The sequence below is a fragment of the Chironomus tepperi genome, unplaced genomic scaffold (assembly GCF_022539635.2).
Source record: "Chironomus tepperi strain 1889 unplaced genomic scaffold, CSIRO-AGI_Ctep_v1 contig_369, whole genome shotgun sequence".
Lineage (NCBI taxonomy): Eukaryota > Metazoa > Arthropoda > Insecta > Diptera > Chironomidae > Chironomus > Chironomus tepperi.
In genome coordinates this window covers 259,713-506,260 of record NW_027226491.1, presented here as the reverse complement: position 1 = coordinate 506,260, position 246,548 = coordinate 259,713, and the positions used below count along the sequence as shown (strand labels likewise).

The following is a 246,548-nucleotide window of genomic DNA, read 5'->3' as shown; positions in this document are numbered from 1 at the left end:
ATTGTGCTTCATTTTTGAGACAAGAAAATGTTTCAATAATGGGAGGATGAAAAGAACCTTCAAGATGGTTGGAAATAAATTTTTATTTGGGATACGTGTGTGGCCGGCTTGTTTGAGGAGGATGACTGTGTGGAAAGGTAGCCTTTTACGGTAGTTGGAAGTACGTCGTGGATTTTTTGGGAATTTTTTAGTGGTTTCACGTAGTTTTACTAGTCAAAATGATATCAGAATGCTAGAAAATGCCTAGAAAATTCAAACTATAACCTCAAAATTGTAGCAACTTATAGCTTGAGCTTCCCAAATAAATCTAAAACTTTAAGTTCAATGCAGAATCCATATGGAAACAACTTTAAAGCTCCAATAAATTGATTTGTCATATCATCAAACTCAAAAACAAACTGCATAATTGAATGATATTCGTTCATGTAGGTGAAATAACAAGCACGTGTAAGCAATCAGAAAAAATTTTTCAAACAATGTTGATCATCCTTCATGAAAATGTACGAGAGAAAAGAAAAATATAATTTCAATCCCATTTACAATCATCTCTCGTGAATTGTACAATCTTTCTCATTTTTTGAAGAGTTTGGGTTAAAAAATCTATTTGGCTTTATTTTTTCCTTCATCATCATCATCATTTTTTCATAACATTATACCACACATGTATATATAAAGTGAAACCACATAAGTTATCCCCCTCATACGTACATGATGCATGCGCTTAGAAGGGTTTCATGTTGATTAATTGCCGAAAAATCTGATTTGAGGTCAGAGGTAAAGCTGGAAATAACCTCCCCAACATCCATATATATTCATTTCTCTCACTCTCCTATTACACTTTGTTGCCTTTTATATTACGAAACATACAATATTGAAACCCTGAATAATTAAAAAGCCCCATTCATCCATCACTAGATACGGACTCCTTATTTTTTCGTGTGTAATGAAGAAATAACTCATCCTCAATTTTTGATTAGGGGTTTTTTTTTCTTCATTCGTATTTTTTCGTTTATTGAACGTACGAAATAAAGTAACCCTTACTCCACTCCGCACGTACCATTTCTCATTTCACGCTTACTTTTTTTTTTCTTCTGTCTTCATCGTCTTACTGTCTGTACGGGAATAAAATTTCACTTTCGTCTTAGCTAATTTTTCTTTCTTTTCTTTATTATACTCGTTGAGGCTTCTTTCCACTTAAACGGAATGAAAATGCTTGATGTTAAGATGGTTTAAATAGAAGAAAATTGAAATTTTTTTATATTTTTTTTCTTAACTCCGACTTTTTTTCTCTTTTCTTCTGAGAAGAGTGATTTGCGTCGTATTAACGATAAAGCTTCCCGTTTTAACCTCTTCATTGCCTTTATTTCTTTACCCTTACTCATCCAAAGACATCATCTTCATTGTCGTCATTTCGTCTTCCCAAATAACATTTCGGAGAAGATTTTTTATCCCCATTGGTGTAAGGAGATTCTTTATCATTTTATTATGAGAATGGAAAGGGGTTTGGGAGGTGTCAGGACTAGAATATCTTATTCTTGGGGATGTTGAATGAGTTTGTTTGGGTTTGCAAATTAATATTTGTCTATTTTCTTGGATTTGATAGGTGTTAAGTGGAGGGTTGAATGACTTATCTTAAAGGCAGCTTCAATTTTCATAGTAGAATTTAAATCTCACGAAAAAACAGATTTCCATCTAAGAAATGCGCTTTATCAACCTTACTCTCATTTTGTTATCATCCATCTCATCCAGCATCATTCTCGTAGAGCCTCAATATGTGCCATTTTACTTTTTCATAGCGACAAAACTTTCTCATCTCTTCTTTATTTTTCTTGTTTCATTTTGATGCCTTGGAGGGTGTTAATGAAGCCAATTTCTATAAAGTGTTAAGGTAGACGCATTGAAGCAAATAAGCATTAAGCAGAATGGGAATGTAGAAGAAAAATTAAAGAAAACTTAAAGGGTTTATTTAAAAAAAGAAAAGAAATTTGAGTGGAGGAGTAAAGAAAAGTTCTTGGAAGCAAAAATCTCTATTGATGTCAACATCTCTCGTTCATCTCACACTTAAAAAAAGCTACCTTTCATGTTTAGCTTTTATCTTGTTGAATATAATGAGGAATTTTTTCTCTCTCTCTGTGTAATAAGGATTATGTAGGATATGTAATTACATAAACATTATTACTTTATTTTTTTATCGTTAATTCTATAATGAGTTTCATTTTTAAATACATAACTTTTTTTGTCTCTTATTCTCAAGCAGCGCATGTTTGATGAATTCTAAGAAGGATGACATTTTTTACTCTCATATTATCATTTCTTCATATTTTTGTTTATCTTATTCTTTTCTTGTAATAAGAAAATTAATTTTCTTTATGCTAGGCTGAATGAGATGAAATTTCTAGACATATTATGTAAGGGTTAGGGATGCTTAATGATGTAATATGCTTGATATAATGTGAATATTCATTTTATATAACTGGAAGGCACATGATGTAGAAATGGCCAAAAATTCGGCTCCAGATCGACTTGACTCTGGCTTAATGATGGATTTCATAGAATCAGATTTATAGTCAGCGTCTCGCTATCTGGTGCTGGATTTTTGGTCATTTCAACGCATTGTGCTTCCAGTATCATTTAAAATTACAATCTTGTTGACATCTAGGTAATGACTAGATCTAACAAGATTTGTACCAAAATTCTCAAAATAATCCAAGAAACCCAATTTTCAAAATTTTAAAATTCCTCAATTCCTCAATTAAAGTTTCCATGTTAAAGCTCAAAATCAATCGAATCAATTTGCCAATTGACGCAAAATTTCCCCGACATAGTCGTGCTCACAAAAGTCTCATTGATCGCTTACGAACAAAGAGCAATTACGGAAGTTTGATATACATATTCATACACATTTTTCTACGTTCGTTCTCGCTTTGTTGCCAACTTGTCTATAACATTGAGAATATTATTTTTTCTCTTGTGAGTAATACTTTTCCTTTGGGGGTCGTTGACTGGTTAGGTAATGCGTAAAGTCCCAGGAGGAGAGGGAGTTTGAGATTTAGCTTATCCATGTAGATTGCAACGCAGAACGTGACGGGGGAGTCAAACGTTTACGTAATACCAGCATGACCCCCTTATCCATTCACTTTCCTTTGAAGAATTTATTCTTCCATGAATGAAATTACATTAAGCTATAAGCTACAATAGCATTACTATTCAATGAAAAGCTCCGAAAATAAAACTTTGAAAAAAAAATTTAAAAATTTAAATTTAAAATACATAAAAAAAATGTCTCAATTTGTTTAACCCAAATTAAACACTACCAAATGGAGACTTTTTTTTTTCAATGTCATTCGTGCGAAAATAAAAATGTGTTTGACATCAATCGACAAAAAAAAATACTGATATATTTTTTATTTTAACACGCGGATAGAAAGCGATAGCGCTGTAATCAAATAAAGGTGTCAATATAAATACATGTACACATATTTTATTTTACATATAAGAGATAAAGAGTTATACCGAAAAAAAAGACTGAAATGTTGCTGATAACTGCAGCAGTCCTGACATCAATTAACACTCGTCTGTGAATGTATAAACAACAAGTTCATGATTAATCGTTGAAGAGTTCGAGTCGAGATGAGAAACGACAGCTAAAAATTTGCATAAAAAATTGAAAGTTTAAATTCATTAAAATAAAAACAATTTTTTTTCTTTTTTTGTTTTTCGCGTCTACATTAGATGAGATTACTCAACAATTATCACAATATTAATACTATATGTGACAAAAATGTACAACAAGCTAGCAAGTCGAGGAAAAAAAACAATTCAAAATTCGAACGTGTGCTCACGCTCGATAATGTACAAAAAAAATAATATATAGAAAAGAAAGAGAACTCGTGTTGCGACAACGAAGCGTTTTGAACTTTACTTGCTCAATAAATGAGCAGTTTTTTTTATTTATTATTTGTTTTTCAAATTACAGTAAAAGAAAAAGTTTTTTTTTGCGACAAGCGACATGACGACAAAAGCTTGCGTCAGAGACATTTTCGTATGTTATTAACTCAGTAGTATGAAAATTGCTTACTTTCTTTCCCTTATGAATATGATGGGTTCATAATGCATGAATATTTTCAATTTAGGTCTCTTTTTTTTGACAGAGTTGGATGACTTTTGTGGCATTTATGACTTATTTTTGACATGATTAAGTTGATTCAAGCCAAAGCCGATTCAAAGTTCGATACCGTACTCAATTGTGAATTATGGCATTCCTCAGATACTTCCTGAAACTGGCTCTATTACTGGCTATCGCTTGTCCAATAATAAATTCAATTACAAATCAGAATTCGCAAGACTTTGAGTGTCTGGACCTCCAAGGAGATCCATTCACAATGCAGTCTTTAATCAACTCATAGACTCAATAATCCCAACCCTGTCTCATTGTCATCGTAAATGATGAGAAAAAGGTAAAGATTCCATCGTTATTGTTTGCAAAAAAAAAAAAATCGTCTGGTTATGTCAACCATTAATTTTGAGCTCTTTAACATGAATATGTGGTTCGCATATATTCATAATCAGTGCTTCATACTCAATATTTGCTATAAAGTAAATTGTAAGGGATTTTAACAGTTAAGAGTAATCGATGTCGTGTGGTTTATATGCCATTTTATCATATCTCGGTTATATCCATATCAAATAAGAAGTAAAAAGCTCTCGCATGTACGCATATACGAGCACATAATAATGCGAATTATTATTAACTTTTCTCTCTTTCTTCTTTATCAAATCTAATTCAGTTCTATTGTCGCATTACGACCGTATCATCATCGTTTCCAATAAAAAAGGAAAAACTTTTCCATTTTTTTCCTTTTTTTATTTCCATCTTCTTAAAATGAAATGGCAATTTATGTCATATTATAGTTTATTATTTATTACTCAAATCAAAATGTCCTTCCATTGAATTTGATGACTTTTCTGGTGTTAAATTATGACCATAATCAGTAGAGTCATATGTCGTCACATAATTTTCTTTTACTTCTTCTATTGCTTTTCATCCTTCAAGCGACGAAAAACATTTCGCACAACAAAATTGATTATCAACATGTATCTCGTAATGATTATCATTATTTTGTTGTGTTTTTTTGATGCTAGAGTTATGAAAATTATTTTTTACTTTTTATTCTGTCTAGTGAGGTGAATTTTTTATGTACAATTTGTAAGATCTCGTCAAAAAATGCGGTTAGAATTGGGTAGGCGTTGATGATGTTAGTGATAAATTTCTGTTGATTCTTATTCTTGGGCTGGTTGGTACAAATTTGTGTCATTTATTATGTGAAAAGCTTGATTTTGTTGCTGTTTTGAGGAGAGTTGGTGGAGCTTTGGGAGTTTTGAGGTTAGTGGAGCTCAGTGGGGTCGTATCAAGAGCTTGTCCAGGGGCTGCTTATCCAGGGCGTTGTTTTGCTCTTTTAGGTGCAATGCCCCATAGCAAAATTCCTTGCTATGCCCCTGAGTCCTTCATAATCTGATTTTGGGCAAGTTGTCTATTTTATTTATGATTCTATCTTAACCCTAATAGTCAAGCTGTGAGTAACGCTAGCGATCATGCTCAACTAGTATATTTGAGTAGACCAAGGTCTCAATAGCATGCTCTATGTCTGTTAGTTTTAGGCTTGAAACGCAATTTAAATCCAGATTGTCAACAAAGAGAAATTCTCAAAAATTGACAATTATCAAATTCTTGTTAAACATCCAAGAACGTCAAGACCATGAAAAATCTCAGAACATCGATGAAAAAAATAAAAGTTCTCCGCAAATGACGCAAGCACATGACGATTAGCAATTAACTGCGGTTAATGTTGAACGTTTTAACGATAGCAAATACACAATGTGGCTATAATATAATATTTACCATGATAATATGTGAAAATTCATGAAAAATCTCAATCAAATCACAGACGCATAAAAATTATTCAACACGAAAAAAAAAAGTTCTCTGTTACCAACAGGAAAAACAGCGACATAAAAAGTGATGAAGAGAAAGATGAGAAAAATTTTCATTTTTTTTCATGTTCAGACTTGTAGCGCCTTACATTTAGAGTAAGAAGTATTATGAAATTAAATGATGTTACACACCTGACATTTATATAAGTCAACTTTATATCGAAATTTATGTTTGAGTTTAGAGCTTTTAAAGCAATAAAAAAAGGTCTCTAAAGATCACCACGTCTGTATATTTTTTATTGAACTTTGATGAGATTTTTTTCTTTTATCGGAATATCATCATCATAATGGCTAAAAATAAGAAAAAATTTACTTTAGTGACAAGTGACGTGCTGAAAAAGTAATTTGAGAATTATGATTTGAATATTGGTTTTTTTTGGGGTAAGATAAGAAAAAGTTTTTGGAAAAGTTTTGTGATTTTGCTTGTTAAATTTGGTGGTTTTGACAATTTTTGATGAGCTTTGATCATTACTGGGCGTTAAAATGTGAATTTGGATGAAGTTTCATAACTAGGGCAGTTTCTGTTGCTTGTTTATTGAGGCTAGCAGAGAATTTCATAACTAGGGCAATTTATGTAGCTTGTTCATTGAGAATGTAAGAGATTTTCACAACTAGGACGATATTTGTTGCTTCCGCACTACATTTGTATCAATTTTCATTCCCACATCCTCATTCCGCCAAATAAACCTTTTTTAATCTTTAATCTCTAAACTTTTAATCATAAAAAGTCTAAATTCAAATAAATCATCCTATATTCTTAACAATAATTAATTGAATTGTTAATAAATTAAATTTTCATTCCTTTTCTCCCTTATCTAATTATATAATTTGAGATTTGGTGACATTGAATAAACAAGCAAAAGCGTGAAAGATCTGTGTGAAGTAATTTTTTTTTTGCTTCACAAAAAATGTAAACAACAAACATCCCACCCGTCAATTTATCTCGTTCTCGCTCACAATTTTATAATTAATTAAATTCTATTAATTGCTATACAATTTATTTTCATGAAGACGAAATAAAAAGAAAAGAAAAAAAATTTATTTATTTCGGTAATGCCTGAAGGGCTTTAACAGTTAGGAAGGGTGGCAAGACTTATTCATTCTCATACCATGATTAACTGTCAGCTATCTCATTTTGTGAGGCTGATGATGATATTGAAAAAGTAGAAAACATTATCAGACGTTCAACCCCGTCTAAAGCAGTGTTGGGCAATTTGGGTGTAGCGGCACACTAAATAGCTCAATTAAGGAGTTTAAAACTCAAAATTTCATGCTTCATATTTAATATTTTGGATAAATGCTTGGATTTGAGTCTAATTCAATAAAATTGTGACCCATGTCCTCCCTACGATGGCGCCTAAAATTTGCTCTGTCGTTGACTTCCGTCTGCCAATTTCTAGCAACAAGGACATTCTTAATGATGGTCCATACAATTAAAGTGCCCCATGACTCAAAAAAGGTTCCTCACCCCTGAAATAAAGCAATCACTTCTTAAGTTGTTTACAACTGTACATCCTACGCCACTAAATTCCATGATATTTTAAATCATGAATCAAAAAAATTCTTTTCTGTTGTTTTGCGTCTGTATTTTTCTATTTCCGAAAGAATTCAACATATTTATGTCTATAAATAAAAAGAAGAAATAAAAATTCTCTTTCACTTATAAATTATTCAGATAGTTTTTTGGAGAATCAATCGATGTGGAAAAAATATAATAAGATTCACTTTCAACGAAGATGAATAAGAAGAATAGGAGAAAAAATAAACAACAGAAAGAAAAAGGTCTTAATTATAATTACCAATTAGTAAAAATCGAGACAAACAAATTTAAATTTTTAAATTTTGTGTATTGTTGCTTCAAAAAATGTAAAAAAAGGTACGCGATTTTCCCTAAGAATAAATTATTTGACATTCACAAGATGATGAAAAAAGGTACAATGTTAAGGTTGTCATTGGTATGAACTTTGGGGACAGTAAAGGATCGAGTTTTTCAGCTGAATAGTGATGGGTTAATTTAGATTTGAAAATTTGAAATTAGAATTTGCAAAAATTCTTGAAATTAAATCTCATCTCATAAACTCCAATAATTTACAACCCAGAATAGACAATTTTGAAAGCCATAGCTACGAACAATTCTAAAAAAAATTATTCTTTGTCATTTTATGAAGATCGTTTAGAAAATTTTTTAGCAACTCATAGCTGAACAAAATCTGGTTTTTAATAACTTTTTGTAGGTAATAAAAAGAATTTTCATAGGCATAATTTAATAGGCATATCGCGTGGAGTGAACATTAAATTTCATTTTTTATAAGTGACTCTCTGACAATGCCAATGAACGAGAGTACTCGTGGAAGGAAATACAATATAAAAATCCGGCTGAGAAATTAAAGTAAATTCCAAAAATTGTTTACGAATGAAAGGAAAAAATCGAAAGAAGAAATGATTATTACTTACGACGATGATGATTATTATTTTACAGAACCACAAGAAGAAAGATTTCAATTTCTATTTAAAAAATTTGAGAGAATTTTTCATCTCCAAGCTTTTTTTAATTCTTCATGTAAACTTCATCGTAATCGTGTGGAGAAGAAACGATAATAAATACTCAATTTTTTTCTTATACATCGACAATAAAGAAGAAAAATCCAAACCATACCATCAAGCTTGCTTATTAAAATCAGACGAAACTTCAAACGATCTATTAAGCGAAATGAGATGTTTACGAAATATATAACTTTAACTTCTTCTTTTCATATCATATAACAACAGAATTAAACAAGTTCGTACGCGCCGGCAAGATGTGAGTGAATAAGCAAAACAGCACTACACATAGCCAGTAAAGTTCTTTGACCTATTTTACAAAAACATGTGGAGATTTTTTTTTTTTTTTGTGTATAATCTTCCGTCTCTTTTATACATATGACAGAAACGTTTAATACACTGCGGATTCAAAATAAAACAAAAAAAAAGCTAGTTGAAGTGTGAGGTGGATGACTTGGGGGCATTTTTAGATAGTTGGATGAGTAATGTTTGCGCAAAATAACTTTAGAATTGTCGGAATGGGAGATTATTGACATTTGGAATTTAATGATCTCATGAAATTAAAAAATTATACTTATTTTTTGCGTTTCCTTATGTCTTTTGAACAATTTATGGCTGAATTAATTATAAGTGAGTCAATGGCTTTTTGGTATAATCATGACATGATTATAATCATGAGATGATTGACTTAATTCATATTTTGGAAGTTCTTGAATAATTAAAATTTAATTTTAAATTCAAAACTTGAGTTTTTAAAATTTAAAATTTATTTTTTTTAATTTAAATTTCAAATTATTTTAAAAATTAAATTCATAATTTAATTATTTTAAAATTAAATTTTAAATTTTAAAATTTCAAATTTAATTTTTTAAATTTAAAGTTTAATTTTTTAAATTCAAAGTTTAATTTTTAAATTTAAAGTTTAATTTTTTCAAATTTAAAGTTTAATTTATCTCAAATTTTAAGTTTAATTTTATAAATTTCAAAAAATTAAAATTTAAAAAAATCATTCTAAAATCAAAACTTAATTTTCACAAGAAATCAAACATTTCAATTCCAACCAAATTCTTGCCAATCTAAAAACCCCATTCTATTTTATTGGTGTACATAACGATATGTCTCCAATTTACTATCTGTCATTATCACAACTCGTCAATTAAACTTTATCAACGTGAGTTGTAAAAACTTAAAAAACTATGATTATTTTTGCACCAGCAAAACATTGTTTATTGCAGCTTTATTTTTTGCAACACAAAAGAAAAAAAATGACTTTTTTTCTCTCCCGTTTTGTGAATGCTCACAATAAAACAGTTTATTGCATCATTTGACAATTTTTTACGATCATTTCTTTCAAAATCATCCACGAGCGGGGAAGCTCTGTATGGCAAGTCGTGCATTGGGTAATTTTTGTTTGCTATTTTCAAATGAGAACTTCATTTCATCTAGTGATGATTTCAATTATTCATCAAAGTGAATTTCCGAGAGACTATTGTAAAATTTGGTTCGTGATAAAGGAATGACGGCAGCGGGATAGTTTATGATTTACTGCCACGAGTAGAGATACTCACCATTATACTACCGAGGAGGCCTTGGCCTATTTAAAAAGAGTCAGGATTGATTGCTTTGCATCATCCCTGGGCAAAGCTGTGCTGCTTAGTTACCTTAACTAAGAGGTTTGTCCTTCTATCTAGTCACTTTAGTTTACATTCTTATCTTACATCATTTCCCTTCAATAAATTAGGTGTGAAATAAGAGATATGGGAATAATTGACAGTATTTTCAATTGCTTCCAGTACGACGACTCCTTCAATCGTCCTTCGAGAATTTCAATCAAAATTCTTTAAATGTTCTCATGTTGCCCATCAATTGATGTATATATGTGTACACTTTGCACAATATTAAGAGTCAATCACAAGAGAAATTGATAAACAAGACAGATCGATGATGATGAAAAAAAGTAAAAAGTCAGTCAAAGTAATAAAGTTTTTTTGTGCTTGTGATATGTGTTTGGCATATTTTTTTTATGGCTCAAGGTAGTTTGAACGAATATTGAGGCGAAAAAAAAGTAAATGTACATAAAATACATGGTGTATAAATATCGAAATTTCTTCCGATAAGAGCCTAATGTTGATATATGTACATACACTTTTTCTACACATTATTTGCTTTCCTTAATACAATAATCGAAAAAAAAAAAAAAAATTCAGATATTATATATAATTTTTATTGCTCCATATTTTAACGTATATGCTCATTTTTCTCTTTCTCTCATTGCTTCTCATTTGCGCGTAATAAATAATTTTATTAGCAAAAGTCAACCAGAATTGCGCAATTACCGATTCTAACTTGGTTGGCTTGTTTATATTGCACGCGCATGATAAGGAAAAAACAAGTATTTACATTAGGACGCGATTATGAGAGAAAAAAAATAGATTATGAAATATTTAAATAAATAAACATTTGGGTGAGGTTTCTCAGCTGTTGAAACAGGAAATTAACGGTCATTTAAGTGATGATTTGTGGGGTTTCTTTGGAATTTCATTTCTGGATCGGCAGTCATTTGGGACTTGATTTGAATTTTTCTGTTGAAATTAAGTAATATTGTGACAAAAATTTTAATTTGTTATTATTGATTTAATTGCTTTCAATTAGTATTAATTATTTAAATTATTTGCAAGCATTTAGATCGTGATTGTACTTCTAATTGAAGAAAATGGCAGGTAGTCAAATCTCAATTGAGTTTTGCAAATGTTTTATAATAAAAATTGCACAAAAAATCCAAAAAAATTCAGTTTTACCGAGAAAATATGAAAATATTAAGAACAATTTTTAAGTCATGATTATTGATTAAACTTCGCAGAATTTTCATCAAATCCAAAAAAATCATCACATGCACATGTTGAACAGATTCGCGGTTTTCTGTTCAGTTCTTTAATTCCCAGAATATGTCGGAAATACCATTAGCTTAACCGCTTTGGTAAATTTAAAAACGTTTATAAAAATAGAAGAACTACCAAAACTGGTATGCAGTTCAGCAGAAGACAAATAAGGCAAAAACTTGAGATTAGGATTAAATATACACTGCTGACATGTTTGAAAATATTGTCATAGTCTAAAATTATTCTATGAAATGGCAAATGACATAATTATTAATAAGCTGTGGTTTTTTAAATACATCAATATGGTTGGGTCTGTTGCTGTATCCTGGAGTATATTTGAGATTATTTCGTGGAATACGCTTCATGGGTGGTTCGGACGTATGCATTACCTGGACTTAGATAGGTAGATCACTTTACTTACTTACTTCGCTGGCCGTATAGATCAACTTTGATCCACGGTCTCTCTTATTTAACGGTTGAAGCTGACTCTGTTGCTTCATCCTGTTGTCCCTCAAAGCTGTCCCTGTCAACACTTTCTTTAGCTCGATCACATTGCAAAACTACAAAATGACCGTTAATCTCATTTCTAACCTCAAACACTACTCTCAAAGATTTATTTAAAAATAATAATAATATGAGATATAAAACGAATCGAGTAAAATACATATCGTGAATTATTTAATCCTCATTTTTTATTGATGTATATTGTTGATATATAGAACTTTATAATTAACAACAAGAAGAAATTACTTATGACACTTAATAATGAAGTACACTCAAAAAAAAAACAACTCATTCATATTTTTATTTAGATTTTTAAGAAATGAAAACAATTTTTCTCATTGTGTTGTAACAGTAAATATTGTAAGTTAATTCCATCATCAAACCCCTCCCCCAAAAAGATTGTGTATGACGTTTTATTCACTAATTAAGTAAGTTTAAATATTTAAACTCAAAAGAACATTATTATTAATCAAGGTGTGAGCAGTTTTTGGGAAAAATCTTCCCGACCTGTCCACCTTGTCACTAACATATAACAGTTAATATTGATAAGAAATGGATTGAATTAAATCTAATATCGCATTTGACATGATGAAAAAAATAATTATTTATAATATTAAAAAAAGTGAAAAAAATCTATATTTGATACTAAAAAACTGAACGATGATTGTTTTTTACTATTCTATTTTGATGATAATGAATTAATAAGATGAAGATGAAGTAACAATTAATGATTAAACGTATGTAATATTAACGATTAAAAGAATAATGATGATTATATATTTGACACATGAGCATGAAGTTTTTTCTTTGTCTGTGAGGATAAGGTGGTATAGTTAGTAATATTATTGCGTATTGTAGAGGGTTTTTTGGTAGTTATTAAATAGTGAAGTAGTTATTATTATTACTATTATAAAGAAACATGAAGTGAATTAAAGTAATTGAAAGGAACAAGAAGGAAATTGAGGGGGGTTGATTGCTTGGTGTGATTAAGATCCATAAAAAGTACAGAAAATTTTATTGAAATTTCTAATTGTTTGTTCTGTTAAGTGGACAATTTTCAAGCAGAATGGTCTAAGTCACATAATATAGGGGTTCGCAGCATAATTTTGGGTTCGATTAAGAACCATAGGCCTATATTTATCGCATTTTAGATGCACTAGATGCCTGAAAACTGTTGAAATTACTGTTCGTCCAAGGCTGTAGGTCTACTTATGGACTAAAAGACAAGGTTGACTCCTAATAGAAGCTTTGCTTATCAACCTGCAGTTTTAGACGAACTCTTGTACAACTTGGGGTATCTTAAATGCTTTTGACTTGAATTTACAAGACTGGCTTGTTCCTACAAGTTAAAACCAGTCCAATAATCAACATATTTGGGTTAAAACAAGTAAAATTTAATAAGATTGAAGCTAACCTTCAATTTTCTTATCAAAAAACCACCACGAAAGCTTCCGAAGCTTTAATAACCCCCAAATTTATTCAACGGCTTATCTACCATAAATTCTTAGTTCCAACAAGCAATTACTTCCCTCAAAAAAACACGAAGAAATTAAAGAACGAAGAAAAAAAAATATCCAAAGATCTTATCGAAAAGTGAATTAACCCACAAATATATTAAAAGGGTGTGTTGTGTTTATTTATGCGAACAAGTGGAAATAAAAAAAAGAAAAATAATAAAAAAAAGTCCAATGAACTTATTTATATTTATATATTATATATACCTAATATGCGTTATTAAAGGGCGATAATTAATCGGTCATTGGCCATGAGTAAGCAGGAATAATAAAAACTAGAAACAAGAATGAAGTATGAAACAAACAAAAAAAAATTGTAATAATAATAATGAAATCGAAAAGTGAGGTTGAAATTGTGTGACAGAGAATAAATCCGAAAATTACGTCGTCGTCGTTGAACTTGAAGTAAAATTAAAAAATAATAAAAAAAAAATAAACAATGAAATTGTATTTTATGACATTTTTGAAATATTAAAAATCATTAAGGAAATAAATAAAAAAAAAGTTGTTGAAAATTTTTATTAAAAATTGAATATTTCTCTCCAGCACACTCACACAAAAAACAAAAAGAACACACAAACACATGATTAAAAATTGCAATTTTAATGAGAAAATTTTCTTAGAAATATTAAAAAAAAAATTAACTATTTTAAAAAATTAATCTTTAGATTTGGAAACTCAATTACCGATAAAGTTTTTCTTGTGACTAAAGTTTCCATCTCTTCAGAAAGGCAGTAAAAGTTAAAAAAAAAAGTTTGAAAACTAAATTGATGAAAATTGTCACTCTTCCTCTTTACGATGTTTTTTCTAGTTGAAAATGATGAAATAAAATGAAAAAAAAAAAAAAAAAAAAATTATGAGAAAAAAGTGAATTTTTGTAAAACTTTCCTCAACGAAAGCTGTTTACTATTTTGCGTAACAATGTTTTTTCTATGAATATTATTATACATCTGTAACTAATTGATTAATTGACATATTGATATATTATAAATGAATGAAAAATTTTTTCATCGTCGTTTTCGTGAAATATTAAATTAAGAAGTTTCCTTTTTTTTTGCATGAAATAAGTTACTTTTTTCTATTGAACTATGAAGGTACGGGGGGAACTCAATGGGTGATTCATTAAAAGTTACTGTTGCTCCATATTTTTCTTGTGTGACTTAATCAGTAATATTACAAAATTAGAGGGAATTTCTTTGAAATTAGCACATTGTTGAGAACATAACCTATAAAAAATAGCAAATCTTGGGGTGTTCACTATGGCATATCAAAAAAATTGAAAATTCCAGTCATAGAACCCCCCTCGAATCACACCGCCCATAAAGAATACCCCCTCAAAAAAGTCACAAAATTCCCAAATCAAGGGCCAACCCATTGAGAATCCCAACCCCACCTAATATATTTACTAATTAATTACATGCTGAATGAAAGACTGTATAAAAAATTACTTATTAAAAAATGATGAAAAAAAAAATCACTGTTTCTAGTCAGTAGTAGAAATGCCATCACTTTTTACACGGATTTTTTATAAACAAAAATATGAAAAAAAAAAAAATATTTATTTTCTTTACTGTAAAGCTCTTCTCTAAGTAGAGACGTTTTTGTATATCTATGGTCCAAGAAACATAACAAGTGAAATTATGAATGAAACACACACATAAATCTTTTTATTATAATGAAAAAACTTTTAAGAAAAAAAAAATGATTATTAAATTTGTAATAAGTATTATGATGAAAAAAAAGGATTTAAAAAAATATCAAGGGGGTGTAGGGGGTCTGGTTGAAATTTTTTGTGACGCGAATTGATGAGACTTAGGTTTGTCGTTAACTGGTTGTGAGATATTTTGAATTTTTGAACGTATTTTGAGGAAGGATCAAATTTAATGGATTTGAAAGCTAATTTTGAACCGCTCAATTTGAAGCTTAACTTATCTAAAATTAGCAAAAAATAATTAAAAACCGTTAGAACTAGAGCTTGAAGTCGACTCGGATATTGTATGGAAATTCGACACAAATCGACTTGAATTCATATAAAATTCGAGCCGTTTTGACCTCTGATCAGAATTAGTCATTAACAAGACATTAACTTGCCTTTAACTGGTTATAACGTATTTTGGCCACTCGGACTCTTACAGATGCATGGCGTCCTCATCTAAATGAGCGTGTTCATGAGTATACTCAGTCAATTTAATTGAGTATGCGCAATTTTGAGAGTATAGTCATGAGCACGCTTCTTGTTTGTTCGAGAGGAATTCACCAAACCCTCAATTGTTGTGAATATGAAATAATATATTCGAATTTTTCAAACAAAATTCTACTCAACTTCTAGCTGTGCCCAAACTCCACCTAGCATCTTTGTGACTAAAATTCCCACAACAACTCGTCTCACATCCAAAGATTTATTAACAAAACATCTCAAAATCACGAAAAAAAACAACATGTTTACTATCAATTTCCCGCCAAAACAGATTTTGATTAATGACAAACAAATTCGATCCATAGATCAAGTCAAAATGATTTCAACCCAATATCAATTTTGTGTTTTATACTTCTGAAAGATAATCTCAAGTAAAAGGTTCAAACTTGTTCAAATCAAAAGCATTATCTTCTCATTTTTCATATCTTCAGATGGATCTTGTCAAAATGACAAGGGTTGTAAAGAAAACCAAGACTCATTTCGCCGAAAAAAAAAACAAAGAATTTCAAGCAGATGCTTTCATCCTCTTGACACAAAAAAAAAAAAATAAAGTATGAAAATAATTATTAATGCTGTGTGTATGTGTAAAATGTTTTTAAAAAATGATGACATTAAACAATTACCAATTTATTGACGATTATTATTATTAATTGATTATCTAATTGATTAATTAAGTAAGCAAGAAAGGTAAAATAAAAGCTCAGATCATAAACAGAAGTGAAAAAATGAACATTTCTTACTTTTTATGATGAACAATGATCTCGTAATAAATTTATATCTACAACTCTCTTTTTCTGCTACCATGATGCTTTTATGGGAGAAAAATTTATGAATGACAATAGAACAGCTGGAGTAGGATGACAGACATAAAAAACGAAATGAATCAGGCATGCGAAAGAATGTTGAGAATCTTCTCATCCAATAAGCCACAATCTGCAATGATTTCATTTATCTCATGCTGTAAAACAATTTTTTTACTTTCTATTGTATTAATAGAATGTCCACAAAAGCTTAATTTCATTATCAGTTTGAACATTCAATGTTATAACCTCACAGTGCCAACATCATTGTGTGTGTCTTTTTCGATATTTTTAGTGTCATAATGTTTGTTGCTGTAACTAAATTAATTATTATGGGGGTTGAATTTTAGTTTTCTAAACGGTGTTATTTTTGGCATGGATTAAAAGCTTTTTAATAGCTTTTAAAATAAATTTTTCTCAAATAAGGCTCATGGTATGTGTTATGCTTGGCGTGTGGATGGAAGTTTTTGGAAAGGAATTTGTGATTTTGCCAAATTCGGTTAGGCATTTAATAGTATCTCAGTGGAGGATAAGATAGAGTGATGTCATGTCATACTGAACGTTGTGGGTTCGAATCCAGATTGAAATTAATTAATTTATTGAACACATCTTTGTACGCTTTTTGCTGACCGTACAGATCAATTTTTGCGGCTTAATTGCTGGATTCCACTTGCCAAACCATGGCAATTTTCTATCGAGTTAAGACAATATGAGTTGACTTTTCTATTCTTAACCCGAGTCGACTTTAAGGTGTACAGTCCTGTTCACCTTAAGTTGCTTTCTTTGTACAAGTTGACTTCGGAAATGGTCGGTTGTAAGCTTTATTATCCCTAGCCTGATTGTGTGGTTGCCACCCATCGGACGAGGTGTTTTGGATAAGCTTTTAAGCTCTATTCTTCAATGTACTTATAACGGTACAAAGCTCGATCGTTAGCGGTTTATCTAGCAAATTCATGGTATACCTCGAAAAGCATACACTTGACATTTGGTTAGCTTCTGAGTTTCAGTTTCCCCAGCTCTACAATATTATTGTAGATAAAAATTCCATTTTTTAATGTCCTGAATAAAAATATTCAAATTCCGTAACAAAAACTCCATCCATGCCCACAAAACAAACTGCTCATTCATCTTTCTGTTCAGAAAATCTTCATACAATCATAAAATCTACTTTGCTGAGAGACTTAAAAAAAATCACAAAAGATTAAAATTCATAATCTTTGTTGAATAATAAAGAATCGGAAGTGGCAGTTGTGCTTTTGAAAAAAAATATAAAATCAGATTTAGATCAGTAGAAAGTATGTTTCTATTTTTCAGTATCAAAAAAATGGAGCTTCCAAAGAGCACAAAAAAATTAATTTTGTTGCACAATTTGAACCTCTCTCTGCCTCTTTACTTCCATCCTTTCTTTTAAGTCTATAAATTTTCATCACTACCAAAACAAAAAACCTTCATCCGAAAATTTATAACATACATAAAAAAAAATGATAAATTTAAGAGTCTTTTAATCGAAGTTAAAGATCAAATGTTAAAAAAAAGATCAAAAAAAAATTGCTTTAATATTCACAACCAATTAAAGATGAATAGCTGATAAGAGAAACCACTTTTTTGATGCAGCAAATAAGTAAAAAAACCAATTAAATTTTTTAAGAAAGGGATCAATTATTGATGAAACTGAAAAAAAAAACTTGAAAAAAATATTAAAACTTATTATTGATAAGGTGAAATAAACCATTTACTGTTTAAGATGATAAAAAAAAAAATGCTTAAAAAATTCCAGAAAAAAAAAATTGCGAATAAAAAAAAAATATTTTTTCATAGAAGTTAAGAAGAAAAAATAATAAAAAAATGTTGAATTGAAGTTTTCCCGTTTGTTTTTCATGTGAGAAAAAAAAAAAATTAAGATAAAAAAAAAATTAAAAAAAGTGTTGAAACTTTACCCAAAAAAATTGATAAGTGAAATGAATTGTGAAGTTTTTATATTGTAACTTTAAGATGTTTGTGTTTTTAATCTCCATGAATGAAAAATATGAGATGAATTTAACTAATAATTTTATAAAATCTTCTCAGTTTTTAAATAATCCATTCAAGTGTTTTGCTATCGCTTCGTTAAATTTTTTCCTTCTTCATTTACATTTTTAACATCACGAATCAAAGAAAATAATAATGTTTAATTAGTAGCGTGTCCTTGCTTTTGTCGGTTATTTAATTAATTTGATGCTTTTTGTCTTGAATAAAATGAGCTTATCCAGTCCTTGTCCGTAGGGTGGATTTTTTTTGGATATTTGGATTTTTGTTGGATATTTTGGAGATTTCTTTATGGATTTTGTTCTGATTTTGGTAGATTGGCTGATTTGTGCAGTTTTGCACATTATTTTCTCACAGAAGTTATTAAAGGTTTTTGAGACCAAGACCTAAATTTCTATTAGAGTTTGAGTCGAAAATAAAGGATTTTTTTGACAATTCTGGTTCATACTAGTGCTTGAATGCCTTTTGATACTTGATGATTTTATTACAAAATTCCCTTCGCTCTGCGTAATTGTGTGAATGAACTTTCTTCAAAAAAGCTAAGATTTTAACTCTAAAATCGCTCAATGATTGACAGAATCAGTTAAAAATCCTACCACAAAATCAGTTAAATTGACCATAAAACTAAGCTTTAATCAAAAACATCCCAGCTTAATTAGTCAAATCATCCTGAATATAAAGAAATCTCTCTAAATCTGACAGAAAATCCAGTGCACCCTACTCCGCCTGCCTTATCCACCCCATCCTTACTTTTACTTAAGATCTTAACATAAATTGAGAGAAAAAAGAAAGTACGCGATTTAATTAGCTGTAAGAGAATAAATTAATTTTTCTCTCCTTTATAAACGTTCCTTTCACAAGGCGTTATAAATGCGTGGGTGTTGTTGAATAATCAAGACGGGCAGAAAATGAAAATGAGAAAAAAAAATTTAGTCAACTTCCGTAAAGTAAAAAAACCGACCGAGAAGAAATGAAACTTTTTTTTCCTCATTTTCATGTTGAAACTCATTGATTGAATATTTAATCAGCATGGAAGATGGACAGCTGTTTGAAAACTTTTTGACGGCTTTTTTTGCCTCCATCTTCTTCTTTCTTTTTACGAAAATTAGAACAAAAAGACTCAAGTCCTCATTTTATTTTTATTATTATCCTCGGTACCCAGTTGGAAGTTCGTTAAGAATCATGAAAGCATATTGTTGTTAGTTGATAAGAAGTTGAGTAATAGATGAAAAAAATAAAAATAAAATTACAGCGATTCCTCCCACATACATTTAAAAAGTCTTACAATTTCTTGCTGGGTTTGAAATTTTTTTTTTATTATTTTCATAATGAATGAAAAAAAACCAATAAAAATGACTACTGTTGCTTAAAATAATAAAAATGAGACATTCTAGGGACGAATTTTTAACATTATTGTTTCCGGGTTTTATTTTCATAATCTTATCTGACCATCACCATCGTCATCATTAATATTGATGAGTGGTGGGGATAACAAATATAAAATGCAATAAATAATTCTGTGTCCTCACATCCTTCCTTTTCCAAACCCATTGATCGCTTATCTCTTTTTCCACTCCCCCCAGCTTTCCTCCTCAATTGAAACATTCTTTGCTTATTGTATGATAAAACAAAAATAAATAAATAATTGAGATTAAAACAAAAAAAATAATAAATGAAAAAGAATAAAAAATAATTTCTGTCATCTCAGTTGGTTGCATGTGTCGTGTAATGTGAATATAGTGAGGATATTTTGTCAGATTTTCTTGATGAGTGGGAATTTGATGGGAATTAAGAGAAAATTAAAAGGAATTAAATTAATTAAATTGGTCTTAATTTTTAAAGAATTTTGAAATTTCTGATAGTTGAGTCAAAGCTCCAAGTCGACTCAAATTCTATATGGAGTTATGTCAACTTAATTCGACTTTTCCATGAAAAACTTGTGTCAACTTAGAACTAAGAGCTTGTTTTCAATGGGTTATTACCGTCTTGTGTAATAGTTTTAGCAAAAACATAGTTGAGAATAGTACATAAGCATTTTTGGGAAGCCTTTCATAATGAAAAGTTGAAAAATTGAAATTTTAGAAGAAGTTTATCTTAAAATACGAATTATTTAAGTATAGGGTCTCAAAACTGCATCCTTAAATCTGTTATTTACAAAATCAGAGTGCTAAAATCGTGTCGTTACTTTAATCAAACGACTTAGCAGCAATATATACCTTAGAGCAAGAGGAATGGTGTTAAAGGTGAGCTAAGTGGTAAGAATTCCACCTAGGTGGGATTATAAGTTAGCTTAGTGATCATATAATATTGTGGTCATACCACTAAGCTCCCGTTAAACACAACTTTTCTCAATAATTGCAGAAAATAAGAATTTTTTGAAAAGTTCAAATCGGGATTCAGCCTAGAATTGAAAATTTAAAATTAGGGTTCGGTCAAGAACTGCAAGTCTACATTAAAGAGCCTTAATTCTTTGATGACAATTATGTATCTTTGGACTGACCCTAGTTAAAACTACTTTAATTTATTGAAAGAGCAATAAATTTTTTGAAATTTTTAACCAATTAACCGAAACTCAATAAAGAACCTCCAACAATACTCAAAAACTAGGTCATTCGTAAATCCATCAATTTACACGCCACAACTGGTTAAGTTAATGCAATCAAAATAAAGACCAGAAAAATTTCAACCCTCGATAAAATCTGACAGAAATTTCCTCCAAGGAAACATTAATTAAAAAAGCATAATATATTTTTTCCGCATTACATTCGATCCAAAATAACCAATGAAATGAAAAAAAAAAAAATTAATCTCCAGTCATAAAATGCAAATGAAAAATCTCTCAATATTAAAAATAGCAAAATGGAGACAAAATCCGAGCAAGATAAAAAAAAATGAAGGAAATTAAGAATTAAAAACAATATAAAAACCATCATTATGTGTTAATTATTATTCCAATAAAATAATGATATTTTATAGAAATGCCGCACAGCAGAAAACAAAAAAAAACATATTTTAATAATTAAATGTTGAAGCAAAGCAAAAAAAAAAAATGAAACAAAAAAGCATAATCCTAATCGTCATATTGTGTTAGTTGATGCATTTTGATAAGAGATTATTTTTTTATATTATGTTTGCCAATTTTTATGACTCATTTATTTTTCACATCTCTCTATCTCTATCTCTCATTCCTATATTCAAACAATATTATTCATGCAATAAAACCAAGCGTATATGTTTAAAGCCATTTCAACAAATTTTTGTTTCTTTTCCACTTTCTCGCTTTTCTTTCCCTTTTTGACTCATTCATTTTCAGTCTCTATCGTTCATTTCCATTTATTTCCATCTCACTCCATCATCTCTTTTCTTTCTTTGTACTAAACAATGAAAAAAAAAAGGAAAAAAAATTCTGTATGACATGAACAACAAAAAAAGGCCATAAATAAAAGGATATTATCATAAAATAAAATACATTTTGGCGTTTTTTTTTTTGTCAATCAATAACATAAAGCGAATCATTTTGAGCGATTTTATTGCCGGAAGGTCTTATATCATGCTCAGTGCCTTTTCCGCCTCTTCAACGCCTGTGGTACATGATGAATGGAATATATCAAGGATAAGAATGAGGTCGAAATGAGATTTTGATTTTTTTTTTTTTCTGTCACAAATTTTTGTGGACGAGAAAAAAAAGGTAAATTTAATAATTCATTTAATAATTCATTTACAGGATAAAAATTTATTTAAATTTTGCTTGAATAATTTAAAAATTGTATTTTTTTAAAAAGGGGATTTGTGAGTGTTTAGCGATAGGATATGGAATAAATGAATTGAATTATGCGTTTTATGGACTCGACAGCTCTTAAACTTCATTGAATAATACATTTTTATTTTGAAAAGGTTTCAGATTAAATTTATTTACAAGTGGAAATTTCCTTAAGCAATAAAAATAAACTAGGGTTGCTTGCGATAATAAGATGATTTCGGGATTCGTGAGTGATATTAATGATTTTTATCGATTTTCTTCTGCCTTTTAAAACTAATTGCATTTTTAAAGCTATAAAAATATTTTTTAAAACTGATCTTCAAAATCGTGCAAATGCAAACTGATGTTTTTCTTTATTTCAGCAAAAAAAATCTTCAAAAAAATTTCGTTACAATTGTGTCACGAACTGTAAAGATATAAAGCGAAACTGTAGCAAATACTTGTGAATTCTATAAAATATTAACAAAAGCAACTGCTCCTTTGCTTTATTGATTTAAATGCCACGTTTTTTAAGATGAGAAAACTTTAAAATTTTAAATTCAATTTACTTGATTTGCGTTGTTTATGTTTATGGCTTCTGATGAAGGAGATTTAATGTTTTTAAAGTTTCAGTTTTATTTAGAGTAATTGCTTTAAATATGGTTTTAAAATTGTTAAACTGATGAATCTAAAATCTACTTGATCAACGTATTGTACTACTTGTGATATATGTTTTGAATTCCTGAATGGACAGATCCTCTTATTTCTAAATATCAATTCTTCAATAAATAAGAATCTAGATTCAACCAAGCTTAAGCTCCTCAAATTCGAAGACTCATCCTACAAACCATACAACTCATCCTGCAAATCCAGCTCCTTCAAATTCCCCAAAAAAATCATCAAACAAAAAAATTTGCCATTTTAAATTTTTCCATTAAAAAAATTCAAGGTTCAGTAAATGTTCAACCTTGTTTGCACAACAATTCTTCTTATTCTTCCAAATCGTGCCTGTTTTTCCATAAATATCAGCCTGCAACGTTTTTTATGATAAACTCAATTTTTTTTAAAGGAACGCTTTTTGCCTTTTACCGATAAAGGAAACAAATATAAAAAAATTAGTCATACAAAAACCCATAAAAAAACTTAAGCGAGTCAAGTCCTTTGATAAAATATGCAACATTTTCTATATCGAAAAACAGCCTGTTTACTTCCTCCACACGCCGTTGGAGGTAGAAGGTGGAAGGTGGAGGCGAGAAAATAATAAAAAAATATGGTAAATTCTCAATGTGACTCACATAAAAATAAATTTAGTATCGAAGATACACACGTGTCACTATCGAATAATTCAAAATCTTTTTATGTCATTTTGAATCAGTTATGGCTGTTCAAAGCAATGAAAATTAATCTGATTCCAGGAAAGGTGAAATGTTATGTTTATGAACAAAAAATATAAAGGTAGAAAAAGGCTCTACTACGTGGGTGATTCGATGAATGTTTATGAGACGAGCTCATAAAAAAAGGGGTTATTTTTTTGCATTAAATATTCAAAGAGCACCAACCGATGTCAATAAATATAGTTAAAGGATTCTTTTTTAGTTGTAGGTAACACATGTAGGTGTCAGAGGTAGACAAGAGGACAATGATTTCAAAAGATGGGAATTAAATTAAATTTAAATACTTTCTTAGTTTTTGAAGGGGGTATGGATGTTATGCTGGTCACTAAGAGGGGATCAAATTAAGGTTTCTGAACTGTGTCATTGTTGTGTATAAAAATCTTCAAAGTTAGCTCTTTTGTTGCTTCTTTTCTTAAAATTTCTGATTTTAAATCTAAAATTTCAAAAGTATAACCAGGAAAGTCCACGACGTAAAAAAAACTGAAAATTCAACTGTAAGCCGGTATAACACTCGCCCCAGGTATATTCGATGAAACTTGATCTCAAGCTAGATTCTAGTCATACTGTGTCTGGATTTTCTACGCCGTACACTCTCCAAATAAGATGATAATGTCGTTTAAGTTAGATAGTCGTTGTTAATCCAGTCCTGGTTGCATTCTGCTGTTTATTTTGAAAATATTGGGAACGGATATTATAAAATATAAATCCTAACATTCCCATCTTAATTGTGGAGCTTCTCCTCTTCAGGCAAAGTTATTGGGTGTAGGGGTGCGAAGCTACTGGATAAATAACGGACATTTAATATTTGAAATGTTGGTACACTTTTGGTGATTGAAAGGAAAGAGTAATAAACGTGTCGTGATATTAATTAATTAAATAAGTTGTTTTTATTGGACTAAAGACCCTACATTTGGCGCAGCTGGTAAATTAAAAGATAGGTAAGCATGGAGATAATGGATTTTATGGTACTAAAGTACCTAAATGAGTGATTTTGTTAAAAAAAATGATGAGTCACTGATTAAATTCGGTGGGCGGCTGATTAGATTCGGCAGAGTATACTGATTTAATTCGGTAAGAGAACTGATTTAATTCGGTAACGGTACTGATTCAATTCGGTAATACATATATTCAGATACGTTGCTGATTTAATTCGGCAAAGAAATTGATTAAATTCAGTTATGTGTGAGAATTTTCAAATGAAAATTGAACGTTAGAAATAACGGTTTTAGAATATTTTGAAAAGAGTTAATGATTTAATTCATTGAATAATGAACAATTTTTTTTTTCATCTGGTTCCAGGATGGAAAGTGTATTAGTCGCCTCGTTACCAAAATTTGATGGTAAGCTGTTAGGTCATGCTCTATTTACGGAATGGATCGAATGGAAAGAATCATTCGAGGTTTGGTGTGATGCCATGGGATTTGATTCTCAAGAGAAAAAGTTGAAATGGCTTTTGGTCGCTGGAGGCAGAGAAATACAGAGAATCTATGGATCAACACCGGCGGTTGATGGAGAGATATCAGAGTTAAGAGTACCCATGAGGGAAATTCCGGTCTTCAATAATGCTGTTTTGCGGTTAGAGTCTTATTTCAAGGCTAAATCGAATCCACGGTTGGAACGTCAATTGCTTAGTGAAATGAAGCAAGGAACAGAAGAGTCGATTAATGCTTTCGTGGTTCGCTTAAGAATCCAAGCCGTAAGATGCGGTTTTGATGGAGATCGTGTGGACGAGGAAGTTTATTTTCAAATAATGTTGGGTGCAAAAAGCGGCAAAGTAAGACAATATGCAGCTACGGAATCGGAAAAGAGTTTAGAAAACATAATCTCTTATGCTGTAAATGAAGAAATTAAGGAACAGCGGAAAGTGAAGGAAGATAAAGTTGCAAAGATTGCAGAAGCACAACCACAGCAAAGTTCTGGCAACGACATTTACCCTCAAGTAATTGCAGCTTTGAGACAAATGTCAAGAAGCGCTAATGGTCGTAATAGTCAGCAGAAGTCTTTTACTAAATGCTATCGTTGTGGTTCCATGAAACACATGGGAGGAAAACAATGTCCAGCGGTTGAGGCTATGTGTCATATTTGCAAAAAAGTGGGACATTTTGCAAGAGTATGCATGAAAAAGCGCAAGGAGAAAAGACATCAACAACAACAAGCCAATAAGGATCAAATAAATCAAATTCACGTTGATGATGAAGACTGGGATGTGGTGGTACCGAAAATGCCTCAGGTATAATAAAATTATTTCATGTTTGTATCATTTTTTATATTTTATTTTCGTGAATATATTTGAATAAGCAATAAACATTTGAAGGAAGAAATTAGTAAGCTGTTTATTCATTTTTTTTTAATAGGAGGAAGATAATTCTGTCATTATGGCGAATGTTGGAGGAGTCAATTTGTCATTTTTAATTGATTCTGGCTCACCGATAAACACATTGACTGAAAATGATTATGCTCGTTTGTTAGAAAATAATGCGAGATTGTTCAATATAAACCATAATGTAACAAATAATTTTTCGGGTTATGGAAGCTCAAGTCCGCTCATATGTGTTGCACAGCTAGTAGCAGAAGTAATGGTTAGTGAAGCAAAACCGCGCTCTCACGAGGAGTTTTTCGTTATTCGTAATGCAAAGCAATCATTGTTGGGAAAATCAACATCAGAGAAATTACTGATATTGAAAGTTGGATTAGCGGTAAATAATGTTACATGTGATGTGGAATTTCCAAAGATACCGGATGTGAGCATTAAGTTGATTATAGATAAGGAGGTGGAACCAAAACAGCGGTTGTATAATTGTATACCACTTGCACAAGAAGAGCGGGTCGCGGAGATAATTGATCGTATGGAAAGACAAGGCATAATCGAAAAAGTTAATGGATACGCAGAGTGGATTTCACCGTTGATTGTGGTTCCAAAGGGAACAAATGATATAAGAGTTTGCGTAGATATGCGTGAGCCGAACAAAGCTATTAAGAGAGTAGTGTATCCGTTACCAACATTAGAGTTCATTTTATGCAAGTTAAGAAACTGTAGTATATTTTCGAAGGTCGACATAAAAAGCGCTTATCACCATATTGAACTGGATGTTGAATCAAGATATATTACAGCGTTTTTAACTAAACAAGGTGTTATGCAATTCAAACGGTTGACGTTTGGTATGAATAGCGCTCCAGAAATATTCCAAAGAATTATGAGCCAATTGGTTTCGGGTATCGAAGGAGTTTTCTGTTTTTTGGACGATATTATTATAGCAGGAAAATCGAAGGAGGAACATGACGAACGATTGAATAAAGTTTTGAACGTGTTACGATGCAATAAGCTATCTTTGAACGAAGAGAAATGCAGATATGGACTAAAGGAAATCGACTTTTTGGGATCAACTATTACAAAGAATAGAGTAAGACCGTCACAGGAAAAGATAAAAGCAGTGAAGGAATTTGTGGAACCGAAGACGGTTGAAGAGGTTCGAAGTTTCTTGGGATTAGTTAATTACCTAGGAAAGTTTATTCCGAATTTAGCAGCAAAGAGTGAGGCTCTCAATCAAATTATTCGTGACAAAGTAATGAGATGGGACGTGGAGCAACAAAAATCTTTTGAAAGCCTCAAGGAAGATTTATGTAGGTGTGTTTTAGAGTTAGGAATTTTTGATCCAGAAAATGAGACAAGAGTCTATACAGATGCATCACCTACTGCTATCGGAGCAGCTTTAGTACAAATGAACGGTAAAACATTTAGAGTGGTGGAATTTGCGGCAAAGACATTGACGTTGGTGGAAAGAAAATATCCACAGGCACAGCGTGAAGCATTGGCAGCAGTATGGGCAGTGGAAAGATTCCATTATTACTTATCGGGATTAAAATTCACACTATACAGTGATTATCGAGCATTGCAATTTATTTTTAAGGGCGCTTTTCGCGTTAACAAAAGAGCAATTTCCAGAGCTGAATCATGGGCATTGAGATTGCAGCATTACGATTTCGATATTAAATACATACCTGGAAAACAAAATATTGCGGATCCTTTATCACGATTATATGAGAGTCAAAGTGAGCCATTTGAAGAACAATCTGAAATATTTGTGTATAACATATCATTTGAGACTGGTGTAATATCGTTAAAGGAAATAGCAGATGAGACATTGAAGGATTGCGAGCTAAGAGAGGTAGTAAACGCATTAAATACGGATGATTGGAATTCAGTTGCTCCAAAATACAGAGCAATGAGACATGAATTGTCATTAGTTGAAGGTGTTTTATACAAAGATTATCAGGTAGTGGTTCCGAGATCGGTGTCAGCCAAAGCCTTAGACTATGCCCATAAAGGACATCCGGGAGAAGTAACAATGAAAAGACTACTGAGAGAGAGAGTATGGTGGCCTAATATAACGAAGGATATACACAACAAGGTAAAGAAATGTTTGGGTTGTGCGTTGGTATCTCGTCCTAATCCGCCTGCACCTCTAGTACGAAAAAGAATACCTGAAGAAGCATGGCTGGATATTGCAGTAGATTTCTTTAATGCTGGCCCATTAGGTGAACTATTCGTAGTCATAGACTATTATAGTCGTTATGCAGTGGTTCGAAAGATGAGCACAACAGACGCTGAGGTGACTATAAAGTGTTTGGATGATATTTTTAAGACATTTGGAAATCCTGCAACTTTGAAGTCAGATAATGGACCACCTTTTTCAAGTACAAAATTTGTAGAATATTGTAAGAAGCAAAATATAGAACTAGTAAAAATACCCCCGCATCAGCCACAATGTAACGGTCTCGTGGAGAGATTCAATAAAAATCTTAAGAGGATTTTACAGATTGGTAGCATCATGAAGGAGAATTTGGGTAGCACTTTAGAGGAATTTGTGGAAATTTATAACAAACGTCCTTGTTCAGTTACAAATTTGTCCCCCTTTGAGATGATGATGAAAAGAAAACCTCGAACGGTATTACCATTAGGGCTTTTAAATAATTATTGGACAGAGGCAGAGGCAAGAGAACGGGACGCTGTTGAAAAATTGAAAGGAAAGCTGTACGCAGACGCAAAGAGAGGATCAGCAATTGTAGACATTCAGGTTGGGGATTTCGTGATGATGAAAGATATAATGCCAGGAAATAAATTGAAAACAAAATTTTTAAATAAGAAATTTCAAGTTATAGACAAAAAAGGTAATGAATTAACGTTAAAGGACGCTAGTGGATTGCTATACAAGAGACACATTGACCATACAAAGGAATGGCCGGAGAATGCTGAAGAAATGGTAGATAATAAAAGTTCAGGGTTTTGTGAAAAAGAAGCAAGTCCAAAGAAAAGAAGAATCTTAAAGAAACCGGCTCGGTATTTATAATTTACTGGTAAAAAAAAAAAAAAAATAGAATAGATATCTAAACATTTAATTTTTCTTTTTTTTTAATTTTCTTTTTTTTTTAGCAAGGGTGATATGTAGGGGTGCGAAGCTACTGGATAAATAACGGACATTTAATATTTGAAATGTTGGTACACTTTTGGTGATTGAAAGGAAAGAGTAATAAACGTGTCGTGATATTAATTAATTAAATAAGTTGTTTTTATTGGACTAAAGACCCTACATTGGGTAGGCTTTTGATCTCCCTTATCAAGTATATAACCCGGCACAGAGTGTGATCCCCCAAAGTTGCTAAGTTTGCAAATCTCAAATCATTCGACTCCTGCATTTATATGACATTCACATCAATGAGCTTACAAAATGCAGCTCTCTGTAAGTTGAAAAAACTGAAAATTTCACTATAAATAAATAACACAAGCTTAAATTTAAATGTTTTACAACCAAAAACAGAGCAAAAATTTAAAATCCTATTCTTTTTTCATGGGCAAATGAAAGTCATTTGCAACTTAAATCTATTTAGTGAGAGGAGCAACAAAAAAACTATCTATTTCATCTGCATATGTATATGGGGGGTATAAAGCTATAAATAAGCTTACTTCTATTGCAAAAATATTCAATATCATTTTGGATCTCTTCTTTTTCATTCTCATTGTTATAGAATAAAAAATAAAAAGCTGGTATCGAATTCAATCGAGTGAAGTATATTGCATCCTTAAAAGCATGAATTTTGTATAGTATCATCTATCTACGTATACCTGCAGCATTTTTGAAGTGTAAAATTGTATTTTTCAATATCATATTGCCGTTCATTCTTCTCCATTTTGCTTCCATAACAACATTCGAGAATTGCAAATTTCATCCATACTTTGGCGAACCCAAAAAACAAAAACAAAATAAAATACAATAGAAAAAGAAGTGAAAAATAAGACTTAAATATCCCCCACATCGAAGCTCATATACACACATTTAATTCCATTTCGATCTATCTAACTGTCAATCATCATCGGAAATGTGACACATCAAGAGAGGTCATATCTAGCACAGCTAATATGAAGAAGAGAGATGGGATGGTTTTGGAATAAGAGTCTTTGTTTGATTTTTTTAAGAGCTTAATGACGCATTTATATAGACGGATATGAAGAATTTGACATTTTATGTGATAATTTAATGGAAATTCTTTTTAATTACATTTATGCATTATATTGTAGGTTATTGTACTTCATTGGGAACAGATTGTGTAATAATAATTTCAATTAACTCATTTGTCTTAGAATATTTCTATAGAATTCGATCGATACTTACTTACTTCGATGGACGTACAGATCAATTGTGATCCAAGGCTTTCCTCAGATGACTCCTAAAGCTGGTTCTATCGCCGGCTTACTTCTGCCAATTGTCTTGACTCTAAAAATTGACACTTTCTGAGTGATGATTACCTTTAATTAGGATAAACAAGTTGGATAATCAATCAAAAATACAGAATCAGGTCGGTTTAACTTTGGCATCATACCGCCTATTTGGTTCTGGAATTCAATTTTCGAAAGCTTAACAAAATTTTGAATATTTTACTGCTGTGTTAGAATTCTACGTAAACGACCAGCTAACCTATAATATTATGTACAAATCCTATCTTTGATGATGATTAGTTCCTATTGATCCACTGTGAATCGGCTGAACAGGCTTCTGCTCCTTTCCAGAATGGTTCCTTCTGCTAGTTTCTTGTGTTGTTGCTCTGCCGCCTTCCTACCCACATATCTTATGGTATTAAATTAAAACATTTAAATCAATTGACAAACTGCATGAATTCCAATCTCTCAAAACCAAAAGTTCCACAAAATCCAGGCATCACAAATGGCCAACAAAAAAAAAAAAAAATAAAGATGTAGAGCAGAAAGCAAGAAAGAGACAGAAACCAAACAAAAGGCTCAAATTTCGAGGAAAAAAAAAGTACGGGTATTGAAAGAATCTTTCAACCTAAATTGATTTTTCTTCTTTCGTTCTACTGTATTCAAAGCCATTTATTATAGAAATATCTATGTACATTCATTGTCGATACATTTCTTTCTATTCATATTGTCATCATTCGTACAGAAAAAGGATTTCTCTATTTTTTTAAAAAAAAAGCTTTCTTTTCAAAAAAAAAAGAGAAGAGTAAAAAAGCTTGTCATTGTGTTACATGTCTAATGCAGCTTGCTAACTTTCATTATAGATATATATATATATATATTTTTAAGGTTTCTGTACGTAAAAGAAAAGAGATTAAGTTGAACTATTCAAGGACTTGTGTATACAATTTGAGTTTCTTTTGTTCATAATAAAGAGAGAAAATGGTTGAGGAAATTATTTAATGCATTAGTAGAGTTATGCTCAAAAAGACTTCATTTTCATCCCATCCTCAATAACTGCTTGTTCTATTTCAAATAACCCGAGTTACACAATGAGATTAATTGCATTTTTCGGTGTAAAAATTGGTTGAAATCAGTCGTCACGGTCCGATCAGGGTGTATGTATATATATAATGGTTGAAGGACCCAGCTTTATGAGCTGGAGATACTGCGATTTAAATCTATTGCATCACATCCTTTAGACCTACAGTTTATAGTATGATCCGAACCACTTACAAGCTCTGTACATTGCAAATAGACGAGTACGTCATATGACCTGATGCATCCTGTAATGAATCTAATTAAAATTCGTGTACGCAAGATTTCGAAAAGAAAATCATCCAGATACTTGTATATCCTTGTATACATAGCAATGGAGACACATTATGTGCCAAATACCTCAAAAAGCCACCAAATACACGAACCGAGCTTCATAACTAGAACGATGAAATGAAAAAAAGAGCTTTAGAAATTATACATGTCTTGGGACTGAATCCCATAGCCTCCCATTGTAGGCTAGACAATAATCTGATAATAGCGTCATCAAAGGAGTGGTTCTGATCCCACTATAAATTGTAGGCCTATTGAGTGCAGTGGTCTGGCGCACCCTCACTCGATAAACAATCATTATCCGCGAATCGCCTTAGTTCAGGATCTCAAAGATATCAATAGCTAAAGGTATATTTTTTGGGATTGAATCCAGGACCTTGGTCACGTAATTCAAACCTGACCATTTAGGCCACTGATGTCCTTCCACCCCAGTCAGGGTAACTTTGTATCTTATCGTTAATACTGCGACGTACCAGAGACACAATGTGCTGCTCGGGACAGAATCTTATGTGAATTACATTGAGGTGAATTGAATGAGAGGAAATTAGTTCATTGAAGGTAAAATCAAGTCGAAGAAACAAAAGGAAAGTTGAAATTCTAAGGATTTTAATATCACTTAATCGGTTTATCAGAGAGAATAAAAAAAAATCTCTTCCGTCTTAAGCATCGTCTGAAGAGAAACTTTATTTCTTTATTTTTATTTTATATCCTTCTGCGAGAGGAAGTGGAAGTGTATCAAGTTGAAAAGATGAAAAAATCTTATGCTTTTGAAAACTTTTTCTTCAACGCTTTTATTCTCTTTTACATCTTATATGTCTTCATACTTCGTCTATCTTACTTCTGATACGTACTTTATACAATGGGATATGAATGAAATTTGCGTCAATAAATTATTCTGATGGGAAAATATAGAAATTTCATCTCACAGGTGCATTTCTGTGGAATGCTTTTAAAAAAACTTTATCAGTGAATAGTTATTTGAATCGTTATGGTTGTGACAGTTAATAAGCATGTACGGCGAGGAATGCTTAGATGGTAAATTGTGATAGTTAGGAAAATTTCAATATGCTAAGTTGTGAATGGGATTTTAAGCATTTAAGCTTTTGTTGTTGAATCTTCGTTTTGACTTTGAATTTTTAACGGTTTTGAAGAATTTGAATTTTTTATCTGTTTTGAAAAATTGGAAATTTAGAGGAATTTTAGTAATTTTGAAGAATTTTGAAATTTTTGATTTTTTTGGAATTTTTAATATAGTTGATTCAATTTAAAAATTTGAACTTTTCATCAAATTTGATATATTTAAATTTTCAACGGTTTAAACAAGTTTGAATTTTTTATCCGATTTGAATTTTTTTATAAATTTAATAATTTTGAAGGGTTTTAAATTTTTCATTGATATTTAAATTTTTTTTTGTAAATTTTCATCGAATTTGATAAATTTGAAATTTGGACGATTTTCATAAATTTGAATTCTTAACGTTTTTAAAAATTTTGATTTTTACCATACTGAATTGAGACATAAAACTCTCCAAAATCTTAAAAATTTAAATTTTTTACGAAAAAGCTCTAATTTTTAAAGAACTTACATTAATTAAATAATGTAATTATCCAACAACTCTTCTACTTACATGACCTAAAAACGAGCATCCAAACTTTGAAAACAACAAATGTTATCCATAGCGAAAAAAAAATCCTCTTAAAAAGCACCTAACTCAGTGAAAATGTTATTGTTTTTTTAAATATTAAAAACTTTTCCAGCTAGATAATTTTGCGCTTGTGAATTAGCATCTTGAAAGTAATTTCCGCTTTTTTAAAAAATAAATTTTTCTATTAAATTGTTTGAAATTTAAGCAATGATTTAAATGTCAATGGAACGGTAAAGTTGTATGATTTCAATTTTATTACAGACATGATTCTACTAAATTTAATTTAATATCAACTTAAATGGAACATTAACTTCTAACTTAATTCTTTTCATGGAAAATTGAATAAAGTCGTGACAACTTATTTTTTGGATATAGAAAAGTTTTTCATCACACAGAAGGTTTTCCAAATTTTACATTTGAAAATACCTTTCAGACACAAAAACTTTGATTACCTATTAAACTAGAAATTTTTTACTAACTTAATTACGGAAGCTCGCTTAGAAATTTTGTCGAAAATTATATCCAGGCGTCAAGTGACAATTTGATTTTTTTTTACGTTTTGAAAGCTTTGAAAGATGATAAATGGTTGTAGAAAAATTTCAAGATGTCTTCATGCAACCATTAAAAGCAATTTTCTTATCATAAATATGACAATTTATCAATGTGAAAAATAATGTTTAGGGGCCGTTACGCAAAAAAAAACGAATTTCTACAAAATGAACCATGCAAAAAAAATTTTTGAGTTAGGCTGTTACAAAATCGTAGACCCTCCCCCCTCAAAAGCGAACGTAATAAGTGAACGGCCCCTTAAGAGTTGAATGAGATTTTGTTTCCGTGATATTGTGGTGATGTGTAGGGACTAGGGTTGTATCCAAAATGTCAAATTCTTTTTTTGGGAAAAAGCCTTTAATTTGCTAGGATTTTTCAGTTAAAAATTCAAAATCTCCACTACCCGCTCTCCTTTACTCCATTTTGTCTTGCTGCATGCAGTGAGATGGGTGGACTAGCTGAAGATATTACAGGGTTGGGAAATTGTTTATTGTTGTTGTTTTTTGTGTGATTCATATGAATAAATGTGGAAAAATGAACAAGATTGTTAGAAATCTTAAGCAAAAGTCTCCAAAAGATTCAAAAAATGTATAAAAAAATATTTTTTTTCAGGAAGAAAATAATGATCAAGCTAGTGGCAATTCAGAAAATCCAATACAAATTCAATCTCCAGAACAGATTCAATTGCCTGACCAAGATAAACCGTCTGAGCAGAATCAATTGACTGATCCAGATCAAACACCTGAGCAGTTTCAATCACCTGAGCATGTTCATCCTTCTGAGCAGATTCAATTAGCCCATCAAGATCAATCACCGTCTGAGCTGGCACCATTATTTGAGCAGATTCAATTGACTGATCAAAATCAACCAACTGCGCAAGATCAATCGTTTGAAATGACTCCATTAATTGTGGAAGATCAATCCTCTGATCATAATCAATCAGGTGATCGACCAACTGTTCGTTTTCAATTGCCTGATTTTATTGATCGACCGTCTAGACAGCTTCAATCTCGTATGCAACTATTGGCTGAGCAGGATGAAATTTTTGAGACAGATCGAGGAAATGGTGGACGTTGGATTTGTATATTAGGATTAACCGGTATATTTCTCTATTGTTTAGCAACGGCGGGTGGTTTTGCATTGTATCTAGTTTCTAGATTCCAAAACAAAAATTCTTATTTAGCGAAATTTTTTGATGGATGAAAAAATGCATTGTGCTGCTTATAAAAATTGCTAAATCTCAAAAAGAATCACAAACAAATATCTAAATAATAAACATAATCCTAGCCATAAATTACCATTTTTCATCAACAAAGCCCAAAAGTCACTGAATCCCTAAATACCTTTATGGAGATAACATGCTGTTCAGGTTATAAACTTTTACTTAGAAATCTCAATAGAACATCTCATTCAAAGTAATCTAACAAAAGAAATTATCACATACTAATTAGCTAAAAGCACAGTTGAGCTTTTCTCGTCAGATAATTAGAAAGTTTTGTTCATGTATTCAAATCACAAACAGCACATCACAGATTCCCACAAAAAAAAAAAAAAAAAAGAAACATTCACAAACAAAAAAAATTTTTCTTTTTTTACATTTTCCAAGCTAGAATAAAAGAAAATTCCCAAAGGTAACTTCAGTTTATTTCCTTTACATCTTCACATGCTCATCCTATCCACATCATCGTCATTTTGTTTCTCCATAATCATTTTCTGTGGATGAGATGAAAAACAAGCAACAGAAAAGAAAATTGCATTCAACTTGTAGATGGTATACAGTGTGAATAGATGTAGAATGATGATATGATGTGGCGGTTTGTGGAGAGTAAAGCAATAAGATGAAGCAAAAACTGTCTATTCACTCTTGAAAAGCAAAGTTCTTTTTTTTATGTGCTCACTTTTCATTTTCCCCAGATTGTTTCTTTTTGCATCATATGTAGATGAAAACTAGTAAAGATGTGGTGCTTGTGACCGACGGAAGTGCATTTTGATCGAGAAGAATTCAAAAATTCACTCAAAATTCACACAATTCTGCCATTAAAGATCACTTATTTACTTACTTCGCTGGCCGTATATAGCAAGTGTGATCCATGACCTCCCTCAGTCCATGGAGTAGGCTCATGAAGCTAGCTCTATCGCTGGCTACCGCTTGCCAGTTACCAATTGTAAAACATCACAAATTATCAAAACAGAATCAAAAAAATGCAAAAATTTTGTTAAAAAATTTGATACTTTAACTCTTGACCGGCAAGAATCAAGGGCTACGTATAAAATACGTACGTAAAACGTAAGAAAATTTTCGATAAAAGGTAATTTAATTAATTTTCCGCTGCATAAATCATTTTGGTTTTTCGGCCGTGGCTTATTAACTCTAAAACACAAATAATAAGCAAACAAATCGCATCAAAAGAGCTTAAACCAGAGTGTGGCCGTCTTCGACATTTGACTGTCGAAGAAATCGAACATTTCGAACTCAACTTATTTTAAAATAAAAATTTACGTTACGAAGAAAAGTATAAGTAACGGTCAAAAAAAATTTTAAATTTAACGACAAAAAAATATTTTTTTGAAAAAAATAACAGTCGTTTTTGAGATAGCCACACTCTGGCTTAAACAGGAGAAATAGTTCGACGACAGACAGAGAGACAAGCAAAGTGCGGACAATAGTGTCTTTCCCCTTTGGAAAAATGCACTAAAAAGGAATAGAGAAGCATATACAAGCAATGTACAGGAATGAAATTGTTCTGGAACTTTTGCATCATTCATTTCGTTGAATCACAAAAAAATATATATAGTGAGAAAGTTTCTCATTTTGAACTTTTTTTTTATAAAACAACAACAAAAAAAAAAAAGCGGTAAATTCTGTTCTGCTCTCTACTGTTAATGTGCATGTGCAAGTATGAAGTGGAATGAGCAAGGAAAAAAAAGTTCGTTTTTCGAAAAACTACAATGCACATAAAAAGAGAAATTTGGGGCGGTTTTGAATGTGTTTTTTTGAGATTTTGTAGCTTTATTATTTCCGGTGTGTCTTTCTGTCATGTAAAAGAGAAGATGTTAATTGCTATTTTTAAGGATTCGTCCAAAATTGCACGGTCTGCAAGCCTGCAGCATTGGACGAACTATAAGATTCAGCACAGAACTGTAAGCTGGCACATCTTAAATGCAGAAATGCAGGCTTGTAGTTCTTGGCCGAACCTAAAAATTTAGTCTTTTAGGATTACTAAGGGCCAGGGTAAACGAAAAACAAACCAGAGTTGTAATACAAGTGCTTGTGACAGGCAAAAACCGTACAAATTCTTGATAATTTATATGGTTTTTCCTACAAAACCCTACAAATTATCAAGCATTTATACGGTTTTCGCTTATAACAGACACCTGTTTTGCAACTCTGAAACTGACAGTTATTTTTGAACGGTTTTGCAAGAATTTGTACGGTTTTAAGCATCGAAAATTTGAATAAAAAAATAACGGTAGAAATATAAATTTTTTTATATTAATTTTAATTGATATTTGCTGACTTAATCAAGTTTATTGGCATTATTTCTGCAAGCTATCAACTAATTAACCGTCAGAATTGAATTATATGTTTAAAACTCAAGAAGAAATCATTTTTTTTGTGATAATTTCTAACGGTTTTTCAAAATTCAAACATAAGTGCTAAAAGCAGGACACTTTACGTTTACCCTGGACTAAGAAACTTATTACGTAATGCTGTAAAGGGAGGGTACGGCCTTTAAGTTGCTTTCAATTTAGTCTTCTTGCTTTTTATTAATTTCATATTTAAGTCGCATAAATTACAGTCGACTCACTCGAGACAACCTTAATTTCAAACAGCCACTAATATCCCAAAATATATAATTTATCCCAAAATCTTCCTAAGGGAAACAATAAACAAGAACAGAGAATGGAGAAGAAAAAAAAATTGTGAAATTATTTAAGTTTACGTCAAAAAGTATAAATTCATTCCTTTTTCTTTTGTTTACTTTATGTGAGCTTATTATGAAACTAGTTGTGCTAACTAACATAAGTGAATATGAAAATGGAGAGAATGAATGAATAAAGGGAGTAGCTTGAGCAAATTGGAATTATAAGAAAGTTTTCTAGCAAGTAAGCACACCGTTCCATCAAATTTTCTCAATGGTTTCATTTTTTTCTTCTTGTCTTGCTGCATGCAGTGAGATGGGTGGATTTGTTGAAGATATTACAGGGTTGGGAAATTGCTTATTGTTGCTGTTTTTTGTATGATTTATAAGAATAAATGTAAAAAAATGAGCAAGATTGTTAGAAATCTTAAGCAAAAGTCAAAAAATTTATTAAAATATTATTTTTAGAAAAACAAAACAAGGCGAATTTCAGAATCAACTACCTGGCCAGGTTCCATTATCTGAGGATGTACAATCTTTTGAGATGGTTCATTTACCTAGCCAGATTCCATCGCCTGAGCAAGATCAACCGCCCGAACACCGTTCATCTGTAGCTTCCACTGATCCACTAAATCAAGAATCTGGAGATCAAGAACCTAGAAATCAAGGTTGTTAGCTTTGGAAACCAATCTGTGATTTTTTTCATGTTGGATCGATGGGAAGAACGTTGTACTGGAGTATTGCGACCAATATGGGATGGAATTAATCTTCAATGCTTGTGTCAAGTCAGTACTGCTTTATGGTTGCGAAACCTGGCCCACAACTACAAAGATACAGCAAAAGCTTAGAGTTTTTGTTAATACCTGCTACAGGCGGATTCTCAGAATCTGGTGGACTGGGGATCCGACCGAATGACCATCGAATCAATTTTTATTAAGAAGAGCTGGCCAGGAGGACATCAACCGAGAAGTACAATTGCGTAAATATGAATGAATAGGTCACACACTTCGAAAACGAAATAGTGTTGTAGCTGGGGGAGAGACACAAGCTTGCTTTACTGCCCTTGGTTGGAATCCACAAGGGAAAAGGCGTTCAGGTGCTCCAAGAGCCACATGACTTAGGACGGATGCCAGTTAGATGTCAAAACTGAGAATTTGTACAAGCTTTGTGATACAGCCAGCAACAGAGTCAGATGGAAGGCCTTTTGTAGCAATCTAGGCTCCAAGTCGGAGCATGGTTCCAGTAAGTAAGTAAGTATGGGATGGAATTTGGGCGTACAACTTTATTCGTTATATAGTTAAGAATTTAGGTTACATTATTTAGATTATCAATAATTTGTATGGTTTTTGTCTGTCACAAGTGCCTGTTTTTGCCAAGTTTGGTTCATTAATATTCGAACCAATGTCAATCTTTGATTAAGTAAGAGACCAATTGTAAGCTCTGATTAAGTTAACATTCATAACAGCTTCATAAGATCCAGATTACTCATCCATATTCATCCTCACAAACTCAATTAAATCCTAATAACATTCCACCTCTGCAGAAAATAAGAATGATTGTATGAGAATGAGAATGAAATGATGCATCATTCCACTGACTGCAAAAAGTGGAATAAGAGCGGAATGAAAAATCTTTTTCCTCATTTTTCTGATCTTATATACATCTTCTGATGATATGATAAAACTTTTCACATTTCATTATATCAAAAAAAAATTTTTTTTGTTAGGTGTGCAATATTGAGCATAACGTGTATGAGCTTTTTCTTTCATACTTTGTTTTTCATTCACTAACTGATGCGCTCAAAAATGAACTTTAGATAAAAAAAAGTTCTTTTATTTTTGTTGCTTCTTACCTCATCTCCACTATAGCTGCAGAAACTTCACATCTGAAAAAAGATTCTTTTTTTTTTTTTGCTTCCCTTCGTCTCTCCATTTTTATGATATATTATTAGATATGATTAATTTAAACTGAAAAGTTTCTCATTCTTCATCATCATCATCTTTGTTTTATGCTTTTCAAAATTATTATCAAGTTCATTGTTCTTAATTAAGGGAATCATTTGTGAATTATGACAATGTAAATGTTGAGTCAGGGATGAGCTAGGGAGGGGTGATTTGGGAACCTGAGCAGTACAACGTATTGGCTAGTGCACTTTTAAACTGTTAGTCACGAAATTTCCTGTAAAAGCTGATTTTGACCTATTTTTAAGGCGAAAATTGCGGTTTGTTGCATTGTGTCTCTTGGCATGTGCTTTTTAATTGGAAATAAATTAGATGAATCATTGAGAAGCTCATTTGAATGAGTTGAAGACCACAATGCTGTTCTAGTGATCCATAGCTTCTAATTGATTATACACGGACCTTTACATACTTACTTCTTTGGCTGGAGCGCAAGTATGTCCATTGCAGCGCAGAAAGAACGTTAAAAGCCGCCTTTATCCTTCTTAACATTCTGAGAACGTCTGCTAGTCCGGAATTTTAAGGACTTAAGCATCCTTTTCCACACATATATTCCAGGAATTCTTTAGGACATTAACAAGTGATCCTTCGGGACACTGACCAGCGATTTTTAGCACTTTTTCAACTCAAATCCTTCCTCAAAATAGTCCCTAACTACATCCCTGACTCAACTTCAATTCCAGCGTAAACGAATAGAAAAACTGACCGTTAATTTTGTACGGTTTTGCAAGAATTTGTAAGGTTTTTAGCACCAAAAATTTGAATAAAAATTTAACGGTAAAAACATGAAATTTTTATTGTTAATTTCAATTGATATTTACTGAATTAACCATGTATATAGTATATTTCCTGCAAATTATCAACTAATTAATAGTAAAATATAAAATTAATGTTTTAAATTCATGAAAAATTCATATTTTTGTAATAATTTTTAACGGGTTTCTAAAATTCAAACATAAGTGCTAAAACAAATTCTTTAATGCTAAAACCAATTCTCGATCCGTTTACGCTGGCTTCAATTATTCATAATTTATGTTAAAAAAACACAATTTATTTAAAGCAACCCCAGGGGGTGATGTTGTATCGGAGAAAAATTACAATAATTGATTGCCCCATTGTATGACTGAAAACCGAAACAGCAACACAATAAAAGAAAAACTTTTTAATATTTCCTTTTCAACTTCCTAATGCTGTTAAAAAAGAAATTCTTTTTGTTCATAAAATTTCATTAAATTTTTTTTTGCTTAACTTTTCCAATCAAAGACGATCCTTTCCAGTGTCAAAATCTTCAAAGCAATCCCCCTCGATTGTCTTTTAGTCGTGAATTTTAAAAGCAAACATGGCATCATATTAATGCGCAAAAATATACAAGAGGAATAAACTGAGGAGCAACAGGAGGAAGGAATATGAATAGAACAGAGCATAAATCTTCCATTTCTTTAACAAATTGCCCCTCACTTCTATGAATTATTTCTTATTTTATATATATATATAAAAATCATGGCAAAAAGTAGGGAGAATTTCCACTTTTTTATATCTTTTTGAGTGTGGGATGACTTTAAAAAAAATGTTTTTATTTTCTTGTTTTAACAAAAAAATTCATAATTTTGAAAAGAAAATGTTTAAGCTGACTGAGTTGTTATGTTATGAAGTTTAATGCTTTGTTTTAGCAGATGAAATTTACGTGAAGTAATATTTCAGCACTTGAGTTTTTATTCCTTGAATTAAATATTAAAATTTGTTTTAAAATTTACAAAAAGATTTTTCATGTTTTTTTTTATTCTGTTAGGGATTAAAGAAGATGCGTCTGATTTTGCCACCTACGAAATTCTTTCATTGTTGAATTTACATTCAGATTTTTGGAGAGTCTATTAATAATTTTTCAGAGCTAATAAAAAGATAAGTTTCAAAAATTTACAGAATTTCTAGAAACTTGTTAATTTTGAAGTTCTTTCAAAGATGAATTAATTGAAAAATTACTTAAAAATTAATTCTTAATATTCTTGGATGTATCTATCGAAACACTGATGATACCTCTGAGTGAATCATAGCAGTTACTTCAAAACTGCTTGTATTGTAACAGTAAAATTCAAATTTTATAAGGTTTATTCTTCATATTCGTGTAAGCAAGCTGTTGACAGAGACAGTGTTGCATTGTTAATTTTCAGGCAAGCAGTAGCCAGTGAAAGGCCAGTTTCAGACGACATGCATCACATTTGATCCCCGAGTTGACAAAAATACGATATAACTAGTTGATGGCAAGTAAATATCAAGTTGATAACAAGCTCTAACGTACTTGTGTCCACTTGGAATCTTTACGATCAGCGAAGTAAGTAAAAACTTTTAAATTGACTAAAATTCAAAGCTCTGGATGCTGTTGATAGAGACAGTGGAAATTGACAAGTCAAAGTGAGTAAAATCTACGTTCAGGTGTCATTTAATAATGGTGATGGACTACAATTGATCTGTAAGAAAAAAGTACTAAGCTAAACCTCCAAAGGCGTCTTAACCGTGTGTTGATAAAACCACAGCACCAGCTTAGCAATTAAAGAACAAATCGAATAATCAATCAAAAATCCGGTCCCAGGCCGCATTTGACTCTGGTTTAGTGTTTGATTCGATTTGAATTCGACACCATTCCTAGCATACTCAAAGCATGCTTATTTCATACAGATGAACATGCTTACAAAAGTAAATAAGTGATACTCAGTAAGCTATTTGCCATGGCTTAGTCACGGCTGTCTGATTCCGAATTTCACATCGATTAACCGACTTAAGCTTTTCGAGAAATACTTTAATATCCATCCCTAGCGAACTGAGCATATGCTTTATATACCAATAAATTCTCATCACAGTCTAACCTTTTAATGCCTTTTTCCAATCATCCTTTTAAAATTGAATTCTTTATAAATCTTATAACCCTTATTCCAAAAACATCCCCCTCAAAGATTCATTGTAAGATGTATTTGATTGACAAAATAATCCACCAAAATGCCAAAATAATTCCACCCTTATTGCAAGAAATTGCTAAAAAGTTGAATATAAATTTTCATAAAATATAAATAATTTTTTTTTGTCAGAAGTTGATTTTCATCTTTTGCTCCTTCTATTTCTATCGCATAAGATACTCATCGAAAGAAAAAAACTCAATTTTGTTTCCTTTTTCCTTCATGCTATATACAAATTTTTATTTTTTTCCATCATATTTCTTCCTTCTTTGTTTGTGCATCATCTATCTATTCGCTAATGTTGTGTACTCATGGAAATTGAGGAGCAAACTTTTCGCTTTTTGAATATTAAATTGGAGATTTTTTTTTATTTCGAAAAAAAAAGAAGTATTCTCTCGTCTTCATGTTCAGTTCCTAAATCATCAGCTTCTCTGTGTTTTCATTTTACCCCCAGACTCTTATGTCAATTTTTTTCTTTTAAAAAAGATATTTCACATTCCTTTAATGTTTGAAAATAGAGAAATAGATATACACATTACATTTACTTTTTCATCTAATATATCAATCATCGTTGTTTGCTTATTTCCTTTCTTTTGATCTCTTGGAAAATATTTAGAGAATTTGAAGCTTTTGGCAAAGGAAAATAAAATAATTTTTGTGAGAGTTTTTTTTTTCCTTTTCTGCTTTCCATCTGATGGGCAATATTGACCGGCTTGTTAGAAATTTTTTGATATGTCAAGAGTCTTTCAGTCTGTTTGTCTGTCTGTTAAGTTTTAAATGAAAATGGACAAAATGGTTTTATATGGAAGCTTAGTTTATGAGATGAAGTCTAAATTGGAGCTCTGGGCATAGTTGTGTTGAGGGACGGTTCAACGAAAAGACGCGAAATTGTCCTAATAGTACCGTGATCCAATTTACGGCGAAAAATGCTCGAAAGCCAAAACGAGAGCCTAAATTGATTAAAAACCTAGATTTGGAAAAAACATGCAAAACTTAATTATCCATTTCTATGTATGAGGATCTGCGGCATATTAAGATATATATGCACATGCTAATTCCATAAGTCGGTTAATTGATCCAAAATCCAAATCCAGATTGGCAGACACTGACATGAAAACTGATGTAAATCGAATCCGGTTCTAAGTCAGAGTCACCAAGGGCTTGGTCAGGATTTGATCTATTCAGGTAACTTGCTTCAAGATCGATTTGGATTCTGCTCAGATGTAGTGTTTGAGTTATGGCAAAAAGCTTTTCAACCAACTCTATTGCTAACTTTATCACAAGTCAAATCATCTCAAAAGAAAATTGACAACATATGCAGAAGTGTGCGCTCTCCTCACATCTACTTCTTCAAATTTCTGAAACATCTGATTGAGGATAGCAAATAATATGAAGAGATAAGGGGCAACGTTGCTCTTCAGGAAATTAGAATTCCTAGAACTAAGGTCTATAAAAACCATAAAATATGTTACATAAACTTTTTTCAAATCCTTAACAATTTCCTATGAATTTATTAACCAAAAACTTTATTTTTGTCTGTTTACATTTTTTTGGGGTAAAAAAAGTTTTTAAAGCATTTTTTTTTTTGCGGAAACAACATCAAACAGTGTCGCAACATTTTTCTTGATACATATTCATTAATTAATAAAATTATGATTTTTTTATATCGTGAAAAACGGTTTTCCATTATTTTGTGGCAAATAAACAGGTAGAGAGAGAGAAAGATCAGCAGCGGGTAGAAAAATGTTCATAATTAATAACAAAAATTGATGCTGATAATTTATATGCACGTATAAAATAAACAAGTAGATGAAAATAACATCTGAACAGGCAAAAATTGAAGTGTATTGTACATAAATATGCAGGAATATATTTTAATGTGCTGAAAGTAATAGAAATGATGAAATTAATGCTAAAGCGCTCTTTACGATGTCAAAAAACCTTCAAGAAGTTCAAAATGCCTCAAAAACGACAAAATATCTTTAATAAGTTCAAAATGTATCCGAAAAAGTTCAAAATGTCTCCAAAAATGAGAAAATACCTTCAAAAAGTTCAAAATGTCTCCAAAAAATTCAAAATGTCTCCAAAAATGACAAAATATCTTCAATAAGTTCAAAATGTATCCAGAAAAGTTCAAAATGTCTCCAAAAAGGACAAAAGACTTTCAATAAGGTCAAAATGTCTCAAATAAAGTTCAAAATGTCTTCATAAAGTTCAAAATGTCTCCAAAATCGAAAAAATATCATCAATAAGTTTAAAATGTCTCAAAAAGTTCAAATTGTTTCCAAAATTGACATTTTATCCATAGGAAGTTTAAAATATCTAGAAAAATTACAAAAAAACTTTAAATAGTCTCCAAAAAATACAAATTTCAACAATCATCCACAAAAGTCCAAAACTACCTGACTCTTACACCCAATTCAATTCCTATCCAACCGACGGACACCAAATTTAATCAACAACATTGTCATGCAAACTGAATACATAATCACAATTCATATAAAAAAAACTAAGCTAAATATAGGTACGAACAAGCATCATAAGCAGCAAACACGATATCAATATGGTTATTAAAATTGAATGGATGAAAAACTCGATTATCAATTCGCGAATAATGCTAAAAGTTTATGAAAAGCTCATCAATTATTTAACAAAAAAAATGAGTGTATTCATGAGTTGCAGTTCAACAATACATTTATGAAGTGAATTAATGGATGACTTTTATACATTATACTTTCAAAAAAAAAAAATCCACATATGAAATATTAACAGAAATCCAGTTTTTCATGGGATACATGTTCAAGTATTAATTTCATTTATAAATGATCAAAAGTCTTTTTTTTTTAAATCTACATTCAAGGATTATTTTATCCATTGATTTTAAACGACATTATCGGATGTGCGGGGGACGAATATTAATTTTATTGTTTCAACAGAAAGACAGTTAAATCAAACCACAAAATCGACAAATGAATGAAAACTTTTCAATCAATAAACCCAAAACAAAAATGAAATGATTGCACTGTCATCGACGATGATGATGGTGGTGTTTTTTTGGTAGACTAATGAGAAAGTTTGGCTTTTATTTTGGTAATTAAAAATCGAAATATTTAGATGGTGATTTATTGTATTAGTTTTGTTGAAATATATGGAGTTATGGATTGTTCCTTATAGTTGGAATCTGGAAGCTTGCCTTAACAGTCAAAGAGCATGATTTTATGATACGAATATACAACTGCGGTACCTTAAAGAGGTCTCTTTGCCTGTTAGGGATAATTCGGGACAATAAAGTATTTGGTATTGGTAATTAAATGGAGTCAGTCAGCGATAGAGTCATCTACAGATCTATAAGAGAGCCCAAGGTCACAGTTGATCTATACGGGCAGTGTTAATGACGTAATTAAACATAGATTTTGAGGTTAAATATATTCTCCCAAATTGAAAATTTGGTTTGAATATGAATTTAGGCAAATGACGTGGATTTTAGAGCCAACCTTCCTTTAATCTGAAGTTTTCCTCTTTGTTGTCTTTAACTAATGGTTTTCGAGACTGAGAGTAGGACTTTGCAAGGCTTCGCTGTGACTTCTCATCAAACCGAGACTTCGAAGAATTCTCTTGTAGTATTTATCTCAGTATCAGTGTCGGTCTTGAAAATTCGTCGAATTTGAGACTTCTAGAAATCTTATAACTAAGTCCAACATGTATTAGATTATTTCAGTTTTGGAAATTATGGCTCAAATCAATCTCAGCACTGCATAACCTCAAATATTCCAAAATTCATTCAAATCATCATCAATTCTTTTGAAAACCGTTACAAATCTACTCAAATTGTCAATTTAATCATTCTCAACTTCATTCACATGAAAATAGAGAGATTTCGTTCATCACTAATCCAGCAGCAGCCATTTGTTGAATGCATGAATAATGAATCATGCAGCTAATTGGAAATTGTAATAAAGTAAAAGGCGCAATAAGGACTTTTTTATGGACTTAAAAAATATAGACATTGAAAAACATAAAAAGCATTTATCACGCTCTCGTACTGACGTTGATGTTTAATAGCTTCAATTGATATTTATGAGGCTGAAATACTCGCGTTATAAAAGCTTATGAGAAGATTTTTCTCTCTCTTTACGTTTTCCACATTTTGTGCGTGTATAGTTATTTCCCTGTCATGCCATTAAACATCAAAAAAGAGCGAAGAAAATTCCTTTTAATTTGTGAGTTCATTAAAGTGGACTTTTATCGCTCTCCTGTGACAAACATCAGATAAAACCTCAAAGAAAAGTTTTTTTCGGAAAGTTTTTCATCAAAAGAAAACTTTCTTGGTTTTTTTTTTGTTCACTTCCACCTCCTACATTGTCATCATTGGTTGACATCATGTCGTTTTGTGTTTTTTAAACTTGAGAAATTAATTTATTTTGACTTTGAGCATTTGTTGGCTTGTACTTTAAGGATTGGATTTTGGGATTAAGAAATTAAGATTTAAAGTTTAAAAATCTGAAAATTGAAATTTGAACATTTGAAAAATTTTAAATTTGAAGAATTAAAATTTGAAAAATTGAAAAATTAGAATTTGAAAATGTGAAGAATTAAAATTTGAGAATTTGAAAATCAACTTTTAAATGTTTTTACCTAAATCGAATTTTTAAAAATTAAATTTTGAATTTTTCACTTTCGAACTTCGAATTTTTATTTTCGAAAATAAATCTTTAGACATTTTGTCATTTACATTTTGATTTAAAGATGTATAATTTCTCACAATAGAAAACAGAGTTTGGAATTTCTAAAAAATATTAAAAAAGTTTTCCAATTTCGAAAATTGAAATTTCTACTTTCGAAAACTAAATTTTTTAAAATCAAAAATTACTTTATTAGTTTAGAAATTTAAATCTTTTTTCAAAATTAGAGTTTTCTTTATTTTCGATACTGAAAAATTCTAATTTTGACTTTCGAAAATTGAATTTTACTCTTTCGAAAACATTTTTTGACTTTCAAAATTCGAACTTCCTTTCGAAAATTAAATTGTGCCCTTTCAAAATTAAAATTTTTACTTTCAATAAATTTACTCCATTACTTTCGTAACTCAATTTTTCAGATTCGATAAATAGAAAGAATTATAAATGAAGTCAAAAAGTTTCCAAAACTTTAATTAAAAATTCATAATGAAAACTTAGAGCTTATACTTTAAAATAATCTATCTTAAAGTACAAAATTCAACTCTTTCCATTAAAATAATACCTCACCACCTCTGTAATATTGAATAAAATGTGGTCTGAGGTATAAAAGTTACTCCTTATACAAAATTGCGTAATATTCATCAAAAAATTTTCTAGGAATTGTAAATGCTAGAACAAGTGGAATAAGGAGATAGCACAAGAAAGTCAAAAAATAAGGAGATGAAAGAGACTCAACTCATCCCACATACAAACACATATTTAATAGCATCAAACATGAAAGACTTTTGTTTCTAATAAGTTTTACGATTCCTCAAAATGTTTTGAAAAAAATAAATAGGATGGAACATGCTTGTTTGTAAATTTTATAGGAAATTGAGGAAGAAGAAAGGAATCTTTAATGAAAATGTAATTTGATGGAACTAATTGAGATTTGTTTCTTGATGATGTAACTTTAGAGATTTTGGGGTTAAATTACAATGGATTGAAATGGAAAATATGTTCGAAACAGCTAGGTAGAGTTGAGGCTCCTTTCTTAGATTTTGGAGTATAATTTGAAAAACGTTGGTTTGAATCCTGCTAATTTCAACATGTATCTAGTGATTTTCTGAAGTTTTGTTGCTTTGGCTTCTTAAGCGTAGCATTTAATGATAGGAATCAAGGCAACGCGAATCTTGGAAGATGTTAAAATGAAAACAGAATCAAGGTTCCTATATTAATAATACTTACTTACACTTCGTGGAGACCGTTAGTCCAAGCCACATAGAGAGACGAAGTCGAACGAGGCTCTGGTTAATGCAGTGTGAGTTGGCCCAGTTAGTCTCAATCCTTAAGATACTCCTAAGAAACCAAAATAAGAAAGAAATCAGTTTACTTACTTCGCTGGCCGTACAGAACAATTTTGATCCATTGTTTCCTATAGATGTTGCCTAAATCTAGCTCTATCGCTAGCTACTCCTTGTTAATTCGCGATTCAAAGTGCATAATGTTTATGTTGACAGGATACAAAAAATGTGATTTGCCACATTGTGCTGCTCGGGTTAAATTTGAGATTTCAAAAAGCTTTTCAAAAGCAGACAAAGTAAGAGCATTGAATCATCTTTAGATTGCTCCGATATTTCAAGTATATCAAGTGAATACGGAATATTCATTGAATTTGGATATAAAACATACAGAATAAATGATGATGCTTCATTGTCTTCTAATAATTAAACTCCTTTTTAAACAAAAAATCTACAAAATCATCTGAAAAAGCTGAATATTGAACAAACATTATTAACTTATATTCATCATCACTGGCATTAACATATCACTAGTATCATCATCACTATACATTCATCTGATGTAAAAAATCATTAATTCATACTTTCCCAGATCACATACCAAACCCTCAACAGTTTACTCAACTTAACCAATATTTTGCAAGTGTAAATATCGATTTGTGCATCACACATCTCGTCCATTTAATATTTTGTGACACATCCCATTCACAAATCCCCTTCATTAATAATTGCAATAAAGTACAACTAAGGAAAAAACTCATAATGCACAGACGGTCAAGTAGAAAGCAAAAAAGAGAATTTCATAGATGGAAGGAATGATATGACGAGAAACATATGAGTTCCACCGACATTCACATACGTATTTTCCTATCTTTTTCTCGCAATTTATCTATTTCCTTCGAGAGTTAGCAGAAAATGTAATAAAAAAAGAGGAATTTTTATATCTTCCTTTACCATTTTTTTTCCAACCTCCCCTTCTGTTGCTCTACGAGAAAAAAAAATATTTTCATCTCAATGATGATGACGAAAAAGAAGCATTCAGCAATGAAATAGCAGTGGGTAATAGGATAAGAATAAGATGAAAAAGACACAAAAAATAAATATTTCTTATTTCAAAGATGGTTACAAGCCATCCGTATGAAAATAATTGTTCCTAAGACTTGTGTTGCCTTTATTTCTTTTCTGTACTGTTTTTGCAGCTACGTGTATATGTACTTACATGCTTATGTGACTTTGTGCTTTGAAATTATTATGTACATACTGTATTTCAGCATTAAATATTGCACAGTTAGATAGAATTTACACAGTTGAAATGGAAACAAAATGATATTGTGGAGATTTATTTTGGGGAATGGGGACATAGCGCAGTTTTTTGGTGATCGGGATGAGTTTTCAGGAAGTTTTAGGGTAAGACATATGCAGAAGATTTTATAGGGTGTATGAAATTTTGGAATGCATTACTGACATTGCAAAACTTAGGTAATTACTGACATTTTATACCAAAGACTTTACAGAAAGATGCTGTTGGAAGAGACAACATTTTATTCGGCATTGGAAATTTGCAAACGATAGTCAGGGACAGAGTTAACTTCAGGCAACATCAATAGGGGGTTCATGTATCACAATTGATTTGGACAACCGACAAAAGAAGTAAGCTGATTTCTTTTGTCTTTTGGTTTCTAAGCTTGTAATAAGGAATGGTGACTTGCTAGGTCAAAGCACCCTGTACTAACGAGAGCATCGTTTGATTCATTTTGGTTTCTTAGCTTGAAGTTAAGAATGGCATCTTTCTTGGACAACTTATTCTGTATTAACCAGAGCCTCGATCGACTCCACCTCACTATGTGTCTTGGATTAACGGTATCCACTTCGAAATATTGAGGTTGGTACATGGTGGAGTCAAGCTAGGTGTAACTGCAGTTACATATATTATACGATATATTAGAAGGGGTTCTTTATCAAAGACAACTGGTAGTCGTCACCAAAATGAATCAAAAGTCAGCCATTACTTGTCATTAGGCCAATTTCACGTCTTATAGTTGATACGATGACATAAAAGTGTCCTGGTGAACACGAAACGCTGTATATGGGTCGAGTATGTTAGGACTCAGTTTAGAATCCATCCAGTTTGTATTATTAGGATTAGTATTATAAGGATGATGTAGTAGTGCCCTAGCGAACATATTGTGTTGTTTTGATATAGTACAGATTGTGTTACCTGGGTTAGTACTCATACATCCCCCAAAATCTAACATGACACTTTACCCTCACCTTCCATTTATGTAAAAAAAACATAATCGCGTTAAAAAAAGATAAATTTAACTTGAAAAAGAAACTCATCCACTAGAATGGAGGACAACGAAAGCGGAAAATTAAATATGAATGACAATGGAAATGAAAAAATATTAACGGTACATCATGATAATGATTTGTTTTCTGTTGACGATTCTGTGGATACAGAGAAATGAAAACAAATGCAAATAAAAAGACGAGATAAATTTTTCTCAGTTCCTCACAAGCAAGCGAAATGGAAAGATACACAATATGGCTGCTGCTGCTGCTGTTATTGAACAATTTCCACCTTCTCTTCACTGCTTCCACTGCTTTATTTATAATTCAAATGTCCTGATCCCATTGTAAGTAAGCCAAACCTGAAAATGAAAATTTATACAAAAGAGAATAACGAGAGAGATTTCAGAAGTGAAAATGAATGCCTTTCGTTGTTAATCCAGTAGTCCTTCTTTAACTTTATGCTTCAAATATTTATTGCCTGTTGAATATCACTCCATTTACCTTTTTTGTAGTTTGCTATTTCCACTTTGATAATACTATAAATACATTTTATGTCACTTTACGTTATGGCTGTAAAATGTCTTTTTTTTTTCAACCAACGTTAATTTTACTGCTGTGACGGCTGAGCTGAGGTGGGCTTTTGGGATGAATTTTTCTAGGAAATGACACTCATTGTGGGACTGCAGTTAGCTTAATATTTTGGTATTGGGGTTCGGGGGTGCTTATGGATATTTTGGAACCATTTGTGAATTTATTTATAGATTACGGTAATCAAAAAATGATAGTTGAGCACAATTAGGTACAACTTGCCAAAATATCGAAATGGTCTTGATCCATTTGCCTGAATCATCCATCTATATGAAGCTATGTGGTAGCTTAGTGACCATCATTGTCGTCAACGAACTTTAATGTCATTATCTATCATAAGGCATTATTCTGAAGGTACAACGTCAAGTTGAACCTTGCCAATATTCATTTTAGTCGTACATCTTCAAATAACCATCATTACCGCCATTGAGCCGTAATGTCAGTGACTGTAATAAGATATGACTATGGTGCTGTATCATTAAGTTGAACCTCACCATTGCTTGTCTTAGCTTGCTTCATTAAGAAAGTCTTAGGACCTAACAGGTAAAGTGTATGGCCTAATATTACATAAGGAACAATACGGTACCTAACAGCGATCTATTTGCCTGTTAAGGAGATATAAAGCTAATAGTAGCATTCTTAACAATAGACTTCACAAGTAAACAACCCTTTTAACAATATCCAGGTATATCCATCGAACAGCCCACTCAAAAAAAGATCCCGAGAGAAATTTTCATTATTTTAATTGCATTATTATGTTACAATTGATATAATCCCACTTGATATACATATGATGCCTTTTTAATACCCCACATTTTTCAGATGAAAAAAAAAAATAACTTTAATCTCCCTCAATGACATAAAGTTTTATGGAAGGTGAAGAAGCTTTTAACATAACATAACAAACACAGAAAAAAATAATAATAATGTCATTAAAAATAGTATTTAAGCGCAGAAAAGCTCGACTAATTTTGATGACTGTAATAATATTTTCGCATTAAAAATACCAAATTGTGTGCGGCATATAGTATAAAAATAATATCATATTGAAGGTAGGATTCCATAAAGAAATTTATGGTTGATATGAAAATATTGTCAGTAATAATAATAATGTATAAAAAATAGCAGGAAGATGAACGACAGATGTAATAGAATGATTTAATCTAAAGTAGCACTTTTCATAAAATAACAGATATTCATTAAAGTTTTACAGTCGCTTTAAGTGGAAGGAGAAATTAAAAAAATAAAAATTATTATTAAAAAAGTCAACTAACAAATAAAAAAAAAGTCACTGCATGGAGCATAGCGAGATGAGAAAAAAAAATGTCAGCAAATATGAAAAGTTGTCAAAATGGGAAACCAGAAGTTAGTCATAAATTGCTTCATGTACTAGGAAATAACTGGGGTTAAATGTTAAAAGAAATTATATTTTTTATTCAAACACTGAGTGTTAGATGTCCTTGTGATACTTGCTTTCTCAAGTGTTTTTTACTCGACTGCTGAAATTGGAAATGTAAGATAGTACAAGTACATACATAGCTAGTCATTCTTGAAAAGCTTTTGATTTATCATTCAACTTAGTTGACGCCTTGTTATCTAGTCTGTGCTGAGGTTGGGGTAAATTTACGTATACATGTATTGCCCCAATTCTAGTCTGCACAGACCTTGTTATCTGATTAGTTGATTTGTGGCTGTTCAATATTAATTACCAGATTCCAAGCTAGATTTTGATATCGTCTCGAATTTAAAATGGAGTCGAGTCAATATTAGTTGCTTCTGGAGTTTTTTTTGTCGTTAAAAATCCAAGTTGACTTTGAATTCTTAGGTAACCAGAATCATATGAATATAGGTAATCCACATATAGGATTTTGTATGAATTTTAAGTATTTGAATGCAGAACTTTCTCATAATTTGAGTCGCTAGGGTACGATTCTATGAGTTCTAGGTTGAGATTTGTTTACGGACGGATTTTCAGGCCATCCTATTTGAACAAAATTCTACTTTTTGTTAACAGTCTTCGAAAACTTTGTCCTAAATACTGAATTTCAAACGACATCCCGAATTAGCTACACTTTATCTCCTTGGGACAAATTGATCATTTCCTGTTTATTTCAATCAATTTTATCATTTTAAGACTGTTTCTTTACATCTTTACTTACTTCGCTGACCGTACAAATCAAGTGTGATACATCGCCTTCCTCAGTCGGTTCCTGAAGCTGGCTTTACATCCAAATTCTCAAAAAATATTAGCCATGACTTTCAATGTCTAAATCATCAGTTGTAATAAATTAGGTTTCCTTTTAATTCGTACCTTTTATTAGTTATTGCAGTGGACATTATTGCAGTACATGTCTTCCTTAATATTATTATAAATCTGTATTACTGACACAACTTCTCTCTCCTAACTTACAAAACAATCTCTTAAAGATGTAAATTTAATTTGAAACTGGACAGAAAACTTAATAAAGTTCTATCACAAACTACCCATTTGAAAGAAAAATATGGAATGAGATCTCTGAACACAGCAAAAGAGCAAAAGAAAAAAAAAGTTAATATTTATTAGAAGGTAAAGAAGTAAACGCATGTAATACTAAAAGGAAGGTAGAAAGAGAAAATTTTCATTTCCTTTTTCTAGATGACTGCAAAAAGGATCAATTTCCTGAAGGCACGACTCTTAGGAATAAAACTGTTGCTTACCATGTTCGTGTGATAACTTACTGACTTTCTTTTTACTTCTTCTTCAATTCCAGCACACGAAAAGTTTTCAGTTCTTTACTTAAAAAAATGTAATTTTTTTTGCTATTCTTTTATTCATTCAAGCGATATTAAATGTGAAAATCAAAGAAAATTCTTGTGCTTCTTGTTCCTTTTTTTATCACAACATGATATATTCTATCAAGTATTTAAATTAATTTTTTTTTTTGAGTTAAAGAAAAATAACATGAAAGGAATTTTTTCATTCAGCAAATAATGAAGCAGGTCGTGTGTATGAAATAACATAAAGAAGCACTATCAATGCCCTTAAGGATATTTAAATTTTCAGCAATTTCGAATGAGCACAAAATGAAAATTTTCTTTGATTGAAGAAAAATATTTAAAAAAACTTTCTCGTTTTGAGTTTTTTTTTTTCAGTTCAAAAAATTCATTTTCCTTTGAAATTTTCATAGTTTTGCTGGAAGCAAGTTAGTGTAAAATAAAACTTTTCATTTCCTTTCATTTTATTTAGATTTTATTAAAAGCACTGAGTAAAGTGATTCTCTGCTTGCGTCATTTATTGAAGGCTTTCATGCTTAAATGGAAAATTAGGAACTTCAAAAAAAGGAGAAACTTTTAATTTTTCAATAATTTATTTAGAGAAAGTTAGTTGAGAAGAGATTAAGAGTAATTATTATAGACTTCTTTTGAAGTGTAGGGAACTTATGGGTGATAGGACTTCTTATTGAGATGGAAAAGTTACTTTTAAATTTGTCTGATGTCTTAGTACTGGTTCTTAGATTGAACAGCTTCTGATTTGAATCCTATGTAGTCTCAATTTGAATTTTTCATTAAGTTTCTCGAATTTCAAAAGCTTTGTAGAATTTAAAAGATTTTTAAAATTTCAAAATTTTGCGAAATTACAAAGTTTTTAAAATCTAAAAATTCTTCAAAATTAAAAGATTTTTCGAAATTTGCAATTTGTTTCAAAATTAAAGAGTTTTTGACAATTTCAAGTTGATTCGAAATTTGAAATTTTTTTGAAATTCGAAATTTTTTCGAAATTAGAAGGTTTTTTGAAATTGGAAAGATATTCAAAATCTGATTTCTTTTTTGAAATTCAAAATTTGATTAGTTTGTTTTTTTAAGAAATTTGAGGGAATTAAAATTTTAATGTCAATTCGGATTCAAAAAGAATTCAATCTGTAAGTTCAAATGTTTTCAAAATTCAAAATTGGTTTCTTTTCCATTAATTTTTCAAACTCAAAAAATTGTTTCAAATTTAAAAATTTCAAAATTTTTTCAAAATGTTATACTAAGTTTTAAAAATTAAAAGTTTTTGAATAAAGATTTGAAATTCAAGAATTTTTTTAAATTCTGAAACAGATTCAAAATTCAAACTCATAAAATCTGCTCCCATTACTTAAACTAGAAAATAATTAACTCACTCCAAAATCTATTTCCCATCTAAACTATTACATCAATATTTTGAATGATGAGACAGAATTTTAATTACAGAGCATTAAATTCCCCCCCATTTCATAATCATAATCGATTCCTGTTTGCTTTATTTATTGAAAAACTCAATTCATGAGCTTGAAAATTTAAACATTAAATTTTACAATATGCCAATGAATCCCTCTTTAATTTACACAACCTTAATATTAATACTTCAAAAGAATCAATTTACATTGGAATGACAATAATTAAATTTTGCCAACTATCTTTACATTTGAGAGAGAGAATTCTGTTTAATTAGAAACATTATGGAATTAAATTATGAATACTTAAATTGTTTACCAAAGTTTTAATGTGATAATGTCAGTAACTGAAAGATACATTTTTCCTCTATCGCCTAGAGGCACAAAAACATTTTCCCCATTCAACTCATTATGCGATTGAATTCATTAGTGCGTACGATATTTATGCAGTGTTGAATAAACTTTATCAATGTTTATGTTTTGATTAAGTTTCTTGAAAAAATATAATTTGAGAAGATTTTCTTAGTTTGAGAGAGAGAAAATTCTGTGTTGAGCACTCGAGGGAATTTTACTGAGGACATGAGGTGGAGTAGGGGGTTGATAAATTTGGGGGAATATTTGATAGTTTTCAGAATAGAATAAATTGGATAATTGAAACAAAATGTAATTGATTGATAAACCGTCTTGTGCTTTTTGTGTTCATGCTTCTCAAAATTCACCGGTATTTGAAATTTAAAACATTTAATTAACTATTGAGATTCCAAATTTTATCAAAGATTTTGGATTTAAATGTAAGATTTTAAAACAAAATTTCAATCAAATGTCTAGATTTGAAATTTTAACAAGATTTCAATCCAAATTCTTAACAAACATTTCTTAATTTGTATTCTTAACAAATTTTTAATGAAATTTCTGAATTTTAAATTTTAATTAATTCTTATTTCATTAATTAAGTTTTTGATCGAAATTCTAAATGAACTCTTTAAAATTAAAATTTTAAAGAGTTTTTAATTCCAATTCTTAATAATCAAAATTTTTCAACCAACTACAAAATTTGGATTCAAGATTCAAAATGTTAAAATCTTTTTAAATTTGAATTTTTAATGAATCTATGGACAATATTTAAGAGTTTCAAATTCTTCATTAATTGCTAATTTAATTTAATATTGTTTTCAAATTTGAAAATCATTCGAAACTTTTGATCTAAAAATTCACCAAAACATCCATTGAAATTTAAAACCCATTCACAAAAGTCTTCAACCCCCTAAGCAAAATAATCAAATAACTTTATAAAATATTTCTTACCTAAGCAAATCGTAGCAAGTTAGTTTTAAAATCTGAAATATTGACATAGTAAACCGTGATTTTATTCTCTCTGCAGGAAAGAAATTTTCCAACAACATTTTAGTGATTCATAAACGAACTAAGCACAAAAAAAACAGTGATTAAAACTTTTAATGAGAAAAATTCAAGTTAAATAGTTAAAAATAAAAAAAAAAACTTTGCATTTCAAACTGAGAAAGAAAATTCCACAGAATCGTAATTTAAACTTAGAAAAAAAGCAATGGCAGAAAAAATATTTGAAGAAATTTTAAAGGAATTTGAAAAGACCAAACAAGTCGAAGGATTTAATGATTGGATGATTGAAAAGTTTAAGGTAAGCAATAATTTTTTGCGTATAATTTGAAAAGAGATGAGCCAAAAAATAGTTCAATAAACTCTCAATAATTTATTTAAATCTCATCTTCGAATAAATTCCTCACAAATAAGTTAATAATATCAATCAAAAAAGAAGAAGAGATGCTCTTTTATGAGAATCATAAATCGATAATCTACATAATTAGAATGAAGGCAATTTTGAATGATTTTTTTTTATGTGCCGTCATCACCATCATCTCCGTCATGCTTTGAAAAGTAAAGTGAAAGAAATTATTTTTAACCAATTTTTTCTTCGTCGCTTTAAATGAAATCATTATAAAATAAATAACAATAATGATTCCTGTCCAAAAAAAAGAGTCGAGAATACCAATTCATTCTAGACGTTTAAGAGAAGGAAGACAGGAATTGGGAAAGAGAAAGAGCGAGAAATTCCCGATATCGTTCATTGAATAAAAGTGCACTTTTGTGCTTAGTCACTTGATCATGAAATTATAATATGGAATAACAAAATAAGAAAGAACGAAAGCAAAGAAAAGAGAAATAAGAAGAATATTCTGTACTGTGCTGGCTGTGTTAAGAGATGGATGATGTTAAGAATTAAACATATGAGACTTTAGTTTTGGTACTTGATGGGGTGGTTAGAGCGCATTTGATGTTATATTCTCAAATCTGACTAGAGCAGTTTAGGTTATTGGGATTGAATTTTGACTAGATAGGAGCTTGTCTAGTGATGCTTATTACTTACTTATTTTGCTAAAAATACCAATCAATTATGATTCATGACCACCTTTAGATGTAACCAAAACCTATCTCTTTAGTTGGCTACCACTTGTCAATTCCCGATTCTATGTGCATACTATCTCGATCAAAAGGTAGAAATTCCAATATTTCCCCAATGAAATTCTATCATTTCCTGAAATTATTCTTAAAATTCCTTTCGATATTCCTACTACAATTGATGATTAGCCTAAGGATGAGCAAAAATTTCACAAATTATGTCAAGAAGCGTTGAGATATTTTAGGATTTTGGGAGTTTTCACGTCTTGATCTAGATTTATATTGCATTGAATAATTCGGCATTTGGATAAATATTTTTGGGTGGACATTCATTGCTCAAACTAAAATTTACCACTTTGAGTTGCTCTAGCAGTTATAACCCGAATAGAGGTTGTCCCAAATTTGAGCATGACTGATTTATTTGAGTATACTCATAAGCACACTCATTTAGAGGAGCATGTTCACTGTCTAATATGGTAATCTATTTGAATAGACAATTTAGAACTCTAAATGAATAATTAAGAATCGAACCCAACTCCTTAAAACCGAATAATTCACTGCTAAATCACTTATACACTGATGACACATTTCCCAGTGACAAATTCACTTACACATAACTCAAACCTACACATTTCTACAATATATTGAAAAATCCTTTGAGCAGAAAGCTCTTCAAATTGTCAATCTCAAATAAAATGCATAGCAAAAAGACAATATTGATCAATAACAATGCAAAAGTCTACAACATATCATTGATATCAGCCCACAAATATATCACAAAAATAAATATTGAAGTTAAACGGTTGAATTCAATTCAAAGCCGAAAAAAGTCATCCATCCAGTCAGTCTTTATGAATACCAAAGTGCACAGCCTTTAAGGCTAAATAAATATGCTTAAGCTCAGAATAAGAAAAATTATACTCGACGAGAGGAGAAAGAAAGGAAAAGAAAAATATTATTTTTTTTATTGTATTCTCTCGTCTGTTATTTTTTTTTTTCAATAAAGTTCAAGGAAGATCTTTCCAATTTAGATCGTGAGTTCATCATCTTCTTATTTCATTTCTTTGGCTGTTGAGGCTCATCTCATCTTTCGAACTTTGTAGACATACACACTCCTGAGGCTATAAAATAACCAGTCGAAGCATAATTAAAAATAATCGTTTTGCTTTGTTCGGAAAGGCAACAAAACACAAAATGTAAGAAATAAACTTTATACACATATAAAAAAAAAGTAAAGCAAAGGAAAGAGAGAAATAAGATTGACTCAAAGGCCTCAATTCCTCACAATCATCACATAACATTCCCTCGCGTAAGTTGTTCGACTTGGGTTTTTGCCAGGGTTGATTTGATGAGGAAATTAGATTCTGTTGAAATTGTTGTTGAGAATACTTTGAACTGTTGATTTGTACTTACAAATTAGTATTAAAAGCATGTAATCTTCTAATAAATACTTATGTATATTCATTAGGGATCGTTCACTTATTACTGGATTATTACGTTATGGAATAATGAACTTTTTTCACTTTTTAAATAGAATTCTATTGTTTAAATGGTATTTACTCCTTCTTCCTATCTGAACTTATCATGTAAGCTGCCCATTAAAGTTCAATCAAGAATCGCAGGCCTGTTATCGGCTGTACCTTATAGTTCGTCTGCAGGCCTGCAGTTTTGGACGAATCTTAGTAAAAAGTGAGGTATTTCTGTCTTTAGAAGGTTAAGGTTAGTTATGTTGGCTTATGCTAGTATCCTACATATTTATATGGTTTTGGTTTGGAACTTAGTATCAATAATCTGGCATTATTCATTAGTTTTGTTCGATGCTTCAGATTGCAGATGTCTATGTTAACCTTGGTGCATTTCATAGAGAAAGCTACACTGAAATATCTTCCAATATTCACAAATTGTTCATAACACTTTGAAGTTGACTGAAAGGGAATTTATCGAATTCAACTACATGCAGTCGTATCACCTTCTTGACAAACACCTCAGAACTACAATTATTTTGATAATTTTGATCAAAATCTTGTCTTTCAATTGAAATTTTTTCAGAATTGTTCAAATGTTTTCATCAAAATTTGCAAAGCCTTTCTAGAAGACTGTCTGCTAATTTAGACCTAATTTAGGGCTTAATCCACCAACCCTGACCATTTTTATTGCGCTGTTCACTGTTGTTACTTTTCCCTAACTTCATGTTCTTCTCCTAGTGATTTCTGTGTTTTTATTTTCGTTAATGTAATTATGCTTCTCTTTCTATCAGCTCTTGTTTTCTTTTTAAGCCACTCGCACATACAATAAGTAATATACAGCACTCAAAATCATTTTTTCATTCTTGGTTGTATTTCATTTCTTTTTTTTATTATTATTATTATGGAGAATCGATAAATATTGTGTAATTAATGGAGAACAATTTTAGTTTCGTTTCCTTCTATATATTTTTTTTATTATCTTTACATTCATTGTACTCAATGCTCAATAGAATTAGTTCTTCTTTTCAATTCTGACTCATTCGTAATTCTTTACTAGTTCTTTTTTTTTTCAAAGTCAACAATCTATCATAATCTGGATATCACAATTTTTTTTTTATTCATCTCCTTGTTGAACAAAGACGTATGAAATATTAGCTATATAATAGAGATTACTTCTCTTCCATCTTCAGCTCTTCTGCAAAAAAAAAAATAATATAGTCTTAACAAGTCCAATTCACAACTTGAGTAAATCGCATTATAAATTTGCATGAAAGCTATGTGATGAAAGTTAAATTGGATGCTTAATATTGAATAGATGAAGCGCAGATTGCTTGTGTCTAATTGGTGAATCAGCTGATAGAATGGGAAGTATTAAGAATTGTATTATGTAGAGCAAGAGATTTTTGAGTTAAGATGATTAGTTGGGAAGGTGAAGTAGCTCGATTAAGTAGTGATCTCTAGAGACTCGGTATTGAATTGTAATGTTAAAATAGCTATCATTGGTTCGAGACTTGATGATTAGTTCTTATTGATCCACTATCAATCGTAGGTCGTTAATAAAGTGGTTGAACAGGTTTCTATTCCTGACCAGAACGAATACTTCTGCTAATTTCTTGTGTTGGTGTTCTGCATCCTTCTCTTTGGCTGTACGCCAAGTGTTCCAGACTTTACTGAGGTATTTGTGGTCTTTGAGTTGAAGTCCGAACAAGCCAATCTTGACCAACTTCAGCTTCCATACAAAATCCGAGTTGACTTCGAGTTTTGGATCAAAGCTAAAGCTTGTAAACATCCTTGTCTTTTATCCAACAACTCTAAGTCGATCACAAGCCGCAATTACTAATGATGAGTGCTTTACCTGAATTATTGATATGCAATAAGGTTAATATCGGATAAAGTAGGAATTAATCTTATTGTAAATCAAGTCCTGGATGTTTCCTTTCAATTCTGATACAATTTTGAACTAATTCAGATAATTTAGTAGTTGACATTTGCATCAAATTGTCCATTTGCTGTCAAATTGCTGGAAAATTATCGCCAGGACATTTCCAGGTCATTTTGATGTTTTGATTTAAAAGTAACTAAGTAGAGTTCCTGTGGCAAGATTTTGTGTTACGGCACAATGTTGTACAATGAAAATTGTCTCAATGGTGTGCCGTGTCCCATAAACAGTAACCTATCACTGACCCAGAAGTTAGGTTATGCCTCTCGTAGTTCAACAAGGACGTAGCTAGAAGAAGTGTTGTGGGTTCTGGATAGAACGCAAAATCATTGAATTTTTGTCTACAAAATCCTCTAACAAATTAGACAATTGTATCCATTAAGGATGCTATTTGACCCCAACCCAAGGTCAGTCAATCCAAAGTGAGCATTAAAAGACTTTTTCCCACGAAATACCAACCCCAAAAAAAATCCACACTCATGAAATGATGTTAATCATTTACTAAAAAATTAACATAAAGATCTTCTTTTTTAAGAATGAAGAATTTCTTTATTGAATATTCTCTTTTCTTTAATGGATTAAAAATCACTGTATGGCAATGGAAATTTACTGGATGAAAATAATAAAGAAATAGAATGGATCACATGATCAATTGAGGCATAATAATAAATAGACAGATTGCTCGTATAGGTAGAACGAAGCGGAGGAGAGAAAGAAGAAAATAAGAATCCAATAGTCCATGAGGTGGGACAATGAACTAGTTAGTTGATCTATAGACCATCCAATCCAATACAAAGCAAAAAAAAAAAAAAAAAATGTTGAAAAATTGAACACAAAAAAAAAAATTATAAAAAAATAAAATAAAAAAGCCGAGAAGAATTAAATAATAATTTAAATATTCAGAGTAATGGAAATAAGCAGCACACGAAAAAAATAAAAGAGAAGAAGCAAAGCACAACGAGACTTAGTGAGAGATACAAACAACAAAAAAAAAAGTAAAATAATGTTTTCTGTACGTTGAACCTTCAAATGTAATCCATAATGGAAATGAAAATTGTTATGTATATTTAAATTTGTGTGTAACTTGCCCTTGAGGTCGTGCTTTCATGCTCTTTTTTTTTATTTCATTTCTCTTCTCTCGCTTATGTTACGGGTTCTATACGGGCATCATGTAATGAACTTACTTACTTACTCATTCGTATACAATATTATTTTGCCATTGTTTTGCAAATCGGAAGGTCTATGTGTACTTTTTCAAGTTCTTTACCTTACCATCTCAGCCATTCCAGCCCTGGAATATTGAAAGCAATAAGGCAGGGATGGGCAACCTTTTACTTTTCACGACCCACCTTAGCAATCACCAAACCTCAACCAAAACCACAAACGGCATACGACTAATGGCACATGGTTTACGACTCATGGTACCGCGGCTTACAGTTAGCCCACCACTACACTATGGTGCCGTGACTTACAGTTAACCCACCACTAAACTAGAGTGCCTTGACACACAGCTTTCCCACCCCTGCAATACACTATAAAGTTCAAATCTCTATTCACATGATTATTACTTACCGCAGGCTATCGTGAGTGAGAATTTTGCTTTTACCAGGATAGCCTTTATCTGAGAAATGAAAAGAATTGCATAAATTGCAAACTCACTACCTGCATGTACTGCATCGTCTGTGCTTTATATCGCTCATCGTTATCCAAGGCTCAATTAATCATTTTTTGTTTTCTTCGAGTCTGACGGTTTCTGTATGAAAAATAGATTTTAATGATCGTTTTGACTAGCTTCGAGTGACAGAAAGTATTGAAAATACTTTTTTTTTTTGAGTGCTGAATGAAAGGCGATTAGGGATTTTGTCTGTGCCATAGAAATGCTAGACTGATGGTATGGAGTGTTGGAGGATAAACAAAAAGAGAATTTGTAACTAAGAAGAGCTGTATCCTGGTAGCAAAGCTACTCAGAGTGAATTGGAATGCTTGGGAAGGTTTTGTTTTTTTGTGGATTTGATGGAATTACAAATTTTTAAGTGCGGATGTGTTTTGAGTTTTGGCAGGTGAAATTGTGCATTTGAGTGGAAGGATGTATGGTACTTTAGATTAGCTGGATCAAAATGATGGAAATTTTGGAATTACTAATTTCCTGTCTGTTGCTTTATTTCTATGCAGGGGTTAGGCTACTACAAAATGGATATGATGTCTTGAACAATTCGCACTAAATTGACATAAGATTTTTGTTGATTCCTTAAAGCGAAAAAATGGGCAGATATCACCAAAATAGCACAAATCGAGTAATCGATCTGAAATTTCGTTCCTGGCCAACATGACTCTGACATGATGTCGAATTCAGTTTAAATCTAGCATGGCAGAGTCACACTAACCTAATACCGGATTTTGGATCGATTAATATACTTGTGCTCTTTATATTTGTACCATTTATCAGCCTCTTAGCTGCAGAGTCCTATTCTCATTCGTGAAAATGTCCACCTAAACAGAAATTGAGGATTCTTACATGGAACCTTGTTGTCTAAGTTGTACTCAATTGCCAATTGTAATCCATGGCCTCCCAAAGGTGTCGTCTGAAGTTGGCTCTGTCGCTGGCTTCTATTTGCCAATTTACCACGTTGTATCCAGACATCCTCATTATCTGTTAGTGTTATAGTCATTCTAAACTCATCTTCTTGTCTTGCACATGACTCTGTCTACAACAAACTAAATTCAGTTTCATTTGACCGTGGATTGAACTTGGTCTGACAGAAGATTACTGCAGCATAACTTAAAAATAACATGCAGTCTTAATCCTTGACCCTCTCAAGATCTTACTCGATGAAAAATCACTACAATTCGTTTTCCACTTTTCTCGGCAATAGTATAAATCTTATGACATCATGGCTGCATCATGGTCTGTAATCAAGACATCACTTAAACCATATTCGCTTCCATCTTATATCCACCATGAATTGTCTTTCATACCAATATTTATTTAACAACGAAAAAAAAGAGCAAAGCTTAACATTATGAATGCATAAGTCAGCTTTTATAGATTTTATTCCTCTTCTTCTCGGTATACATCCAGATAATAGATGGGAAGTAAGAAAAAACAATAATAAAATATAAAGCACAACTGATAGAGACAATAGAGGAGAACGATGGAGCAACCACGACGGATATGTTGGTTATGTGTAGGAATAAAAAATATAAAAAAACAGAGAACAATGAAGGATTAATCTATAAATAGAAAGATAGCCTTTTATGAATAGATCAGAGGGATTATCATCACTTTTCATTTATCTCGTTATTTGTATGAGATGTTACTCTTTTTTACCATGTCACATGCCGTACCTAGCTGCTCGTTCATATTATAAAATGAAAAATGTATGATGTTGTACACAACAATAGCATAGGAAGAGAAATAAAATAGCAAAAAAAAAATAATGTAAGAGTTAAGCGAAGAGGAAAGAAATAAGTAGTCATAATTGGCGATAAGGGTTTGAGGATGGAACTGAGACGCTTTTTTATTGAAACTGTTTTAACTCATTAGTTTCAAAATTTCAAATTTTAACGTTTTTAAGTGATTCAAATTTTAATGGATTTCAAAATTCAAACTTAAAAATTCGTAAATCCAAATTTTAACGGTTTTCAAACATTTAAATTTGAAGGTTTTCAAAAAAGTTAACTCCAAAAATTCAGACTTTAATAACTCAAAAAAATTTTTTTTAACGATTTCAAAAATTCAAACTTTTATCGGTTTTCATAGGGTTTTTAACGATTTTAAAAAATTCAAATTTTAATGGTTTTTAAAAGTTCAAATTTTACGGTTTTGAGAAGTTTTAATTTCAACGATTTTACAAATTTCAAATTTACCAATATTCAAAAATTCAAATTTAAAATGCTTCAATAATTCAAATTTTAACGTTTTTCCATGAATTTAAATTTTAACGTTTTTCAAAAATTCAAACTAAACGAGTTCTAAAAATTCAAATTTTAACGTTTTTCAATAATTCAAATTTAAACTAAAGAAAGGATTCAAATTTTACCGATTTCAAAAATTTAAACTTGACTTGGTTTTGAGAAATTAAAATTTTAACGGTTTTAAAAACTCCACATTTAACAATTGTCAAAAATTCAAATTTAAAAAGCTTGAATAATTCAAATTTTTAACGACTTTTCATGAATTTAAATTTTACCGGTTTTTAAAAATTCAAAAAACTTTCAAATTTTAAACTCTGAAATTTAAAGTTTAATTTTCCTAATGAATTCACGTCTGATCAATTTCACATTCATTCGACCCTCAATCTACCTCAATATCCAATCAGTCAACTTAAACGACCGACATAACCCATTATTTTAAGAATATTGCTCCTAAAAAAAATAACGAACTTGGGAATTAAAGCAGAAAAAAAGCGAGCAAAGTGAACGAGAAAGAAAATACCAAGAAAAGAGTGAGAAAGAAGAATCAAGGTCACTGAAATTTGTGAGCCTTCAACTCTTTTCTTATACTTATTTTTGTGTGCAGAAAGCTTGTTGATTCGAAACAAAATAATAATAATAATACAGAGCAGATTGAAATAAGAAGGCACACAATGTGTGTATATAAAAATTTTTTATGTATAAAGTTTATTAAACCATATGCTCAGCGCTCCTCAAACGTTTCTTATTCTTTTCCTGGAGATTCCTTCTTTTTGTTATATCCCCCCAATCGCTTTTTATCTCATCCATGGAGTTTCTGTCTGCTTTGCTGTTTTTTACTCTTTTTTTCATCCTTTTTTTCTTGTTTGCTGATTTCATGATTGCTTTCTAATGCGATTTATATTGAATATCAAAAGGATTTAAAATGGTTTTCTAGGAAGTGATTTTTCAAATGATTGATTGTGTATGATACTCTGGTTTGCTGTCTGATGTCTGTTGGGATGAAAAGGTTCTGTTGGTTGATACATTTCCAGACGGAAGATTTTTTGTTAATTTCTTAAAAAAAAGTTTTTTGTGTGTGCTTTGAAACTTTGTTGCTTTGAGGGGCTTGATTTTTAGAGTAATAAACTGGTAGATCAGTGGTGGGTAACCTGTGTGCTGCCTAATTTTTTATGGAAATCTCATAAATCTCCATGAACCATATATGGTGTAAGGTTTTGGTCGAGGTTATACACTAAGGCGTGCCGCGAAAAATGAAAGGCTGGCCAACACTGGTCTAGGCTATAAAGAAGATACTGAAGCCTAATTGAGTTTGCAACATTTTGCTAAGAAATCATTGAAATTTGTAATCAAATGTTATACTTCACAAGAACTAGCAGAAAAAAATAAATGCAAAATAAGCGGTTTTTGAAAAATTGAAACCAGAGGCATATCCAGGACAAGAAAAGGGAGAAAAGGGTTTTGTAAGTCGAAACCCTCCCCCTCCCCCTAACAGTCCCTAATCCACCCTACGCCCCTGACAGGAGACAACTCAAGTTGACTTCGACCTCTGCTTTAAAGGTAGACTTTTGTGATCTTACCATGGAATATCAGGCATTTCTAGACCTTTCCAAGGAAACGGTAAGTAATAAAATCGAAGATCCTCATAAAAAATTCCATGACTTCCCGCCACAAATCTTCAATTTCCTCTCAAAAACTTCCTCCAAAAACCAAATCTAACTTTAATATTCTTCCTCAGAAACCCACAAATTACTCCAAAAGTTGAATTATTCTTCTTCATTCTCGGAATTTCAACTGCAAATAATCTACAGAGATCTGCAAACTTTTTATTTCCTTTGAAACGCTATCTGATATTCATCATGTAAAAGTTTTTAGACAAATCACAAACAAAAAGTTTGGCAAAAAAAAAATCTCGATTAGAAATTTCTTTTGAGTTGTTTTTTTGTGGTTTATGTGAAAATTACAATCTTGATAAAGTAGTTGAAATAATACTTAGAAATATAAAGTTTATGGATGTAAACTCCATGAAAAAAATTTTTTTTTTCTTCTTTTTATTTGAGAATTATTTTGCCTTTGAATGTGGATTAAGTGTCAAAGTAATTAAGTTCTGACGAAATTGATGCTGTTTGTTTATAATTGTTGTTTGTTCTTTGAATTTGTTACTGCTGTTTTGAAATTGTTGCTACTTGTTTGAAATAGTTGCTGTTTTTGAGTATTATTGGCGATTTTTGATAATTTACATCATTATAGCTTTGAGTTCGTGCTTAAGTCTTGCAGGATGTTATATTTTAACTTTCATGTGCGTATGCTCATTGTCTTTTAGGCTCTCGAATGCTCGTTAGGATCTTGCATTGATATTTAATCGACATAATATGATACTTTACTCTAATATGGTCGTTTTATCGGAATCATCCAAGAATAACATTGGTTTCCCTCAATTAGACATGAACCCTTTATCTTCAACCGAGACTTATTGACTTACTTACTTAGCTGATGCGCACAAGAGCCCATTGCCGCAAGTAGTGAATGTGTGAAGACAGCTTTATTGTTCAATGCATTCTGCCAATTCGGTTTGTTAAGGACTCTAGTGTCCTTTTCAACACACCCAATTCAGGAATTCTTTGGACTTCCTCGCGATCTTGCCATATACAAAGTTTGCAACCGAGACCACAATAGTTGAAATTCTCCGATCGGCACAATGCGATGAACCGTATAGCAGACCTTTGCCTTAGAAATAGATTAAAATCATCCGTATCGGTGCCGTCATGGCAAAACCGCGTCTAGACGTTAATACGTACATTAAGGCTGTTCAAATTTAATTTCTCTAATACTTGCTTTAAACTCGAATACTACATATCTTGGTAAATTCCTAAAGTTCCTCTCTAAACTATTCCTTTTCCCCCTCAAAAAGCCATTAATTATTCACACTAGGAATTTTCACATAAAACCTCAATTTATTTTCTATTTTATATCCTAGCAAAATAAATTCAATTTCACCTTTACCAATTTCAATTCTTTAAATTTTCCATCAAAACATCCACTCAAGCATAAAATCCCCAAAATCGTATGTTTAAAGAAACAAAAATCCTATTTTCCTAGTTATAGAACTATTTGATATTAAGGTATAGAAATGCTCACAAAAAGATAGACATTTTTACTTCATTGAACTGACAAAGAACAAATAAGGAGGATGAGAGAGTGAGAGAGAGATAGAGAGATAAAATGGCAACAAGAAATAAGAAAAACATTTACTTACGGAAGCAGACATTGAAAGGATTTAAGCTCCATCAATTTCTGTCTCCTCAAATAATAATATTAATTCGCATTTAAAAAAATTGTAAAGTAAAAAAAAAGAACATAAGCAGGCACTGACTCGAGAGTAAAAAAAAGAAATGACATAAAGGAAGACAAAAAAAGCAGCAACAACAACAAGAAGGTTAAAAACACAAGCAAGCAGAATAATGCAAGCGGCAACGAGAAGTGAATATAAAGTAGAGAAACAAAATAATAATAATAAGAAGCATCTCCTTAGCTCATCTCATTTTACGAATCGTCTTTATGTGCAAAATCATTAAAAAAAAAGAGATCGTCTCAAGAACTTTACATTTCTTCTCAATTTATTGCACCCCAGCAATCGCTTTTATTTTTTTTTTTTTGTGTTTTGTTTGTGCTTTCTACAAGGTCTCGCGTTCGTCTCGGTTGTTTCGCTTTATATTGGCATCCCATTCTCTTATATTATTACTATACAACACTTAACTTCTATCTTACTATCTTTTTTTTTTCTTCATTTCTTCTTACTTTTATTCTTTATGCGAAATCGCGAGATTTTTTAAGAAAAAAAGAGGTGCAAGTTTTGTGCGGTGGATGTGCAAGAGTTTAGAGGTGTTTTGTCTGAGATGTTAGGGAGAATGATTAGTTGAAAGGGTAAATACAATATAATGCTTGAATGGTCCAGACTTATGAGCTGGAAGCACTGCGATTTAAATTTGTTGTACTATACCCTTTAGACCAAATCCGAACCACGTGAAAGCTCTGCACATTACAAAGACATGAATTGAAAGGGAACCTAATGTCATTACCTATCATGGATTGTACTTAGATTGTACCTTCAGTGGTTTAGTAGCGAAAAAGCGGACTATGCTTTCCCGAAATCCCGGTTCCGGGATATTTTCGAGACTTAGGACGGGATTACCCCGGTCTCGGTCTCGAAATCGAGATAATATGTATTTAGTTGCCAGAAAATCCAAAGTTTAAAACAATTTTAGATTGATATGATGTAAGGCCTTAGCCAGAAATATTTTGAAGGAGGTTGGAGGTAGCAAATTGAAGCAGAGAAGTTAACCTTTAAACCCTCCACCAAATCTCTGAATACGCGCGTTTATAAGATGTCAGTATAACCCTAATTCAGAGCTATGACAGCACTACATGAATATCATGAATTCGCGTTTCTTAACAGAAACTTCTTGAGATTTAACCAACCTGGATGGCACCACTAGACCTGGACAAGACCTGGAAAGCAATGCACTAGGCACTTCACCTTATACCGACTTGACTTTGGCATCTCACTGAATTCAGCCTCATTCAACTGACCCATAAATTCCTAATTTTACTCCTTTTCAGTGTCAAAACACAACCGGGGAGGTCTAAAAACACTTGTTTCATTCATCAAATCAGTCATAAAAATTCAATTTGAGTCTTTATTCATCAGCCTTGAACCACATTAATTTACAACTGATGATCTTCCACTTTTGACCTGAACAGCTAACATCCTTTTGATCTCTTCCATTAAAAAAAAAACGCTTAATGTCGATTTAAATCACTTATTTGACGAAATCTTCAACTTCCAGTCTGATTCATTAATGATCATTCATTGACAGAAAAAAAAACCGTTTAAAAAATTAGCACCTATTCATAGTTTACTTTACACTTAGAAAATAAATAACAAAAAAGTCAAATAATTAACCAATTACCCACTTGACCGAACAATGCCATTCATACTCGTCCGGTCTGCAAATCTTGATCTTCAGATTCTTTTTATTTTTTTTCACTTGAACTCATGTCTTAAGTAATAAGTAATTCACATATGTAAACACACATATCCTCAAGCATGCGTCATATTTGCCAACGTTATAGTAAGCTTACTTTCTTTAGTGCAATGATTCTTAAGTAAGCTGAACTGAAGAGAGCAAATAAAAAATAAAGTCAGGCATATTTGAAGTGAAAGAAGAGACGTAAAAAAAAGAGATGTGAATAAGATTATCGTCAGACGATGTCGGTTTCGGAACTTCTTACATATTCTTTATTTCTCGTCTTCAGACCGCCAACAACAACATCAACAGTTCCTCCGCTATTTTTTCTTTCAATTGTTCTTTATTATTATTTCTTTGTCGTCTGTCGTTCACTATGGGACTCCATCTCTGTTCTTAATATTCAGCATAGTGATAACTTTTCAAAACTCTAATAACGAATGATGATGGTGCAACTGAACATATTATGTATGTATATACATTTTATAAAGGCTGAAAATGGAAAGAGCAACAGCGATAAAATAGGCATTACTAATTCAAATCACGTCTTGATAGACGACGCTTTGTTCATATCGACAATAAAATGTGACACCACGTGGTTCTTAATTCGCACGGATGATTTCATTTCACATGGCTAGGAAATATTATTTATTCTTTTATTCGTTTTTTTTTGCTGTTCGGTGTGGATTTTACGGGCATTTAATGTTCCTGTGTGACTTTTGTGTCGTCAAAGCTATTGGTAATATTTAATGAGATTGGGAGGGGATTTTTGGAAGTAATGGATATGAATATCTATTTTGGTTGTATTGTGGATCGATGAACAGTTATGTAGGTGGTTTTCAAATAATCGATTTTAATGGTTTAAGGTTCGATTCCATTAGGAATTAGGAACAATTGTTATTTAGGTGGTCATTTGCTTGTTTTTATTATCAGTGACTAGTTACTACCTCTAAGCTTGCAAGTGAACAAAATACATTTCTCTATAGTATAGACTAAGTGGGACTCGAACTCACGTCCTCTCGATGAAATGTCAAATACTCTACCTATTGAGCTACCGGGAGTTATTTGGACTACGTGACATTAAGCCCATTTAAGGATTTCTTTTCTATCCTCAGTCCTCATAACAGAGAACTTTTGATTGTATTGTTGTCCACAGTACAAATCCAAAAACTTCTTCATCTACTTCTTTTGATTCTAATATTCTGGCAGTTAAACTGTGTGAATTAGATTAAAACTAGAAAGATTATTAATAATTCAGAATTTTTCGAGAGGATCTGACCCTTCAAAGGATAGTCGACATTTTAAATATTTATTAGGGCACTTTGATCGAGGATCTATGCTCGATAAATATTGCATGGTATATCATAAAGCTACTACATTACTTAAAAAGTATGCTCTTTGTCAGTTACGGTTGATTCTTAAGTGTTAAGCTTGAGCAACTATTGAGTAACTTGAGCATTGTGGACTTTAAAGTATCAATATATTAGTTCCGATTCCTATCTTAAACAAATCTCAAATTACAGACTCTGAGAGTCTGACTCTCTGTAGTCACATCAATACCTTCCATTCCATAGCAAAACAAAAAGTCAAATTTCCATAAAAATCAATCATCCACCTACTCATATATAACAAATCTACAAAACTAATTAAAATTATCCAAATAAATATCAAACAGCGCTCCACAATTAGGGTTTCTGGAAGCGGTTTTCCAAAAACCGCAAAACCGCACTTTTTGACCTTAAAATGCGGTTTTTAAAAAACCGCGGTTTTGAATGAAAAAACCGCAGTTTTAGAGTTTTGTATGGAAAAAATTCATTTAAGTCCACAAAATGTAAATTTTTGAAGAAAAATTCGAAAATTAATAAAAATTTTCTATTAACTTGAAAAGCTGGACTAAAATCTTGCAAAATTTTAGAAAAATTATTAATTTTAAAAGTTTTTACAACAAATAATTTTTTTGCCTATTTTACCAACCAATTTGGAACTGAATCTAAATAAAATGGAAGAAAATAGAAACATTTAATACTTTTATGCATAAATCATGGCCGCCACTCCACATTTAATTTTTTTCAAAAAATTTCATACATTTGTATGAAAATTGAAAACCGCAAAAAACCGCAAAACCGCGGTTTTTGAAATTCTGAAAAACCGCAAAACCGCGGTTTTGGAAAAACGCGGGTCAGAAACCCTATCCACAATTCTTAAAAGTTCCCATGACTCACACCATGACTCTATGTATCGTTATGTCCGCTCTTAACAACAGTAATTATTCAAACTCTTTTATTAATTTTTGCAAAAAAAAAATGATAAAATGTGCATAAATTGAAACATGGTCAAATGAGAACTATATAGGAAATAAGTAAGAGATAGTGAGGTAGAGTGAATTACACTTTACGCTTCGTGTATCATATTGTGCCACATTTTTCCATTGTTGATCATATTACGAGACAATAATTCTGCAAATAGAGGTGCGTAAAGTAATGTAAAATTATGAGGCACGATTAAATTGTGAAGTTACAGGAAATTGTAAATAATTTTTTAAGCCATAAATCAGATCATTCACCCTGACTATATGAGTGACTGACTGAGTGTGACTAAGAGGCCTTCTTGCCTTTTATATTTAAGAAAGTTCACATTATGTCCCTTAACTCTGTGTGCCTTTTATTTCTCCAATTTAAAGAAGAATAATACCGGCAAAATAAGAAGGTATAAGACACAGAAGAAAGAAGTATAAAGCCAGTGAACGAGCGAGCGAGACAAAGAATGATGATAAATAATTTTTAATGGATATACTTTTTTTTTCGGCAATTCTGCTCAATTCAGTGTCAATGGCATTGAACGTCAGATATAGAGGCACTCTACATACTCTACACAGATCTATAAACACACAAATGACAACAACAACAATCACATTTGAATGATGGTATAGAAAAATTATGTATATATGTGAAATAAGAAGTCATTCTGACATCCAATTAACCCCGCGCGAAAATAGTTGACGCAAAAAATGTTAAAAAGAGAGAAAAGAAAAATAAAAATTTTTTTTTTCAGCTGTTGCTGGATGTTGAGATGGTATTTGTGTCTACGAGATATTGTTATATAAAAAAGAAGCATTGAATCATGTTTCGGAAGCAGAGATGCTTGTTATGGATTTGTTAATAAGAATTTTGGAGGTAAAATTACGGGGAGTAGCTTGATGCTTGTGAAACATGCTTAAGTTCTTTTGTGATATGTTTGTATTTTATTTTGGGATTTTTTAGCAGGTTTGTTGTGGATTTTGTTGCTAGACAACTTTAAATAGACGTCGGGATTTTGTTTATATTTTAGAATTATCACATTCCTTATTAGGAATATTAAAATATTCGGTGAGGTTTTTTGAATATTTTTTATAGTCACCTGTTTTGTTTTGGTTGTGAAGATTTGAAGTGTTGAAACATTTTGTATGGAAAGAGGCTTGTCTGCTCTGGGGAGTCGGTATGATACTAATTGTGTTTGTCTTGAAAACATACTTTGAGATATTTTGACATCAGGTTGTCTTCAGGTAGATGCAAAACCTTATTTGGTATGGAACTGACATCAAGACGGCAATACACTATTCTCACAACATCTTTTCGAGTATTGGAGTGTATGATGAATAATTAAGGCTTTCCGGAATTCCAAAAAATTGTTAATAGATCAAAAATCCAACACCTTGATTCTTGGCTATGACTTGTTGCCGTATTCGGTTGGAATACTAAAATCAAGCTGGTTTGATGCAAGAATTTGGATTGATTAATCAACCATCAAATGCTATTCGGATTTGTCGTATATCCGGTGATGGAATGGAAATGATAGTGTTATATCAAGATTAGGAAATTTCGGTTGAGTCCTCGCTTCGTCTTGAATTTTAATTATCCTTCATTTATTAGAGGTTTTTCTGGAAATAACTCAGAAAGCACATGGCGTAGAAATAGCAAAAAATCCAGTTCAAGGTCGAATTAAGACTTTTCTGAGGCCGGATTTCATCAAATTTTGAATATTTGATCCTCTGGTACAAGGTTATCCACGTTTTATGCCGATTTTTGGCCATTTCACCAAACAGACAAAGAGCATGCTTTCAAGGTACAAAACAATCACTACGGTACCTAAAAGCGGTATCTTTGCTTGTTAGGGATGCTCATTGTTTACTTAAGTTTTGCGCTGTGTGTCTTTTGGGTAGCCAGAAATATTTAAAGTCATGTTTTAGATCTAAATTATCAATTTACCAATTTTTCGATTCCATAAAATGTACATAAAGGTGTTTCTAAAAATTCTATACCATCCACTAAATAGCATGATCAGCAATAGGAAGTCAGTGACTACCATTATGATGATACAGCTGTTTCAATTTTCATATGAGTGGCACATGTGTGAGAAATCAAATATAAAATTAGATTCTGAATCTATACAAAATGTGAATGATCCAGTCGGAATGACGCATACTTCCAAATTTTAAGCGGGAAAAAGTTCTTTTCAAGGTCAATCTAATATTGCTTCTCTAATGCTAACCGAAACATTCACACTAATTCAATAGAAACATCAATCAAATGAATGGTATAACAACCCATATCCCCCCATACCCAACCCTGCTAATGAGAATATTGAACTTAACATTTTTTGGGGAAAGAATCATTTCTTTTAGAATAAAAAAAAATCCTCTTAATGGAATTTCCTGGTCAAAAACTCTCGCGCAAAAAAAAAGTTGAGAATTTTTTTTTTGTTTTCCGCTGTGTTTGTTGATTGTTAATGTGCTGTGCGCGCTGTTTAAAAAAAAAGTGGTTAAAAAGAAGACAGCAGAATAAATATTCACGCGGATGGAGATGGAGCGATAAAACTAACTAAGCATCATCAAAAAAAAAAAAGAACTGAGAGAATAAAAATAACAACTAAAAGTTCATTGTGCTCTGCCAAAGCGATTACTCTTCTTCGTATCTCTTCTAGTTATTATTATTATTACTTTTTTGTCTTTTTCTAACGTCCAACATGTATATCACCTCACTTCATTGTTCATAAAAATGTTATTTCTCTGTTTTTATTATTTATTATTTGTTGTTGTATTATATTCTATGTCTGTATATATGGATATATATTAATGATGATGGAATGTATTTGTTACCGGCTTTTTTGCGCTCGCTCGCTCGCTCTACATTACGTCAACTCCAAAAATGAAGAGATACATACACATTCAATTCAATACACAATGCTATGAAAATTATAGTATTTATAAAAGAGTCAGGTGAAAATTATAAGAATTAAAAGCACAATCACCTATCTTAATGAATAAATTCTATCTGTGGATATACAATTTCATCAATTTATCTTTTGATTGTTCGAGAGAAAGATGACTTTATTGTGATGATCAAAGTGCATTTATTGATTTTTTTATTCTTATTGTGATTGTGGGGATGTTTATTAGTTCTGGAACGTGGGAATTTGAGTTTTTGGTCCCCATCTCTCTGCGTAGACAAATATCATTGCTTGAGATGTAAAAGAATATCACCTTCTCATCCCTAAGGACCATCTCCTACATGCAAAGAGCGTGTTCTTAAGAGCTTACGAGTATATAAAAAGTGGGCAAGCTCTCAGAAGCATGCTCTTTGTCTGTTCGGACTTGTTGATCTTAGATTACAACGAAAGATTTTCCATCTAGCTCTGTTGTTGGTCTTGTTGCTTTGTTTCTATAAGTTGATTTTGGAAATGATCGGTTGTAAACCTTACCATTTCTAGCCTGATTGTGGAGTTCCTGCCCTTCAAACGAGGTATTTTGGATAGTCTTTAGGTACTTACTTTACTTACTTCCTTGGCGAAGGCGCACGGGGGCCCATTGCCGCATTTAGAATTTGTCGAAAGCTGGATCTGTCTTTAGATAACTTCTGCCAGTTTCCAATTTCCAGCACTTTTTGCATCGTTGCTCACACAGCAATCCCATGAGCTCTTTGGTAGGTACAGTAACAGTATTTTTGAACCATGAAAGGATGCTCTTTGCCTGTTAGGGATTATTTAGCGTACTTATTTCGGCACGTAACTCTGATGCCCCGTTGTATTTAGCGTTATCAGGGAATACCACGAAATGGTATACACTTCACATTTGGTCAGCTTTGGATTCAGACTTCATCTTCCCTCTTCCCTCTAAAAACATTACGTAACAAGCAAACACCCCCTTTCGAGAGAAATTCTCTATTCAAACTTATCAGATGTTGACGAATGTGCTGATTGGATTGTATTATATTTATATGACTATGGATTCATATTTTCTTATTAATAATATTAAATACACACAACATACATCAGAAGATTAATTAATTCCTTATTGAACATAGAATCGAAAATATTTAATCAGCATTTAGCTACCTGAGTCAGACATTTCCTTAATTATTCACTGTACAAGCAATATGTTTTTGTGTACAATTTTGGGACTTTAAGTCAAGTGAAATATTCAGGTATAAAGCTTAATTTGTGTCTGTCTATTATAACTTTTTTTATGTGGCATGTGTTTTTTGCAATAAGAGGTCTCTTTTTCTCATCAGATCTCCAAAATAGCTTTTACATCTGCCAGACGAGCAGAAGTAATTAAATATTCGCTTCAAAAAGTGTCGTCATCTGAGCAGATGCTTAAATGAAGCAACATGTGAATAAGAAGTTCTCATCAATAAGATACAATTTAATAGAATATTTTACGATACTTTGTAGCTTTTATGGCCAATGTAATTAATTAAAGTAAATTGATTGTATATATTGTATTTGAAATGGGTATGTACATAACAAGGAATTTATTTATGAATGACACAAAGTAGTGAAGAGTCCGAATGGAGCTCTTATAATGTTTGAGTCCTGTTTAACTTCCGTATACGTTACAAATGGAAAAGAGCTCGATGTCCACTCGAACTTTACATGGAGTCGAATGAACTCGGGTTTGCTATTCTATTAGAGTTTGCTGGACTCACTATTTGAGTCCGGACTTCAATTGATTCGGACTTTGGAGTCCAGTACAGTCTGGCAACTCCCGTAAAGTCCCAGAAATCCCGGAGAGTCCTGGCAACTTTGTTTTTTTATTTATACAAAATTCGAGTCAATTTCGAGCTTTTATGTCAATCCAATAGGTTCATTGATATCTAACCCGGAAGACTCACGGCTTAAAAAAAGGTCAAAATCTGTTCTCAGGTCAGCGCATCGCGGATTCAGTAGAATGTGACATTTGGTCAGATTCAGTGAAATCTGGCAAGTCAACGAAGTTTTACGGACCCGGATAAGGATTTACTGCCTTTTCTACGCTGTGTCAATTTAGGGTAAAGATCTTGGAAAATTAGTTGCTATTTAGATGGATTCTTGAATTCTTTCGGCTGATAAGACAGTTATGTCTGAAGTTTTCCATTTAAAGCTTGTGTACTGACTTTAAGAACGGTGGAACTGAGGATTGATGTCCAAAAACTCATTTTATTCTAGTAATTCAAGTGATATTCACTTTAAATGACTTTATATGAGCAACACAGCTTAAAAACATACAATAATCTGAATTTCCCGGTCTTCGAACTCATTCATTAAACACCACTTTAAAAATAATGACATGGAAAATTCTCAACTCAGTCAATCAGCCGTTCATTCACAAAAAAAAAAAAAAACTGAAAACAAAAAGCTGCCCTCATTTCATCAAGTAAAACTGCACCAAAACTACCGCACAATATAATGAAGGACAATGATGATGACTTTTTTTTTTGATATATGCGAGCTATCCATGAAGGCTCAAAGAAAAGGGACAAGGAATTTTCCTCCACAGAAATTAATGACTCCATTGTGTTAATGCCATTGTGCTATAGTTTTCCACAACTTTCAATGTCGCTGTCAGTCGTTGTCTCTTTTTGTGTGTGTGTATGTCGAAGAATATTCTGTTGCTAATGAATAGAATTGAGGAAGGGGGAGGGAAGGGGTGCGTTCAGTTGTTACGTAACGCTTTTAAGGATGTGGTCGGGGGTTTGCAGAAGCTGCTACAGAAGGTTAGGGGGTGTCCTTATTACGAAAAGCTCTTAGGGGAAGGTGGGCAGGGGTGTAGGGAGAAGCTGTTACAGCCTGATACAAGGGCTGCCCTAGGGGAATGGGATTCGACATTTTGTAACGCGTCAAACGAGTTTCGAATGGAGAAAGGGAAGGATGTGTGGTCAAAAAGTCGATTTTCCGCATAACCTCCGTATTAAGTGAACGTCCCCTCGAGAGATAGAAGGAAAGTTTATCCTTCAATTACATCATTCCATTCACAACAGAATGACGATAATGAGCTGAAGAAAGGAGCAAAAATATTCTTTTTTTTATAGAAAATTAATTTTTTTCCCCCAGTTTTTTTTTTCTTAATAAGGAAATGAATCTTAACGAATCTCATTTGCAATGAAATTGACTGCTTATTAAAAAATAAGGGAAACAAAGAAAAATTAATAAAAATCACGAGTAAAGGGAAATATTTTCTTTTTTTGCCTTAAATTCAGCATCAATGGTGCAATTAAATTAAATAAACTTAGTTTAAAAAAAAATATTTTCACATTTTTGAATTACAAAACGTAAGGAAAAGTTTCTGTACTGTGTAGTTTAAATGTAATTAAATATGTAGCATGCTGAAATTTTTTTTTTGTGAATTAAATTGAGAATTAAGGGGATTGAAATGAATCTGCAATATGGATGGAAACACAAAAATTTTTTTGTGCTATGTAATCAGATATGGATAATGAGAGGAAAATGTATGTTGATGAGCAGTTTGTGGAGGTGGATTGCTGCTTTGTGCATTTTATGCTCATCAATTTTGGTTGTTAATGTTGCCTTTTGAAAACTTTATTTAAACATTGTTTGACTTTTCAGATGTAGCAGAATATAGTCTGGAATTTAGCCATAATCTGACTCGGCTAGAAATTGTTTGAAGTTTGTATTTACTTGCTGATGCCATAAGTCTCGTGTTTGTGTCTCATTTTATCCTTCTATCTATTCCTAATTATATGACTTTCGACTTGAGCGATGCAAAATGATCGCTAAAACTCCGCTACGTTATCGTGTTGACAACACAACTCAAAAATGACATTGGGGTATCCTAACAGCACCATGACGACTGTTTTTGGGGAATTTTGATGCTTTGAAATGAAATTAGAAGCTGCATGTTACTATGATTAGCTTCTTATGTGTTAAATCAATGATTAATCAGTTTTAAAGACATATGACATTAGAATGACACCCTGGTAGGCAAAGAATGTGCTTTAATGAGCATTATATTGAAGACAACTTTTTCTGAAACTGCATAGCGTAAAATTGTCCGAAAATCCGATTCCATTCCAATTTCAATCAGGTTTGAGATCGGATTTCATCAAATTTTGCCTGACTCAGTCATACTGGCCTTGGGCTACATTTTATGCAATTTCTATTCCGATACTGCATGCTTTTGGTATTACCTCTAACTTTTATTAACAAAAAAAGTCACAAAAATCAGTAAAACCAATTAAGGTTCCAAAAATTAAACCATAATGGTAAAAAAAATATCCACATTAAATCGAACCATATCACACAATTATCGAAGTTCAATAGAAAACAACATTAAACTCTCAATGCTCCACTTAACCAAATCGATTTTATTCTCACCGTATCGTTTTTAAAACTAGAAAATTCTCGATGCTAGACGAGATTTTCTCCATACCTAGAATTTTAAATGATTCCAATTCTCTTTTGTGCATTCAATGTGCTCACAATTACGATATAAAAAAATTCTTTCTTTGATCATTTTCAACCGCTTTGAATGCTGGAAAATAAGAATCTTTAGTGCCTAATCAAGCAAAAAACCAAAATAAATGCTGCTTTTTAGAAAAGTGCAGTGAAATTTTTAATTTAAGTGGAAAACTTGAAAATTTGAATTGAATTTAGTTTTGAATTTGAAAAGAAAATAACAATTTATGAGACGAATTGACTTACATATACGTGAATTTTTGTGAATTTAAATATTTATTTTATATTCCATAAAAGATTCCATTAAAAAAACTACAAAAAACCAAATTTCTTCACGAAACTCCAATTCTTGTTCTCACAAAAAAGCTTAACATCCAATTTAATTCTTTGGTTGTAATTTTTTTGAGTAATCCGACACATAATCCTCGGTATATTTACAATAATGCTTGACTTACGTGAAATTACGTAAATGAAAAAAGCAAGTAGCGAGTGTAAGTATGTAGGAGATGAAGGAATAAAGAGACGAGCGAGAGAAAAAGAAAAGAAATTTAATTCTACACAATGTGCTCATTATAATCCATTTTTAGCTGGTATAAAAGAGATGAAATATATTTCTTGGTATATATACTTTAACTTGAGAATAATATCAAGTTTTATATTCACATAAAACGTCATACTGATTGATAATAAAACCAATAAATTTTCATCTCAAATGTTGCATTCAGAACATGATTGAATGGTGTTAAATGGGATGATCAATAGATAATAAAAGAGTTAAAAGTATGTACATAGATTTTATCCACATAAATTTCAATTTTATGCTTTCAATTACTTTGGGCAACCTTCAATTTTACCACATTAATTGACCTGGAATGTTCTACCATTCTCACTTTTGTATTTTTTCTTTTGATTTAGAATTTATTTGACTTCCGTGCGTGAACTAGACTCGTCTAGATTGAATTGAGTGAAATTCGATTGGATTGAGCTGAATTAGACTCGTCTAGATTGAGCTGAGTGTAGCTCGACTAGATTGAGCTGAGTGTAGCTCGACTAGATTGAGCTGAGTGAAGCTCGACCAGATTGAGCTGAGTATAGCTCGACAAAATTGAGCTGAGTGTAGCTCGAGTAGACTAAGCTGAGTGTAGCTCGACCAGATTGAGCTGACCAAAGCTCGACTGGATTGAATTGAGTATAGCTCGACAAAATTGAGCTGAGCGTGGCTCGACTAGATTGAGCTGAGTTTGGCTCTACTAGATTAAGCTGAGTGTAAATTGACTAGATTTAGCTGGATGTAGGTCGAATAGATTAAGATGAGCGAAGCTCGACTAGATTGAGCTGAGTTTGATTCGACTAGATTGAGCTGAGTGTAGCTCGACTAGATTGAGCTGAGTGTGGCTCGATTAGAACGAGTTGAGCGATGCTCGACCAGGCTGAGCTGAGTGTAACTGATTCAGTTCAGAATCCAAACGGCATTTGACTCAATTCCTAGCTTTTTGAATGCATCCAAACCCTCAACCACACAGAACTTCAACAACTTTAGCCATGACTTTTTCAGTATCCATCAATTCAATTCTATTTCATTTTCTCGAAAAAAAAAAAAAAAAACATTCAGATTGAATATCTGCATTGTCATCGTCATGTTGAGAGAAATAAATAATTTTGTTTTTATTCTTCTTTTCTATCATGTTAGTTTGTTCATGCATGTATCCACATCCAATCTCAAGTGAACTTGAAAAAGGAATTTACATTTTGATTTACATTGTTGATACAATAGCAAAAAGCCAAAAACATGAAATTTCTGCAAAAAAAAAAAAAAAAAAACATGAAGAATGCCTTTTGTATTATATGTTAAATTATGGAAAATCCCTTTTCTCCATCTCAACATGGATGTACTGTATTCCTGTAAGCGCTTTTTCAGTAAAAATTGTCTGTTGAAATCTGATGGATTTTTCCTCATCAAGAGCTACTGATGTATTGCTAACATGTATCTTTCAAAGCTACGGAAAAAAGTCATCGCAATGTAAAAAAAAGCATCAGGTGAATGCTTTATTGTTATGTTGATGAAGATTCTTATTCCCTTATTTTGCTTGTTGGAATTTGTATCTGAAGTAGATGAGTCTATTGTTTGCCTTTCAGTCTGTCCATCTTTGTTAGGATTTTTTTCCGAAATCTTTCTACTTTTTACGGAACCAGAAATAATTCTAAACCTGTTTATGATTCATTTGGATTTAGAGTATATGCTAAACAAGTAGAACTCATCCATTCATGTCCATTCATGAATTGAGACTTTTTAGCAATATTTTTTGTATTTCTGATCGGAATTCATGAATGGAAAATGGACTTAAAATTTATGATATTTTTGTTTCTTTTGTAAGACAGAGCCTGACATGGGTATGATAATTAATTCTATTTATTGTGTGAATCGAGATAATTGGGAATATAAGATTTTGTGTTGGGAATATCTTAATTTTGGGATATTGTGGATGTTGGCTGGAATTGAAGAACATTAAAGATTTGTTGTTTTAGGCTTGATTATTTTCTATTTTGCAAAAAAGTTAGGGAACTAGAAACCTCGATATTCACTTGATCTTAGACAATTTTGATTATTTCTTTTTAAATCCAGGACTTAAGCTATTAGGATCTAATATGGTGCTTATCGAGGAACCGATTTCTTTGATGGTGGTGCGGTAATATACGGTCCGTTATAGGTTCACCATTGAAACGGTACAGGTGGACTGATGATACGATAAAAATGTACGTTGATACTGTATGGGTGTTCCAATGGCACAGTGGAGATTCACCATCTTGCCATACTAGGTGTATCATGATACCGTATCAGCGATGTACAGTACCTCCACCGAAGAACCGGCCCCAAAATTGAAGGTTTTGCAATTTCTTCGCAGGGTACCTGAACATTTAGTAAGAATTTTGTTTAAAAAGTTAAATGAGGGTCAAATGCACTAGTCAAATCCATGTGATAGCCACAAGGAGTCCACGTGATCTCCGAACTCAATATGACTCCTAAATACCTGCCAAATAGAAGATTGTATCACTCATATCAGAATCTTATCTTGCATTCTTATCCATAAGGGGCTGTTCACCTATTACGTAACGCCCAATGGTTGAAGGAGAAGGGTGGGTTGAAGTGAGTTGAGTTGGGGTGTGATGTGGATTGTATGAAATGGATGGACCCTAAAATAAATACGATCTTGATGCTTACCAAATCTACTCTTATCTACATCAAAACCATTTCTTACTTCATTTTATCCTTTTTCTTATTTTACAAAATCATAAAACATTTCCCTGACATGTGTATGAGCATACACATTGCATACATCGCAGATAGAGTACATATATTATTTTTTTTTTCTCCATTTGGAATTAAGTATATCTTTCTTCTGTATTTACATGAAAGCTTCGATGATTTTGAGAAGAGAAAGGAAATAACTCAAATTCATGGTCGCAAGGATTGATTCACATTAGCTCATGTAGAGGGATTATGTAGAGACTTGTATACAGGTGGAATGAGAATTGATGGAAAAAAACACGAGTATTTTTTGTTGTGTTGTTTCAATCTCCAAAAGCCAATCTAAATTATTCATGTAGCTATTTCCTCTCAGTCTGCTAAAAAAAAAATAATCCGATATAAAAGTATTGTAGTTGCTGAAAATATTTCTGATGATGATCAGATTTCCATTTTTATTGAAAATACATTTACTTATTCTATTTTTTTCTTCATCTTCTTCTTCTTTTCGTCTGTTTCCTATCGCATTTACCTTATGATGCCTTACTTTTTTCCTACCCTAAAGATATTGTAATCTTTTTTACACGTCATCGAGCAAAGATAACGGGGCGAGAGATGAAAAAAAAATCTTCTTTTCTTTACCTTGTACTACTTTTTTTGGGGAGGTTGAAGGATGAGTGAAATTGAATGTAGACTTACTCATATGGTTGGTGCTGGAATGGGGAAAGTGAATATTCTGGATGATTTTTTTGGGAAGTTTAGTTGTTGCTCCACTTGAAATTGGCATGTTTTGTAGCTTTTCTAGATGATATATTGATAAATTGCTACTTCCAATGGTAGAGAATAATAGTTTAGTGGTCTGAGTACTCGACCGTCAATCGAGAAGTACATGACTGCTGTATTGAGTTGTACCTTAGAGTTCGTCCAAGGCTGCAGGACTGCGCTTTTGTCAGAAAGCCTGTAATTTTAGATGAACTCTACTTTTTCCTAGTGTTTTATAGCATCTAGAGTAAGATACGTGAGTCGTGGCTCGTTAGTTGAAGTGGCTCGATGTCATAGTTTTGTTGCATTTATTGCTAATTAAAACAAAAAAGTTATTTTTGAAAAAGGTTTATTTGCAAAATTATAGCAATTTTTATATGTTCCGGGTTTTAATCTCTGCAGATCTATCTAACGATCATGGGTTCGAAACTCGGCAATGGGATATTTTTTTTTCCATATCCTTTTTCAAACCATTTGAACTGGAAACACAGCTCATTCTGGATTTTTCAGTTCTATGATATTTTTTCAGAGTAGGATATATCTTTTGATAGATACTTACTCTACTAAATCCTTCAAAGTACCTCCTACATCAAACCCCATAGAAAATAACCTAAATATTCCAAAAAATCCACCAAATTCTCATCTCCATTGCCCAATTCTCTCGTCAACAACCATCTCATATGTATGAGATTGTTGTTTGGTATAAGTAATTCTAGTATCTAAAGCAGCAATACACATGTGAGCCAGCAAAAAGAGGAAAATTGTTTGTTAACACGTTAAATAAAAGAAGAAGTTTTGGAATGGGAGAAAATGTCATGGCAATAAGGCTTAATTGACTAACCTCCGTTGAAAGTGAAAAAAAAAACTTTTTTTTTTTCTACTTATTTTTCCGTTTTCTATTTTATTCATCCACAATGACACACCTACGTGGTATTAAAGTTTCTATGGTATCCGAAAAAAAAAAATAATAAAGATGAAAATGAGTTCGAAGAGAGTTGAATAGAAATAAAATTAATGAGCGATTAGAAGTGAAATGGAGGTGAATTAAGTATTGAATAATTTTCATTATTAATAGTTTAGTGATATTATAGAGATGTGACATGAAAAGGTCTTTACTTATTTTATTGGAGCTTTAAGAGCTGTTGGGTAAAGTTTTTTGGGTAATTTTCGACATGTGTTCACAATATTGGTTGGAATTTCGGATGAGCTTAGCATATTGATGATAAAGTAAGAAAACATTGAAATAGAGCAATAAATAAAAATGTAGCAGGTACACGCATGGTCATAAAATTGCAGAATTATGTTAGGGATCGTGCAGTTATTAAGTTATAGAAAAGTTCGTTCCCGAAAAGCACAAATCGGTTAATCGATACAAAATCTGACATCTAGCATGACTCTGGTATGGTGCTGGATTCAAATCGTTGCTGGATTCGAATCAGGTTTTAGGAAATGAATGGCCTTGTCGTAAACGTAACAAGATGAATGGCCCCGTGAAGGTCTTCTCAAAATTTTGTTGAAAAATTACGTTTTTCTTAAATTTTTCATAGAATTGTTTCTTATTGCTTTATAAAAGTAAATGAAATAACCCTAAGAGACAATTTTTGGAATTTTTAAATGATTGAAACAGAAGAACAAAATAAGCTCTATCTAGACATACTAGTCATGCTCAATTTTATCCACAATTTTGTGAGCTATTGTAAACTACTGCGTTGTAAAAAGCTTGTAAACTACAGTTTAAAGCATTATGCGTAGCTTTGTATCACATTATCTAACGCATGCATTGTTTTTTGAATGTTTTATAAGCACACAGCTCATAATCTAGAATCAACTGCTTACTGTGAAGAGCATATTACTCCATTGTTAGTATTTCTATCTGTAGCCTACAACATGAAGCTTTAAGCTGTATTTTTAGTATTATATGATTCAAAAAGGTGTCAAGTTGTTATGTTGAGTCTTGAACAAATGGTTACTGGGTTGGCGTTAGAGTTTAAAAGCTTCAGAGGACTTTAACACTGCTTTAATGAGCTTTATTAACCATAATACTCAATTATGTTAGATAGTCTTTAAGTCTTCTCAGGATAATTCTTTTTAGTAATTAATTTTAATTGTTAAAAATAGAAAAATAACTCAAAACTCGCATCCATTCTTAGCTATCCAAAATATCTTACAATTAAAAACTTCCAAAAGCTGTAAAAATAATCTGACGCACAATTATTTCCCATATAAAATTATTTTCCATTCCAAAAATAGCAAACAAGCACATTTTTAATCCTCTTTTTAAAAAAACACAACAAGCTACCACCGATGACCATCCACAAATGCACCACAATATAATTTTATATTTCCAACATCATCCGCAGCAAGTGTACTCGAAGGATTTATTGTACAAAATGAGGAAAAACAAATGTTCTGTCATGTTTCATCCGTAAAGTCCCTAAAAAAAAGAAATCTTCTTAAAATTCCTCAAGACGCTCATCAGAATCACTCCAACTACATGCCATTTCCCTTTTGAATTTGAACGATCTAAAAAAAAGTTTTAAAAGAACTTAAAAAAAATGTGAAGCAACAGCGAACGGAGAAGAAAAGAAAGTAGAAAGAAAGTGAAGTAACTCATCAGTTTTTATAACTGACCTATGATATATCTAAAGTGCTTTATTGTATATAACTTGTTGTTGTTGTTGTTGCTTCTTCTTCTTCACATTCTCTCTCTCATTTTTCTTTCCGTTGCCTCTCAACTTAAAAAAAAAAAACACAGCAACACATGACAAATTCACGTTTTTTTTGTTGCTTGTTGTTTGCTATTTTAGTCACTTCTGTGACGTAAGTGAGCTTGATGAAAAGTTTTTCGATCTTTTTCATGGAAAATTATGAACGAAAAAAAAAAAATTCTTTTAGGCTTCATGTTGGATGTAAAGCTTCTTCGTTTTTTCCATTCCGCGGTAGAAATTGCTATTGGATATGTGCCTACGTGATAGGCGGCAAGGACGCATTTTTTTGGAAATCAAATTTTTTTCGAAAAAAATTTTTCCTCTCAATTGCTGACGAGAAAAAAGTATTATGTGAACATTTAAATTGGTTGTCACTGACATTGAATCATGTCATGATGATATTTTTTTTTCTCTTCTGTTAGATAATGCAATTACGTGAAGACTGAAGATTGAGGGTAAATTGAAATATGATGAGATTCGATTACTGGTTTGTGCTTTAAAGCTGGTTTTGATGCATTTATTTTACGATTAAAGATGGAATTTAACAATTTAAGTGGAAATATCTATGAATGTCTGTATTAAAGCAACTTACTTATTTATTATTAATATGCTTTCTTGATACCGGGAGCGGATAGTTCCGTACCGGTCTCATTTCAAGTCCCGAAAATCTTCTGGGACCGGGATTTCGGGGAAGCATACTTATTAATCGCTGGCCGTACAAATCAAGTGTGATCCATGGTCTCCCTCAGTCGGAGCCTGAAGCTGGCTCTATCGCTGGATACCGTTTGCGAATTACTAATTCTAAGTTTGACGCTATCTCAATCGACAGCTTCTTTCCATGAACAACTTATAGCAACTAATTTTTTAAAACTTGAAATAATAGTCTGTTGATTTAATCTAATTCATTCTAATGTTCGAGTTTTGAATCTGCAGGATTGAGTCGTCCTCGATTGAACAATTGGTATAATGTCCAGTTAATAACTAGACTAACGGTCGACTAATGATATTATTTATGAAACATTTCGAAGAAATTGTCATTAGTCAACCGCAGTTCTACTTAGTAACAAGACAATATATGCTAAGTTGTCAACTCGTGAGGTGTAAGGAGGTAAATTTGCGAGTTTAAAACTAAAGCCTCTGTGGTTAAGCAATAAACCAGAAGTTTATTTAGCTCACTTTTTATGAGAATTTGTGTTCGAATCCCAGTAGAGACAGATTCCTCAATTGGAATAAAGAATCAAAGAATTCTCATAATGTTCAGAACTAAAATGTGGATTTCAGATGAGAATTGCACTCATGAACTCACTAAAGAAGTGATACAGATATCCAGTCTGTTGTCTAACTAATCGACCACAGAATCATAATTCTCGCAATACTCAAATTTCACTATTCAAGAACTAGCAATGGCTATCCTAGTAGCATCTCGAGAGCTCACACTACCCCTAACAAATGAACTCAGTGAAACATTGGAAAATGGTTGGAAAATTGTAATTTTTCGTTTGAATATCTGAGCCTTAAGAGCAGGCAATATTTAATCCCATATTTTTTATTAGAACCTAAAGCCATGACATCGATTAACCCAAATTCTTGACTAATCATTATTCTAATTTCTTAATAAATTCATTTTCCTACCAAAATGCATCATTAAATACTCCTTATCTGGAAAACAACTGCTAAAACTGATTTTCCTTCTTCAGTTAATGTGGACAACAAAAAGTCAGTCGAATATACTTTGATAAGAAAATAATAAGTTGAAAGATATAAGAATGAGAGTTCATAAGAGAGACTGAGTGTGAGAGGAAAGAGAAGAAGATGAAAAATTGAATATGCTGATTATGATAATGAAGTCGGAAATTGGGGTGCGTAATTTCTTATTTCCTACTGAACGACGAAGAATACTTTTTGGTGTAGCTTATACCAAAAAAAAAAAAAAAAATATCCAACATAAATAGAATCATTTGAATGAGACGATATCTCAAGGCAAACAGCTTGTTGCGAGCAAAAGTCTTTCATTTTTTTTCTAATTTCTTCTTATTTTTTTCATTCTTTTATTCATAATGTAAAGTAGATAAAAGGAGATCATCATTTGCTGTAATTTCCATTTTTTCTATGAATTTTTGTCCTATAAGGATATGATATGATTACTTTGAATATCTCTAGTCATAAATATGGTAATTTGATGATGAGTTATTTTTAGGTAGGATATATCGAAAGCTGTTGTGAATGTTCAACCTTATTAAATATATTTGAGTTGGCGATGTAAAAGGAAAAAAAAAAATATTGAATAATAATCCAAATGGTGAATTTGAAGGATTCACTTCGGCTATTTATATTCAAATCTGTGTGGGAAAATTGGATATACTTTGATATATATCTCCTACGTTCTATATTTATTTTCTAAGAAATTTTTGTAAGTCAATTTTTTTACTTTGATGAACAAATTTAGGATGGTTGTCTGAAGATGTTTACTTACTTACTTGCTTCCTTGGCTTGGGCGCATGATGGCCCATTACTGCCTATTGCTTGATTGTCTAAAGACAGCTCTATCCTTCGAAACCTTCTACCAGTTCGGAAAGTTGTCTAGAATGTTAGGAAATTCAGTGCTCAGTTTTCTGAAATTAATCATGTATCCCATACATCAAGACTTGACTTTTCATGCCATCATTAGACAAATCTGTCCGAATCCAGAGATTCGCGTTGTAATTATCCAGGTATACATCTCAGATCTAATTCCACTCAAATTTAGATCTACAGCTTATTCATTGGGTTTCCAACCACTTCTTTTCTGGCATTTCTGTCTGTAGTTTTTCCATACTAAGTCTCGAACCGATGGTCCCTAGATCTGTGTTAATCCCAAATAATTTAACTATTCCGTCACCGTGTCACTTCGACTCACATTGGATTTAATTCTAAGATTTCCAAATTCTGCCTTAAGCGACTTAAAAACTCTTGGAAGGAGGCTTTTGACACAGATAGTATTGTTCCTGGAATTGATAATTGGCATTTGAAACTAGTGATATAGCCAGATTTAGACGTCAACTAAGAGAGACCATGGATCACAATTGTACAATCTGTACGATAAGCGAATTAAGCAAAATAGCTCAAAATCACCTTGCCGATAAGAAGAATTTAACGAAATTCTTAGCTTTATTTCATTTAACATCCTACATTACATCCTCCAATTGTTGTGTAAAACGCCTCTTATATCCATACTTTCTTATATCATCCAACAAAAGATTCTATTTACAATTTCTTTTTTCCTGAAAATAAAGCAACAAAAGCCATTACATGCTAACGCAATTAATACATTCATTATTCAGGACATTTCTTCTTGAATATAATTGGAATTTTAATTTCACGCCTACGCTTAATTCCCCCCTCAAAAATGATTTTCAACTTTTACTTTCTGCATCAATAACCTTCAAGTTGGCATTTTTCCAGATGAGTTCTAATCCATTTTTTATTTTAATATTATCATCATCATAAGCATACGCACGTACTGACTATATGTGATGTGAAAGGAAGGATATTTAAGTAACTTGAAATTCTCTCGACCGCATAATGAGCATATATACATTTTTCTAGATGAGAAAGTTCTGATGCTGATGTTTTTTTTGTATGCAACAAGGATGGCAAAAAATATTTTGGAATATTTTCACCGTCCTCATCATAACTTTAAGCATTTTATTATGCTTAAAAAGCATCAACACATATTCATTTTTTTTTCATCATTTTCCACCCCTTTTCACGTCTTCTTTATCCTTTTGATGAGGGGGGAATGATGGGCTTATGGTAGCGTTTAGCCAAGCAATAACGAAAGGAAAATATTTTGTAGGGTTTATGCATGTTGATTGTTAGCATGTGTCAAATCTCATTTTCGTTTCTTTGCTATTGTTGGGCCTTGAGAGAATTTTGTCAGAATTTTACTGGCTATTTGTGTTCTGTATGATTAATATTGGGGTGTGTTTGTGATGGGGGTTGATGACCTAATTATAAAAATTGTGAAGGGTTCCATATGACAAATTGTTAATTTACTTACTTCGCTGTCCATACAGATCTACAGTGATCCTTGGACTCCCTTAGCTACTGTCTGAAGCTTATTCAATTGCTAGCTGTCTTCTTCCAATTACCAATACCATAAAATCTCTAACTACTACTGTCACCATGATCCTATTTGAAGCTTAGGTTACAGTAAAAGGCATTCCATCTGATTCTGTTGCTAGCTTTATCACCTTACCTACTTACTTCGATGGTCATACTGATGAACTGTGATCCACGGCTTCTCACAGAGCTCTATAACCTATTTTATACAACTTATCTGTCCGCGTGCTAAACGGACATTCTTCCGTGACTGTTTTGTGTCAAGTAGCTTTTATAGTTCTTGGTCGCCATTTCCCTTGTGGAATCGAGCCAAAAACGGTGTAACAAACTTGTGTTTCTGTCTCAGCATTGACAAATGCTCTGGCATTTTTCCTTAGAAGTGTATGTTTTATTCAGCCATATTTCCTCATCTGTATCTCCTTATTGATATCTTGTGCACATGCTTTCTATAGAAGCATCTAAGTTAAAGGCTGATCCTCTGGAACAAACCCGCTAACTCTCCTTTTCCTGGCTTCATGCTTAAATTGAAATGAATAGTATGCACTGCGGCAGACGATCCTTCATTGCACAGTTGACTGTCCTATTTGGAGATGAGTCTCTACTAGAAAAAAGTGTGGATTTTTGTAGGGCACCTCCAAATAAAGACCCGGTAACTCTGCTTCATTGGCCTGAAAATCATGATACAGTAGTCTACCAATTCTGCTAATAATAACACAGTAGACCTCCCTACTTCTAGTTACCAAGCAAGCAACAAATAAAACAACCTGCAAACATTACCCAGTAAATCTGACAATAATTTCCTAAGCAACCAACAGCAACAAATAACGAACTTAACTAAATATAAATAAAACTGTTGTTTACTCCTTTTCATCGCAATTTGTCTTTCACCTTTAATGCCTTAATACTTAACTATATGTACACATGCACAATATGATATGAAATAGATAGATAGATAGACATTTATATTTATGTGAAGAAAAAAGTCCAGTGCTGACTGAATGACACATAGATATAAAAATTTCATGCATGTTAGAACAAAGTTGGGGTTGTGCATGAATGGTGATTTCATTGTTAACGATGTCCAATTAATCTTAGTGTGGTCTCCAACTCGTCACTTGTTCGCTTACTTGAAAAAAATTTATATTATCTAAAAACTTCTTTTTTTTATGGTCAAGTCATAAAATTTAGATTTTTCATTTCCTCACTAATGAAAGAGCTCATCATTCTTTATTATTATTGTTTTGTTGGAATTTCATTCTGTTGCTCTTCTTCACATTCGTCGTTTACTTATTGTCTACTTCTTGCCCTTTTTTACAACATACTTGGATGGTTACATTTGTCTTCAGTAGTTGAAGCATGTTTAAGTATTTTATGTATATTGAATGAAGGAAGACGAAAGGAAGATGTAAAAGAATTCAAGTGGATAGAAATTTGGGGGGCATGGACACTCGTTAATGTAATTTAAGTTCTTGAGAACATTAATCGTTAATTATCATTCGTAACCGTATACCGAAAATTCTTTACTTTTCTGTTCCTTCTGTTGGAACCAAGAAACTTCATTAATGTGAGTTACGCATTGTTCTTGTTGCATTCATGATGAAATTATCTCAAACTTCTTATTTTTTTCAAGAATTTGGATTGTGGATGGAGAATAAAGATTGATAATGGATCAGCTCCTGTAATGGCATGAAATTTTTATTAAGGATTTAGATAAATGATGGAGAGGTATTGTCGAATAATTGAACAAGATTGTTATCTCAGGTTCATGATGTTGATGGTGGTCGACAAAAAAAAGCAGGAAAAGTTTGTCAATAATGCCATTAAGGAATTTGGTTGGAAGGGAAATATAATGCCTTGTTTGTTGAACTATTGTGAAGTTGGGTTGATATTATTTATTGATTGGAACTTGAAGAACTTAAGGGTTAATATCTTGTTTGAACCATCCATTTCATATTCATTCGAAAAAGTACAAGAAAATAAATTCTCCTATCGAGTTTCGAATCCATGATCGCCAGATCTGTGCTGTAGTAGTTAAGTACCAAAGTACTAAACCATTCCGTCACCGAGTCACTTCGACACGCATGATCAGGAAAGTATATTGTCGAATAATTGAACAAGATCAATCATATTGGGGTACGATACTATACAAAAGGATCAGTCACTCTTAATGATATAAATACGTGAAAATCGAGCTTTAGAAAATTACAGAACACTAAAAATACCATTTTTAGTGCAGTTTTGGTGCCCGACCGTAATGCTCTGAAGCAATATCATGAACCAACCCATGTCCTCTCTACTCCTAATCGTTAAGCAGTTTTGTAATATTTCCTATCTAAACAAATTTGTCATTTGATAGAAAAATCACCTAAATATCCAGCAATCTCCCCACAAGTCATCCTTAATAACACAAAATTCCCGGATATACAAATAAACTTGAAGAATTTTTCTTGACCTTATTTTCTATTGGCATGAAAAGTATTAGATTTGACACGTTCCATGTCTTTAAGACATTATCATTTTCATTAATCCTCTAACATTTTTTTCAATGCTTAGGTGTAAAAGAAAATTAAAGATGAAAAAATTAGATTAGAAGTTGATGTATTACTCAGTAATAATTAATAGAATTACAAGTTGATAATTTGCAATAATTCACACAACTTTGCTAATGAGATTCTTATGGTAAACAAGAAAACCACTTTGTTCGCTCAATTAATCGACTTTTAGAATTTTTGTTCACTAAAATTTTTCAATTTCTCTTCTGTAGAAATTACTAAGTTTCTTAAATAATCACCTTAAGTTCCCCAAAAATTTTACCGTGACAATCTCATTCGTTTACACATTCAATTAGGCATTTTGCTACTAGCGAGAGAAAATTCTCAAATATTTCTTCAGTAAATTGTGCAAAAAAAGTTATTATTTATTTACAAAAATGAAATGGAATGAATAAGATAGAAACACGACCGAGCGACACGGAACAATTAATTTTACTTAATTAACTTTGTCGGCAAAATTCTAAGTATTTCTCTTAAGTGACTTTAAAAAATGTTTTCTTATTTTTTTTTTTTTCATTAATTCTATCATTAAATCTTCTAAATTGAAGACATGTCGAGGAATGAAAAAAAAAATGAAAAGAAATGCGAAAGATATAAGACGGAATGAATGTGAAATTGTTCTTTTGAACATCTTGAAATTTCATTGAATCTGAGAAAATTTTCTATAATTGATTAGATTGGATGTATTGGCTTTTAAGTATGACATATAATGTGATGGAGTGTTGGATGGGTATTAAGATTGTTGTTTGGAAAGAAAGGTTGACCCTTGCTTGAGTTTTTGAAAGGGTTTTGGGGAGTTTATTGAAGGATTTAATTTGGATAACCCGAAAAGCATAAATCGGTTAATCAATCAGAAATCTCACCTTAAGCTGGAGTGTTTTAATTTGAAATCGGACGAAGATTCAATCCGTCATTATCCTAAAGTCACGTCTGCTTAATGACGGATTTAGGATCGATTAACAAACTTATCCAATATGGATAAATTAGTTAGAATGTGCCAAAGAGACAAAAATTTGGAAATTCTTAAAGTAGTGACAAGAAAGTGATCAATAGGTACAATGAACTGCGCTTATCACTGCCATGCAATCTCAACTCCTATCTTTCGAGATTATTATATTGGTTTAAGTTGACTTTTGCTACAATCACTATCTCAAACCCAAAAAAGTCCTTAGCTATTCATATTATTTAGATTTAGAGTTACGCTAGTCGCCAAACTTTTGCATTAAGCCGTTCTGATTCTTAAAATTGAATCAAAACCAATCCTTTTGATTGAATTTTGAACCCATGATTGATGGGTCTTAACTGTTGCAATAGTAAGGTACCGAAGGACTAAACCATTCAGCTTCCGACCCGATTCAACTAACATTACAAAACCTTACCAAATCCAATATAATTTCGGTCCATTTTTGGCTATAGCATAACATATTGAAGCAACTAGATGCAACTAAGACCATCATCGATCCTGGGGTAATACTCCACCAATTCCTCCATCAAAACAGTCTAGATCAGCTGTTGCAAAAAATTTCCTTTCATTAAACATTTAATTTTCCAAAAGTTTCAGTCTCAAAAGCATCTATAACATGACAATGACATCTAAAGAATCCCAAGATGAATAACCATCCTTCTTCATCCTTTTAATAAAACTAATGCATCCGAACTTGTCTCCTAATAAATCCCAGAACTAATCTCATTATATCAATATCACTTGAACATGAAGTTTTTTTCAACATGTAGGGGAATTCACGATCACGAGAATATATGTATCACCTATTAATTTTTGTCAATCAATTATTCACACAATTAATGTTTTAATACCAGCAATAGCATAAACAACGTCAAGTACAAACATATGTTTCATGTAATGGTATTACAAAAGGTACACATATGTATGGATGTAATGCGAACCAGATAGAGGAAGACATAAAGTAAATTGTATCTATATGGATACAGTGGTGGGCAACTTGTGTGCCGCGGAACATCTGTGTTCCGCCAAAAATGGCTGGAAATGTCATGAACCGTATTTTGGTCAAGGCTAATCACCAAGATGTGCTGTGAATAAAAGGTTGTCCACCCCAGACATATACAGTGAAGATAGCGATCATTCGATAGAGGTAGAAGTACAAATCGTGTAGGTATTGTTCCTATCTGTTACTCGCTTATATCCAAACAAGCAAAAATTCATGGAAAAATGTAATGAAATGGCAGAAACCCATAAATTAAAGAATTGTGGTTGAAACGAATCAATTCTCGAAGCTTTTATTTTGGTTTTTTATTTTTTTGAGATAGAAATCCAAAGCATCGCTGAGTGGATATGTACCGGAAATACCGGAGAATGAAGGGGAATAGCAAAATAAAATTTTGCGATGATTTTTTTCAGTCCAAAAAATACTAAAAGCTTGATATGCTCGTACACTGACATTTTATATCTGGTATTGTGCTTAATTATCTAATCTCTTCATTCCGAAAAAATGTCTGAATGGCAGTTCCGAATGTGCATGAAGTTGCATAAAAAAAATATATAGACTAAATCGAATTAAAACTCAATCTCGTATTCGATGACGTTCGTTATTTGCTATTTTTTCTATCATTCTCGACTAGAGGAACTGACGGAAATCGTGTGAATGGTCGATAGTTCAATGAATTATTTAAAGGTTCTTTTGTAGTTTGACGGAATATTTATGAATCCTAAAGATTAATTATCGAACCATTAATCCATAAATTCTTTTTTTTTTCTCAGATGTTTTCGCATTTCAAAGTCTTTTTTTTTATTGACTAGGATTTACGTAAACATTTCAAACAGAAACTGAATGTGTGAAATTTCATTGTCAGATAATTTCAAATCAGAACGTTGAAAGAATTCTCTTTTTTTTCATTCCATTTCATTTCATCTTTTTTTTTATTTTTTTTTTTTTCAAAAAGAGCAGAAAGCGAAAAACAATTTTTTTTAAATTGAGAATTTAAAATTCTTTGCAGTTCTTTTTTATCGTGATGATTTTTGCTTGTGGAATGAATTATGGATGTGGGGTCGTTTTGGATGATGTAGTGGCTGGATAGTTGATTAGTGTGGTTTAGGGGGGATTTGAGGGAAAATTGTGGGTTAAATTTTATGTTTTAAATCTCTTCATTTGAATTAAGTTAATATTTAATTAAGATTGCAATTATTAAAATCAAAAATCAATTGATTTTGAAAAGTTGAATTTTTTGAAATTTTGAAAGCCGTTAAATTTTGATAGCTTTTTAATCAAAATCTCTCAAAATTCTTTAAAATTTTTGAAATCAATTTGTTATGCTTTTTGCAAGCTTTTTGAATTTTCGGTTTTTTTTTGAAATTTTGAAAACTGTTAAAGCTTTGGTTTTTTTTTGAAAATTATTTAATAATTTAAAACTTTAACTTTTTGAATTTTTGAAAAAATTCTAAACTTGCTAAAATTTGTTAATTTTTAAAAAATTGTCTAAACTTTTAAAACTAATACACTATAATATTTGAATTTGAATTTTTGTAAACCGGTTACAGCTTTGAATTTTTTTTTGAGTCATTCAAATTTTTGAATTTTTTGAAATTTTTTCAAATTTCTCAAATTCTCGAATTTTTGAAAAATGTCAATTTTATTAAATTTTTGAAATCCGTTAACTTTTTGAATTTTAAAAAGTCGTAAACATTTTTGAATTTTTGAAAACTTTTGAATTTTCGATTAACGGAGTGTGAATATCTGAGAACCCTTGAACTTTCTGAATTTTAGAAAACAGTTGAGAATTTTCACATTAATAACAACCCATTAAAATCTCATATTTTCCACATCTTTACACTTTAACCACATCACCTAATAAAATGCTCTTTTAATCACCCATCCAACTGTGATTTTTTTTCACCAGTTCCATTTCCCTTCCTTTCATCCACGACCAATGCAATGAAATTAATTTCAAACTACAAAATAAAAAAAGGCAATGAAAGAAGAGACGATGATGATGATTATTATGACGAAAAAGAAGAAGCACAACAAAAAAAAATTGCAACGCGATGCACAATAAAGTTTTCATTTTCATTCTTCTGAAGTCACTCGATGTTCTCTTTTGTTTTATTTTATTTTTTATTATTTTCATATTGTTTTCATGCATTGACTACAGTCATATGTGCAATGGCAATGTTCATATGTTTTATTGCAAACATAAGCGTCGACTCTGTTCATTTTTTTTTTAATGTTCACTGCACATTCTGTACTGGGTATACATAAAGACCTTGTAAAATAAGTTGAAATACATAGAATGGAGAGAATTATTATCGAAAGTATTGCGGGGCATGAAAGCATAGCATTGTGATGAAAGAGAAGGAAATAATTGGAAAAATTTTTTTTACTGTGGATGGGATGATCTGCAACGCATTTAAAGAGTGCAATGGAGAAGGTGACTGGAAATAAAAAAATGTGACATTGAAATACTTGGTCTTGAAACTTTATTTCTTAATGAAATTTTGTGCTGGATTTTAATTCAAATCTCTTGTACGATAATTAATTCCAATGGAACAATCTATAAAGTAATTATGCACGAAGTATCGATTTCGTCTCATTATAATTATCTACAAGAGTTTATTGTCAGTTAATGAAACAAGATGGTGTAAAGACGGTTGTAAATATCTTCCTTCTAAATAGACTGATTAAGCTCAATGGGAAAAACATCGCTATTTCTTGAAAAAAAAGTTGATTATTTGGTTGTAAATATTTATGGCAACTGGTTTGGAATGCTATTTTTATTCTTCTTGAAATTGTTGAGGTTGTGAGCATTGATCGAATGTCTAGTCATGATGGACATTATTTGCATTCATAGATGAATCGGTTTTTGATAGGATTTGAACTCAGTTTAGTACATAATAGAGGTTTATGGAAGTCTTTTTGTTGACCAATCACTTGTTCAGGTCTTTGTTTAGTTACTTCCTTGGCTATGGCTCAAGAGGATCCATAGCTGCATGTAGAGTTGGTCCTAATCCTTAGCATTATTGTAATGTCTTGGGCAACAGTCCGAATCCTTCTCATATCGTTAGCACTCTTATAAAACGATTGATAGAACAGTCTCTGGTGAGAATCGAACCCACATACTCACAAATGAGTGATTCAGCTATCCGGCCAGTTGTCTAACCATTCGGCTACAGATCCTTCCTTCTCGCTCTGGCAGATTCCCTAATATATGCCTTAATACTCCAGATTTCATTCAGTTCATCCACCACAATCGTCAATTATACTCAAAACCAACTTCATTTTCACTTCCATTTCCTAGAAAATCTCACCAACTAACTAATATACTATCCACAATTACCACAAAAATCACGATAATTCCCATTAATTGACACTCGGCCAATCTTAAATCAAACAAAGCTATTTTCCTAGAAACTAAAGTCCAAAGACAAGCAAGAAGAATCGCGAATTATCCAAATCGATATTGGACATCATGAGAAGGTAGAAATGAAAAAAAAAAAGTAAAGTCACGACATTCCTATAGTTATTTTATATCTTTCATTATATCATCGAGTTGATTATTTAACTGCCTCTAAAGATACCACAAGTAATCTCAAGTTGATACAATTGACTAGTTTTTGGATATGATATAAACTGCCCCTTTAATTCCGCTAGGAAGCAAGTTCCGAATTTACGTTCATTGAATCGTGAGCTACAAAAAATCAGTTGAGGATGATGAAAAATTAGATTTTAATGTTTTGGATGTGATTTTGGATATATCTTGAGCATCTTCAGGGCATGAACTTTTCCATATATGTGAAAAAAAAAATCCATATCAGATCCATAGCTACTCTCATTATGTTTACGAAGGTAATTCCAACAAAATTTTATATCCACTTCGTGTTACACAAATATTCCTTCTTTTATTCTCCTTGCCATGTTTCTCTGTTGCTTTATATATATATATATATTTAAGTGCTTTTATTTTTATTTAAATCACCAATTGTTTCATGTACAGCATAATGGACATTATCTGTGCTTCAATGATCAGAAGAAGAATTTAAAATGAGAAAAGAACCTTCAGACATCATCACGATTTTTATTTTTTTCTTGTTGGATATACATAACGTATATATTCGTTTATTGCCTCCTCGCTTATCCGATATAGAGCTTATCCACTGATTTCGAGAGTGCAAAAATTAAGTTCTGTTTTTTTTTTGTTGAGTTATTCAGTTTGGATTTTTTTTGGCGAGAGTTGAATGACTTATTGCTTGGTATTATAGAATCATAGCTTGACTTAATTGTTAGTTGCTTGATTAAGTGGTAAAGTCTATGGTTGATTTAATGAATAGATTTTTGCTATTATGTCGAATTATTTGTTGCTAACATGTCCTGCTGTGTTAAGTCATAATCTATGAACTATTCATCTAAATTGTTAAAAAATTTGTAATTTTTGCTGCTTTTAAGATCTGAATAATTGGAATTTTGTATCTGAACATTCTGTTAAAGTGTCAGTCATTAGTATAGTGTAGATGAGTTAAAAGCAATTAATGAGGAAGGTGACAAGAGGTTAATTGAAATTTTGAGGAAGCATATGTGGGAAAAATCCGGAACTAAAACGATTTAAAGCTAGATTCTACTTGAAATCGGTATTAAGGCAACACAATGCTGTCTCTAGGATGAATTTTCGGTCTTTTTGGTGTACTTGTATTAGGTTTATGATTCTGGTAGATAAAAAGCACGTTATAACTAGTTAAAGACAAGTTAATATCCAGTTGATGTCTAGTTCTGAAGCTTTTCTGTCCCCTAGAATCAGTAATGAGTTTTTCAGTATTTATTCAAAGGGATTCAAACCTCAAAATGTCAAATTTTGGCACAATTCTGCATAAGATCATATAAAGCAGCACAATGCAGTTAACAGCAATATTCGCCATAAGAATGGGTCAAAATCAGACGTCACGATGTTTTTAGGGTAACTTAGCAAACACGTTGAGCTGTTTGGGTCATTGTGTTTTGAAATGACCTTGATTATTGAATCTATGACTTCATATTCTTGAGATTGAAGCTCGAGCTGAATTGTGTGCGAAATGAGACTCAGATATGTTACCAAGTGGATGAGATTTGACTAGTTTTACAACTACTTCCTTAACTAGCGCGCACATTGCCGTACGGATGAAATGTCTATATCCGGCTCTCTCCTTCGAGAACTTCTGTCAGTTCGGAATATTTTACAAAGAATTCTTTCATTAGTTTTTCACAACACGATAACATTAGTTATCCTTGGCACTAGACATCGAAATAGTCAATAATCATTCGGGAATCCTTAACATAGTTAGAAAGTTGTTTCGTCCCAGAAGCTTAACTAAAGAAGTCTACACCTGTCCTCGCCATTTATTGGTCATTGCACGTTATGCAAGTGATATTCCAACAAACTTTAAATATGAATATGACTTAAAAGTTTTACATGCTTCAAAATGCGCTGAAGCTCATCTCCCACATGATAACCCCATCAACCAGTTCACTTCAACTCGAAACATTGAAGAAACAGCGACGAAAAAAAATAAAAATAAAATTATTGATATTCCTTGAAGGCTTAAATCACTTGTCCTTGCACCGTTTTATTGACCTCGCCTTTATTTTAATTTCTTCAGCTTACTACCGCTGTAAGACCTATGTAATAAGACACAACAAAAAAAAAAAGCAACAGTAGTTAGTCAGTCAGCCAAGCGAGGCTGGATTCAAGTAAAAGAAATGTGAGTGAGTGAGAGAGAGATGGAAATATTTAGATTATGTAAGATAATTTGGTTTATGGTAAAGGAATTGAGACTGCTGACTGCGATGTGTAATGGTCTTATAGAGTGCCTTCGTTGTTCTTTATATTTTTTTTTTGTACACTTCACATTATTATATTGAGGCTATTGTACTTTTTCATGGTCATATACATATTCGATATTTTTCTGTATAGTTTTTTTTTCTTTTTCTCTTCTTGATTCAATTTATATATATACACACGTATTACGTACACATTTCCTGAACTTCAAATAGATATAGAAACAGAAAAGAAGAAAGAGAGACAAAAAAAAAAAAACTAAAACTAAAACAACAACAATGGAAATGAATTCGTATGTATCTATTTACAGGAGAGAGAACAAAAATATATATAGAAATTGGTATAAAAAGTTGATGGATGATGGAATGAATCAGGTGATTTGAGCGCATGGATTCTTTGGTGTGAAAAAGAGTGGTAGAAAATTTGACTCGATTTCACATGAAAATTTAGTCGTCTTTGAGCTTTGGTTTGAAGCTAGGGTTCTTGAGATCGAGACCAAGATTTATCAGTTGGTTCCGAGTTTGTCGAGATATTGGAGCCTTAATTTTTTGCTATTCCTGGTGAATTGGGAAAACCGAAATCTGACCAAATGTCAAGGCTAACTTTGTAGTGGTATCCTCTGATACCACGAACGTTGAAACCCGAACGTTGAAACCAAGACTTTGGGAAACTCAAGTCTGAAGATCTGTTGAGAACAAGCTGAGAATATAGTTAGGATATTTATCAAAAATTATCGAATTCTTCTATTAATTAAAATTAGTTGTTGTCGATATGAAACATATTTCGTGTTGGGTTTCAAAAGCTGTTTTGCTGGAACTAGGTTAATAGATTGTTTGATCAACTGAAATAGAAGTAGAGTAATTAACCCGAGCGGTACAACGGATAAAACCCTGAATAAAACATATTTTTCGCCTTAAAAGATTGACTGAAACCAGATGTCATGGTCTCGTCACTGCAACTTTTGCGTCTTTCTGTTAAAACGGCTATGTAGAGATGCCACTGCCAATGTCCTAGTGCATCATGCCCTAGTGTCCTAGTACATCGCCATTCGAAATCCCAAATTGTCTTGACCATCTTATCGAGGCTGATTTAGACCCATTTTTAAGAAAAAATTGAGGCTCGCCATATTGTGCCACTTGTGCTCGTTATGTTGTTTGGAATAATTTCAATCTACAGCTGTGGCTCTTGGTTCAGTTTCTATATATATGATATGGATAGTAAACAAAATTATCTATTGACTAAATTTTTTTCGATATATTTCAATTTGCCACATTTATTCAATAGGGAAACAAAAATGTATACATCTGGAATTTGACCTTGTTTTTAAAATTAGTGAAATGGAATTGGGAACGAACTTTGAAGGAATTTTGTGAGGAAATAGGACAGAAATTGTCATTCACTGGACGAATTTTTGTCATTTCTAGTCAAATTCTTTTCTATTTTCTGATCGAATATTAATTCGTAATATGATTCAAAAAGCTCGAATCTGATTTGGATTTTGTATGAAAAAATCGACTCAAGTCGACTTGAATCCACACAAAATTCAAATTGATTTCAAGCTTTAATTGATTCATAATCCCATCCGGTCATCCAGACAGACTATTAACACTAAACTCAATTCTCCGTCCCAAAAGTCAGAACTAGAAAAAAAAATATTCCTTTTGATGAAGTTTAAGAATCAGATTCTTTTTCTCACACACAATAGGAATTACCGACAGAAGAGTTCATGAGAAGGCAAAAAAAAAACTGAGAATGAATTCGGAATGGAATTTAACATCATCATCATCATCGTCCAATTTAATACCATTCTCACCCCAATCTATGAATGCTTTGTCTCCTCTTCTTCTTATTCTTCATCATTTTTGGGGCATATTCTTGTTATAGGATATTTTATAATCTTAACTAGACATGATTGTATGGTATATTAAAGCCATAGATAGTCTATTAAAATTAATGTTCATTAATATTTGAACTTGGTCTATATATTGAATAGACTTAAAAAATTTGCTATGGTTTTCAAATTCCTTTACATAATTTTTTTTATTCAATTCGCTATGAAATTAATAAGGTCTTACAGTGATTACTGATTAATCTCATTAACTCACCAACCAATCACTTCACCTCATGTCAATCATAAACTGCAGTGTAATAAGGAATTCCAATAATTCATTATCGGAGACTAACTATACTGTATATCAACATATGTATGTGATATATAATTTTTTTGAAGTAAAAGTTACAAAACACGATAAAGAGCACGTAAACATTAAGGCCATGTCTCGTCTGGCTGGGAAGAATGAGGGAAACAATTTTTTTTAACTTCTTCTTATTTTGTTGACTCATTTTTGTGAGAGAAATGCGACATTTTGAGCGTCGCTTGCGTTTCTGGGTCAGTTTGAACAATAAAAATTATGATTTTTTTTTGGTATGTAAGACATTAAATGTTCGATTTTGGAATATTTAATTCGATTATTGGCCATGGCATGTGGAGATTAATCGATGAAATCGATGGATTGAGTTTTGAGTTGCAAAATTGTTATCAATGAAATTTGCAATCATTTTTTTTTGGGGTCGATTATGAGTGGGTTTTTGATGAGTTTGATTTTGTGGAATTTAGTGTGATTGAGGAGCTGTGATGATGAATTGTGACTCTGGGAATGTGGTTAAGGGTTCGAATCCCAGTAAAGTTATATTGTAGATTTTGTTGTTTTTCAATTAATAGTATTTTTTTTTGCAAAATTTCGCAAAATCCCTAAAATTCATCTTTTTTTGACCTAAAAATTTCTAAAGCCTTAAAGCTATCTCCTGACTTCTCCAAATCTCCCTTGAGATGTGCTCTTCAAGGAATTAAGTCCAAATATTGTTAATAATTCATCATTTTGATGATAAACCCTAACAGACAATGAGCATACTCACCTATATGAGTAAACCAGCCAATATTATTGAGCATGCTCAATTTTGTGAACATCCTCATAACCATACTTCTTGTCTGTTCCGGAAAAATGCGCTTTATTGCCCAATCATCCATCCAATTCCCATTTATTCTTTATTTCTCGCTTCACTAAAAAGTTAATGAAATAACCAACTCAACTTTTTTTTCTTGAGCTCAACCAAGAAGCAAGCATGCACAAGAGAGCGAAGTATGGCGAAAAAAAAAATCGAAAGTTCGAAAGTATTACATCAACAATATTTCTTTAGTAGTAGGTCGTGAACAGAAATCTGTGTAAAAAAAGCTGAGGAGTAAGTGAGAGCGACTGAATTGTTAATCGAACAGCAAAAAAACACAAAAAAAGACTGAAATTTCTTTCCTCTTTCTCACTCACCCGACTCGCTTTTCACTTACTGCTTCATTTGAATGCCTCAATGGTTTGTATTATGTCGATATAGTCTGCTGCTATAATATTGTGAGTGAAAATATGTGGGTCAAGTTAAAAGATTACGTCACAATCGAAAAGTAATTTGTATCAAGTAAAGTTGCAGTTGAGTAAAAAAAAAAGGAGAGTAATTTTTCATTCAACTTTATTCGTTGTGGCTGAACGGCGATGACAACATGCAAGTAAAGAAGTTAAAAAAAAAAAATATTTACAAAAATGCCATAAAACCTGCTGTTAAGCATTATTATAAAAATATAATAATTTCATTTTCATGCTCAACAATAAAGGAATTAATCTTTCTCACTCACATGGCCCAGTTGGTGGTGATGTCCAAAAAATAAGCATTACATGAAGAACATAAATTCCAGCTCCTCAATGAATTCTCTTTCTGCTCATCTTTTTCTATGCTGTAGAGAAGCTTTATTTTTGGGGATATGTGGGTTGGTGGATGTAGATTGTCTAAGAGGGCTGATTTGTATGATCTGTGAATTATTGGATGTTGTTGGAGGAAGGAAGAAACTGTATGTCATCAAGAATTTCAGATTTGGAGCCTAGGTTGCTACAAAAGACTGATTTTATTGCTGTCCAAATCACAAAGCTTGTACAAATTCTACAAGTTTTGACATCTAACTTGCATTCCTTCATTACCATCCTACGCCATATTGCTTTTGGACATCAGGACGCCTTTCCCTTGTTGATTCCAACGAAGGGCGGTATAACAAGCTTGTGCCTTTCCCCCAGCTACAACACTATTAATCATGTCTATAAAAATACTATAAATTCTTGCTGATCTGACAACAATTCGATTAACGAATCTAGAATGGGATTCGAACCCACATTTTCGATTTCCGGTCGCATGCTCCTACCACTGAGCTATCACGAGCTCCTCAACTAAATGACAAAATGCAATATAAAATGAATATAAAATACACATTTTCTCTATCCTCCTTATTACTGCACTTCCAATGATATACCGTTGATGGGTCATTACAGCCATCCCATTCCAACAAATCGACATTAATGTCCATCTACAAATCTCACCACTAAAGTAATCTGTCCAATAAACAAATTAATTTATTAACAAATTTTCCCACTCAATTATACAACTGACTAGTTTTAAAGTTGATCAAATTTAATAACCCGACTCCTACTCTAGACAACATAAAGTTATTTCAATCAAGCATCAGGAGCCACTATAAATTTCAATTTGAATTTTAAACGATCGTTAAGCATTTTATTAACACCATTAATAATACTTCAAATCAATAATCTGATTTTTACGACCTTCAAGCTATTCACAACCTAATTTAAGTCATAAATAAATGCGCTTACATCATCAACTTCCGGTGACATTCTCACTGATGTCGTCTTCTATTACGTACCATAAGTACGTACTGTACAAGCATATAAAAAAAAAAGTTTAAGGGAACATTATAATAAAATAAAAAGCCATAAATACCACATGAAGAGCCATAAATTTCTCTCTTACCAATAAAGTAACATAAAAACCATTAAAAGATTCTATTACATTAATATTCTTATGTGTGCTTTATTCTGATATTCTCTATCTTTCTTTCTATTTTTTGTTTCACCACATCCAGAAGTCATCATCAACAACAGAAGCAACAGCAATAGCATGTACATTGGAGGAGTTTGCTATATTTTATTTGGGCATGGTCAAATCCCAGACGGATGAGTAAGTACATAAATGAATAAAAACACAATGTGCATGAAAATTTTGTGTCTCACTTTAAAATATAAAAAAAAATTACAATGTCATCGGACTAAGGCAGTGGTGGACAACCTGTGTGTCGTGGCACACCAGTTTGCATACCATAAACCGCATGCCGTGTGCGATTTTGATCTAAGCTTACCCCCAAGCTGTACCTTCACCCAACATGTTACCCACCCCTGGACTAAGGCTTTGACTCGTCCCCGTACACAGTTAAACAATGAATATATAGTAAAATAATGATATAAAAAAAAATCACGAAGGGAACGACACATATTGTCGATAAAATATATTAAATCGCTACTGCAGATGGTCTGCTTATTATTAGGGTTTCTGGAAGCGGTTTTCTGAAAACCGCATAACCGCACTTTTTGGCCCAAAATGCGGTTTTAAAAAAACCGCAGTTTTTGAAAGAAAAAACCGCGGTTTTAACATTTTGTATGGAAAAAATTCACAAAAAGTAAATTTTGAAGGTAATTTTTCAAAAATAAGTTTAAATTTTTTTTAAATTATTTTATCAAGCAATTTGGAACTAAATTTAATGAAATGGAGAAAAATACAAAGATTTAATACTTTTATGCATAAAACTACAAATTTAAATTTTTTCAAAAAATTTCATACATTTGTATGAAAATTGAAAACCGCAAAAAACCGCAAAACCGCGGTTTTTAAAATTTTGGAAAACCGCAAAACCGCGGTTTTGAAAAAACGCGGTTTTTCAGAAACCCTACTTATTATATAATTATATATTTTATACCAATTGATACCCCATAAACTGACGATCGGCCTCACTTTAATGTTATTTATTTAAATATTTTATTTTGGAATGAAACAAGTTGAAAAAGTCACCAAAAATGGTTTGCTGATGTCGATGATCGATGGGTTATAAAAAATAAAAGATGTTCAAGGGATGTTAACACTTTGGGGGTTTGGGAGGGTGAAGTATGAAATTTTTGGGTTTCTGGACCGAGATGTTTCGGAAGTTGTCTCATTTTGCCCTTCCAACTTATGTCTTTAATTCAATTCAAATAACACAAATCGGTTAATCGAAAAAAATCAATCCGACTTAAGACTGAAGTGACTCTGACTAGGTGCAGGGTTTGTTTTAAATTCGGTACCATGCCAGAGTCACTTCGCCCTGATGACAGTCTTTGGATCAATTAAACGACTTGTGATATTCGAGCATTTTCGTTTTGGAGTCATCAAATATTTTAAGGAATAAAGGGAACATAAACCTGACAAAAAGTCAAATAAAACTAAAATTTTACAACCCAAAATTCAATATTTAGACATAACTGGACATAAGTATTTTTCAATATTACAAATTGTATTGACTTCACGTGAATAATTTAAGATATGTGAATTTTTTGATTAAAAATAATGAATATGGTTATTTTTTTGATGGTAATTCAAAGACAATTGTTGAATGCTAATCAATGTAATGTAGGCTAAGGTGGCATTTTGGAGGAGAAAGTTAAACAACTGGGTAAATAGATTTACTCAGAAGCTGAATTTGATCCCTGAGCTTGAGTTTGAATCCTAGAATTATTAGATTAGATTAAAAATTAGAATGTTTTGCGATGTTGTTGGCTATAGAACACTTTAGTAGAACTTACAAGCATCATGGACATAATGCTCCAATTAAAGGCGTCGCTAAGTTACCGCACTGAAGTCAAATTTCATGACGAATCATGCTGTTCTGGAAACTAAACTTAGCAACTGATAAATTATGCAAATTATCGACCTTGACCTTTGCTGACAATGATTCTCTTCTAAGGGTTCTCGAGAACGTGATGAAGACTTTCCAGTCTCAGTCTCGAGATTCGTAGAAGTGTTGACATTTAATGAATTCCTTTTAAGTCTGGATCCCAATCTCGATCTCAGTCTCGAAGTTTAGACTTTAAAGAATTCACTTGTAGTTACAGTCTCAGTGCCGATCTCGGAAATTCATCGAAACCGAGTCTTCAGGAAACGCTGTTCGATTCCTTCAAGAACCAAGGCTATATTCATAAGTCGACAGTCTAATTTACATGCATCAAATCACTTTCCAAAATTAATTTAAATAACTTGTTAAAAAAAAATTCAACCTTCATGCAAGTCATTCAAAGCCATATGCATTGTTATACCTAATCTTCCTTCCACGACCCATCCCATATCCGCAAAAAAACATTCATTCCTCTTAATTCATTCCTGTTCCAACCAAATGAGATCATGATAAATTCTGAAAAGAATTAAAATTAATTGTATACAAATATCCACAAACAAAACGTGTCATAGCCATGTCCAGACGATTTTATAAAAAAAAAAATTAAATTTCAAAGCCAACGATATCTATATCTTATCTTGAACCCGAAATGTCTAGGCTAATTCATCCATCTGCCAAAAACAGTCAACCATGTATAAAATTTATTCATTTCACAAAAAATTAAAATAAAATCGCGCTAAAAAAAATGAGAAGCAATAAGAAGCATCAAGCGTATACTTAGAATATTATTGTCTCAGACAGGTAAAGCAGGTATAGCGGTTAAACGTCGTCATATATCAAAATGTCTCGATTTGCTTACTTTAAGTGCCTAATAATCCCAAAAACAAGTTGAACATTTCGCATTGATTGTAAATGAATTATACAAAAAAAAAATAATCCGTAATCGCTCGTGCGCGCGGGTGTTACAGGAAGCATCGTCTGGTTACTATTGGCAATGGTCAGATTTGTAATATCGATAGACATATTGCTACGATAGAATTTAATTTGTGAGCATTATTCATTTTAAGGTAAAGTGAGATTTCAATTCAAAATGGATAGTCTACGGAGTATTGTAAAGTTATGGCTGTTTAAACAGCAGCGGAGAGAGAGAATAAAAAAAAATTTTAAATTAATTATTTTTATGACAATCTTTTATTGTCGTTGACGTTCGTATTACATTTACGTTTAAGAGAAATATGAAAAAAGGCCTTAAATATAAAGTCACATGGAATGTTAGTGTAGCGTAAACTGTAAACAATGTTATAATAATAAACTCTCGAATTGTGATGCAATTCAATTTAATATGCGCTTACGAATTCCACAAGACGAATCGACAATCAACGGATTGCAGCAAAAATAAAAAACTGGACGACAGTGTCGCGCGTTAAGAGTGCAATAATTGCAATTAATATGACCTTGTAACAAATAAACAAGAGCTCTCTGCTGCATTTATTTCTTTTTTTTTCGTGCGCCATGCACTGCAGAGGAACTGAATATGAATAAGACGAAGAAGAAGGCATGAAGAAAAAAGTGATTGTAGTCGTGTATGCATGTAAAAATAGACGGATGATTATCGAGAGCCACCTCCTAAATTAACTTCATAATGAAGTTTCACAAGAATTTTTTATAAAATTAATGAATGAATTGATCGGTTCCTTGCGGATATTTTATTGCTTTTTTTTGAAGCAGCTGCGATTGATTTATGTTGGGACAGTTTTGTAATAATTATGGTAATATGATATTTAGTCGTGGGATTTTTTTGGTGAGTTGGTGCATGGCAACTGATTTTAGGATGTGTTGATGGTAGCTTAGGAGGGTACTACTCTAGACTATACTCTTGAATGTAGAGCTAAGCTACTCTTTTAGTCAGAACTCGACGTCGACTCAACTTCACACAAAGTCTGAGTAGAATTCAAGCTCTGACTAAAAAAGGAGCCTTTCTTAGCCTATCTTAGCTTATCCTAGCCTATCCTAGCCTATCCTTGCCTATCCTAGCCTATTCTAACCTATCCCAGCCTATCCTAGCCTATCATAGCCTATCCTAGCCTATCCTAGCCTATCCTAACTTATCCTAGCCTATCCTAGCTTATCTTAGCCTATCCTAGCCTATCCTAGTCATGCATCAGAGTACAGTACACTCACTAATGATCTCTGTGAAACTGGTATCAGATGTCCTTGCATTGGACGTTGCAACTTTTTACATCGATTGCCAACTTTTTACATGACGAAAAAATTTCGAATTTTTCCATTTGTTCTACATCCTATATTAATACATTAATTATTTCTCGCAAATTGAAGGCATTTAAATGCAATATTAACACTTTTTATAGCACTACTTGGTAGAAACAATTGGGAAGCTAATGCCTTTAGTTTTACCAGTTAAGTCTTATCAATTAGAAATAATCAAAATTTTGATTCATTGAGTATTAAAATCAAGCTTAAAACCTTATGCGCCGTTTTCAGAGTTGTTGGCGAATTATTTGCTACTCAGTTATTCCATAATCAAAATTTTGAGTTCTTACAAACAAATCCTTTGAATTAATCACGTTCCTTATAGCATTAGACCTCGATTAAATCCATTTGCTGCGAATTAGGTTAATTGAAACTTAAAATTATGAAACTTCTCGTCAATTCTTCTCTAACTCCGTTCCTTAATGCCATTCAACACACCAACAATACCACCAAATCAGACAAACATCCACCAACAGCATTTCTCATTACAGATACAATCATAATTGACAATTTTGTGTAGCTTATTAAATTTCAGCAATGCGAAGGTCTAATTTTAGACATTTCACATTCAAACAATACACAACATTCATAAACATCCCGTTGCAACTACATCATAATTCGTCAAATAAGTCATTAATTAGACTGGCACAGAAATTAATTGCATATTTTGCCAAAAATTTTTAATTTTATGAAAATAAATTTTGTTGATTTCGATTTCAAAAATTGAAAAAAAAGGAACTGAAATGTAGAGTTTTGGGCATAAACCTATTGCATAATTAAGTTCATACTTGATATCTCATAAATTGAGATAATTACAAAAGCTTCACATTTAAAATTATTATTATTATAGTTGTTGTTGTTACTGCTATATGCTACATCACCCCTCTCGCTCAATTGGGAAACATGATTCTATAAATACTGGATAATTGATAAAATTTTCAGCCATTCTCGTTCAACATTTATTTCAATTATGATGGCCTAAGGATATTAGTTCATTCAAATGTTTGGATGTTAATTGAATTATTATTTAATGAAAATTCAATTTAAATAGTGGTTTTTTAATTATACCATTCACTCGTAAATAATTATTTTTCCTGTTACAATCCCCGTCGAACCTTTTTGAGCGAAATTAATGTGTAAATGAAATTTATTGAGGTTATGTTTATGTCTACATGACTGGGTGTGCTTTGATTTTTATTTTTGTAGACTTGGAGGATAATTTGATTTATTTTGAATTTGAAGTGGCATTAACGCGTCTAAATTATGATGAAAATTTGAAAAGGTGCATTAATTTTGAGTTTTGAGAAGTCAGATGCTGTGGAATGTTTGTGGACCTAAGCTATAATTTTGAGATATTTCAAAGTATCATTTACTCATCAATGTAGTTGAATTCGTCATTATAACCGGCATGGTCAAAGATTTTGAAATTTTGGAATTACTCATCAATGTTGGTCGGGAGTCAAATTCCGCTCATTAGATTTTTGGAAGTACTAAAAAATTATCCCGTTGGTCGGGATAAATATTTGTGAATTTTTGGAAGTACTAAAAAATTATCCTGTTGGTCGGTATAAATATTATTGTATTTTTGGAAGTACTAAAAAATTATACCGCTGGTCGGGATGAATATTTTTGATTTTTGGAAGTACTAAAAAATTACCCCGTTGGTCGGGATAAATATTTTTGAATTTTTGGAAGTACTAAAAAATTACCCCGTTGGTCGGGATCAAGGGGTGAGAGCTCTACTCTACTCATTGCAATTCATTGCACTTGACCGTGATTTCACTGCACTTTATTGCAAATTCAGCACTTTTCTCTACTTTAGCGAAATTTATTGCACTTTATTGCACTTTGTTGCACTTTATTGCACTTTGTTGCACTTTATTGCACTTTGTTGCACTTTATTGCATTTGTTGCACTTTATTGCACTTTGTTGCACTTTATTGCACTTTGTTACACCCACTTTGTTGCATTTATTGCCCTTTGTTGCACTTTTCTCTACTTTGTTGCACTTTATTGCACATTTCTCTACTTTTCTCTACTTTGTTGTACTTTTCTCTACTTTGTTGTACTTTATTCTACTTTGTTGCATTTTATTCCTTTGTTGCATTTTATTGCACTTCGTCCCTGGCAGAGAAACCAAGCGGTAATTGTATTTTCTAAGATTTTTTCTTTTTAATATTGGGAAACCAAGGTGGGAAATAGCGTTTTCCGGTAGTTTTTCTTTCTGGAGAACGGAAAGCTATACGAAAATAGTCATTTCCGAGGGTTCTCACCCCATATAGAAAAATTGAGGTATAATTTGACTTTTCCAAATGTTTGTCACCCTAATTAGAATTTTGGCTTTTTCGAGGATTTTTCAACATGATATAGGAGAAATTTGGTTTTTTTAAAGGTTTTTTACTTAATATTGCAAAATTTAGGTCATACAGGTTTTCTGAGATTTTTTTACCCAAAAATAAGAAATATGAGGAACTTTTTGCTTAAAGCATGTACAGTGCAAAATTATCAAAGTGTAGTAAAAAACAACAAAATGCAGTTAAATGCAATAAAGTAAAGTAAAGTGCACAATAAAGTACAGCAAAGTGCAGTGAATAAAGTGCAGTAAAGTGCAACAAAGTACAGTAAAGTGCAGTAAAGTGCAACAAAGTGCAGTAAAGTGCTACAAAGTACAGCAAAGTGCAATAAAGTGCAGCAAAGTACAGCAAAGTACAGCAAAGTGCAGTAAAGTGCAGTAAAGTGCAATAAAGTGCAGCAAAGTGCAGTAAAGTGCAGTAAAGTGCGGCAAAGTGCAGTAAAGTGCAATCAAGTGCAGTAAAGTGCAATAAAGTACAGGAAGTGCAATCAAGTGCAGTTTAAGTTCTGTAAAGTGCTCTAAGTGCAGATGTTTCAAAATAATGTAAAATTTTTCTGAAGTTTTTTTATTTTTGTGACATAATATAGTGTAAAAAAATGTTTTATAGCATTTCAAAATTTTAAAAATAAGTTTAAAATTGGTTGCACTTTAGTCTGAAACATCTGCACTTGCTGCACTTCAATGCATTTAGTTGCACTTGATGCACTTTTTGCATTTTACTGCAATTGCACTTAGTGCACTTTACTGCACTTTACTGCACTTTACTGCACTTTGTTGCACTTGATTGCACTTTGTTGCACTTTATTGCACTTTGTTGCACTTTATTGCACTTTGTTGCACTTTATTGCACTTTTCTCTACTTTGTTGCACTTTACTGCACTTTGTTGCACTTTATTGCACTTTGTTGCACTTTATTGCACTTTTCTCTACTTTGTTGCACTTTATTGCACTTTGCTGCACTTTGTTGCACTTTGCTGCAAATTTTTGCACTTTTTGAGGAGCTCTCACCCCTTGGTCGGGATAAATATTTTTGAATTTTTGGAAGTACTAAAACTATACAGCGCCATAGGCCTCATCATCTCGATCCATTTCCTAACTCATGTTTGTGCTTCTCATTTAATTTTTTGGAACTTGCTTATTACGAATCAGCTCGTTTGTTTTACGCATTTCAGCGCGTAATATTTCAACTACAGTCAATGAATATGTGCGAAATGTTAGTGCAGTAGTTACAGTTCATACTAATTAGAGTCAATTATTCACTGGGTCTTTTATTATGTATTTTTTTTAACTTAATTAATAGGCTGTTTTTGGGCTGTTGAGTAACTAATTATGAACTTACATTATTGAAAAGCCATTCCTTTAATTTTTGTTATTTTCATGCTCCATCTCTCGGTATAAGTTACATGTGGAATTTAAGTTATTTTAGTCTCAGTCGAGTGATAAAGTAGGTCTTTATGGCACGGACATGTGCCTCATGGTTTCAAAACTAAAACTTATTTCTCTTTGTACCTTTTTGTCATGCTACACGTTACATACATGAGCAAAAAATATATAAAAAATCTCCAACTTCCTGGCATTGGAATCGAAAACAAAAGACAGCAGCACTTAGAGTATTTTTTTTTAACGAGTCGCTTATGACTGGCCTTTTGAAGGTCTACACGGTACTCGTGCATGTAGAATGATTTTTTTGTGCTTTATTTTTTATTATCGATATTTATCGATCGATTATTATTTTAACTATACGCTTAATCCTCAACTTCCTGCAATTAATGGATGACTCTGTCGTGTTACTTCCTCAATATTCATCTCCTATTTATGTCCGTGTATGTAATAATCTTTTTTTTAGGGCAAATAATGAATGAAATTTTTTTTTTTGAATATTCATTAACATGTCGCGACAATGAAAATTGTTTCTCACTTGCGGCTATTATGACTCAATTTTTTTTTGTCTTTCAATAAGTTGTGAAACTGTTAAAAGTAAGTGGCGGAATTTGTTTCACAAATGTGGAATTTGGCGCAGTTTTTGTGTTGTTATCTGTAATGGTTTAATGGGATTGAATTGGTTGAAATTTGACGGTGCAAATTGAAGGAATTATTGACAGTTTATTAAAATTTGGTGAATTGTGGGTGCAATTTGGTACAATATGGTGAATGTTAAGTCAATCTAAGTATCTTAACTAAAGGGATAGCTTTTAAGTACTGTAGTAATTCTGCATACACTTTGCCTGTTCTATACAATGATAAGATCCACGTGATACAAATTTTTAAATTTTCTTCATAATTGCCTTTATTAAAACCAATTGCCCGTCGCCATCACATAAAAATAAGCAATAATAAACGCAAAAATCCATCACCTTAAAGTTGATTGGCCGGTGTGTTGTCGTCAAGCCATCTTAAAAGAGACGAAGATGAAACTGTTGTATTTGGGTCTTTTGGGTGACCAGAGCTTTTTATTTGGAAGAAAAACGGTGTAAAAATGCCCGAAAATCTGGCCTTATGTTAGCGTGACACTGGTTTCAGGCCAGATACGAAGAAATTCGTTGTCAATTCAGAGTCACGTTTATAAAAGGTCTAAGTGTAATAAATCTAAGTGAGTGAGTAAACCGGCATCGGTAAACAATGAAAGCCTACCAAATACTATTTTGCGATGGATAATAATTGAGTAACTCATGCCACAAAGCTCAAGCCTAGTCCTAAATATTACAGTTGCATTCAAACCACTCATTTAATGCTGATGTTTGAAGCTCAACTGACACCCCCTAGGGAGCTTAGGGATCGTTCACTTACTACGTAATGCTTATTAAGGGGGTATGTGGTGTTGAGAAAATTCCAAATTTTGTTTCAAAAAGACACATAGCTTAACTAGGTAGCAAATATAACTGTACTCAATATCAACTTTTTTCAAGAGAGCTTTGACCATCCATGGCCTTTACCCATGGTCAACAGTGGTTGGATACAAGTACAATGAGAGTCAGCTTGTTGTCAAGCCAGACTTTAACATTGCTGTCCCATCTGAACTTTCAAAAAGCATTTTTTACCATCCATATCAGTATAATCTTGTAGAACTCATTTGGAGATGCATAAAATGTTCTAAAAAAATCCAATAATTTATTCATGAAATTGAGTTACAGAAAGCAAAAAAAAATCATTTAAGTACTTAATATTATGAAATCGCATATTCTCTTTTTTTTTTTTTGCATATGTACATAACATAACGTGCAGTCATAAAAAATTGTATTGCTTATAAAATTATTAAATATCCATAAAATGACTCGATGGTGTGTGAGTGTGGATTTTTTATTCAAATATCCAGAGAGAATAGCTTTATCGAATTAAATGAATGAAAATATTTTCTTTTTAAAAAAAAATGTTGATTTTATACGGGAAAAAAAGTCGGAATTACTTCATCTAATAGCACGAGTACAAGCTAGATAATAGTCGTAAGGTTACATTACACATATTAGCTAAAGCTTTTTCATGCAACAACAAGCCAATATTTATTGAAAATTGTTTGTATAAAATGAGTGCAAACATGCAATGGCAAAAAAAAATCTTTATTTTTTGTGTCTATTTTATCTGCATATATACCATTTATTCATAGGCTAATTTAATGGTCGATTTAATCTTTCTGCCTGTGCAGTCCAAAAATTAATAATACAATATTGAATGGCATATTTGAATGTCTGCGAGACTGCCTCGCATATGGCTGGTGTAGCGTTTCAGCAGTAACAAAAAAAAAATGCTAAAAATACGTGAAACAAAAATGTATCGCAAAAATGTTAAATTGGCGCAATAAAGTTGCAAATAATAATAAAGTTTACGGCCATTTTTTTTTAGTTCCTACCTTACCTTAATGTGACTTTCTATTTATATCTCATTAGCACATTGACGTATGGAGAAAAAAAGTTGTTGTTGTTGTCATCGTGTAGCTGTAAAAAAAGGCAGCTGTGGGACATCGTAAATGATGTCAGTAAAGTATTGAAATGTTTGGTATCTAGGCCAGTCGTGGGCAACCTGTATGCCGCCAAAACTATTTAAGAAATGTCATGAGCCGTTTGCCGTGTTCAGTTTCGATCGAGACTAACCAGCAAGATGTGCCATGAAAAATGAAAGGTTGTCCACCACTGACCTAGATCACTTCATTTCTGACTAATTTGATCCTAAATTGATAGAAAAAATGTAATCTGCACTTCTTTGGGTAGTACACGTCATTTCAGTGCAATTGACAGTTTAATTTAGTTTATCCAAACTCTGTGCAATGGAACACTAGTGTCGGGATTCGGTCGTGGCTTAATAAAGTGTAGTGACACATTAAGTGTTCTCATACTTACTTCACCAGCCGTTCAGATCAAATGTGATTCATGGCCTCCGTCATATGTCACTTAGAACTGGCGCTATTGTTGGCTTCCTCCCGCTTGCTAATTTCCAATATCAGCTGTCTCTGTCAATATCTTAATGGTAGCTGGTTTAATTGAAAATAGACCTGAATTAACTGGTAGCCGCTTAGAAGCTATTGTCTAGTTGTAGCAACTTAATTTCAATTACTCTATCGATTGGGCCTCAGAGTCATCGTAACGTCTTTTTGATATCATTTTATGCTCCATTGTCCTTTCCAAGACTCTCATAAACTCAAGTGAAACCAGCTGCGATTAGACGACCGTATTTTTAGAACTTGCCGTGAAATATCAAGTTTTAACATTAGATAGACAAATCGCAGTCTGTTCCACTTAAACTCCTTTAATCAAGACATCACATATGCACAATCCCTCTAAAAAAAGTATCATTGAAAGTGCATTTTGAGGGACGTTTACAAGTTCCTTGTGAGGAAATCACGCAAAATTGAATGGTTTTGAAAGAATATTTTATTATTATTATGTTTTTGTTTTTCTGCATTGCAATTTAATGCATGAACATTAAGTTTCAAAACTTTTCTGGCAACTTAAAATAATGACTTAATATATGGAAAGCATGGCAACCTTCTAATTTGCATTGCAATTTTTTTTTTGCAAGCAACAAATTGTCTTGCTTTAATTTTCAATTAAGTTAGATCAGACCAAGATCAATTGTTGAGGTAGGACAAATGTATGTTAAACATTCAATTTATCTTGTACAATTTTGGATACATAGTCTTACGTTATACACGCAGACCGTACACAAGTTGTACAAATATTCCACGAAATTACATTTTTTTTTTGTGTCCATCGGATATTCTTTTTATTTGGGTCTCTTTAATTTTTACAAAATGCCTAATATTCCATTATTGTATGCTGCCTTATCCATGTTCCTTTTTGTACATATGTCTAATATTTTATAAAAATTTAATGAACTTTTTGGTTATTGTTGTTTTACTAAGAAGTCTTTTATTTCCTATCATGCAATGTTATCTATAAATTATACAATTTTATTAGAATTATCTACATTTTTGGGTATATTCAGGGTTGGTATTCAGGGCTGGAATGTATAGAGGGATTTTGATTAATGTATCGAAGGATTTGAGGCATGTAACTTCATTGTTGAGCTTTAAAGAACTTTTGATTCGAGTTTAAGAGCATAGGGTGTAGTTATGATGACAGGCTTAAATAGGATTCGAACTCTTCAAATGATGACAAAGTAAATATTAAGTCGTTCACCTTACTCACTAATCTAGAAGTCACACGACGTAGAAATGGCCAAAGTCTGCTCTAAATAGACTTGACTCGGACTTGCGGTCGAATCTGACCTTGAATCAGTGTCATACTGGATATTTACCCATTTCTGCGCCATGTGCCTTCCTAGTAAATCAATAAGTCACTAATTCAACTGTATTGTCAGAATCCAACTCGAAGTAAGAGTCAAATCGTCCTGGACTTTTTTGACTTTGCATGCCATGTGTCGGGGTTGCAAATCCTTACTATGCACAATTCAATGTCGAAATGAAGCTAACAACTTATTGTATGATTTAGTCCATAGTTCTTTAACATTGGCTCCCAACAGCCTTCATCGATAGTACATGACACCGCAAAAAACCAAAAAATGTGGATTAGCGATTCTGTTATGCCGACTTAAACTGAATCCGGTTTTTCACCTACCTAACGCTGATCTGGATCAAGATTTTGTCACTTATGGTTTCAACGCTCCTTAATTTATCAAAGCTTATCAAAAATTACTCCCCAAAAATGAATATTTCATCAATAATCTACAGCATAAATCTACAGCATAAAATAATAAATTTATAATAATCACAGTTTATAACCAAAACGTACTCGCCTTACTGATAATCTAAACATTTATGATAGTTCCTATCAGCACTAAAGTCTACTGGTAGCTGAAACAACAAAGTTGTTTGTCATTGATCATATCGACAACTTTCACTGTCAATGACTAGCAATTTTTCATATACATTGATTAATAATTGTAATGATTGACGATAGTGCTACTGGATATTACTCAACTATGTTGTAAATCACAGCAGGAATATCCTTATTTGCAAAAATTTTGCAGCATCATTTTCTAATGCCTTAAACTTCATAGGAAACAAACCTTTTTATTCCTTGTATAACAATACATGCGTCAAATAATAAATGTCAAATTGTCATACACAAAAAATAAGAAGTATTTATAGCTTTAAGTGACTAAGTCACCAGCCCATAAACTTAGATAGATAATATGAACAGGCGTTTCAAGTTATTATTCATTTACACTTTCTTTTTGTTTGTTGAGTTTCTGTTATTAATTTTCAAATGAGCACAAATTATGAAATTGAATTCGATTGCGCTATATTTTTTTGTGTTTTACTTCTTATTCTTTAATTTTTATTTTACTCAATTGCTACATAATGACGCGAACAACAGCAAAATTGTTATTGCGACGTAATGCAACCATGGAGACTTCCCTCAGCTGGCCGGTCTGTCTGGGCGAATTTTTTTTTTTATTTTATTTTGCCTCTCTTTTATGTCGTTTTTTTTAAACTTCGTATGAATATTTTTAATACAACACGTATCGCTAATAGTCATTTATTCTTTGGGTAGCACCACGATTCAAATTTACAGACAGACAGAGTTGTCTTGGAGTGGTTTTTTGGTTGGAATGTTTATTGTATGGTACTTACTTACTTACTTACTTCCTTGGCTGGAGTACAAGTAGACACATTGCTGCGTAGAGAGAATGTCCTAAGCCGACTCTATATTCATTGTATGGTCTAGTTTTAATATTTCATTGATTTCTAGTTCTGAGATTGATATTTGTTGATTTCAAATATTCCAGAAAGCGCACGCCTTGAAAATTGAATAATCCAGTCCTAGGCTGATTTAACGATGACTTGACTCTGACCTGAGATGGAATTTCATCGAACCTGGACTGAAGTCATTTTTTGGACTATCTACTGAATTTTGTGTGTTTTTAGGTCATGTGCATTTACTGATTATGGGATTTGCACCCCATAAATGTATGAGGTTTTTATCTTGCTAACTATATGCTTAGAAGTCTAGTTGCAAGCATCTTACGTCTCTGAACTCAGTGTCATCATTTGAAGTGCTATATAAACACCTCCTTAATTATGCAATGATTACTCATGCAGGATAATTGATGCTCTGATCTGCATCTCAATCATCGATTTATTCCTAAGAGGCACTTTGCTATGCTCAAGTTTATATTAATATATGCTCTAAAGCTGAAAGCTGGACTATAGGCAGATTTACAGCAAAAATTCGTTTCCTCCTTACATACCGAAAGGAGGGGAAGTGATTCTTAGTTTTCTACAAATGGAGAGGTCGGATATGTCCATTTCTTGCGTTACATAACAAGCAAATGATCCCAAAAGACTGAACAATTTCCTCAAAAACCCCAAATCCCAACTCTGCCAAGACAGGCAAATATAAAATATTATAAGGAAAAAAAAAACTTATTTGATGAAAAAGAGACGAGTAATTTGAGACCTTGCAAGCGCGCGGGTAATTGGGCTTCTCTTCTTTCCTTCTTCTTGTGATATATTTCATCATCATGAAAATATTATTATGTGATGTACATTCCGCAAAACAGACGATTGGTTTTATGTCGAAGATTATTGTAATTTATAACAGCATTGCAATGAAAAAAAATGTTGGTGATTTTGACTAGATAGGTGGGCTGGAGGGGTATAGCTGATTATAGGATAGAACATCTATTTCTCAGATTACAACTCTTGTTACTTGATTTAAGGCTTATGAATAGCTTTGCGTTTGTAGAACTCATTAGACAATATATATCAAATAAGCACAGCTATATTTGTGTCCCAGACACTAACCTTTAAAGCCTTAAAAACTTGATTTAAATATCTCATCACCATGCACGCCATTAAACTAATTCCTTTGACATTTTAACAGACCAAAATTCAACAATCACGAATGCTCATTAATCATTAAAAATTAAATAATGAAAGTGAGACTTTCTAACTTGTTTCGTGCCGTGATGTAAAAAATTGGATGCCCTTGAATTACAGAAGAACAATAATTTGCCATAAACTTCTTTTTTTAAAGCCCAATGATCATTTTATGTACTTTTTTTTTCATCATTTCTCATCCATTATATCTCTTTTTTTTTAACAGATTCATCAAGAGCAATACATCAGCATGCAATACACCACATAAAATTCATCATAATACAATAGAGACTGATGTTACCGAGCCATTGTTACATGACAATAAGAAAAACGTTATTGCAGTAAATGTGGGTGGCAGTACGAGCATTAACGATGGCAACAATGGCAATAAAAGTGGGAAAGGTGAAATGCGATTCACAAAACGTCAAATATCACGCGAGCTATTCAATCAGGACGGCAATCAGTGTAGCGACAAGAATGATAACGATAATAATCGTACGAGTAATTTTCACAATGAAAGTAAAGGACGTGGAGGTGGTGGTGGTGGTAATAGGCAATTTAGAAAAACCTTTTTTGATTCGTCATCAGCGTCATTTAGTGAAATTCAAAGTCCACAAATTGCTCCTGAATATCCAATTACACAATTTACGAGTACACCAGGTAACAATAGCGCAACATGTACGAATCAAACAATAAAGGTTAATAAATCTATGGATGGTGGTGAATATCCAACAAATACAAGTACACCAAATAGCTTTTTTAATACAAAAAGTTCACTATCGTTTGATCAAAGTTCAATGGTTAATCGTGGCTGTGGAAATTCCACTCGAAGAAGTGTCGATGCCAATAGCGGTTACAAGAACAAAAGCCGTAATACGAGCTCACCATTTTGCCTTGGCGATTTTCTAAATACATCAAATGCATCAAATACATCCGGACGTGGTAATAAGAAAAAGAATCAAAGTGGAACGACATCTGATTCCGCAATGACACCGAAATTTAACTCATCAGATTTTCCAACATTAAAACAAAATGTCAACAATAGCAATGAAGGAAAAATGCAACAGCAACAAGCAAAGAGTAGCAATGAGATTGGTAAACCAAAAAAACGCGTAATGCCAATCACTGTCAGTCGTAGAGTAAGCACAGATTCGCCAATTTTTGTCTCATCATCATTTCAAAGTGAAAACAATTTACTTGGTGTCACAACATTGGAGGCTGATGAGTCAATACCAACAATGCCTGAACGTGAAATGCTCCGTGAACATCGTGATACTATATCAAAGGATTTTGATGTTGAACATAAGCCAATTAGAAATTTGCATACATTGATTAGAGAAAATCTTCCAGCATCACCCATATCATTGTCATCATCACCAGTTGGACATAATCCATTTACAGGAAGTTTAGTATCGACACCTCATAAATCTATTCTGAAATATGATGAAGGAAAAGTTGAACGTAAAGATTTATTGATGGCAATGGCAAGGATTTATTCATTTCTCATCGATGCAAATCATGTGCCAAATATTTTAAGTGAATTCTCATATATTGTCAATTTACTCAATACCGAATATAATCCATACGAGCATCAAATGCAGAATTACACGCATATAAAATCATCCATTGATATTGCATCGAATATACTTAAAAATTTCCATAATTGTATATTCTTTATCATGTGTATATTGAACCATCAAAAACAAATACTTGCAATGCTCGATTGTACCACAATACGTGTCATTTGTGACTATGAGAGGATACAGACAATCACTCCATCCTTGTATGAATATTTACGTAATATTATGCAGAAAAAAATGCAAATCGATTCAGCTATTGCATCGCAAAGGGTTAAAAGCGATACAAATAATATTAATAAAGTTGTCTTTTATCAACAAGAGACTGATAATCGTGATAATTTTCCATCCGATCGTGAATTTGGTGCCTTCAAGAAACAACGTGATATGTTTTATACTATATTAAGGTAATTATTTTAGTTTTAATGGATGATGTGTTGGGTGTGAAGCTACGATGGATTGTGAATGATGTCATGAAATATTGATTTGGTTGAGTTCAAGGAAGTTCCTTGTGTTTTATGATCCATGTGAATGATTGTTACGGATTTGGATGTTATTTTATTCATTTATGGAAATGTATTTAAGTGCGGATGTAAGTGAACTTTTAGTTTGTTTGAGGTTATGGTATTGATTATGGACGGACTCATCTTACGTAAATGCTGAATGTGGTAGCGAGGATGTATACAGGGAGAAAAGGAGATTGGGTGGGGATTTAATGGTCATAGTTCCAAATGAGGTGGAATATTCCTCAAATTGCTAACCCAATATCATTGACCGAGTGGAACAGGCTACGGTTAGTCGACCATAAGTCTAGTTATATTCTCAACAAATGAACTCATGGCAATATTCATTAATATCAAGGCCAGTTTGTCAAAAGTCGGCTCGACTCCATAAAAAATTTAAGTTGACTTCGAGTTCTGGTCTAGAATCTATGATATTTTTAGTCAAACTCCATTTTGAAGTCCGAAGTCCACTAGAATCGGACTTTGTAGAATCCATTTAGAGTCTAGTAGAGCCCGACATCAACAGTTTCAAAGATCGAACACTTTGCATGGATTATTTGACTAAAGTTGGTCCAATTTCATTTAAATTGAGTAAACTTTCCACTAGTGCAATTATGATGAGCTGTTATGAGCCTTTAAATGACAAAATTCAAAATAACAAGCACTCAACTTTGCCACAGATCGGCCACAAATGCCAAAAATAGTCGCTTTTCGATCAAGTGTTTTAATTCTTACTCAATTTAACCTTAACAGAATTTCCCTACATCCAAATATCAAGTGCAGATCAAAATCAATCCAATTTCCCAATAGAACTAACTTTCAACGACAGAATCCATCCAAAAATAATTTACAACTTCATTTAATTCCCTTTCGGACCAAAAAAAAAATCTCAAAATTCATCACCCCATAAAAAATATTCACAATAAAATTGCAACTGTCAGAAAAAAAGTACACAAAAATATTATTTTCCGCTTGAGCAAACGACCTCGGGATTACAAATTTATAGCATCGCTTATGAACAAAAAAAATATAAATCTTGTTATGACACTCGTTGACTCGCTGAACAATTTTTTTTTATTTGCAAACATTTACTTAGTCTGCAATTAAAAAAGAGAGTCTGAAAGTAGGTGAGAGAATTTCGTGGAAAAAAAATTTTTATTGCATTGAGTTTGGCATGGCTGAGTTAAAAAAGTGCTTACGTATCATTAATTAAAATCTCGTTATCCTCTAAACTTCAGACTTAAAAATAGCACAGAAAACCTAAAAAAAATTTCTCATTTATCAAAAACACGAGTTTTATATAAAGCACTGCTGAAAAACCTTTGAAAAATTCATTTTTCATTAACTGCATGCTAATGCTTATTGGATGTAAATGGGTAGAGTAATTTGAATAAGGAGCTTTTTTTTTCATTCTGTTGTAAACACAAAACTGCACTTGAACTTCAAAGTGAAATGCTGAAAATAGTTCAAGCTTAATTTCCCTTTAGATCTCTGTAAATTGCTGTACAAAATGGTTGTAAAGAGACTCTAAATGAGAATTATTTCAACCATATAATCAGCAAACAGGTGCTCATACAAATATAAATAACGGAAATACATTTATGATATTTCATATCTGTGAGCAATGTGAGTGCATTTGCCTCTGTACACATATATCCATGTCATGTTGTTATTAGAATGACAAAGCGTTTACTTCCTATACGTTCATCACTCATAATAATAATAAATATAAAAAAAAGTTGTGCTTTATGCTTGATTAACAGGTAAATTGAAATGAAAATTACTCACATATAAACATTATGGGAAATTTGGGTTGGTTTGGGGTTGAAGCGCATCTAATCTTGAATTTATTTGAGATAGTTCTTTCTCAAAAAGGTGAATATGAGTGTATTCTAGCAGACAATGGATATGTTCATCTAATATAGCTTTCTTATGAGTATACTCAGTCAATTTAATTGAGTATGCGCAATTTCGGGAGGATACACGAGTTTGTACAAAACTGCAGGTCTGCAGCCTTAGATGAACTTTAAGATTCATCTGAAAACTGCAGACTTGGGATAACTATAAGGTACAGCCGAAAACTCCTGGCTTGAAGACTTGGACGAACTTTAAGGGGCATCCAAAAACTGCAGACATAGAGCCTTGAACGAAAAATAAGATAAAGTCAAAAACTGCAGACCTGTGCATCTATTACTCAGAAAATGCAAGTGTGCAGTTCTTGGCCGAGCTCTAAAGCTCACAATCTTGAGCACTCTCTTTGTCTGTTCGAAGTAAAGATATGGCAACAGATTGCATACATCAATAATCACTTGACAATCATACCGGAAGCCATATTAAGTGAAAAATGCAGTCCATACCGGTGTGAAGCTGGATTCAACCAACTCTAGTTAAAAAGCCATAGCCATATTAACCGGTGCCATATTCTTCACATTTTCTATATCATGTTCCTTCTGGACACCTCCCTACTGAATTTCAAGCTCTAATTCATCTATCTCTCATCCATATACAACCAATTTCAATCCAAAAAGTTCATTAATACACCTCTAATCACATCCAATTAGGCACTCAGCCATAACACAATCAACAATTCAATCACCCCCAGTTTAGTCAAGCTCATTAATACACCTTTTAACTCAAAATGTGACATTTTTTTTTCTCGTGATAAATGATTGAAAATAAAAAAAAAATTACATGCAACAGGGAAAGGTAGCATGTGGCGTACGTATTGAAAAAGCTTCAACAGCCAAACAAACCTTTTCATTTATTGTTAATTAGCAGAAAATCTACATCATGTTTTTGGATTTTTTCAACAAGTGTCACATAAAACATTCATATTATATACGTACGTACATAGTTTATATAGCTTTAAAAAAAGAATGAGCTTGAAAAGAGCTTTTCATGACTATGACTGTGAATTTTTTTTTTATCAAGAGTGTAAATGAAAAAGAATTAAAAGAGATTAATGCTTTACATTTATTGCTATGCAGACTCTGAAAAGTAAAAGTTTAATCATTGAATAAAATAATAAAAAAAAAAGATTTGAAACTTTGTCAGCATTGCTGAATGCGCACTTAGGGGGATGATAAAAAAAGGACTAAAATGTTCTCGTTGAGATAACAAATGCGGTATGTGGAACATGAAATATCCTTTCATATTCATCACATCCCCCTAAATCCAATAGAAATATCTCTTCAAAAAAAACAATCTGAGCAGATGCTCAAGAACTTTTATTTCAATTTCATTTATGCATTCATGATATCATAGACGAGTAAATGTGAGTGAATGAGTGAGAGAGAGATTGAAGGACTTGTGGAACAAAAAAAAAAGTTTTTCTTTCACTTGAACAAATAATGATATGTATGATGAGGGATGATAAGTAAGAGAGTTATTGATTTGTGATGGGATTGGGATGCATTTTGGATCGTTTGATTGGGTTTTTGGAATTTTTGTAGCTCGAGTGTTTGATGCACAAGCCTTGATTCAAGGTAAATTAGGAGGATCATGCCATTTGATCCAAAAGGACGTTCTCTCAAGTATACTTTGTGTCATATTCTTAAGCGAGACATAGTAGCTAAAAGCAATCATTTAGACCTGACAGATGAGTTCCAAACTCTGTATGATTCCTAAATATGAATTAAAAGGCACCTTGTATCACTCGGGATTTAAGATTGAGAGTGTTTTGGATTATTATGCTCACTGTGGAGCTCAGTGTACTAGAGTGAAATTTTCCATACAATATCCGAGCCCATTTCAAGCTCTGATCTTGTATGGCAAGAGTAGACTCCATAAAGCGAGCTTTCGAGCTATTCCCCTGCAATTAACGGCAATTAGCATTCAAAATCTACCAAAAAAATCAATTTAGCAATTTATGAATCTGAAGAATCTGAAGAGAATCTGAAAAGAATCTTTAAAAGACAAATAATTCTGAAAGTAAATCTCCTAAAAAATTCCTCGAAAAATTTGCTACAAAGTTAAAGCAATCGAATTTCCACAAATTAATCTTGATGTATTACCTGCTTGTTTACGTTTCTTATAAATATACACAATTTCTATAAAAATTTACTGAGGTAATCCATCATTTTTTATGGTGTAAGCTGTGTCTTACTTCGGTGTTGCTAAGTGGTATTATATTGGGCCAATATTGGGGGTTAATGTAGGCTTGTTTTGTCAATTTTTAATTATTTTATTGATTTTTAAATTGAACTCTAATCTTATTTTATGATTAAATTGAATCTCAGGGGGACAGCTCAGGTTACAAGTGACAAAAATTACAAAACATAAGAAAATTTGTCTTCTTTTAGATCCAAATAAGGCAAAATTAACGGGTTTTAAATCTAGTTTAGATGCTTTGTCAATTTACTCCCTAGCCTGGCTCTATCGTCAATTAAATATCACAAAACACCAGCAAAAACTTACAATTCTCTACCTAAAACCAATTATAGTGTCCAATCCTTCAGCATATCCCAATAAAATCAGTTGTTTGATATTTGAATTATCGTAATCAAACCATATTCATCCTATACTCACAACTTTAACCACACAAATCCTCATAAAAAGAGGTCATGTAATACAACTCAAAAAGACACTTTACAAGTCCTTTTTAAAAAGATGAATCTTAAATGAGTACATGAAGAAAAAATCTGAGAGCTTTTGATCCAAAAAGAAGATCAGAAAAAGAAACTCAATCAAGTTCATGGTTATTGGAATTTTATGGAAAAAAAGAATTTCTTGGGTTGTAATTTTTGAGGATAGGAAAAATATACTTCAGATTGACTCAGGGGTCATTCATGTATTAGGTTTAAATTTTAGATACAGCATCAAGCCGACGTAACTCTAACTTAGTGCCAGCTTTGAATCAAATCCCGCATTATACCAGCGTCATGCTGGACTGGGGCTGGATTTTAAATTTATTACCGATTTCAAGTTCCTATTCAGGTCAGCAACTACATTTTACTGCTAAAGGAATGGATCAGTTTTATTGACTTAAATTTATTACCGTTACGTAACTTACAAATGACCCCATTTCGTAAATATTTGATGATCGATTTCCTCACAAACATATTAGAGTCAAGAATTGTACTTGAGTATGTGCCCTTAAATTTATATCACAAGATCCTTAAAGCATCCTCACTTGTAACTTAAATTAAAGCTTTATCTCCAATAAACAACATCACTTCAATACATCCGTTAATAAAATAGAGTAAATATCGAGCTTTTTATCCCATACAATTAAAATTAACACAAAAAGCTTGTTCATGTTCATAGATTCTTTACTATAATGTGTATATAAATATATTTCCATTGTTCTCGAATGTTATTTGCTTAAAATATACAGGATATGCGCATATCTATCGAAATGCAACAGAGTTAAAATTAATTAAAAATTTTGTTCCTTTTTTCAATACAATTCATGCAGTTTTTTTTTATATATTATTTGTTGTTGTTGCTGTTCATTCCTGTTTTGTTTATACACAAACATGAGCGAATGAAGCAAAAAATTTGTTAACATATATCATGAATATTTTGGTTAATGAAAAGCCACAATTGTGCAATGTTGATATATTTTTTTTATTATATTTTATATTTTTCATCATATAATTGAGTGATGTTAGCAACCGCTTAAGGGGTTGATTCCAATATAATGGAGAATAATTTTTCATCAAGATCAAGTCTGAAAAAACTTTTTTTTTTCAAGCTTAAATGTTTGCAATTATCGAAGCGGTTTTTGTGTGGAGCTTGGATATTGGATAGGAGAAGAGATTGTAACATTGTTTGCTTTAAAAAATTTTTCATGGTGAGAAAGTTTTCATTTCCAATTATTTCTCAAGGAAAAATTAGTGTAGAATTTGTTGCAACTTTTTTGTACCTTTGTGGAAATTGGTTTTGATGAATTTTTATGTTAGCTGGTTTAAAGGGGATGTGGAATGAGTTATAAGGTTTAAATTTTTAAATTTTAATCAGCAAGTTTGTAACTTTCTATGTACAGAATCTATGTAAAGAGTCCATTTACAGAGATCTTTATGCTAAGTTCACCAACTCATTGGGTAGCAAGGTTGCCAGGACTGTAAGTGTTCAAACTCCAAAAGTCCAAAAGGTCCATCTTCTCTGGAGATCAGGACTCCAGTGAAAACCGAATTATTAAATTGGAGTCCTGCCAATCTACCAGGTTCTATGATATTTGTGGATCCTCAAACCAATGAAAAACGAAGTGATTAAGAATAAGTCATATTTACGTCAGATCGTTGACAATTGGGCACCAGGATCGCCATCGATATTTGCTCAAAATGTGGGATATGACCTGATTTAAATATTTTTAAAATATGACTCAAAATTAGAGTTTAAAACCGAATAAGTCGGTTAATCAATCTCCAATCTGAAACCAATCCTGCGTGACTTTTTATTGGTTCTGGATGCATCATTCAGAGTCCCTGTTCGGACCAAACTGACAAAGATAGCTCTTCCCCATCGCATAGCATTTTTGGAATTCGAACCCATGTCCTTCAACTTACTGTCGAATTTTCCTACCACTGAGCTAACGAGGGTTGTTAGGGAGCGTAACACAAAGCTCATTTAAACCTTCTTTCTCTATCCCATGCTCATTAAATAGCTCTCATTGTTGTTTTGGACCGCAGTACAAATCCAACAACAGTCTGTACTCAGATGTTTTAATCCAATTTCTACTATGCAGGTCCCCTTGAATTTTATAAGGAGTCGAGTCGAATATGCATAGCATAATAATCAAGTCTTTGTCCCAAACTCTGCTTTGAATTAAAAGAATAAGCTTTAATCAATATTTAATCATTCATTAAGCAGCAAATTAGATCCAATACGCTTCATTCTGACTCTATAAATTAGATCCAAAAACAAACTCCAATCTTCTACATTCATTACCTCAATACCCTTCGATGTCACGCTTCTTAATCCCCCTTAAAAATATCAACATCTAATTTTTTCCATACAAAAATTTCAATGGATACGCTATTTACATCTAATACCCTACAGGACATTTACCTCTATCATAAATAATTCAATCAAATATGAATTTTGTCATGCTTACTATGTATAAATAGATTATGGATGAAATCATTCATGAAATGATTTTGCTTATAATTTGATAATGTCTGATACCTTTAAGTGAATTAAATCAATAATTTTTACGTACAAAAGCTTTTATCGAGTCAAGAATTTTATGCCTGTATTTTTGTGTGACATGACTTGGACATGATGATGGTGTTTGGATGTTGTGAATGATGTTTTGGGGATTTGGGAATTTTTTGAATGCTTGTGATGTAGAAATTTGGAATGAAATTTGAATGCTTAATCACAGAGGTTGAAGTTGACTCGAATTGCATGAGGAGTGATTCGACTTAAGTCTAAACAAGCATAGAGCGGTCTCGCAAGAGTAGAGCAAGCTGAGAGTAAGACGATCAAGCTCTAGAGATCATCCTAACGCATCTTAGAAAGCTCTTTGCCTTTTAGGGTTTTCCATCCCATATCCGAGTCGACTTCAAGCTCTGCTTACGGTTGAACCTCAAAATTCTACCATCCATTCCAAAAAAATCACAATTTAGGAATCACTGCCATCATTTATACTTAATAGTTAATTTTTTTTTACATTTTCATCCTCAATACCTATTTACCTCCGATGCCTGCAACAACGCAAAAAATACACAAAAATTGTCAACGCCAAAAAAAATATAAAATCAGATCGTGGGAACTGAAGCATTTGGATCCATCATGGGATTTTCGTCGAGAGCTCGGAGCAAAAGTGCGTGGACTGTTAACTCTATTGGAGCATCCAATCAATATGGCACATTTGGCAAAATTATTCACGGCACAACTCATCATTTCCTGCAATTTTGATGTAAATTTTTTTTCTATTTTTTTATTTTTGCATGAACTATTCACGATATAACTGACCTTAGATAACATTTGGATATACATTGAACTGTGTTTGTCCAAAAAAAAGAGTGTATATAATGTATAATTGACAACGACCGACTGAACACAAGCAAACGATGATGATAATTCATTTTAATAATTTTTTTTTACTTCTCTTCTCTTTCTCTTCCGCAGAACGAATTGCAAATGGCATTACCGAACATTGACCTGAGCAAGTTATCGAAATTGCGTCAGCGGTTAGTGGCACCAAGTTTATTTAGCACGCAATATCTTTTTCCTGGTAATCAAGCATTCTTTCGCGATTTCATCATCTGTTGTGACTTTCACATGATGTTCATTGAACAATTGAAAATTGCCCTCATCAGTGAACTTTTACAGATGAATGACTCGTCAATTGAGACACTTAGCATCACCCGTGGCAATGTTAATAATAACACAGCTGCTAGTACATCTAACGATGATGACGATGACAACAAAGAGAAATGCTTTCAACAGGAATTCATTGTGAGTTGGCATTATGCATTCTATTCTGTTTCTAGCTTTTTTTTTATGTATATTATTCTACTTCCATGTTTTTGGATGTAGGGTGCTTTTTTTTGTGAACTTAATATTCATGAATATTCCACTTTTAATGTGAATTATTTTTTATGTTTGAAACGCGTTGAGACAATCGTAATAAATAGTTGCTATGCTGTCTTCTGCGCTTGATCTTTTGGGATTCATTTTGGTTTTAAGGGCTTACTTGATGTGGTGACTGAGTAAAGTAGAATCTGGGGTATCTATAGGCGAATCTGCCAGTACGGCAATAAGACTTCTGTGGCAGAATGGTTAGACAATTGACCGGATATCTGTATTACTCGTTTGTAAGTGCGTGGGTTCGATTCCCATCAGAGATGATCTGTCAATCATTATACAGAGTGTTACCAAAGTGTTACTAATTTTACAAAGATTCGCACATTACTCAAGTCATTACTCTTGGGAACGGTATTTAAATCCAGATTTTGATTAGCTTCTATTTATCCACTGTAAGTCTTAGGTCGTTATTAATGTGGGTGATCAGGTTTCTGTTCTTGTCTGCAAACCAGAACAGCACAAAGCGATGAATCGCATTTTCCGTCTTAAAATGGGTTTAAATCGGTCATCAAGGAATCTCCTCTAATCTTAGTGTTGATATGGCAACATGGCAGTGTCATACATTGTACTGTTTGGGATAGGTTGCTTCTGATAATTTATTGTCTTGTTAATAAATCTTCTTTTCCATTGTTGTATGTCAATTAACTTCCTAATTACAAAAAATTAAATATTCATGCACATAATTAGGGATATACCATGAGTATTCCTTGCCAATCTATAAGTTGTCCATATGACATATATTGGTACTTGCTTACAGATGGCGTCTGAAGCTTGCTCTATTGTTTGCTTCCGTCTGTCAATTACCAATAACAAGTTCAATACTATCCTTATCGACAACATCCTTCCAAGAGTTCTATGATAATCCACAAGCCATGTACTGTTGCTTAATACCATAAATTAATCATATTTTACAACAAAAACCACCAAATCCTTAAGCTTGCGTGGAAGTATTGAAATCTTTATAAATTGCACCTTTTGTATTCTTTTACTATAGTTTTGAATGTCAATTTACCTTCATCCACATCCATGTATATACAATATCTTTTCATACAATTTCTCTTCTCTTTCATGCGCAATCAATAAATTTTATCATCATTTTAATTTTCTATCATTTTCCATCCACCCACACACTTTCTAGTATTCATCATGAAACATCATCATAGTCAGTCATGAAATTTGTGGAATGAATAACATTGAGGATTATATTACGTATATACAATATTGTGAGCATGTATAAAAATGGTCGGGGTTGGAGAGTGAGATAGAGAAAATTGAGGTTGTTGAAAGATGAATAACAATGGTAAAGCTTTACTCTTACCTTACTATTCACATCATGCAAATTGAATCTTTCATGCCACACTTTTTTTATTTCTATCCCTACAGCATTTATATCTGTTTTACTTATTGATTTCCTTTTCATTCGTTGTGCAATTGACGTAATTATACAACAGCATGTAATGATGATGACGATAAATGGACCCTTGAAATTATTTTCCATTCCGTTCTATGCTTAACAGCTTTATTTCTTGTACTCGAAATAAAGAATCCACCCACAAAATTTATTCCTTGATCATAAATGGAGAGAATGAGTCTGACACAAAGGAAATTCCGAGAAAATTGGAATTGAAAAAAAGCACTTGAAGCACTTTTTGTGTGTGCTAGTCGCAAGCATTTTTTTTGTGCTTATTTTTGCTCTATCTCTTCCTTTTTATTCGCTCATGAATATTGAACAAAGGATTCATTTCTCGTTATTTTTATTCTGTTCCTTTATACTGCTTCTTAATGAAGTGTTTCATGAAATTTTTACCCGATTTATTCTTCATCTTGAGTACTAAAGATGATTCTTTGATTTCTCTTGCAAGTCCTTCTCGCTCAAGTATAGTTTCATAGATAATAAAACACTTGGAGCTGTTTGTAGTTATGGTAATTGAGTTCCGTTTGATGATGATACAATTCGGGGAGAAGAATTGCGATTTTTTTGTGAAATTCGATTATTATTTCAATGACTTCTTTGTGATGGTTTGGAAGAGAAATGAGATGCTTGTGGTATGAATCGATTTTTTTTCTCAACTTATTATTGCTTTAAAGCTTCCGGCTTTTAGGAGCTTTTTGTAAGATGTTCTTAAGTATGGCATAAAATTTGGGACTTAACTCTTGACTTTTTGGTCTTGTTTTTGTAATTCTTTGTTGAGATATTGGTATGGAATTGTCCAATGAAGGGGTAACATTAGATTGATACTGATTTAAGGGGCGTATTCAGGAGGAAGATGGGTGTTGGTTTAGGGATCAACATCCTCTTCCTCCCAAGGACTACGTTCTTGACTGGTATACAATTTCACTATCAAGTTGACAAAAATACGATATAACTTATCATCAAATGGACATAAACTAGCCATCAACTAGTTATAACGTATTTTTGTCTACTCGGGACTCTATTATGTGCACTAACAGGTTTACATAGCAGCCTGGAATGCAAACGGCAAGTGAACGACGAAAAGTCCGACGCCAGGTCGACGTGACTATGGTATTCGGTGAAATATAGTCTTAGGTTAGGGGTTTACGTTAGGTTAGGCTCACGTTGGCTTAAAGTCAGATGTAGATGCAATATGTAGACGCTTTTCATTTTATGTGTCGAGGATACACAAACCGAGTTGGTGTAACTAACAGCAATAAAGTACCCAAATTCAACTAAACTTTCCATGAGATCGAACTCTGGACCTTTGAGTCGATTGCCTGACTTCTTAACCAACTAGACCATTGCAGCTTTTACGTTGCTACCTTCATTTGTGTCACTCGTGCACAATGATACAATTCGAGTCAACGTTGAGCTCTTAAAATGACAAATATTTTAAATCATCAATAAAAGCTACAAATTTGAGCTAAAGGACTCAAGACTTCTCAAAACCCCAACTTCTCAAAGCTACAAGTTCAAGTTAAAGGACTCAAGACTCTCTAAACCCCCAACCATAGTACCTCCCAAAAAAGCGCTCAAATCTCAAAAGCACTCCATAAAATCCAATCTTTATTCTTCGCTTTCCCTGAAAAAATAATAATAAAAAGTGGAAAAAGTACACGAACAACGAATAATGGAGATGACGATGATTGAAATGTTGTTCTTCTTCTTTTCCTTAAAATGATGGAATTATTAAATAATAAGTTTTTCAATTTACGTAAATTTTTATTCACTCTAAATTGAAAAAAAAGGAGCTGCATCTTATTTTCCTTTATATTTCCGGGATTTCTTTGCACATTCTCAACATTGCTTGAGACAACAAAGAAGCTTAAGTTCCATTTTAAGCTTTCTTTGTCTTGTCGAGCTTTTGTGTGCGAGAACTACAAAAAAAGGAGAAGTTTTTTTTCGTGGTGGCAAAAGTTTTATGACGTCTTAAAGTTTTCCATTTATAATCAGGCATCCATGACAATGGAAAGCAATTTTGTGGATGTTGAACTTTATGCTGAACAAATTCCCACAGTTTATTATTTACCTGAGCGGGTAAGTAATACTATTACGTCATTTCAAAAGCTTCCGTTGAGGAGCGGATGTATTTTAACCCAATGATTTGTTTATGGAATTTTTAATGAGTCATCAGTACGATGGAATAAATCATAAGCAGCAATGTTGAAACTTATTTTTAAACAATTTTTTTAAAAAGAAAATGCGCTAAAAAAAGGGATTGAAAAGTTTGATTGAATTTGCAGTAAGGATTTTAAAAATAGACAGCGAGGAAAAAAACTTTTTTTGACTGCAATATTGCGTAGTACCTTTTTATGCTGTTTGGTTTTGTATTTCAAGATTGAGTTGTTAGGGTGTGGATATTATATTGAAGTCAAGGTAAAGAGAGATTAGTGTTCAATTACAGTTTGAATGTCTTTGTATCGTATATTGGGTATGAAGGAGATTTAAAGGGGAAATTGTGTAGGAAGAAGTGAGGATTTATATCGTTCAATGTGATGTCAATGACGAAAGGATTTAATGTGTTTTTGTAAAATGTAAATATTTATCTTTGGTAAGGTTAAAGGGGCTGCCTTAACAAATTTTCCGGGCTGCACAGGCTTCATTGCCACACCAGATGCACTTCTACGTTGTCAGGTTGATAGCAAGACATGAATACGTGCCTTGACGGCTACGTACTTCCTTAATTTGCTGGCCATACAGAGCAATTCTGATCCTCTCAGATATCGCCTGAAGCATGCTTAATCGTTGGCTACTGCTTGCCAATTTACAACAATTTGGCATTTTTTAACACAACCTCATGACTTTCTCAAACCAATTACATTGGAAGCTACAAAGAGGTGACTACAAGAATGTAAAAACATTACACAACAATTCATGAACCTGAACAGCAATTAAATTTCAAAATGTAAATCAACAAAAAAACATGAAAACTTCAGGATAAACTTCAACAAAGAATCCTCACAATAAAATTTTCAATTTTCTCATTTTACAATCAACAAGTTCCAAGAAAAGGAAAAAGCTTGAAACATTCCACTTCAGTTCAAATTCATTTTTCATTATGCTCCCATTAAAACAATCCAATAACCTTTAGTTCATCAAACTTTTTCAAAGATTTTTGTCATAAAGTTGGATAAACAAAGCAGTAAAGAATAAACAAAAAACATACTCGAAAATTCTGTCTGAGTGAGGGATGATTTGTAAGTTATGTCATGATTTGTTGAGATTTAGAACAAGTAGGAAGCCTTAGGGGTTTTGAGATTATGTAGAGTTGGAAGTTAGGTTGGATTACATATATGTATATGGAGAGATTATATGGGAAACTGTTGATTTTAATTTACTCGAGTTCAAACAAATAAGAAAATTTGAGTTAACTTTGAGCTCTGACTGACTATGGTTCATATCAAGGACCGGTTGAGAGCAATAAGACGATTTCTTAATTTCGTTGCAAGCTGTACTTGAGTTGTATAGACCAATTACCGATACCAAATGCAATGATACCTCTTCTACCCCATAAGACAACGAGCATGTCCATTTACTCATGTACTAATGCTTGAAAAACAGCTTCCAGCATTAGTGTAGTGTATGTAGGATACAATCAGTAATGCCTTTAAATGAGTGGTTCGAATCCCACTGTAAATTGTAGGTCTGGATTTAAATTTGGTGACTTAGAAATTTCCTATTGCGCTGACATGGTTTGGCTAGATCCGAATCTCTTTGAAGTCTACTTTGAACTCTGAAAGGGTTTCCGATGCCGGGACCGGGATCGAGACTTCTCGAGTACTATGTAGCACATGGATTGTAGCTAAGGTTTCTCGAAGACTCAGTTTTAATCTCGTCAAATTCTCAACCGATACTACCAGAAATCTCGGTCTCGGTCTCGTTCTCGGCAAGTTCACGACAAACTCTTGAGTGTTTGTGGACTTCGAGACCGAGACTTCGGGAAACCTTAGCTACAACCCATGTAAAACATAATTACAAGTCATCATTTACAACCGTCTCCCAAGCAAATTCATCTGAAACTTTTTAACATACACGACAGCTTATCTCTTCATCTCTTCAATCCTTTACATAACATTAAAATTTCAAGCTCTTCTCGAAAGGAAACCCCTTCAGCCAAGCAACAAAAAAAGGAACAATGAAGACAAGAGTATGCTGAAAAAAAAAATCATTGAACACAGAAAAGCTCTTTTTGCATACAAAACAATGAAAAATACACAAAATAAAATAAAAAATCAACATGTTGGTAAATTGGCAATAAAAATCACAAAAATTTTCCTCATAAAAGCTCTAAATTAAATGTAGAACAAAAAGAAGAAATACATTGTGAGAATCCTCAATTTACACCCCATTTTGTGTTGCTGTATAGCTCCAAAAAAAGTGAAATAACATGAACAGAACTTTTCGCACCACAATATACATTAAAAAGTTTTTTTTTACATCCATTTCCAATTTTCATACAAGCTTTTTTCATCTCTGCTGCTTTTTTTCCTATATTATAACACAATATCAATGTCATCAACAGGTGAGAGCAGAAACCATTAGCACAATGCGTGTAATTGGAAAATTCATTGGTTTTGTGGTGTCACGTTTATATTCTTATGATGGCTATCGTAATTCATTGGTCGATCAGAAGCAGATGAGCATTAGAAATTTGGTAAGTTAGATATTTTAATAATTTTATTTTTTTGTGTGATGTGGTGCTGATTATGGATGAAAGGATATTTATGACAAAGTTGGTTTTTGTGGTTGATTTTGATGATCAAAGGCCAATTAATGTTGAGTGACAACTTGATGGTTTTTAAGGATGTTTGGATGATTATTTGATTACTTTGATGTTGACACAGTCAGCAGAGATTAAAGGGTTAGCAGGACAACTTGGACAGAAATCATCAAGAGGAAACATGTCCCCTAACAGGCAAAAAGCATGTCATGGTACAGAAATATAATTACGGTACCTAAAAGCGGTCTGTTTGACTGTTAGGGATGTTTATGTGACTAGTTGCTCGTCTGGGTCCAAGACGGGATTATTCTCCAAAGCATACAACAAAGAAATGGCTGAAAAACCAGCCTAGAGCAGCACAGAATTCAAAATCGGATTTGGTTTTGAAAAGTCGACTCAAGTCGACTCGACTCTGTATAAAATTCGATTCCACTTAGAGCTCTGAGTGTGACACTAATCTGGATCGAAAATCGTGTAATCTGGCCTGAGGCAAGATGTTCAGTCATTTCAACGTAGTGTGTCTTCCTATAGCTATCCACAGAAGCAGACATACAACCAGTCAAACAAAAAGCTGTCAACTCTTCCAAAGCCTCACTCTGAAAACTCAATCTACAAATCCCAAAGTTGCAGAACAAACCATCCAACCAAAAACTCATCACCACCAAAAACCAGCACAACAATTCTCTCCAAACTGAACCACATATAAAATAAATCCAATAAATTTCACATTTTATATCATTTTCTCTCCATATCCAACAGATTCGTCCGGATTTCGATGTAAAAAGTATTGTACACCGTGCAATCAATGGCCGCAAGTTGCTTGTGACAATACCATGGCTCGTTGAGTATCTCACCATGCTTGACTTTATAACAATTCGACTAGATTATTATCGTGAAGTCTTCCAAATCCTATATACATTATATATGAGAATAAATACAATTGATGGACATGATATTGGTGTATGTGTAATGCCACAATCAAAATTTATTATACGTGCCTGTCTCGGATGGCTTTTTGAGCATCCATCTATACCTGAAGATTATTACAATTCAAATATGATGATAAATCTTAATGTGACAACAGCTCAATGTATTACATCAAATGAGCCTGTTGAATTGAATCCACATTTAGAGAATGCAATACATTCATCATGTCCATTTCTAGCTGATTTTCGTGTCTCAATGATGCCACAACGTATGACAAAGGCTGTCTCACGAACCGGTCGATATCGACACATAACAACAAAGATTCAAGACAAGTCATCGACAAGTGTCACAAATATGAAGACACAAGGAAATCATGAAAGATTAGTTGAGGCATTTTTAGCATCACAAAGTCTATCCGTCCGTAAAATTGTTGATTTTACGATTGATCGAGTTACATCAGCCGTTATAAAGGACTTTCAAGTGCGTCATGTACTGTCCATCCGTAAAGAAGCTAGAATTTGTGTCGAAATGGAAGTGCCAAAGGTAAAAAATGTTGACAGCATGAAGAAGAAAATGAGAGAAATTTTCTATCAACATTACGAGCGTCTTCTTAATCAATGGAATGATGACATCTTATCAAATTGTAAGTCGAGAATTGAGTCATCATTTGACGCTTTACTGCCAATTGAGACACTAAATGATGTCAAAAAGACTTTAATAAATATCACAATTGAAAAGACAAATGCGAAACTTGAGCATTGGCGTACGACAAACATATCCATTGAGATTTTCTCAAAAGACATACATGTTGATGCGATAAAATTGATGGAAAGTCATCAGCAGCAGATAGGGAATAGTACAACGAATAAACGTACATCATCAAATATGATTATTGACTTATCAGCCGAAATACATCCATCAGAATATTTTCAATCATTGCAAATGCAGTTACATCGTGCAAGTCTACATGCTGAAAAAATTGACGAAAATGATATTATAAAATTATTGGATTTGACAGGGAATGTATTGGATAAACAAATACTGCCAACGAATGCATATCGGAATATTGCCTTTTACATTTTACAATTAGTGCTGCTGTTAAGTAAGTAGTTATGTCTGTAGTAAAGTCTGAATAGAATTTTCCTCTCTCTGTCTGAATGACTAACGTTGTGTAATGTAATCAAGCTAGCCCTTTTTTGGAATTTTTTGTTGAGGAGAGGGGAGTGCTGCTTCCTATAAACTCTGAACGTTCGCCATTCAACTGCATACCCATTTACTTGAGTATCTTTACTCTACTGAGTAGTTGGAAGCTTTTTGAGTATTTTACATGCTGTAGACTTACAGCATTGATGAATATGATGCAAATAGACTTTATATGAATTTTCGGCATTTAAAAGCTATTTAAATTATTATTGAGGGGATTTTAAGTTAAAAATACATCAAATTTTAATTGTTCATAGACTAAGCATGAGTTCTGTGCAAATTTAAGCAATTTTCATGTTTTTAACGATTGAATAAATAGAATTAGAGCAGTATGAAGGACTTAATGGATCTTGAAACCATAAAAATTCTAAATGGAATCTAAAGAAAGCTAATTCTCAATAGTCTATGTGTTTTTAAAGCTTCGGTATTGCATTCTATATAGTCAAGTGCCGCATTTGCTTGCCATGCATAAAGGTCTGTTGCAGCAATAAATTATTGAAGTGCATAGATAAGAGAAAAGATTTTTTGTAATTTATATATAGCACATGGCTTTTATATTCCTTAAAAGTCGAGATCTGAATGTTTGGGTATTTCTTAATTAAGTGCTTCCAAAAGTATAGTCGGTGAAAAGAGTAGTCAGGAAGGAATACGATTCTAAACCAGTCAGCTTCTGTCCCTCTGTCCTTCTGTCCTTCTGTCCTGTCTGTGTCCTTCTGTCCTTCTGTCCTTCTGTCCTTCTGTCCTTCTGTCCTTCTGTCCTTCTGTCCTTCTGTCCTTCTGTCCTTCTGTCCTTCTGTCCTTCTGTCCTTCTGTCCTTCTGTCCTTCTGTCCTTCTGTCCTTCTGTCCTTCTATCCTTTTTCATTCTGTCCTTCTGTCCTTCTGTCCTTCTGTCCCTCTGTCCTGTCTGTCCCTCTATCCCTGTGTTTTATGTCCTGTGTCCCTGTGTCCCTGTGTCCTGTGTCTCTGTGTATCCTTCTGTCTTCCTCTTGTTATCCCTTCTAGGAACTTTCTAGTCACCCAAGTCCCACCCTTCCTCCTCACCCACTTTCCTTAAATTTCCAACCTTCTAACCTTATACAGCACCAATACTTCCAAAAAATCGACACAAAATTAAATTAAACCTCTTGAAAAGACATCACCATGAGTTCATTAAGATCTTATCAACCTTTTTTTCTCAATTTTCTTGAAGAATATTGACTTTATCTACAAATCTCCAATTTCCATCATCAACAGTGTCTCTCTGACTGTTGTCTATGTAAACCCCTCACCTCTCACTCAATTTCAATGTTAATTGAATTTCAATTTCAAATCGATTTTGACGTAAAACGATTTTAATGACTCCTCATTGATTATTTTGTCATTTTCTCATTCCTATCTGCTTCTTTTTTTCAGTTGCAAATCGTCCTGAGCTTATTACAAAAGAATTTCTTACAAAGCTTTTTATTGTGTGGCATCATGAAAAGCTCTTGAATTTTACAACATCATTACGACAGGAGAACAAGAAGAAGGATGGCATTGAGGACGATGATGAAGAATTAAAATCCACACAAAATAATCGTCTAAAAGTCAATAATTTTATATTCTGTAATGTCATAAGTACGAGATTTATATTGACAATGCAGGGAAAGAATCGTAAGAATTTTGAAGCATATGGATATTTTTTGATTGAATTGATTAAGGAACAGTTTATAACGGTTGATGATGTAAATGAACTGAGCGTTGGATTATACAAGCATGAATGGAGCAAGGTTTGTTATTCCTTTTTAATTGCTAAGTAAACATCAAATGAATATGGATGACCGAGGGACATAAATGATGATGGGACCGCCAGGGAGCTTTTGAGGCTGCTGTAGCATTCAAACCTTTTTTTGATTGGACATACCATATGGACACCATTTGGTTGCCAAGCGCCATTTGGCAGTTTCGCCATTTGACATAAGCCTCATTTGACAGCAGCCATATGGACGCCATTTGACAGCAGCCATATGGACGCTATTTGACAGCAGCCATATGGACACCATTTGACCACAGCCATATGGACGTTATTAGACAGCAGCCATATGGACGTCATTTGACAGCCAGGACGTCATTTGACAGTGCCGTATGACGTCACTTGACAGCACCATTTTGACCACAGCCATATGGACGTTATTAGACAGCAGCCATATGGACGTCATTTGACAGCAGCCATATGAACGCAATTTGACAGCATTAGTAAAAGAGCTTTAGCCGAGCCCTAAAAGCTCCATGACAAATCCTTCCTCATTTGTGTCTCTCGGGAAGTTATGTCTGTATGTTTCATTGACGAATGACCTTCTCTACCTCAACCCTAAAATCCATTTCAATTTCCTCTCTCTCTTTTTTCATTATCATCCACAGAATACACTCGACGACATCGCATTTCTGATTCAGCATGTTAAAAGCTTTTTACCATCATCAGATGATAGTGCACAATCGCATTTGTTTATGGAACTCGTTGCAGATTTGGCGAGGGAAATGGAAAATTTTTAAGAGAATTTTGTGTGAGTCATTGAGAAGCATAAAGTTTTTTTGTTTGTTACAGCAACAAAATACTGTATGTCATGTACGGAATATAAGCTCATTCTACAAATGCTCATAAATGAATACTCTTATGTCATGTTATACGTTTTGATGATTATGATGATGATTGTGACAGAAAACTTTCGACATGGATTTTTTATTTTTATTTTCCCGTGAATGTAAAGACTTTGTGGATTAATGATTAGGATGTGGATGAAAAATACTTGTTGATAACACTTTTTTATTTGGAGATTTTTTTTAATTAATTTAATATTTTTTAATCATTTTTTAATTTTTGTTAAATTTCATGGAAACTAATCTTAAAGCTATGACTTTTAAGTTTAAACTTTAAGAAACTCATTATAAACTTGAATATTTTTTGTAATTTTTTAATTTGAATAAAATGATTTTTTTGTGACTTGAAAATCTTTTTTTAGAACTTGAATTTAGTATTCAGTCAGATCTACTCAAGTCAACTTTTCCATGCAAAATCCGAGTCGACTTCAAACTCTTGAATTTTCTTAAGTTTATGTTCTAAAATTTTTGTTGAATATTGAGTAGGGCGGCCATTTGCTGTAATTTTGCCGGGATGCTGATGTACTTTTCTACCTTGCTGCTGTGTTCCGATATACTTACTTACTTCGCTAGTCGTATAGATCAGTTGTGATCCATGAACTCCTACAAAGATCTGTCCGGAAAATTAGCCTCAAAATGTCCCGATTTTTAAACAAGTCGAAAACTCTATACAAAGATTGTATGGATAAATTAATTATAGGTGAAATGGACAGTGATGACGAGGAGTTGGACAAAGGCATACGAGGGTTTTTGGAGGACAACTTCTACTCCATTGATAAAGAAATAACGAAAAAAAAACGAATTCTTTCCCGAAAAGCTTTTTGTTACGCCCTTAGCATCGACTCAGGGGTGGAGTCAGGATGGAATTTGAGGTTAAAATCACAACTTGACAATTTTTTTCGATTTGCTGACGTTTAAAAAATAGAGAAAAATCCTTCCCTAAATAATTGGACAACCCCTACCTTTAAAAATATCTGGCAATTATGATGGGTCAAATCAAAGCATTTCAAATTTACTCTACTGCTCAGGTTTAAAGCCAATAATTGACCGTTTTTCAAAAATGGTAAGAAAGAGTAAAAGAAGAAGATTTGACCCCCACAATCCCCCTGAATACGACCTCCTATGCAGCAGCCTATGCTTCTATTTCAATTCTTCAATTCAATATTTTCTCACATTATTCCCAAAATTCATTCAAATCTCAATTATATTTAATAGACTTACTCAATAATTTTTACATATTTCTCAATTACTCTTCAATTTAAATTTGCCAGTTTTCATGCCTAAATAATTGTTACCTCTTCAAAATCATCTTCCGTCAATAATGCTGAAAAATCGAAAAAATAAAATAAAAATTAACAGATTTCATCACGAACACATGTTTTGGTCAACATTTTAAATCTTTTTATTTGTGATTAATGATAGACATTTACTCTTTTTATGTTTGATTTCATGCTTTCAGCAGAACACATTATTCAAAATGTTAAGCATAAACATATTACATAAATTACAATTTTTATTTTTCACGTCAAATTGTTTAATTTTAATTGAATTTTTAGGATACATAATTTTTGAAATACAATATTTTTTAAAGATCTAAAGATTAAGGAATGTAATGGATTTTTTTTGTAATTTTAATAAATGATAAAATAAAATAAAAATAATGGAACTAAATTGACAATCAAAATAAGGAAATTATATGATATTATAAAATAATGAATTTAAATTTAAATTTTAAATGAAATTTTTAATTTAAAATTTTATAAAAACTTGAAAAACTCCAAAAGTTTTGAAATTTAATTTTTAAAAAATGTTTTGATTTTAAAATTTAAAAAAATAAAAAAGTTTTGGTTCAAATTTTTTTAAAAAGTATTGATTTTAAAATTTTAAAATTTTAAAAAATTAATTTGATTTTAAATTTTTAAAATTTGTAAAAATTCAATTTAATTTTTAAAATGATTGTAAAATTTTATTTTAAATTTATAAAAAAAAGTTTAAATTTAAGTTTAAGAAAATTTTTTCTTTTTAGAAATCTTTAACTTTCAATTTCAATTCACGTCTCGAAATCAAATGAAATATTTAAGTTAATTATCAAGGACATCCATTAAGCAACCTTCCCGAAATTCATCTAAAAAAGAACTTTTTTTATTCGTGTCGCATTGATATTCTCAGCATTTTCATTATTAATAACTTCCGTCATAATTTATATCCTTAGTCATGAAATTAAATAATATATATATATTTTTTTACATTTTTCCATATCTAATACACAGCAGCACATGCTACCTTAAAGTCATATCTACATACAAATTTATTTTTGTCCATGCTATAAAAATTTCTCTAGATTACAAAAATTGAAAAAAGGTGGAAATATAAAATTTTTGGGAACCTTTTTATTCTAATCCCTACTAGATCCTGTTATTTAATTTTGTCTCTTTTTTTGCAATTTTAAATTGTGTTCATAAATTCAAAAAAATAAAATAGAATATACTTTTGTTCTTATGGAGTGACTTTAGCGCATTTTTGTCTAATTGATCAAAAATTGAATAATTAACGGCTTTTTGAAATTCAAATTTTCTAACGGTTTTTGAAAATTTGAAAAATTTCTGTGAAATGTTGTTAATACAAGAGCTCGTAGTTGACTTGAGTTGACTTTTGAGACTTTTCCATACAATATTCTAGGTCGACTTTGAGCTCCTATTAATTCGATAGAAAATAATATTGTAACGGTTATTCAAATTCAAAATTCATGAGTAAACTTTGATTCGTAGCCAACTTAATAAACATAGAAATTAATATTTGTAACGGTTATTGAAAATTCAAATTTCCAAGCAAAATCCGCAGCCAACTTCAAGTATGTTTATGAATGAAACTGAAATCATTAATTATTGAATTTAGGAATGAATTCAAGATTTAAGGCTATTTAATGTGATCATAACTCAATAAAGCAGCAATCGGAAATTGACCGATCGGACAAAACGTTATATTAAGCTGCCTAATTTTCAAAAAATGCGCTAAAAAAGGAATGAATAAATAAGTAAATAAGTTTTTTAAATAAAATTTACACAAATTGTTAAAATAAATTAACTTTTTTTCTACATTTTTTTCCCTCTTCTTATCAGTACACAATACCTATACAACAAATTTTTAAGAAAAAAAAAAACGGCACATAAATGATTCCTTTTTACAAACATTTTATTTCACTTCGTGATATTTTAGCATATACAATATGGTGGAAAAATAAACTCATCATGGTGAAGTAGGAAAAGAAGGAATAAAGCTGAATTAATTTTATTCATGATGAAGTGAAAGATACACACTCATCACAACATGTAGAATTTATTTTCATGTCAATACGTTTCGTAAGCTGAAGGGTGGATGGGGGTGGTGAGGCTCAAAATGAAAATCAAGTCAAAGGAGAGAGAATTTTGAGAATTATTTAAAGCTGGATTTGTGTTTATTTTAGGCTATCTATAAATATTTATATTATAATGATTGAAGGGCTAAGTATTAAGAGCTGCAGGCACTGTGATTAATATTCTTCATATTGATCCACACTTTGTTAGTCGTACTGTCCCTAACAGACAAAGAGAATGTTTTCGGGGCACAATAGTACCAGATAGCATTCTCTTTGTCGATTAAAGTAGATACTGTATTATTCTGAACTGTTTTGGTGGCATCAGAGATTAAAACCCTAATTGATGCATTATACATCAATTTTTTAGCAACATCTATGTATTCCACCAAAACACTTCTATTTTAGAAGAATTCGAAGTCGACTCGGATTTTGTATGAAAAATTCATTCTAAGCATTTGGTATTGATTAGTGAAGCATTTGCTATTGGTAATTTACTAGGGTTGGGCAAATATTCGAATATATTCGAATACGATTTTGCCCAACCCTATAATTGACAAAGGGCACCCAATGATAGTGTCAGTTTCATACATCAACTGAGAAAGGTCAGGGATCATAGCTCACAGATCATCTGTTCGACAGACAAGTAAGTTAGCAAGCTGTTCATTCTTAAATTGGCGTAGGTCATCTAGTTGAATCTAGGCTTTCACGACATCAGGGATGCAACAGAAATTATCCAAATCGTATTTGTTCTAAAAATCAAAAAATTGAACGACATATAAAGAAGGCAATTTGTGGAATCCAACATAAGGATTTTAAGACATAATCAGAACATTTAAAGAAAACAGGAAATTTTAAGGTTCAAATCCCAAATGTAATTTGTAAATAATTTTATTAGCATGGATCGCTTTTTTTTTTAAATCCATCCATCCAGTTACCCCTTCAATCCTATAAAATATTTTTTTTTACAAAAATATACAGGATAGCATACGCAAACGTACCAAAAAAAAAAATCATAAATGAAAATTGAAATGCTATTTACAGAAGCAGAAGCAAAAAAATAAAATAATAAACAAAAAAAATCGTATATCCTCTGCCTAAGTACACCATAAGCTTCAACCTATACGCATAATATATATATCTCGCATATGTACACACAATTCACTCACTCACTCATTCGATATCTATACATTTATACTACAGCATAAATCACTTAATCTAAATCAACATTCGCGAGATCTCGCGTGATGGAATCAATTCTCTCTTTGCTTCTATTATTTTTATTACTAACAAGTTGCTGTTGATTATTTGATTGTTGCAATATATCGAGAGCAGCTTTTGGCAGGTGCTGTACACTAAGTGGTTCCTCTGTTTTAGATTCATTTTCAATTGTATCATTTGAATTGTTTTTTTCGGCACTTTCGTAAAGCTTTTTAAGTTGTTGAATGGCAGATGCTGATATTCTTGGTGCTCGAGTAACTTCTGGCTGTTTTGTTGTTGTCTCCGCTTCCTGGAAGCTCTTTCGCATGCTATCAAACCAATTTGAGAGCCAGCTTTTTGCTGTTGTTGTTTCGTATTGGAACTAAAATGGAAAGTGGAAGTTTGCAATGGTTATTAAGCTTTTTTAAGGGAATTGAGAAAATTTGGGAGATTTCTGGGAAGAATATGAGTAAAAGTTGATGGATTCTGTTGAATAAAGCATGCCTCCCCCTAGGCTACACCCTTGCAGCGTACCCATGAGTATGCTTTCCGTCTGTTAGGGCAAGTGGTGCTACTAGGGTCAATTTACGTTAATTTCGACTCAGGACATATGTAAAACCCCAATATTATACTCCATGTGCTAGGAACGTCAAGAAGCTTGTGTGAAGCTGATAAGAATGCACATTTAATTCAGTTTCAGCAGCCAGCTTGTATAAAAATGTCAAAAATGAGTGCCTTACTCAAAAAAATCTTCCCTGGCTACTTCCTGGCCTCCATCAAACTCCCAGATCCACCCCATCTCCCCAAAAAAATCAACCCTCAAATTACCTTCTCCTCCTTCCTAATCGTCTTTAAAAGCTGAAACTCATCCGTCGGTCTAATATTTCTCTTACTCTGTGTTGACTTATCGCCAATGGGCTGTGTTCTTATTTGCGGTCCCAATTCCCATTGAACTTGAATATCTGCATGCTCACCAAAGCGATATCCAAAGCCTAAAATTAATAAAAAAGGAAAAGTTTTCAATTTTACCCTTTATGTTCTCGCCACAAAATGTTTGGTCGATTTACTTACCAATCCTTGAATCCGTTCCTATAAAGATAAGACGAAGAAAAAGTTATGATTATTATTATTTTTTTGTTCGATATCAAAATATGTCAAAAATGGTTATAACTTAATTGGCTTCATATACAGCAACAAAAGGCGAGAAGAATGGAAGAAGGGAAAACAGAGGAAAATTCGGTACGGAAGTACAAATATTTGGCATAAAAAAAAGAAACTTTTCATCATCAAAACCAGCATACACAGGAAAAAAAGGGCAAATTTTATTATTACAATTGTGAAACGTATTTTTCATCCATTTAACCCAAACTTTTTTTTTGCTGTTCCTTCTTCTTTTCAACTTTATAAAGGCCTGTCATAATCATCACCTTTCAAAATGTTTGTATACTGTTGTATGTGCTATTCTGTGTTGTTAAGGAAAAGGTAAATACATTTCATGTCAATTTGAAGACTGTATCTTTAAGAAGAAGTGGGAGAGAGAGAGCAAAAAGGAAAGTGATAGATGGTGAGAAGGGACAGTGGTTGAATGGATGAATAGAACGCAATTTTTCAATATTTTGACTAATTTGATTCACAAGCCATAGGGGCAATTTCAGTTAAAACGTTCTGGATGAGGAGTATGTCTGAGTATTTAGTAGGTTGGGGTTGTCGATAACACTCAATATAGAGGATTGGAAGAGAGGTTTTTAATGAGAATCGAACCCAAATCCTCTAAAATTAGAGAATTATAGATTTGCACCAATTGTCCACTAAAGGATATCTTTAGCAATCGCAGATTGACCTCTAAAACCTTGATTTCATTCCGTTCTTACACTAACGCATATATATCCTGAAGATAGTATCAATTTTTTGTCTTGACTTGGTCTTGACAGTCTAAATATTTCTAAAGCGTTGTTTAAACTCAAATTAAGTTTGAGATCCCAAGCGACGTAACATCTTAATGGCTTCCAAATGGACGTGGCTTCTATTTGAAGTCAATAAAAAGAGCTTTATTGGAGCCTGGAGCTTTTGCGTGCAATAATCTTGGTCCTAAACTGACAGCTTGGTTCTAAACTGGTTCCATTTGGCTTGTACCACTTAAACATAGTCAGAAGCAAAGCCATGAATAGGGAATTTCAGATTTAAATTCTAATCTTGACAGCAAACCAAAGCGACACAAAGTAGGTTAAGGCGTCCATATGAAATTCATACAGAATCCTCATGAATACTGAATGGGATGTCATTGGGAGCCTTAAACCACCTGAAAAATCCTTAGCAGTAGAATTCCGCATAGACAAAAATTGATTATTATGGATTGTAACTAATTAGATATTGGCAATTGGCAGGCGGAAGCCGACGATAGAACCAGTTATAGGCGACATCTGAGGGAGGCCATGGATCACAGTTGATCTGTACGGCCAGCGAAGTAAGTAAGTAGTATAACTAATTAAAGGCAAGTCAACGGTTAGTTCCAACGGTTTTTTGTCCACTCTAAAACCTTTGACTCATTAAGACAGAATGACTACCAATTTGCACATCCATACAAGCATAAGCTTCCCAAAAAAAATGTAAAAGTGCCTCTCAATTCTATCAAAAAACAAGTCCTCATGCAATCTTTTAACATGGTAAAGTTACAATTTTTCTTTATATTCTTTTATTGTGAATATAAAAAAGGAACAAAATACATTCTCAGAAATTGTTTCATCATCAGCATCATTACATCTATTATTATTCGTATTACATGAGCAGCATAAAGAGGAGCTTTCAAAACTGAGTTTAGCATCACATTTTATTGATTTATTTTCATCCGGTGACTCTTTTATGTTAACATTTTCTGTGATGATGATTTATAGTGCCTTTATATTTCTTTTTTGGGGATGTGGAAAAAGTTTTGAGATGTTTTGCTGAGATTTTAAAGGTTTGAATGGCATGGATTGTGTCTTTTGTGAATGGAAATTTTTGGGATAAAATTGAATAAATTTTGATTTAAATGGAAATTTTTTTTGTGTTTGTTTAATTTTGTGGATTATGAATTTTTTATGGTCGATTTGATGCTGGGAATGAGGTTTGCTTCTTGAAGACTAAACGCAATTTTGTGGATATAAAAGTGTTGAATCTGACAGAAAATGTAAAATTCTGAATAACGGATCGCGAGTGGGAATCGAACCTACGTCCTACGATTTCCAGTCGCATGCTCATACCACTGAGCTATCGGACGTTATTCGACCATATGACAAAGTGCCATATATCAATTATACAGCTCAGTCCTAATGCTATACCGTTAAAAGACCATTCCTAGAATCCAATTCCAATATTAGGACATTCTAAGCTGCTCCTATTCATTATTATAAATGTAATTAAATTACAAATATGTTGACACTTTAAATAAGCTTGTTACTGAAACAAAGTACTTAACATCGAGACCTAAATCACATTACACGATGTAATATAAACAAAAATAATTTCAAGTACCTTAATACCATCAAATAGCAAGGCAAAGTCCTTTTAATAATTCATTAATCGCCAAACAAGAAATAGTCACGTAGTCAAAATCCATTAAAATGTGACTTTTTTTGGGCGTGATTTAATATTATTTTTTTGGAGGAATAATAATTAAAGAAGGGGAAAAGCTCTTCAGGACATACGTTTTTTTGGCCTTTGTGCGACAATTAAACATGTTTTATTATGTAAATATTGGTTTTTATGGGCAGAGTATTATAATACTTCAGTGCATAATAAGTGAAAAAAAATTTTAATTTTTTGGTAATAAAAAATATGGAAATTTCTAGGGGATATGAGGATTTGGGGACGGTGTATACCTGATTTTTTTGTCTAAAATTTCTAAAAATTATGTGTGCGATCGAAGAAATGGACAAAAGTTGTAAATTGATAATTACTAAGAGTCATCAGTTTGTCGAAGTGAGTCGGTGACGGAATGGCTTAGTTCTTCGGTATCTAATCGGCTCTGCAACACCGAACCCAGCGATCGTGGTTTCGAGACTCGGTAAGAGAAATTCTATACGGAGCAAAACCGTTTTGCTGAGAATTTTACAATCCATCAAACATAATAAGCTTTAGACTACCCTTAAAAGAGGTCAACATTTCCACTTTTCTGAATACACCCCTGCTACATATCAAATTAAAGTAATTTTCATCCCAATATTTATAAAACAACCCAACTACAACATATTTGTTGACACAATGAAAAATAATGCCAATTAATGAACCCAAAAGAACCACAAAATCATCAATTAACTCAAAATTCATTCAATCATTAATTAAATATATAAAATGAATAGGTATTTCAATTAAATAAAATAAATTTTTATTCACACATTCATAATTTCATCAACTGTGTGTGGCATCAGAACCTCTATTAATAGATTCAACCTACATGCTTTACAAATTACATAACAAAATATTATACAATGTTACACAAACTTACACAACACCGAGGGAGGAAGGAAAAAAAAAATATTGTTATGACAAGCATGGACATGCAAGAAAAAGGAAGAAGAAGAAAAAAATTAATAAAGGATTTTTTTTGTGCTTTAATGTGGAGGAGACAAGAAAGAAAACATGTAATAATTAATATATCCACTGAAAATCTCAAAGCATATAGCAACAAACAGCACAACAGTGTATACCATAAGGTAGAGGTGAGCAAACTGTGTGCTGTGGCACTCTAGTATCTCTAGCAGACAAAGGTCATGCTTTTGAGAACAGAGTAAGCTAAGAACACGCTGGCAAACATGCTTAAGGCCATATCTACAGAAAAAGGGAACTGCAAAAAATCGACTTAAAATTTTTCTCAACTTGTTTTTTTCAAATTTTTTTCTAACTGCTAAAAATTCTATAATTTGATTTGGTTTTATGAATTTAAATACTAATAAAACTATAAATATGGATGTAAAAAACATCACAAAGATGTAATATCTTAAAAACGTGCTGTAAAATGTCTTTTTGGGTTGGAAAAATTAAAACAAATGATTTTTCGGAGAATTAATCTAACGGAAATTTAGCTTTCAAATATTTTGTATACTTTTTTTTGCTTAGAAAATTTGGAGAAATTTAACTCAGAAACGCTATTTTTGTTAAATATCTTCTTAATTAGGCACTAATTTAAATCATAAATAGCAAAAATATAGTTATTCAATGAGGGAAAATGTTATGGTATCATTTAAATTTTTTAAAAATGCTCGGGTTTATTGAAAAAATTAAGTTTAAAAGTTTCAAATTTCGTAAATTTAACTCAGAAACACTCTCCAAGGCTAATAACTTTTTAAAGGAAGCAGCTGTGTTGATCAATTTGATATAGTAACGTAGCGAAAAGTAGCCTTTATCATAAAAAACCAAAAATTGCGACGTGCTCAACAAATTTTGAGTTTTTTTCTTAAAAAATTAAAATGTCAAAAAAAAACCTTAAAAAGATTTGCCCTTAACTAGTATATTTAGGTAAAGCAAGCTCTTGACAGCATGTACTTTAACTGCTAGAGTATGTTGTCAAAGATTTTTGGAAATGTTATGAACCATATGCCGTGTACGGTTTTGGTCGAGTCTAATCATCAAGGTGCACTGTAGCATAAAAAAGGTTGCCTATTACTGCCATTAGGTAATGTTTCAGAAAACAGAAGCAAGGAGGAGCCTCCATCGTAACTTAATTGTTTATCCACTAACCCACCCTGATCATTACCTAATTTACGAATGTTCCCTTAGTGCAATGTTGTCAAAACTGTGAAGTACAGCATAATTAGAAATGTCATGAACTTCATGTAGTTGCCAGTGTCGGTCATCGCTTTCCATCGTGCCACAACACAGCTAGTACAACACTGCCAAAGTGCCAACTCAAAGACTTCAAAAAAGAGGCGTTCTATGCCCACCTAACTCTGCTGCTGACCAAACATAAAGTTCATTTCAATTCTCACACATTTACGTCCAGGTCAATGTTCTTGGATCAATTGGATATTTTTGTAATATGATATAATTAACGAGAGTTATCAATCAAATGAAAAAAAGTAAATTTATTATTGTTATTATTATTCGGGTAAAGAATGGTAACGAGATGTAGATGGGAAAGGAGAGGATGATGATGATTGAAAAGGTGTGTAGAATATATCCGCACCAAAAAAAAAAGTAGCCGTAACATGGTGATGATTATGATTATGTGTTAGTTTTCTATTCCACAAAAGTATCATAACTCACAAATAATAAATATAATGTTAAATCTATTACTATTATTACCTTTTTTGATAGATGGAATATGACTGTAGATAACTGATAGCAGTGATGGTACCTCTTGTGGTACAATGAATGCTTCTGACACTGAAATGAAAAATTTGAAATATAGGATAGAAAGTTGAGAAATGAATCATAAAAACAGCTTGTAATTAATGACTTTATTCGCCTTCACTGTTTTACTTCTTTTATTTTCTTGCTGATGTTATTTATAGCGAATTGTATTGTGGGCAGAATTAGTGATGCTTTGGTAGTAAGGGCATTTTGACTTGTTGATGACTTAGGCTTAGGCCATGGGTCACAATTGATCTGTATGGCGAGAGGACAGTTGATCTGAACGGCCAGTCAAATAAGTAAGTAAAAGTGGTGGTTTAGATGCTGCTTTGGTAACAATTATCTTTTTATAACCCCAAAAGACGTTTGCGTAACTTAATTAGTGAATGGAATTATAGCAGAATATTTGAGTTCGGCTAAGATCCGCAGACCTACATTTCTTGCATTTGATTCATTTTAGATACACAGTGCTGCAGTGTTGGGTTATACCTTACATTTAGTCCAAGGCTGCAGGCCTGTAATTTTGTCTACAGATCTGCAATTTCAATGAACTCTTACTATCAATAGTACCCAAATAAGACAAGGCGGTTGATCGATCCAATATCCTGCAAAATATCGACTTTACTAAGGCATGGTGCCGTAATAACAATGGGGTGGAACTTGAAAATTCGCACACATTCACCCGAATTTGTCCGTTTATACCCGCATTCATACAAATTTACGTGCATTTACGAACAAGTTCTATCTCCTTGGTAATTAAACCGAATCTTGCACCAAGTCAGACTCACGTAGGTCTGTGCTTGGATTTTGATCAATTAACCGACTTATGCTCTTCGGGGTAGAGGTTTATCCTCTGATATAACCACAAAATCCCTAATTTATCAAAAGAGAGCATCCCTGAGAGCCATTTACAATCTCATGTTAATATTATAGAAATTCTCAAGAAGAAAACAACCCCATCCAACACAAAATGCGCTCACACCTAATTGCGTGCATGCACCTTTAATAATTTCATTTCACCCTTAGTTTTTTTCATTCCATAAAACATTCTATGTTCCTTCCTTTAATTTTCATGGAAAAAAATAGAAAAAAAAGGAAAATAATTTTTTTTTGTTACTTTTTTTCCTCGTGGAAGGTGGAAGAAGTGAAAATAAAGTAATGAAATTATTCATGCCATAGCGTTCGGTGAATAAATCAGTATAAATGGATGGATGGAGACGCCACAAGTGTTTGCAAGTGTTCTTCTTTATTTTTCTTGCGCTGTTTCTGAGTGATTTTCTTATTTTCTTCTCACTTATTTTTCATCCAATTCCTATTTTCGGATGGACAATTTACCTTTCGCTTTAGTCATAATTGCACACTGTTAGATTCTTTAAGTAAATTGAACCCAGTGGTGCAAAGGATTTTTTTCCCTTTTTTTGTGATTATATTTCATTTAATGCAGTGAAAAGGAAGCTTTTAATGAAACACAAATAAAATTAAATTTTTTTTCGGAACATTTTGTGAGTCTATGTAGGCAGCAATTCGTGTAAATTGCGTTTCTATATTCTAGATGCGTAATTTTCTCTCTTACATTTTAAGTTGAATACTGAAGGATTTTTAAGTAAATAAATTACTTTATTTTAGAGGCAATATTGAGGTTATGGCAACCACGAATGACGCACGAGAGTGAATTTATACAGTTGAAAAATTATTGTAAGAATTTTTTAAAACATGCAAGAACAGTTTAATGAAATAATTTTTTTGGATTCAGGGATGATTCTTGACTCTAAAGTTGGAAATAGAAGGGGATAATGAATTAATAATGACATGCTGTGCTATTCATTTTCAGAATATTTATTTACCAGAGCTCATCCAAAACTGCAGGATTGCAGGCAAAAAACTCAGATTTACAGCTTTGACAACTTCTACTTGTAATAACTGAAAGTTGCAAGCATATGGATCTAAATGGCAGAAAATGCAGATCTCCGGTTTCTGGCGAAACCCTATTATTGACCCCTCAAATGAATTTGCCCAGATCAAGCAATGAATCACCTGGAGTATTGAGTCATCCAGCACTGCTAATCTTTTGTAGACTTCTTTGTACAATTAGTTTCAGTTATACAAGGTTAAAAGCCTAATATTCCTAACCTGTTTGTGAAGTTGCCGCTCTCCGTGCTAGGGCATTCTTTAGAGTGCATACTGAAGACAAACCCTTCCCCCAGCTAGGTCGTCAGCGGCATTTTAGTGTGGAAAGTACCATGTGAAGGTAAGCAAGTTTGAGTCTATCAACAAGTCAGATCGAAAGCTTTCTACAGTATCAGGTCATGTGAAAGGAATTCTGTTTTATCGATAGTGAGCTAGAAAATTGGTTTCATTACTTTATGTGGTCATTCATTATCAGGTTTGATTCACACCTTGATAATTGTAAACCCTGATAATCAGAGCCTGATTGCACTCATTTAATATAATTTGCCATTTTCTCATTTCGACCCCCCACCTTGCGATTCTAGCAGAATTCTACAATTGCCACATCTAAGGAAACCACACGATCATCAAGATTCAATTTAAAATTACAATTCCATTCGAATAATCAAACTGATATCTCAAGTTAAACACAATCAATTGTTCGATAAGCTTGGAGCTAAATGCTACAATACTTTTTTTTCTCTCTATCATGAATGCGACACTAACAGCATGTTAACGTAAAAAGCGACCAGAAAAGAAAAAATCCAATTACTATTTTTACACCAAAGCTTATAACCTTGACCTCAATACAATCCAATTTATTTCAATTATTAAATATTCCATTAATGTCCAACTCTGTCCGTTTAACAATGACAACAATTGTTATTATGTTCAGTCCGCCTACAGCAAAGCATCATTCAATTCATCTCTTTTCAATTTACTAAAACACTGCAAGCTCTTCAAAAAAAAAAGCTTTCATCAAATCTCAAAAGCTTTCATCAATTTCATCATTTTTTCTTTTTTATTTTCCGCACAAGCGACTTTCAAACCCAAAAAGAATGAAAATCAATCAGGATATCGTTCATTGGTCTTTTCTTTTGTGTATTCTTTGAGACATCAATCACTTTCTTTCATTCGCACTCATATTTTATTTTTGTGAATTTCAAAAGTTGTTCCGATTCATTTTCTCGGTCATCATTTCAATTTAACCCCTTTTTGCCTGCTTCGATATCATCGATTTGTTAAACGAAAATATTTTCGTTAAGTGGCCCCGGTCAATATTTCTTTCTATCCGGACATGAAATACTGTTATATATGTAAGAGTTTTTTTTGGGGGTGCTGCGTGATTAGACATAGTTGAGAGTTTTAGAAGGCGCAGTTTGGGTTGACAGAGTAAATGTTAAGGATAGTAGGCAGTGTGCTTCTATAAAATTCTAGTGTTGTAGCTTTTAAGACCCGTGTTTTGATCTTCTACAGCAGTGATACACAACCTCTTAGTTTTCACGGCACATCTTGGTGGTAAGTCTTTGCAAAACAAGCACCTGTGACAGGCAAAAACCTTACAAATTCTAGAGAATTTTTATGATTTTGAAGAGAAAACCCTGCAAATTATCAAGAATTTGTTCGGTTTTTGACTGTCACAGATGGCTGTTTTGCAACGGTTAAGTCTTTATCGAAAAAGCACACGGCTCATGACATTTCGAAGCATTTTTGCCGGCTCACAGGCTGTCTACCACTGTTCTAACTAGCATGGCGTAATGCTTTTCATAGTCCTTTCGATAGGCAATCCTTGTAGCTATCAGGTCCTATTTGTCCACCCACCTACAACTTCATTTTCCTAGCCCGATTCCTTAATTCAAGGATGCTTAAAGTTCTAATTTATTTAGATCACATAAATTAAGCAGTTTAAGCATCCTAACTTCAAAAAACTCAAATTTGGAAATAGCAGGATTGGAACCGACGACTTTCCAATCATCTCATCAGATTTGAGTTAAGAACATTATCGAAAGTTTCATAAGCCAATCAACAGCATGTTTCATAAATCTGACATAATCCGAGTTACTTTAGATATCTTGAACTTTGGATAATCAGATTCAATATCCGATAAGTTGGTCACGACTGTTTCTAGATATCTAATAATCCAGAGTCTAGGTCCTAGACTTAACCACTGCCAATTGACAGCTTCTTGGTCAGTTCAAATTCCAAACTAGTCAAATGATAAGCAATATCAAAATGCGCTTAAAAACCTCCTCAAATCCATTTCCCAAACCCATTCCTACTTCCTAATATTCTTCTTAATTTCCCAACAATAAGAAGCCAACAACATGAATGTGTATTCATGGTGCGTAGCCGTCTATAGCAACAGTCGAAATTATATGAATAAAGTTTGCATGATCACGACATTTAGTCATAAAGAACAAGCAAAAAGGAAAGGAACAAGAAAAAAAAATTGAGGAAAATTGAGGTGGAGAAGAAATGAAAACATTTCCTGCAAAGTATCAGCAAGTGTCAAAAATGATTTGCAAGTTTCTCATATTTTTCCTAAACTATTATATTTTCTGATTATTGTTCTTCTTATTAAGGTAGTTAATTAAGTTTCCCTTTTACAAGTCCCTCTCACATTGTGAGGGGATTTTATGAAAATTTTCTCTCTCTACATTTTGTTATTGTTTGTATAAGCGTGTGTTGTGTTGTATTAATGAAAGGTATGCTTAAGTGTCCATAACATGTAGGTATTGGATGTGACACAACTAAAATAAACGACCATACCTTAACATTGTTGTGAATTTATTTTTTTCTTTGCTAATATGTGATTTATTTGATTCCGGATGGATGTTGATGTTTGAAATTGTGTTTGGATGTTGTTTGAGGAAATGGCTTAGGAATTGTAATTAGATTGAAGGATGTTCGTGTTTAGATTCTTTTTTTGGAACAACTGGGTGCAAATTATATTAGTGGATATTTGTTTAATAAATTTTGGAAAAAATGGCAAATTAAAAAAATATCCGGATAAGAAAACGGTCTATAATTTACTCAATTTTTAAAGGATTTGAACCATTGATGATCGTTTAAAGGCATAATCAGCTGCTCTATTAATTGATGTATTTTGCTAGTTTGCTCTCGAATCTTTATGTTGCAATTTTATAATTTAAATAAGCTTATTATTATCTAATGCACATTAAAAATGCTGTTCCTTGATAGACTAAAGCTGCAACTAAATACTTAGCATTCGTACTCGTGCCTCATATTGTTTCATTAGCCAGCCATTTGATGGCTGCACAAAGAGTCACATTTACCACCTTTATGACGCACACGAAGAAGTATGAAGAGGGGGAGAAGTAGACAACATCAAGCGTTTCTCTTCCTTTGCCTGAACAGATTACTTCAAATTCCTAAGGTTTTTCAAGACAAAAATCCCGAAACCTCGTTGCATTCCAAACAAAAATTGTAGAAACTACATCTCTCCCCCTTGGGGAGCCCCCCACAATAATTGTCTGAACATGTCCATCTTAGATACAACAATATTACATACTTAAAGCTCACAAAACCCTATCTACATTATTCTTCGATAATTTCTCCACATCTCACACATAAACCTTCATGATATATAGCATGGCATGTAATATTTTTATTACTTTATGATGAATTCATATCCTTTCATGCAATGGCATTCATAAAATACTAAAGCTGACCCTTGATTACATGACCTTCTCCATAGAGTTCATCATCCATTTATAGCTTACACAAGCAGCACAAGGAAAATCAACAAAATGAAATTTTAATCGATGTGTCAAGTTGTACTGAGCAAAAGCATTGACTTGTTGACTTTTTCGGATCTCATTTCAAGCTACACGTCTTGAGATGCTTACAAATGTTTAAGTTTCGTTGACAATAAATGGGTCTGAAGAGGATTAAGGGTTTTTTTGGAAATCAACTAAAAGAACACATTTTTTTTTTGTTTTAACAGCATCAGTTTATACATAATAACAAGAAGACAATCCCAAAGTCACTGAAACTTGATTTTCATATTCTGACAAACGACAAGAAAGGGAATTTTTATGCTTCTCTCTCTCTTTTTTTCTAATGATTTATGTCTTAAAGTTGTTGTGCCATCAAGTTTTTGTTGCAAATCTCTCAGATGTCTGTTGCTATTAGAGTGAAAAAGTTCAAGGTCACCAGTAGAATACTAAAATGTGTTAAGAGTGGAGGTGGAACAAGAGCAGAAAAAAATATATGTAATATAAAAGTTTTTTTTATCGTGTTTGTGAGATAACAGGATGAATTAATGTAAATAGTTGGATGTTTGGTGTTTGGGAAGCATTTTGTTTAAAAGTGCTGTAACGAGGTGAAGGACTTGTATGCTCTGCACATTGCAAGGATAGTGGATTTCATGAGACCTGATCTGAGACCTGAATATATCCAGTTACAATTCGTGTGCTCCGGATTTCGTAAAAAAATCATCCAGATACTAGTATATTCTTGTACACCTAACTGAAGTTACATATATCTGCAAGGTATACAAGGATATACTAGTTTCTGATCAAAATCCATACTGTTGGGATTTTGATCTAACAGAAGAGACATATTATGTGTCAAAGACCTCAGAACTACACCCAACATACGAATCAAGCTTCGTAGCTAGGACGGTGAAATAAAAGAAGAGCTTTGAAAATTGTGCATGACTTGGGATTGAACCCAGGACATTTATGACGTTTTTCTCTACATTTAAGCCACTGAAGCCACTTCACCGATTTCTAAGTTGCCATAACGACAACTTGATGAGTGATTTTGATACATTTTACGGTGAAATATGTGCAACGTTGCATTGTGTCGCTCGGACTTACTAGTATGTTCAAATAAAAAGCACTAACATTTCATTTGAAGAGACCGTACCTTCTTTATGGTCATTGGTGCACTTGAATATATTGGCAATCAAGATTCCAGAGCCTCTGTCCTTGCTCATTCATTTCAAGACAGTTTGGGCAATAATTCTGTCACACATCACAAAATTGTCAAGTTTTTTTTTGATATCCAAAGCATCCCTCTTGTGCAATCTAATCTAAATCACTTACAAGCTTCACCTAACTCATACTTAAAATCATCAAGCAAACAAACAAGTTTTGACCCACAGGTCAAGTACCTCAAAAAAATTAAACTAAATTTAAATTACAGCAGTGTCTGACCTTTTGTGACCCCTCAAGCTTGTATAATTCTCATTAATATTTAAAGCCCATAGCTAGTAGTCAAAACAAGCTCCCTTGCTGCCAACTACTTCACTTGGATGCTTGTCTGAGTAGCAAAAAATTATTATGTACTTTAATTTTAATTTAATTTAATTTCATCCTTCTTGTGCAGCAAGTTCCACTTTTTGTGTATTGTAGACGGTGAGAAAAATAATAAAATGTTAAACATTATACAGGAACAGATCCAATTATGTGTATACAATTTAGTTAAATTCTTGTATTTTTATGCATCTTCCAACACATTTTTTTCCTTCCTTCATCTCGTTCAATTATAAAGAAAATGAGGAAAAAATGTTTGCCGAAAGGAACGAAAATTTATTGGAATAAAAAAGTAAAAAAAAATTGTCAATGTTGAAAAATATGAAAGAGATAGGGGTGCAACAGTGTGTATGTTAGCATGATATGCTCCTGCATTATTTAGTTTCGTCTTTCAATTTTGTAATACATTATGATGGGAATACATGTTATATGATTATGACGTTATTAAATTTTCTGTACAGTATTTATATTACGACATGTATAGGAGGTAAATGCGATTTTAATTTTTAAAATGTGTAGCATATGGCCTGACAGGGTTGGGAGGAGGAGTTTGTTGGAACATTTTAGGCTTATTGTGGTCCAGATATGTTACTTTGACTGATGCAAGCTGCGACAAGTCGACTGTATGGCTAGTTATAAACTTGGCATTTCATGGCAGGTTACACAATTGCCGGATACACTTTGAAAAAAGAATTCCAGAGAAAATTTCATTGCTGGAACAGACTCACAAGCTTTTTGCACTACCTTTGACTATAATCCGCACCGAAAATAGTGGTCAAGAGTTTCAAAAGCTGCTTGATGCAAAACAGTGGCATGGGATATCAACTCAACGTGCGGACAGAGAATTTGTACAAACTAGATGGCAGAGCTAGCAACTGAGTCAGTTGAAAAAGTCTTATGTTGTAATCTAAGCACCACTAAGGAACATGGCTACATTTATTCATTACACAAATATCCAGTTTACAAAAAGATGTACAGTAAACTAATCACAGCCTGTTCCATTCGAGTATTGAACGTTCTAGACTTCAACAGACTGATAGACTAACTGAAGCCATTGGCCAACAAATGCGGTATGAGTTTCGGTAATCTACGACACAGTTGCTGCTTATTCACATCTGTAAATCCAGATTACAATACTCAATATCTAGCAATTTATATCTACAAAATACCTAACAAATTCTCCATAGCTCCCACCTCTGGATATAGACACAATACATTTGAGATATATATTTTATTATCACGTAAAACTTATTATTGCTCTTATATGATTAGAAATTGATGGAAATTTCATGTAAATTCATGGTTTTTGAGAGAATGTGATTAAAAAAGTTTTTTTATTTAATTCTACAGAGAGCTTTGCATGTAAGCTTAAGTTTTAGCATAAAGTATTAATTTACATCATTTATTTAATTTATATTAATTACTTCAAATTATAATTTTTGCTTTAAAAAGTTGCTGCTGTTATAAACTGCACTAAATTCACTCATGGAACACTCGATGCTGTGATATCACTCGAACATAATTATACTTTATGATATTAAATATCATTGGAGCAAGTTTCAAGGGGAATCATGTGCATGTTCAGTAAAAAAGGTGAATTATTGAGTTTTGAAAGTTTGATTATTGAGCTTTTGTGACTGTTTGAACTAGTTTGAAGTTTTAGATTGATATTTTGATTATGGTTGTCAGGGAATTGTGTGTAGAAGTAGATCGGTGGCGGAATGGGTTAGTACTTCGGTTTCTAATTACTGCAATACGGACCCTACTGTCATGAGTTCGAGACTCGGCAGGAGAATTCTTTTCTTGTTCTTTTTCTAATCATATGTAGTGGAAATGAGTCTCACAGACTTTAATTGTATGCTAAAGCAGAGTTTGACTGGACTTTGGGAGTCCGGTTTTTAAAAGTCCAAAAAGGCCCATCCACTACAGAGTTGCCTTACAAACATAAAAGTGGAGTAGCTTCCAACGGAGTCCTAACCCCAGCGGAGGCCTTAAAATTGAGATCCTACCAACTCTGGACTGAAGACAGTAATGTCAGCAAAAGAGTAGATCTGTTCCCACTTTAAACTGTAGGTCAACTTTGTACAGAAGTCTTGCGTACCCTCTCTTGTCATACAATTATGCACATGAAAATAGTAACAAATTCCCAAAAAATATGCAGCACAGTCTCCCAAAAAATTAAAAGTCTCTCTTTAAAATCATCAAATTAAAAATCCAATCAGTAAATATTGAAAAAACAAAATTTTGATCACACAAGTCAAAAGTATTGACATTTTATAAATCAATCATACATACCACAACCCCAGAAACTCTCAATACATGAAAAAAATTTTCGATGAATTTTCCAAACTTCCGAACGGAAAACAAACATGTGGAAAAATGATTTATTTCAACTTTTTTTGATTCATTCAAGATTTATAATTCCTACATATCTTAAAAAGCTTGTAACTGCTTATGCAATTTAATCATCCCACATGAAAAATAACGTTCAATCCAACATAGAAATCATTAATTTTAATAAGTAACAGCAGTGTCACCTGTGTAATCTTTACAGTTCATTGAATTAGAAATTATACTCCAAATGTTATTGGAAATAAAGTAAATTTTAACTTTTTCTTGTTGCTAAATCAACATTCTTGATTTGAAAACATTTTCTACGTCATAAAATTATTGTATGTACCTTTAAATTCAGCCACATATGTGTATGAAAGTTAATTCCACGTGCTAATATGGAAATTCTTTTACATTCATTTATTAAATCCTTTTTCTGAAAAATTTCTCATTCAATGGATTAATGAAAAACATCCTCTAATTAAATTCGTCTGAATTTTTTGAATCATGAATTACATTGGGGATTGTTTGGAAGTGATGTCTGCATGAAATTTGGAGTTCTGTTTAAAGGTTCTTGATTGCGAAACTGAAACCGTAACTTCCCGGGTAGTCTCTTAGATAGACTTCCCGGATAGTCTTGGTTTCCGTATAGACTCCTGGGTAGACTTCCAGAGTAGTCTCGGTATCGAGAATTGGTCGGAATCGTTACATCTGGAAACCTTGATTTACCTGACTTCTACTTTAATCCATTATTAATTTGTCTATAACACTAAATTCAGGTTTAATGGCTATTGTATGGTGAATACTTGGAAGTGACTCTATTAAGGTAGCCTTTAATGTCCAAACAAGTGACACAACCAGTTCAGGTTGCTTTCTATGGGAGGTTATGAATCACAATTGATCTATACGTCCAGTGAAGTAAGGATACCTTCAAACCCATTTCTATTCATGGTATTATATTGAAAAATCACAAAAAAACCTTGACTACGTCCCTCTTCTCCTTCTTTAAATCATAATTGAACACCATCCACACTTCATCCCCATTATATATATTAAGCATTTCATTCAAACATTCATAAGCCCTAGAAATTCAAAACCACGAAAAATTGTTCATTTTATGAAGGCAGAACTGAAAATCTCATGAACCTTTCTGAATGGGAAAAAAATGTCACATCTCATTTCACAGTGCGGTTTCAACTTATCATTTCCGTTCTCCAGCATCTCTAATTAAGTCACTTTCATTATATAATAGAATTCCTCTTCTACATCTTTTTTTTTGTCACTCTTCTGTCGAGTCTGCTTTTTTTTAATTTAATTTTATTGAAACATACATATGTATGGGGACTGTACAGAGGACGACAGAAATTCATTTCAATTTTAAATTATTTTTTTTTTTTTTGCTGCTGAATCCTCTTTTTTTATTAGTTGAGAAATTTTTATGCATTTCGGTTGATTAAGAAATTTATGATGAGTGGTGTGGGGTTGTTTGGATTGAAAATGTGAAGGGTGAGTTGATGATTTTTGACATGATTCTGTGTCTGGACATTACTTTGTCTGAAGCTTTAATCGTAATTTCTGATTGTCCTCATTTTAGGACATTCTAAAGAATCAGTCGTTAGAGAAAGTATTGAATTTGAATCGAGAATTAGCAAGCAATAGTAGCGATGCTAGCTATAGGCAGAATATGTGGAAGCTGATAAATCACAATTGATCTGAGCTGACAGCTTAGTAAGTAAGTAAGAATCAACATTTTATAGCAGAAGTATGCTGTGTTCATGTATATGGAATCAATCTTGGGATTCACACCCAATCGACGCTGATTCTCTGTATGTCGTCCATTTGTAGTCCGTATTGACCATATGACTGTCAATAAAGTCAAATATAGTCGAATTCCATTTGTTTTCAATAAAAGAGCTTTAGCAAAAACGTAAGAATTCCTTGATGGACCCTTCTTTTTTTGTGTCACTCAAACGGTTCTGGACAGACAAAATTCGGGAAAAAATGCATCTTTAAATCATCTCTGGATACCACAATGGCCTGAAAAATGTCATTAATTGCGAAGTATTTAGCTTTTCATTTATAATTATGCTATGGAATACAAATTTCGGTTCATAACTTTGTTACAGTGTGGGATGGGATCTAAAAATGCTATTGTAAGCGTTGCGTAATTTCCGAACGTTTCCTAATTTGATTGTTAATTGTTAAAAATTATTCATAAAAATTTATTTGGGTTTCATTAGGCAATTTAAGCATTAAGACTCCCAATTTTCCCTAAAATGTTCAATTCAAAATCTCTATATTTATCAATTTAATGAGAATTTAATTCCAAATAATTACAAACATCAAAGCCAAAATTTTCGTCCCAAAACTCTAAATATCCCTTTAAAAAATTTGAGGATAAAGCAATTCGACTTCTTTAAAAGATAAAACCTCGTTTCCAACTAAATTTGTTACTTTTATTCTTCATCCTTCATGTTATGTCAACCCTCCTTATTTTATATTTAATAGCAAATGAAATTCTAATGAAAAAATGTATAAAAAGCTAATGAAGCACAAACACAAGGAACAAAAAAAAAGAATTTAATTTAAAAACCATAAACACCGACAACAGAACTGACGGAAATGGAGAGATACATAAAAATAATAAAAAGAAAAAGTTTTTTGTTTTGTGAAGCATGGATGTAACTCATTATTTCATTTGATGTTTTAATTTCAACTTTTTTTTTCTCATTTTTTCCTTCATCTCAAATGTGCATAAATTACTTTAATGGAAATGAGTCTTTCCGCTCATTGCACACAATTTTTTTTTTATCCCAATGTTTGTGTGAATTTTCTCGCATAATTTAATGTGCTTTTTTCAGATGCACAAGATGTAATGGTTAAGCAAGTATGATACACTGTATAAAAAAAAGTTACTCATTAAGCTCATCATATGTGCAAATATTTAACAAAACTGAATAGCTAGATTCACACAACAATCATCAAGGAAGGAAAAAAGTAATTTTTTTTAACCATAAGCTATGCCATAATTACTTGTATATTCACACTGTTCAATTTGACATAAATGTGAGTCTGTTAATTCTGATTAAATAAATATTATGGGATAAAATGTATTTGGATACCACCTGGGTATAGCATACAAATATTATTTCAATATATTCTATTAATGCTGCTTTTTTTCTTAGAATATGAGATATTTACATTATTAAAATACCCGGGAGCACTACGGTGAGGATAATGGTGAAGATGTGAATGTTGAAGATTAAAGGTTGGATGGATGAGTTTTGGTTGGCAATTCTATAATGAAGTGGTGGGCAGCCTATGTGTTGCGGTACACTAGTATGCCGCTTAGTATAGGCACACTAATTAGTATGCCGCTGCAGTAGTATATTAGCTGCAGGCACACTAGGTGCAGTTATATAGGCACACTGGTATGCCGCTTAGTATAGGAACACTAGGATGCCGCTTAGTAAAGGCACACTAGTATGCTGCTTAGTGAAGACACACGAGTATGCTTTAAGACGTGAAGTTGCTCTGATTTCATCTAAACGGCTGCTTTTGACCCATTTTTACATCCAAAAACTCGATTATCCTTAACGTGCCTCTCGGATGTGATGCCTTTAACAAGCATAAACATGCAAAAGCTTCTAGAATGTGACTTTAGTTGATAAACAAATACGAGATTCACAAAATTTACGATTTAAAGGCTATTACGACAAAAAAAGCTAACTTTCAATTCCCATGGCAAACAATACCGAGAATCAAATACTCTCATGTTACATAATAATAGAAATAATGTGCAATACGTATCCATTTCAGACAACCTTGTAATTCCTAGAATTGTCTATGTGCTATCAAGGTAAAAGTTTGACATGTCAAATAATTTGATTTTAATTTTAAATTATTTGAAAGAATTTTATGTAAAATTTTACTTTCAAAGGAATTTTGGTTAGGCTGTAATTTGATGATATTTTGAGGCTCATAGCACGCATGTGAAAAATAAAATAATTACAAAATATTTTTGAAGGTTGATGAATTTTTGGGAAATTTTTTATCGAATATTTCTAGTGTAATTTTTATGTACGGAATTATTTATTGAAATTATCAGTTATTTCATGTATTTTGCATGACTGTGTCTTAGTATACCAAAAATCCCACAACACAACCTTTAACAACCTAATACTTTTTTATTATTATTTCCAAGAACTTTCCACACAGCCATAAAAAGTTATAAATTAAAATTAATTTCAAACTAATGGTTGACTTTCACAAAGAAGCCCGAACGCCCAAGAGAGATTATTGATTATTGTGCTTGTAGCTTACGAAAATTTTTAATTTTCCATTCCTGTTGCGTTCAGAGTTTTTGACCTTTTGGATTTAACTTTTAACTTCTTTTTTTCTTATTCTTTAGAATTTTTCCCTTCTTTGGATTTCAAATTAAGGATGAGGAATCTTATGGGATTTAATAACTTATTCCCTTTGCTTCTTAATATTTAAGGATTAAAGGATGACTTTTCTTGATTATTTTTGCTCTGGAGTAGCTCAGGAGCATCTTTTTGTTGGAGTTGTTGAAAGGATTTTTGGCAGAATTTACCAATGGGATTGTTGACTAATTAGGTTCGTTTTTAGGGGGAAGGGTTAAAGTCTACGATTTTGCAACAGTTTAAACTAGAGTTTGCCAAACTAAGAGGCATAGACCAGCATAGATGCAAAAAACTTTTGGCATGCATCTGGATACGCATTTAGAACAATAGAAATGCAGGCCTAGAAATCTAGCTTTTTTGGCAAGCTAGCTTAAACAAATGGTGAACAACCTTTTACTTTTCGTGGACAACTTATTGGTAAGCCTCGAGCGAAATCGAACACGATTTCCGGTTCATAGCATACTAATGCGTCGCAACACCACGCAGGCTGCTCATCACTGGCTTAATAACATGTGTTAGAAGCTTTTTAATAACGGAGGAGATTGAGAAGGTGGTGTAGGGGGTGTATGGCTCTAAAAACTGATTTTTTTGGGTAACAGTAGTGAACAACCTTCAAGCTACTCAATAAAATATCAAAAATAATAAACTAAACTTCATAAACTTTATTAATATTTTAAAAGTTTCATTTTTTGACAGAATTAATCCCGAAAAAAAACTGTTTAAATTCTCAGCAACACCCACACCCTTTTGACCTATTTTTTCCACAAGTTATCACCTCTTTGCTCGTTACTTTACACGTGTCACATAAAAAATTTACGACCTGTCAACATATTTTATCATGAAAAACCATAAAAATGCGCTTAAATTTTTTTTCCCATTTGTGAGAAATACTTTGCAATCTTGAAGCAAATTATAAAACACAGAATCCTTACAAATAAGAAATCCATAAGCACAGCACAGCCAGAGAAAATAGGGGGGATTATGGGCATGAAAATCTTATGCATATTCTTCATCATTTTCCCTTTTTTAGTTATATTCATAATTTTACTTAAATTATTATTATTATTACTTATCTAATAAAAGATTATTGTAGTTTAGTTGGTTAATCTACAACTTCATTTCACCATAAAGAGAATATATGACGTAGATGAGAGATAAGAAATGAAGGAAATGAGGGAAATGGGTAAAGACCTTTTTAAATTTAAAATTATTTCTGTCTATCTTCATTTCTTCTTTATTGTGTGATTCAGGGTTGGAGGTATTGTCTTGGACTTCATTTATAGTAATTCTTGGAAGGACTTTATATAGATTAGCTATTGTGCAACACTCAGGAACTTTTCAGAAACATTATGTGAATCCTTGTCACTTATACAACAATGTTTGTGATGTTTAAGATGTTTAAGAAATCAGCTTGTAGTGAGAGTCGAACACACGTGCTTACTAATCAAACCCACGTACAGACGAAAGAAGATATTGAAGCTATCTGGTCTGTTTCCTTAATATTCAATCAAACAGATTTTGAATTGATTATAATAATGATAAAGACAAAGCGTAGACCCAAAATGAGGGAGATAGGGATTGATCCTCAAACTCAACCTCCTCCCTTAATAGACCCTTGGTCAAGTTTCCAACGTAAAGTAAAACTACAGCATTCTGCGATCTGAGATGAATTTAACCCCAAACCCTCCGCTTTCCCTAAGTTCCCTGAATGATGGATTTGAATCCAAAATCTTCTCCTCTAAATACACTCCTGCCATGAATGATGCTACCATGTCAAAATTCTTGAAATTAGGAATCAACTGTTGTTAACTAGTCATATCGTAGTGTTGTCCACTAACACACTGTGTATCTAGACCTATTTTGTGTACAAAATAACATACAAACGTTTTAAATGATCAAAATTGTAAACAGTAGCTTTAGATAATCCTAGAGCCCATAATCGACTCAAATTTTATATGCAATCGTCTACTATTCGAGCATAATCCAATCGACTTCGAGTTCTGGATAATCCAGACCACAGATTCACATGTCCACATATACACTTCTCCAATAACTGCCCCACCAACTCTGTAATTTACTTTGTCCTCCCGTTAAATGTAAATTGCGTAGTTTAACTTTATTAAATTTTTACAAAAAATTTTCATCTTTTTCTATCATAATAGAAGTAAGAGAAAAGTAATAATAACAACGATGATGATGATGATGTTGATATTTTTTCTATTAGGCAATAAGAGAATGAGAAAAGGAGAGAAACTTTCATTTTTATAGATCATGAATACGTGATGAAGGTTCTGTTTTTCAATCCTTCTGGGAATTCCAAAAAAGGAAGGAGGATATTGGAGAGTCTAATAATGTTAAAAACTCATGCACTGTGCCTGTTTATTTGTATATAGGCTTACATATGCGTTACTTCTGTTATTGTTATTGTACAAATAAAATTGAATAATTTTTGACTCCTTTTTTTTGCGTTGTATTAAATGCTACTTGTATAACTCATGGATTTGATGTTTATTTTCGAAAAAAATCTTTTCCATATTCTCGGAATAAAGTGAATTGGAAGTTATGCTGTGGGAAATATTTTATGTAAATTGTAAATTATGACTTTGAAAATTTTCCGTATTTGCTCATGATTTTTAAGAAAAAGAGATTTAAATATTTATTTACGAATGGGGGAAAACTATGGGGAATTATGGAATATGCTGTAATGTGAAATTCATGTATATTCATTTTTTGTTTGACTATAAAACTTTATGTAAGCATGGCAAAAAAGTTCTTCCTTCCTTCTGACATTCTTTGTATTGAATAAATATGATGAAAAGCTTTTGAGATGCTTACAGGAAGTTATCATTACCTCATTAGAGTTTAAAGAAGTTTTTTAAAATCAAGGTTGACTTAAGTGATGTGTGTTGCTGACTTTGTGTTTATCAAACCTACAAAGTATGTGGAAAAGGAGACTGAATATGATTCTTGTTATAATTTTCTTGGTAAATCCTGTTGAAGGTTTCTGATAATGTTATTATGGTTTTGTTCTCAAATTAGACGTAAATGCTGTGCAGGAATCTTTATGAATAAATTGTAAAGCCATTCATAGATTTCTAAATACTTGTGGGTGCATTGATTTGGCATTGAATTAGTAATATAAGTCTCAAGGAAGTCTCAAGATTTGTTTCTAACTGTTTTATGTCTTTAGAACTTAGTATCGAGACATGAGACATTTTAAAAGTACTATTCTTGTTAACCAACTTCATCGATGTATCAGACAGTATTTAGAAGTTGTATTTCATTTGAAATTCTACATAAGAGATTCTTATCAATGTCAGTGGTTGAACAGAGTGGAATCTGAGATATCGAGCCATATAAGGGAGATTCTGCCAGTGCAAGAATAAGGTTTATATGGTTGAGTGATTAGGCAACAAATCGGATATTTGAATCATCCTTTTGTGAGTACGTGGGTTCGATTCCTACCAAAAACCGATTTCTCATCATATTATAGAGTTCAAGATATGCTCTAATGCTAGCTTTCACTTCTAAACTGGAAAGACTTCGATATTCAGAGAACTTTTGGAACGAAGGAGTCGATAAAGAAAGTATTGCACTTGGTATTGGAAATCGGATGACGGAAGTTAGCAATAGAGTCGACTTTAGTTGCTATCTGAGAGAAAACCTTGGATCACAATTGATCTGTAAGGCTAGCAAAGTAAGTAAGTACACTGCGATTTAATTTGTATAAAATCAAATGGACCGTATCCTTATAGCCAATAAAAGAGACCCAATTCAATAAGAGAGATAGAGAGTTCAGTGATATCATTAGAAATGGCTCTTGAGACAATTTCAAGATATCTCGAACTCAACAGTCTATCTATCAAAGTCTAGATTTCTTTACCCTTAATTATTGCTTTGACCTCTAAATTAATCTTGAAATAATGATCAAAAATTTATGACACAAAGTTGAAATGATTATAAATAAAAGCCTCAAAATAACCTTGAATTATTGTCACAAGCTCGATTTAATAATTAACAAAATTATCGATCTGTTTACTTCCAAAAAGAAGCTTTTGAATTATAAACAAAATTTAATCAAATTGTAAACGATAAGCTCATTAAAAGCTTTCAATTCTCTTAATAACAAAATTTAATTATAAACAATTTTTTTGTGATAATTATGATCATTATATTTTTGATAAAAAGTCATTACGCCTTGGTGAAAATTGCGTATTTTTTATGTGAAGACATTATTCTTTTGTTCAAATTCTTGTTAAAGTACTTCTGACGTAAATACTAAACTCTTTTGACTACTTTATTATTTAAGCTTTTAATATGAAACGTATCTGCTTTTTAAGCATCCTTTTCAGTAAATGAAGATGTTTTCATCTACAAAAATTTTTCCAATATCGATTAAATGAAATTGAATACAAAAATAATGGAGTGAGGTATGCACGTGTATTTAGGGGATTTGATATTTTTTGAAGGTTTTAGTCATTTAGGAATTCGAATTTTCTAGAGATTTGAATAGACTAGAGACTTGAATTATTGTATATTGTATTTTTTCTGGGAATTGTTACATAAAAGCTAGTTCTAAATTTCTAGCAATTCACTGTGAATCTGAAAAATAAATTTGTCTTTTAGATCCGAGATTATCAAATTTATTGAAACCAAAATGACCAAATTTTATTCAAACTGAGAAGACTTCTAGATCCAAAAAGATCAAATTTTATTTAAACTGAAATGACCGAATTGTTCTTGAACTGAGATGACCAAAATATTTATCTGAGATGACCAAATCTTTGTTGAGCTGATTAAGCTAATTTATTTAGATCTAACCCAGTTCTAAAAGGCTTTTGCTTAGTCCAAGATGACAGAATTTTCTTGATCCGAGATGACCGACTTCATTTAAATCCAAGATGACAAATTGTTCTCTATCTGAGTAGAGTAAATGTCAAGTTCCAACGAGCTCTCGCTTAGTCCAAGATGATCTAAATTGTCAAATTTTTCTGGATCCGAGATGACCGGATTTTAGTCAACCTCAGAAGAGTCAATTTTTTAAGAGCCAAAAAGTTCAAATCTTCCTTAACTCGAGATGATAAATTTTTCTTCCTGATCCAAGATGACCAAATTCCTTCAACCCGAGAATCCTAAATCTTACTCAATCCAAGATGACACAATAAATTTCATTATATTCTCTCAATATTTCACAATTTCATGCTCATTCAGATTCACTACAGATAAATTCACCTCCCATCTCCTCATAATAATCCCCATCATGAATCCATTACGTTATAATGTACTGTACAGAATGACTGTATTCAAAAAAATATCAATCAGATATTCGAAAAGATATTTAAAACGAGAGTAGAAATGGACATGAAATGAATATGAAATTGCATACATGCATAAATATAAATTTTAAAATATTCTCATTAAATCGTACTTTATATTCAGATTGTGAGTACACTTAGCTGTGCATAAAATATTCAAAGTAACTGCAAGATGAATACAAAATTGCAGTAATACTCAGTTCCTTTTTTTTACAGGAAAAAAAGGTAAAATTTACCGTTCTAAGGTTGCTGTTGCATAACAAACAAGAATCAAATTAAAATTCATGAAAAAGGAGAAGAAAATTTTGCTTTCGTTTTTTTTCAAGGTCCTCATCCTTTCGAGCAGCACTAACCCCAAAAATTTGTTTAATGTTTATTTGTTTATTTATTTATCAGAGTAAAAAGGTTTTCTGTTCACTCAACAAGACAGCAAACTGAGCAGTCAAAAAAAAAAAGGAAAGGCGAAACCAAAATAATAAGAAAGCTTAGAAATTTGGGCTGGGGAATTGGAATTAATTTTTTTTTTTTTTTGAGAACTTTAAGGATATTAATAATCAATGGACTTGGAGTAGCGAAACATCTGTTTTACATACATACATATTTACAGGATAGTACGTGAGAGTCATAAATAATTAGTGATGTAGTATGATGCAATCTGGGTATGGCACTAATGTGTCAATAATTGCTATTATTTTCAGCATTGATCTAGCTGTTTGTTAAGGATTCTAGGGACAAAATTTGGACAGGTTTCATCTCGGTTTGGAAATCGAAAGTTCGTCAAAACCGAGACTTCTGGAAACCCTTATCTTTGTTGATTAAAATATACAGAAACCTAATAAAAATCTCAAAAAATTCTCCTAGGTGAGGCTTTAGTTCAACCTGAGTGCCAGAAAAGGAACAATATTGAATCTTTACTGAGTCCACTTAAACTCTGAACCGAATAGCACACGTCGGTTAATTGATCGGACGACGTGTTTATGGTATGGTACCGGAGTTAAACCAAATTTCAATCCAAGACAGAGTTATGCAAGCTAAGGGTCAAATTTTAGAATGATTAAACGATTTGTGATATTCGTGTTAATGGCTCCTAAATTAATCGTTGTGTCGTATTCATTAGTTTAGATAATGAACTCCAACAGCCACATAATCGATATAAAGTCGACACAAATTGATTTCGACCGCTGTAATTTTGATTCTCAGATACTGATTCGAATTTTATATGAAAAAGTCAATTCGAGTAGACTTCGAACTATGAGAATCCAGACTAAGAGCATGTCAAATGCACATCTATTATTAGATCTTGGATTCTTTAACAATTGTGAATATAACTCTTTCCCGAAAATCACAATGCGTTTATTTAGAGCAACACTTCATCAGCGTATTTACGTTAAGCTGCGAAATTTCACTAACGACGCTATAATAGCTGATTTCAATCCAATATTATATCGGAAAATGCAGTTTACCGCATTGTGCAACTCTGTATTGATTTCATAAATTTGCAGCATTTCAGCTCATTCTAATTTATCTTACCTCCCATTAAAAATTCCACAAAAAAGAGAGCCTTAAAAGAAGGCTCACACAACAGAACATCCACATCCATTAAATGAAAGAAAAAAAAGGCATAAAAAAGGTTAAAGATGAACATTCAAGGTGCATTTGGAAGTTTTCATAATACTTTGTTTAGGTTGTCCGACTCAACATCATCACTGTATACTGCCCAATACCCTCAACCACATTAAAATTTATGTTTACATCAACAATTTTTCTAATTTTACACCAAAGAGGAACAAAGAAGTTAAAAAGTTGAAGAGCCTTACTCAAATAACTATGTAGTATGTGTGTAGATGTGTGGGAAGAAGGAATGAGACATTAAGGCAAGAGATAACGAAACGAGAATTGTGTAAAAAAAAGGAGAAGCAAGAAGAAAATGTTTGTGATGAAAATTGAGTAGCTTTTCAGTTTAATAAATTAATTATGATGATCTTTTGGGGGAAATATTTGAGGGAAATTTCTTAATGACTCTTTTATGGATATATTTAAATTTTATTTAGAGCTGAGAAAAAGTTTTTTTTTTTTGGGAAGCAAAAAGAAGAACTTAAAAAGTTTCTGGCAAGTTTTTTGGCACTTTGTGATTTTTAATGGATTAAATTATTTTGAATCTTTCTGGATGGGTTTTGTGGGACTTCTGGGTAATTTAGGATGTCTTCATTCTTGATAATCTCTTTATTGTCTTACAATGTTGTTAATTTTGTATGGAAAAACTCTAGTTTTGCTATCAATTTGTCAATTTTGGGAATATTTGGAATTTTGTTAATGCTGGAGGGATCAAGGGGATGTATCTTCTTGCTACAAAGCATTGACAGTTTAGAGAGAAATGTCTGAAATTGCTAAATTTAACGTTACGTAGTTTCCGAACGTTCCATTAGACAAGAATTCATTAAGAGATATTTTGGATTTCAAGTTTGGATATTCAAGGAAGACTAGAAGTCATTTTATTCTAGTTCCTAACCCCTGTAACTCTAAACTCTGCAACACAAATCGGTTAATCGATTAAAATTCAAATCCTAAGAGTGGGATACTCAGCACTCCTATACCTTACTATACCTTACTTAGTGGTAGAGTAGGAGCAAAAGTAAGTCTGGAACAGATACTTGCATTGGGTAGGATAGTTGTAGGGCTAAGAATATGCCGGGAAACTAACACTGGCCCGGTATAAGTCTGACTTGGTTTACATCCGAGTCAGAGTCACAACAGCCAGTTGTCAGATGTTGGATCAATTAACTGACAAGTGATATTCGGGAGAATATCAAACATTAATTAACAAGATTGAAGCTTCTGAAAGGAAGCTGTCAATAGAGATAGTATTGCATTAGGTGTTGGAAATTGGCACATAGAATCCAATGAAAGAGCCAGGTGTAGGCACCATCTGAGTGAGACCATGGACTACCATTGCTCAGTATGGCCAGCAATGTAGATAAGTCTAACCAAGTAAGTAAACAAGATTTTCTGGACTTAAAAATTCATCATTTTACAATTAAAAATCAATATTTCGATCTAGTCTGATTTTGAGCTATTCATTAAAGTATGAATATTTAAATGACTTTCTCCGTTGATACTGAGTAATTATATTGAAGAAAGTGTAAATAATTCATTATAAGGATTTAATCTATTGCCATTAAAACTTCATAATTGTGAATTTTTAATGAGATTTTCAACTCGATGACATATTGGTAATAATGGCTGATTCTGTTTGTCTATTTATTTACTGTTGTTTCTATTTTGTAAAGAAAAAGTCTTGGGAGTTATTCATAAATGATGTCTAACTCTTGGGACGTTGATATACATACGTCCAACTTTAGTATGACGTCATTGACAAACAGCTCCAAAATTAAGCTGTTCATTAAGAATTGAATTTTTTTCAACATTTTTCCCAGCCTATTAAGCCATGATTCACAAAACATTTTCATTTCATAGCTCAAACTTGACAACAAAATTTTCCCTCAACATATAAAGTTCCAATGAGTCAATCTGAATAATAAATGGATAATATTGATGAAATGGATTGCAATTTGCATGGGTTTTAATTGAAATCAAACAGAGCGACAATTAAGGCAATAAAAAATTTATAAAATCTTGTTCATCAAGATTGCACAATGTAGACATTAAGATTCAATTAAGTTTGATGGAAAATCCTATTTATTAATGCACAGTTTCTTCTTCACTTCTTCTACTTTAATATCATTGAAAAACTACACAAAGATGAAGTCTTCAATTTGAAAAGAAGTTTATTTTTATGTGCAATTTTACCTTCGGGAGTTGTTTAGATGTTTGGTAATGTCAGGTGATAGAAAAGGTAGTTTGAGATCTTAGACTGATTTTGATTAAATTTTGAAAGGTTTGAATTATAATGAGAATTTTTGGATTTTTCTGGACTAAGATCGTAAATATATTAAATGATTAAAGAGAAATTTAGTTATCAAAGTCAGGAAAATGACCGCGATGTCTGATCGTCTGTTAATTTTAACATCCACATGATGCTAAGCAACAAAATCGGATCAAATTTATGCTTTATTCATTTGAATTCTGGATTTTTGACGATAGATTAGGATGCATTTGAGAGACAGGAAAGATGTCTTAACCAGTGTTGTTCAACATTTTAATGTGCTAAGGCACTTCTTGGTGTTTAGTCACAACATAAACCACTCTAGTGTTCCACGGTACACAGATTGGACAATATTGGTCCATTAAAGCTCAGTAATTATTCAAAAATGAAGAATAGCAATCAAAAGATAATAATATCCAAATCTATACAATTTAAAGCACCAACATTATTTTCTTAGACAATAACATGATCTAAGAAGCACAGAAGCTTAAAAATTCAATTTTAACATCATTTATGCACAACATCCTTCCTTGACTTTTACTTTTCAAACAATTTATTTCATCATCTTAGCAAAAAACTTCTTCAATAAAATAATTGATTCCAACTTAATAAGATTTTTCTTCTTGTTATCAGACTTCAATGGTGCTTTTATGCATCACGTTCAACTTGGCATTTAATTTCCTCAGTACAATTCAATTTTTATTGTTAATTTCAATTCAAGTTATGTCGTTAAATGGTTTCTTCAAGACTTGCTAGCATTGAATTAATGACCTGATTTCGTCCACTTATAAGTTGGCGGTAATTAAAAGTTCTGGAAGGTCGAAACTCTTTCTTCTGTCACATAATCATTAAAATAATCCCTAAAAAGGAAGTAAGTACAAAAATCCATAAGTCTGTTTCCCCAAATTACAGTCCAGAGCGCCATTCAGATCGCTAAGATAATTTAAATGTAGACATTAAACATGCAGCATGAGTTGCTTATTATGGATAAATTAACACTTATTGTTTTGTGGACAATAAAAAAAATTTAAGCTTTATTATCACGGGACTTTTATGACCGTGCATTTTTCTATTAAACATATTAAATTATTTAAATAATAGCGTAGCATTTACTATAAAAATTTCATTGCCACTTAAAAGTTTGTCCGAGATTTGCGACTTTTGTTTATGGACGGACGATAGTTGTGATTATTACTTTCATTTTATGCTTTATTCTGTAATTATAAATGTTTTGTGTCCTGAACCAACAATTTTTTCGATTATTTAATTATTGTAATTTTTTTGTTGGAGTTGTTCACGGTGGGCAAAGAAGGAATTTGGATTTTATTGACATTTTAGTGTATGAAGGGAAAATAGCGAGAAGTTTAATGATCCAAAGGTAAAATTTATTTAATTTTTGATTCTGGAATGATTTTAAACATTATTAAAAAGGATATTTCGAATGCAGTGGAAGTCAACTGAGTGAAATGCCTTCATATGGCAAGAGTTTAGAGATTTGGATTAGATTTGTTGATATCGGAAATTGGCAAGCGATATCCAGCGATAGCTCTATTTTTAGGCAACATCAACGGAAAGTCATGGATCAGAATTAATCTGTACGGTCAACGAAATAAATAAATATTATATTTCTAAAGATGAAATCGAGTTCACCTTTTTTAAATTCAAGGAAATGAATCCAAATCTCTGTTCTAGCCAGGCTTCATATTAAAGCTGTATGAAACAATCTACTCTTAAATTAGCTGTATGGAACAAAAAACTCTTTAAATTTTTTAAAATCTGCCATTTTAAAGCAACTAATCCATACATCCTATTAAAAGCAAATCCATAAAGACATTCAACCATTTTCAACTAAATCAGAATCGACATTAATTTAAACCTACATATTTATACAACAAAATAAAAATACGAAGCATGTTGAAATTCTAGGAAGAATTAATTAAACATGTTCAATATCCAGATCCAAATTTCGATCGAATTTACTCTTTCATTTAAATTAATTCCTAGAAAAAATAAATATAAGCATTTAATTGAGAGCTAAAAGCTTTTGAACAAAAAGCAAAGTTCTGATACGCTTTAAGCTAATTGTGTATTTCAAGGCTTATACACTCATCTGAAAATTGTGGAAAATTGTACGATGAACCGCAATTTGGTAGTGAAAATAGATCAAAATCCGAGCGTCATGAAGAAGGTTCTGACATGAAGCTTTTAAGGTCCTGTAAACCTCTTTTATTAACAGCAAATGGAAGCCGCTTAGTTTAGGCTTCGATATAGAGCCCAAACGGATGATATCAAAAAGCAACAATTGGTATATAGGATACTCTAACGACTCGGGTCCGATCGGGTCGGATGTTTCAATGATTCTAGCCACACGGTTTGTGTATTCGAGTTCCAAAAATTATGACTAGATGCATTGACTTGGTATACTCTGGGCCATGCAACTGTACAGAGTTGGAAAAGGTGCCCTAACGCAATGTCACCCTAGCAAACATGGTGTGAGCTTCCGAGCCTTGTTTTATTCATTATAATAAAAGATTCTATCTTATTCATAAAAATTCAATTTAATTTACGTACATAAAATCTCCCTATTTTAATTCAGAACCTACCACAAACCCCTCAAGCACTACTATCATTCATACAAGCCTGGAAAACTTTTCTGAAAAACCACACGAGTAGATTTCTGAGAATTTTCTGTTGTTAATAACATTAATGCATACACATGAACTACGGAAGCTTAAATTTCAGTTCACCTTGACAACAAATTACTAAAAAATTATCGATCGAATTTCAGATTTTAATTTTGCTGTACATATTTATAAACGATGGATTAATTCAATTATTAATGAGGAAATAAATTCCATTGCTGAGTAATTCTAATGCTCATAAAAATTTAAGCACTTGAATTTAAAAATCCATTTCCAAAAGATTTATTTTTACTTCACTTCCTTAGAATCCAATAAATTTCACATCAAAGCAACAGCATGTAACACACTTAATCACAATCAATTACTTTCTACACAAATTGCCATCTAAACAGCTTACGTACCCAAAATACAAGAATTCAATTTTCTATCATTTTATTGCCAAAATAAAGATAACGACACTTCTCTAATCAGCATAATTATATCCGACAATCCTTACAGCTATAATGGCACCTCATCTTCATCAGCTCAATGATTCAATTCAAATGACCTTTTTCCTCATTATTTCCGAAATTTTTGTTTTTTTGTTTGTTATCCTCATGGCGAGGACGATGAAGAAAATTGAGGACAAAGGAAATGTCGAAGGATGTTCGATGCAAGGACAATTTTTTGTATTTACTGTACTAACCTTGAGGAGTGATTATAATGATTTTGTTATTTTTCTAAGTGGTTACAGTGTGTGCTTAATTTTTTTGCGGTGAAGTAATTGGTAGAAATGACATTCATGAACGTCATGCGATAGATTTGATTGAAATGGATTTGAGGAGGGATGTAGTTTAGGGATATTTTGAGGATGTACCCCAGGCGGGCAAAGGGAATGCTACTGGAAGCTTGCTCTGACTAAAAATACTAGTTGATGATGCTCACTGTTATTGCCTGCTAGGACATCTGACTGATGTGTCGTAATTGTGAGAATCTTGAGACCCACTGCCTTAAGTGATGAGTCGACTAAGCCTTTTCATTTCAACACAGCTGAAAAGAGTTGATTTCCTGGAATTTTCATGCCTAGATACTAATATATTGCCTAATAAATGCCAACATTTGGACAAATTCAACTTACTGATACTGCAAACTAGCAAAACATCATTGAGTCATATCATAATCTATTCATAATCAGCACAAATTGAAAGCTCATGTCCATGCCCACTGAATAATATCTATAGCTTTTGTTTCCACATAACTTGTAAATTACCAACTCAGCATTCAAGCCCATTGACCTCATTTTATCCTCTAATATCATTAATAACATGTCAATAATAACGAAAATTCACAAGGATATACAAATATGCTCATACATGCAAAACTTTACACACAACAAAAAGTTCCTTTCTTCTCGACAAGCCGTTTAAAGCCTTTTTCATCTCAATTCTCACATAATTTTATTCGACATTTCTTTTTTTTGCATTAATTTACATTTTTTCTGCCTTCCTTTAATTCCCACATTGCTGAAATTTTCTCCAAGGCATCACATCTGATATGAGAATGTGTTGGATGTCTGTGTATGTGCATATCCAACACCTTGCTATATATTACAGTAAATGTGGTTTCGATGTGGAATGAGCCTCGCTGAGTATAAAACAAAGAAGACACAAGAGTTAAAGCATACACAAAGGCATAATAAAATGATGAAAAATATTATGGCAAGGAAACCGACAAACAAGCAAACAACACGAAAAGAAGCAATAAAAAAATCTGCTTAATGAAAAAATTCCTTCCTTTTTCATTTCTTATCGTATTTTTAGCAAAATTGCGAAGGTATTCTTGATATTTAAGATGATGATAAGAAGATGACTGACTGGTTAGCATGTAGCATCAAAAAAAAGCTGAATTCAATCGAATCCATAAAAACTTTATGTGACATTTTCAGCAACTTATCTCATTCAGACCATAAAATATTGTGGAATGGGGACAGGCTTCGAATTTTGAAAGGTCATGAAAAATAATCATTGATGTACGCTTCGATACTGAATGATATAAAATGCTTTGATCATTTTTTTTTATTAAATCACACGGTACAAGGATTGTATTTGCAAAAGGAAAAAAAATCATTTTTGATGTAAGTTTTATGAGCTACGGATGTTGAAGATTTATATTGGCTTGTTGCTTATTTTTTTGGGAGGTAGGGAGATTTTCAGACAGAAATTGAAGGCTTTTGAGATTTAAATTGAAGCTTTTTTTAGATTTGAAGCCGACAACATACTTTGAGGCTGGTCACAACGCCGGTCTTTGGCGTTGACAGAAGGTAGCGTTAAAAGCCGCTATTCAAAGCTGCTTTAAGCCACAAAGTCCTAATCCGATGTTGCAATCCCGAATAGAACAGTTAATCTATCAAAAATCAGACTTAAGATCAACGTGACTCTGGCATCATCTCAGATTTAGATCGAATTCGGCACCAAATCAGAATCACGTCGTTCTGGACCAATTAATCGTTTAGTGCTATTTGACAATAGATTCTATTGTCGATCAGAATTTTAGTGCCATCCAACTAGCGCTTTGAACTTCTCATTACTCAGTACATGGAACTCTATCTCACAATTATTGCTATTATAAGTTCCAATCCACGAATTTGTCAATGCCATACAAATCTCCAATCCTGAATCACCCATAAACAGTATCAACACATAATATAAATCCTCAAAATGTCCCTTTTGCTCCATCCCCACAACCTTAATTGAGCTCTTTGTAATTTAAATTTCAAGGGTCAACAATTCTTGGCTTTTAACTGACTTCCAATTAATTTTTCAAGCTTTCCTCACCACTCGACTTCGCACTTTTTTCACAGCCATTGTTGTCATTTGTTGCTTTCAATGTGCCTTTGTGTGTTAATTAAATTTCGCAGCTCATAATTTAATAATAAATTTTTTTTTCTTCCTTTCTTCCTTCATCCTTGATACTTCCCCACATCATCATCGTCATTATTACATTGGTGTATATTGTTTGACTAGCCTTGTGTATGTGCTTATGAAGAAGGAAAGAAAAGTTATGAATGAAAAGAATAAGCACTGAATGGAGCAAAAAATGCTTACGATAACCCAAGAGAGAAGTGAAAAGGATGCTGAGTGTCAGAAAACGGAACAAGAAAAAAAAGAGGAATAAAAGGAAGACATAATGTAAAAGTTAAAAAAAGAATTGCAATAAAGACCATTTGGGGTGCTAAAATGAAGGTCAGTTAAGATAAGATGAGATTACTTAATGAGTTTTGCAAGATGATGATTAAATCAAGCCTCATAAATTAATGTGTGCCTGAATGCAGTGACTCATATTTAAGGCGAATTGAAACTTTTTCATGACTCAATAATTAAGTGAGATTAAGGGATGATTTTCATCGAATGGAAATTAGGGTTTCTGATTAACCGCGTTTTTTCATAACCGCTGTTATGCTGTTATGAAAAAACTCAAAACAGCTGTTAACGCGGTTAACAGCGGTTATTAAGAATTTTTAATAATATCACAATTTTACTATGTTAATGAGCTTTTCATTGATATATTTTCTTTTTATTTGGCTCATATGGTTGAATTAGGTTACGTAAACCTACAAAAGTAAAGATATTTATCAGAATCAAAGAAAAGAATAACTTTTAATGATTGATGAACTCCAAAATTATTTTGACTATTGAAAATTCATAAACATTAAGGCGTTTGTAATATATTTGAAAGCAATGCTGTTTTTTTTGCACAAAAGTTTGCGAAAGTTAAGAACACTCTCTTCGCAGAAATTTGGACCGAAATTTTCCTGATTTTTTAAAGGCAAGCAAGACGAAAATTGCCCTTAACTCCACGACAATGACGAGATTTTGAAAAAAATTTCCCAAAATCTTTCAAGTTTTTCAAAGGAATTCTAGCATAAAATTTTTATCCAAAACTCACATTTTCTTACAAAAAAGGAGAGATTTATGAAAAAAATTAAATTTTTTTTTATTAAAATTCAAAATTTCCGTTAAAATTTTCTTATTTAAAGCCTTTACAGATAAAAATGCTGTTAACAGCGGTTAATTTTCTATAACCGCTGTTTTGCGTTAACCGCATTTTCAGGTAAAAAACCGCTGTTATGCTGTTAACGGTTAACCGCTGTCAGAAACCCTAATGGAAATTGATTTAATGGGCGATTTATATCTGATTGGATTAAGGGCATTTAAAAAATGTTGAATTGGAATATTTTATGATAATCTTATGTTAAGCTTGAAAGTAAATTTATAATTTTTGATAAGCAAATACAGTTATTGGTAATTTATGGGGAGTTTATGGAGTATTAATGTGCTCCCGGTAGCTACACGGAGTAGAACTGGCTAAAAAAAAACTCAGCTCTAGGACAGCGTGACTCTGATTTCAATCCAGATTCGATGAAATCCACTCTCAGCCCAGAGTCAAGTGAGTCTGGCGTCGAATTATTGGCCGTTTCCGCATCGTGTGCCTTCCGAGGTTATAATATTTAAAGATTCGATTGATAAAGATTCTATGGCAATGTTTAAAGTCGCACTGGTGATAATCGAGTAAGTTGGGTGAATTAGTTCATGTATCTAGCCCATACAGTGACAATATAGTTGTTTGAGCATCGGCATTCTGCAATAATTTTTCAGATTCAAAACCACACAATGTTCATGTCAGATTCAAGTGCTTCTTCAATGTTTTAGCCATACATGTTTAGACTTTCCAGATCGACGCATATTCAAATGTTACTACCACACCACTAAATCAGTAGTTCACTTAAAGCCACTTGGCTGCCAATCAATAAATTTGGTCGTTTTCATGGACCGATCGGGTTATTTGTGCCCACCATCCAACAGACGAGGATCATGCCCGTGAATATGCTATTAAAATTGAGTATAATTAATTATATTGATTGTTATAGCCAGTTACCTAAATTATTACCCATTTGACAGCTACCATCACCATATGTCATGGATATTTATCCTGAAATAGACACTGCCATTGTAGAATTCTAGGTAGAATGACATTCGAAGCCACATGAAATGACATAACCTAAAAACACAAACTCAGTCAATGTTCATACTCTGCATTGCCCCAGACCTTAGTATGCCGAGCACTAATATTATTCTAACATGCCATACTCTTTTCAACCCCCCAAAAAATAAATTGCATCACCCCGAATAATTATCATTGATAACATAATTCGAATAATAATTTTCAATATGTACATTTTCACATATTAATTCAGAGCAGTAGCAACACAATATCAATTTAACTGTTTATTTCAGCACAACCAGATGAATAAAACATTTCGTATAGTTTTTGCCAAATAACAATTAGAATGAATAATTTTCATCAAATAATTTTTCAATCTACTTGTTTTATGCACATTTATTTTAAATATTCAAATATGTGTTGTATAAATTTTATAAGCTTTCAAACTAAAATTCATATTTGTAGTCTGGATTAAAAATTTTATTAAAAAAAATCCAGGCAGAGATTTTAAATAATTTGAAATATTTTTGTGCCTTCATGTCCAATTCATGAAATTTATTTATTTTTTTTATTTGATGTCTGAATGGTCATCATCGTTATTTAAGCCTTCATCATTGCAGATGCGCCCATCTAAATAATTCATTAAAAATTATTAAGCCTTGACCTTCATAATCTCTACACAATTTTTTTTCATTCAAAACAGTGCTTCAGGCTGACATGCAAAATGTATAAATAAATCACAGTGAACAGAATATAAAAAAATTAATGAACAATAAAGCTTTCATAATTGAAATGGTCCATGCAGAGAGCCATAAAGTTTAAAAATGAATTTTTATCGTGAATTATTTCACAACATTTTCTTATTAATAATTCATGGATTTATTCGGATATTTACTTCAATCCTCTTCCTATAAAATGCATTGCACGCATATTCATATACATATTCATGCATTTAGTGCAAATTGATTGAGGAACAAAATCTATACGCTAATCACAACTCAAATAGAAATAGATTTTGCTATAAAAAAAGGAGCTTAGTGAAGACAGGGTTGGTATTGAGAAGATTATCAGGATTATTTGGGAAAGTTCATGAGTTTAAGTGAGTTTGCCAGAGTGACATAAATGATAAAGATTCCACCACGACCTTTTTCGTTTATTCCGCTCGGGTTAATACATAGTCATGTTTCGAAATCGACTCGAAATTTGAATAACGTCAAGTTAATTTCGCTTATTTGCTTACTACGTTGGCCTTACATATCAAACGAGATCCATCGTCACAAAATCTCACTACACTAATGACCTTAAGTTCTAAAAAACCTCATCCAGAAAAGAACAAATCTCAACCTCGTATAGCACAAGTTGATTAATCGATCTAAAATCCAATGACATGTCGAAGTTACTTTGGTTACTCATAGTGCTGCATCTAAATTGAGTCCAGTACTAACTCAAAGTCAAGTCGGTCTATAACCTATTTCTCCTATCCTAAATCAAATAACCTATTTCTTCTATTAGAGCTCAACCACCCAACTCTGCTTCACACAAGAATATAGAAAATTTCCAATGAACGAATGAAGAATTTGACTCATGGGAAAACCCGTCAACAGGAAAAAAAAATTTCTCTATTTTCTGTATTTTTGTATGAATACATTCAGCAACAAAAAAAGAGTATGCCTACAATATATGCGCGATAATAAATACAATAAAAAAGCCACAGCAAAAAGGGGGAGATGACGAAGACTCACAGGAAAATTCCTTCCTATTTCTTTACTCTTTTTTTGCTGCACATACATAACTCATATCGCATTTATGAGTCACAAAAAAAAGAGTATTTTCGCTTCGAGGCTAGATGAAAGTAAATTCCCAAAAGATTTCGACTTCCTCCTTCCTCCCTTCCAAAAAGAATCTTTTTTTATTATTCATCGCAAATAGCATTTGAATATAACCATTTTGCCAAAAATCAACATCTGTGTCTCCATTTTCACTCTCATCCAGTAATCTCCAAACATTCAACATTTTCTACGGTGTATACATATTACGGATTTTATATTCACGTCTATCTACATAATGAATAGAAAATTTTGTGATTTACACATGAGACACTGGAACTAAAAATAAAAAATTTGTGTACAGACGATGACTACTGTGCTGTAGAGATATCAAATTGTGTCTGTTTAAGAATGCTTTTTTTTAGGTTAGGGGAGTGGGGTAGGTGGGGTATGAATGTTTTGTATAAATATGCAGATTATATTCAAGGGGTGGTTGGATTGAAACTTAAGAACTAAAAAGTTTTTAGCAGCATCTTAATTAAATTTTATGTCTTTTTTTGATAGCATTTATAAATAAGGTAGAGTTGTAGTGAATTTTTAAGACAGTAGACAACATGTTGCAGTTTAAAATATATGCTTAAAGTTGTGTTTTTTGAGAATTTAAGGAATGATATGAACAGGATGTCTCCCTTTGCATTTTATACAGTTATGCTTGTTAATTTTATACTTTTTGGTTGTTGACACTAGAATTGGCAGGAATCCAATATAGAGGTGCATTGATTGGAGCTCGGACTTCAAGAAAAACTGGATTTTGGTGTCCAGTGGAGGTGATTTTTCAGAATTTTGGAGTCTGGACTCCTAAAGTCTTGAAAATTCTGTTTGACACGTCAAAAATTGAATTTTCTATGACATAATTGCAGATGTGACTCATATCAGAGGCATAGCCATTAATTATTTGAAGGTAGCCTTTGAAATATGTCTATATGTAGCCCTAAAGCCTTAGGAGGAGTTTAAAATTTGTTTTCAAATAACCTTGCAATTTATAGAATTTTATCCATAATAGGGACCCCCAACTATCCTTCCCCTGACTAATACCTTTGCGACACAAATTCAGGAAGCTCCTTAACAGACCTTTTAAGTCTCCGTCACCATCTAAAATAGAACTCAAGCGTAACAACTTACGTAAAAAAAGTAAAAACTTGACGTCAACAAAATACATCCGATCTGGTCTATTTATAGCATCAAGATATTATTCATTTCATTAAAAATTCTTTCCTCAATCTCTCTCATCTCACATCCCACATCCCCATTCTTATCATTATCGTCAAAAAATTTTTACATCATAATAAAAACTCATAATCTTGTCATCCCTTGACGAGACACTTGCTCTAATCTATAGATCCAAACGTACAATATAGTAATAAGCATGCTAAGAGATATCAAGCATGATCATTTATATGTGAAGTGTGTACACGCAAAAAAAAGCAACGACTATGCTTGATGAAAGGAACAAAAAAATCGTTATCATGCACATCGTGAGATTGTTTTTGATGAAATGTTAATTAGGATTGAGCATAGATAATCATCTGCATGAAAGCTTTTCTTATGCCATATGGAATTAGCTGAATTAACAGCAAATGGTAGCATTGTGTTGTTTGATGTTTGATTGAATGATAAATAAAGGTCTCAGTCTAGTGAATTTTTTTAGTGCTTAGCATGTGATGGAAATGAGGCCAGACTGGCGAATAGTCTCAGATTGTTTAGCAATTTTGAGATTTGAATCGACATTTTTTGCACGATTTTGGAAGAAAATTGATTTTTTAGGCATGAGTCATAAATAATTTATAGTGTATTTTACAGCATTCGTGACTGTGATTTATGTATTGAATTTTGTGATGTTTCCTGGTTAATTTTAATTATACTATTACAATTATGGGGGAGAAGGCTTGTTTAGGTAGCATATCAACTCTATCCTTGACCTATGGCTGTACTAGAATAGAGTTTTATTCCTTCATTAAGACAATACACCACAAAAATGCTCAACTTCAAACATAAAAATTAAACTCGACTTAAAATCCAGAACCACTACCCCAATGTCAATAAAGAATCCACCAAAGTATTAATTTCACAGCATTTAATTCCGCATGTCACGAGAAAGCAAAAGTGACAATTTCATGAGTCAATATTTGAAGTAATAATGAAACGTCTTTAATTGACTTAATTAGATTTCTCAAAAAAAATTCATAACTACGACAAAATTTATTTTGTGAAATTTACAGCATGCCAAAAGTTAATAAAGTCTTGCATAATCCGTCATTGATAAATCACAACTTTCACCAGGCATAACAATCATCTCTTAATGTCTCTTAATTTGAGATTACTTAATCAAATTGTTCAATTGGCTAAAATAAATTATAGTTTTAAAGAGGAAGAAGTGAAGATGAGTTAAGCTTTTTTTTTGGCCAAACAATTGACTTATTGGCTTTGAGTAATGGCCTTTAATAAAATTGAAAGTGATAGTTTATGAAATAAATGTGAACAATTTCATAATTTTGCTTATTATTTGATTGGTGAGCTGATGAGGATCATTACTAAAAGTGCAAGTATACAAAACCGGTAAAATGATGACGTCAAGGCGATGTTTAGCTGCACCAGGAAACTGGAAATGCCATCGAGTGTTTTATTTGGATTCACAAAGTCAATTTTGAACTTAACTAAGTATCTCGACATTGATAAGGCCAGATATAGAGTCAGATGGAAGGCGTTTTGCAGAAACCCAGGCTCCACATCTGAGCATATAGTTCCAGTAAGTATGTAAGTGTATCGACATGTGAATAAGATAATTATTAAGCTCAGCTGAGCCTCTACATTCCGAAAATGTATTGGTTTTGAATTTTAAGGCTTAAATCAGAGTCAGATTAGGTATCTATGACTGAAAACTGGTTTCTGTTGGGTTGTCGTGCCCAAACACCTACTATATTACTTAACCAGCATATAAGTACCTGAAACAACAATCATCTTAACTTGATAACAATACTGACTACGCCCTAGCATTAATTCTTCACTTTTTCATGCCCATACATCTCTAAAATTAGTCAATAAAAGCTTCATTCGCTCACCTTTCCTCATCAACCCACTCAATTCCATTTATTTTTAATAAAAATATTTCAATCATCTCCAAATGCCTTCCTCTTTAAAGGTTAACTTCATCATCCACATTTTACACAATAACCTTTTCTTGAATATTTTTATACGCTTTTATTTAGGTTGCTCTGTTTAAGACTTTCAAATTTTCAAGTACCTACTTCGACCACTTCTACTTAATTTCAAAGGCTGAAATTTGGCATAGTGGTGTATTATAGAATTAGAACACATTAAAAAGATTTTTGAAAAAAATTTGAATTTTGCTCTAAAGGGCAAAAAACTAGTTTTTTAAGGCCAAAATCACGATTTTTTGATATATTTCTGCTTTCATGTAAGCTTGAGAGCTGAAATTTGGCTGAAAGTATATCATAGATTACTCTGTACTAATGTAAAAGGAATTTTGCAAAATTTTAAAATTTCGTTGTAGTTAGAGCCCAAAAACTTGTTTTTTTACTGAAAATTATAGGATTTTTCGACATATTAACTTCATTTCTTATCCGATTGATCTGAAATTTTAACGAAATCTTTCATTAGGCATTCTTAATAAAAAGCAAAAAGATTTAACTTGCAAAAAAATTGAAAGTGACGATTTTATAATAACAAACCCTAGTTTTTGGCCTGTTTTAAATTATAAATTTATCTTCATGGAAAACAAAATCGTACTTTTTTAAAATATGTGTACTCTTTTCTAGTTAGGACCAAATTCATTTCGAATAAAATTTAAATTGACAATTTAAAAGCAATTTTTAGTCTTCAGTACTGATTATTCGGATACTAACAATTTTTGATAAAGAAAACTAAAAAGTCAAAATAAAAATATGTAAAAAAAGTTTTTTAAAGATACGCTTTTATTTAGATTCCAGTCTCAAATTAAAAAGAGACAAATTTTTAAATTTCGACAAAGAAAATTATAATTTCAATCTACAAAAGTCATCCAAAGCCCACGCTTTTATTATAATTTTCTTTGTCGAATTTAAAAATTTGTCTCTTTTTAATTTGAGACTGGAATCTAAATATTATTTTCTACTTTTCATTGCACCTAAATAAAAGCGTATCTTTAAAAAACTTTTTTTTACATATTTTTATTTTCAATAAAATACGTCCTTTTATCATCGACAGTCATTTCGTCAGATACACTCACGCATATCATCGTCAATATCGCTTACAAAAGACTATAAATCGATGAATTTTTAATAAGAATTTTTTTTCATACATGTCTTTTAATGTTCCTTTACTTTTATGAAACATTCCTTCCCTTATCCTCCATTTATAAGTTTTTCCAGTCGAGAACACACAAAAATCATAATTTTTACGGGGTGCGGTGACTGTCTACCTACGTCTTGTGTTCCTTTTTTAAGTATATATATGCTGTAAGGTTGTAAAATAAATAAGAAATTGCGTGTTTATGCATAAATTATGTGATGCAATTTAGTTAATTTGAGTATAACATGCTGATGATAGACTATGCAGTAATAATGGATATGTAAGTTAGGGGAACGAGGGATGTGATGGATAATATAGAGATATCTGATTTTGATGGAAAAAAAGTGGAAAAGAAGTCAAACAGAAAATTTAATGAATATTAAAAAAAGCTGAGCTGAAAGACAGACAAGATTGAAATTTTGATAGCTTAGAACGAAGAAGAGAAAGGAGTCATTTACAAAATTAAGTAGTAATTCCAAATAATCCAACTGATTTGATTTGCTCATGCATAGAATCAAATTGGAACTACGCATGATTAGTTTGAATTACTTTGGAATTAATGAGGATTATTGGGAATTATTCTGGATTTATTTCAAGTGTTTTGGTGTTTAGACATGTATCGGCTTGATCGTTGGGTTGTTAGAAATGGGCTTCAATGAAGAACAGTGGAATTAGAGATGGTTATATGGCATGTGCTTTCTGGTTTAGAGTCTGGAGTATTATATATCTTGCTACAATCAGCTCAATTCTCATACTAAAAGAAATTTAATTCTAGGAAAGCACACAACGTAGAAATGACCATATATTCGGCTCTAGACCGATTTGACTCTAGGCTGAGGGCAGATTATCAGTCTTCCTATGTCGTATGCCTTCCTAGATTTACAACAAAAGATATTTCAAAAGATGTTCATCTCTTAATGTCCCTGTACTTATAACAATTTTAGGACACGCTTCATTCTTTCAAAAGCTTTTTGTCTTAAAAATTCCCAATTCAAGCTTTAACAGACACCCAAAACAGCAACGTAAATCCCCAATACCCAGACACATCCACTCAAAAAATCCGCTAACACTAAAATTCACAAAAACGTAAATTTTTTCGGAGCCAAAGACCTTTTTCATTGTGCAAAGTCATGACAGCATCGTTTGAAGATGAGTCCATGATTAAGGTATGAATTAAAGCACTTTCACTTGACTTCACTATCAATTAGATCTACAGTCGAGCCAACAGAGATGAGATTTTTATTATTTTCATCAGATATGTAGCTCAACGAGCCATAAAACATTTTTTTTGAATATACACACGTACCAATAAAATCATAATAAAAATTCTTTGAAAGTCAGTTACCGTACACACATACAGACACTTGATAGGCATACAAGCTCCTTTTAAAAAAGCATGAATAAAACACAACTTAAGGCAACAAGACAGAGAAAGAGAAATAATTTAACAGAAAGAAGTGAATAATTGATGTGTAAATTTCAATCACTCTTTGTATCGTGGGAACTTAACGAAACAAAAAAAATGGTTTAGGTTCAAACGCCGCACATAGCAGCATAAATTCCCTTTGATGTTCATTCGTTTGCTAAACGGTTTTTTTTTTTGTTTTATTATTTCATCATTTGAATTGTTTTCGACGTGTATATGTGTACACATCCATGCGATAAAAAAGCAACCAAGGAAGGAAGACGAGGCAAGTGAGGTAGAGACCGAGAGAGGACAGACGAGGCAGTAGAATAAAAAAAATATTTTTTTTTTTAAAAAAACCACTCGCGGGCTAATTAAATTTCTTTTTTAATTCTGTTGTATGTACACACTCCCTTGGTGGATATGCGAAATTGAAAAATATAATAAAAAAGATTGTAGGCTGTAAAAAAAATTCGACGATAAATAAAAATTCGTATCACTTTGAAAATGTCATGAAAAATGTCGATTTACATAAAATTTAATTAAAATGAATAATTTCTTTCGGCAAACTTTCTAGCACGTTTTTTCGGCTGTGCTGTAGACGTTTTGTATGGGCGTCCATTAGATGAATCGTATTTGAAAACAGGAAGGGTTTGTTTTTATCGACATGATTAATGACTTAGACGGTAGCTTAATATGTTGTGATGGTAGTTGGTAGTATCGTGGAATGGGCTTGTCGTTTTGAGTATTTTGTTTGATTGTTTAAGGTGACTTGGGTTATTTAATTTAATTTAGTGTGAAATTATTTGGATTTTTATCGACAATTTGAGGTATATTCCAGTTTTCGCCATCAAAACGTGTCGAAATTAGCAGCAATGATGGTACAGTTTTTTCGTTCTTTCTGACTTATTCATTGCAAACTGACCCAGCAGTCATGGGTTCGAAACTGAGAATGTGAAATTTTTCACGTGACCTTTTCGAGTCAAACGCACTGAAAACTCTGCTCACAACCCTGAAGCTACACGCAATAATGTCAGATATTCGATTCGGATTCCACTACTTAGGTTTGAATCCTATGGTCTGGCGAACCCTCACTCGTTAAACTATCATCAGCCATGAGACGCATATAATATGAAGCTTTGGATCTTTAAGATCTGAATAGCTAAATTATGAGATATGAACTAATTCTGAGTATGACAGGTTGCGACCTGTGTTATCTATTAGTCGACCTTATGTTAAGCAATTGTCGAACTTGCAATAATATGTCAAATTTATTGCTACGCGAACAGCCATGGAACACGTTAATTAGTACTTTAATGAGCACTAGCCTAACTAAGTAAGTATACTCAACCAAACTCAGCCTGTTTTACTTAGCAACATAAAAAATGAGCTCGCAACATAGTAAATACTTGAATTTATAATCTCCAATATTCAACCTAAAATGCGTCCTTAACACCGTTTTTATTTACTTTCCATTACTTTTTGATTCTCAATTGCAATGGTCTCAGCGGAATTTCTTCTTGTTTTTCATTTCAATATTTATTTTAGCATTTCGTACTCGCTGATTCCGTCTCTTGAAATGATTCTTAAAATATAACATTACAGGGCAAAATTAAAGCTCACAAGGATGGAAATAAAAAATTGAGATACTTTAAAATTATTGAAATATGTTCATCTTGATGACCGAGTCCATATTTATGGTATGCTACACCCATAATGGACTTTAATTCTGTAATATCATTATAATAATGGGATAATAATAAATTCTGTAATGAGATAATTAGAAGATGAAACTGAGGATTAAACAATAAATATTGTGGTATGAGTGCCTTAATGTATGCAATTTCTTCTTGATTTATAGCATCATCTTTAACAATTTTTTGTTAAATTGACTTTAAAATGGGATTATTAAATGAGTATAAATTTAATGATAGAGAATAAATTGGAAATTGAATGAACTGAGTTGAAAAATATTATTTTTTTACTCATTTAATGAGGCGAAAATGTTCTCGCTTTTAAATATATTTTCCTGGATATTTGTTACTGTGCAACAGACTCATTAGTATCAAAATTCACAGTGATAATATAAATAAATGAATTTGATACTGTACATTAATTTGGTTTACTAGAGTATTTGGATAGCTTTAATTTTGAATGGTTTTGTAGGTGAAATTTTCATGATATTAGAAAATATTTACATGATTTACATGAGATGGGGATACTGGTAATGAAATATGATACCTGATTATTTTTACCACTATCTACAAATGATATCAGAATTTCTAGAAGGAGCTCTCCAAAAAAATATTCAAACTTAATACTCCTCAACGCACTTTGACCAGGTACGTAGACAGTTGGGGCATTAGGAGCAGAGTGCGGTTCCTCCCTAAACCCATATTCAATCAATTGACACAGAAGAAGAAGATACGAGGCTGTGATTAACCCTATATATTTATCGAATATTTTCCAATAGATATGTTTCAAATAAAGAAGGATTTCGGCTTTTGGTTGGGATCCAAAATATTTTTCCAATTGATTGAAGAATATGTAGCCTAATTTCATGTTTGGTATGAGCATGAATGATTCCTATCAAAGGAGATGTTGCTTTAAAGTGATTAAGTGATACAGCAAAGCTTTTTACATAAATTCAAGGTTTTTGGAAAAGTTTAGTTTTATTTTTTCGTACAAATTTTAACCTTTAACGAAAACTATGTATACGACACAGCAATCAATCGGAGAAACCTTCAGATGTGTCTCAAAAAGCCTTGGCGACGCACTAGATTTGTTATTTTTTGTGCATCTTTCGAATAAGTTTATGAAACACTACCTTAGATCCTACTTGTTACGCTCATGAATGTCGTGTTCTGAGAACTTTATTCTTAATGGTCATTCTTTGTAATCTATCCCATAGAATTCCATTTTAATTAAATGGATATAATAACATGTTTCTATGTCCATTCTATACACCCCCTCAAGTATCTTTTGAAAATAAATTCTTAAAATCACTTAAATAATTAAATTCTCAGAAATAAACCTTGATTTAGACAAAAGATAAATAAACAATGCCAGTTCCTATTTCATTCCTAAATATATCCTGCAGATAATAAAAGTAAACAATACACATCTTGGAAGTATCTCATCAGAATTATTGACAAAAAGTATGTATTTCTTAGGACTTTAATAAACCATGACAACGATTTGATTTGCTATATCAAAAATCCCACAGCAGGTATAATTGCTAATGAGCTCAAATAAATAGCTAATTAATAAAAAAATATATTTTCAAGACCGAAGATCGAAAAACGTCTTAATTTCGTCAGTTAATGTTTATTGTAGGCTTCGATTTTTTTGTGCTTATTTATTAATCTGTTTTTCCAAATAAATTCATTAAAAACATCAACAGAAGGGGTGGAATTGGAATGGGGAATCGACTCTTGATAATGTAAAAGATCTAAATTATTCACAGAAGCTTGTCGATGCTGGTAAACTAGTAATTTATGCCTAAATGCTAATAATTAATTAATTGTTAATTATTTCGTCTGAAAATCGATTTCAATAATAAATGCCTTATGCCTTACAAGGTTGAACAGCTGAATTTTTTTCTGGCATATAACTGAACATATTATTTAAGCTGATTAAAGTCAATTCTCTTTTTTTCGGCAGTTTTATGAAGGAATTTAGTTAAGCAGGATAAAATTGAGGCTTATATTGCAAAAATACAGCAGGTGAGTATGCAAACCGGAATGAATTTTATAACACATGATTAGAAAGTTCAATAGACTTTGTGGCGTTGTATTTTTAAATGTGGATGTGGAATGTTGTTGACTTTAAGGCAGATGATATTAAAAGCAGAAACATCTGATCAATTTGCATAGAGATTATGTAGAATTTTTTTGGGGATATAGAAGCTTTTTTTGTCGGATGCTAAGCTAGCAAATAAATGATAAATGTCGATGAACTTAGAATATTTGAATTTAAATGGATTTTTTGTCTCAAAAGCTGATTTTGATAATGTCAATGTATCTTCTAATTAAGGAACTTGACTTAATCTTGCATTGTAGGAATGGGAAAGCCAAAGTCTGATTTGGAGAATTTTTAAAGACGAAGTTTGACTCCGAAGCAAATGCCAATTCAAATTATCTAAATGTCAGGTGAATAACTTCCCGTGGTATCTTCTGATGCCGCTAAATATACTGCTGACGACCGAGCTATGTGCCGAAATAAGTAAAGCTAAAGGATAAGCCTATCCAAAGCAACTCCATTTCTGGAATCAACTTTTACACAGAAAGAAACATAAGTTAGTAAATAGGTCACCCTGAGTGACACAGAGTAGACATAGAAGAGCTCGTTATCGACTCCACGACTCCAGACAAACTTCAAGTCAACATTGAGCTTTAATACAAAGGCAGTCAACCTTAGCAGAATCCAAAATCTAAACTACTGTCAAATTCAGCTTTGTATCGCTCATGTACAACTCCTACAATCTATCTATTTCTTGATTAATTTCAATTAAATCCAACGAATCAGTTCAAATCAAAACCTCTTATTAGTCACCGTCTATTAATGACTATATCTCAATGACCATATCGACAATACTTGAGCAATGCTTGATATTAATTAAAAATTTCACAAATCGTGCATAAAAATGTCATTTTATCGTAAATTGGCGGCAAAGTCAAGAAACTGTGAAATTCATGTCAATAACCAAGTGATAAACGATAAAGTAAACAAGAAACAGGCAATCAAAACAGAAAGCCAAAAATTATCTTTTTAAAAAAAAAAAATCAATTTCTAAATGTCACATTTCATCTATATTATAAACACCCAATTCCTTTGCTGATACAAGAACGGAAGCCATGTGAAGCCATTTTGTGAAGCCATGTGAAGCCGAAAATTGAGGGATATCAGGGGGAATGGGGGGTGTAACGTGAAGTTGTGTGAAGTCGTGTGAAGCCATGTGAAGCCAAAAGTTGAGGGGTATCAAGGGGAATGTGGGTGTAACGTGAAGTTGTGTGAAGTCGTGTGAAGCCATATGAAGCCAAAAGTTGAGGGGTATCAAAATGGGGGTGTAACGTGAAGTTGTGTGAAGTCGTGTGAAGCCATGCGAAGCCAAAAGTTGAGGGGTATCAGGGGAAATGGGGGTGTAACGTGAAGTTGTGTGAAGTCGTGTGAAGCCATATGAAGCCAAAAGTTGAGGGGTATCAGGGGGAATGGGGGTGTAACGTGAAGTTGTGTGAAGTCGTGTGAGCCATATGAAGCCAAAAGTTGAGGGGTATCAGGATGAATGAACTAAGTAAGTCGTGTGAAGCCAATGAAGCCAAAAGTTGAGGGGTATCAGACAATTGTGTGAAGTCGTGTGAGCCATATGAAGCCAAAAGTTGAGGGGTATCAGGGGGAATGGGGGTGTAACGTGAAGTTGTGTGAAGTCGTGTGAAGCCATATGAAGCCAAAAGTTGAGGGGTATCAAAATGGGGGTGTAACGTTTTGTGAAGTCGTGTGAAGCCATATGGCCAAAAGGCAGGGGTATCAGTGGGGGTGTAACGAAGTTGTGTGAAGTCGTGTCCAATGAAGCCAAAAGTTGATATCAGGGGGAATGGGGGTGTAACGAAGTTGTGTGAAGTCGTGTGAAGCCATAAACCAAGAAGGGGTATCAGGGGGAATGAAGTTGTGTGAAGTCGTGTGAAGCCATGTGAAGCCAAAAGTTGAGGGGTATCAAGGGGAATGTGGGTGTAATGTGATGCCACATGAAACTATGTGAAGCTAAAAATTCTGAAGATGGGGCGCATCCCGATACTCTAGTTATTCATAATGAGGACATGTGTGTGGATTCCAACAACAGAAGATAATCAGTTCAAAAATTTAAAAGCTTTTAATACTTAGAATAAGAGCGACAGCCGCTTAGTCATCGTTTTTAAATATGCAAATTAGTAAAAACTTCGTCTCTTTTAATTGCAATATGATTGCAAACTTTTCCATATCACTTAAAATATTAAGGAACGGTGTGAGTGAGATGGAGACACAAAGACAAGAGCGCAAAAATATAAATTTTAGCGGACATTAGAAGAGATTTTAAAATGTCATTAAAAATACATTTCAACACAGCTTGTTGGCCTGATATTTTTTCAATTTTATTTTTTTTGTGTGCTACAACAACGGCTACTAACTCAAATGGTGTTATTGCTCTTGCTCCATTGCTTTAATTTTACAAAACGAGATGTCAATGAATTAATTTTAACTTAACTGCAATGTGTCTCATAAATTTAATCTTTATTTCTTTGTTGTTTCGCTTATATTTTTAAGCTCTGGATGTATTATGTGGATGTAAGTCGTGTGGATTGAAGGATTTTGAGGCAAGTATTTGAAGGTAAAGAACTGGATCAGAAGTATTTGCGGATTTGATTCACAATTTGCAATGTTTTGGCTGTTTTTCCCGCCAATTTCATAATATTTGTGAGAAACGTGTTTCTGACAAAATTTATATTTTCTAGGCTGATCTATGTTCTAAATGATCTAGTTCTAGTATTAAACGCTTTGCTCAGAGAATTTAAAGTATTTAACATCATTAAATCATGAAATAACCTGTTAATTTTCTCAAAATTCACGTTTAAAATCCTCAATTGAGACATTTTTTTCTACAAATTTTCCTTAAAATTTCATAAATAATTTGCTCGTTACAATATCCAACACCAAACTATCAAAATTATACACCCCGTCAAAAATCATATCAATCAAAATCAATAGAAAAGTTCCCATCCGAACAGTCTGGGTGGTTGGGATACATAAAACATCAAGTTCGGAAACAGTGAAAAAAGAAAGAAGAAAATAAAGCACATAAAATATTCAAGTTCTCGTTCAGACACGCGCTCGCTTTGCAACAAGTTTTTTTTTTTCGTTTCTTTCTTTCTTTTCATTTTTTATTTTCTTGTACAAAAGCGATGACCGCGAAAAATGAGCAATAATAATGTTAAGAAGGTGTCTAGAGAAGCGGAATGAATAAAAGCAGAAAAGAAAAGAGAGAAAGAGAGTCTAAGACAGACAGCGAAAATAAAATAAAAATGATCATATAATGAAGGCTATTGAATGAAATCGAAAATGCTCCAGCCATGCACGGTAAAATAACATAAAAACCGGTTTTTATGTGTGCAGTCAGCGGTGGAGATTGAGAATGATTTTTTTTTTCTTTCGATTTCATTTAAATACGCATGAATACAGACCTACTGAGCATACCTACACATAAATAACCATATGATTATTTGAATCTTGACCATCGACATCATCGGCGTATACCCGACTGTCTATTTTTTATTTTAATTATGCAATTTACATTAATTTTAATTCTTTGATTGGATTTTTATCGCTTCATTATTTATGACGTCACATTAGCCTCGTGAGAATCACAGTTAGATCTTGATTCTGACTGACTTTTCTTTTTTTTTTGTGAATGAATAAAAAATGAAGTAAGGCAGGCAAAATAAGAGGAATTATTGAAATAAATTATGGAGATTTTATGGTAAATAGACTTAAAGTCATTGGTCTCGCTTACGGCGAGATGAAATGAACTTTGAATTAATAATACATTTGCCGCACAATCAGATGATTCATTGGGAGTGGATTTTTTTTGGAATATAAAGGTTTGAGAATCTGTGGACATAACAAAAAAAATGTTCAACAAGTAACATAAAAAATCGATATTTTTCCGTTTTTTGCCTCCTTTCGCTTTGAGTCATGCAAAGATATTTTGATTCCGATAACAATTTTTTTTGTGATGATTAACCGCGAAAAATTGTAAATTAAACAACAAGTGCCGCTTACGATGTTGTAATTTAATTTTTTTTTTTTTTTTTTTTTGTGGAAATGCACGGAATTTAAATTTGTTGAAATGCAGTCGAGAAATTTTTTCGTAGATTTCGTGAAGGAAATTATTGGAATTTTTGTTAAAGTTATTCATTTTTCAGGTATTTTGTGTTGCCATGACATGCTGTCGTCATATTATCTTCAGTGTATGACACATTAGGATGTGAATTGGGTACCATGACAGTTACATAATATGTAATACAGTCTTAGAATTAAGGAATTTTGGGAATTAAAGAAGCAATTAATGGAATTTTACTTCCAATTAACGAGAAGCTTTGTGGCTGAGCCTTTTTAATTTGTGTCGCTTGGTCTCTTCTGCAGGATTAGTATTGCGGTGAAGAGTTAGAGTCAAAAAAACATATAAAGGCAGAGTTCGAAGTCAACTTGAATACTGTTTGGAGTTGAATAGACCTGAGTCGACTTTTCCATACAAAATTCGAGTCAACTTCGAGCTATTTATAAAGGACAATCTTCCAGTCTTAGAGTAAGGCCTCTTCGGTTGAGTGGCTAAGAAACAGATCGGATATTTATGGCCCTCTCTTTTGTGAAGAATGTGATGGGTTCAATTCCCATTAGAAACCGATCATAACATAGCCTTAGCAGAGTAACCCTTCTCAAGAGCAGAGGACGCTGAGAACAACGCTTACGAACATGCCCATATTGTATATTTAAGGCGAACAAGCTCACGAGAGCATGTTTTTTGTCTATTAGAGTAGAGTGCTGTCAATATGACAAGAATTTAAGGAATAGCTCCAAATATCCAATTGGTGACCTCATTTAAATTTCAAGTGTAGCTTAATATCCATTGAAATTCACAGAAATTAACCAGAAAACATGTTTTTCCATACTGCTAAGCTTTGAAATCTAGTCCACTAAGCGACAACTCTTAAAAATCCCAATTTTACTTACATTTGACTAACTTGTTCTTCAATCATTTTACCCAGTCCATGTATCATGATTCCGACAAGTCAATGCATGATTTTATGCTTTAATTTTTTTATATCCCAACAAAGTCCACCTCGTGTGTAGACGCGAATTTAATTAAACCAATTTCAGACTCAATGCATATATATTTTTTTCGTCTACTAATAGCCTCGACTAAATGGTTGTCCGTTTTATAAATATAGACGTTGATTTGGTCAGGAAGAATAAAGCTTAGGCATTTCAAAATAAAATGACTTGTGTATGTTTGTGTACAAAATAGATACAGTACACAATAGAAGTGAATGAAACAAACAGAATGGTGGATGTATTAAAATAGGAAAGGATGTGAATATTTTTAAATTTATCTGAGTGGTACAGCGCAGAATAATTGATTGTATTAGATACATAGTTGCACAGTTGATACAATATATGGATTTTTGGAACGGGAATATTTGAAGGAATGACTAATCAAGTTTGAATTTTTTTGGCCATTCCATTGATGAATTTCTAAGTATGGTCCTTAATGCAAGTCTCTTTAGGTGAATTAGTTTGGTCATGCACAGCCATTTCCAGGTAAATTAGTTTGGCCATGCATAGCCATTTCCAAATTCTGGACAGTTCAGTCTATTGACAATATTTTGCAGCAATAAGCTCGTTTGGTCCGTTTTTTGAGCGATACTGACTAACTCGAAGCATTTCATGCGAATTAATTATTTTTGGCAGCCGTGTGAAGTGACTCCAAACCACATCAATACCTTTCGATTTCACATGATGCAACATTAAATTAATAGACAAATGTGAACAATGACTAAACTCATTAGCTGAACATTCGCAATTAAAAGAGTCAATAAAACACTTTTTCATTAGCAAATGCGCATTCAGCATTGACCTTTTACTGACCATTGTGTCCAATTCATCTTGATTTCTTACCGCATAAATCCAAAATATTCAAATGGCACTTAACATGCGAAATTTGCGATTTTTAAATGGAATTGGACATGCAGTGACGATTCACTTTGATGTCTCAATCGTAAAGTGGCTTTTTTATGATGAGCATATGAAGCATTTATCAATGAAAATTATCTGATAAATTCTCTATTATGATGTTGTGAAGTTTTTATGTTGATTGAGGCATTTACGTAATCTTCTATTATCTCTTTCTCTTCTCTTTATTTCCATTGTCATAAATGGGAATTTAAAGCTTGTAATAAAATTAAGAGTGACTTTAAATGGCACATTCGTTTGATGTATTTCGTACTTAACTAAATGGCATAAAGCCATAAAAAAATTTTAAACTCAATTTCTTGGCTTCAGATTTTTGCTGACTTTTTTTTGTTGCTGTATATAAATAATTAATTCCTTAATAATTATATCTGTTTGCTTGATTGTTTCAAGTTCAAGTTTTTTTTTTTGTTTTTGCTCTCTCGCCTTTGATTCTTAATGCTGTTATTATTATTCATAAGTTAAGTATAAAATAAATATGCTAATTATTCAACTTTTTGATGTAAATTTTAAAGCATGTTCTCTTGACATTGAATGATATTTTGTTAGGTTTTTTTTGAAAGGTTTTGAGTAATTGTTCTCTATTGATTTCTAATTAGGTATGTAGTTGAATTTTTATAGGAATATTAGCTTTAGAATGATTATTCGGGTATGCATATAGATTAAATCAGGTTTGAAATCCGACCCTTTCAGGAATGTCTAACAGGCAGATTGACCACTTTTAGGTAACGTAGTGGTATTTTTGTATCACGAAAGTATGCTCTTTGCCTGTTAGGGAATGGCGAGATTTTGACTCCGTTTCTGATTATTGACAAGACTGACTAATTGTTTGACATTTTGTCACAGATTGCTGTATACTCTAAGGCAGGGGTGGAAAGCGTGTGTGCAGCAGCAGTCTGGTGTGTCACGAGGTATCTTTCTGAAGATTGCCGTGGCAAAAAAAAGGTTGCCTTTCCCTAGAGGGCAAGTAATTCTAGAGTATGTCATATGCTTAGTATATAAGATTGTACCCTAGCAGACAAAGAGAATGCTTTTAGGTACCGCAGGCATTTTGGCCTAGAATGTATCCTAGATTTTACAATTCCCTTTACTTCCGAGTGGAACAGACTGTGAGTATTCAGCCATACCTTTAGGTAGAAACATGACAGTTGTGTGAAATGCCAAGAATTGCCAAGCGTATTGCTAGATCTACGATTGACGAATCATAGTCTGTTTCACTCGAAACCACAACTAAGCTCATTTCAATTTGCTGTCAAAGAAACATACACAAGTGCTCATTATGCAGCTAATATATTAAATTATTTAAAGCTATTCCTCTAAACTGATCATCTTAAATATTTTCATAACTCAAGATGAAATATTCAATTTTAAAGATCACATAAGTGTCATATCAGGTGTCATGTGACTAGCTAAATTAACTGTTTTCACTTTTCTTTAAAGCATATACATTGTTTTACTGCCGCATCTCAGAAAACCCAGCAACAAAAAGTCCCAAACTTTAATAATATTCAAAACAACAGCAATCAATTATCATGTCTTGCAGAAATATTCATGCAACTTTTAACATTTTCATTATATGCAAAAAAGTTGTTCATGGCAGCACCGGCAACAGTCGTAAAAGCTTATCTATCTTCTACATCTAACAGATGAATAGCAAATAAATTTCATGATAGCGCATTGTAGACTTATTAATAAAAAATTCAAAACTTTCGCATTAAATATTCAAATTTGTTCGCAGAAAGCACTACCAAGATGTTAAATTTCAAATGCCAGCATTCTCATACACACTTTCTACAGTCTTCATTCACAGCACAATGAGAGAAAAATGCGCTTATGCAATCCGCTCCGGATACTTTTAATCTCTCAATATCTTTCTCTTCCTCCTCATTTCCATATATTGACATAGCTACAAATAACTTTTCTTTTGTCATTTTTTTTTTTCTTCTCTTTCATTCCTTTATGTTCATTCAAATTAATATCATAAATATGTGTACGAAAAAAGGTTTTTTTTATCTTGCGTATTGGCATGGTAGGCAGGCGGGCAGTGTTGATTTTTGGATTTAAATTGTTGATGTCGTGCTTAAGAGATTATTGAGGATCAACCATATAATTTTAAAATCTATTCTCGTTTCAATCTTCTATTGGTATAATATGATTCTTGTAGTTCCGCCTCCAAAACTTCAATTGTAGGATAATCTTGTAACTCCAATTTCGGTTTTGACGCGGTTTAACCTAGCGGGACAATGCGGGGACCCGCTATTTTCGCCGAAATATGGGTTGAACTCAGGAGTCACACCGTCAGACTTAGTTAGTCGCCATCTTTAACCGAAAAGAGCTGGTCAGGAAAACATTAATCGAGAAGTATGGCTGGATCAGTCACACGCTTTGAAAGCAAAGTACTAGAGGAAGTGTCCTAAATGGGATGGAAACACAAACTTTTTTTACCGCGCTTGGATGGAATCCAAAAGGAAAAAGACGCCCTGGTTCTCCAGAAGCAACTAGGTGTAGAACAGTAATGCGAGAATGTCAATTAGATGTCAAAACAGAGAATTTGTACAACTTTTGTGATGTGGCCAGCAATAGATTCAGATGAAAACCCTTTTGTAATAACCTAGGCTCGAAGTCGGAGCATGGATCCAGTAATCAAGTAATTATCCTTACCCGCAAGGTAAGAACCCAAATGGAAACTGAATCTGAATGATGAATTATCATGAACTTATTAGAATCTCTTTCTCAGATTTCATATCGAAGCTACAGCATTACGCATTCCTCAAATTACCAACTCTGGATATACAGCCCCGGGTAAAATTGACGATAGGTGACAAAAAGAGAGTAAAGAGAAGTAAAAAAATGTCAACAAATAAACATCAAAAGTAATATGAGTCTTCATTAACATCATGTTCACGTATGATTCCATCATGCACACATAATGACATCTTTTACAGCATTTCACTCATTTTATATTTTTTTTCGGTGTATAATTTTATCATTTATCACTGCTATGCTGCCTTTTTTTTCCATCACAATTATTTTCTTGTGATGTCACCTAAGTGACTAACGAATTGAATAAGCACTTATAGGATGCATGTTTGATTGCGGAAGGAAAATAATACACAAAAAAATTTGTCGCGGTAAGATTCCAACAAAGTTTGATTATTAATGGGCAATCGATGGATGAAAGAAAAGAAAATAAAGGCGAGTCAATGAATTTGTTGTTTTTTGTTTCTTAAACGAAGCAACGGTAAAAGTTGTATAATAATGTAAATGATTTCAAATTATTTTGTATACACAAGATGATGAGAGTAGAAGTGAGAAATGGTACTTGATGGTTGTAAGCATTGAGTGCATTTTTGATGATGGTAATTTAATGAAATTTGAAGGGAGAAGTTGAGTCAAGTCAATTTAATGCTGTAGAGAATTCGTGAAATCTAAAGAACTATAAGCAACCTGAAAGGCTGTATTAAGCATTTAAGTATTCAAAATATTTTGAAAGAGGTTGTTCTAATTCTCGGAGTATTTGTCTGTACTATAGCACAGTTTTGGGCAATCTTCTATTATTGCGGGATATTTTAGTAGTAAGCTTTGACCGAAACCGCAAACGGTGTATCGTATTGTCGCGGCACTAAGAGTTGGAACTAAGAATTGTCTGGAAATAATTCAGATTAGTCTAGATCCGTCTTGATCACGTTTTGCTTGTCAATAAACTGATATTTTGCCATTTTACAATTCAAAGCTATCATATTAATATGCTAATAACTTGCAGAATAAACAGAAAGTACTTAAATAAGCAATTTACAACGAAGTTGAGTAAGACAACGTTAATAGCGATGCAATTGCGGTGCAATGAGCACTGTATATGTACATGTAGGGGAAGAAAACTAAGTGAGCATTTTGCCACGCTCCCTAACTCCCTATCAACTGGGTTCCAGTTCCACTATGACTCTGAGAGTCAATGGCTCAGTAAGTATAGAATAAGTGGTTGCCAATTGGCAAATTAGGTCGTTTTCGTCGAATGGGTGGTATTTGAAGTCTGAGTTACCTTCCGTCTCTACGTCGGAGTGACAACGTTTCAATGTGTGTCAATCGGAATTTGCTTTGACTTGTTTAAACCAATAACTAGATAACCCCGATAGGCAATTGGAGTATAATAGTGTTTTCATGCTAGCATTATCCTTGTTCAGAGCTGAATTTTACCAAATCAAGTTCAAAATCTGAGTCATGCCGGAAAGATCAAATCTGAAGTTCTATTAACTCCTTTCATCCCAATGACTTTGATCTTTCCAAAAAACCTATTCCTTATTCCAATTCAAAGAAATGATGAATGTTTTTGGCATAAACATGCTAAATAAGTCTTTGATTAATGTTGAATGCTAAAATTTGATGTCGCTGATTTTATAAATTCCAAATGACTATTTATTTAGGACACAAATTTTTATCAGAAAACTAAAACGCAAATCTTGCAACAACCTCAATTCCACTCATATTTATTTTCTCACTTAAGAAAGTTTTATGTAAATTTCCCTCAATAATTGAGTTTTAAATAAATTCATCATGTTTTTAAAGATAAACAGCCTAAAATGGCATGTATTGTTTATCATAAAAATCAAATAAATAACCCAGCAAGTCAAAATGCAGGCATCTTTCGCGCCCATTTAATATAAACGCTCTAATTTAAGCTTAATATCGTGTGAATGTTTAGCAATACTCACATATGACTAATGATGAAGAAAGTAAAAGTAATCCATAAAATTTTTGCATCTTTTCGTTTCCTTGAATTCGTCTTCGTTTTTCCCAAAGATATTCCAATGATTGCTTTGTTTTAAATAAACACAAAAAAATGTGATTTCTAACTTTTGTTTTTCTTTTTCTTTTTTTATATCAAAGTAAGCTTTGCTTTATAAATTTTTGGGCACAAAAGAGCCAATCTTATTATCTCAATTAAACTTTATCACTGAATAAATAATATCTACGATAAGTAAGCAAGTAATTTGTAAGCTTGTATGCATTATTTACGTTTAAGTAAAAGTTTCACTTTAAAAAAAAAAATTGTAGAAAAGAAGAAAAAAATTTCACATTTTTCCCCAATCCACAAAAATATCTTCGGAATTCAAGTCCGTTCCGTCCGCCAAAAACTATATATTGAGTTCAATCGCGATCGTTATTGCATATATTCAATGTACATTCTTAATGTAATCACATGTAATGATGTAAGAATATTTATTCAAGGTTACACGGCGCACGTAACTTGCAACTTTTTGTTCGATAACTTGATCTTGACAAGCTGGAGAGTAAATCAACACTGAGTACTGAGCTTTATTTTTTACCGAGTTCGATCGCTTGTGACCCTCTTTTGAATCAGTTTTAAGTTAGTGTTTATAAAAAAAACTCTCTCTTTTTTTTCTTGAGTTGTTTCATTCAGCCAAACAGCCAACATTGATCCCACCAATTCTGTAATATGTGGACGTGTGGTGTTATTAACGTCAATGTTAGTGGGAACCGGCAATTTTCTTTTGTTTCGGTTTTTGTGGTACATTTTTCACATAATTTGTACTTGCGGTGTCAATATTTTGACGCGAGATGTGGCTACTGGGTGTTTGTGGAAATTTCAGTTTAATGATTATTGTGTCGTGTCTTGAGAGACTTTAGATTTTTTAAAGGTATAATTTGGATAGTAATCTGTAGTGCGCTTGGTATTAGAAATTATTGGATGATTGGCAGTAATAGAGTTGACAGCTAAAGATCATGTAACATGATTGATATCGTATGGCTAATTCATAGTATCAAATATTTTTAGAATATGTTTGTTATTTCCCTAATTGCATGCGAAGGAAGTAAGTAAACTAGTAACCAACTAGATCAGTGGTTGGTGTAGCATAGGCAGTCGCCTTAAGCGTATGCAAATAGGGTGCTCAAGCTTGGGCTGTCAATTACACCCTTTGCTACACGGACAACCTGTGTGTAGCCAAAAAGGTTTTGAAATCCCATGAACCGTAAGCCGTGTAGGTTGAGGCTTACCACCGAGATGTGCCGCGGAGAATAAAAGGTTGCAGACCACTGTACAAGATGTTAAGTCCATCAAAGTTATGCCTGACTTCTAAAATGTTTGTCTTATTGTCGTGTCGAATCTGAAGTATCCAGACATTTGTAAGCTTATCTGACAGTTCTTAAGTAAGACTCCGACGGCCTAGTGGTTGATCATCATACCGGTTAACTGCATCACTGTTTTGTGAGTGCCGTAAGTTCGAACTTTTCGAACAGCTTGCTAAACTTCCAATATGCGACAGCTATTGAACATCAGAATTGAATTTGTTTAAAATCAGGGCTTGAAGTCGACTCTAATTTTGGATCCAATCGCGTAAACTGGATCGATGTCAACTAGATCCAAAACTCCCAATTATTCCGTCCGCGACCTCATATGCAAGTAAATTAATACGTCTGTTTGTAAAGCATGAGATGGAGAGCTACCGCTTTTTATTTGATGCTATTGAGCTACTGCAATAGAGATATGAAAAATATAATAATTATTTGCTTATTATGCTCACTCAAAACTTCTCTCGTTTCTCTCGTCGTTCATCTCCTGCATTTTTTATTAATTAATTTATTGTTAATGCTTACTTCTTTTATTATCATTTTTATTAATTGATTAACATTAAAGCTATTAAAAGGATCAATATGTCAATAGTACTTTTATGCATAAAAGCCTTATCATTTCTGACATATCAAAAACATAATGTATACATTTCACCGATTACGACAGTCGTACATGGTGTATAATTAATAATTTAGTACATACACAGTAATAATTTTATTAACATTTTCTCAGTGACGGGTAAATAAATTAATTAAGGACATTAATTTTCTTATTTAATTGAAAAATAAATCGTTAATGAAACAGCGACAATGAAAACAACACCGATAATGTACAACACAAACTTATCTCTTATGCTTCTCATTATCATTGTGTTCATAAGTCGTGAACTTCTGCCTAAATCGGCATTTGTTTCTCTCAGTCGATTTCTACTACGCTGAATTGTTTCACGTTGTGACGATAGATTTTGTAGCACTTGCGTACCAATTTCTTCTGTTTCGACAGCAATTCTATAGCCTTCTTCTAATCTATTTCCAGTTCTTTCTAATCTCTCGGAATTATCCAGAAGTCGTCGCTTCTGATCTTCGGATGCGCCAATATCAAAATCATCTATCGATGATGAATCGTCGACTAATAATGGATTAGGTTTGATCTTTGATTTATTGTAATCCTCTTCAAGCCGTCTTAATTCAGCTTGATATGACTTTAATCTCATTTGTTGACTGGATCTTTGGGAATGATCTGTATTTTGATTTATCTCTAATCCTATTTGCTCGAGCTATTAAAAAACATTATGGAATTAGCGGGATTTATAGTAAGCACGATTGTATAATACTTACAATCTCCTGAGCCTCATCGATTCCACGATTTATTTCTACAATTAAATTTCTACGATCATCTGGAAGTGAATTAATAATTATAGCTTCATGTCGTGTTTATGATTGATAAAATTACCTATTGACACATTCGATAATCGGCCAATATTGGATGTTATCTCTGCAGATAATTGACCAAAGTGTTGTTCATATTCTTCCAGTAAGCCCATTGTTGTAACAGATTGTTGAACTATTTGGCTTTCTTTTTCTATTCAGTTATGTGACTATACAATGACTATTCGTTTTATTGTATTCAAATCGTGAAAATTCTTCTTATACTTTAATTAATCATTATTTTGTGGATATTGTGATGTCACTAATTTATTTTGTGGAATTCTTATTATTTCTGAAATATTTTGCCTATATCCTATTGATCCTCAGTGTTTTGAAGGCTCTATGATCACTATTATTATCTTTAATTAATTAAAATTCATTAATTATTGTGGGAAAATCTAGAAAATATTTAAAAATTTTCCAATAAAATAAAAATCAACAAATGTTTGAATGTATTAGTGTCGACACAGGGTAACTCGGCATTTTTTTTGATAAATTTTTAAATATTTTATTACCGTTAAAAACTACTAGAAATTAGTTACAATATATTAATCTAAAGTTGGTGCTTTTCTGCCTTCTTTAGTTCCTGATTTCTGTCTCTTTATTAATAATCGCTGATTTGCAGCCATTTCTTGTCGTTTTCTAATTTTCTCGAGAGTTTCTGCCGACATTTCCGGTCGTTTAGGCTTTTCAGCTGCACGAATCAAGGTTCTTAACTTTTCGAGCGCATCCGCTAGATTCATTTGCTGGTATCTTGTTAATTCACTTTTAATGATTAAGAAGCCTTCTTTGTTGATCTTCATTTTGTGCTGAAAATTAAGGAAATTGTAAAATTATTGAATTTTGTTTACAAGATCCAGTAGATGGAAATTGAGGACATTAAGAAGCAATTCAACTTAAACTGGCACTGAATCCAATTATACTTACGTCTTCCTTCAATCTTTCTTTAACAGCTTCCGAAATCCAATTGGCTTTATCAACATGGAATCGTAAATCTACTTTTGTGGCTACTTTATTGACATTTTGTCCTCCAGCGCCGGATGATCTGTCATAAGTAATCTGAAGTTGATCTACAGGTATAAACCCATTGAACTTATCTTTATCAAGTGATGGCTGAAAATGTCAAGTTAATTTAATTAGTTAAAATACATTTTTAAAGAATTAAAAACTTACAGGTGATGGTGTGAAAATATTTTGCTTGCTATTTGGATAAAGCTTGTCTAACGAGATGTCACTTTTAAAGTACGCAGCAGACAGTGTCTTTATACTTCTATTGCACAAAGAAGACGATGCAAATTTAGTTAATTTAAGCATTTTTTAAAGAATTTCAAATTCTTGTTTTGAATGTTTCTGAACTGCTATAAAAATTGCTATAATTTCGACACTGAACACATTGTCGACAGTACACAAGAAAAACGTAAACAAGTCACACGAAAAAGTTTCTAAAAATGGAAATAAAAGATGTAAGTAACTGTACTATTGTCATTAACATCTTATAACAGACATCATGTTACAGGAACCAAAGGTTATCATCGAAGGATCTGCCAAAATATTTGAAGAAGGAAATGTAAGAGAATTTTTAATTTTTAACTCACATCCAGCAACTTAATTAAATTATTATTACAGGTCTTCTATAATCCAGTTCAGGAATTCAACCGCGATGTGTCAATTTGTGTCTTAAACACTTTTCTATCAATGAACAGGGATGAACTTTTATCAAGAACAGAACGAGTACGGAAAAATGAGGAACCGAAGCCGCCAAAGAAGATTAGAATTTTGGAAGCTTTAGCAGCTACTGGATTACGTAGTATTAGATATGCAAAGGAAGTTGAAGGACTAGATGAAATCATTGCTAATGATTTGATGAATCAAGCTGTTAATATGATTGAAAAGAATGTTAAGGCAAATGGCGTGGAAGATAAAGTTAAAACAAGTCATGCTGACGCTGTGTAAGATTGAAAACATTTTATATCCAATTCATTGAAATCTAATGTCTATTTTACATTTAAAGGACTCTAATGTACACGACAAAAGCTGATAATAAATTTACGATAATCGATCTGGATCCTTATGGCGGTCCTAATCGATTCCTTGATGGTGCTGTACAAAGTGTTGAGGATGGAGGATTGTTATTAGTTACTGCAACAGATATGGCTGTATTAGCTGGAAATACACCAGAAGCATGTATAGTTAAATATGGTTCTGTGCCTTTACGCTCAAAAGCATGTCATGAAATGGCACTTAGAATATTAGTAAGGTCAATTGAGACAACAGCCAACAAATATGGACGGTATATCAAACCATTGTTATGCTTATCAGTAGATTTCTATGTTCGAATTTTTGTTCGGATATACACAGGACAATATCAATGCAAAGAAAGCAGCACAAAACAATCAATGGTTTATCAATGTACTGGATGTGATGCATTTACTTTACAGCCTTTAGCCATTAAAAAATCATCACCGGATAATCCCAAATCAATTAAGTTTTGTATACCAACGGGTCCATTTGTGTCAACAAATTGTGTTCATTGTGGACATAAACATCACCTGGGAGGTCCAATATGGAATCGTGAATTACATGATTGGGATTTCTTGAGGGAATTGATGAAGTTTGTTAAATCAGAAAAAGGTCAAAAACTTGGAACTTATAATAGAATTCTCGGTGTATTATCTGTCGTTCAAGAGGAACTTCCAGATATTCCATTATACTATACAATTGACCAAATGTGCTGCGTATTGAAGCTAGAAATGATTCCGCAAATGAAAATACGTTCAGCAATTTTACATGAAAATTATCGTGTATCATTATCGCATGCCTGTAAGAACTCATTAAAGACAGACGCTCCAGTTTCACTATTGTGGGATATTTTGAGATGCTGGGCAAAGACACATCCAGTTAATCCAGCAAGATTTCATGAGGGATCAGCATTAAAAATGATTTTATCAAAGGAACCAGCTAAGGAATATGATTTTGATCATTTACATCCAGAAGCTAATCCACCGAGTCGAAAAGATGCACTTGCAAGATTTCCGGAAAATCCAGCAGCTATGTGGGGCCCGGGAACTCGAGCGACAATCATGTAAGTCCATTATCCTTAATTGTTGTTCCTTTTTTGTCATTAAATTGAATCAATTTTCATCAATAATATTAGGGTTGACAAGTCACGAATGACGAAAAATATTCGGAACCAAAACAAGAACGTGAAGAGAAAGGCAAAGCAGCGAAAGGATAATGAAATGAAGGATGAACGAGAAAAGTCGCCTGATACTAAGCATATGAAAATAGACCATGAGGAAAATAATATGGAGGACGTTCAAGTGACATCGTAGATAAACTTTAAATTAATTTTTTTTTTTGTCGTCTTTCGAGAAAGAAATTAAGATGATAAAGTAATAAAGGAATCGAGAGAAAATTATTATGCTCTCGTCTTCATCATGTCACTTTTGATTTTCTTAAGCTTTTTTGTTTTATTTTTTCTACTTTTTTTTTTTATTATTCATCGTTAATCTTTTCTTCCAATCTGTCAACATAGTCAGGTGAATAATGATATAATGATAGGAAAAAATAGTGAGGTAAAGCAATAGTGGAGAGGAACTATGAAGCGCATTTGAAAATGGTTGATTTGCTATGAAACTGAACTCATTCTTGGAACTGAACGTATCCCTGTAACTGAATCTATCCTTAAGACAAGCCTTATGGATTTCAAACATTGTCCTTATTCGATTAATTATTGAAATTAGTTCCTCATATTGAACTTATCCTATGAAGTCGTCAAAAATTATCTCTGCAACTAAATGTATCCTTCAAATTATCGAAATTTTTAACTGAACTAATCCCAAAAGCCTCAAAATTTACCACTAATACTAAACGTATCCTTTGATATTCTTAATATTTAACAATAACTGGACTTATCCTTAAATCTTGAAGGGATAGAAGAGAAGCTTCAATAATAAAGCGAAGCGTTCAAGAAGATTATAAGCATCACTTTAATATTGAAGCCAATTGCTATAAGCAATTGCACATTAAAACTTGAATGTATCCTTCGAAAATTGGCTAGCGGAAGGGCCAAATTCTGACGACTAAGATATCGGTAAATCACAATTGATTTGCACATCTAAATACATATATCCTGGAAACTGAACATATCCTTATTATCCGAGCTCGAAATCGAAGCTAAATTCTTAATGAAGTCCATACAAAATTCGAGTCGACTTACTGCCTTGGCTTGGGGGCAAGTGAGCCCATTGTTGAGTGGAGAGATCGTCCAAAGCTGACTCTATCCTATGAGAACTTCTGCTAGTTGGGAATGTAAAGGATTTTAGCGTCCTTGTCTATACATCCCATCCAAGAATTCTTTGAAAGTCGACATACAGCTATGCTTATTACACCAAATTTTCTAATTATTTTGGTAAAATCGTAAATCAAATTGACTCCAACAAAACTTAATACAGCATATTTCATTCTGCCTGTCAAGCAAAAAAACAAAAAAAAAAAACAGTCCATTAACTAATTATCTAAGTCCAACAAAGACATTCAATATCTCCTCAGCTCCCCTCAATTTTCTCATCATTATTTACCAAGTCTTACTATACATTAAAGCTCATTACTTCCATCATTCAACATAATATTATTAAAAAACTTTAAATCTCATCTATTATTCGAAAAACATAATGCTGTTCACTTCATTATAAGCATAAAAAAAGAAAACTTGGCAGTGGTGGTTGATGAATGTAAAGAAGGAAAAAAGAGAGACTGTAAAGAGAAGTAAAAAATGCAACAAATGAGATGAATTAATTAGCAAACCACTTGAGGGATTGGTGTATGGAGGAGAAAAATCAATTAAAAGTTTTCCAATTACACTGTTTTTAAACAGAATAAAAAAAAGAAAGTTTCTTTTATGTGCATTGAACTATAGAATTTCTTCCATCATCTTTCGGTTTTACTTTATTTCAAAGCATTTTTCTCCCTTCCTCCCGTCTTTTATGATGCAATGACATTAATGTAAAACTTTTTCCTTCGTTTTTCTTTGTGGATGAATCGTTTGAGAGAGTCGGTGTGTAGGCTTTTATTGCGCATTTTTAATAGAATCGACAATTTAAATCAAATTTGAAAGAATATTGTGGATAGGTTCAGTTTTGGAAGTTTGGAAACACATTTGATTTTGAGGATAAGTTCAGTCTTGAATATGAAGAAATAAATGCAAATATAAAGAATACATTGTTTTCAGGATGAATTCTAAAAAATCGTAGGATAAGTTTAGTATTAGGGATGAATTCTAAAGCCATAGAATAAGTTCAGTATTGAGGTTAAGATCAGTTTTGATAATCAATTCAATTTAAAGAATGATTAGAAATTCAGAAGAATAAGTTCAATATTGAGCTGTTCAATAAGATCAGTTCATAAAATTCACAAGGGTAAGTTCAGATTTGGCGATAAAATCAGTTCATAATGAAAAAGTTCAATTCATTTTTGGTTAAGTTCAGTTCATAATACATTAATTCAATTCATAAAGGATAATTTCATTTTTAAGATTTTTAAGAATGGGTTCAATTTGGAGTGAATTTGAAATTAAGAAGGATAAGTTTAGTTTTGAGAATATGATCAGTTCATAATGGATAAGTTCAGTTTTGAGAATGAGTTCAATTTAGAGAGTTTATTCAAAATTAAAATGGATAAGTTCGGTATTAAAGATAAAATTATTTAATAATGGATGAAGGGCGAATTAAAATTAGAAGGATAAGTTCAGTATTTGGGATAAGATCAGTTTATTATGAATAAGTTCATTTTTGAGAATGAGTCCAGTTTATAGGTTGAATGTAAAATTGAGAAGAATAAGTTGAATATTGAGACTTGATTCAAAATAAGGAAGGATAAGTTCAGTTCAAAAATAATTTTCGGATTACCAGCCAAAATACCATCACCAGCAACCGTCATCCCAATAAAAATTGTCATAAAACTTGAAGATTGAATGAAAACTTTTCTTCTTTGTCCTCTATTGGTTTCTCATTGATAGAATGTGCCTTCTCTATTCTTCCTTCGTTCCATTTATCGTCTCTTTATTCACCCTCATGACATCAATTTCACTACCGACTATCAAATGCTGTCATTGATGGTAGAAAAATTTATTTTGACAGTGGAAGCTACTTAACTTATTTATTCCTTCATTTTTCCAATTCATTAAATTTTTTTTTTCTTACTGTGAATTTTATTTCCTTTTTTTTTCCCTCCCTGTGCATCGTCTTTGCTACTTCCGATTACTTTTTTCTTGCCATATTTGGAATAAAGGAAAAGGTGAAATTGAGTCGAATCAATTCGTTGTGAGTGCAATAAATTAGAAAAGATATTGGGGATATACACACACAAAAAAAGTAAGTAAAATAATCTTTCAGGGATGAGAAGAAGCCTTGAAAAGGATACCGTATCATAAAGTAGGATAAAGGAAGCTGTAATAATAGATGGACATAGAAAGGAAAAATTCTCATATAAACCGTCATCTATAGCCATTGCTGGGGCAATCTGGATTTATGTAATGGGTAAAATAAGTTTCAATTTTGCTGGTTTCATGGTTCTTCGTTGGATGTACCGAGGTGTGTATGAGATGAGGAGGTAGTGGCGATGTAACATATGGTTGATTGAAGGATATGAACCGAAAGGATCAATGACCATTCTTGGTCTCTGTCTTGAAAATTTTTGAGAATTCTTCAAGTCTCGGTTCCAATCTCGGTATCGACTATGGGAAGACTCCAAAACCTGAAGTGACCCTGACGTAATTGCTGATTTTGATTCCTTTTTCTACCAAAAGTGATTCCAATCGTTATGCTATTCGAATAATATGAAGAAAGATATGAGAACTGGACCATTGGAATTTGGACGCATTCCTGGACAAATATCGATACGTTCCATAAGTCAAGTAGATCCAAAAGTATATCAGCATCCAAAAAAACATTATACAATTCTAAAGAGGTCTCCTTAAACTACCATAACAATCTGCATACACTCCTCGGCATAAAATTCCTCAAGTGCTTACCCATCCCATAAAAATGACTATACACACACATAACTATACATACACACAGTAAGAAGCATTTTCAGTAATCCCGATAATGCTTCTGTTATTTTTTATAGCTTTTAAAAATTTCCTGCTTCCTCAATTGATATTTCTTTCTTCCAAAAAAAGAACTTTAACTTCCTTCTTTCATTCCTGATAGCTCACTTTTCTTAGCTTCATATTCATAAATTACTTTAGTCTTCTCCGCCCAGTTTACTTCCCCATTTTTATACATTCTCATTTTTAAAGAGTCTATCCCCCACTCTAATACGGATGGGATAGGAAAAAAAAAATTGAAAATTGCCGTTCATTTCGACACAAACATTTATTGCATGTAAAGCTCTTTTGATGAATGAATGAAAATTGATGAAGGAAATTGTTGAAATTGATTAATGATTAAGTGCCTGAATCTCCCCTAAAATATTTTTAAAACTACCTGAAATTGCTGCTGCTCTTGATTATTTATTGCTCCTTTAGGATGCTGAAAATTAACATTAACAGTGGAAGTGACGGAATTTTAGTTGTGTGTAATTTCAATCAAAATTATAAATTGAAAATTGCTCAAGCAAGATATGAATAATTTAGTAATATACTAATTTCAATTGCATAAAATTAACTATTGATTCATTATCTTCCTCTTCTCAACTTTCATATTTCATATTATATGGAGATTATTTGTCTCTAACTGAATGTCTCTTTCGTGTGTGCTTATTTTGCATATTATGCAATAATAATTTGAAGGATTATAATAAAGCAATAAATTAATGTGAATTACTTAACATGACTCTCTTTCCTCTTACTATCGTTGCTCTGTTAATGCTCCATATGTATGGATATGGCTTTGGGATGATGTATGAAATAGTTTAGTTCTTAATATTAGGGATTCTAATGTCTGTAGTTGAGGAAAATGGAGATTTTAATATTTTATTATGATTTAAGGATTTTAGACTATATTATGGATATCATTTATTCAGAAAAAGCTAGAATTCATCAAAATTAAGATTTTTGTCATCATGAAATCATATTAAGCATTAACTATGATAACAGGATGATCCTATATGCATAGCGACATTGCATTCGTCGATAGAATTGAGCAATTTCAATTTTAATCAAAAGATTCAACAAAAATTTACACTAAAAATTTCAATTTCAATTTTTAAAGACTAAATAACAATCAAATTTCAATAAATTTGATTCATTTTGCAGTAAATGATGGCATGAGAACAATAGTTGTGTTAAAATTTGCAAATTTCCAGCTTAAAATGATCAAATTTGAAATTTGAATTATTTGTTTACAGTTTACAAATTCAGGGTATGAAACTATGATAAATTCATAAACTTCAAATCAATCTCAAGTCGTGGTGCGACACCATGATGGCATTTTGTATCGGCAACTTACATACAGAAACATTACAATTAATAATCAAGTTCCCCTAATGTTGTATACAAACTTCTACCCTCATTGAAGAAGTTTCAACTCTCAAACACAAACAAGACACATTCTTGTCAATAATCTTTACAAATTTATCAAGCTTGATATTTTTATCATTCGTAAAACATTCATGAATACATTTAATTCATATCAAGTCACTTGATCAATAAATATTTGAACTTCACCATAGAGAATTTTGTCACTGTCTATGTCATGAAAATTGTGAACATGAGGCAATTTAGCTCATCTAATGTCAATGGGTTTATCTTCACCATCAATATTCAATTCAATTATGCAGAGAGAGAGAGAGACTTCAATATGAATATGTTGAGCATATCTCATTTACGTACATACAATATATGTGTATCTATGCATGGTTCACCTTTTTTATTTCCATCTCATACAACAATGTTAATATGTCTCGGCTCTCGCACTACAATGGGATTTTGTGTGGAATGGAAGGGGGTTGGTGAGTTGGTTGATGAGGTTTTGGAATTCGAGTTTTAAAGTCAATGAGGAATATTAAGTCGAAGTCTGACTCTGAAGCTGATAAAAGGTCAAGTGTATATCATCTTGTGGTATCTCCTTATGTGCCGAAATAGGCATGGTAAAGGATAGAGTAAACGCTTGTCCAAAACACCTCGTGGGTTATGACCCCTAAATCAGACTAGGGATGCTCAGGACGTTGGGTAAGACTTACAAACAATCATTTCCAAAAAACTTGTTCAATGAAAGCAACATTAAACAGGACCAAAATTGAAATATATCCTCTATAAAACCAATTTTCCCCAACCCATCGACCCCCTCGACAGACATGAACTCACGGTATGCATTAAAAAGGATTATTATTATAATTAAATGACAAGGAAAATTCTCTCTCTCTCGTTTTTTTTTTATTCTGCATTGAAAATTTTATTCAACATTGAAAATTATATTATCGAAACGGATTAACTTTATAAAACTTTGTCGTCATTACCGACGTCGTTATTGTCGTCATGGCAGTATTGAAATTAAATTTTATGCTTCATTCAACGACTAACAATTTTTTTTTATCAAAACCATAGTTGTTGCTGTTAAAAAACAATTTAAAAGTAAAACAATGAAAGGAGCAAACAATTGAGAACTAATTGATTTAGTTTAACAATAGCTATAAATTTTTTGTTTCATCTCCTGGTTCAATGTAGCTTGCGTAATTAGTGTATCCACAAAAAATTTCCATTGAAATGACATAAAAAGTTATGTTTTAGTTGCACAAATTATATGTTGATGTCATTATGTTTCGGATTGTAAATTATTCAGGACCAAATTTATGAAATAAATTTTATGAGATTCGCATAATTATGTCATAAATTTCTGAATCAATTTGTATGGAATCGTTGCAGTGCTTTACATAATTCAGATATAAATTGAAACTGTTAAACTTTTCCCTTTTGAATAAATCATATTCGGTTCAATTGATATGAACTTTTAATTGAAAAGTTTTGGTTTTTGTGGGATTTTGACTAGGTTGCGTAATTTTGGGTTATATAAGGTGTGTTTGATGTTTTGTTTGATCATATTATTGACAATTTACAGCATTTTATAGGCTTTAATTCGCTCTTTTTTGTATCGATTCTCAATAACACTTAATTCGTTTATTTCGTCATTTAATACAACAATTTTTGATCAATTCTAATGAATTTTTGGAAAATTGGTTTCAAAACTCTATCAGACTACAACTTATTGCTGGATTTATTCAATTCATATGAAGTATATCCTCAAACGTAAAGGAAATTCATAAAATGTATGATAAAACGACTTCCTAATGGATTTATTTATTCACAATGATGTTTATTCTTTGAAGTTCAAAAGCAGACTGAACTTTTTTTATGAAAAAGGGTTTTCAACTACGTCCAATTAATGCAATTCAAAATTAAAATGAACGTTATCATATAAAAATAAATTAATTCCCGAAAATTCCATTCAAAGTAGAACTGAAGTCACACAAAAATGTTTGTCCATTAAACGTAATCCCTTCAATGAAATTTATCGCAATTCCAATAGATAACGCTTTACTGCATCATTTTCATGGTTTCGTGTTCATCATTTTAATCCATTTCCATTTGAATTGCAAATGTTTTTTTTACAGAGCTTCATTTTATGTCTATTTGTTCTGAGGTATATTCAGCGTTTTTCCAAAATATTTCCAAATCCATTATCGTTCATCAATATTATTTAAGAGATTCGTCCTCGAATTTTGAGTGTGATAAACATTTCAATCAGTATTTATTTTCGAATATGCCGCCCTATTTGAAGGACATTGAAACAGTTTTGTGCTCAAACAGCTTTGAAATCTGATTTAATCCTTCTTAAAGCTTGGGAGATAAGGAAGAAAAATTGATTTTCAGTACTGGGAGTGGTTTGCAAATGATGTCTTTGAAAATAAGAGTTTCTGAAAATCGTGGGTTGATGATTAAGCGGTTGAACAGGTTTCTAATGATGCTAAGGATCAATAAGTTTAATTAAATTACTTCCAAACTAGGGTTGGGCAAATATACGTATATATACGTATATATACGTATAAGAACAAAAAAATATACGTATATATACGTATATGTATACGTATACAGATTTTTCAAATCGAAAAAAATTCGTTATTTATTTTACTAAAAACGATCTGAAATGCTTAAATTAGAAGTTAAAAGTGATCATTACATTGTTTTATCACATCCTTAAGCATTTAAAAGTCTTTAAGTTATGATTTAGGGTAAGAATTAATTAATTTTGTAAAAAAATAATTTTAGTTTGTTTACAAAACTGTTGATGAAAATTTGAATTTTTTCGACCGTTAAAAAATTTCAGTTTTTTGACAATTTTAATCTTTTTAACTACATTTTATATGAAATACAACATTATGAAACTTCTAATTTCATTACTGTTCATATTTTTGCTGAAATTATCGAAAAAATTGTCAACTTATTTGACTTTTGATATGCAACGGAAAAAAATTTGAAAAATCTGTATACGTATACATATACGTATATATACGTATAAAATATACGTATATTTGTATACGTATATATACGTATACGAATTTGCCCAACCCTATTCCAAACTGATTTAATTGATCACGATTTTGTTTATTCTTCGGAGTTTAAAAACAAACTTAATATTTATGAGAAGGGGCCAGCAACTATAAAAAGGGAATATCAACTAATTCTAGTTGTAAATAAAATTTGAATATAAAACGACAGTTGATAGTCGACTGTCGACAGTTCTCAATGATGAAATTGTGATTCTAAAAACTGTCTGAACTGTTAATATTGATTCTTAGTTAATTGCGATGCTAATTTAAGTTGGCTTTAGTCAAAAGATCTAGATCCTTAGAAAATGAATGCTGCAATAAATCCTCTCTTAAGTTATGGACGTCTTATGCAAACAACCCAACACCTCCCTTTCTCAATTCCCTTCAGCTTTCTTTTATCATCACCATCATCATTATCAATGCTATCAATAACGATAAACACTTAACATCATTTTTATTCTTAAGATGGAAAAACAAAGACAGAAGGGAAGGAAAAACATCCAAGCACAAAAGCAAAATCCATCACAAGAAAGAAGAAAGAAAAGTAAAAGAAATCTGCAGAGGCGACAATGAAGAATGAGAAAAAGTCTTTGAGACAGATGGTTGATGAAAATCCCATTTTTTTCCTCTCATCGAACAAATAAAAAGTGGGTTTGAAGATTGTTACTTGACTAATACCACATCGCATTCTTCAATTTCAGTTTTTCTGTTCTATTAATTCAGCAAAAAAAGTTTTGTCGAACAACATTTAATTTTATTATTTGTTCCATCCACCAACATCTTATGCTGCTCCCTACACCATTACTCTCCATGTCATCTTTTTTTCGATTATTGATTGTGTCAACAACATTATGAAGTGTGTCTTTTGTCTGTCTTTAAGGTTTCCCTACTGTGCAACTTTTTTTCGGACATATTTTCCAATTCAGATGGAGTCAATGTGCTGATCGAGCGATGATGGAAGCAAATTGAATAGCTGATGTAATGTAATTTTTATAAAAGAAATAATGTTGATGCTGATATTGATTGAAAATATATTCTTTAATGTTGTGGATATAACTTTTTGTCCTGGATCAGTCAAATTTAATTTGTGTTATAAATTTTGCAAAACATGTGGGTATAAGTGCTCATTTCTGGTACATTCGGATATGAACAGCTGATGCTCTACTTTTCAACACATTTTATAGTTGGAAGTGTACTTGAAGGATGCTTGAAGATGGATGAACAGTGTTGAATAATAGCATTAAGGACGAAACAAAAGCAAGTGAACATCAAAGAGATATTGTAGCTGTGATCCATTTATGTATGATTTTTGTGTGAGGCTATGTAGAACAAGGAGATATATTTGGTAAAAAGCCAAAAGGTTCTTGTTCTGATCTTCTTTTGGCATAACTTGATACTTTTATCTCTAAAAGGCAAAGAGCTTTCTTCATGGTACATGAAGACCGTAAAGCTACCTAAAAGCGGTCTCTTTGTCTGTTAGAGCAGGTTTCATCAATCAATATAACATTCGTACGAAAATCTTGTGGATCTCGTTCCAATTATTCGTTATAGACTTTCTGACCCGTTCCTTAATCCAAAGTTGACTACTCGAGCACAAACTCCACCTTGATCTCTTACGTTGAGCACTTCAAGTAGCTAAACTTCTTAGAAGACACAAATTTTGAATTTGTAGGATTCGAATCGATGACTTTCGAATCATCACACCAAATTTTGAGCCAATGACCTTAAAGATTACTCTATAGAGGCATTTAACAGCTTATAAAAGTCATACAAAACCCTCATAAACTTTGAATAGCATCTGACAATCAAATGACTGTCAAATGAAGCTTTGAATCACTCTGATATATTCAAAAATTCTGAAACACAACTTCTGCATACTAGAACTAACCATTATTTATGTTCAAAGAATAATTCATAAATAAGAACTAATCTCACTCCTAAAATATTGATATACTATAAATTTTGTATCCTTTACCTTGACATAAAACATAAACAATACTCAAAATTAGTCTATCTGCCTCATCAGGATTCCTTGTTCAGTCATTTATTCATTCTCATCAACAAAGAATCCTTTCATTTTCATCCATAAATCAGTCAAACTTCAAAAGCATAACAATGTCTGATAGGACATAAAGATATTATAAAATTTTAAGGCATCCATCAAGTGCACACAAAATATTTTCTGTGATATAAATTTATCAAGTATCTCTTTGCAATCACTTTCTCTGCTTGTTTTTCCCTTTTTTTAATCAATTTTACTGTTGTGTTGATGATGATGAGGATGCTGATGTCCTTTCCAACTGCATATTTGTTTGATAACTTGCCACATACATGAGACTATACGTAGGAATTGTTCTATCTATGTGAATGTCCATAATTTATTGCCATTTCCCTCTATTCCTGCATCTTACTGGCCCTACACTCTTGTCTCTGCTGCTGTCATTCACTTTTTCGACATGCTTTCTTTTTTGTGTAGATTCATTCTCAATCCTCATCATAATATTCTTGCTGAAAATGTTATAAACATGTATGTACATAGGCAGTGACTGTGGAGAAAGAAGAACAAAAAATAAATTTCAGTTCGAGTTGTAGTCAGGGATTATTGATTAAACTCGAAGATTACGTGATGAGACTAAATATTTCTGCAGAAGGGATGAAGACAGAAGAACAAGAAAAAGAAAAGAAGGAAGAAAGAAAAAAAAATTGAAATAATTTATCATTTTATACAGCATAGCGGTAATATTCATTCATCAATCTAAACTTTCGGAAGCTCAATTCTTCAATATAAAAAGTACTTTTTTTTCATCTCAATGCCCAGATTTGTGTGTGAGTTTAAGATGGCATAATAACGCAAATAGGATCAATATGTTCACCTCAGGGGGAATTAGAGTTGGAGGAAAACTGAGTACTGAATTATTCTTGGGCATGTTGAATTGAGTCTGACTGAATCGGTTCAAATTAGGCTGAATCAGTTCAAAACAAAGTAAATAAGTTCAAAGCAAACTGAATCGATTCAAATTAGACTGAATCAGACCAGATTAGACTAGATCGGTTAGAAACAGACTCAATTGGTTCAAAACAGACTGAATTGGTTCAAAACAGACTGAATTGATTCAAAACAGACTGAATTGATTCAAAACAGACTGAATTGGTTTAACACAGACATAATTGATTCAAGATAGACTAAACCAGATCTTTTTGGATTACATCGGTTCAAAACAAATTGAAACGGTTCAAATTAGATTTTATTAGTTTCAAGCAGAATTAATTGATTCAAATTCAACTGAATCAGGTGATATTAAGCTGGATCGGTCCAAAAAATACTGAATCTGTTCAAAACAAAATCAATCGGATCAAATTAGTCAGAATCAAACTGAATTAATTCAATTTAGACTAAATCAGATAAGAATCGGTTTGATTCGACAGAATTAAACTGAATCGGTTCAAAATAGAATGAAATGAGTAGATTTACATTAGATTGAAATTCACAGAATGAAAACAAACTGAGTAAGCTTATTGAATCCACTTTGCACTAAGCAATTCACCCCCTATCTCACCCTCCATACACCAAAGAAGCTTAAACTGCAAAGCAGTTCAATCCGATTGTAATTGAAGAATATCTGTTTTTAAGAATATTCTCTTATAGCCACGTAAGAAAAAGTTTCTTTTTTTTATTCTCAATCGAACGATTTGTAATTTTCAATTTTTTCAGCTCTTTTTATTTGATATGTTCCTTCTTAAATTTATGTCTAACTCGACAATTGAGGCGAGAAAAAAACTTTTTAAATTGCTTTCCGATTGCATGCAGAAAGGAACAATTTCTTCTTTTATTTTTATTTTTTTATTCTTGAGCAAGCTTAACATGCAGAAAATGTGTAGATATTGAAATAAAAAAATAAATTTTTAGTTCCACATAAAATAAAGTTTTTACCTTTTTTTCCGAAATTTGCATGCAAAATGTGATAGAATTGAAATTAAGTGAACATTCAGCATGAGAAAAAAAACTAAAAGAAATGAGAAGAACGTAATCGCATTTGGACATGTAGATTGATCGTACGGGGAGGAAGAAAGAGGAAGCAAAATTGGGTTTGGAGTTTTAAACAAAAAAATCTGCTCAATCATGAAGAAGGTTTTAAGAAGCTTTCAGTCGTGATAGATTTATGCTTATATACATAAGTCATTGGTATGATAATCAGATATCAAGTTGAATGATAGTTGTGAAGTTTTAAGCGGATTTCCGATGAGGGAAAAAAATTTAATAAAATTGAATTTAGCTACTTTTTTTTGCTAGGTCAGGCATGCTGATAAGCTTTGACAGTTGTGAAATGGATAAAAAACTTTGTCTTGAATACCTGAGTGCTGGATTTTTTAATGGTTTTTGTTTTAACCAACTTTCTCGTTTGTTGAATTTGGTTAATCGATTAAAAATGCGGTCTTGCACCGTCGTGACTCTAGCTTTGACTGGGTGCTGGATTTGGTTTAGATCCGACAAGTCTGACTCTGGCATTTGGTTGGATCAATTAACCGACTTGTGATATTCTGGTTACTCATTTGGCAATGCTCACTAAAAGGCAAAGAGCATGTCTCAGGAGCAGAGTAAACTATGTTATTGGTGAAGGCTCATGAGATCATGTACATTGCTTGCTAGGGGATATAAGATAGGATTCTAAAAAATCTAGATGACACTATGCTGTAAAAATGGAGCATTCCTCTCAGAAAGCATTAAATTTGTCGGCTACTTGAGCATACCTTAAGGCTCCAATGTCATTCTAGGGATTATTCCAAAACAAGTTGTAACTTTATTCTTCCCTGAAGCATTGAAGCTTTGAAGCTAGTTTAAACTGTCTACATAAGCCATTGTGATATCATCTCCTCTTTTCTACATTTTCCTGGACTCTTAACACCTGTGCAGCATCTAAAATGCAAAATATAAAATTTACTTCCATTCAATTTATTAGAAGAAGTCATGTCTGGTGTGTTATCAGTTCTTCCAGGCTACTAACTCTTTCTTTTTTTTGTTCAACATGGCAGGTAACATTTGCAATGACTATTTCCTCAATGATTATATGCTGCAACATTAAATTTTCATCCTTTAATATTCCTGAAAATTCTATACCCAAATCAATCAATCTACATTGACTCCTCACATCCATCATCGATCATTCATAGCTAATTTAACAACAAAATCGCTTCCTTTTTCCGATTCTATTGTGATGTTTTCAATCCTCATCGATATCCATAAACACAATTCCCAAAGGACATTATCCATTTTTTTCTGCATTGTCATTCGATTCATCGTTTCAATTAACAAAAGCACCTGGCATCATATCACAATCCCATCCATTATTCGACCTTACCCCGTCCTTCAAATTTGCACTAGAAAATTGCTTTAATGTTAAAAACAGAAGCTGATTATTTTCCTCTCATTGCAATCACATCCTTTATTTCCATTTCATTCATCGATAATGTTCATGTTAGATTTAATCCTTTTTTTCTGCCTCCTCATTGTGCAGCACAATTCGTAATTTGTATCTATTGCAAATTGGCAGAATGTGGAAAGAGGATTGAAAGGATGAGACGAAAAAAAAAATATATGTTTGTGAACGAAGAGGGAAGGATGAAAATTCTGCTGGGGATAATACCAAAAGCAAGTACAAATGAAGAGGAAATAAAAAATTGAAATTAGAAATTTGTACGAAAAAGGCAGGAAAAAAAAAAGTTTTCATTTTTAATTAAATTTTTAGAAATCACCATTTAAATGAATATGTATAAAGGTGGAGGAAGGAGGAACGGGAAAATGATAAAAATTGATTGCAAAAGTTTTTAATTTCATGCATTTTATTTGGATATAAAGTTTTCATTTAAAGCAGCTCTTGGATTTCGAATAATAATGAATATCCGACTGCATTCATTAACGAAATGTTGAGGAATGGAAATTTTTATGCCTTTTTTGGGGCTTTCTTTTGTGTTTTTCCGACAGATTAATTGGAAAATATTTTGTTGATGCTTGTCAAAAAGTCTGATTTATAGGTCATACTATAGGACAGACCTTATGCCTTATTTTGAATTATGAATACCAGAGGCCATACTTACTTCTCTGGTTATACTGTAATTGTGATTCAGAACCTACTTAAATATAAACCGAAACTGACTATTCTACAAGTTAATTGCATGCTATTGAGTCTGTCTTAATTTTCTAGTATATCAAATGTGCGTGTTCAAGTGAAGTGGATTGGGAGATCTTAAAACAACCTCATTCCCTCCATCAGGCTCCTTCCTTGGCTGAACGTATTGAAATATTCAATCTAAATCCATCGCTGACTACCACTTCCACATTTCTGATTCCAAATGACCCCAACATACAATGAAGACCATAACTCAAGTCATTACCGTAGTGAAAGCGATCACTTTTAGGTTCCCTGACTGTCATTTCTGGTCATGGCTGCCATCATTGTCTGTTTGGCTTTGACCGATTCTTGCTCACTTTGCTCATTTAAACAGTCAGAAATATGGAACTTATTTAACGAACTTTCTACATATTCTACTTATCAAGTGTAAATTTAGTGTCACATAAGTCTGTAGCCATCTGAAAAGTTTGACAAAACTGACCAAGTAGCTATAGTTCTGATATAAACCATGCATAGTGCATTTACTAGATTATACCAATCTACCGACCCATTCAGGATTATTATGTGAATCCTGGTTAAGCATCGTTGAATACAAATCATTTAATAATCTTATAATAGCACTGAAATCATCCCATGTCCACAACAAACATTTTTTGTTCCTCCTCTCTTCATGCTTTTTTTCAATTCATGTCAGATTTTTAATCAAAAGCAGAATTGTTTATGCAAATTATTTTTTTTTCAAGCTATCATTTCATTCTGATCTGTTCTTTTATATTGTTTTTTCATCCTCTCCATTCACTCACTTTACGTATCCAATGTAGTTACCCTCATTTGTAATATATGTACTTGCTAACACTATTCACATACGAAATTCTATGAGAATTCTTTTTTTGATATCATTGCTTGTGAATGTAATTGATGCAGAAACATATAGAGGAACAAGAATAAAAGTTTAATTTGTCATCATGTTACAAATTTCCATTGTAAATGTATACATATCTCTTTTAGTAAATCGTTCACATAAATAAAATCGCACAATGAAATAAAGGGGGGAGATGTGACTTTTAATCTGATAATTGTTGCAAAAAAAAAAACAGAGACAAAGAAGACCACAAAAATACATATTTTGTTTTGTGTAAAAGATTGAAATATCGCATTCAGTCAACTGACAATAATTGACTATATTGTTTCTTATTAGGGGTTCTGAAGTTGGATGGATATGGGATATGTCATTTTTGAGTGGTTCTGATCTTGAAAAGTAAGTTACTTTATTACTTACCATACGCTGGCCATACATTCCGACATTTATCCATTGACTTCCTCATATGTTATTTGACGATACTGTCCCTATCGCTGAGTACCATTTGCCAATTTCCAGTGCCTAATGCAATACTGAATTTCTCAATAGCATCCTATTCAGTGACTTTAGAGCATTTTCATCCCTCTAATAGTTTTGAAACCAGAAGATTTAAGCCACTTCTGAGCCCACAATACAAGATTCAGTTGGAACTAAATCATATTCTTAATGATTAAAATATAATGAATAAAAAAATAATAATAATAATAATTCTTAAAGCAAACACCGAATAACGTGAAGCATTTACCAGTCTGTCGTAATAATCCAGACCATACAGAAAATAATATTTTTAACGGCTATTCGAAATTCAAATTTCCAAGTAAAATGTATTATTCACAGCTAACTTCAGGTATGTTTACATTTAAATATGATTTAAATTAAAATTATTAATGCTAACAAGATTTAAGACTATCTGATTTGCCAATTACTTACTAAAACTGGTCTAACTCGTATTCTGAATAAGTAGCTAGGCTCTACAATGTCTAATTACCGAGTTTTCAACAGCAGCCAACCGACTGACCAGACAATGTATTTTATTAAACTGTATTTTACCAAAAAATGCACTAAAAATGATTCTCAACTATAAAATATCTCAATATCCATCACACGCACTTTATCAGAACCTCCAATCACCTCCATTCCCATTTACATTAAGAATACATCAAAAATATTTTTAATATATGGCGAGTATGCATCATACCCTAAAGGAAATTTCATATCACATAAAAATCGAGGCACGAGATATGTGTGTAAAATGAAATAAAATCACAAAATGACTCCCTTCCGTTTCCCTTCCATCATTATTATTATTTTTTTATGTCTTCTTACTCGTCAATTTCATTTCCCTAGAAAAAAAAAAAAATAATAACAATAAAATTTTCTCTTTTTTTCAAACAAAATTTATGTTAATGTGGCATATTCAGGCACAATTTGACCGAACGGCAAGAGATAAAGAAACATTAAGATCACTTATTTCACTGTGGAATGGAAGAAGGAACAAGAAGAATAAGAATTAAAATTTCTTGCTTCGCACTTTGTGTAATTTTTTATGACCTACTCGAGTCTTATTATTATGGATTAAGATTAATTTGTGTCATTTATATGATAAAAATAAAAGCAACAGAAATAGATGTGAAGCACAAGAAGAAAGAAGTGCTTTAAAAAAATGTAGGTGGATAGTCGAAAGTGAACGAGGAATTTGATTTATTGGCAAAAACCAAAAAAAAAAGTTCCTTTTTATTTCCATTTTGTGGAATTAATGTCGACCTTTAACGTAGCCTTTGGTCGCTCTTGTTTTTTGGCTCTACTTGGAATTCCATAAGAATGAGTCACGAGTGAGTTATTTTTAGGTGAACGAGTTAGTTGAACTATCTTGATGGCATATTTTAGGGTTGATTGAATATGGATTTATGCGATTTTATTAAAAATATGGAAAAATGAGATCCAGAACCTTCCAAAAAAATGTGAATTTAATCACAAAAATTGCGAATTTGTTAAAAAATGAAACAAAAATGTGGCAAAAAAAGTCAACAGCACGTAGCGTTCCCAAGCGGTCACCCATCTAAGTACTAACTACGCTCGACGTTGCTTAACTTCAGTGATCGGACGAGAACTTCTGCTTTCAACGTGATATGGTCGTTGACGAAGATGCTATGGCAAGCTTGATTATTTAAGTGTTGTTTGAACAATTTTTAATGTATTGTAGTGATGGGCAACCTGTGAGCCGCGGCACTCTAGAATGATATCATTTTTTTTTTGAAAATGCCATGAACTGTATACCGTGTGCGATTTTAGCCGATTCCAACCACCAAGATGTACCATGAAAAATAAAAGGTCGCGCAGCCCTGATCTATAAAACTGAAATTCTTTGAATCATCTGTAAATTAAGGTTTTTTGAGTAACAAAACATGTGATTGCCCCTAAGAATATTCGCAACTATTTCAAATATGTCAGATTCTAAAAATAAATCTCATCTTCAAATGCATTGTTGGTTCAGTGGTAGAATGTTCGCCTGCCACGCGGACGACCCGGGTTCGATTCCCGGACAATGCAGGAGTTTACTTTTTTGGTGAAATTTTTAATTTTATGTCATTTATTTTTTAAACAAAATGCAACAAAAGGATCTTTTATGATAAATGAAGGATTGCTTAGGGTTCGTACACTTGTTACGTAACGTGAAAATTCGACTCTCTGAAAAACTTTAATCAACACTTTTTCTCACGAAAATTTGATAATAAAGTATTAAATTAGTAGAACTAGCCATACCAGCCCTCGTCAACGACCATATCACGTTGAAAGCACCAGTTCTCGTCCGATCACTGAAGTTAAGAAACGTCGAGCGTAGTTAGTACTTAGATGGGTGACCGCTTGGGAACGCTACGTGCTGTTGACTTTTTTTGCCAATTTTCCATTTTCGAAAAAATTACAGAATTCAGGTATTTAAATTTAAAAAAGCCGTTATTTTTGACAATTTTATTACAAAAATTGACTCAAATCCAGTGATATGGATCTAACATAAGTGAGAAGTCTACCTCACTCAATAACTCCAATTCAATTTGTAAGTACTCAAGTGGGCACATTTAATGCATATTAAATTGAATTAATAAATTTCATTACATATCCAATAATACCTACCCATAACAATAACACATAATGCTCAGATCCCATATCAAGAAAAATAACAATTTCAAATCCCATAAAGCGCACGTTCAGTCTTAAAAATATTTTTAGTTGTTACTTTTTGTTTCCAATTTAAAAAAATTATTTCTCATTTATTTTGTAATTTTTATGACTTTTTTTGTATCTAAAATGTTGCCGAGCTCGGACAGCATGTCATGTCGTTCAACAATTAATGTCCCATTTTACGGAAGTAAATAAAGTAAAATTCCTTTTTTTTGTTATTGTTGTTGTTGTTGTGCTGTTGACTTGCTGCGTATGTATGGCATGTAATAAATTATTAAATTGACAGTGATAACTGGTCTCATGGGGATATATTTTTATTATTGGCATGAATGAGGGATTGAATTGTAAGGCACATTATTTTTTTAAAGGCACAGACATATCTATCTAAACTAATTATTTATTTTTTCTTTCTGTCAAGTCATTAAAATGTCGATTATAAATCATTAAATTAGAATGCTTCATGTGCAGATTTATGTGTGATTCTTTTGCAAATGACTGTAAATTCCATGCATGCTTACCATCCAAAATATTAATTTCCATTTGACCCCTTCTTATTAGCACAAATAATTTCATCAAATTTATCATCTCAACTATTAAAGCAAGAAATTGAAGACATGCAAACATAAATGCTCGAGATGAGGAAAATTAATGGCACAATATCGCATAATAGATGAATGTATGTAAATATAGCAAAAAAAAACAATAATGATATATAAATATAGGAAGTATGTGAGGGGTCATGATGTTCGAAATTTCAAACTGCCTGGCATGGCATGATGAAGAAAATTTAAGGAGATGAAAAAAATATGCTTTGAAATTCTCTTCATGCATCATCACCGACAACCATCAAGTATTCATGAATAAGGAACTGAAAAAGAGGAAGATAAGTTAGGTGATTTTGCAAGGTGATTGGGTGCACGGGAAGCCGTTTTGGAATATTTTGCAAGCATATAAAGGATAAATCGAAAATTGTTGGATTTCGTGAGCTGTATTAGGCCATTTCTAGAGCTTATTTATATGACAAACAGGTAAGCATAATCTTCGGCAGCATTTTTGTATGTCCTGTTTAGAAACACTAAGTATTCAAACTAGTGTACATGTCAAGTCTCATTCCAATGTATCAGTCAGTTACAACGTATCAAGATCTGCTCCTGTTCTCTGGTGAATTAACGGCTCATGCATCGTTCTCGTTTAATAACTACATCATTCATAATTCGTCCCAAAATCTCATGCTAGAAAATCATTAGGTTGATGATGGGATTTGAACCTAGTGAGTTCAAATTCAACACCAAACAAATTCAACTTTCGTATACTGGACCTTGCCAACTGAGATGTCACGGCATTTTGGTTGCTTTAATTTCAAATGATATTATTCTTTATACTCCAGATTTTTCAGTCTTGGCAATTTCATATCAATTCAATGGCCTCAAGTTTTTGGAAATCCTATGATCATTGGAAAGCATTTTGTTGTAACCTAAGTTCCACATATGCAGGAGCATGGTTACAGTAACTATGTAAGTAAGTAAGTACTGGTATGAAGTCTGATACTTTACTTCTGTGCTTACCAAGTAAAGCTGTTATTAACAAACATAACCGAACATCATTCAAAGGCATCCAAACTGTCAGTCAAACGTACAATAATCTCAACTATAATCCCCTTAAAAAGGAAACAAAACCATAAGGAGAAGAAAATAAAATCAAAAGATAAAGTTTAACCAAACAAAACTTAGTACGTGAAATGAAAAGTGCATTAGAAGTAGATTTATACCATCACATGCCTAAAAAAAACGAAGAATAATATAATAGGATACATATAAATTCACGTAAAGTGTATTGCGGTATAGAATTTGAGGTTTTCATTTTACGGACGATAGACAAGTTGTGAGGGGAAGTAGGAAAAAAAAATAATACATATTTATAAAGGATTCATTCGCATGCTCTCAGTCATAAAAACAACACGTAAACTTTAAATTAGTTTCTATGGGAATTGAAAAAAAAGGAAGAAAATGATAAAGTGCTATGTTGCGGTAAGATATTTCCATTCGATTTAGATGTTATTAGGAGGGCAAAAACCATGTATATATGTATATGAGTGACAAGGGGGAGAAGGGGTCGAGAATATAATAACAACAAAAAATAAAAATGGGAAAATGATGTCAGAGATGAAAATAAATGAGCATGACCTATGTGTATGTATGTGCCAATTTATTAGTTGAAATGTAAAACTGAAATTTAATAGCAATTTACTTACTTAAATGCGATACACAAGATGTAGTGAGAGTGGGAATCAATTTTCAATGCATTTGCTGTTATAGCATCATTAATTCAATTAAGGAACAGAAGATGAAATGATATTTACTGTTGGTTGATGTTGTTTACTTTACAAATGAAGTGCATATGCGAAAAAAAGAAAGAAATACTGCAGATTGAGGTCTGATAATTAATTGAAAATTGAGATTTCTTTTCGTGTCCCCTACACTGATAATTTTTTCAACTCGCAATTTCATGTCTCGAGCTTCTTTCTTCTTTTTATTTATCTCACACGAGTCATTTGAGAATAAATTGTACATTATTTAATTTTAATAGTGAGTAATTGTGCCTTAAGTAATTTCACATTCATTAATCTTTTTTTTCTGTTCTCTCATGCATGACTTTTCTATGCTAAAATGGCAAATTATTGTGACAGTTAGGCTTGGCATGTGATAATCATATCTTGTGCACTTCAAATGAATTGAAATAAAACACAAATTGGTGATTTCTAAGAAGTGATTTAGTGGGATAGAAATAAGGAGGGAAATTAGGGTATTTGGGGGTCGTTTACTTATTATGTAACGCGGTAAATGGACGTGAAGCTCCGTCTCCTTTGCCATTCGTGACAAAAAGAACTTAACGAATATATTTAGAATTGAACCTGCAAGAGAGATTTTCACCTTGAACATGACCAGGAATTAGCTCGAGTGGCACAATCAGAGCTCTAGCTTCACAATCCGGATTTGATCGGCACAATAAGATCTCGAGCAGCAGGCCCAGAGCTATAGCAACCGAACCAGAGCTAGAGCATCAGAATCATAGCTCGATGAACAGAATCAGAGCTCGAGCATCACAATCAATCGACTTTATTCGACTGGTAATACACAATCCGAGCTGAACTTCGAGTTCTGAGTACAATTAATTCGCTACGGTGCCACTATGCTGCCGCGGTAACAACAATGAGTAAGAGTTCCTTGACGGCATCACGATAGCTATTTTCAACTCATTTTTGTAGCAGCAAATGCAACTAACCACATTGTGTTTATTGAGAATGCCAATAATAGGCCATTGAGAATGACAATCGCAAATTATATTGCACAAAATTCAATTTCAAGGTCATAACTTCGCACTTTACAAGAAATGTGAACGAATCTAACATTAAGTTGAAAGTTAGAGCCAGTAGAATGTTACATTTAATCCCAAGAACTCCATCACGACTGCGGTCAACCTTCAAAGCAATCTGATTAGATCTGAATTTCTTTAAATACTTCAATCTTTAACACCTTCATATCACTTTCACTGAAATGTCATTCAAAATTATCATCACTAAATTTACCTGAATCTTGTCTAAATCACCATCATCAAAATTTCTAATTTTCAATAATCCCCAACAAATCGTGTCCACAAAACAAAAAGTCACCATTCATTGCATCCACAACATCTCATCGAATCATTTATGAATCAATGTCAATTCATCACACATATGACTATGTAAATGAAAACAAATTTTCTTGCTGTGAGACAATCATAAGCATAAATTGTTCATAAGATTGCATTCATAATGAAAAATTGTTCGATTTAAAAAAAGAGAAAATTTTCTTTAACATTTCAAAATTAAAAATGGTAAGTGAGTGGATAGAGTGGAGATAGTGTGGCACACAACATGACATTGTTCTATTCTTAAGGAGGAGCAAGCAGAATAAATAAATAAATAAAAAAACATGCATAAGACAAGTTTACAATTTGCATTTGAAAAATGAAAATTTAATATACTGGAAAGTCCATTTCTGACATAAATTGATGAGGTTTTTGCGGTTGTTGGAACGATTGAGGGGAGATAGATTACAATCTGTACTGCAAAATATGCATGATTATTTAGCCATTATTGTAGTTAATATTTTAATAGATATACATCTATTTGGATACACTCAGCGGGCTTGTATGTACAATATGACAGTGTTGTTGTTTAGATCTGTTGGAATCATAGATTTAATTTGTAAATGAAGGAATTTGTGGTGTTAGATGGAGAACTTAAGTGACAAAGATTATCACTTTTGTCGTGAGTCGAAGTGGCTCTGTGGCAGAATGTTTTGGTAATTCTGTACCAAATTGTTGCAGTACCTACCCTGCAGTCATGGGTTCGAGACTCGGCAAGAGAAAATTTTCAGGTGTCATTTCATTAGGTTCGAATCATGCATATGCGACTCACAACCAGCCTTCCTTTGTAGCCTTTAGATAGTAATATCAGTAAAGGAAGTGGTATTGTCATCTGGCTCATGGAAAAATGAATTTTACAGATCCAGACTAGACCTTGCTGAAGCTATAGGAGCCCTCCAACCTAGAAATTGTTCATTACAAATTCCTACCCACTTTAGTTACCAGAGCTCGAAGTCGAGTCGAGTACATTTGAAATGAGTCGAGTCGACTTTCAACCATATCGACCTCGAGCTCTGCTAGATACCTTGTCAACCGATTATTGACAATCGAGATCAACAACACTGCAAAAACCATTCACTGCATTCATTGTCTCTACTCCTCCACTCTCAATTCCATTTAACTCTACTTTGTTTTGATATTTTTTTCTCTTTGTGACTATATGCTGTCAATATAAAAGTCATTAATTCATATATGGCAATGTTTGACTATCGATTTCAACGTGTTATTCCTGCACCTAGCAAAAAATATTGTTATTTAGCTGACTCGACGATATACAACCGCATAGAAACGAACAAAAAAAAAAAAAATGCGAGAGCCACAAAGTTTATTGAATTAAGTTCTCTATTTTTTACTGTTTCATGTAAATGGCGCCAATATGATACATATGCATATCTCTATCGCTATTTTGTTTCTTTTGCAAAAGATTAATTCATAACCTGTTAGACTAATACTTAAGATATTTTAAATAGCCTTGCATTAAATTAAGCCATGAAGAGATGAAAGAGTATAAAGTCGTGGGTTGGGTGATTAAATGAACAGCCGTTGAGGAATCTTGATGTGTTTCTCATCTGTTACAAACAAAGTTGTAATCGGTGATGAGTTTTTGATGTTAATAGAAATTTTTAAGAGATTTCTAAAAGGCTTGTCGGAATTTTTGACATGACAAAATGTTGTAAGTAAAAATCAGACAGGTGAGGCTTGGGAATTAATTTTTAATATTTTATATGGTTAAAATTAGGTTAATTAAATTATAGATTTGATATCTAATAATATGATGAATAGTTAAATATTGAAGATTAAACTTTGATATTCAGCTTGTAGAACAGCATTGTTTCCTGAAACCAGACTATGGAAAGCACACGACGTAGAAATGACCAACTTGATTCTAGTTTGATGCCGGAGTTCTTCACATCTGGTCTAGAGCTAGAATACCGTTGGTTTGCTGCCAGATTTCGACCATTTCAACAACATGTGCTTTCCGGGCTCTTTAGCTACTTCTGAAGATTTATCTTTTAGAATTGATTTTTATTTCCAGTATGTTTTGTAAAGATCCAAAAACTTTGACAGTGCCAGATTCCCGATTTACATTTAGTGTCAATTCATTTTTGTATTCACCATCTGGCCAAAAATTTGATGAACTTAAAACTGGTACTTTTGAATTTTGTGAATTTGGACAGTCCCAAGGAGAGGATGTGATATTGTATGACCCACTCAATGGTTGAATCGGGCATTTATGACATATTTCGGGTATGAAATTGTTACATTGGGAAAACAAATAATCATGCGGATGTGGATTGTCAAAAAATTTACAAAAGTCGACATCTTTCATGTTGAATATTTGATGATAATTTCGGGAGCTTTCTGATTTATAGGACACCTTCAAGTCACACTATTTAAGATTTAAAGTGATAACACATCATTACTAATTTAAGGATAAAAAATTACAAAAATACTTACTAATAGTTTACTAACATTTTTTAAAATTGCACCTTCAATCTGCATGATAACATCATTTTTTGACATAGGAATAAGTTTGCATTTTGTCAAGTTCAAGTATTGAGGCAACTTATTTTTGCATTCAAGTCTGGTAAATTTGCTACAAAACTTTTGTTTTTTTATTAATATTAGAATTTTTTTAGGTTTTCGTTTTATTTATCGAGAGCTTTAAATGCATTTTTGCCCAGCGTGAAAGTGTTTGGTTAGTAATGAGTAACTAAAAATTTCTTGAAAAATAACGCAATTTTTTTTTTGAATATTAACTGCCAGAAAAGATTTACCGAAAGTTTTAAGCTAGTAAATCAATAGATGGCAAGAAATCGCGTCGTAGACCAAAGAACCCATGTAATGAAGCTGTCGATAGAGATAGTATCACACTTGGAATTGATAATTGGGAAGCGGTAGCCAGCAATAGAGCCAGTTTCAGGCGCCAAATGAGGAAGGCAATGGATCTCACTTGATCTCCATGGCCAGCGAAGTTAGTAAGTAAGTAAATCAATCGATAAGCCAGTAATTTGTCAGTACTGAGCCAATGCTTCAAACCCAAGCTCTCAATGATGTTTGGTTGCTGAGATCTCGCGCCCCAGCCGTTCAATCATCCAATTAGCCAATCAAAGTGAAACTATAAGCGTCATTTTAATCAGAAATTAATGCTAGAATTTACATAAGCTAGAGATGAACTCAATATTGAAATCAACAACATGATGATCAAAACTCGACGATAATCCATTTGAAAATTCAATTGAGCACTGTGCAGAATTTTATTTCAAGATTGCTTTATAACAAAAAAAATTATTTGAATTTTGAGGTTAAAATTGTTAATTCCATTTAATTACATTTAAATATCAAAAATTTTGTATTTTTTTCTCTACAATTTCCTTGCTTGCGTTCAAAAATAAAATAATTATTTCAAACAATATTGTAGATAGATTTGCTTTTATTTTAGGGAGACTAGATGATTTTCGCAGAATATTGGGACACATCTTAGGAAAAATCAGGACACTTTGGAGCTTTATCGGGACAAAACAATAAGAAAGAAGAATGCAGCAGCATCTCGACAACAATGAAGTAGATGGTCGCCCTAATTATACATGATAATAGCAATTTTTTTGGAAAAATTCAATAAATTCCTCTAAAAAAGTCATTTTAATGTCATGCTTAACGGGGCTTTAACATAGTGGATAAAAAAATAAGTTAGATTAAAAGGTGATCCTCTGCATGTAGAACAGCACTATGTCTTGACACCAGAATAAGATTCTATATTGTATATAGCTATTAATCAGCTACTTTTCAATATGTATCTTCTAGAACACATTCTTATTTCCAGTATGCTTAATAAAGATCCATATAAATTTGACTGAACTTGGATCTCGATTTGGATTTATTGTCAATTCATTTTTGTATTCACCATCTGGCCAAAAATTTCCTGAATTTATAACTGGTATTTTTGAATTTTGTGAATTTGGACAGTCCCAAGGTGTTGACGTGATATTGTATGCAGCATATGAAGCTTGAATTGGACATTTATGACAAAATTCTGGAAACATTTTGTTACATTCGGATAGCAAATAATGATAATTTGAAGCTGTATTGTCATAAAATTTACAAAAATCGACATCTTTCATGTTGATTAATTGATGATAATTTCGGGAATTTTCGGATTTATAGGAAACCTTCAAGTCATACTATTTAAAACAATATACATAAAACCATTACTAATTTAACGATTATAAACTAAAAATACTTACATACATTTTGCTAATATTTTTTAAAACTACACCTTCAATCTCCTTGCCCGAGTATACAAAGAGCGTGCTCAGTTTTGTGAGCACGCTTCTGAGCATGCTCAAATTCATCGTTTTACGTGCTCACCATAGCATGCTCAACTGAGCACGCTCATGAGCACACTCTGAATGTGCTCTCGAAAAATATAAAATATTTTTGAGCGTGCTCAGGTGAGCACGTTCAACTGAGCATGCTCATGAGCATACTCAAAATCAAAATTTTGATGTGCTCACCTGAGCACACTGCTGAGCATGCTCTTGAGCACATCTTAAGCATGCTCATGCAAAATGGCATTTTAAATATTAGCATGCTCATCTGAGCATACTCTTGAGCATGCTCCTGAGCATATCTTGAGCATGCTCGTGTATTATGCCACATTTTATTTTAACATGCTCACCTGAGCACATCGTTGAGCATGCTCATGAGTACATTCTGAGCATGCTCATGTATTATGTTACATTTAATTTTAACATGCTCATCTGAGCACATTGTTGAGCATGCTCAAGAGCACATCCTGAGCACAACGAGAAAATGTGGTTTATGAAATTTCAGCGTGCTCACCTGAGCACATCGTTGAGCATGCTCAAGAGCACACTCTGAGCACAAAGCGAAAATGTGGTTTATGAAATTTCAGCGTGCTCACTTGAGCACATCGTTGAGCATGCTCAAGAGCACACTCTGAGCACAACGAGGAAATGTGATTTATGAAATTTCAGCGTGCTCACCTGAGCACATCGTTGAGCATGCTCAAGAGCACACTCTGAGCACAACGTGGAAATGTGATTTATGAAATTTCAGCGTGCTCACCTGAGCACATCGTTGAGCATGCTCAAGAGCACACTCTGAGCACAACGAGGAAATGTGATTTATGAAATTTCAGCGTGCTCACCTGAGCACATCGTTGAGCATGCTCAAGAGCACACTCTGAGCACAACGTGGAAATGTGGAAAATCTTGGAAAAATCTATGAAAATTATCCACCTGAAAATACAGTGAAACACCGAAAAAAATAACCAAAAAACTCTTAAAATTAATCAGTAAAAAACACAACATTTATATATGGTTTTTGCCATATGTAAATTATTAGGTAAAATACAGCGGTGGCGTAATGGTTAAGGCGATGGTCTCATATAGCAACGAAGCGGTCTCAGGTTCGAATCCAGGTGAAAGCGAAATTTTCTAACTTTGGTTTTTTCAGATTATTAATTAAACAGGATTTATTACAAATACATTTTCTAATACTACTAATATTATAGGATTAAAAAAGTACTACATCCTCTCTCTCTTCCTTAAGTGAAATTAATTAATTTTTTTTAAATTTTGCATATTTATACATGCTTAGTGAGCACGCTCTAGAGCATACTCTTGAGTATGCTCATTGAGCATGCTCCTAAGTATGCTCTGAGCATGCTCAACTTTATGTCACATGACACTTTTCAAAAAATGTCTTATGTCACACCACATTCTAGAGCATGCTCACGATGTGCTCTGAGCACGTTAAAAGAGCATGCTCTCTGAGCGTGCTCAGAAGCGTAAAGTAGTGACATCAGGTTTTGTATGAAAGAGCATGCTCACACTAGCGTGCTCAGCGAAAATTTGAGCATGCTCTTAGCGTGCTCTTTGTACACTCGGGATGACAGGTTCATTTTTGGTTCTAAGAGCAAGTTTGCATTTTGTCAAATTTAAATATTGAGGTATTTTATTTTTGCATTCAAATCTAGTAAATTTGCTGCAAAACTGTTTTATTATTTGTTAATATTAGAATTATTAAAATGATTTAAAAGTCCTCGTGTTATTGATCGAGGGACTTAAAGGCATTTTTGTCGAGCGATCAGTATTTGGTAAGTAAATTTCTTTTTGAATATTAACGGCCAATAAAGATTTAAATTATCAAATCGTTGAAAACACGTGTCATGAAAAATCGAAAAATCATTAATTAAAGCATTAATCAACAGTTTAAAGCTACTAAACCAAGTTAAAAGCCAGTAACTCTATAGATCTAATCCAATGCTTCAAACTTTTCAAACTTGAGCTCTCAACTATGTCTAGTTTCTGAGATTTTACGCCTAACACAATTGATCAGCCAGTCAGCCGACCAAAGTGAAATTATAAGCGTCATCTTAATCAAAAAAATAAATAATAGAATTTACATAAGCTAAAGATGAACTCAACATTGAAATGAACAACAAGATGATCAAAACTCGTCGATAATCCATTTGAAAATTCAATTGAGCACTGTGCCGAATATAGCTTCAACTTTGTTTTATAACAAAAAATTTGATAAAAATTTTAAGGTTAATTATACTTAAATGTCAAATATTTTGATTTTTTTCTCTACAATTTCCTTGCTTGCGTTCAAAAATAAAATAATTAGAAATATTTAAAACAATTTATATATTTTGGAATTCTCAATAAAATCCTCTTACAAAGTCATTTTAATGCAAATTATAGCTTTTATTAAATAAATAGTGAAGAATTCTTTTCATGTATCGAAATGATTCCCATTTGTTATCTCCAACACGTTTTAATGCATTTTTCTTTGGAAGTAATGTGCTTATAAGTTCGCTTTGACCGGCTGGATGGCTGGCTGGCTGACTAGGTCATTACATTGCCAATCATTACTATTTCTTAATTTTGTTAACTTTCCAAACTGGATTCTATTATTTAGCTACTGGATGTCAGCTGGATCTTGCAATTACATACAGTCTTAGACTGTCTGAATGTAAATTGTCCAGATACTAGACAGTTACTAGACAATAACTTGTCATTAACTAGTTATAACGCATTCTTGGCCATTTGGACTGGATCTTACTCGTTTGTGAATTATGGATCTGGATCTTATTTGAACTTTTCTACCTATTCGATCTAATGAAAGCGTTAAATGCGCGTAGCTCGTAGCTTACCAGTCACATCCATAACAGCGACTTCTTTACTTCTTGTTCATTTCTCTTTGCGTAAAAATTTCCAATAAATCAGCGAAAAAAAATGTTGATCCGAAGAAGAAGAAAGTCACTGAAGTTGCTGTCTTCTGTCTGTTGAATGCCAACGATAAGAAAGGAAACAAACAAGATGAAATATTAAAATAAATTTATCACACAAAAATATATCCATTATCACGTAGGAGCATTACTATCCACACGCCCATCCATTTAATTATGAATCGTGTCTCATAACACGAGTATGTACAGTTGACATAAGTCTACCATGCGATGGCGTTTGCAACAATTCGACTTATGCCAATAATTGTGTAAAAGAAACCTTTTTTTCAACTGTTACAATTTAACTTTTTCTTGTTGTGTAAGGTGATATTTCAGCATGTTGCTATACATAGGCCATTCAATTCAATGGAAATGGGATATTGAAGTGTATGAAGTAAATGTGGTCGAGAGTAATATTTTACAAGCTTATGCCGCATGTCCAATTGTGAATCTCATAATGTAACATTTTTCAATAACTAAAGCGCCATTCAACAAGTTCTTTCATCTTTACATTGATAATAATTTATTTATTGTATGACTTGTGAATATATTTCATTTCTGTGATTTCTGTTGCTGGCTGTTTGGGTTTTTTTGGTGGATCAAGTTGGCATAATGTCGATTTTGAAGTGGTATTTTGGACGAGATACTCACCTGATTAGTACTTACTTACTTCTTTGGCGAAGACGCACGAGGGCCTACTGCCGCATTTAGAGTTCGTCGAAAGCTGGATCTGGTACTTAGATAAATTCTGCCAGTTTCTAATTTCCAGTTTCTTTTGCTTTGTTGGTCTCATAGTAATCCCATGAGCCTGAATACGGCAAATCGATAAATCGATCAAAAATCCGACTTCAGGTCGACGAGACTCTGATTTAGTACCACATTCTGTTTGAATGTGTTTTCACTATGTTAGAGTAACTGTTCAGGTGTTATACATGTGCTTTTCTGTTCATCGAAATAATCTCAAAATGTTGATCAAAAAGAAAAAGTATAATTTCGAACAACAGATTGAGCCTAGTGGGACTCGAACTTCGCGTTTTACGATTTCTCGTTGCATGCTCTTAGATGAAGCTTTAAATCACCCACAGGCCAGAACACCCACGCAAATTTTTCCATAACCACCGAAAATGAAAATCACGGGTTTCCAGAAACACCACTTGTAAATGTATGTGGTGGTTCTGGAATGTAGTGAATTTCATAAACACCACATGTATTTCCAAGTGGTGGATAAAATCACACGTGTGATTTTAAACACCACATACATTTGTACGTGGTGTTTCTGAAATCACGTGTGTTTCAAATCACCCACAAAATTTTGTCTGTGGGTGATTTGGGAATTAATGTAATTTTTCATGAAGTACAAAATTACAAATTTCAATACAAAATTTCATTGAAATTTTAAAGTTTTTCTTTAAAAAAATTTTTATTTTTGTTATAAGCCTAGATTTTGAGTAAAAAATCAGAGATTAAATTTTTGATTTAATAGAGTGTTTCTTTGTATGATGAGCCATTTTTACTGGTTATTTTTAAACACTTGTATAATATTGAGCTATAAGTCGAACGAATTTAAGCATACTTAATTACTTAGGTGGCGTATATATCAATTTTGATCCATGGCCTACCTTAAATAATACCTAAAGCTCGCTCTATCACTCCGTCTGCCAATTACAAATACGAAATGCAATACTGCTTCTATCGATAGGTTCCTTTTAGTTCTTCCACTAACTCTTTTACGACCCGAAAAATCGGATTTATAGATCGTATTTAATTTAACTTCTACAGGTCTTATAATAACATGTCCAGCCCATCAAAGCCTGTTCACTTTGACACTTCTTACAATATAAGCCAGTAGTTCTGCGTTGCTCCTATATTTATACTGGTCACCTTCTCTCTTGGTTTCAAAGATAACTCTAAGGAACCTTTTTTCAAAAACTCCATTTGCACTCCCGTTTCCATGACTCTGAACCATTGCGGTACTTGGCGGATTAGTTTCTTATACATGATTAATTTGGCATGTCTTGAGATTCGACTAGACGTCAGTCTGTGTATCAAAGTTATTGGTAATAACGATTCCCAAGTAGACAAAGTCTTTGACCACTAGGGATTTCTTATAACCAATAACTAGATGCGATCCAACAAACTACCTTGATCTCTCCGTTGCAGCAACCATAAGAAACTAAGTCTTATCCTCATTAACTCGAAGACCAATCTTATTGGCTTCTCGTAACTTTCAGAATGTGAGACTTTACTAATGATAGAGGAGTGATTAGCCAAATGTCTATGCTTACTTATTTACTGGAACCATGCTCCGACTTAGAGCCTAGGTTACTACAAAAGGCTTTCCATCTGACTCTATTGCTGGCCACATCACAACTTGTACAAATTCTCTGTTTTGACATTCCCGTATTACTGTTCTAAGCCAAGTTGCTTTTGGAGCACCAGGTCGCCTTTTTCCTCTGGCTGAGAACATCCAAAAATACGGCTACATACCGCCATACCCATACAAATACGGCGGTATTCCATATAAATACCACCGATACCGCCAAGTTTCTGAACCTGGCTTTTTCCTTGTGTATTCCACCCTACCGTGGGAGAACAAGTTTGTGTTTTGATCCTACTTACAGCAGCTTTCCTAGTGTTTCGCATTTGAAGTATGTGACTTATCCAGCCATACTTTTTCACTTGAGGGCTTCCCAATGAATGTCAGAATGTCTATCCATATGCTTTAATACTTTCGACTTATTGCTTAATTTTATAAAAGTTTTTAAAAATAACCAGTAAAAAGGTTCATAACACAATAAATCACTCTATTAAATCAAAAATTTAATTTCTGATCTTTTACTCAAAATCTAGACTTGTAAAAAAAATAAAAATTTTTTAAAGAAAAACTTTAAAATTTCAATAAAATTTTGTATTGAAATTTGTAATTTTGTACTTCATGAAAAATTACATTAATTTTAAATCACCCACAGACCAAATTTTGTGGGTGATTTGAAACACACGTGATTTCAGAAACACCACGTACAAATGTATGTGGTGTTTAAAATCACACGTGTGATTTTATCCACCACTTGGAAATACATGTGGTGTTTATGAAATTCACTACATTCCAGAACCACCACATACATTTACAAGTGGTGTTTCTGGAAACCCGTGATTTTCATTTTCGGTGGTTATGGAAAAATTTGCGTGGGTGTTCTGGCCTGTGGGTGATTTAAAGCTTCATCATGCTCTTACCATTGAGCTATCGGGGACTATTGGACTAAATGACAAAGTTCCATATATCAATTATACATTTTCTGTATTCATATTTCTTGAAGGTTCAGATCAAGGAACTCAAGGCGGACACTAAATTGACTCAACTAGTTTAGGTTATCGCCTCGTTCAAGCCTAGCTTTATAAATGGCTAAAATATGACTAAATTACCTCTGAAATTTCGCTTTAAAATGTACAAAATAACATCAAAATTCAATATAAATGACGATTATCACCCAAAATATATCTAAATTATATAAACTATTAACAATAAAAAATTATTCGGTCAAGATCAAATTCGCAAATTACAGAAGTCAACCACACCATTAATTTACTAAAATACCAAACAATTTATCCACAAACAATTAATACACGAGCTATAATTGAAACTTTATTAATAACCATATACGATTTCTGCAAAAGATTCACAAGAGTCAAAAGAGTCACGATATTTTAAAGTCCCTATTATTAAGCAGCAAAGTAAATGAATGGAAATTATCAATGCCAGTGTCACAATGCCGATATGATATTAATAATATTGTGAAAATATTTCACCTTCATCTTTTTGCTTTTTTCTCTTTCATTCCATCTCGTCAATACAAAACAATTCGCAATTGTAAATATTAATAATATGCATCAGCTACACACAAACAATGGAAAATCTATCATGCGAGAAATGCATTCGCTAGGAAAGCGAATAGATAAATGAGGAAAGTAAATATTTGTTAAAAAAAATTGTTTGAATTGAAGGAAAAATCTGCCAATAAATATTCTTCATCTGCTATGTATTTCTGTGGTAAAGTGCATTTTGCTCATGGCGCATATCTTAGTGATTCAGATAAATGTTGACATATATGTGAAACATACATATGAAATGTTGAGGCAGTGTTGTAAACTCAGACACTGTCTGGGTTAATTGAATAGCACAAGTCGATTATTTGATCTGAAATTCGGTCCTGGACAGCGTGATTCTCTTTTGGATCCGGGTTTGAGTAATTCAGGCTAAGTAAGTATATGTCACAATCGGTAATCCAAGTGGCAATTTCCACGAGAATTAGCATGAAAATGGCCACTAAGACACCTTGTAGCAGCTACTTGATTGCCATAAATAATTTGTGCCGGTTGGGCTGTAGTGGACATGAGTCAGTAAAACAGCCAAATATGCTTATTTTGACATTTGCAATCAGCAAAAGTATACGCTTAATTGCTTGAATATCCAGACACCCACACTGCTTCTGAATGAGATCAACACAATATCTCTTTGGAGTTTAAGGTATCTATGCCTATTTTTATGTTAAATTATTCAGCAAATTGTAAACAAACAATTTAAAATAAATTAATTGTTTGATACTTTTTATGAAAATGGCACAGCAATTGTTGCTGATGTAGTTAAGCAAGCGTAAAATTACATTCAAAGATTGTGTAATATGTTAAAATATTAAAAATGTCAAAGATCAAAACGATTTGATCAACGGATAATTAAAATTTAAATTATAACGTATTTATAACATTTGATTTCCTTAATCGTGCTCTAAAATTTTAGTACAAAGAGTAAAC

At 32.3% G+C, this 246,548-nt stretch overlaps 5 protein-coding genes and 3 non-coding genes across 8 annotated transcripts; 4 read left to right on the top strand and 4 right to left on the bottom strand.

Moving 5' to 3' along the window:
* Nucleotides 1-106,248: 106,248 nt before the first annotated feature.
* dlt (codanin-1 like protein dlt) lies at nucleotides 106,249-142,809 on the top strand. The gene is made up of 8 exons (XM_070647014.1): nucleotides 106,249-106,343; nucleotides 121,270-123,027; nucleotides 130,831-130,987; nucleotides 131,200-131,529; nucleotides 137,637-137,768; nucleotides 138,594-139,863; nucleotides 141,358-141,713; nucleotides 142,345-142,809. The coding sequence occupies exons 1-8, from the start codon at nucleotides 106,321-106,323 to the stop codon at nucleotides 142,474-142,476; spliced, it is 4,158 nt and encodes a 1,385-aa protein (XP_070503115.1). The 5' UTR covers nucleotides 106,249-106,320; the 3' UTR covers nucleotides 142,477-142,809.
* Nucleotides 142,810-146,786: 3,977 nt separating this feature from the next.
* snsl (snustorr snarlik) lies at nucleotides 146,787-208,270 on the bottom strand. The gene is made up of 6 exons (XM_070647011.1): nucleotides 208,178-208,270; nucleotides 206,272-208,054; nucleotides 153,413-153,493; nucleotides 148,205-148,222; nucleotides 147,962-148,125; nucleotides 146,787-147,515 (listed from the first exon to the last, which is right to left on the bottom strand). The coding sequence occupies exons 2-6, from the start codon at nucleotides 206,318-206,320 to the stop codon at nucleotides 147,147-147,149; spliced, it is 681 nt and encodes a 226-aa protein (XP_070503112.1). The 5' UTR covers nucleotides 206,321-208,054; nucleotides 208,178-208,270; the 3' UTR covers nucleotides 146,787-147,146.
* Nucleotides 208,271-208,336: 66 nt separating this feature from the next.
* Nucleotides 208,337-209,527, bottom strand: Vti1a (Vesicle transport through interaction with t-SNAREs 1a). The gene is made up of 3 exons (XM_070647013.1): nucleotides 209,106-209,527; nucleotides 208,991-209,049; nucleotides 208,337-208,929 (listed from the first exon to the last, which is right to left on the bottom strand). Exons 1-3 carry the CDS (start codon nucleotides 209,194-209,196, stop codon nucleotides 208,423-208,425), a joined length of 657 nt encoding a protein of 218 aa, XP_070503114.1. The 5' UTR covers nucleotides 209,197-209,527; the 3' UTR covers nucleotides 208,337-208,422.
* Nucleotides 209,528-209,562: 35 nt separating this feature from the next.
* On the bottom strand, nucleotides 209,563-210,434 carry LOC139095622 (large ribosomal subunit protein mL62). The gene is made up of 3 exons (XM_070647010.1): nucleotides 210,254-210,434; nucleotides 210,008-210,193; nucleotides 209,563-209,889 (listed from the first exon to the last, which is right to left on the bottom strand). Exons 1-3 carry the CDS (start codon nucleotides 210,392-210,394, stop codon nucleotides 209,629-209,631), a joined length of 588 nt encoding a protein of 195 aa, XP_070503111.1. The 5' UTR covers nucleotides 210,395-210,434; the 3' UTR covers nucleotides 209,563-209,628.
* A 9-nt stretch (nucleotides 210,435-210,443) lies between these two features.
* On the top strand, nucleotides 210,444-212,539 carry Trm1 (tRNA methyltransferase 1). Its single transcript, XM_070647009.1, has 5 exons — nucleotides 210,444-210,543; nucleotides 210,597-210,647; nucleotides 210,707-211,029; nucleotides 211,092-212,162; nucleotides 212,235-212,539. The coding sequence occupies exons 1-5, from the start codon at nucleotides 210,529-210,531 to the stop codon at nucleotides 212,410-212,412; spliced, it is 1,638 nt and encodes a 545-aa protein (XP_070503110.1). The 5' UTR covers nucleotides 210,444-210,528; the 3' UTR covers nucleotides 212,413-212,539.
* A 17,097-nt stretch (nucleotides 212,540-229,636) lies between these two features.
* On the bottom strand, nucleotides 229,637-229,755 carry LOC139095632 (5S ribosomal RNA). The gene has a single exon (XR_011544887.1). It is a non-coding gene; the product is annotated as a 5S ribosomal RNA (ribosomal RNA).
* Nucleotides 229,756-230,093: 338 nt separating this feature from the next.
* On the top strand, nucleotides 230,094-230,164 carry TRNAG-GCC (transfer RNA glycine (anticodon GCC)). The gene has a single exon. It is a non-coding gene; the product is annotated as a tRNA-Gly (tRNA).
* A 221-nt stretch (nucleotides 230,165-230,385) lies between these two features.
* Nucleotides 230,386-230,504, top strand: LOC139095631 (5S ribosomal RNA). The gene has a single exon (XR_011544886.1). It is a non-coding gene; the product is annotated as a 5S ribosomal RNA (ribosomal RNA).
* Nucleotides 230,505-246,548: the final 16,044 nt, after the last annotated feature.

Excerpts from the sequence above, each read along its gene's own strand:
- dlt (XM_070647014.1), top strand. The coding sequence starts at position 106,321 with ATGGTCAAATCCCAGACGGATGA. Across the intron at positions 106,344-121,269 it reads GTCAAATCCCAGACGGATGA|ATTCATCAAGAGCAATACAT; the intron begins GTAAGTACATAA and ends TTTTTTTAACAG. Across the intron at positions 131,530-137,636 it reads GCTTTCAACAGGAATTCATT|GTGAGAGCAGAAACCATTAG; the intron begins GTGAGTTGGCAT and ends TGTCATCAACAG.
- Vti1a (XM_070647013.1), bottom strand. The coding sequence starts at position 209,196 with ATGGGCTTACTGGAAGAATATGAACAACACTTTGGTCAATTATCTGCA. Across the intron at positions 209,050-209,105 it reads ATTATCGAATGTGTCAATAG|ATGATCGTAGAAATTTAATT; the intron begins GTAATTTTATCA and ends ATTCACTTCCAG. Across the intron at positions 208,930-208,990 it reads TCGATGAGGCTCAGGAGATT|CTCGAGCAAATAGGATTAGA; the intron begins GTAAGTATTATA and ends GTTTTTTAATAG.
- LOC139095622 (XM_070647010.1), bottom strand. The coding sequence starts at position 210,394 with ATGCTTAAATTAACTAAATTTGCATCGTCTTCTTTGTGCAATAGAAGT. Across the intron at positions 210,194-210,253 it reads ATATTTTCACACCATCACCT|CCATCACTTGATAAAGATAA; the intron begins GTAAGTTTTTAA and ends TGACATTTTCAG. Across the intron at positions 209,890-210,007 it reads AAGAAAGATTGAAGGAAGAC|CACAAAATGAAGATCAACAA; the intron begins GTAAGTATAATT and ends CTTAATTTTCAG.
- snsl (XM_070647011.1), bottom strand. The coding sequence starts at position 206,320 with ATGCAAAAATTTTATGGATTACTTTTACTTTCTTCATCATTAGTCATA. Across the intron at positions 153,494-206,271 it reads TTCTTCATCATTAGTCATAT|TGTCAGAAGCATTCATTGTA; the intron begins GTGAGTATTGCT and ends TTTTCATTTCAG. Across the intron at positions 147,516-147,961 it reads CGATTAGGAAGGAGGAGAAG|TTCCAATACGAAACAACAAC; the intron begins GTAATTTGAGGG and ends TTTCCATTTTAG.
- Trm1 (XM_070647009.1), top strand. Across the intron at positions 210,648-210,706 it reads AAATATTTGAAGAAGGAAAT|GTCTTCTATAATCCAGTTCA; the intron begins GTAAGAGAATTT and ends TTATTATTACAG. Across the intron at positions 211,030-211,091 it reads ACAAGTCATGCTGACGCTGT|GACTCTAATGTACACGACAA; the intron begins GTAAGATTGAAA and ends TTACATTTAAAG.